At 38.1% G+C, this 288358-nt stretch overlaps 5 protein-coding genes and 1 long non-coding RNA gene across 11 annotated transcripts; 4 read left to right on the forward strand and 2 right to left on the reverse strand.

Annotated features, from left to right (window-relative positions):
- Positions 1–268: 268 nt before the first annotated feature.
- On the forward strand, positions 269–143711 carry mical3a (microtubule associated monooxygenase, calponin and LIM domain containing 3a). Of its 6 annotated transcripts, XM_088922900.1 has the most exons (43): positions 31476–31946; positions 61707–62087; positions 63461–63668; positions 63863–63979; positions 65691–65792; positions 69680–69835; positions 72421–72521; positions 75012–75269; positions 75539–75654; positions 76454–76580; positions 77850–77943; positions 78227–78256; positions 78736–78883; positions 82658–82854; positions 83133–83245; positions 83340–83402; positions 83849–84022; positions 85532–85606; positions 87954–88049; positions 88820–88879; positions 89457–89564; positions 90194–90301; positions 92955–93062; positions 93874–94060; positions 95909–96000; positions 96798–96885; positions 102017–102212; positions 104180–104394; positions 105782–105871; positions 109020–109154; positions 109677–109739; positions 112249–112326; positions 113501–113614; positions 114648–114727; positions 115356–117225; positions 117354–117448; positions 120300–120350; positions 123429–123536; positions 124875–124968; positions 137268–137333; positions 139554–139653; positions 140419–140492; positions 140960–143702. In XM_088922900.1, the coding sequence occupies exons 2-43, from the start codon at positions 61818–61820 to the stop codon at positions 141142–141144; spliced, it is 6810 nt and encodes a 2269-aa protein (XP_088779026.1). In that variant the 5' UTR covers positions 31476–31946; positions 61707–61817; the 3' UTR covers positions 141145–143702. The 6 variants fall into 6 exon arrangements, with proteins under 6 accessions (XP_088779024.1, XP_088779026.1, XP_088779020.1 ...); XM_088922894.1 differs by lacking the exons at positions 85532–85606; positions 87954–88049; positions 88820–88879; ... (1 more) ...; positions 90194–90301; positions 137268–137333 and adding an exon at positions 129305–129355 and having other exon boundaries at positions 140960–143711; XM_088922895.1 differs by lacking the exons at positions 85532–85606; positions 87954–88049; positions 88820–88879; ... (1 more) ...; positions 90194–90301; positions 137268–137333 and having other exon boundaries at positions 140960–143711.
- Positions 143712–169389: 25678 nt separating this feature from the next.
- On the forward strand, positions 169390–206438 carry LOC148829235 (fibronectin-like). Its single transcript, XM_088922576.1, has 50 exons — positions 169390–169555; positions 170384–170479; positions 171033–171209; positions 172082–172171; positions 172973–173164; positions 173693–173791; positions 174816–175007; positions 175667–175765; positions 177471–177731; positions 178449–178634; positions 179844–179942; positions 182667–182927; positions 183215–183394; positions 183853–183951; positions 184046–184306; positions 185102–185287; positions 186473–186571; positions 186689–186949; positions 187270–187449; positions 187863–187961; positions 188056–188320; positions 188650–188816; positions 189277–189375; positions 189470–189730; positions 190050–190229; positions 190690–190788; positions 190883–191143; positions 191463–191642; positions 192103–192201; positions 192296–192556; positions 193445–193624; positions 194108–194206; positions 194296–194556; positions 194874–195131; positions 195375–195505; positions 196850–197036; positions 198089–198256; positions 198655–198868; positions 199448–199549; positions 199861–199940; positions 200139–200277; positions 200716–200904; positions 201998–202039; positions 202489–202521; positions 203254–203289; positions 204150–204185; positions 204274–204312; positions 204447–204488; positions 205579–205662; positions 206080–206438. Exons 1-50 carry the CDS (start codon positions 169390–169392, stop codon positions 206129–206131), a joined length of 7527 nt encoding a protein of 2508 aa, XP_088778702.1. The 3' UTR covers positions 206132–206438.
- LOC148829236 (uncharacterized) lies at positions 200198–222041 on the reverse strand. Its single transcript, XR_016091443.1, has 3 exons — positions 221980–222041; positions 200846–200977; positions 200198–200265 (listed from the first exon to the last, which is right to left on the reverse strand). It is a non-coding gene; the product is annotated as an uncharacterized LOC148829236 (long non-coding RNA).
- LOC148829237 (sulfotransferase 6B1-like) lies at positions 214162–216723 on the forward strand. The gene is made up of 6 exons (XM_088924080.1): positions 214162–214578; positions 214691–214899; positions 215321–215447; positions 215690–215784; positions 215995–216181; positions 216530–216723. The coding sequence occupies exons 1-6, from the start codon at positions 214440–214442 to the stop codon at positions 216643–216645; spliced, it is 873 nt and encodes a 290-aa protein (XP_088780206.1). The 5' UTR covers positions 214162–214439; the 3' UTR covers positions 216646–216723.
- A 2819-nt stretch (positions 222042–224860) lies between the features above and the next one.
- Positions 224861–255238, forward strand: lmf2a (lipase maturation factor 2a). Its single transcript, XM_088924225.1, has 14 exons — positions 224861–225064; positions 230403–230656; positions 231843–231871; positions 234533–234726; positions 235483–235661; positions 237762–237900; positions 238803–238937; positions 249000–249105; positions 249561–249657; positions 250045–250227; positions 251529–251697; positions 251920–252028; positions 252182–252290; positions 252618–255238. The coding sequence occupies exons 1-14, from the start codon at positions 224971–224973 to the stop codon at positions 252960–252962; spliced, it is 2142 nt and encodes a 713-aa protein (XP_088780351.1). The 5' UTR covers positions 224861–224970; the 3' UTR covers positions 252963–255238.
- A 4947-nt stretch (positions 255239–260185) lies between these two features.
- On the reverse strand, positions 260186–266970 carry miox (myo-inositol oxygenase). The gene is made up of 10 exons (XM_088923772.1): positions 266900–266970; positions 266063–266146; positions 265811–265891; positions 265310–265472; positions 264838–264905; positions 263299–263408; positions 262912–262979; positions 261982–262031; positions 261653–261765; positions 260186–261068 (listed from the first exon to the last, which is right to left on the reverse strand). Exons 1-10 carry the CDS (start codon positions 266915–266917, stop codon positions 260960–260962), a joined length of 864 nt encoding a protein of 287 aa, XP_088779898.1. The 5' UTR covers positions 266918–266970; the 3' UTR covers positions 260186–260959.
- Positions 266971–288358: the final 21388 nt, after the last annotated feature.

Genomic DNA, 288358 nt, shown 5'->3' on the forward strand with positions numbered 1-288358 from the left:
GCTTGGTCGATCCCTGTGTGTCTGCTGAATTAATCCGTCTGTTCTTGGGCTCAGCAGTTAGAGGGTTAATCTGGCTTATGATGGTAATTACTCTGATGTTATCCAGCTCAGAGAGAGGAGGGAGAAAGAGAAATGGCCTGCTGGAGCCAGCACTAGCATGTTGTGTGGGAGGAGCCACAGAATTCAAGCCAGATCCTTCTCCTGACCTTGGAGAGCGAGCAAGTGAGCGAGCAACAGAGAAGCAGAAGTCGGTTGGAGCTCCACTACTGCAGAGGACTGTACTGGTCGTTTTTTTGTGTCTTGTGTGTGGCAGAAGTGGAATTAGACTGGAAGAGCAACCGGGCAACCCTCCTCTAACACCGGACCTAGAAGCAGCAGTGGTGTGAGGGAAATTCCAGCTCTTTGAGAATATGAACTAACGGGCTGTAAGTACAATTCCCAGGACGCTGTATTATCTCAGGGAGCTGTCTGCGGCAACGTGATGTGTTTTTGTTCATAAAGGATGGATCTTACGACGTGCTTTTGGGAATCCTGTTTGAGTGTGCCTGTTGGAATGTGTGGAGCAGAGGCGAGAATACAGTACCTCCTGTTACCAAACTGAGCTGTGTTCTCATAATGTGTATTTGTTGGGGATTTTTTTGCCTCTCACTGCAGTGGATGGTGCAGTTAGACTCACCAGCACTGACTAGAATGTCTACCCTGGGTGTTCTGTGTGTTTTTCTGGTTTTGCTTAAAACCTAGTAGTATTCCATCATTTTGTTTGCAGCTGTATCGCACTAGTATGATTATGATTACTAAAAAGCAAACACAGTGACAGCTCCACTGCATGCTGATGTCTCTGCAATGAAACGGCAGTGACTGTTTCATTAGAGAGACATCTTTGCAGTATTTGCTGAAGGGCAGCAGTGTTCACATTTGTCTCCCGCATTGTAGTCGGTTGTTAGCGGTACAAGAGGATGCGTACGTGAATAATGTGTTTTGATTCACAGAGATGTTGATTGTGAGTGCTTGTAAGGAGGACTGTTTGACACCTGACATGCTCTAACAGCTGTGCAGATACTGGGGCTCAGTGCCAACTGCAGATTCTTTTTGGAAGTTGCTGTAAATAAGCATAAACATGCTGGTGTATCTTACTCATCAGTGATATTATCTGGAAAAGAGTGATCTGATCTGCATATAACTAATTCCTTTAGAGCAGCAATTACTACATACCAAAATAAATTACAATAAGTCATTAGATACCTGAATGTGCTCAGCGTGAATGTCTTCAGATCATTTCATTTCATAACTGCAGTGATTTTTTATCCTGACAAGATTAATTGCTAGTTTGGAAGTCTTAGTTTGGTTGTGAAGAGTCACATATGAAATCTTCAAGTTAGTGTCAATTTGGTCATTTTTCTTGTTACTCTCTTTACTGTGAAGATGTTAAATGACTATACTGTTTTGCAATACTTTATACAGCACAGCATAAACTGTCTCATGTTTGCAAACATAAGACCTAATAAGAAAAGTGAAGAGCAACAAAATAGTTACAGTAGGTTCAGTCAGTCTCACTTTTAAGTGCAGTTCTGATTTTATTTATTTTTTTATTTTCAGGATAAATGGAAAAATAGTTTTTAAAAAGAAAAGTTAAAAAAGGTCTGTTCCTAGTACTTATAACAAGCTTATCATTATTTGTTTATTTCACAGAAGAAACACATTCAAGGCTTTTTATTTACATATGATTTGAAAATACTGACATGATATTTAAATTGATAAAAAAGCTGTGAGTCAAGGTCATTACTGGAGCTCTGTTGTTATTGTCTTCAGGTTACCTTTCATATTAAGGCTAAGTCCTGGCTTGTTTTGACTGTCTATTTTTCTGTTACTGTGATTTGGTGAGTTTTGTTAGAATATTTGAACAGGCAAGTTAATTATTCATTCCACAGTACAAATCTATGCCAATACAATATTGTATTCTTTTTCCATGAATGGGCTTTTGCATTTACATATTGTGTTTGCATTATTAAACTTTTAAATTTCTTGTTTCTATAGCAACTGTTCCTAATAGCAATGGAATGGCTTCACTTTTTTAATAGAATGCCTTTTGTCTTGCAAAACCATTTAGTGATGTTGTCTTCATGAAATATCTTAAATTCACCTTTCTGATTCCTCATCATCATTTTTTTACCTGTACCCTATTTCTTTGGCGCTCAACTTAAAGTAAAAAATCAGTGTTCTTCAACTCAGCCAACATGTCCCTGCTGCTTGTCATAAATTAAAGGCAGTCCTGCATCATGAACCTACTGAGATGCCTCACCTGGGTTTCCATTCGTAACCAGGTGATAAATTATGCTTGTACAGTATTCCTGATTTCTCAAATCAAATTATTGAAATTCAGAACCTTGGCTTCAGAAGTAGACCCAGAGCCGACACTAATTTTGATGTCCCCAAAATGATTCCCCTGAATCATTAATAAAGTAAAATAAATTCCACATGGAAAGTTACAATATATCTCATAACCTGGTTGTTTATTTTATACAGCCCTTTTTGCTCATCTTTATCAAGGGTGCCAATAATATTGGAAGTGACTGTACCTGCTGTACTGAATTTTGAAGAACTTTGAAACAGTTTAAAATGAATATTGTTGTAAAATAAATCAGTCGACTGAATCATATCTTTAGTTGTGAAATGAAGTGCAGAGTTGAGGTTGCTAAGCTTCTCTGTGAAGTAACAAAGTCCTAATCACTGGAACATAGTGAGTCTCTCACTTAGTATTGGAACACTCTGCAATGCTACATAGTTCTGCTGATGTTATTTCTCACATGGAGAAAGATGTTGCATGAATTGATGTTGGGTTTTTCAAAAGCTACTGTCACATAGCTCATTTACTAACAGTTACTTTACATCGGTTGCATGAATATAAACTGGTTAAAATTACTTTATTAATACACAGTAAAATATAAAAGACATTGATAATGAAGTGTAGGACTGTACATGCAATGTTTTGGCTGCTTAATGCCATGTTTTCCTGGTAAATCATGTTTGCCTTCATTCTTCATTCTTGTTTTGTATTTTTATGACATGTACAGTAAATGTGTAAGTGTTGTAGATTGACGGGTGTGTCTATGCGTAAATTTCAGAGCGTGCTGTGCTACGAAGGAATATCTTGAGGTTTACAGCTGTCTCCGCCCTGGGGCTATCTAAACAATATTTCATGGTACTTCAGTTGCATAACTCAAGCCATTTAAATGAGCACCATCAATAAAATGTCCTTGACATAAACCCTGAAGGTGTATCTTTAGATGGGGATATTCTGTTGCTAATGAGCTCATTATTTTATGGTCGTCTGAATGTTGTGCAGGAACTATGTCACCATGGAAGGCATTGCATAGCTGGACTTCAGCCTTCCATTCAATAACTGCAGTCTGATGGGTTTCATTTTGTTCAGTGAGAGCCTAGTTTTATATTACTAAGCATTTCAAGCCCCTTCAGCAAGCACTTGTGTAATTTGTAAAAGAAATTGTCAATATGTAAATGTATCAGATAGAAACATGTTTCACTTTTGCCAGTACCAAATGAGACACTTACTTATACAAAACAAGACAAAATAAATCTAAACACATACAGTAATATTAATTTCTTTCCCAAAAGAAGCTGTTAAGAGCTATCATTCTGCGGCTATAGTGCTGAATACTACTCAAAACACACATATATATATACACTATTCAAATTCAAGTTCAAGTTCAAGTTTATTGTCATTATACTCATACACAGGTATATGGTATAACAAAATGCTAGTTAGCTAGTTCTCAGATGATAAGTAGTAAAAAAAAACAACAATACAATTGTAAAATAAAAGAAAGACAGAGACAACAGGTAATGTGCAAAACAACAATAGGTAACAGGTAATGTGCAAAACAACATCAGATGTGCAAAAACATACATTAACAGAATGAAATAAAGGATAGAAAATTATGAGGAGTGAGCTTTTTGACATGTGAGGTAGAGGTAGATTTCAATGTGTGTTTGAGTTTTTGGTAAAAAAGAAGGCACTGTGAGGTTCAGATCGTAGGTGAGAGAGGCTGGGAGTTTAATAGTTTGACAGTGCGGGGGTAAAAACTGTCTCTGAGTCTGGTAGTCCGGGCCCAAATGCTCCGGTACCGTTTTCCAGATGGTAGAGGGTCAAACAGTCTGTAGCTGGGGTGTGTGGGGTCTTTGATGATGCTTAGAGCTTTCCTCAAGCACCGTCTATCATAAATGTCATGTGTGGTTGGGAGGGAAACACTAGTGATGGACTGGGCAGTTTTCACCAGCTGCTGTAGAGCTTTGCGGTTCGCAATACTGCAGTTGCCATACCACACTGTGATGCAACCTGTCAGTGTGCTTTCTGTAGTGCATCTGTAAAAGTTAGTGAGGATCTGGGGACATATCTTAGCCTTCTTCAACTGTCTTAGGAAGTACAGGCGCTGTTGCGCTTTCTTGATCAGCTGTTGCGCTTCTCGTAATTATTCTTTTGCAGTTAACGGCCTTTCCAACATTTTACTCTGACAAGAAAGAGCATTTCCTGATATTTTGTGCATTTTGACCTGTGGAAATGTATGGCATTTAATCTTTCTATACCACATAAGCATTTCAAATCTTAATCTTGTGCTTGTATTATGATAAGAGATTACATTAATGTTCCATCTTTGTAACATTAAATTATTATATTTTCCTTTCACTATTTCAGTTCACAGTAAGTTGTTCAGTTTTTAATACAGGAACCTAAGACTGGTAAAAGATCCTGATTGCAGGAATGTTAAGCAGAATGCAGTTTAACAATCTGGAGAACATATAAGAAGTTCTTAAAAGCCTGATGTATAACCTGTTCTAGTCAAAATGTTTACTGGATTATGTTGTTCAGTAGTCCTAAAGCAGTGGAACTAAGATATCACTGGATAAAAATTGATTTTCACTACTATTTGTGAAGATGAATGCACTAAATGCTTTTGTAAATTCAGTGTCAGCTGCTTCTCCACAACTCCTTTTTAGATGCTTTTCTGTGTACAGCTAGAGTGGTCATACTGTATATTAGAGGAGACTTTCCCATATTAAACACTTGGTTCTTCTGCTGTAAGATTATCCAGTGCTCCAGGTTCACATTATATTCTGTGTATAAAAGATCACATTGGATAAACACACAGGAAGTAAGCCAGGGAGAAAAAAATGTTTCCACTGTTTCCTGTTACTTTATGTATTTACAGTACTGTATGTCTCTGGAGAAGTGACTAAGTCATTCCTTCTGATGGCTTACCTAGACTGGTCTTCAAATTAATAAGTTTAGTAAAAGTACTTAACCTTTGAAATGCTTATGAAATCTCATTAATCAGAGAGTTTTGTTAATTTCCCAACAAACTTGGAATGAGAATTTGTTTCTTTTGTCTTTTAGATAGTTCCCTGACTATCTGACATCACAGCTCTGGATTAATCTAAATTCTAGGCTGCAAACCCATGTTCTAAAGGATTACAAGGGCTATGTACTGTTCGTCCATCTATCACAGCACTCTAAACCCCAAACATGTTCTTGCCAAGAGGTTTTAAATTAGACACTTTTTCTGCTTACCTGGACATCACCTTTGGCAGCCATGTCAAGATTTGGAACAAGTTCATTCCCAGCTGCTTTTTCACCAATTTTAGGAATAAGAGTGTGAATGTAGCGTAGCCAACAACTGTTTTCTTCCTGTTGCCCAGAGACTTAAGGCTTAGTCTGATTACTGTCTGCATTATTTCTAAACAATTACCACCAATTTCCTTTTTCTCTTTTTTTAGCTTATTGTGCTTTCAGTCCTTTGATAGTATGTTTTTTTTTTAATGAATTTACTATCAACTTTATAAAGAGAAGAAAAGAAAATATAAATAATACAGATAATACAAATACAGAAACACAGAATAAAAATACAGATAATACAGAAAATACAAATACAGAAAATAATACAGAAATATACAAAAAAGGAAAAGGTTATTTATATAATACAATCATATATTGGATGATATCTGACACACAGAATGCAGTTGAAGTCACTAACCTAGTTTTTCTAAAGGTTTCTGATAATGAGTACATTTGATCCTTATCTACAGGTATCTCAGCTGGCAGGCATGTAGGATTTTTAGACTGTAGGTACTGCCAGACAAACTGTCATGTCTGAAATTGAGAGTAAAGTGCATTTTTATTTATGCCATCCTTCCTAATTTTACTATTTGACAGAAGTGCAGCAAAAAGGCAGTAAACAAGGCCCTGCCACAGAACTTACAGCAAGTAAGTAATGCTACACAGGGAAAAGAGTCAGTTGTTGTGTGGTGGGTTAATGTGTCTCTTTGTTTCCACCAAACTGTGCCAGAAGTTAGTTTATTATGTCCTGAAAAGAAAACAAATAAAGCTGGTAAGCGTGACATTGGTAATTTATACATTATTTACAGGGCAGTCAGTCTGTCTAGTTCACTGGGTGCCAGTAGGAGATAGATCTGAAGATTTTATCCTGCCTTACTTAGAGGATGCTAGGCTTTCATCTTCAAATCCAGATATAAGCAGGACCCCACTAGGCATTTTATAACCCTGTTATCAAGGTGTTGTTTTACATAATGACAAACCCATATTATTTTTTTCTTTCTGATGTTATGCTTCATTTCAATTTTATCTGAGGAACAGCTGTTAGTGCAGTGAAGCTTTAAACTTAGGCTCTGTCTTTACATTGATGCGAAATGCCCTTAATCGGGAGATCATCTGTGCCAGAAATCACTGCATGTCTTAATGAAATAATTTCTGTTTTTATCTACTGTATATGTGCCCAAATGTTTGTCTCTTCACACTAAAAGGAAGGTGTGTGAGAGTGGACTAATAAAATAGAAATACAGTTTCAACATATTTTCAATTTATTCTGTGAAAAAAAATCATTTACATGGTTGTTGATCTATTTCCTGACTGTGCTCTTTCATGATACTCGATTTAGAGTTAGATCCTTAAGACCTCATACTATTTTACCTACGTCATACTTATGGATCCCAGATGCTTATTCTTATCTGAAATAAGGGAATGTGTTTCTTCTAATTCTGGAAAGAAACCAAATCAGTATGCCAAAAAGAGCAGACCTCAGAATTTTAATTTTTTAGTTCACGTCAGTTTTATTCATTGACTATTCCTACTGTACCTCACAAATCAACATTAACTATGATATATTATGGTAGGAAATAAAATCAAGAGGTAATGTTAATTTTGAGAGATTATTAGACAAATTAAGTATTATGTTATTATTTTGTAGTCAATATGACTCACTTTTCATTGTCAAAGGAAAATAGCTCTGTTGGGTCTGTTGGGTCATGAAACCATTGTTTGAATCAACAGTTAGTAACAGCGACCTACACTAAACTTTGTTACTTGACTATGAATGGTAGATGGTAGCTACCTTTGCTGGAGAAACAAAAGAAATATGTATACCAAGATTTTTAAAAATGTGTCTTAATGGGAGATGTTGTTTTTTTTAAATACAATTGCAGGTCGTTTCTTTACCTTGCTGGAAGTTTTGCTGTGCTGGAGACTAATGGATATACTGCAAAAATACAGATATATTGTTCCTTGGGTTTCCTCCCTGGTGTGAGTGTATCCGTGTGTGTGTTTATGTGTGTGTACCCTCCGCTACACTTGGCGTCAAGTCCGGGTTGTATCCTGCCTTGTGCCTGTTGCTTGCCAAGATGGCTCCCCTGTGGCTCCCCTGCCACCCCTGAATTGGATGAAGGGCTTAGAAAATTAATGGATGGAGTTAAATATGCACTGATATTTCCTCAATTCCACGTATAAAGGTATGTAAAATGGGACAATGAAGTGTCCCCTGGTTTCAGGAACAGTAAGCCTCTTTCAGTCCTGTCTGCTCGGTGCAGAGAACCAGAGAAGAAGGCAAGGAGTCTCGTTGCTGACTCTGCATTCTGCCACAGCTGTCGGATTCACTCGGAGCTGCAGCCAAAGACGGTCTTGATCTGTCACTGAATCGTACAGGTGATGTAATAGAACACCAGGCAGTGAGAGGCGGCAATGTATAGCTTTACCAACACAGAATACAGGGACATTTTTTCAAAGGCTAATTATAAAAACTCTGGCAGAGTAGAGTGCTCTAAACCAAAACGTTCATTTGTTTTTATGTCTCTGTCCAGCCTGCAATGATCGTGTTTTAAGGTTTTCTCCAGTTTGGCATGCATTCCGAAAATGAACTTCATTCTTGTGTAGCATGTTTTCTCTTAACCATTCATATCTAAAAATATCTCCAGCGGTTCTCTTATTGTGAAGATTAAATGCAGCTGAGCTGTGCATGCCAGCAGAGCAGTCAGGCAGGTAATGCATAACAAACTGCAGCCAGAATCTTTGATAAGTTGGCGTCTTTAAATGGATTACAGTTCCTACAGACACAGGTTTAGTTCCTGGTAACTCCAGATAAAAAAAAACATAAACCAGCCATTTTGACTTCCTAGAATTTAGATTTTGATAAGAATCATATTTAATGTTGACTAATGAAGGATACTAATTAATCCAAGGGCTGACTAAATGAAACCTCAGGTGATTTGAACGAGCTTTAAAAGGGGGTTTGTATAGATATTTTATCTCCAAAGCTAATTAAGATGACACACTGTAAAAGCAAATTTAAGTGGTGTTGTTTTGGATGACTAATGTCTTAAAACTAGGAACATAATTTTAAAAATGTTTGCTGCACATTCTTAGAAGTTGTACCAAAATATTACATTACAAAATGCCCTTTATAGTAAACTGTGGCTGTTGAAATTGTCACAATATTGAATAGAAGGTTCTATCCAATATTGAATATCTTTTAAATAGAAAATGTTCCATAGAAAATGTTATATTTTCTATTTCCTACTACTGTGTACATTTTACTGCAAATTCTCAAGACAATTGTTTTCAATACAAGAGGTTAATAAGAAAATATTCTGATTTTCTTTTTTAGTTCTGATGCTCTTGTAGTCATTCTTTTATAATTATATTATTGTATATATTCTCTATATTCATCGAGAGAAGTGTGGTTCTGGTGTTGCCTTTTTTTCACTCTCACAGCATCGATCCCTGTGTTACAGGACATATGCACAGAGAAACTGCACAGCTCGTACAAGAAGACTGATCCCTCAGTATATGTATTACCAAAACATATGATATTCCCAGCAAAGGAGAAATCCTAAACGCTCTGATAAGCAGTTGTTGGGTTTAAAAATACCTTTTGTGTTGAAAACAACAAGAGCAAAAATAAAAATAGGCTAAAATGTAAGTTTTTTTACCTTTCTTGTATCCCTACTGATGGTTGGGGTTTAATGCTAGTTTAACTGAAACAATGTATTTGTTCTCCCTTAGTTCCCAGGTGTTTTAGACATAACAGTGACAGTCAAAATATTAAGAACACAAGCATTATTAATCTCAAAGATGCCAATCAACCCCAAGCATAAGATAAAAATGTGCTTCTGTTTACTGTTTCTCTGATAATGCCTTAAGGGGATCATATTTCACTTCTCACATTATACAGGAATTTCTGCATAGCCTGTTCACCCTCCTTGGATTACTGATTAGACATTTAGAATTATTAGCTTTATGATTGGCATTTTACTGGCATTGACACAGTTTTAAAAATACATGTGCCTATATAGCCTTATGTTGACTGTATCTACAGCCAGAAGCCCTCATGTATAATATATATTGAATAATGATCCCCAAAGAAGAAAATAAAGAGATCTTTCTGAACAACGTTTATTTATGCGCTCTGATTGATCCAGTGAAAGTCAGTTAAGTTTATAAACTCAGTATCTTTTAAGCAGCATGTGGGGATGATTTATTGGAATCCACCTGTGACATCACAGTGGTATGATAAAGGCTAAGCAGGCTGTAGAGGCTTGATGGACTGGTTTTATATCATCAGAATGTTGCACCGTGGCAACCTGCAGTGCAGCGCTGCGGGCAATCTGACAGGCTGAAAACCAGGCACAGGGCTTCGACCTTTTCCGTGTAATTTCGAATAAAGCCGGGGGAGATGAAACGCAGATGGACGGGCTAGTTTGGAGAGCTGCCCAGGGATCAGGCAGATGGGCTGACAGGAACAGGGCTGTCCAGGGATCGGGCAGACGGGCTGACAGGAACAGGGCTGCGCAGGGACCAGGCAGATAGGCTGACAGGAACAGGGCTGTCTGGTGAATCAGACAGACAGACTGACAGGAACAGGGCTGTCCGGTGCATCAGACAGACAGACTGACAGGAACAGGGCTGTCTGGTGAATCAGACAGACAGACTGAGGAACAGGGCTGTCCGGTGTATCAGACAGACAGACTGACAGGAACAGGACTGTCCGGTGAATCAGACAGACTGACAGGAACAGGGCTGTCTGGTGAATCAGACAGACAGACTGACAGGAACAGGGCTGTCTGGTGAATCAGACAGACAGACTGACAAGAACAGGGCTGTCTGGTGAATCAGACAGACAGACTGACAGGGACAGGGCTGTCTGGTGAATCAGACAGACAGACTGACAGGAACAGGGCTGTCTGGTGAATCAGACAGACAGACTGACAGGAACAGGGCTGTCTGGTGAATCAGACTGACAGGAACAGGGCTGCGCAGGGGTTCAGGCAGAGGGGCTGACAGGAACAGGGCTGCACGGGGAATTTGGCAGCTGGGTTTCACTGCTGGACCAGTGCTGAGATGAGAGACAGTCTTTGATTGCCATGTGAGTGAATATCGAGCGCAGAGCCAATCACCAGATGGCTCTTAGTAGCTCAATGTCAGAGCACTGCTCCAGCAGTGAATCAAGCCTTAAATGTGGAGACTAATTGTTGGTTTGAACAGAAAATTGGCTGCCTTACTGATAGTCAGATGGACAAACAGAGAAGTGGCCCAGTCTTCTCCTCATGGACTCAGCTGGAGAGAGCTCATGAGAATGCCGCGGTCACCCGTGGCAGCCACAGGTAGCGAGGCGCTCCTAGCTCAGGCATGACACAATAGAGGAAGAAATATTGCTGTAAATAATACTGGTTCATGTAGAAAACCACCGAAAATGAGAGATTACATAATCTTCTGAGCTACAGTATATTTATTTTTGTCTGTTATAGTTAACTATAAAAAGGAGCTATATGTTTTTGTATATACTGTATGTATTGACAGTAGAGTTTCCACTTTCTTGCCTGTTTTTTATCTCAGAACTTAGGCAAGACTAGCTATTCAGTACTGTGATGGGTGACTTCTAAGGAAAATCAGGTGTTCCAATGTCAAGAAGTTGGCACTCTTCCTTTTGGGCCACAGTTTCTAAAAACAAATGTCTTGGTGTGGTGAGTGGAGAATCCGTGCTGTAAGAGGCAGTGCTTTTAGAATGAGACGTTAAACCAGAGGTAGCCAGCTCTGGACCCAGTGTGTCCTGGGTCCTGCAGATTTAAGAGGCACCTTATAGTTAACACCTGATATAGATCAAGAAAGCACAACGGATGTGACCTCATATGTTTTTAGTTGGTTTAATTAAGTCATTAAGTTAATTAAAGATGTAATGAAAACCATTAGAGGACAAGGGTTGCAGGGTTGTATACTCCTAAAGTTAACTCATGATCATAACTATTTGGTCCTTAAACCTCACATGACAGTGTTTATGAAAGTATCTGTGTTAACCCTTGTGTCCCAGCTAAAGTCCATTCTTGTCTGCGTAATGTAGCCTGCTCAGTGTTTCCCCCTAAAGTACATCTGGGATCTTTTGGAATGAAAAGTGCTATTTAAATACAATTAATTTTATTATTCTTGAAATAAAAAGTTTAGGGGACTTAAACCATGGTTCTCAAGCTTGAGAAAAACACTGTGCTTGCATGTCGAAATCATGTTGAATATGTTATATTAAATTCAGTACCTAATATATTTTTATATTTTAATTTTAGTATATTTAAAATGACTTTCATTTTAAATAGTCCATTAATACGTTTTGTTGCCTTTTTTTTACCTGAAAGTGGTTTTGTTTTGGCAACAACATTGACTTAGGAGGAGACCATTAACATGCACCTGCTGGGGCCGTTATTCTTTATGTTGTCCGTTTAATTTCCTTTTTTATAGCTGACCTTTTTTTTGGTTTTCTGTTCATTGACCTAAAGCTTGATCTAAAGTTGCGTTTGTGTTGTTTTCATGGTATGGCACCTGAGGGAAATATGAAAAGTTGTTCATTGAAAAAATAATTATGACCTTGTGGGTGACATGGTGACCCTGGGTTCGAATCCTGATCCTCGGTGTTGTCTGTGTGGAGTTTCTGTGGGTTTCCTCTGGGTGCTCTGATTTCCTCCCGCTGTCCACTGTATGTTAATTTGCTTTTGGGAAAATTGGCCCAGGTGTGAGTTTGTGTGTGGGTCAGTGTCCATGTCTGTGTGTGCTCTGTGATGGACTGCTGTCCTACCTTGTTCCTGGCTCCCCCATTTTTTAATTTGATCTTAAACTTAAACTTATTTTTAATTGAAACTGTCCATGTTTAGTCACTTGTAACTAGATCTATTTGGTTCTTTTATGGAGACTCACTTTCTAGCAACAGATGAGGTTGCATTGCAGTGAACAGTGGAAGCCAAACAAATTTAGTCAAGCGGTGTTCCTCGGTTTTAAAGATTAAGCAATTAATTGCATGACTGTGTTAATTATAAAATAATTTTATATAACAAAATATACAAATACAAACAAAAGACTTGTTGGAAGACATTTATCTTCTGTAAATGTTTGACTTTTAAGATATTTTCTGTAAAGGCCGATATGTGAGTTCTGTTTGTGAGTCTTTGTGAGGGGTGTGCATTGTTCATTCTAGCCATGCTGTGCTATAAAATGACACAACACCAACAACTGAACATATTCCAGAGGTTCAGTTCTACTGGGCACATGAATGTCTTGTTTTTTTTGCCTTTGTCTTTCATTCTGATTTAAAATGTCTCCTTTGTACCATGCTGAGATCACGTGTCAAAATGTTTGAACAGCTGCACAAGAACTGTGTTGTCTTTCTAATAATTTGTCTGTGAATTGCCAGATAGAATAGTAAAATAGAGAGGGTCATAGGGTCTAAAGTCAGAGCAAAACTGATTTGTAGGCATGTTCAACCATCAGCTGTGCTGTGTGTGCTAAGTAACACAATTTTTTAATGTTTAATATGTCCTGGACCTTTTTATCCATGATATTCATTTGGATCTATATAACAATATCAGTTATTGTTCAATGCTGCCAGCATATCTAGTGAAGTTCATCTGACATTTATCCCAAGCTGGTGTTTGAAACATGATACTTTTAGAAACACAGATGTAAAGCTTGGTAATATGTTGTTATGAAGCTTAAGTTCAGCTGCTCAGAACTAACTGAAATGTACAGTAAAGCCAGCAAATGAACAACGTTTTTCTCACCAGTGTGGCAACTGGGCCATGCAGTGCTGTATCAGGGGTTTTATGTGGTTTATATGGAGTGAAATTGCAACAGCTGATAAAATTAAAACAGCATTGGTAAGCAAAAATATGATTCTAAATATCTCCATATATTTTTTTCAGATGTTATGGATTGTCAAACCTCTGCCAGCAAGTGTATATACCTTTTGTCTTCTATTTTGCCCATATATTTGTGAATGTTTTCTTGGCGTGGTTATGAATATTTGTTGTTACAGGTTATCTCCATAGTGAAAACACCTACATGGCATGGATTAGATATTTTTCTCATGAATGTAACCCAGAGGTGACTACCATGTTGTTTTGGAATGGTAGTACACACTTCACCACAACCTCCCACCATTTACAATAAGTATTACGAAAGGTCACTTCATTGAAAGGCTTAGTACTGTAATCTGTCTGCAAATTTCTGCAGGCAGCATTTGTAAGTACACAGAATGATTGCATGAGTTGGCAGTTAAGTAGACTGTAACTAAAATTCTGGTGAGCAAAAACAGATCAAGAAAAATGCCGTGGTCTGTTGGTATGTGAACAGAATGTCGGTGTAAACAACAATTTCGGTTGAACATTGCATCATGAATACTGTGAAGAATGAACACATCATTTAAAAACTAATAAGGAAACTTTGCTCAAAAGGGAACATACAAATTTGTCTCAAGGTAGGAAGAGGTATGTTTGTGTGTATGTTTGTCTGAGTTTGAAAGAATAGAGCAGAACCCCAGAAGAAAGAAAATACATTATCCCTTGCACAATAATTACACATTCTTGTAACCATAAACTTATTTCCTGGTTTATGTCAGAATCTGTACAACCAATGTATTCCACTATTGGAATTGGGGAATTGTAACTAATATAACAGGGTTACAAAAGAATCAGTCTGGAAACAAATGACTTTAGCAATAGCAAATCTCACATTTGAGATACAGTGTGACACACAAGTGCCACTGCTCAAGCACGCCATTTAGTGTTTTTCATTGTGCTGTAACCACCAAGGTTGCAGTTGTATTTCTCAAAATATGTAACATAGCCTGTTTCATCTAAGCTATGTTTTGCTGTTTTTTTGTGAGACAACTCAAAATGACCCAATTTGCAAACAACTTTCTTTCCACTAGAAATTGATGTATCTTAACTTAACATTCTCTTCCCTGTACTGATGATAATCACAATTTAGTATGTTCCAGAGCATATATTGGACCCCATTTGGTAGCAGGACAGCTTCTTACACTCAATTCTGAACTTAAAGGAGATGTGATGTCCATTGAAACGAACTGCAGCATGGGACATCTGAGTAATTAGAAACAGCTATCAGCCATGTGTCCCAATACAATGCTCACCCGAAATAGGGGAATTGAACACAACAAAAGATGTTATTTCAACAACTATACATGTATACAAAATAATACCCCCCCCCCCCCCCCAAAGCTGACAAAACTGTACTTTCTCCTCTTATTAATAGTTTGATTTGCAATACACATTTCATTAGTAAACAATTTTGGTAAACTTCAACATTTATCCTGCTGCTGCCAACATTACCTAATAAATAAATGAATTTCAATAATAATGAATGACCTTGGTTCCATGAAAGATAAGCCATGGCTTTCAAGGCCACCATGTTTCAGAATTTGCTCAGAAGTACAAGGATGAGCCAGTAGAGATTTATGGACAGGTGAGACCCAAAATAAACCTTCATAAAAGTTATGGAAAGATTATGGCAAAGAGATAGAAAGGAACTACCGATTCTCTTAAGAACAACATTTAATCTGTGAAGCATGGTCTGTGGCCTGGGCTGCCTCTGGAAATGGCTACTGTAAAGCATATGACTGATGAGCAGAAAAGCTTATGAAAATATGAAAAGCATACCCCTGAAAAGCATAAATAAAAATCTGATTTTGCTGTTCCAATTAATTCTGGAATACTTGGCACTGTAGATACAATATGGGAATCCAAATACATAAATAATATTTTAAGTACAAAACCAAGAAGAAACATGGCTCGATAGACAGATGGTAATTTATTCATGTAGTATGTTTTATAGGCACTCAAAAATATTACCAGAAAATATCTTTACAGGGGACTCATCTGAGTCATACCGACCCTGCTGGATGATGATCCTTAATGTATGCTCTGACTGAAGGGCATTTTATACAGTAAGAATACGATTGATTGATCGATCTGTGTTGGGGATCCATGCACAAGCAGATTGTGCTGAGAGTGTACATGCAATCTAATGGATTCCTTCTCAACATCGTCCTGCTTCCCATTTCAATTCAAGGAGTCAAAAATAGCCAAGAGTCCCAGGGTTCATGTTTGCTGATGAGTGCTGAATGGTCTGGCTGCCTTAGCAAACTGAAGATGTCAGGTTCTTTGCCCGATTATTTGCATTTATTGTTTCAACAAGATACAGTATTCCTTTGTCCTTTTTGGCATACTACAGAAAAGTATTCCTGATCCCAGTTCAAGGAATAAATAGTGGAACAACTGAACCCTTCAGCAAACTTTTGCATAGAACAATGATTCTTCTTAGATCACTACATTATTCAGTACTGTGGTATTGATATACAGTATAAAAAAACACAGGAAATATTCACAACTGATTCTTGCTCTCTTATGCTAATGAAATCAATACCATTTGTATAGTGAAGCGGGTCCCAGTGTCCAGTTGATGGTTATTATGATCTGTGTATTGTATGTTCAGATTTCAAAGCTTTGCAGAGGTGAAACACACCTGGTGGTTACCGAGTAATTTAAAAGAATAAGAATTTCCATTGAAAGTGGTAGGGAGTATATGCCCTTTGAACTTAAATATTTATGAGAAGACAGCAAAGTGCTCAGAACAGGCCTTGTAACAGACAAGTTTTATCTTCATTTTCTGTTAATGTAATGTTCTTAAAGTTCTGTACAGTAAAACCCAAAAATGTATATTCAATTTAGTTAACAGAATAGCTTGTAGTTATAACAAATCTGTTTGTTGTTATGAGAAAAGTTACATTTTGAACATTTGTTCCTCTTAAGAATTTTTTTAGTAATATTTTTTTAGATGTGTCTACTGAGAGATGCTGTTTATCCTCAGGAGCTATATTATTGTTGGAATTGATTTTTGGAACAAAATCTTTGACTATCAGTATACTTAATATTTACAGATGTGTTTAAGTAGTTGTCCACATGTAGTATTATAATAAGCTGTATATATTATGTCTTTTGTGGCTTTCATGATATGTCATATCAAGATGATAATAGAAGTTTAGAATTTAATGTCCTAAATTCCTAAAGGGACACAGAAAAATTAACATCCTAGTGTTGCAATACAACTGGCAAGATCTGTCCATTTTCTAACTGTTTCATCCAGTTCAGGGTCATGGGGGAGCCAGAGCTTATCCCAGCAAGCAGTGGATGCCATGCAGGGTACACTTGCCATCACATCACTTGCCATTACAGGGCAGACAGACACAAACGCAGACACGCAGTCACCCACACGGGTGACACAGGGACATTTTCCCAGAAGCCAGTTAACCTATCAGTATGTTTTTGGACTGTGGGAGGAAACCGAAACACCCAGAAGAAACCCACACAAACACAGTGAGAACATACAAACGCAGATAGCACTTCAGGTCTGCAGTTGAACCCAGGGCCCAGGGCTAACCACTGTGCCACCCTGCCACCCCAACTGGCAACATTAAAAGTCCTAATCATTGTCATGGCAGTGTTATGGATGTCGGAAGGGCATGCCGTGGAATGACAAGGAGAGCAATAAAAGACCCTATGCGTAGCGGTAAAAGGGGGTAACATGGAGGTTAGCCCAGGCTCAGGGGGTCAGACGATGCCGATAAAGAAATCTAGGCAAGGACGTCGGGTGACCTGGTGCTAGGCGGGTCTCAGGACATCCGTACCCTCAAAGTGCTGCAAGTTAGATTGGAACATGCTCACTGATCCATGAATGGTAATCTTAATCTTTAATCTGTAATCTTAATATTTATGTATTTTGAGTACACGTTCTGAAAACAGCGATATGAGGAAACCTGCTTTGATTATTGTCTTGAGAACATCTGTCTTGCACTTGAGAGTCTGTGGAATGGATAATGAAAGCTTCATTGCTGCTTGACTGCTTGAGTGAAAGTGCCATAGGGATACCATTTCTGGTTCAATACCTGCCAGGAACAATTGACATGCACTCTTTACAGATCTGCTCCATAGCTGAATGCTTTGCTTTCCAATCAAGTCCTTGGCGGCACTGTATACACTGGAGACAACTAGCAGACCAATTGTGGGAATGTATCTTAGCGCACTGTTTCCCATGGTGTGCACCTTACTCCCTTTGTATTTCACCAAGATTAAACTTTGTGTGGTCCAACCACTACATTTTATTAAGATGTTCCAATATAAATCTTTTTCTATGCAAGCAAGCATATTATATATTGCTGTATGATTATTTATTGCTAAACAACAAAACAAAAAACTTTTAATAACATTAAATTTACAAAACATGAAGATTGTTTTTTTTTTCAATTTATTTGTGTGCCTTTAGCGACAGTAGGAAACCTCCTCTGATTCAATACAAGGCACAGCCTTCAGAGCCATTATTAAAACATCTGAAACTGGTTTCTTAAAGAAATACAGTAGCACATTAAGGGCACGTACTATGAAGATAAGTGTGTAATGATTACCTTTTTACATGGAGTTTTTAAAAATAAAAAATAAATTTGAAGCTTTAAAGCAAATAATCAACCGCATTTTTATTTCTAAACTCATTACTTTCAGTTTGGTGTAATGTAATCTTTTTGCAAAGTTTTCATCCAGCATCAGGGTGTAAATGAAGTACAGTATCATCTTTCATGTACAGTAAAACAGTAGTCTGGTGATATTATCCAATTCAGGAATGAATTAACACTGAACAGGTTAAATATTAGTCATTGCTACTATAAAAAAATGAATAGCAGCAAATTGCTTCTAAATGTTAGTCTAAAACAGCAGCAAAACTTAAAGTGATTTACCACAGATGTCCTCTGCTCAATATCCATTCAAAAACTTTTTCTGTGCACATGTTTATAGATTGTTGAAGCATGATTAACAATTTTCTGAAATACTGAACCTGTATTTACGAAGGCAAACCATTTCTCTAAGCACAGCTTAGCTTCTCTTTTCTTATTGTTTCCACCCTCTTGGGTAAACACCCACAGATAGTGTGGCCATTGCAATTAACAAAACAATGAGCTTTTAAAAGTGCAGACAGTGTTTTTATCAATAGTTCCCTCAGCTGACAGTTGTGAAGGAGGGGCCTGGGAGGAGACATGGCTGGTAAAATACAAACAAATCAAACTGTAATTTCCTGTGTGAGAGCAGTAATGAAAATGTATACTAATCAAAAAAATACAATTGAATAAAAGTGAGAAAATGTATTATCAAAAGGGCGATGATGGCAAATCATGCTGCAGATGGTATTTCTAACTCTGTTGAATGCTAAAAAGTTGATCAAGTCATATAAATACAGTACTTTTACATGTAAATGTTTTCTAGTAATTCTTTAATGTGTTTACTGTAACTGTTGTAGATTAACAGTATACTGGCGGCAATTGTAAAGACCTCATTTTGAGTTTTGTGACTTGTGAGATTTCTGTAGTGAACGCCGCATTATGAAAGGCATGATGGTGCACTAGTTAGCATTGCTGCCTTACAGCACTGGGGCCCTGGGTTCAATTCTGAATCTGGGGTGCTATCTATGTGAATTTTTGTATGTTCTCATTGTGTTCACGGTTTAACGCCAGATGCCTGGGTTTCCTCCCACAGTCCAAAGACATACTAGTAGGTTAATAAGGTTCTGGGAAAATTGATGCTGGTGTGAGTGTGTGCCTGTGTGTGCCCTGCTATGGACTGTCGTCCAGGGTGTTCCCTGCCTTGCACCTGTTGCTTGTTGGGATAGACTCTAGCTCCCCCATAGCCTTAAATAGCGTGAAGCTAAGAGGAAGTGGATGGATTGATGCTGCCATCACCATAGCTAGAAAACAGACTATGATTCTGCCAAATAGTTCCACAGTTTGATGATTCTTTTTTCTCTTCCTGCTTCCTCAAAGCTGGAAATCTCTTGCAGCATGCTGTCTTTTTTTTTTCAAGACGCTGTCTTGTGAGAATGGGACAACGACACGTATTCAATGCAAATGTGAAAATATTTGACAACAGAAAGAAACCTGGAAAAATGTGCACGTAATGTAAAATTGGTAGCCTAGCCACTGCACTTTATCACAATTACATATAGAAATGAAGTTTGTAGTGTGTTAACATAGAGTTATGAATTTTTGATCAAACATTTTAGTTTCCATTAGTTCAGAAAGTTAATTTACCTCTCCACATCTCCTGTGCCCAAGGCCTGTGTGACTTCCCCCACAGTGGTGGACATGCTGCTGCTGCAGTGGTTCCCTGAGAAACTCCACAGTGACCAGGGCCAGAACTTCGAGTCCCTAGTCTTCTAGTAGCTTCGTCAGCAGATTGGAATCTGGAAGACCTGTACCCCTTCACCCCTGTAACTTCACTTGCACAGTGATGACAGAGCAGCTCAGCCAGACCCTTGTAACCCAGCTCACCTCCAGGCACCATTGGGACAAGGGCTTTTTGGTGTCTCTGGCAGACCATTAGCAGGTAGTGGATCCTGAGTTCGTGGCAGAAGCACAATGGATCCCGAAGCTTGGAAGCACCTAACAGTAGTGAGCATGTGGCAAAAGAGGAACTACTGTATTACCTGTCCTCAAGTAGTGCAGGGATACAAGATGATACATATTCCCCAATATTTCCTGTTTTATATCCACAGTGTATTTTTTCTCCCCATAGTCTCCGTTTCCCTTGTAGTAATTTGTCCTTACAGTTTATTTCTTTTTTATAGTGTCTTTTTTGCCCCATATAGTGCTTATAGTAGATTTGGTCATATAGTGTTTTGTCCTTATGGTATGTATCCCTTTTCTCCCTAATGAATTATTCTGTACATTTAATTTTTAAAGAGAACATATTTACTGTTAGTGTGCATATTCAGATTTAGAGTAATAATCTGGGTTTGTGATCTCTGACAGGTTTTAAGGAGCTTGTCACCTTATATCAACTACTAATCCTGATGTCTTTCTCTAGGTCACTCACTCTAAGTCTAATACTAAAGTGTAAAAAGACTATAACAAAGACTTACTATCCCTGAAAAACAAAACACTATGTATTCTTAAAAAAATGTGTTATCTATGTTACTAATGTTTGATTTTTTTAAAATCATGTTGATGTCTAAAACTCCAAAGAAGTAGGTATTGTGTACTGTAATATACTTACAAACATTTTAGATGATCAAATATTTTCTTCAGGACAAAAAACAAAGTTTATAATCTAAACAGTGGTTAAATATAGGCAAAGAGAAGTTTTTCTTTTTTAAGCTTCATCATACATAAATATTACTGCTTATATGAATTGTTTTATTTTCAAACAATTAAATGTACCTATTTTCAAACAGTTAAATGTAATAAATATAATTGTGTAATATATAAAGTCCAGTCAAAGGTTTACAATACAATATACTGAGAAACCACACATCCAGTACAATTAACAGTTAAACATTTCTCACTCCCATTGAGCCTTTGACAATTATAGGTACTGTATATTTATGTTACAGCTAAAATATGTGCACCGTTTCTGCTTGATTTGGATAAATGGCTCTCTTGAGGAAGTCACTAATAATATAAAAACAAACTCAGAGTGCTTACTGAGAAAAAGAAAGTGGGCATATCACTGAGAAAACCCTTTCTGTCACCCCACTTGCATAGTATGTTGATCCTAGTGTGGCTTGTGTCTTGCCAGACTGCCCACATGGAGGGCTCTGCTCCTGTGGTCTGAGTACAGTTTGTGTGCTGCTCTGTAGAGCTTGGCTTGCTGACAGAATTACGACCTACTCTGTCCCAGGGAGCTATGTGCGCTTTGGCCCATGAAATGCTAATGATGGACTTGTTGGTTGAAGGAGCTCTTCTCATCATGACCTCTTTCATGTGCCTGTTGTAGCAGAAGGAGGAGCCAACAATACCATAAATCACATATAAATCTTTGTGTCCACTGGGAGAAGATGGTGTAATAGGCTCAGTGTCTCACAGAGGAGTCTTTCAAATCCCTGATACTGGGTAATTTCCGTTCTGTTCCTTTATTAACATTAATAATTGCTTACACTTATATAGTGCTTTTCTGGGCACTCCACTCAAAGCGCTTTACACCACCACCATTGTGCAGCCTCACCTGGATGATGTGAGAGCAGCCATAGTTCTCACCACTCACCAGCTATCAGTGGGGAGGAGAACAGAGTGATGAAGCCTATTTATAGATGGGGATTATTAGGAGGCCATGATAGTAAAGGCCAATGGGAAATATGGCCGGGATGCCAGGGTAACACCCCTACCCTTTTTGAGAAATGCCCTGGTATTTTTACGTCTTATCTGAAGGACAACGCCATTTTACAGTATAATACAATACCTTTTTATAGTGTCCCATCATTATACTGGGGCATTAGGACCCACACAGGCTGCAGGGTGAGCACCTCCTACTGGCCCCACTAACACCTCTTTCAGCAGTAACCTTAGGATTTCCCATAAGATCTCTTATCTAAGTACTGGCCAGGCTCACAGTTGCTTAGCTTTATTCAGTTGCTAGTTGTGAGTTGCAGGGTGAAATGGCTGCTGGCTTTTACATTTTACTACAACCTCTGGACTTTTTGTGTTTCAGTATTTTCCTTGTTGTACCTGCTTCCAGTGGTGTCTCTCTGTGCTCTTCATAGACCATTACTGGATTGTACCCTGAGTTTACCATTGTAGTGATTTTTACATGTCTGGGAAGAATGTCATTCAGTTGTATACAATGGGAAATAGACCGCCAGCTTGTTTGCTCTTTCCTTGATAGCCTAAAACTAAGTGAAATTCTCCTTTCCTCCTTTTCTTTGTTCACACCTGGTGTGGGATTTAAAAAAGCTTTTTGCATAGGTCCTAAACTTGCCTCGCATTTCCTGAAAGTTAATGTGAAAGTTTAAAGTTCAGATGTAGAAAGACATATCCTAAGTGGCATTGCAGTTCTGGTTTTTGAGAGAGAGCATACAACTCTGGTATTTCTCCATTTTAGTTATTACTGTACAGACAGGTAGTCTTTTTCTGTTAATGCTCACAGTTCTCAGCTGTGATGCTGATTGCCTTGGGAGTAAAATGAATGCATTATGTATGGTGCTAAAGTGCACTACCAAGCAGGAAAGTCTCTTTCAAATTCTCCGATCTTCAGTAAAAGCCTGGTATCATCTGCCCTGGACTGAAGAAAGTCTAATTTATGAAATGCAGATCCAAGATAACAAGATGGAGTATTTACTGTTTGTACAAAGGACTTGAAATCTGGCTACTATGTTTTTTATTAGCATAAGAGAAGTCTTACTTGCAGTTTTTACAAACCTGATAGTATTATTTAAAAAAATAGTTTTGCACATGTACTGTATTTTAAGGTTGTGTTTCTCAATCAGTTCTTATGACAGTTGTACCGTAAATCATTCGGTTTTCAGGACTCATTAAGGTCCCTGAAGCTTTGTTATTTCAGTTTCATCACAGAAGAACTCTAAAAGTTCAGTAAAATACTATCACACAGTAAATTCTTTTTTTGCTTTTTTGTTAGTGGCCAGAAAAAAAGTCCAGCTCTGCTATTTTACATGCACTTCAATATTGTATTTACTGAATTAATAAATATTATGTAAGTACTGCATTTAATTAAGTGATTTGAAGTAACTGTTGTGTTGAATTTTTTCTGAGTTTTACAACCTTTAGGACATCAAAGGGAATAAAAACAATTTCCTGTAGTTTTACCAAGTCTGACTTTTATGTTCGTATATTGCATGCTGTTAATAATATTTACTAACCCCAGTTACGTATTAGTATTCCACTGCCTTTTTCCTGAAGTATTTGTTGGACAAATGGATATTTTGCCGATAACTGTTTTTGAACATAAAACAATTTTGGACATTTGTCATTAAATGGACACTCCAGTTTTTTTTTTACATCATGGGTAATAGTACAATGCATATTTTTCATGGGCTTCAGCGATGTATACAGACTTTTGTTTTTGTTTTTGTCCCTGATTTCTCTTTTTTTCTGGGGCATGCATGAGTTTTGACTTCAAAGAATCAAAAAACGTCATGCTGTATAGGCTCGTACCAGCATGATAATCTGTTGAAAGATGAGATTTGAAACTCAGACACTGTAGTTGGTCTGCTACCGCGAAGTGAATCGGCTTCATTACTCTGCTCTCCTTCCGACCGATAGCTGATGTGTGATGAGCGCTCTGGCGCACTATGGCTGCCGTCACATCATCCAGGTGGATAGTGCACAGTGGTGGTGATGGAGGGGAGTCCCCATTACCTGTAAAGCTGTTTGAGTTCAGTGTCCAGAAAAGCGCTATATAAGTGTAAGCAATTATTATTAAGCAATTATAAGTGGGGATTTAATAGAGACACAGTGCAGAACTTAGAGTGGCTTTTGAAATGGATCCTAGTTCAGTGACTGGGACACTTAGTCTTACATCATGCACAGTTGGTTTATTTATAGTTCCTAGAAACAATGACATCATTCTTTTGTCCTGGGGATAGGATTAATCATGTCATATTTTGTGTACATCACTGCAGGATGGAGAACCGTGTTTACACCTTAATAGCAGCATCACTAAAAAGCCTCCATTCCCAAAAATGTATATGATGCTATACAGTATGTAGAAATTAAAAATGTAGCTGAACAAATATTAAATAAAAAAATATATTTTGCCCTGCATATTGAAGTACAAATACTTGGACTTTCCTAGGGCTGTAGAGACAAATAGCTGAAAGTGTTGATGAGTAAGGACTGCTGTGTCCAAAAGCAATGCAAGTATTCTGTATTTAGCTCAGCATGTAGTGTTGGTTACTCTTTACCAACTCAACTTTTTCTTCTCCTCCTTCACTTTCGTTTTGTGTCAATAAGAAAAAGGGGTTTCTGACTGGTCTGAAATTTAAGGTGATCGTTTCAAAGGCCTTCTTTAATTGAAAGTTTCTAAAATGATGGTTGAGAAATGTTGATGGGACAACATCCTCCCTATGGAGGCTGTGCCTGACTACACGTTAATACAGCTAGCTTGGTCACTTGCCCCAGCATCCATCACTTCTCAGTCTTCCTTCCTGCCTGTTATTGTCATAGTGGCAGCTCTTTGGCTCATTTCAGCAGGTGGTGTTGGTGGAGTGGGGCTCTGTTACCCTCATCTAAAAAGCCAGGATTCAGTGGTAGATCGGTACCTTAGAGCCTCAGTGAACCATGAATCATTATGGGATTTTGTTTAAACATGCACTTAAACTACAGCGTAAGAAGTTTGGTCTTGTTAGCTTTTGTCTTTGTTCATTTTCATCACAGTAAAACCTATTGTATCTGGCCTTTTATAACATTCCGATCCCCAAAACAGAGAGCTGTGATGGTGTGAACATCTAGCTGTACCCTTGCTTTTGATAGTTAACATTTTATTATTATCATCCAGGCTCTTGAGGTTGAGGCAAAAGAAGGCTGTACTTTATTGTATTGATTTACTTTCAATGTGCCAGACATCATCCCATCATGAGGCATTGCTTTGTTCTGAGAAAGCAATGCCACACTGGGCAGCAGTTCAGCTAAGCTAACAGAATACACAATTCTATTCAGTCAGACGTTGTTTATATGCTTATTTCTAATTTGCAACTCATTCCACTGAATATTTCCTGTTTTTGCAAGTACCAAAGCAAATCAAATTCATTATTAAAGTACTAAACCTAATTTCACTGGGCTTAGGTGCTTTTCTTTCAGCAGAAAAAACAAGAATTTACAGTAAGCTATGCTGGATGGTCCTGCAGCTGAAAGAATTAATTTAATAAATCACCTTGTTTGGAAAATCCATGTAAACCAGTTTTACTTATATGTTGTTATCACTTGACAGTTTGTACAATCAATATTTTTTAGTACTTCACAAACAAAGATAATAGGCACAAAAAGCAGAGCAAACACATCTATTTGATCTACTAAGTTATGGTTTGTCACTAATAATAATGTTATAGTAATACTTAATGTTATTATGAGGGCGTGTCTATAATGAAGATATATTATATTATATCATTAAAAGGCATCATATGTGCATCTCTGTGTCTGAGACTGAGTGCATGTACATTATGCTGATTTATGGTGCATTCATGAATCAGTTTACTCACACACAGCGACCTCATAAGAAATCTGATGTTAAGCTTTGGAATAATACCCTCTCTCCTTTATTCCAGCACAATTCTCAAGACTCTCATTGTGTCTTTGCAGGCAGTGAGCCGTCTCTCCAAGTGGGCAGATAACGTCATCAGCAAGGAGGGCTGTGCCTTGTTTGCCTACCTTACCCTTAGTTACCAAATCACATGAGATTCCGTCCTTGTAACCATGACAACCAGTCCTGGTCCAGGCTCCATCCTGTCGAGGTAAAGAATAAGAACCAGAGACCCATCCACAAGGACACACAGCCTGCTTTTTGTAAGTAACTGTGGGTGCTTTGTTTTTTGGTGAAAACGTACCATGTGAAATGTGCAGTTACAATCTTTTTTTGCGTGTTGTAAAATGTAATTTCCATTCAGAGATAAGAAGACATAGAAGCACAGAAACTGTGTATTGCTGGTAGTCAGCACACTGGATTAAGAGTTACCTGATGATTTTTTTTGGCTAATGATGTAATATGAGTTCTTAATTATTTTATTTTTTGGACAGTGTGATTGTAAATTTTCCATTGATATATCATAAGTGCTAAAATGATATCTTTCACAATATTCCAGGCTTCCGGGGAACATTGTTATTGTTGTTTCCTAAATCAGCTTTTATTAACTGTGCTCTCTAAGCAAGGATTCTTCCTCTTATGTCTATCTGAATTTATAGCAGTGCTCTGGACCCTCGCGGCACCATTAATTAGCAAATCCCCACCTCAATAACTAGGTCAACCAGACGGCACCAGAAAATGGCCTTGTAGACCACATGAGACACAAGCGCTCTTTATTCCTTCCTCTCTTAACACACACTTTAAGATGGATACTCATTAAGACATCCTACCATTCTTTGTCTTAAATGTGAAATAAGTAGTTTTTATTGTAAAGATACAGTACTGTATGTTTTGGTATATGTATTGTAAAATGGGGGAACTGTTGAGAACATCTCATGCTGTAGGTTTACACTAACAAATGTATTTGAGCACTGTAAATTTCAGATACTGGCGGTGGGTTATTTATTGTTTTGAAACACTGCTGCATAGGCAACAAAATGTAACCTGTAACTTTAATATGAAATAAGTAATGTTTTTCTCTAGCTGCACACCACACCCTCTGCCATCTGAAGATATTCTTTGCTAATCCTGTTTGTTGCTCATTTTAGCTGTTGCCTGCACAAATTAATCCAAGACATTTTTTTTTCATATATTAACTATTTGTAGGAAAAATAAAATTTCTCCTACTAGGCAATCCTGTAATTACAGTCTATATTCCTGACTTGCCACTTTCTGTGATAGTAGTTCATGTTCACTGTATGTGTTTCAATGGGCTAAATGTTTATTTTTCATTGTGGTCTGGGGAGCAGCAAAGAGGAATATTTAAAGTTGACACAAGTGTCAACTTTATAAGCGTCGGCACTTTTTCAGGGTGTGTTGAATAGTTTTAACTGGAGTAAATTTCTGTGGCAGAGAGGCATAATATTATTGCAGCTGTTAACAGTAGAGGTGCTTGAAAAATAACCATAACAACTGCAGGAAACTGAAAGAAACATTTCTCTTACAGTAAACAGTTTAACTTTAATCATCCCTGCTACAGCAACCTTGAGTTGAGTTAATGATAATGAACTCTGAAAGCCTAAGGCAGCTAAATAATAAGAGGGCACCTCTGGGATAATATGCAGTCTCAGAAAGGCTATTGTTTTTTAAAATACGCCTAATGTGTAGTTCAATTGTAATGTAGATAGTCTTGTAGTCTTTTTGTAGTAAGTATAAAGAAGTATGGGTATGTAATGATAATGATATTTCAGATGCTGCTTGACATTTTTAAAGGCACCTGGGCTTGGAAGTAAGAGTTAGTGAAGTTTAATGCAGTTCCTAATGTACTCCATACCATTTGACTCTTGAAATACACTTCGCAATATCACGGAGTAAAACACAAAAGGGAAATCCTATTGTTTTTTTTTCCAACTTTATTGACAACAGAATACAAGAAGATGAAATGCGGGTCAAAATAGTTACAAATACCATGACAGGTCTATAAACTGCAACTGGAAAGGTATATGTGAGGCTGCTGTGGGGAGTTCAGGCTGCTAAAGAATAGCTAAGGACCTCACAATACAGTTGGTCCCAGTGGCCGGGAGATATAGTGTGGATTTAAATAGGTACACATTCTCCTATAATTGCCTGATTTTTTTAGGTTTTTGAAGTTTTTTCCCCTCATGTGACCAGAGTATATCACTGATATAATATTAAAGTCATATAAAAAAACGATTTTTTATACTTCTTCCTGTAATGGATGCATCCATTGTGGTAATATGTTATTCCATATGATAATACAGTATTTCAGCACTTCTACTTCAAACTGCACTGATGCCTACCTATGGAGTGGGTATTTCACTGGGCATAAAACACTGTGACAAACTGTGTTGCTGAAAAGAGCTCGTGTTCCTGCCGAAATGCATTGCTTTCGACAGATCTTCAGATTACGTTCAGCTGATTAAGCACATTTTCCAACAGCTAATGGTGAGTTTTAAATTAATTTCATTCAGAATTATTTGGAAGCTGAACATTGTGCTTTTGAATGGAAATTTGGTGTGACCTGTGCATGCTCACTGCCCCTTGTCTTGAATTCCTTAAAGATTCACTCACCCCTAGAAAGAAAACTGCTTAATTGATAAGTTAATATAAAGCATTCCTCTACCGTGTACCTGGAAACAAGAAACATCAATTAACTTTTCTACCACTGATCTGTATTCCCTTTTCATATTGTTTCTAAGTAACTTCCTAGAGTAAAGGAAACCTATTCAAATAACAGTAGTTGTCATGTACAGTGATAATCTGACATCTGAGGAAACTAGGCCATAGTATACTGCAGATAACCGTAGATTCAGTAGTCATTAACTGAAAACAACAGAAATGATATCTTCAAACACGACTGTCACAGTAACAGTAGGTCAACACTCAATTTTTCATTAGTAATAACATCACTAATGCTGTGCAGATTATGCTTTTGATGTGTGATGGAAGTGCTGCAAACTGTTTTGTCTTTTATTTCACTTCAGGATACAGTCTTGTTCAATAAAGGTGTCTGAGGTAAACACCCTTGTCTGGGGTACCTACAATGAATTCTACAATGGACACACTACTGATTTTTGCTGGAATATGGGCCTCTTTCCTAGAAAGCTATAGTGTTTTTTACACATAGGTTTTATCTGTGACACTTGAGGCGGTTGGAAGACCGTGCATGTTTTTCAAAAACGATATAGTCCAGATTTCAAGTGGCTCCAGCATTTGACGAAGAATTATTTTTGTCCCTCTGTGCTTAGTTATCATTTAGAAATGTTCCTCTGCAAATGATACGCAAGGTGACGTTTGAGTTACTGACATGTTGGAGAATGTAAGATGGTCCTTGCTGTGGACAAAGTTCATACTATTGCCAACTAATGGAGAAAATGCTTCCTTAGGTGGTCTGTAACTGAACAAATCATCCCTAACACTCAAACACTCTGAGATAAGAAGCTATTTTTAAAATGCCTGTATCTTACTCTTATTGGAAATCAGAACTTGTCAGAAACATAGCTACACCCCCCTATGAGTCTATTTGAATGCCTGCATCCACTTGTCTGAATACATACTGCTAAGATATGAGAGTGATAAAGCTGCAGAGCCTGGCTATTGATGATCTCCTGTCAGTGATAAAAAAAACTTTCACCAAACCTTCAGTGCCAGGGACAAAAACCTGCATCTTGCAACACATTTCCTCACTGTGAAGGTCAAAGTAGACTGCATCCTAATAAAAAGAAATTTTCATTAGGATTCAGGGGAGGATTTTGAATGGGAACTCTAAAGGATATTCACTCTTTATTCTGATGCCACTCCAGCGTACAGTAGCTTTGGCCTCATGCTTTTAAGCACTGTCCTGCTGAAAGGTGAATTTTTGGCCCTGTGTTACTGTAAGTCTTTAACAGACTGAAACAGATTTTCCTGTAGTTATTTGTCTGGGTATCTTTGCTCCATCCATTATTCATTCAATTCTAACACCACTTTCTAGTCCCTGCTGAGGCCTTGCAGCCTCATAACATAAGGAGGCCACCAACATGCTTGACAGAAGGGATGGTGTTGAGTGGGAGACACACTGTGTTGGGTTTGTGCCAGATGAAATGCTTAGCGTAGAACAAAAAGTTTCAATTTTGTCTGGTGGGACCACAAATCCTTTTGACACATGTTTGTAGTAACATTTATCATGCTTTGTTGCAAACTCCATGCAGGACTACAAATGAGATACAGGCTGGTTTTGCGAAGTGTTCTAGATATTGTTGACTGATGCACATCTTCTCCCATCTCAGGCATTGAACTCTGTAGCTCCTCCAGAGATGTTGTTGGCCTCACAGTGGCATCCCTCACCTGTTTCCTCCTTGCCTGGCTGCTCAGTTTGGAGGGATGGCCAGACCTTGTGCGGGTCATACGGTGCACCTTCCATTTCTTGATGATTAAGTGGACTGTGCTCAACAGGGAAATTCAGAGGCTTTGATATTTTTTGTACCCTTCTCCTGATTTTTGCATTTTAATAACTTTAGCCCACACTTTGAAAACGAACTTAAACCTCATTGTTGTGTCTTTGCTTGAAATTCACTACCTTTCATACTTTTCTAAGGCACTCAGGGTCTCAGTACTCAGGAATACTGGCCTCCTAGGTGTGTTGTTTCTGAATGAGTAAAATGATGTTAACTTTTTATAGAATGGTTCAATGTTTCACCATTTGTTCTGGGTATTTATGAAGTTTTGGGATTGTTTTGAATAATAGATTTTGGCTAGTGAGCTTGTGATATAGTGTAGGTATACTGTATATCCAACTCAATCTAATATCTACTGTAAATTAGGGTTATTTATATAACCAAGGCAAATATTGAGTTGTAAACTTTAAGAAGCAACTGCGTAAAAATCTGCATTTGTAAACTTGAATGCTAATTGTATTTAAGATTTACATTTTGCAATGAACTGTCCATTTTATTGTTCATTATAAACGAATTACAGCTCTAAGTGTTGGAGGCACAGCAAAGACGTCCTGATTGCCAGGCAAGCCAGTGCCAGTCCTTCGTTCACCTGGGTCAGCTTTGTTGGCTGAAACTTTGTCCCTGACTTAACACACAAATTAGTAGTATGCCTACACTCTGTGACTGTGAGCATAACTCATAAAGAGCAGGCCACGGTCGGAGCTCTTCTGATATAACACAAGGCAGTCTTAGACGTGTAGTTTCTTTACAGAAAAAAAGACAGCAAATATAATAAAACGAAAAAAATAACATTACATTTTATTATTATATATAATGCTGACGTGTTGATTCTTGAGCTGGAACGCGACTTCCCAACCGCTTTCGTGTGTGTACGAATCCGCACAAAACGGTGAGAGAACAGGAAGGACACACCTTTACAAAACCAATTGGTTCATTAGCCTTAATATGTTTTATTGTGAGATTTCTCTTTTGGCACTGTGTGAATTTGGTTTCTCTTTCTTACAATCCTGATTGACAATACATAAAGGTGTATTGTCCACAACTGAATCTTAGCTTGCGTTTTGAAAAATCACACAAACATAAACCCCAACAACATACTGTAACAGTGATGCTGCTTCAAGTCGTTATATCATTATTCTTCTCTAAATGTTTTTTTTTATCCTCGGATGATGTCGTCTCAGTTTTGAGTAAACCTTTCCTCTCGGCTCTGTCACTGCCCCGCCTCTAGAAACGTTGTGTCTGGGGTAGCCTGTTGCACTGCTTGTCTTATGCCATGCTTGTGTCCGACGAGGCGAAGGGTGGCGGAGGGGTGGGTGCAGTAGTATTACCCTCAGTACATAAAGGTTTCAGACGTAATTCTTCGACATCGATTTAAATCCCGATCATGTTGAAGCCTTTGTGGTTCAGTAAATGAAATAGAAAGGTTTGTTTTTTTTCTTACAGTCATAGATGCGATGTCTGTTTTTGTAGGTCGTCCCCCGCGCCCTGCGGAGAGTGGCGCGGCCCATAGTTTCTGAGCGCCCTGGTGGCTCCGAGAAGATTGAATGTGTTTGAACACGCCTGTTTGAAGTCAGGGGTGAGCCGGGATCGCAGAGCTGCTGGAGGAGGGAAAATATTTGGGATTTACTGTCTTCGGCATCGGGGATCGAACCCCTTGAAATATGTTACACTAAGGATTTAGCTCGGGGAAAACTTAAAAGTAACTATTTCCCAAACCTACTATAAGCGTCATGGACCTTAAGTAAGGTAAGGGCTGTAACCGAAGCGTGTGAGAGTGGGGGGAATACCTTCGTTTGAAATTTCTGTGCTTGTTTTGCAAGACGTACAGTATGTAAGAGAAAGTACAGCGTGTGCGTTCCCGCAATTTCCAAGTATCTTGAACATTTTTTTCTTCTTTGGTCTAATCGTGATTGCAGAGAATGAGGTGAAATATAGTTCCGAAAAAAAACTGTTCCGTCAAATGTTTTTTTTTACTTGGTGCTAGTTGTGCTATGATGACATTTTAAAAAGACTAATCTCTGTGGCTAATGCAAAAGACACTTTTTTCACTAGAGTGCGAAAACTTTTCTTCACATCGTTACTTCTGTTTTGACTAAGGCAAAGCTTCTGCAAGCCTTAAAAGCTTCTCAGTTTTGTTTGCTGTGATAGTACAACAGTTATTTCTGTTTTGCGTACACAGAAGCCAACCATGCATCAAAGTTATATACAGTAAGTTTCGACTTGAAAATGTCTTTATTTAGAAGCTTCTACTGAATTGGGGGTGTTAAAATACGTTTAAGGAGGTTGCAGAACTGCCTTGCTCAATTAGCACGGTTGAGCTTGGAATGATTTGAGAGTATATTTCTAATTCCCCCCGTAGTAGGTACAGCGCTTTTTTTAGTAATGGGCGTTTTTCTAAAGCAAAACAACATTCAAGCATTGTTGCAATATACAGCATGCAGTTTCCAATCAAATGCTAGGAGCCTTTATTCCATGCTTTGTCCGTGTTGTACAGTGAAGTGCACACGGAGATTGTAAAGGCGCTTGGGTACAGTGTATTGGCAGTGGGGGTTGCAAATCGCAAAGGCACACACTTTCATCAGTGAGGTTACAGAAATAGAAACGTTCATAATTACCGCTTCGTCTGTGATTTTCCTCACACCAACTGGAGCGTTTCTGCAGGTAAAACGGCTTACTTAGGACTGTTGGCAGGAGAAAATCTAGTGCAGCTTTGAGATCCAGCTGATGCAGCGTCATATCAAGGTTTTCAATAACTTTGATCATTTCACTAATAATATCCAGCAGAGCGTTGCGGTGAGGCGGAGCCTGAATGCGGACAATGTGCATCAAGCAGGATTCACGTGTATTCTCACACGCGTGTGGGGCACAGCTCACGGACACCACTTAACCTCTACAACATGTCTTTGGATTGTGGGAGGTAACTAGCCTATCTGACAGAAACCCAGTACCCAGGGGGAGAGCATGTAAACTCCACACAGGTGCCCCTGTATCTGAATCAAACCCAGGACCTAAGAGCTGTGGTGCCGAACCACGCCACTGAGCGACCCACTACAGATTCACTTGATAAAATATTCTTAATAAGCGAGGTGTATGAGCACCTGTAATCCCAGGTTGAATAACCTACATGGTTAATTTAAAGTTGGTATTGCCGCTACTCCTTCTGAGTGCAGTTTGTATCGTCTGTGTTGCAGAAGTAACTTTCTGTTTGTTGCAACACAGAAGTGTTATGTGGCCTTGTTCTGTACAGTTATCAATCGCAGTACCTGTGTGAGTATGTGGAAAAGGAAACGGATTGCAGCTCGACATGATTCTTTTTCCAAGCGTGTTTGTCCGGGTTTCTTGCCGCAGAGCGGAGAGCCGGCTCTAGAGGCACTGCCTGTGAGCTGAGTCAGCAAGAACAGGGGTGATTGAAGGGGCAAAATGGGAGCAGGAAGACGGCTGTTTTCTTTTTTTCCTCTTTATCACGCTGCCGCGCTTACTCATAAAATGCCTTAAACGTGGAAAATTGGGAAGATGAAAGGAAATTGGAGGGCTAACCCCCGCAGTTTATTAGTGGCTAGAAATCAGAAGCGTCTAACCTGGCTGATGCAAGACAAACTCCTTAAACTGACAAACTGAAAGACAGACTCCTTAAACTGGAGTAGTTTGGCAAATAAAACCATTCTTATCAAATAAAAATACAAAGAGGATTAATTTAGCAGATAGGTGTATTAACCTAGTCAAATAATTTGGAATCTACATATATTTCTGTTTTTTGTGATTTGTAGCTTTCTATTTTTCTTCATTTTGTTGGACTATTTTGTCCATCTGCAGCCATAAAAGGCTTTTGAACGGTTTATTCAAGGCTTATTTCAGGCAGGAGTTCAGGCAAGCTGGTCTTCAGCGATAGACACATATTACTCAATATAAGTAATGTAAGGCTTAGTACATTACTTCAGATATGCGTGGGGCCTTTTTTCTCATGATGTGTGTTTGACCGTTTAGAGCGGGTATTTCTTTTTTCTCTCCTCCAGTTCACAAAGTTGGACACAAGCTTATCATCTGTTCAGGAACATCTCCGCCTCCACCCTCTCTTGACTATTTAGTCACTGTTTCATCACCTTGCTCCTTACTGTCTCCCATTATCATCTTCCTCCTTTAGCTCCACTCTGTCTCCTTCTGCCTTTCACTGACTGCCACATTCTGCTAACTCCTCTCTCTTCTCTGTTCTTATTAGAGACAGACCGATCAATGTTTTGTGAGGCCCATACCGATTGCCGATTTTCTGTAGGCAGGATTGGCCGAGGGCCATACGATCCGGGGGTGGGGGGTTGACATTTTCAAGTTGTTGGTGCGTTACTATCCAGCCAAAGACACAAGAGATGGTATAAGCTAAAATTGTTTTATGAACAAGTAAGACAACGATTGTTGCAACCAACTCGCATGAAGTAACAAGCTGCAGTCTAACAGTTCATATATCTAATGAAGATGCCCAACTGGCATAGCGTGGCTCTGGGTGAGATATCAAGCGTCAGAATCCTACATCTTATACCTAGCACAATAAATTCCATTATTTTGGTCGTGATTCCTTTTGCTTTCGGGTTATTGCTGCGGTACTTTTGGTATCTCTCAAATGTTGTCTGCACTGACGGTTGTCTTAATGTCGATGTAGCTTTATCCGTCTTTGCTAGCTCTGCTAGTTTCTGATACTCACTGTACTCAGTCGGGTGATGTGCTCTTAAGTGTCGTATCAGGTCCGTTGTATTAAGATTGTGTTGTGTTGCTCCCCCCACGGGACGCGTTACTTTTACAAACATTGCAAATAGTATTGGCTTGATCTGGATCAGATATTTTTTTAAAAACTACCAGATGGATGACATGTTTTCATTCCAAGGCACATGGCGAAATTTTGGCTCAAGTATTTTGCGTCGTACACCGGCTCTCAGTATCGGCCAAATAAAAGGAACATTGGCCGATTCCGATCTATAGCTGGTGGATCCTCCCACCCCTAGTTCTTATACCTCATCCCTTGATTCCTTTTTTGCACAATGTTGCGCTGCCTTCACCTCCTGTTCCCGTGCCTGGGTTTTATTCTTGTTCTGCTCAACCAGAACCAAGATGCACTTAACAGAACTGAAGATCTCAGTTTCTCTCTGGTTTTGAGATGTATCACTTTTTTCATCCTTTGTTTTCAGCACCAGCAGTTCATCTTGCAACACTCTCTGTTGAACCATCTCTAACTAGCTTGGATCATCCGAAGGCCACTGATCACCTCTCTTACTGGTTGTCTTGCTTATCTTGTTCTGTCTCCTTTTAATCCTGCTTGATTCTACTGTACTCTGACACCTTTTAATACTCTGGATCAGTGCTCCCTTGTCAACGCTCGCTGATCCAGGAATTTCTAACTCTGCACACACCAGGTTTTCACACCTCACATATACGAGGTGTCCTGGTGAGACTGCCTATCAGCTCCTGACTCTTTCTCTGCTGTTGTTCCTTAAGGTGCTGTGTGATGTCTCCAACTTTTCTCTCTTTTCCACCCTCTTCCTTGGCTCTCTCATCTCATCTCACAGCTATTTGCCTATTTATTCTGATGCTGAAATCTTCCTTGCTTGTCCTTCCGCTGGGGACTCATGCCCCTTTCCATATCTCTGCCTGTCTCACAGCTCTCTCCTCTCAGATATGCTCCTGCCACGGTAAACTCAACATCCCAAAGTTCCTTTTTCCCCTTTGTGACTACTCTTTGTCTCTTGACTCCCCCACTATCTTGTCCTCATCTTCCTCTGCCAAAAGCACTTGGTATTACTCACACCCCCTCCTTATCCATCTCTGGCACATACGGCAAGAAGAACCAGCAAGAATCTACCCAATCCTTACCAACTAATGTATAGTCTCTTATCTCTCAGTGGTGGAATGAATATTCCACAGGTCAAAACTGCCCAACAGCTGTCAACTCTACACTGTAGTGCATCATTTTTTTAATGCTCTTATAACACAACTTTCTAATTACACTTATTCACACAGAGGCTTTTAACCATTTTGTATCCACATTAGCTGTATACTGTTTTATTTTTCTCCATTTAGTTTGTGCAGCATTTGCACTGCTTTTCCAGTTGGTGCTAGCCATGTTTTCGTTTTGTTTTCATGTGCTTTCACCTTACCTCATATGCACCATATGCTTCTTGGACTTGCACTTCATGTAACTATTGGAAGGTGCCCTGAGTAAGAGTGTTTGCTCAGCAAATTTGTCAGCAGTATGAATTACAACTAAAAATGATAGTTTGGGATTTTTGCTTTGAAGACTGTTTGTAAAAATTCTTTTTTTGAGTTATACATCTGGAAAATGGGTAATTATAGGTCATACAATTAATTATAATTTCATCTGAGCTCAATTGACTTTGCAGAAGACGTGAAACACATTTTTGAATGGTCTGTGGTCTTTTTTTCCCAGCCCTTGCCCTGTAATTTAGACCTCCTAGGTTTTCATTGTGCTCACAGGGAGGCTGTGTTTTGGAGCAGTGTTGTACTTGGTAATTGTTATCCAGTATGTTTTCCAGGGGAAGCCAAGATATCGTCTGTTGCCCCTCTTCCTGCTTTGAAAAAAGCAAGCTGGAAAACAGTTGTGTGAAAATGCTTCACTACTAGTAAATGTTCAAACTTACTTTGAAGATCAATAATTAGTAGCCTAATATAACAGTCTGTTTTGTTTGGTTATAAGAAGCCTAGGCATTCCTATAACATGTTGGGTAGACATTGTGCTAACCTCAGTTAGGCCACCACTCAAGACAACTCTCACTCTGACATCTGTAATGAATGGGGAATATGTAACAAACCTGACCTTCTGCTGGAAGTACATTGCTCATAGTGCATGAAATCCACTTCAAGTGGTTTGTCTGTGAAAACATCCTGAGAGGCCCTATGCCTTTAGTGCTACATGTACACTACCTTCTCAGTAAGTTCATGTGAATTCAGTGTTCAGTATAGTCTGGAAATACCATCCCGGCTTCATGGCACATGTCTTGTGCAGGCATCTTGTGCATCCTGTAGGGCACAGGATTGATTTCAGCCAGGTATCCCTACAGTTTGTAAGAGAGCAGCTGATTGATGGCTGTGATCTGGTTCACAGTGCAAGTGTTCGCTGGCGTTCGGTAGCTATAGTTTTTGTTGCGTGCAGCCATTCACTTGACTGGTCCTTCTGGTCTGGTGATCCCATCAGTAAATGGGCTTGATGTCCAAGTGCATGCCACTCCACTTCTGCTGGACTCCAGTGACGATGGACGGATGAACCTGAACTTGTTTCCTCTCTCTTTCTCCCGGCTGTTGCTTCCCTGCTGTGTGATTAAAACTGGTGGCTCTGTGTACTTTTCATGCTTGCAAAAAAACAATTGCTAAGGAAAACAGATTTCTAGTCAAAGTGTGACTGTCACAGCCTTAATTATTGTCATTCCTTACATTTATATAGTGCTTTTCTGGACACTCCACTCAAAGCGCTTTACAGGTAATGGGGACTCCCCTCCACCACCACTGATGTGCAGCCCCACTTGGATGATGCGATGGCAGCCATAGTGTGTACAGTACGCTCATCACACACCAGCTATCAGTGGGAAGGAGAACAGAGTGATGAAGCCAATTCATAGATGGGGACCACTGGGAGGCCATAACTGGTAAAGGCCAGGACACCAGGGTAACACCCTTACTCATTTCAAGAAATGCCCAGGGATTACTAGCTAGCATGTGAGCCAGCACCCCGGTTTACATCTCATCCAAAGGACAGAGCCTTTTTCACGTGTCCCAATCATTTTACTGGGACATTAGGACCCACACAGACTTCAGGGTGGGCAAGTCCTGGAGTTCTCAATAAGACCTCTTCCAGCAGCAACCTTAGTTTGTCCCAGGAGGTCTCCTATCCAGGTACTGGCCAGGCTCACACCTGCTGAGCTTCAGTGGGTTGCCAGTTGTGAGTTACAGGATGATATACAGTAGCTGCTGATATAGTGTTGGGGATAAAGGAGTACAAAGAAAATTAATAAAACATTATTTTGAAGCATTTACAAGCCTTTCATACTGCAATTAATTAATTTTGACAACAAGTGGAGTAAAAAGCTCATCGATTTTTTTGTAGGCTAATGTATTACATAGAATAACTTGCCTCGTGATATGGTACAGTTCTCAAAGTATAGTTCTTTTTATAAGTGAGATAAGGAATTTAAAATCAAATGAGTTTTAGAATTGTATTCTTATGTGTCGTTTCATTTTAATTAGGTGACCATTCTTTTGTTTTAAGACCAATTAAGGTTGCTACTTTTTCTGGTGTACCATTGTATTAAATAAATACATTTTTATGCTGTCCAAATCAGTTGTTTTCATTGCACAGTGTTATGAGCTGTTGGTGAGATTGACATTTGAAGTGTGATGTATTAGTTTCAGCCAGTGTTCTACTGTTTTTGCTTTCATCTTCAGTTTTGAGCTTGGTGCCAGTTAAATGTAATGGGAAAGAAAACTTCTAACAATGTTGAGTGTAAAATGTATGTGTGTATTCTATGGTGTTTAACCCTTGTTCAAAATGTGGATTTGTTTGCTGTATATGGGATCAAGTATTTGATAATACTAAAAAATTATCTTCATATTCATTTTCATTAATGCTAAGATTATGGAAATAAAAATATAAAAATAATCTCATTAATGTGGGCATTATGAATGGTGAACTTAATTGGTAACTCAACACATCTGTGAGAAAATGGTACTGCAGCAGGAACCTGAGATATAAAACTTGTGCTTGTATTTCATGGACATCTATCCTGGTTCGGTAGGTTAGGTTATTTAGTAATACATGCTATCAGGGAGGCAGGTAGCCTATTTAATGATGATTAAAGCCAGTGTAAGTAGTACGCAGAACATGGTGGTACTGATAAGCAAGTCATATCTATAAAATGTATAGTGGTTTTGTATTTGTTATCAAGTGTAGGCAGTGATTTAAATGCATTTGAAAAGGTAAGTACTCCTGTACTCAAATTGATTTATTAAAGGCACCTTCTTCAAAAGTGTGCAAGTTTTAAAAATGTTGAGTTTTGCCTTTGAATTCGCTACATCGGTTTGCTTTTATGAACCATTTTGGTTATTTGACCTTGTTTGCATTAAGAGTAGGTGGTAGGTAGCTGCCTGAGGAATGCTTTGCAGCCTTAATTTAACTGTCTGTGCCAGACATATAGCCTTTAAAACCAGATTCTTGCAAATTGTTCTTTTGTTGTTGAGATTTTCTGAAATGGAAGCCAGTATATGTGTTCTACCTTCAGAAGGGGTTTGGAAGGATTTTATGCTGAATTATCAGAACACTCAAGGAGGATAAACCAGGTCTAGGCAAGGTGCTTGATTTTCAGATCTTTTATTTCTCACTTATGGTGATTTCATCTCATGTCTTTACCAGCCATGTACTGGAACTGGACATTTTAACACACTTGAAGAACTTTGAGTGTAGGCTTATGACAAGAGCTGAGGTCTCTTGGTGAAGAAATTCAGCTTAGTTATCAAAGGTATTCACAAAAGACATTGGAATCCTTCCAAACATTTTTGGTTTTTGAATTTTCATTTCTAAGAGTAAGGAGTGGTATTTTATTTGAATCATGCTTTAATGGAAACTGTTGTGATAGCTGGGACTTGGGCACACCCCTGTAATTAGTATTAGCTACATTGAGGAGTTCTCTCTTCTCATCTTAAGTATTTATATCTCAAGCTTGTTCCGAAGACCTTAGGAGCGTTTGTGTTCAAGTGGTTTTGTGATGAGGTTCTGGGAAAAGTCTATTCCAGGACAGTGCATTTATCCTTTAAACATCAAGGGCTATTTCTCACAGCCTCAGAAAACAACAGGGTTTAAATACTGTTGTGATGACCTCATTGATTGAAATTGTTTGAAAATTCCTCTGTCAAGAGGTGTGAAAGTTGATGGTTTCTTATGTTTTTGAGATTATGTATGAACAAATAAGGAAACTTTTAAGTGTTGGTTAATGATGAGCTATCCCAAAAATATACAGCAGAAATTGTGAACACGTCATCACAGTGCTGGTTTGTTTAAGGCTTCTGGTTGGCATGCAATATGCTTTGGGTGTTTTTTTCACTCTTTCCAGGATAAACCTTCAACACATATACACTGGAAATATTATACTAGATTTTCTAATTCATGCTCACTCAGATCAGAATGCTAACTCGTATATCTGTCCTTATTCTTGAGTATTTCTACTTGCTTAAATAAAGCTATTGTCTTTTGACGCTATTGACGAACGCTTGAATTCTTATTCTTAATATGAATTTACAGCGCATTTCCTGAAGTGATCCCTGGATCTGTTACTACCACATTAGTTTGACTTCCTTATGATTTAAGCTACAGAATTCAATTTTTTTGTGAAAATTAATATAAAAAAACATGACATGCAGTGCGAACTGTGTACATTTGTAGCAGAAGGAAAAACTTTGTTGAATTAAAACACTAATCTAAAGGAAACTGAAACATGCTTTTCTTCTGCTGTGTTAGACTAGCTGCTATGTTAAAAATGTCTGTGCTTGCAAATCTTCCTGAGAAGTTTAATATTCATGGATTTGTGTGTCAGTAAAAGTGATACAAGTGACAATCTGGTATTTTATGGGAATAATGATATATTTGCATTACTTTGTTTTCTGCACTTTCTTCTGCTTCCTCACACTGAGGTTATTTGGTAGAGAAGGACTTCGGGTGAGAAGAAGGTGGTGGAAAACCTATTGTGACTCTGGGCATGTAGCTGTTGCTTCACATTTAATATAGTACATATACTATAATAGTATATACATATACTATATATTACACTATAGGTGTAATATGTAGTTTTTTTTATAAGTGTCAGTGATGATAATCTGTCTATCGAATGTAGGATACATTCACTTTATAGAGTATCCTTTTTGTTTTTAAACATTTTGACACCTTTGTTCCTCATTGTATTCACAAGGAAGCTTATAACCATAAGTGTGAATGCTGTTGGGGCATTATTTTTCATCACAAAAGTGACAACCTACCCTTTCACATTCCTGGCCTGTTTTTATGTGCATATAATCTGTTACTGCTAGCTAGGCATGCTGTTTTTTTTCTCCCATAGAACTGTCACCCTTACAAATTGCAGTGATGTTTTAAAGGAATTCTTTAGGTCCCATGCCACTGTTTTAGCTCTAGAGTGTGTGAAAAGTTGTCTTGGATGTGCCCCTCTGGGCCCCATTGCATTCTTATCTTTAAGAAAAAAAACCCCACACATTCGCTGCTCCCTCTGCCCTCTTTCCTTCTGGCCCTGGCTGCTTCTCTGCTGTGCACAGATAGTCAGACTGTTGCCAAGCTCCGGCCGAGGGAACTCCCACTGACACATCAAAGGAAAAGAGCCTGGAGGCATTTCCTTTTCCTCACACCTCCTTCTGATTCACACTTCCCTAGCTACTGTTGCTAAGAATTTCCTTAACTGCACCAGCCAGGGCTGTAGTCAGAGTGTGGGCATGGAGTGGCAAAGGGCAGGGCACTGTACAGGTCCAGTACAAGAATCTGAGCTTTGTTCTGTTTTTGCTGAAAACTAAACTTCATCATGATTCCTAATTAATTGTATTGATAGTCCTTCCCAAAGCATCCGAGAGTTCATAGGAGGCGTTCCGGCTCACCCAGTGAAGTGGGTGAGTGAGCCAGTCATTGTGCCAACGGCCATACCACGCAGTTGATCAGGTGGAGAAGTGAGAAGTTGCTTTTTGAGCTTAATTAAAAATTAAACTTTTTAATAGGATAGGCTGGATTGTAAAAAACCAGGGTAGAATTTAGCCAGGACACTGGAGTTAATGCCACAGCTATTTTACTGTTGGAAAGTGTCATAGCAAGTCATTGGGACCTCAGTTTGAAGACTCATCAGATGGTTGGGATCGCATGCAACGTGGTGTGCCCTGTCACCATGCTGGTGCATTGGTTTCTGGTCCTAAAGTAAGAATGCACCTGTTACAGCACCCATTTCATTTTCCTTAGACATCTCTCATTCCAGTACTGACTAGACCCTGCCTCGTGTAGCTTCTGATGAGGTCAGACTAGTAATTGGTAAGGCTGCTGTCCATCATTACATCCTTTCACGAGGAATCTCAGTATTTTGTAAGTACAGTTGGATTCAATTTCAAGGAATTAGGATTTCCAGAAAATCTCTTGGAAAAAAGTTTTAAACATCATGAAATTCCCCTTTCACTCAATAGGCTCACACTGGGAGGGAGAATCCTGTCCTTAAAAGTTAAAATTGCCAGCAGCCATATTACTCTGCAGCTCACAACTGGCAACCCACTGAAGCTAAGCAGGTGTGAGCCTGATCAGTACCTGGATGGGAGACCTCCTGGGAAAAACTAAGGTTGCTGCTGGAAGAGGTGTTAGTGGGGCCAGCAGGGGGTGCTCACCCTGCGGTCCATGTGGGTCCTGATGCCCCAGTATAGTGACGGGGACACTATACTGTAAACAGGCGCCGCCCTTCGGATGAGACGTAAAACCGAGGTCCTGACTCTCTGTGGTCATTAAAAATCCCAAGGCGTTTCTCGAAAAGAGTAGGGGTGTTTCCCATTGGCCCTTACCAATCATGGCCTCCTAATAATCCCCATCTATGAATTGGCTTCATTACTCTGCTCTCCTCCCCACTGATAGCTGATGTGTGGTGAGCGTTCTGGCGCACTGTGGCTGCCGTCGCATCATCCAGGTAGATGCTGCACATTGGAGTCCCCATTACGTGTAAAGCGGTTTGAGTGGAGAGTCCAGAAAAGTACTATATAAGTGTAAGCAATTATTATTATTATTATTAAAAGAAGCACCGTGTATAATGGTGGGGGTAGTATTGAGTGAAAACAGTGCTTAGAAAAAATAACAACAACCAGTGTAATATAAAAGAGGAAGTGATTTTGAAGACATTTTGAGTACAGATAAGAATTTGAATTCTTTTACAGCTTGTCAAAATGGTACACAGCCCATATGACCTGTCATTTTATATCGTGATATTTCGAAAATTCAGATTTTTTTCTTTAAGAAGGCAGTGTTGAATAATGAAGAGCTGATTACTGTACCATGCCCACCTTTGAACACTTTCTAATGTAGCTATGGAAATTGTGATGTGAGTATTGTGTAGCTGGGACTCGTTAATCTGCCGTCTTCGTAAGACGTTTCCTGCCATTTACAAACCTCTTATTGCTCATCTAGGACGTTTGAGAATAGGTGCTGAAATCCAACTTCCTGTAAAATGCCCAGAGAGGAAACCTACTTTTTAGATGACAGACTGAGCGAAGAGACCTGTCAGTGGCCAGTGGTGTAGAGTACAAAGAGTAAGGGATTTTTTTGACGATTTGTCTTCTTGCCTATGGCAGAATGAAACTTTTAGTGCTCCCGAGCCAAACATTTTTCTGCAGAAAGATAAATGAAGAAATCATTTGTGAGAAAGTAAGTTTATAGGTTTCTTTGTGAAGATAAAAAACCCAAATGTTGTTGTTGTTGTTGTTATTATTATTAATAATAACTGATCTCCAAAACTTGACTACCCCTTAATAGCCAGAGGTGAAGAAATAAAGCCCTATTTTCCCACAGTTATAAATACTTACCATATTCAGTCTAACCGCTGTAAGAGTTTGTAACAATAGATAAAAAAACAGTTGTCAATGCATGTGTTGCAGTTAAAAAGATCTCGCTCAAGAGATGTGGTGGCATCAGGAGGGGAAATTCTTTTCCTGAATAAAGCAAAATCTGAAACTTGCAGTCAACTAGGGATCCCTTTTTCACAATCCTGTAAGTGTAAGCTATTGTCATTCCAGGGCAGAACGACAATATTAACAGTGTAAGGACCTGGAGACACAAGTGGAAATTGGTTGAGAACATTAAGGACAGAAATTGGAGGATACTTGACAAAGTCTGGTGCCACGTTTGTGCAAGTAAACTCTGTTTAATAAACAGCTTGATGGGATTGTGAGATCATTAAGATACAAGCAGCCAAACAAGCTCATGTTTTGTAAGTGTTCTTATGCCCAGCAAGAATGGTATTAGCCTGCATTTCACTTTCAATTCCCTGTCTAGCTGTCAGAGAGTTTTATCAGCACATGAATCTGAAGCTTCCTCTTAAAGCCATCTATTGGAATAGATATCAGACAATATTGTTGGGGAGCCATTTGGTTTATAGCTGGGGTCACAGGTCATGTCCTGTGAGAAGTCAAGTTGATGAGTTTAAGTTGTCTGTGTTGTGTAAAAAAAAAAACTATTGACTGTTACCCCATCGTGCTAACCCACTTGCTGCTTCAACCACAGAGTAAAACAAGCTCTTTAAAACCATTTCAGAACATCAGAATGGACACAAATAAGAGGTGGTCTGTCATCCTCATTTGAATATATGTATTGGGTACAAAGCACCTACGCATGAGATGTCTGGAAGGGAGAATTTAGAAATTAAACCAACCCAGCATGCAAGTTTTTGGAGGTAGGAAGTAGCCAGAGAACCTGGTGAAACTTCATAAGAATAAGTTTCATGTACTCTGTTATACAAATGTCCACTTGTTGCTATTGCTATATATACATACCATTTTTCATGTTTTAAATGTTTGATGTATGACTTTCAAACTGTGTAGGCAAAGAAGGGGGTTCTTAATGGTTTTAAATATTGTATACCAGTTGCATGTTTCAAATTTTAATATGTACAATAACACTTATACTGGTGGTGGTGTTGATACTGCAGCAGCATAATTTAGGGCAGATGAAAGGTAGCACTAATTTAAAGGAAACAAAATATTGGTTAAATCTCTTACTTTATAACTTTGTACACCATATAATGTGAGCAATTTTTGGTGTGTTTTACCATAAAAAAGAACTTCCCAGGCTTGTTTGGGTAGTAACAACGGACAAAAGATAACACACTAGCTAAATGTCTCACTTAGATGTGAAAAAATACTGGCTTACCGAGGTAGTGAAGTGACTTAACTGTTTTTGTTGTGCAAGCCGTATCTAACAGTGCACACTTCATAACTGGCTGCTCTGAAGATGCAAACTTCAAGCAGTCGGTGTGTTCTCTAGGGACATGTAATCTGAAGTACAGTGAGATACAGAGCACATTTGACTCCATAGTTCACAAAGAAAGCACAGCCTGTCCCATAGCAACTCACTTTCTTTACTTTTTTTTAATTTACTGTGGTCCGTCTGATTATCTTAAGTACAAGTCAAAGCCGTCTGGAATTCTGGCAGTTCGCTCTGTTTCAAAGTTTAAACCCCAGCTTTGTAATTAATATGAGAGAATAAAGCAAAGCAGAAGTCTACAACATCAACTCTAAATGTTGTGTGTATAGCATAAAAAATAGACTAAATTCTGGGTTGGTCTAAGTGGGAATTCTTTTATGTAAGGTCCAGTGTTCTGGGGGAAAGACCTTTCTTTGACATGATACAATGCCATTAGTCATCATCATTTTAGAAGAATAGCAATTTGGTTCTATTTAGTTTGTGCGGAAACTGTTTTAATTCATGGCAATGTGATAATGTGGTTTGCAGTTTTGACCAAAACTGAAGTCATTTAATTCCACTGTGCTTCTCACCGCCTTTCTCTCAAACACAGGCTTGCTCTAGAAAATTCTAAAAACCAGACTGCACTGTAAAACTTTCCAGTGGATTCAGACGATTCATCTTCAGAAATTTGGATGACAAATCCCTCATTTCACATTTATTGTTGGTCAAATCAGGTGTCTAATAAATGTTATGGACATTTAAGAAATCCTTCTCCCCTTTTTTCTGAGATTCTTGCAAATTCCTTGCACTTTTTGATGCAGTGATGTCACTCAGTCTGAAGGTTTGGGTAATAGTCTTCTCCAGCAAAGAACCTAAACTATGAAATTTTTCATAATTCATAGACTGAAATACTTTTTAAGACTGAAGACTTAAAGAAAATGCATCTTCCAAGGGGCAAAGTTAAACACTGTCATGGCTTTTTTTGGCAGGGTGTTCTTTTTTTACTTGTTCATCAGTCACATTGTCACATAAGGCTGTAAAGTACAGTACTAGAACAGGACATTTTCACTTTTCTACAAATTTAAAAGGACTCTGGTGAGGAAAACGCTAAAAAGGAGATGCCTTGTGCTCAAATACCTGATCATTTCTTTATGCAATGAATTCAATTTACAGTAAAAACAGTCTTTCTAGTTAAGAACGAAGGTAAGTATTAGGGCAGTGTGCACATGAGCTTTTTGATTTTTTTTTAAACCTCGTCTGTGTTAATTGTAATAAAATAGCTGTAAATTTCATAATGAATAGAGAAATGACATTTGTCTTCCAATCTGTGTTTTAGATGGGTTTTACTCTTGCTGAGTCTTTATTGTTAAGGGCAATGTCATTGTGGTGGGATTATAGATTGTTTAACAATTCAATTCACTCTTCTGCAGCTTTCTTAGTCTTTTTTTTCAGGATAACCACTGCTAATCACATATAGGCCTTTGAAAACAGTGGCAGCAATGGTCCAGGATTACATTACCAATAGAAATTTGATAACTTGAAATCCATTGAGGCTGCTAAATATTGTCCTGTAGCAGCTCAAAGAGTTATGCTTAGCAGCTTTTTTTGTTAAAAAAATCTTTTATATAAATCTAACAGTAGCTTCCTTTTATGGCCAAGAGTTCTGAGCTATTTTTGATGCTAGCTGCTTCAGCTTCAAAATCTGTTGTGCATGGCTCCTATTGTTTTTGGCTGAAGGAGTATATCAGACTGTACTGACAGTAAAGACTTGAAATGAACCTTGGAGGCTAGGACAACTAGAAAATTTGATTTTTTTTCTTAGATCATGTTACAGTGTTTGCCAAAAGCAAGAAATTATGAAGGGAGGAAAAAGTTATGTTTTAAAATCCTTTTGTGGTTTTATCATTTTAAGGTAGAATGAATATAAAGCTAGAATGAATGAGTATGCAGTACAAAAAAGCACTGGAAACTTTAATGATTTATTTTGTTTGTACAGTAACAAATATACCATATATGCAATGTACATTCCTTTGATACATGAATATATGCAATCAATGTGTCGAAATGGTAAACACTGTTTTTGAATAGTACTGAAGAGAATTCAGGCTTTGTCATGTGAGAACTTAAGATCATAAGTGAGGTTACAAATGAGAAGTGGCAACTGAGTCAATCTGCCTTGCCTGACAGCCAGTAGCTATGCTAATTGATCCAAAGATCTTGTCCAGTTGTTTCTTGAAAAAAACCTTATAAGGATATCGCAACATAAATCTTTGATGGTAAATTAGAAGTTAAAAGTTGAATTCAACAGCAGCTTTTTAAGATTCTCTTTTTAAGACTCGCTTTTTATTTCTGAAGTAAATAATCTGTACTCATGGGGCTTTAAAAATAGAAATAAACGAGGCACTTAGAAAGAAATAAGACTTTGCTGCTTTAAAAATAATTCAACATTTCATTTTTGTTTCCTATATTTATGGATTCTTCAACCTCCATCATGCATGCTTATGCATTTTTCAATCTTTCTAGTAGTTTCTCTTGCGTATTCTCTGCCATGTTGCCAGTTTTGAAATGTTACAGTTATCCACTGCTGCTGGAATAATGAAATATTTGCTAATTATATGTGCTTTATTGCAGTATCCAATTGAGAGAGCTTTGAGATCTTTGCCCTTAAGAAAACTTTAATTGACTTCAGTGCTGTGAATGAACATTTTCTTCTAATATTTAAAACTTTAGAGCCACCATTCAGTTTTCATTTGGTTTGTCAGGTTGCTGTTATTTATTTTCAAGCATGTTTTACCAGATACTGCTTCATTCATACATAACAGAGCTCTATGAGACTTGACTCTTTGGTCTGGGTTTATCATTGGAGCCAACGTGTAAATCCAAATAGCAACTGCTGTACTTACTGACTTTATCATTTTGAACTTTCTGTACAGTCATGTTCCTTTTTCTTTAGGTTTTTCTCTAGCTGGTGACACATTCAGCTATTTTGAATTATAGAATACAGGACACAGGCTAGTTAACCCTCTCAAAATAATACTGTTCTTCCAACTGGGATAATGTATCCATGCAATACCTATCCATCTTAAATTTGAAAATATAAAATTTGGTAATGTTAATAAAATGAAATTTGGCATTACCATGTACATTGTTTTTTTTTAATTAAATTGAATTTTTTTTAGAATTTTTCTCTTTATCTTCTTATTCCCTCAACACTCTTAAAGTACCCCCATGCATGCCCCCCCCATTGAGAACCACTGTTCTTCAGTGCAAGCTAGTCCTGCTGTTTCAGCACCACCTCCAAACGTAAGTTTGACTGTGCCAGAATCTAGACATTGACAACAGTCATCCTAATCTGAATGTCACCCCTTAGCTGTACTCTTGTTGTAAATTAACCAGTTCTTCCAAAGATTACCTTGAATGCTTACCGTTTGCAATTTTAAATTGATGAAGGTGCTCATGAACAATTAAAAGCCTTCTGAAAATCTGGATATAGCCTATATCATCGCGATTCCCAGCCTTTTCAGTAATACTGCTCACTGCTCACAGACCATATCATTTAATGTGCTTTGTTGTTGCTTACTCAAAGCGCTTTTAAGCAAGACCTGCCTTTACTAAATCCATGCTATCTATGCCCTAGGATCATATTGTGATACAATACAAGTAATCCTCTTAATTCTACCCATCATATCTGTAACCTTATGTATAGCAAAAGACTTGCTGGTTTGTGGTTACTTGTTTCAGATTTGTTGCCTAAGTTTTCCAGTTCATGAATATCCTTCCTGTCCTCAATGATTGTGGAATAGTTTTGATTGTATTTAATGTATGACATCTTTTGTTTCTTAAAGTAGTAGTAATAATAATAATAATAATAATAATAATAATAATAATACTACTACTACTACTACTAATAGTAATAATAATAATTGCTTACACTTATATAGCACTTTTCTGGACACTCCACTCAAAGCGCTTTTACAGGTAATGGGGACTCCCCTCCACCACCACCAATGTGCAGCATCCACCTGGATGATGCGACGGCAGCCATAGTGCACCAGAACGCTCACCACACATCAGCTATCAGCGGGGAGGAGAGCAGAGTAATGAAGCCAATTCATAGACAGTTGGTAAATTAAAACAAATCTGCAGGTGTTGACTACAGGTACTTCTAATAATAGTAAATACTTCTTCCAGGTTGGAACAATTAAATATATATTTTTTTCAGCCTTATTTCTTTAGTAAAGGTTGGATTAAAGTTATTAAATGAATATATTAGCCTTTTTTCTGTTCAGCTGGCAAACGTTGCTCATTATCATCATTTAGCACTTTTCTACTGTTGTTTTTTCTCCAGTAGAACCTTATATTTTTTTGTGTCTTTGAACTCCCTTTATTTGCATTCCCAATCTTTAAGCTGAATGTTTTTTTTTGTTAATCATTGGTTCAAATTCTTTGTTTCTCCTTATTTTGTTTTACATAAATGTATTAATCAGTTTGGGTCTTGTTTGCTTTATGTCCTTTCATTTACTGTTGAGACAAATATTCTGTGCTCCTTTTAGGTTATATGATGGTGGTTATAATTTGCTTCATTACTATATGATGCCATGAAGATGTAATATTTAGTTATGTAATATTTTTTTAATGAGGGTCTTAAGCTTGAGAGAGAGAAAAGAAGGTGAGCAGAGAAGGTGTGTAATGTTTTTGAAAGACTTTAATGGGATTGTTCTTGTCAAAGAGCTGGTTTTGCTGCTGCCTGTACTGTAGGTTGTACTGTTGAGGAACAACCTTTCTTAATGGAAATTGCAACTGCTGAAGCTTGCACAGATGTGTCTGTGTGTCTCATGGAGAGCAAGTTGGGATACGTGAAAAGACAAGTTCCTAATACAAGAAATTGTATATGGCCAATAAAGTAGACTTCATTGAGTTTCCATGTGACTCAGGTGGTAAAAGTGTGTGTCTGGAGTCCAAGCAGCGCTGTCTGTTGAACCTGTTCGCTGAGTCCGGACAGATTCCAGCTGGTTCAAGCTGGCCAGGCTTGCTCTCGGGCAAGAGGCCTGTGAGCTGCAGTGCCCACAGCAGAGGAAGCAGATGCCCAGGCTCTTTTGTGATGCTCAGGGCTTGCAGCATGAGAAGATGTAAATGGCTAAAAAGTGCAAGCTTTCACATGGAGCGTCTCTCTTTGCAAGTATGAGGGCTCCAGTGGGGATCCCAGCTGCTTGAGAACTGTGGATTTCGAATAAGCATTGAACAGAAAGCAGCGGCTGACTGATGTCATCCAAAATCACCAGGCCATTTGTATTCTTGAGGAAGACAGGTAATCAGTCCAAGGGGTGGGTATTACTTCTCAGTACCGAAATTATTTACTGCCCGTCACATTATCGCACAGGAAGCAGAACTGAGGTTTCTTTGGTTTAGTCTGCTCAGTACCCAGTATCCTTCTGATCATTCTGCTCCAGATAGCTCACACTGAAGAGAGAGAGAGATCACTTTATTGGCCATATACAATTTCTTGTTTTAGGAATTTTGTCTTTTCACATACCCCAACTTGCTCTCCATGAGACACACAGACAGGGAGAAAAGCTTGGGGTCAGCGGACGGTCAGCCATTTATACGGTGCCCCTGGAGCAGTTGGGGTTAAGGGCTTGCTCAGGAGCCCAATGGAGTAGGAGTTCTCTGCCGGCCGTGGGATACGAACCGGCAACCTTCCAGCCACAGGCGCAGATCCTTAGCCACAGAGCCACCGCACCGCCCCCAGATCCTGAAGTAGGGTGTTCTCTTTCAGTTTAACTATTTAAACTAGTTTAACTACTAAACATAATGGATTCTTTATACTGATGTTGCACTGCTTAAAAAATACTGCAGTAACTGCTGAATATGAATTTTCGTGCAAGAAGTGAATTAGTGTGTCACTAAAGGTCAAAGTGCCCAGTTTCACTTCAAAAGCATATTTATAGTATAGTTTTTTAATGGTAAAAAAAAGTTGTTGCACCTTCTTCAGGTATAAAGTAGAGAGAAATGCAATGACAAAAGACAGAAGAAATGGCATGTGGGACTGGGCACAGGAGGTGTGAAACTGTTCATGCAGATGGAAATTTAGGGAATAAGCATGAAGAGATGAAATCTGTAAATGAATGGAGTGGTTCTGAAGAGAGATTAGTACATCAGTGGAAACTAGAGGAATCTTAGATCCATATTTAATTATAATCTTGGCTTCTGGTGTCTTTTCTGTACTAAATGTATCCTGTACAGCGTGTAAGTCTCGGCTTGTGACTTGTGCATGTGGGATAGAGTCCAGATTGCCTCATCTCGTATTGGGATTAAGTGGCTTTGTGAAAAATGGATGGAGGAATTAATGGTATAGACCTGAACAAAATCAATAACAGCCAAGCTCTGATAAGAAAACAAAATGGGAAAATCAACATTGGTGGGCCTCTAATAAAAAGAAAAAGAAGTGATTCTTACTATAAACAGCGTTTATAACAGCAGACAACCATTTAAAATCACACGTTTAATTAAAATCATTGCATTTTTCTTCTTCTTTTTTTGTGGTTGGAAAGTTACTCCACTTTCAGCAGTATTAACAAGAACAATGTGTTGGATTCTGATCGAAAGACTGGTAAATGACCTTTGCACAGTCTCATGGGTATCTCTGGAGTGTCTTGCATGTTTCTTGAAAAGAATGTAGATGGTAGCAATATGTACAGTGTATTGCAAACCACTTACAGCTGTTAGCACATAATGAAAGCAATGCAAGAATTAGTGAGGAAGCCTCCACAAATTAGTCAGGACTTGGGGTGGGGGGAGATGATAGCTTGTTGCAATTAACTTGTAAAGGCAGGATTGATGATATCACAGGCAATTACTGTGTTTTCTTAAGAAGGCTGGGGGCTATCTGTTTGAATCCAGGGTGTGCCCATTGTGAGTCAGAAAGCCAGCACTGCTTTCTTAGCTTTTGATTGGCTAATCCAAGTGCAACCTAATGAGCCATTGCAGGATCTGCCTGCTGTTTCAAACTCCTGTCATAGGTCTCCTAACAAAACGTTCCCTACTTATCTGTACATCTGAACTGTCAGCTGAGAATGACTGTAATACCTGTTGTAATATTAAGCTGATATTAGCTGATGTGTGGTAAGCGTTCTGGCGCACTATGGCTGCCGTTGCATCATCCAGGTGGGGCTGCACATTGGTGGTGGTGGAGGAGAGTCCCCATTACCTGTAAAGTGCTTTGAGTGGAGATTCCAGAAAAGCGCTATATAAGTGTAAGCAATTATTATTATAATTATTATTATTATTAACTTGCCTCCTAAATATGAAAAAAATACATATTTTAAGTGGTTTAAGTTTGATTCCTAAGTATAATTTACCACTGAAGGAGGGCAGACCAGTTACATTTCTACTGTCACTTCTCCAAGAGAAAGAAACATCCGTGGATCACATACTGTAAGCAGATAACTTGTGTTTGTAAATTGTCAATTGTGCCATGTTTGCCAAAGTCCTGAGTTGCTGATTAAAATGGCAACTTCTTCCTAGGCACTTTTGGACACTTGTTCTGGCCAGGAATTTATGGTAAATGATGCAGTGCATCTCTGTGCATGCAAAGATACAAATCAACGTGCCTGTGATGTAATACTCTTTATGAGTTTGTCTCTTGTAACTAAGGGAGGGACTTGAGGGGTGGAAAAATGCATCACTGAGAAGGTTCCTAGGGTATTAAAAATGAAGACCAATACATGTATGGACTTTGATAGCATAAAGATAGCATAATGACACAACCATGTGAGATGTGGCCACGGTATCTTTGACTTGGCTGATATTAATAGTGGTGCCTTCTGTCTGAACACAGTTAATACTTTTGGAATTTCTTTTATGACTCACTAGCGTGAATCTGCTCTAAATGCAAAGTGTTACATCAGGCACAAACCCAGCACAGCTCAACACACTGTCAGCTGCATCCTTACTGTCAAGCACTGTGGTAGCATTATGTTGTGTGACTGCTTCTTAACAGCAAGGACTGGGAAACTTGTCAACATTGAGGGAAAAATGTATGGCCCAAAGTATATGTGAATCTTGAAGGAAAACGTGGTCAATTCTGCTAAAGACCTAAAACTGAGATAGAAAATCACCTTTCAGCACGATGGTGAACCAAAGCACTAGGGCAAAGCTCCATTGGCTTGGATTAACGAGAAGAAAGTTAATGTCCTTGAGTGGTCCAGAGTCCTGTTTTGAATCCAATTGTATATCTGCAGCAAGACTTGACAAATCTTGAGCAAGGTTGCAAGGAAGAAGTAGCAAAAAGTTGGTTGTGACTTTTTTGGTAAAGACTCGCAGTTGACATTTTTGCCAAAAGTGTTTCCGACAAATATTCAGTCAGGTGGACGAATGCCTACACATTCAGCGTTTTCATTTTTGATTTTTATTTGCAGTTTTTTACTTCTTTCACCCATAACATTTGTGGCTTCAAGTTTTAATTAAAATTATACTTTTTTTAAAGAAAATCTAGATGCATCATTTCTAATTCAACATTGATGAACAAAGACAGTTCCTGGACAATACAAGCTACCACTAATAATAATAATAATAATTGCTTACACTTATATAGCGCTTTTCTGGACACTCCACTCAAAGTGCTTTACAGGTAATGGGGACTCCCCTCCACCACCACCAATGTGCAGCACCCACCTGGATGATGCGACGGCAGCCATAGTGCGCCAGAACGCTCACCACACATCAGCTATCAGTGGAGAGGAGAGCAGAGTGATGTAGCCAATTCATAAAGGGGGATTATTAGGAGGCCATGATTGGTAAGGGCCAATGGGAAATTTGGCCAGGACGCCGGGGTTACACCCCTACTCTTTTCGAGAAACGCCCCGGGATTTTTAATGACCACAGAGAGTCAGGACCTGGGTTTTACGTCTCATCCGAAGGACGGCACCTGTTTACAGTATAGTGTCCCCATCACTATACTGGGACATTAGGACCCACATGGACCGCAGGGTGAGTGGCAGGCCTACACACCTAAATCTGTCCCCTTTAATAGATGAACCTCTGATAATATGTTTGATACATTTTATGTGGATAATTCCTGATAAAGAACTACAGATTGCATTCATCACCATCTAAAGATATTAAAACAATCCAAAGTTTGAAGCCCACCAGTATCTAGACTGTTTTTTTTAGGTACACAAGCTTTACTTATTTTTGGAACATGAAACACCAGTGCTTAAAAAGCTTAAGATTGTTCTTGGCTTTAATGTTTAAATGTAATGTTGTATAATGAGCTTGTATTACCTTGAACAACTGTAATAGGCCTTGGTTTTGACTGGTGGCCAATACATTAAGGCTTTTAAAACATTCCATTCACAGTAAATACAGTAGTGCTGTGTAATGAGACTTCTCTCTCTATTTGCCTCTGGAGCAAGATTTTTAGCACGTTTTTGTAGAGCCAATGGTTTAGACGTGATCGACTTCTTTTGTATGGAATATAGGGCGGTATAGACGGTATACTGGTAGAAAAATGGATTTGGCTATACCATTTATAATGGTAGATAATAGATTTTGATGTTTACATAGATTGCGCCGCCAGCATCGTTGCGAAACGGGGTTTGGAAATTTTTACTATTGACCCGTCATAGTTGAAAATTCTGCCGTATTTTAGCTCCAATTCTATAATTCTGAAAATGTTCATCTTGCTGATATTTGGAAATTTGATAGGTTCAGAATTATTGATCTTCGGTGGTTCAGACGTCCAGTTTATGACGCATCTGAGGTCATTGCAGCCAATAAAAACACGCGGCGTCCTCGTCCTCTTTCTGTGAAAACAAACGCACGTTCGGTGTTCCCGTCTGCAAACACAGATAAGTGGGGAATGCTTGAATATTTTTTTTACTTATTTTTGTAATTGTATTTTATTTTAAGAAGTATTAAAATATTTACATTTATAGGAATTTTATGTGAAGTATTCCACAAGTACTTATTTAATTCAAGTTTATTGTATTGTTTCAGTTCTGCAAAATAAAAATGTTCTTAAAATGGTCGACTTCAGTTCAATGTGAAATGTCAAAAATACTAAAGGAACAACACAGTAGCTTACCAACAGTTAATAATAACCTAATAGTTAACTCCAGTGATAAAAATTTACTATCTCTTTATACTCCTTTTAAAGCATGTTCTATTGAAATTATGAGGAAAAAAATCCATATCGATTTAAGGCCATATCTCCCAGCCCTAATGGAACATGGCTGCTCAAAGTACCTGTTGTACTTATAGCAACATAAAGGAATAGGTTCTGACTTGCATGTCTGTTGGATGAATAAAAAACAACAGTTGTGAATCTTCGTGTCTTACGAAGAGCAAGTGACAGTGATATGTGTGTAAGTGCTCCTAAGGGGAACACCCGAATGAGGCACAGCTGCTGTGAGCTGCTAATGATGTAGTGTACAGTACAGTGTGTCCTTGACTGTTCCAGGAGTTAATCCTGTTATCTGCTTTCAGTGCCTGTCTATACATCATTGCTGATTTTCCCACCAGTCTGAAGGTTTATTTGCCGCTAGTTGTAAAATGCAATACTCCTGTGTCACAGCATTAAGCTTATATTAGCATTACAGATAATGTAGCTGCATTTAGAGAATTCAAAACTGTGCCTGCTTGGTACCTTGAAAGCTTACTCTGATGCTCAGTGCTTGGATTGAGTTACAGTATGTTCCAGGTTTGTCTCGTTTTTTACTCTGAATTCCCACTCCACCCACTGGGAGCCAAAGGGACAAAGACTTGACTCATAGGCTGATCTGTGGTCCTTGCTGTGGAAACAGGAATAGGATTTCTATTTATAATTAAATGTTTCGAGAAAACAATAATGTCACTTTCAAAAACATGTTATCGTGGCCAGAAGACAAGCAAAGCTTCTTTAGTTTACTGTTTCTCTTCGATATTGCAAATTACTTTGTAACAGTGTGTGAATGAGTGAGTCCTCAATTGAGGGAAAATTATATATTTGTAAATTGTTACTGAGAAGGATGCTCTAAGAACTTGAAGTTAAGATGTATATATTGTGATGTTTATTCCATGCTGAAAAAAAGTAGAAAGAAAACACAACGTTTCGGCCATGGAACCTTCTTCTGGTGTGAGAAAGACAAGGCGGTGACTGCCTTGTCTTTCTTGTCTTTCTATTATTTGTTCCTTTGCAGCCTACGCATGCTGACGCAGCTACCCACCTGAACTATTGTGATGTTTACCTCACTCTACAGAGCATATTGTAAAAACACTTTCTATGACTTTTGTAATTAAACATTTTTCCTTCAGTCTTAAAGGCTTCCAGTTGATGACATGGTTAATCTGTTCTGTTGGGTATTGTCTGGATATCTTTTACTTCTCCATTGGTAGCTTGACATTACCTGCTCATACAGTAATCGGGAGAGAGCAGCTGTCAGTGAATTGGTTTATACAGTAGTTCTTTGAGGCTTTAGTTTTAACAGTGCATTTGAGGGCTTGGTTTTGAGTAACAGATAATGGATGTTTTTTTTTGCACTAGGATGTGACCTTTGTCACTTCCAAAAAAAAAAAAAACTAAGTTGTATGGTTAAATCTATGGTATAAGCTTCAGTTTTTGAAATGACTTTCAGATTTCTGTGGTACGTAATATATGTACATTGCATATTCAAACATGTAATCAGCTCTGCTATTTTTAGTAGGAGTACGATGTAATTCTGCTCCAAGAGTCTGAAAAAAATTGCAGCTTGTTGTTTCTAAGACAAAGAAAGCACTGTGTCCATAAGAAAAGGGAATTAAAGGACATACAGTAAATCTTGGCTTTGTGTGGGGGACAGTGCAGCACTTTTAATTCCCTCATCTTTTTCTTTTACTATAAAATCAGTTATAAAAACCTGTGGGAACCAAACATTTCTTGGGGTTCATTACCTTTCCGTTTGCTTAATTTATACCTTGAACTTGTTACTTTGGATAGGCACTGGATTTCTGTAACCTGAATTTTTTTTTATTGTATTTAACGAGAGAGCTACTTTTACTTCGCTGCTTCCTCTTTGAGTTCAGGATATCTGGTACAGCCAAGTGCTCAACTTATTCTTTTTCCTGATCTTTACTTGACAGCCATGTACATATACAGTACTTCTGTTGCTGGTAAACATTTAGTATGAAAAATCAGCATTGAATGCTTGTGGGGGAAAAAACCCGCAAGATACAAATAGAATGAATGCATTGATGACTGAACAGGGGGCACTGTATTCAGTGGACTGTGGGAGTCTGGAACAAAGTACAGTACAGTACAGTACTGAATCTGATGCAGTGTTTTAGGGACAGGAAGTTAAAATAATTTTAAATGGGTATTTCCTGGTAATTGTGCTTCAGGAGACCAAATTGTACTTTGGGTTCTTGTGAGATATGCAGGGGGTGAGCAGGCATTAAAGCTGTTGCCATGTCAGTGTACATAAATGCAGTTCTATCTGCACTGATGTCCCACAAAATACTGTAAGCTGGAAAAGCTGTATGCCTCTTTTAACTTGTAACCCTGTGTACAGAAAAATTGTACCTGGACCAATCTGTGAAGTATGTGATGAAATGTAAGCCTAAGTTAAATGAATGGTGCATGCACTTCTCGTGGTTCTTATTTTGTTTTGTTTTTTTGTAGTAACAGCTCTTTTCTGCATGTGAATAAGGAGTCCAACTACATACTGTATGTGTGCATCTGGTAATGGATAAATGTAGCTATTATTATAACAGTGTACAACTCCTGATGTGCCTTAAATGTTAAACCTGCACCCTTTGAACATTTGTATTTCTTCAATAGAATCAAACATTAAATCCTTGGTTGTTTACGGCAAACAGGTCTGCTGGTTTTCAGTATACCTCTATTACGTAAGAGTTTAGCTGGTCTAATCATTGTGTAATTTTCCTTGAGCTGCTTTCGGATCACAAAAGCTGATGTTTTTTATCTCTTTGGATACTTAATTTAACAATTTGGTTCAAATCACCAAATGGAGATGGGCGTGCCGACAAGCGGACCCTGCTGATGCAGGATTAACGCTAGGATGAGAGGGATACATTATTTAACAACTATGACAAATCCGATTTTCTAAAAAAGGGAAAAAAGTCTCGTTGAGTAAATTATTTCCTGAAGGATTCTGTTGCATAATTGAGGCTGTGGGAGAAAAGGTAACTATCACGTACTAAACACAGGGATTAAAAAAACGACATTACTTTTGTGATTAAAAAAACCTTCGCATTGTTTTATAAAATAGGTACTGTAACTGTCCTCACCAGAACATTATGCTCGGAAGGATTTCTTGACAAGTCTGATTGATGCTGAACAGTGACACCAAAGGGAATCCTACAGATGGGCTCTCTAGCAGAAAAGTTCATTAATTTATTGAACTTGGTGTTATTTGTTTTTTAAAATTCAGTTGTAAGATTTCTGTGATTTTTTGTTCACAACATCTGAAATGTGCAGTTTAATTTGATCACACTCTGGAATTCAATATTAATATACTATAGGTCACTGTTTTTCTAACTTTCCTATAAAACAATGCCCCATGTGAAATACTTTCCACAATTGTGTTATTATTGATTACAAAAAAGATTTAAAATTATTTTAAGATGGTGCAATGGTGTAGGTTTAAAATCAATTTTTAAATGCCCTCTCCCTGTAATTGGCAGTTTGACACCTCTGTAATGGACCTGTTGGTGGCAGCGTCTGTTATTGTAGTCTACATTTGTTAGTATTAGATTGTCATAACTTGGTGTATTACATTATTTTCTCTGTAACTGTGACATTTATACAGCAATGTGAGAAATGCAGGTGTAGTACCTGAGGAAACATGCAGGCCTAATGGTCTACAGGCTTCGTCATTTGCGTCTAAGGAGTCCCATAATGTCAGAATGAATCTGTAGCCCCACCCAGCTACCTGAAACAGAAGGACCTGATGGGGGGAACACACTGGTGGTGTGAGCCCCAGGGGTGCCGTAATCAGGGATGAGTCTGGAAATGTGCACATGTGCTCTTGTAGTGTAGGACAAGCTGACCTCCTATTGACACTGACTGTATGAGTTGAACATACTGCAGCGGTTCCTAATCCTGATCTTTTATAGACCCCAGTATCGGTGAATTCTCATTCCAGCTGAGCTTTTAAATCTGGTGCTAATCGATCACGGTAATTGTTGGACATTTTGTTAAACTTTTGTGTGTTGGAATTCCAGACCTAGCAAAAACGGGCAAAATCTTTCTTTATATTTTGAATGATTCTGGCATTCCGATTGATTGCTTTATACCTCCCAAACATGCTTATTAAGAGTATGCTCCAATTGGTGACAACTAAAAACTGTATTGGAGAAGTTACAAAACTTAAACATTGGTACAGAATTGGTTCCAATTACAAATCCCATTAAATCATATTAAAGCTTAAAGAAAAAATTGAAACCATGCCTCAGAAAATTGAAATAAATTAGCTTGTGATTACGAGCTCTCCTGGAATAATAACTCAAATTGGGGGTGGGCAGCATAGAGTTATCTATCTCTATTGTAACATTTCAGAAAACTATATAGAACATACAGGACGACTTACAACTGAGTAAGAGCAGAAGACTTCAGCACCTCACACACTGCTTGAAGATTAGTAAGTTTGCCAATAGCAGATTAAACCTTAAAGGGGTCTTTTTCAAATGGGTTTTATGACATTTATTCTTCAAGAATGTCATTTTTATGGATACAGTAGTAACTGCAGTGTCTACCAATCCATTGTTGACAGTTCTAGGTTTTTGTGAAAAGAATCACCACTTAGCCCATCTTAGCTCGGAATTACTGGCTCTCTACAGCTGCCTTTGTCCTTGCACAAGAGAGGACTCTGCATGTGTGCCTCTCCCTCCTCCTGCTAGACCTAGTGCTGGTGAGAAATCGGGGGGAGGACAGTGCACAGCACTCCTGCACGGCAAGGTCACGGGCTCCTGGCAAGACAACAGGGGTCACTGCCTGCAACTGGTTACCCCAGCTGACTCCATCCCAGTCTGCTGTTGACGCTGCCCTCCTCAGCTTGCTTTCTGCCCTCTGTCCTTTCCCAGCAGGCAGTTGGCCTTTACAGTGTTTCACAAAAGACAGATTTAAAAAAGGAATAGGACCCCAGTACACAACTGCTTCACAAATTAGATTTTTTTGCTCTATTTTTATAAACAGGTGTTCGGATACTGTTAATATTGCAGCACTAACATTTTTTCGGGGGTGGTTTGTGAATGTTAGGTAGTTTGTCACTATCAAGAATTCAGCATTGAAAGAAAAAGGAATTTTACCGTTTGTTTGACACAAGAAAGATATGACCTTTAGTTTAGTCAATAGAGGATTAAATAGTTCCAGCTGAGGCTTGTGAATCCCTCTTGAGACACAGTTGCCTGTGTTGTGTGTTTCTGCATAGCAACGAGAACCAGGAAATTAAGAGACCTGCTGTGTGACTAAACGGTTTGGATGCAGTCCTTCTGCAGAAGGCACTCTAGGTGTGACTATTTGTACCGAGAAGAAATTCAAAAAGCGTGTAGGCATAGGCCTTGATTTTTGGTGTTGTGGTAGCTGAGATTTAGAAATTCAGTGAAGTATTTGTTAAAACATCTTCTGCAGAAACCATTGCTGATTTAACAGGGAAAAAGGGTATTCAGTCTAGGATTTGACAATACAGAAAAAAGTATCATATGATCTGATTTGAGAGAAAGCATGAATATCTGACATGCATTGTCAAATGGAGTTAAACTGCAGTATAAATAAAATGAATTATACATCTGCTTTTTCTTTTTTCTGAATAAGCAAAACAAAAAAATGTAACGGTGATTTCAGATCCTGCCTGTCAGTGTGTTTTGAGTTTACCTTTGCACTTGTACGTATCCTGTTTGGGTTCTGTGGGAAACTGTGTTCTAATGAATTTCCTGTCATTAGCTGTCCAAATGCTAGATAAGATGGCAAGGTCATTGTCTACAGTATATTTTTCTTTACTGGCAAGTTACTTTCTGCACCTTACCCTTTTTGTTCTTCTCAAATAAGGTGTTTGCATTTTGATTTATATCATCATGTATGACAGAAGTAAAGATTTAGGTCATATCAGCCCTGTTGAACGCTTTTGTTCAATGCCCTTTGATAAAGTGCTTTGTTATTAATCAAATTATTATAGATAAGCTGTTATGTTATTAAGCAGCCTCAGTGAAATCTAATTTTCCACATTTTTTCACCTGGAGTGCTCTCATTTTCAAGCCATTTAAAGATGAGATTCCTGACTTTTTTGTGGTTCAAATATTGTATCCTCAGTAGTTTATTTCCTGCTTTTTGCATGGAGATCTAAAAAAATCAAAATTCTACACAGAAATCGCTTCTAAATAATTTGAAATAATTGAAATGAAAAAATTTCATCTGAAAAAGATGGAAATGAGGGTGTTCTGGACTCGTGTAACTTTTTAGTGAGGGACTATTAATGAATTTATTTTCCTGTCTGGGTTTCGCGCGGGGTCTTGTTAAGCAAAGCCAGAATGTTGTGTTTGACGTATTCTTGCATTTTGTGTTCCAGACCTATGATGGTGGACGGGGGAAGACTGCCCAGGAGAGTTTGAGAGAGAGAAGGCGGGCAGACCCTGGGCACCCCTGCAGGAGTTGCAGGGGGGCATCTTGACCTCTGGTCATGGGGGATGGCGGCGCAGGGGGAGAGAGGGTGAACCAGGCCCACGTCCTGTTTGATCGCTTTGTCCAGGCGACCACCTGTAAAGGAACACTAAAGGCCTTTCAAGAACTGTGCGACTTTCTGGAATTAAAGCCTAGTGACTATCGCGTCTTCTACCACAAACTCAAATCGAAGCTCAACTACTGGAAGGCCAAGGCGCTCTGGGCGAAACTTGACAAGAGGGCGAGCCACAAGGACTACAAGAAGGGACGAGCCTGTGCTAACTCAAAGGTAAAATTAACGCGGAGTGCATTTTCAGATTGTAATATTCTGTTTTTGTTCAAAAGTCCTAAAAGAGGAGCTGTCGAGTTTTTGAGGTCTAACCATTTTAAAAATGCTACTTGATTCCAGAATTTTGTTGACTGCATTCAAGTGCTGTAGTTTATCTGTGACAAATTGAAATTGAAGTCTTCCTTTATAGTCAAATTCAAAATAAACATCACTTAAAACTGCAACAAATTCACAGTTATGAAAAGGAACTTCTCATTTTTTTAGTGGGTGGACCTGACATACAGTAGATGCCTGTTCAGTTGTCTTTGATCCCTAGATGCAACATGTTGTCCCAGTTCATTTTTCAATCAACATCAAGTGGTGTCCCAGGCCTTGAACAGTGTACTTCTGGTTTTAGCCAGGTTGCCATCACCTCAAGGGGGATTTTACATTGTTTTTTATTTACAGAAACATTTTGTCTGCTTATGTAGAAGCAAATGCTTCCAGATCTATTGGCTGGTGCTTCACGGTGCAACAGAATGACGTCCCAGAACATCTGGCCAATGCAAACAAAGAGTTCATCAGGAGAAAAAAGCTGAAAATCTGACACTAGCTTGCTCAATCTCCAGAAAGCCAAATAAGCATGCTGGAGAAACAATTAAAAGAGGAACACTCTAAGAATAGGCAACAACTGTGCTTGTACCAGTCCATCTTTAATGATTATACAGTGTGTTGAGTTTAATTGGGTGCAGAATTCAGGCAGTTATTGCCTCAGAGGTGTACAGTAATACATACTTTTACACTTTGAAACTTAAGGTGAATGTTTCCAAATACTTCTCATCACTGACGGGATGGAACGTTTTCTTTATCCTAATTTGAACAAGTGTATGCACAAAAATGACCAGTAACACATATATTGTAACTATCATTCATAGTGAACATGCTCACAAATTCAGATTGCTTGACTAAAGCAAAAAGAAGTTTTGACTTTGCTGTCTCCCAGTATTTTTGGAGGACACTGCCCCATGTTTTGATACAGTTTGTGTACTTTAACAGGCTATTGGTGGGAGGTGGTCCCCGGGCTCAAATTATTTAACAACAGAAAAGTGATAGTTTGCAGTGATTACTGATTTATGGGAGGGTGTTTTTTGCTGGTTAGAACAGTGGTTGAATGCTTCTGTATGATTGTTTTAACCATTTACTGTATCTTCAGATCTAAATGCTATGAACCTGAAATAACATTTCCATGGTATTTATTATAGACTTACGGACAGTACATTTTGTATAGCACAGTTAATGACAAGAAGGGTGTGTTGCAGCCTTTCTGTTAGTGATGTGATTAAGTTACTTAACAGAACTTACATTTTCTCCTGTTTCTTTGCTTGACCTGGTAGTGCTTGATCATTGGCGCTGGTCCCTGTGGTCTCCGAACGGCTATTGAGCTTTGTTTCCTCGGAGCGAAAGTCGTTCTCCTGGAGAAGAGGGATGCCTTCTCACGGAATAACGTCCTGCACCTGTGGCCCTTTACCATCCAGGACCTGCGGGGGTTGGGAGCCAAGAAGTTCTACGGGAAGTTCTGTGCCGGCTCCATCGACCACATTAGTGAGTTGGGTCCTGTAAATGGCTTTTCTCTTCAGTAATGAGAATGGGGAAAATGTGCACATTCGTAGGAATAACTGGCTGTGAGTTATCCACACGTGTATCACAAATCTATCTGCTGGAAAGCCTCGATGGTTCTTTATGTGAATGCGAAGTGTGATGGGACTTCATGCCTTGTATGTATCACTCTCTCTCAGGCATTCGGCAGCTCCAGCTCATGCTCCTGAAAGTGGCACTGATCCTGGGCATTGAGATTCACGTCAATGTTGAATTCAGGGGCCTCATTGAGCCCCCCGAAGACCAGGAGAATGAGAGTGAGTATTCTTTTCAAAGTACATTTTTGCTATGTAGTGCCTATGTTTCTGATGTCAGTTTACATTCCATTGCTCAAATTTATTTCTTATTTTAAGTCACATTTCTTAGCAGCCTTTTTAGTAGGCTTTTTTTATTCTGATCAAATGAGAGGCTGGCTGACCCTTTTAGAAGGTTCCCGTATGATGAACTTAGCTTTTAAGTGTCACTTATTGCTGCAAAGATCTACAGTAGGTTGGTGGGTTCTCAGATTGATGTAATAAATATAGGGTGTGTTGGTGCAATTGGCCTTTTTATTTCATTACTCTTGTCATTTTTTATTGCACTGGGTTGTAATTATCGCATAGGCTCCTAATACATTGAAGATGTGGTCCTGGAAAAATTGATCTTCTTCAAAATGGTTATTTAGTTTTCAGATGTCCATTTCAAGTTCTCAAGAAAAGGCTTTTTATGGCTTTTCTTTGCAAAATTACTTTTGAAAGGGCTCATGGTCTTTTGACATTAATATTTATATAAGAATGTATAATATTTTGACATTTTCACAAGACTTGAACACCATAGGAGACTTGATTGCGTGAATACATGTTTGACTTTGTCTGCAGTGTTTCTAACGCAAAGTGTTGCCTTTAGGCTGATACAGAGCATTCAGTGAAAAATTGTATTTCAAGTTACATGCAACATGTAGATCAAATTAGTAACCCAATCTATTATTTTGTGGTCGTTTGATGTCATTTTCCCAGATCCCAGCTAAGTCCATGTAAAGATTCTTTCTATGAAAATCATGTATATCACCATATATGTGGTAAAATGTCACAATGCAATATAGGTGTCTTTCTAACAAAAGCCAGTGAGAAAGCAGTACTCTCTGACAGATTAGCGTGGGCACAAGATATGATGAAGTTGCACATAATTGTGTTATTTTCGTCAGTTGAAGAAATTAGTTTGTGATGCAAAACCTATGAGATTCAGCATTTGAAGTAAAAGTTTGATATTTTATTTCAGACATCACATATTTTTCTCTGTGTCCCCAAAACAGTGGCTTGTGGAAGGAACTGGATTAGAACTGTTTTCCATCTCCATTCTGAGAATGGTTGTACTGTTTGGGCTCTATTTTCAAAACCCATAAGGTGCTTCTACCCCCATGGGTTTCCTATGTGTGTTTAAGTCCAGTTTCCTATGTGTGTTTAACTCATTTTGTCCAGTTCAGCTGAACTGCAGTATTAAGTCCCCAAATATATTTACAAGCACTGCAGTCTAGGGGTTCTTATGTACTTGTCATTACTGATCAGGTGAGAAGTAAATATACTCATTTTGCTTAGAATTTCATGTAACCATCAAGTGTACATCCTAATAATATATAGAGACAAAAGGATTTAAACCTTGTAAAAACTGCTTAAATGTAATTTTAGAAATATACAGATATCTTCGCTGTAAAAGATAACCCATTTTTTTCAATTTATGAATCAAAATGTAGTTAGATTTGTAGTATGTAGTATGCAATTGATTACATGAAATAGCACTGCAAATTAACTTCCTGAATCGCTTGTTACTGTTGAATGATTTTAAACTTTCACATACTTGTGTGTTCTGTCACAGCAGTAAGCAGTCACTTTGAACAGTGATTTATGTAGTCTTTTTAATAATGTTAGTGTTTCTGAGGTCGTGACACACCTCAGGGATATTCTAAAGTCTGTTTTTTTCTGTCTGTTGCAGGGATAGCTTGGAGGGCAGAGGTTCACCCCAAAACACATCCTGTCTCCGAGTTAGAGTTTGATGTCATCATTGGGGCTGATGGAAGAAGAAACACATTACCAGGTAGAGATATAAGGGGTCCTAAGGTTTAGCAGGACGTACATTACCACATCTAATTCTTTTCATATTGTGCTTCATGCATTGTCTGACCTTGTCCATGAGTTCACTGCTTTGCTCTTAACTACACTGAGTAAGTTAAGTGGTATAACCACTGGTATGTTTCTTACTGCCATGACAACTGGGGCTCAAAGTCTGTTGTTTTAATCTGAGAAGGAATCTGTTCAGGCTGCACCTAACTGTGTTCCACCCAGTGACCTAAGGGATATAAAATACAAATAATTCCCTTGTGTCTTTGACCATCCCAATTAAACATTAAAATGCTTTAAATGTGAAACACCATATCAGATGAGGAAAAGGTGAGAGGGGTCACTTTAGGGCAGTGAAAATATTATTTATGTGAATGGATATCTTAAACAATTGCTAGCATTATGCATATACAGAGTGTACACATTTCTATTTTTTTACTAAAGAGCTCTTTATAAATCGATATTATGGTTTATTTAATTAAAGGTAGTTAAAATATATGTACTATTTTTAACTTTTTTCCCATGATTTATAAATATTAAAATGTAGTATTTTTTCAAACATGAATTCTCTTGTTTACAGTAACGTGCATGAAAAGGCCCCATTTAGTAATGGGGATTATTAAATTATAATAACAAAATGTATAAACCCTGAGGTGAGGACTGAAAATATTTGCATAAAAGCAGTGTTATAAATGTTGCCGTTCTTTTATTATCCCTTGAACTCTAGACACTACACTTGTCAAATATAAATGTTTATGCTTGTTGAGATTCAAGGTTGCTCATTTCTGCGTGAGACAGAAAGAATTAAGCGTGACTTGTAAAAATCCAGTTCTTGTTACACGAGATTCCAGGAATCAATAGAGGGGTAATTTGAGAGTCAGTCATATGATTGGGATCTGTGCTATATGTCATATTTTAAATGTAATGTACACACTGAAAATGAACAAGTTTGAGGGGGTGAATGTACTATGATATATTAGGGATATTTTGTATTTTTTAAAGACTATTAACTTACTTTAGCAGGTCTGACCTGTTAGTTTTGTTTTTGGCCAGTGAAGGACAAAAGATGGAATTGGTTTAGATGAAGTGCTTCAATTTTCTTGTTTTAGCAAAGATCCTTTTGAATGCATTCTGTGCAAGAATTCTGCTAAGTAATCTTCAGTATGGTTGTGATTCTGATAAAGTTAGCAAACTAGTTAAATTTGCTATATTAACTATTATCAATTTGCTTGATGACACAAAAATAGTGGGTGAGGCAAACATGCAAGTAGTGGCAATGGAATTGCAAAGACTTAGCAGAAAAGCGGGTTGACATTTGACAATTGAATTTTAACACTGATAAGTGCAAAATGATCCACGCTTGTAGTGGAAATTTCCATTACATAAATCACATGGGTGATTCAAAGTTGCTGGAAGCTACAAACAGAAGGAATCATGGCGTTTTACATAATTATTCTGTGTCCTCTAGTTATCATGGCAATGTAAAGAAAGAAAACACCACAAACTGCATTATTTATATCGCAAAAGCTGTGGATTTTACATCCATGAATGTTATGATTAAGGTTAATTACAATAGGATTACCTTAGAATATTGTTCAGTTTTGGTCACCATATAATAATTATAGACTTAGAACTGAAAGAAAAACAAGAATGATTTCTGTCATTTATGGACAGAAACATTCTTCAGTGTATAATAATGGATATGGAGGGGAGATTTGGTTCAATTACATGATGTGAAAAACAAATTACACCCCCTTACAGTTCTGTGGTTTAACATATTAAGACATATCTGACCTTCATCTCGTCCTCACCAGGTCCTAACAGTATGTGACAGTTAACACACACATTTTTTACTTCATTTATTACACCACCAAATCAGCCAATATTCAGTAGTCACACATTTCAGTGTGTGGAAAAAGTAAGTGTACCCCATGATTCAGTAATGTGTGGAATCTTCTTTTGGAGCAATTACCTGAAGTAAATGTTTCCTGTAAGAGTGTATCAAACTCTCACATTGCATGGGAGGAATTCTGGCCCATTTCTGCTACAAAACTGCTTCATCTCGGTGTTGTTTAAAGACATTTGTTGATGCACAGCTCTCTTTAGGTCCTGCCACAGCATCTCAATGGGGTTGATATCTGGACTTTCATATGGCCACTCCAAAATCCTGATTCTTTTCTTTTTCAGTCACTCAGTCGTAGATTTACTGATGTGTTTTTGGATCATTCTCCTGTTGCATGATCCACTTTACTAAACTAAGCTTTAGCTCTTGCACACATTTTCCTCTAGGATGCGCTGGTATAGAGGGGAATTCACAGTGGACTTATTGTGTGGTGTCCAGGTCCTGCAGCTGCAAAGCAGGTCCAAATCATCACTCCCATTACCACCATGTTTGACAGTTGGTATGAGGTTCTTGTGGTGATACACAGGATTTGGCTTTTGCCAAACATGTCGTTTTGCATTATCGCCAAACAACTCCACTCAGGTTCATTCAGGTACTGTTTTGCAAACCTAAGCTGTGCATCAATGTTCTATTTGGAGAGAAGGGGTTTTCTTCTGGTTACTTCCACAAAGTGGAAGTTTTTTTCAGTTTTTTCCTAGTGGTAGAATCATGAACTTTCATGTCTACTGTATTGATAGAGGCCTGGATGTAACATTGGGGGTTCTCTGCAACAAGTAGGTGCAACATTAGGTCTGAATTTGCTGGGGTGCCTACTCTTTGGTAGATTGGTAACCATCTTGAGCTTTCTCCATTTGTAAATTATCTTTTTCACTGCAGAGTGATGGACTTCATATTGTTTGGAAATGGCTTTATAACCATTTCCAGCAATGATTCATTCTCTAAGACCATCACAGACATCTTTTGATGTCTTGCGTTTCCACAAACCTGAATGCTCCACATTTGCACTTCCTGATGTCCACTAATGATGCACACTTGTTTAGCAGCACTTGATTCTAATTACCTTCTTAACCGATAAGGAAGCACTTACTTTTTCACACAAGGCTTTTGAATGTTGGCTGTTTTTTTAAAATAATGACAAAGTAAAATTTGTGTGTTATTTGTCACGTGAGATTAGGTTTATCTGCTGTTAGGACTTTGAGAGGATTAGGTGAAGTTAATATGTTTCCGTATGTAAAACCATAGATTTTTAACAGGGTGTATTTTTTTCTCACATTACTGTAAATAAGATCCAAAGCTGTATAGATAGTGTGACATTCAGACTTTGAGTAAATCTCACTATAGGTGAAATAAGGGCAGAGAGTCAAAACATACATCTTTTTTAAGTATCTGGAACAGTATTCCGAGGTGGGTGGTTGAGGACTAAATTCTGGATCCTTTTTCAAAAAATGAATGTTGTTTCCATTAACTAATAGACTATCAAACTGGTATGATGGGCTCAATCTTATATGCAACCTTTATGAATTTGCTTATGGGCAGTTCTTTGTGTTTGGGAAAATATAATGTATAAATACCAAATGTAACACTAGGTATTAACCGGCTTGCATCCCTGAAAACCTGTCTGTAAGCACTTGATTCAGTCAGTTCAAATTACGTGTGAGGCCTCACTAGGCCTCAGATACTGCTATGTGAGAAAAGTGGCAGAAATTGATCATTTCTGCATGATTAAAAATCTCCTTTTTGTCAACCCAGGTCAAATTTTAAAACATTCAATGATTACTTGTGGTTCAACTTTTTCCATACAGGAAGTCATATATTTGCATTTAAAATGGGTTCTCTATGCCATTGATTAAAAACTGCTTGTTATGTGTTGATTACAATAACGTCCAATGGAAAGTGCTATGTGATTTTGCCTTTCGTGTTGTTGTGGGGCTAATCTTTTCACTTCTGCTCTGCCCTCACAGGTTTTCGCAGGAAGGAGTTTCGTGGGAAGCTGGCCATTGCCATTACGGCTAACTTCATCAACCGCAACACCACTGCCGAAGCCAAGGTGGAAGAGATCAGTGGGGTGGCCTTCATCTTCAACCAGAAATTTTTCCAGGACCTGCGGGAAGCTACAGGTCAGCTGAGTCCTTTTAATATATTTTAATGTCCTGTTGCACTGAAACATACTGTCATTTTACTCCGAGTAGTTAGTATTAATTGAAAACAGCTTGGTGCAAGACTTTGGTTGGTGTTACTTACAGGTAGTGTTAGTGTTGTTTTTTATTTGTAATTTCAAAAAATCTTCACATATCCCATCCCTCCAGAACTAATTCCATTTCACAACGTCCCTTTTTATTCAAAGCTTCTTGAACAAGATCTTCATCAGCTGTGCATGGTCACCTCAGACCTCTCCTTGTCTGGACCTTTCTACTTGGGTATCCCTTCCGTGTACTCAACAGAATTTGCTTTGCTCTCCGTCACTGTACTTTCTGCTACTCTCTCCTCTGTCCGAATGCTTTTTGAGACTGTTGCTCACTCTTGTTCATTTCTTTCTGCTTCTCTGACTGCCCTCTCTTCACCCTTCTGTGTCTCTGAAGGTGTTCCTCTAGGACCAGTGCTTGTGCTATACTAACAATTAACAGCAAGTAAACCAACGTCTCTCAGTTACTACTCTCCGTTCTCTTACTTCATCCTGTGACTGTTTCTATGGTAGCAATGCTTAGAGCTTTTTCCCCGATTGTTTTATTGTTTCTGAAATTTCTTTAATTTCCACTATTAACAGTTTTTGGATGTTCTTGCATCATCTCGTTCACCTTTTTAAAATGTGGCCTCATTTATATCCTTTATCATCCCTTTATTCTAATGTGGCTTGTCACTTTTCTTCCTCCAATATGGTAACCTTATAATTCTTATAATCTACTCTCATTGTGACTCATCCCTGACATGCTTCTCCTATCTTTTTATAAACATCATCTACAGAACATGCCCATTCTAAACAGCACGATACATTCTTCTTCTGGCCCAAGTCCTTGTTTTTGTTAAACAAGATTAATGCAGCGTTCTGCTAGCTGGTATCCCTGTATCAGTAACCCATCTAAATATATGCAGTTCCTTTAGTTTTCTTCCTGTTCTCCCAGTGTAGCCCTGCCTGTCTCTTTTAACATTTGATTAAAGGTACTTATCTTTGCATACTGGTGTTATTAGCATTTTGCTTCTCCTACTGTACTTAACCTTTGCTGGTCATGTAGCTGTTCTATATTGCGCTACACAGCTTCTCGCACCTGTGTGGTTGATCTAGGTTCTATACCGTGAAACATCAGGGCTCAACACTATTACATGTTCTGCCTTTTATTTTGTTGTTCAGATAGAATTCATACATGCAATGTTTTTTTTCCTGCATTGCTGTACGTTCTGTGCTTTGTATTTCATTTATTGCACAGCTGTGTTGTATTAATTATAACTGATTTCTGGTGTTGATGGTGTATTTTCGTATATGAGATGTATTTTTAAGTGTCTTTAGGGTTTGGGTTTTAAATGCCTTTAGGTGTCATCGGAATTAGGTTTTTCCAGTTTTTAACCAGAAGCCCATGACTGACAGTCTGAGGAAATTAAGGTGACATGCTTTCAAGATACTGTCTGAGCTGTTAGCTAATTTTAGTTATGTAAAATAAATGGCAAAGTTCTTGATGTTCCTGTCCATGCTCTATCTGACACTGTCAACACTCAGTCCTGTAGGTTCCCAGTCAGTGATGGAGTCAGTATAGTGTCAGTCTGAACCTCAGTGGGATGTTTTATTTTAGGAGCTACGTGGGAAGAATATTGTAAATCTTTTTTTTTTAAATAAGAATCACATGTTTGTCATGTACTCACCCAATTAGGTCCTTCCACTTGAATCTGAACCAGTCTGAGCCTCAGTGGGATGTTTTACTGTAGGAGCTACTAGGGAAGAATATTGTAAATAATCTTTTCTTTTAAAATTAGAATCACATGTTTTGTTCTGTACCCACCCAATTAGGTCCTTCCAGTTCTGTGTTTCATGTCTCTACAAACCCTCGACTGCCCATGGGGGAGAATGAGGAAGTGTAGGCAGACTCCTCTGACCTGCCCACCTTTGAACAACTATCTGTTTAAAGCATCAGAGGCCATAAAATCCCCTATTGGAGAGATTCAGTTTTGATTGAAGGAGAGGCACATCCCTACAGCACTGTGAGCTTGCAAGCAAGTAGAAAGTGCGGAGGTCACTGTGTGGCTGGGATTTGTGAGAGCTGTGGTCGACTACTCCAACCCTACTCCTGATAGTGGTCAGCCAGTTGCGTGCAACAGCTTGGGTAGTCCTTCTCAAGTCCTCAAGTCCTTGCCTGCATCATGGAATTCAGCCTGCACTTGGTCAAAAGTCTTTATTGATTGAGCCTCTTGGGAGCCCATGAATCTCAGACTTGAATAAATGTCTGACTCAGCGTAGCCACAGATACAGAGATCAGTTTGGTGTAACATTGAAAATTTTTTAGGTTAAAAATGGGACTTAAAAATAATCATTCTTGCCAACTGCTTAATTTCTGGCTTGTTTCCAGTTCTTGTACTGAAATGGAAACTTTTGTGTACGTTTGTAAACTGTAATGATCTATTTTGTTAGATTTCCTTATGCAGTCTGCGTCATGAATTGTAGTAAGGTATGAAGGCCACTGAGCAAGAAAAATAAATTTGTTTCCCTTGATTGTAGGAATTGACCTGGAAAATATCGTCTACTACAAGGACGACACGCACTATTTCGTCATGACTGCCAAAAAACAGAGTCTGCTGGAGAAAGGAGTCATATTGCATGTGAGTGATCAAAGGTCTTTGGATAATGCAGGGCAGAGAGATGTCTGGGTGACATCAGACTAGTTAATGTAACAGGTAATACTGTTCCGGATCGTTTGCTATTAAGAACAAAATGCTGCCTGGCAGAATTATAGCAATTAGAATTTGCCCCCTTCCCACACCCATCTGTTGTACATACACTCCAAGGCATTAAAAAGACATGTATGAAAATCTATCTTCCAGACACAAGGTATAGTTGTTTATTGTAACAGATTTTTAATGCAGTTACATTTTCAAAGTGTTCCAGGCAGGAGGTTGCAAAATTGTTTGTAGTTAATAGCAATTGAAATATTTAAGTAAGCAAAACATAAAGGGCAGCACAGACAGTGTCAAATGCCATTTTATTACTTTCCAGAGCTACTGGAGCTCAGAGCCAATGGAACATCACTAAGAGAAGTGTGTTGTCATGCCATGTTAGTCCTTTTTAATAGATGCCAAAATATGTATTTCTTAATGAGCATTTCAAAACCCTGTGCAAAGCTCTGCGCAGAAATGCATGGTCCCAGATCAGGGCCTCTTTATCTTGTGCCAGAATGGAGGATGGCTGGAGAGACATGATCAGCAACTGGCTTAACCCATAAAGTAGCAGATACTGTTGCCGAGTGTAGCACTAATGCTTCTGGAACTTGGATAAACAATTTCAACCTGTATGAAAAGAGCTGGAGATGATCAGGCACATTAAACTAGTATTCTTATATTATCTCTTTCAAAATGCTTATCCATGAATTTTCTTAATCTTTTATTTTAGCGACCATTTTATGTTGAGGTGAGACAACTGCCCACGTTGAGACCAGCTGCCTGGTACTAAACTGAGTTTACTGAGCTGAAGTTTGTTTGAGCTGTGATTAAAACCAATCAGAATTTTTTAAACAAGCAAATGGATAACATTTTAAATTTGTAAAAGGCAGTATATACTACAAAAAAATAAGATAATTTAAAATAATTTCCAGTCTCAAAGTGTACTTCAAGCCCAAGCCACAAAACCATTGCGTAACGTGCTGCAGGGGTAGCTTAAATGACATTCAGCTGTAGAAAATAAGTGATTTCAATGTACAAAAATGTGTGAGATATTGCAGTGTAAAGTGCAAGTTCTAGTTCGAGTAGCAATACAGACCATAAAAAACTAAAGCAACTACAAAAATAGAAAGATGCAGAGAAGTGTCCATGGCTACACCCTTGCACTGATAAAAGGAAAGTTTTTTTTATACAAAAGGTTTTAGGAATCCATGTTAAATTACTTTGTTAAGCTGATACCTTGGAATCTTTCACTTTTCTGTCATGGTTTAGTAGGAAAAAATAGCACGTAACCTCTCTCAAATCACCAAAGGTTAGAGTCATGAATTAATCTGACTCTGGTTTTGTAATCTGGCTTTGTAAGTGTATGTGTCTTTTGCCGGATCACTGCTGCTGTTTTTAATTCATATCAGTTTTGAGCCATGGAGTATGGATATCATTATACTAGATCATTGACCTAAAAGAGTGAATGTATTATATATCCACCCATCCCAAAACTGTAGAAGGAACCAATTCATGAAAAAGACATGCTAGTACAAACATGAACAGAACTGTTATTAAACAATAGTACACTGCTTATGGGAATTTCCAAATGTGCGTTTTCCCTCTACAAATGTTTGACACCATTTGAGTTTCCTTTATGTGCATTTATGCTTCTGTCTTTGCAGTTAATTTAATTGTGAGACGATTTGGGTAGGCTGATACAAATAATGCTTTAGCCTAGTTTAGTAGACACACAATTTGCTCTGTAAATTCTTGTCTGCAGAACCCAAAAGCACAATCCTGTCTTCAGGCTATAAAGCATATATGTTTAGTGCTTCCTCCTTGCCAAGCAGGGATTGTGAAGATTGCAGACTATACTGAGAATGTAGTCTAAAACACCCTGAAAACACATGAATAATCCTGTAGTCACCGGAAAGGAATGCCCTTTTCAGGTCCCTTTTAAGAAAACTCCCTCGGTGTCATTAAATGTTATGACTTTAAAAGCAATCATCTCAAAGCAATTGAAGATGTAAAGAGCTTATTTATTACTATTTCTTGTGGCTGCATTTTGACCTTTGGTTAGGTCACAACAAATGACTGAACAGTATTTTCAGTGTGAACCTCAGATCGCTATATTTGAGTCCGATAAGATGTTGCCAACAGGTTTATATGTAGTTTGGGTTTACTAGCCTCATGTTTTGAAGAAGTTTAAGACCCAGTTGATACTGTACTTAGTCATGGATTATAGTCAGACTTTCTAATTGAGAATCTGATAACTGTTCAGTAGTCCACTATAAGTAAATGTCTCAGATATTGAATACTCTGATGGAGATTGAATCGCAAGTGGAAAGAAACTGAAAGAGATTATTTTTATTAACCGTTTATTGACTTTGTGCTCCCTGGCTCTAAAAGAATCCCAGCCGCAGTCTTTTATCTGTCGTCACCCCTCCTCAGGACTATGCTGACACGGAGCTGCTGCTGTCCCGGGAGAACGTAGACCAGGAGGCTCTGCTCAACTACGCCCGCGAGGCTGCCGACTTCTCCACCAATCACCAGCTGCCCAGGCTGGATTTTGCCATCAACCACTACGGCCAGCCGGACGTGGCCATGTTTGACTTCACCTGCATGTACGCCTCGGAGAACGCGGCTTTGGTGCGCGAGAGGAACAGCCACCGGCTGCTGGTGGCCTTGGTGGGGGACAGTCTGTTGGAGGTGAGAAGGGTGAAAAGCAGACCAGGAGCTGAGCTAAACTGTAACAACAGCGCAGGCTGCACCCTATACCTGTACCTGCCTCAGCTTTGTTCATAAACCTATTGAATTGTGCCTGTATGCTACTATATATATGTAAAAATGCATGGTGGTGTACTGTTGCAGTATACTAGTTACTTTATCACTACTATAAAAGCTTTTATAGTAATTCAGTGGTACACTTTAAGTAATCTAATATATCCTTTAAGAATTTGTAATGTATTTTCCTGCAGCCTTTTTGGCCTATGGGGACTGGAATTGCTCGGGGCTTCCTAGCTGCCATGGATTCAGCCTGGATGGTGCGCAGTTGGGCACAAGGCAACTCCCCTCTTGAAGTCTTGGCTGAGCGGTAGGGACTGCCGTCGTCTTTCTATATATAAGAGGGCATGTTTGAATATATCGCACAAGATCATTTTTGAAAAGCCCTTTCTAGAAGGCATCAATCACCATTAGATGGGAACTCTTATTCAAGTATAACTTAAAGAAGAGAACTGACTCCATAGTAATGTAATGAAATAATACTGAAACCAGTTCTGTGAATTACAGCAGATCACCCTCTAAACATGAACACTGACTGGAAGAGAATGTCATGTTTCCAATATGTCACAGGTTTTCCAGTAGAGACTGTATGGATGTTTCTCAAAAATAAGAGATTGGAATTCTGATGCATAGGATCAAGGGAATCACAGACTCTTTCACAAACGTAGCAGAGTGAAGGTGCAGCTTACTAGAACTTGAGGAAGATACTTGTTTTTTCCAGTCATTCCAGCAGTGGAGAAGTCACCTTTGTGCCACAGTAAAATCCTACTCAGAGATGCAGGAGAGTTCCTAAGCTGTGCATTTTACAGCATCTTGCTGTGTTGATTGGACAGTTGTAAAAAATACTATCTTATATGATGGGCTAACTATAATGATATTTTAATTGCCTTTTGTCGTCTCTCATGGGGAAAATTTGGGGTTATGGATTGGGCATGCATTAAGAAGGCTATATCAGGAGTACTGCACCAAGGGCATTAACGCTAACACTGTTCTGTGTAAGATAACTGCCGAACATGACTGTGTGTTAGAAGGTGTGTGTGAGAATGGATAATTGAGTGCAGCAGAGAGTGCTCTCGGTAGATTTTAATATATTGCTTTCTACACTTCAGGGAAAGCATCTACCGCCTTCTTCCTCAGACCACTCCGGAGAACGTCAGTAAGAATTTCAGTCAGTACAGTGTTGATCCAACAACACGCTACCCTAACATCAGCCTTCATGCACTGAGGCCCAGCCAGGTACAACACATGAAATGTACTTGTCCAAGTGCAGTTTTTTATATGTGAAAGGAGATGTGCCATAACAAGCATGTAATTGCGACAAGCCATCACTAGGAAAAGTTAGGCCAGCACAAACTAAAGTGGGGCTGCACTGGCTTAAACAAAGCTGTAAAATTTGAAATAATCATTGAAGGAGTCTGGTATCCTGGCCTTCAAGAGACCTTCAGTCTTTGAGGAGGTTTTAGACCTTCCAATCAGGAGTCCAGAGCTCTAACCACTACTTTACTCTCATTCCATTTCTCTGAATCGGGAATAGACTGCAACGTTTCACCAAGAACAGTCATAATCACCTATGTTAATTTTGTCCTGACAATTATGTAAACCTGAAGGTGCAGGAATGATTGAACTCTCTCAGCTATGGGATGTCACACTATACTAATTTCTCTGGACTTGCCAAGATTGGTGTGTAATTGAAACAGCACCCGTTTCTATAAAATGGTCATCAATTTCACATTTTATGGCCGTTGTCCCCAGCCCTGGTTCTGGAAAGACTCACTCTGATGTTTCATTTGTTACTCTAAATCACCAGTTTTGTCAGACTGGGCACACTTGTAAGTTATTGATTACTTGAACAATGTGGTGAATTAAGAGGACTTTGGACCTTGAAATTACCTGCAGTCTATCCCAATTAATGTTTCCTACCCCTCTAGAATCACTGATTTAATCGGGCGCTCTCCAGGAGTAGGTTGGTAGATGCTAGTTTTAGAGTGATATCCAAAAATAAAAAGTAAAGATGCAGAAAAAAAGGAACTTGTTGGTGTCCTCACGGTTGCACTTGCAGATGGACATTTAAAAGGTTCACTTGTTCATTAGAACTGTATTAGTAACTGATTTTTTATTTAAATCGAACTTGTGTAAGTTACAATGAAAACTGAAACTTAGATTTTGTTTAAATCATGATTTCATTTTAAAATAATTATTATTTAATGCCTATTAGCTGAACAATCACTAAGCAAGAAATGTCCTGAAAATTAGAAAAATGCATTACTTAAAAAAATAGTGCAGTGCTGCAGTATGAACATAACTAATGTTGGATTCAGATTGCACCATCAAAATGCAATAACATGCTAGGTGTTACTTTATAGGCAAGTGATGAGCAAGATTTCACGCTTCAGAGTATTAGCTACTGGTTTCTTTGAAACAGCTCTGTAAGAGAATTTTAATAACTAAAGTGAACAGTAAGAAAATGAGTGTAATTTTACGTTTTTATCTTCTTCCTCTCTGAAGGTGCGGCACCTTATTGACACAGGAGAATCCAGGGACCCGCGTGTCGAAATGGAAAATGCTGTTAATTCTCAAACCCCCAAACTCTCCAGAAATGGTGAGCTGATTGTATAGTTGCAGTATTATTTGGTTTTATGTTAAAAAGGCTTAGAGTTTGTTTAGGGAATAAAGGTATCTTATTTGAGAAGCTAGGTCATTATAACAGTAGACAGGTAATGAGATTATTTTCTCTTTGCCCTTATAATTATGGGCAGAAAGAAACATTAATATCTCTTCCAGTTTTCTGGGTGCATTTACTTCTGTTACGAATTTTGATTTCCCTTAGCCTAATATTGCTATGCTTAAATGTTTTTATTATTATTTATTATTCTTGTCCTCAGACAATTGTCAGCTTCAAAATCTTGTTCAAGGTAATTTCACAAATGAATAAAGACAATATGCATGTTATAACTATTTTAAGAGTATTTGAAGAGGCTTGCTCTATAGTTTTCCTTAATCAAAGTTACACTGGAATCTAACACAAACATGCTTACTAAAATCTACACTAACTATAACTGGTGTGCAGCCTACAAAATATTTTTTTTCCTTCAGTTCAATTTCATTTAAAACCTGCTTAGCTGCCTTTAATTCTGAATCATGTGATTGAAAACATTTTTTTTATTTTCTCCCATCTGTTACACCTGCTCTCTTGTATTTGACTAATTACCACCACCAATGATACCAGGTTAGCGTGGTTACTAGAGTAGTTTCTTGCACATTTGCAGCTTGCAACATTTCATAACTTGATTTTTGTATTAGGAATTCCCCCTGTCCTTATTGCATTGCATGATTATTATGGCAGATAAATTCTGTGGTTTCATTACAAAAATACAATGCTTGACAATTTCAGAGTCAGTAGCTAGATCCAGTAAATTGCTGAACTGGTGCCAGCGACAGACTGAGGGATACAGGAATGTGAATGTGACTGACCTCACCATGTCCTGGAAGAGTGGACTAGCTCTCTGTGCCATCATCCACCGGTACCGACCTGACCTCATGTGAGTAGCTCTGTCCGAATAAGTTCAAAACATTATATATACAGATTTGTACAAAAAAGCCCAGATGGAAATACCCTTGTAATTGCAGACAGTTATCATCTGCTACCTCTTAAAAGTTGTTTACCATATAATAAGCTTTGTAGTGCAGTGATGAGGTGGCTTGATTTTGTTGTAACAATTAGAAATTGGAATGGTAAATTGAGAGTACTTTTATGGCTACTGGGACCCAGTTGAGCAAAACAAAAACAAACACATGCACAGATTGAAAGTAAACAATACACAATTTTATTAATACCGCAAGAACATGTGCAAAAAAGACCAATACAAGAGTAAACATACTTAACTCTTTGTGGTTCCACAAATGGCTGATCACTCACTTATGAATTACAAAGGTACTAGTAATAGCAAGGGTGAAGAAATGGTTAAAGTTACGAGGTTGCCAATAAGCGTTATAGTCAATCTATAGTCACACAATGGCCTGAGCAAGGCCAAGGTAGGTCCGTTTTTTCCAAACTGGCTCCGCCACAAAAGCATCCAAGCAAACAAGTGCAGTCTATTTACAGTGCTCCCAGTCCCCCAAACCAGAAAACAAAACTAATTATTCAAATAAAGGTAAGTTCTCTATTTCTCTATTTCTCTATTTCTCTATTCAACCAACAACAACCAACAACAACCATTTGAGCTGATGAGCCAGCTTAAATAGCTTGTAAGCCCCTCCCCCTCTGGAGCAAACCATTTCTCTACTTCAAAGTGGTTTTTCCCCTTTCCATAAATAACCCTTGAGAACTGGGGTTAGGTTTGGCCTTTTGAGGCCACCGTAGGCTGACTCACCCCAGAAGTAATGACACCAAACAAACAGTGAGTAACATCCAATTTGAGAGCGTTCTCCATTCACACCACAATACTCTCTCATACCTGTGTTTAAGTATTTGAATGTATGTGAAATTAGGTATGTTTATGTACGAGAATGTATAAGAAATTAAGTAATAGCAGTTACTAGTCAAGCCCTGAGTGTGCACTTATCTAGCAACCACTCAATGGAAGGTGTATGAATGTTGTATTTTCTGTGCTATCTGTACCCCGTGACTCCTCTGTCACAATGATCACTTCAATGTTCATACACTCCAAAACAAATGATAAGTTATTGTTGTGACTAAACCTTACTAAACATGTTTAAAAATTATAGTTGAATTCTCAAGGGTTTATAAAGCGAACATTGAATTTGTACTTATGCGGAGTAAAATCCAGGCCAGACCATTCTTTTAGAGTTTGAAAGTCTCAGAGAAAGATGAAGGTGAAGCTGGATTTGTCACAGCTGTCAAATGTCCTTCCTGTTGCCCAGTGCTAAAGTTTTTTTTTCCCGTTTAAGCTCTTTAAAATCGAGAGGGAAGTACCTCCTGGCTTTGTACTGACATTAGCTTCTCACTAATGAGAGGAGTAATTTTGATTCATTCTTAAGCAGCTTTCCAACCATTAGTGCTCAAGGTCTGACTTGAATCTGGCCGCAAGTGAGCCATATGTTGTGAACATGGGGAGAACATACAAACACCACTCAGATAGTTCCCCATGTCCAAAATTCAGCCCAGGCCCAGCGCTGTGAGGCAGCAACGTTAACCACTGCACCACCATGCCCTCCCCTATCATACAGTACATATCAAAAACTCAAAGATGTTACAGAAACTTAGGTATGTGTTCAGAATTGATAATGAATTGAAGGAATTATTCACGTTTTTCATTTTGATGGTCTCTATATGTGGCCAGAATATGAAGACCATCAAGACCATTGACCATTTTATCATGACAAATTTTTCATCTTAACTGGAACAAACTGTTATGGCAGTTTTATCTGATGGTAATTATAACTATGGAAATTCACAATTGACTACTGTACATTTCTTTACACATCCTCATATAAGCTGGAAAATCTTTTGAAAGGATCCATTTAATGTTAAAAAAAGGATGCTATCTATTTAATCTTTGTGGCATAGCTTACAGTTACAAAGTATAAGAATTCAAGCTTTTGCTGTGGCAAGCCTAAATTAATTAGGTACACAAAATTACCTTACCCCCACAATTAGTTAATTAAATGGTATCTTTGTGCAATAACTGTGGTTCACAAATTTGATGTGTTTCAGAATAAATACACTTGTTTCTGCAAGATAGATATATGTCTGATAATATTGTCCGATAATATGGCTGATGTTTTATACATTGTATAAGCAATTATGTGTTCTTTTTAAATTATTTTTTTTTACCTTTTGATGGTGTAATAATAGACTGAGTTATTCAATTTCTGAATTTTCACTTGTTGAGCACATGTACAATCAATTATCAGTAGGTGATTAAGTCACAATACACATTTTGTATCCTGAAACTTTTTTTTACTTTTTTAAGGCAAATGTTCTTTTGTTTAAAATTGTAATATAGAATGCAGAAATACAACAGTATTACTGTTAATAAAACTGAAATGTCAAAATATTTGCACAGTAACGTTTAATACACTTTTCTCCATGTACATATGTAGTTTGTGTGACCTACCCTATTTAAATTTTGATGACAATGTAAGACATTATTATGAGTGCATACTGTTTTTTCTACAGTTTATAATGTAATCTGAATTTAAGTCATTTCACGAAAAACCAATTCATTTTTATCTGTACTTCATTATGAAATTCAACAGTAATTGTTTACCGATTTTGGTGCCGATTTTGAAAACGATTTTGTTTTCAATTTTCCCAAATTGAAAGTCCCACTTAAACTTTTTTAAGGCAAATGTTCTTTTGTTTAAAATTGTAACTGCAACAGTTTCTCATTCTTCAAAAATGTCTGCAGTTTGTAAACATGTTAATAAGCTATCAGAGATTAAATAACTGAATAGTTTTACTTCTGAGCTTTGCTTTTTACCTGAGTAGAGTGATGAAATGATGATGTAAGGGTCTGGCCTATCAAGCTTTGATTCATCTTGTATAAAACTGTAAATGTGTTTATCACAAGCCAAATAGCAAAACCAAATACTATGCTAATTGGTGCAAAATTGTTTTTCTTCTGTTTCTTTGTTTACAGTTAATTTCTGTAAAATGTCATATGGACTTTGTAAATAGAGCAGTTACTCTGTAAATGGAGCTTAATTAACTTGTTTACTGAACACAAAATGACAATCTTTCAATTTGAATGCAATAAATGAGTTGTACTTGTTTTTTCAGTTTTAACATAAAGGACGTACTGAAGACTGCCCTCAGCACTTTATATTTCACATATACTTACTGTAAATAGACACTAATGGACAGTTCTCTTAGGATGTTTATCTCATTCCAATCAGGAACTACACATGCTTTCATGTTCTGTTGCATTAATCGGAAAATTCATGTAGATTTTGTGGTTCTTCATCTTTAAAAGAAGAGAGAAAAATGCAAACATCATGTAAGGTTTCAGTGCTTTCTTAATATTTTTGACAACTGTAGTATTCCACCCATTTCCCAAATAGATTTTCTCTGGAAAACCATTATGTCATAGAAGCTGTTCCAACATTACAGATCTGGCTGAATCTTAAGAAAGAGAGTTTGGCTGTGGTGTACGTGGTAGTCTTGATCTGATACCAGAGGAATGTTGTAAACACTACTGAGAGTGTTATGGAGCCAGTGTGAGTGCACACGCTCTGCCGCTCATTAGGAGGCATGTTCTCAATGCTCAGCATGTGGAGGTATGTGGTTATTCTTGCTGCACCGTGCCGGTGCTGCTCTGATGCGTTTCCGGTCTTATTTTGTCTGGACGCAGTGACTTTGACTCCCTGGAGGAGCACAACCTGGAGAAGAACAACCAGCTGGCCTTTGACGTGGCGGAGCGGGAGTTTGGGATCTCGCCCATCATGACAGGGAAAGAGATGGCCTCGGTGGGGGAGCCCGACAAGCTTTCCATGGTCATGTATCTCAGCCAGTTCTATGAGATGTTCAAGGACACAGTGCCCCCTGGTGGTGAGTACCACTGTGTTGCTGCTGAGCACTTTCCTCAGCACGATTTTTGTTTTGGTAATTCTTTGTGCCTTTCAAATCACTATTAAAAATGATCCTAATGTTACTTTTTGGAAAGAAAAAAGCTTGAATATTCAATGTTTTATTTCTTGATGTAATAAGGTAAAACATCTGTGCATTATAAACCAGGTACAAATTAGTAGGTCTGTATATAGTTACAGATAGAGGTATAGATATTTAGGTATACATGTATATATTCAGGTATTTGTTGTTATTTTCAGAAAACCATAATCTGAGTCCAGAGGACAAAGCCGCCTTGATCACCAACACTAAGTCTCCCATATCCTTCCTCAGCAAGTTGGGTCAGAGCATCTCTCGCAAACGGAACCCTAAGGTACAGCCCTGCTGCGGCTCTGAGGATGGCCTGACCTGCCTCTCTTCCTGTGGGAGCGTTTAAGCGACAATTAACATTTTTTCCCCTCTTGTAGGACAAAAAGGAAAAGGAAGTGGATGGTTCTGGCAAGAGGAGAAAAACCAGCCAGTCTGAGGATGTGAGTGAAATGTTACATGATATGAATCGTAATGGTAGCAATGCCTTTTAAATGCATTACACTTCAACACTCTCTTCTTTGCCTTGAACTACATGCAGGTCATTTGTTTGTTTTACTTTCTTTTTCTTAGCTTGCTTCTTCAAGTGTTTTAATAATTTTTTTCACTTTTTTAAACGGGCTTTAAGTGTTTAATTTAACATTTAACTTCGGATATTTACATTTGATCATTTTTCCATGAAATCCAATTACTTTTTCTTAAAAATGTGAAGACCTGGGAAGTTCGTCCCTCAGTTTCAGTATTGATTTCCGAAGTTTCTAGTGTACAACTGAAATGGGTTTTTCATAGAGTCTTAAAGTTCATTACTGTGTAGTGCCCAATGTAAAACGACTGTGCTGCACTGCAGAGGCTGTAGCTTTTGTAGCTTATGTTTGCCATTTTGATTCAGGAGGAAGTGCCCCGGAGCTATCGCGATGAGAGGCCGCCCTTGGTCAGCGCGCTGGCAGAGCGTAGGGTTGACCCGACCACTGGAAATCACAATAAAGTGAAGTCCATGGCCACACAGCTGCTAGCCAAGTTTGAAGAGAATGCTCCTGCACAGTCATCCGGCCTCAAGAGACAGGTGAGCCTCAGCAAACGGAGCAGGAAAGAGCAGAGGGGGAATGAAGAGGGAGTTGGGCAGCACAGACCTAAACCTTTCAGCTACTGCTTTCTAAGGACGGACTTTGTAAATGTATTAATTCTATTAAGAGCTTGATACCGACAAAATGTATGTCCCAGTGACATGATTTTTGTATTCAGCTTTCAAAATGTCTTTTTTGACATGGATATAAGAATGTTTGGAGCTCCACTTAAGCATTTTGGAATATCAGTCCCCAGAAGTGGGTGTCTCACGCATAAATTTGTGTTGCTAGTTTCTGAAATTAAGCACTAGCAATGCAAATGTAGAGTCTGTTGTACCACTACTCAAAGACCATTTGTTCTAACTACACAAAGAGCATTTTTCTGATCTATGCCCGGCAGCATACACCATATGTGTATAGCTCTTGTCTGTGGAAATATTGCTGAAACATGATAGAAAAGATCAACATTCTGGGCAAGAGAGCCGCAGAACATGACAAACATTTAGATTAGTTTTTAAAATATAGTTTCTTGAATAATAATAATATGTTTTATTTGTAGTGCACCATTCATAGGTCAGTCTCAAAGTACAAGATTATTAAAATTTTTTTTTCATGAACATTTATATCTAAGTGCATTTTACAGAGACCTTTTCTAATTAAAACTGGTTTTAAGGATATTTCTAAACAAAGAAAGCTGCTTGTTCTAGTAGTTTGGATGTTAGGTGTATACCCAGTGGTGTGAAACGGCGGTGTTGTCCCATTCTCTATATGGTGTTGCCATGGAGGCTTTTTTCCTTTAAACCAGTATTGTGCTGTTCTTTCTGAGCAATCTTTATAGTTAACAAATACTGAAAAATGTGTGATGTTCACTGGCACGACTATTACTGTTTTTGAGTGATTGAATCCTCTGTGCTTTCTTAAACTCTACACATTTTTACAGTACATTAGTTTGACTTGCATGGAATCTCTAGACTCCTACAGATTGTCATCCTTTGGGATGGGACCAAATGGTTTCCAGTGGCTCTGTCTTGAATCTGAGGTGAAGCTGAATTTTAGGCATTCAAAAATTTAAGTCGTGACATATTAATAAAAGTAGAAGCCCTTAATTAATTAACTGCTTCTGTAATGCAAGCATTGCTGTTTCACAGTATCAGTTAACAAAGCAAGGGGTTTTGTTTTTACTAATGTGTGACTTTGCTCATTTCTCAAAGAATGTCAAGTTCTCTCCTAGGTTGATATTTTGGGTGTGTCCTCTGTAGTAGTTTAGAAAAGACCCCCCCACACTAAGATTTCCCATTTCTTGTTGGTCTGGCATTTTTATTATCCACTTTGTCTTTTGTCCTGCACTGATGGCAAGCCCTCCATGAATCATGTCATTCTTTCCCTCTTCTGTCCCTCGGCTGCTCATCCTCTGTTGCGGGTTTGCGCTGTTGACTCGCGCGGCGGGGTGGGTTTCGCTTGCTGTTCTTGCTGTTCTCTCGCGCGGCGGCCTCCACCTGCCGTACCAGGAGCGCCTGCTGACCCAGCCCTCCGTACGCCCGAAGGAGCAGGCCCGCCTCGCTCCCGTCCCGCAGTGGAGACAGGTAAAGAGCGACTCACCCGGCCGCGCCTGCCCTCCCCAGCCCTGGAGCGCAAACGGCATGGCGACGCGTTCCGTTACATCTCCACTTTCATAAGCGACTTTATCATCGAGCAATTTCGGTAGCTCGTTTTTTTTTTTCCCCCCTTGATATTGGGGAAAAAAGAGGAAATGGTGCCGTTTGCCTTTTATACGATCACCATTTTGGTTTTATGTGTACACACTTTTGAAAAGATCAGAACTTTATTGGAGGTTAAGAAAACTGATCTTTTTTCTGTAAAGTCAATTGGTATTCTACTTACAACCGTCAGAAATAGGCAGGAAAAAACACAAAGCTGTTTGGCCATTAGAGATGATTCAGGAATAAACAAATCCATGAACTATACGTTCAGAATTTTTTTTTTCTCCTGTCACAGTCTTCAGACAATCACTCCAAGATAGACTTCCATTTAATCTTTCATCATCTGTTATTGAGTTCATTATTATATTATTTACTGTACGATGTATTTAGGTTTAGGTGCTTAGACAGACTGAACTAATTGATTCTGAAGTAAACAGTAAACAGGCTCACATTCTTGCTCTCCAGCCTTGTTTGTTCTCTCATATCATGAAAATAGTGGTAATGGTGTAGTGTTTGTTTGTTTTTAAATGTTTTAAAGTTGACATCTTATTGGAATATTGCAAGTATCGAGAAACACCATATCAGCGCAGGTAGAGCATCTGTTACTTAGTTTGAACTAATAAGACAGACATACCACTGCAATTACAAATTACCAGATACCCTGTCATTACATGCTCTTTCCTTCCTTCATTGCTTCACGACACATTCACCTCCTTAGAGACGCACCCAGCAACAAGAGAGGTTAAGTTTCCGCTTTAGAGAGACAGTTCTGTGCCACACTTTGCCTCCCAAGGAGAAGGTACGGTATCCGATGTAATGCTGTTGTAGTTCACAGTAGGCCCTACTAGTGGTTGTACACTAGTGTCCTGTTTCAGGCCAGAGCCTCAGCTCCCTTCTCCTCCCCAGTATGGATGTGTGTAGCCTTGTTGCTATTAGGCCTAGTTGTCCTTAAATCCGTTAACTGTTGAATAGGAGTTCCCTACACGTTGTACAACAAAATATGGAGAAAAAAGTACCAAATAAGTGATGTGTAGTTTATTAACCATGCTGTTTTTAATGCAGACTGTTTTTGTGGATCTTTTGCCCTTTTTTTTTAAAAAAAGTATAAACCTCCACATCCACATCTTTTTGTTTGCTTCCTGCTGAAGACTGAAAATCTTGAGCAGGTGGTTCCAATTTTGTCTATACTTATATTTCTTGGTTGACTTTTAATTTTATTTCTTCCTGTCAGTCTAGCATGAGTAAAGCTGGGCATTAGTGATGGAGGTGTGACCCACAGATCATGGAGAACTATGAGGCAGGGGAGTAGGGGTGAGAGAATCCATGGGGACGACAGTTCGAATATGAAGTTTTAGATGTAGCGTACGTAATTAAGAAATAATACAGAGACTGAGAAAAGAAATAGTATGTCCTTATATAGCCTGTCCATTCTAAAAATATTTTGTGGTAATTTTGACATCAATATATTTGTGTTCTTGCCAATATCAAACCAGTCTGATCTCTTAAAACACAAGATTTAAGACCCTGTAAATGATTACATTTTATGGTTCAGTACATGCCATTCGGATGATGAGAAAAGGTTTGGTTTACTTTGATCTTTGGACAATGGGACTGCAGCACACATACCCCCACTAGAATCGTGTGGTTTATACACCTTTTTCACTGACCTTTTTCCATCTATTTAGGCTTTACTGTTGGTGTGACACAGCATGTTATACGTGCTATACACATTTTCAAATTACTCCACAGTAGAAAAAAATTAAGCAGAACTAATAAAGTCCAATACTTTGTATTAAGTTATCTTAAGCTTCACTAAAAATCATGCAGACCCAAAAAGTTCCAATAATCTGTGACTCATGTCTGCCCCCTGACTTAATCCTGTCTTTAATAGTTAATTAAAGCGGTTTTGTTTCTCATTCCAGCTGTGTGATATATGGTAAATATTTAAAACACTTAGGCGTTTTGTTTGCCAAGTTGCTAAATATAGATTGTGGTGTTGCAGATGGCTGAAGTGATGAGCCAAAAAACATCTGAGAGTGTTATTAAACAATTTCAGTGAGTTATCCAGAGGTGTATTTGCCAACAAATGCAGTCTAGTTCTTTTTTTTGGTAGTTCTTTGGTTACCTATCCCCAGGATTTTTGCTTGTCAGAGCAGGGGTGTTTGTAGGCAGTCAGGCAACGTAGAGTGAATGTCAGTGGAGCTGAGCCTGTCCTCTCCTATTTCTAAAGGCCAAAAAGGAGACGAGCTCTCGAACCTGCCCAAAGAAAATCATTCTTCTCACGCCTTCTTCCTCCACCTCCTCCTCACTCTCTCTCCATGTGCAGGTGATGCTCTGTGCCTTGTCCATGGCACACTTTAATTCTTCCCTTTCTGTATTTGTCACCATTGATTTAAACTCATATACACCTTGAGCTTCCAAAAGAGTTAAATTCATCTGTTTTTCAAAAACAGTATTAGTAAACTTTACTATTAAATTAGATGATCTTTAGTAGTCTCTAGTTGTTAAGGGTTTTGAAATACTGCAAATGATTTGGGAGAATTTAACTGCAAATGTATATATTTTCTTACTCTGTGGTAACAAAAAAGGGTTAATGTTGGGCAAGGTTTTAAACTGAAGTTGCTTAAGGGCTTAAAGAACCCTTTCCCTTCATGTTTGACATTTACATGCTATATTAATACTTGTTTCAATTCCAATAATCAGGATATAAATGGGTGTAACGAAAGGGATATACTGTATCATGTCTGCAGGACAACAAAAGGTGCTTTTTTGTGTGTGGGAAACAATGAAAATTCTGGCTTTATGGCAACATCTACTGGAAATAGTTCAAGAGCAGCTTAGAAACAAAGTAGGTTTCTGTTTTGATTACTTATACCCAGTGTGTTTTCAAGTACTGTAGGTGTAGAAGTAAGGGTTTTAAAATTTTTAGAAAGCCACCTTTTACATAATGTTTCCAAATCTCTCCCACTGTTTTAAGTAAGCAGCTGAGAGGAGGAAAGTTAATTGGTTTCCTGTGGAAGATTAAACACGGTTTGTTAAACTTAAATGCACTGGAGTGATGGCTGTGTGCTCTCGACTTTCTTGTCGCTCTTGTAGACGGGAGAGAATGATGTGGTTGAGTGCCCCAGTCAAGAGGACAAGCCTGTCTCGGATCGGGTAACTGGGGCAGCACGGGCCAGTTTACACAACAAGCAATGTTGCAAAGCAGCTGCCAAAATTAACCAAAATAAGCATGAGCCTTTCAGACACTGCACTACAGAATCATACAGGGTTATTCATTTGATTAGTGTAGTGAAACCTATGGCAAGCTGAGTACATTGTGGGGGTTATTTGCATTTTAAGAATCTCACCTGACTTGGTCCTTGCCTAATATTTTCTGTTACCATTTTGTTTGGCTTGTTGTATATGAAATTGCATGTTACGTTTTCTCCAATATAATCTTCAGAGTGACCCCCACTATTGCCAGTATTGGAAAACCTCATTTGTAATAATTAAATCAGTGAGTGCATTGTTCCAGTTGGGTTTTAACATACCTGACATGCACAGTATGTGGAATAAACTTTGTAAAACAGAATCAGCTTGTTGTTTTTTTATATAGCTATATAAAACTAGCAAATACAGTATGGGTAACTGTGTTAAATACAGCTGTTTTGGGTGCAGCACACCTAAGTCTTTAAACATCTGTTCATTTAATGTACATTAGCTGCCCTGACGCTGTTACCTTTTCCTGCAGATGTTGCCATTAATTTACTCTGATGACCAAGTTACGTATACTCCTAGTACTGAGGAGAGGGCATCACACATTTCTTCCCATTCTCAACAGAACCATACCAGTCTACAGGTGAAATAACATTATTTTACTGGGCTGGTGTTAAATATCTTTAATTTTGATCTGTAATGCCTTTGCAGTGACAGAGAGATTATTGTGGAAGCTTTCACTGGTAACAAACATCCTACAGTACATATCTGAGAGGTGTGGATCTGAACTCAAGTACTTTTGTGGGATCTTAGCTTGTTTGTCCCTTTTGATTTATTATGGTACATATTTTTAAAATAAATAGATGAATTGATACCAGTATTACCGACTCATACAATCCCCCAAAAAATGTTACAAATGCGAAGATGCCGCTCAATACTTCATGCATATTGGAATGTTAATAGTTTATTAGTTAAAGGATCTCTTGTTCCCAGTCTGTTGGGTTGACTTTTTCTGTTCCCTCCTAAGAACCTCTCTTCAAGACTAAAGAGTTCCTTTAGGCTTGTCTGTGTATGACATTTATTGACCAGGGGTTGTTCTGGCTGCTTCTTACTGACAGTACCTTGCCTACCCAAATGGGTTTTTAATGGTTAATTTTTACACTCTCTTCATTTTTTTAAAAATTAACCTCTCTATGCATCCTCCCTTCTCAGTGTTTGTGAGGTCGTGTTTAATATGTTAAATAGTTTTTGTCTTCTTTTCCTCTGCCGGAGCCTAAGAAAAAGCCGTCACGGCACTTCTTTGTAGATCAGTGGCACCTGTCTCGCAGTCTTCGGCCAGACAAGTACAGTGACCTTCCTTCCCCAGGGTCCCTGCGACAGGTAGCCCCAGTGGGGATTGTAGTGTGGGCTCAGCACTAACCCTTGTTCTGGCTCGCATGCTCTTCTGAGAATGGCTTATAAGAAAAGACCACTGGATTTGTCGTTACTAGTGTAGGTGTGCCCAAAGCCAAACTGGTGAATTCTTTCATTAGCCCTCACCTCTATCAAGGCAATGTTCTCGAACTGGAAAAATTTGTCTACTATTGGGGCTCAGGGTTAGTATCAGGAATCCATGACGCATGATTTATCAGTGGTGTAAGCAAGTTATTTTGTCTAGTGGGTCGATCCTTAAAATGAAACTGATGTAATGTTATGGAATTCTTCATGGTGTTTACAGATTTTGGCTGCAGTTGGCCGTTTTTGCATTCAAAATGTGATTATTCTTTTCTTAAAAACAGCGGGCACTCCTTACAGTAGTACAGTACAGTGAGCTGTTTTTTTTTTTGCAAACTGTGAAGCACTGCAAGAAAATTTCAACTTGCTCTCAAGTAGAAATCCTACTTTTTCACCACTGCCATATTCAGTTAAATGGTTGACATACCTTCTGTAGTTTATCATGACAGCCAGCAGACTGTTTTATTATGGCAACAAAAAAAAAGTAAAAGTTGACTTGACTTTTACTTTTACTGCATTTATAAAGGATGTAAAGGATGATTCATCATGTTAAAGCACTCAGAATATCTGTAAAAAAAAATTATGAGCATGCGCTGTTTCTGTTTGTAGTTGTTCCTTTAAATTCTAATGCCCATTATGTAATGATTCAGAGCAAAACACTCATTTTTACTTCTAGAAAATGGTATTATTAACTTAACTGATGTGAATATCCAAGGGGACTTTCTTTAAAAAAACATGAACGTTCCAAGAAGTGCTGAATTTAAAAGAAACTGTTTAGGACATTATCATTTCAGGTCTCTAACATAATAGTTAACTAAAAAAAACAATACAAAGAACAGAATTTTCAATTATAAAATTATGTTATGGGAGAGTCAACACAAGTGTTTTTAGGAAACACCAGTAGGTGACTGAAGAGGACGTCTTGATGTTTGAAAGCAATTGAATGAGAGGCACTCATTCGAATCTATGGTGTCTTGATTATGTGATTTTAAGTAATTAATTGATCTGCGGATTGAAGTCAACATGGTTATGTAACTTTGTTCTACACTCCTACAACTTTTTTACTTTATATAAAAGTACCTCCCTTCCCCGATTGTGTTCCCTGAGCCATGTTTTATCATTAATTATGAAAATAACTAAGTTTCTGATAAATATCGAAACTGTCTTTCCTGATCAAGGTTTTGTAATATATTTTAATTTTGTTTTACGGAATAGTCAGGGCTCTTTATTTTCAGTGTTTATTTTTGATTGTGTTGACCCTCCCAATGTGCTTATGCTGTTATCTAGTTAAAAACTGTAAAAATTAGTTACTTATAGAATAATGGTGAACCTTTTCACTTAAAGGTTGCTGAATGTTTTGCTTCTTTGGTCATTCACATAGATTTTATATCTACTTCACTAGTGACACTTCACTAATCCCAGAACTGCACTCACATTTTGTTCCTAGTGTTTTCTGATTCTGTCATTCATATATTTTTAAGGTTACTTGCTGCTTTCATCAGAAGTTGAAGTCATTCTAAAGAAAGAGGAGGATGTACAGTACCATGATGAGAGCTACAATGTTTCAGTTAACAGTTTTTATAAATCTGGAATCTAGTGAAGATTTCATGACCCGTAATTGCTATTCAAAGGGAAGTTAATTATAATGGAAAAATAAACAGTGAAAGCAGTTCACTTTTAGTTCACACTAAAAGTGTGCTGTTTGAGCTCTGCATGTGGAGGAAATGTTTATGTTCATAGATGTTCAGTATATGAATCTTCAGAAAGTTTTATTTGTCCACTCTAGCTCTTTGTAGGAAAATTTCACTTATTTCTAATAAGTGTTACTGTTAAATCACTGGTAGGCTGGCATTGCAGCTGGCATCTGTGAGCTGTTTTTGTGCATTGGCAATTTGAAGTTAAAATGTTTTTGAACATTGTTTAAAAGCTGTATGTGTTGCAATCATAGAGATTTTTTTTTTCATTCTGAGTAATGGGTGTCCCTGGAGCAGTAAGTGAGTTAGAGCCCAGGGCACATTGTGGGCTTTGACAGTCTGCTGTGTGGCATGTGATGCTGACTAGTGCACCACTACAGTAGGCTCTTGCCAAAAACACTTCTTGCTTTTCACCGATAATACTAACTGGTTTTCTTTATGCAGCCTGAGGAGCATGCTTGTTTGAAGTGTTGTGAACACTGACTGGTTTTTCATTTATTTTATTTCAAATACTGTATTGTACATTTAATTTCACTCTCTTGTTTTCTGCATTTCTGTTACTGTTTTGCTATTACGGAAAGTATTATTTAGTGGTGGAGTTCATTATATGGTTTGTTTTTTTCTAAATTATGTGCTATCATTTACAACAGGTACTTGAACAACAGTTGGAAAAGTTCATGCTTTGTCTACGCATTCAGATAAAACAAATAAGTGCTGCTGAATTTCTTTTTTCCCAAAATGTAGTTTCAAGTTTTTTTTAACCTTTTGCCCCCTTTTTAATTTTTTTCCCTTTTCTCCCTCATTTCTGTCCTTCAAACCTGTCATCACTGTTCTGCTGTGAGTAGAGATATATAAAGATGTACACAGGTGGAGTGAGCTCATTGGCTGAACAGATAGCCAATCAGCTTCAAACGCAAGACAAGCCCAAGCCCCTTCTTGACAAGAAGGAATTGGTAAGAACTGGTAGTGTAGGCATGTAGTAGCAGAATGTAGCTGAGCAAGTGTGCAGACTAATTCAGTCCAGGTTGCCCTAAGCAGTGTCTTTCATCCTGTTTTGTTAGTAGTATTTTTTCCCCTGTAACAGTAGACAGGCTTCCTAACTGCGTGTTTGCTTCTAACCTGTTGAACTTTTTGATTGCACAATTGAACAACATTAACATCCAGTAATTTTTAAATATTAGATACTGTTGGCATAATTAAGCTCTAAAGGTACTTTCTTGGCCCTTGACCACAGTCTACAAATTGCATCATCCAGAATATGATAATCATTCTGCTCCCTTAATACGGTTTTGTTTTTTTTTGCCCAGTGTGCCAACAAGAGAACCCCTTTGGTTAGGTTTGATTTCTCATTTTTTCCCCCCTGGTTGTCTTTGTCTTGAAATGGTAAGCTCCAGAAGAAAAAAAACACACACACCCTTACGTCAGCGTCATTGTAATGCTATTGATTCCACTTTGGGGAATCAAATTATTAAAAAAGCACATCTGATTTTAATGAGCATTTTTGTTTCAAAGTTATGGACTCCTTGGCAGTGTATCCGAGAAACAGCCTCACACCACGTGTTTTGTGGGACTATTGTTGTGGCCTTGTACCCACCAAGCCTTGGATCTTCGTACCAGACTTGATCAGCCGCCTGGTTTTATGTTTTCCTCTTTGAAGAAACCCAGGCTTTGCGAATTAATTTTTTTCTAGCATAATTTATTTGTAGGTCTTATCCCATTCAAGTCCTTGAATGATAACCTAATACTTTGTTTCCTTCATTTAAGGGCTCTCTGCGTAAGGAGTTTCCCCAAAACATTGGCGGGAGTGATGTCTGCTACTTCTGCCGGAAGAGAGTCTACGTGATGGAGCGCCTCAGTGCAGAGGGCAAATTCTTCCACCGTAGTTGCTTCAAATGTGACTACTGCAACACCACACTGCGGCTGTCATCGTACGCTTTCGATGTTGAAGATGGTAAGTCCAGAATCTTGACGATGATTTATTAGATAACTTTACCAGATATGGCCAGACAAGCTTCAGTTTTAATACGCCTGATTTCAGGGGATTTAAAGACTCGGGAGAGCACTCCAGGCATTTGTTATGTGGTTGGAAATATTGTTTGGATCTGTTCCAGAGCAAAACATTTTCTCCAAAGAACCAATGCTGCCTGTGCTTCCTCTGTGGTATGACAGAGAATATTTTTTTTCAGAGGGTATGCTACTTCTTTTTTTTTAATTTAATATACATTACATGCTGTGTGTGGGCTTTCTAATACAAATTTAGAATTCAAATCATAGGACGTCATGTTAAAATTATACAATATACTAGTTAAGCTTCGTTTACAAGATTATATACAATTTTGGTGAACAAAAAAAGACATTTTTGTTCTGGAATCAGTACAGAGGACTTACAGGAATGTCCTACAATGGCACTACAGGTTGACAGGTTGATGGAGATTTGATGCATGTATTCAAAATCCACAAACATATTGACAAAGGCAACATAGCGGACTTCTTCAAAAGGAGCAGTGAAGCTTAAACCATAGGACACAAGTGAAAACTACATGGATGTACATTTAAAATTAAGAATAGAAGGCACTTCTTTACACTAAGGTTCGTGAGAATATGGAACTGACTACCCAGCCATGTGGTTGAAGCCATTATTTTGGCTATCTCTTGTTTGTAACCTTGCTTATGTTCTTAACAGTATTTTTCAAAAGCAGAGAGGAGCTGCCTTCTTTCTTCGCTGGAAGTACAAGCTGTTACGTTCCTTCACGGATTTTAGTGCGGTGTCATGGTATTGAGAGATTCTTCTCAGTCACTGTAGTTTATTGAAATTGACCAGTACCTTCTTTCTTTGTGTTTTGGCAAAGGGATTAGTCGCTCATTTCCTTGCCTTAACAAGTATACAAGTCCACTCAATACTGAGCAGTTTTGGCAGCACACAACAGGAAAATATGAGCCAGCTGTGCCCAGGAGGAGGGCTTCAGTTATTTCAGAAGAACGTGGAAGAGGAACATTTTAGAAGCTGTGCAGTTGAGTTTTTTTATGTACTGTATCTGAGAAAAACAGATCAATATACTTGTTTCAAGAAGTTTTGAGAAGCATTATCAGTGATGGCGCCAATAATAAAAAATGATAAAATTTGTGTCTCTGTGCCTGGACATCACAAGAACAGAGTGCTGAAGTGAAATGTAAGCTTTTGTGAATCATTGCACATAATTCTACAAAGTAAAAACAATTTTTTGAAAGCCAAGAGGTAAAGTCAAATCTAATCAATTGTTTCAGTCCATTTAATTCTGGTGGTCGGCTGCTTTTGCGTGTTAAGAGTTAACTGCTTTCTTACATTCCAGTTTCTTTTGCTCTGATCAGGCGAGCCTTTTTTCCCCTCAGTGTCAGGAGCTCTCTTTGTTTGCATTACAAATGCTGTATTGTTGCAAGTTATATAGTCAACATTTTCTCACAGACGGCCCATTGGTTGCAGGTTGAGGAAAAGTGATGAACCAGACAGCCCTGAGGGGAATCAGAAAGAAAAAGATGAGCCACGAGAATTTTATTTCCCGAATTCTGCATAAAAAAATATAGCTTCATCTACATATTAGAGGGGCTGTGTATTAAACTCAACTCCAGAATGAGGCAAACGCTGTCATCTGGAATGGTTTAAAGATGTACTTCAGTGGATTTCTCTTGCGATTGATTTTTTGTTTTGAAAAAGTGCCAATTATATAAATGTGATCCTAAATATTAGGACAAATGGGGGGAAAATGCACATGAGAGGAATGGCTGGCACAGTGTGTCCTGAGTGTTCTGTGCTGTCTTGCAGGAAAGTTCTACTGCAAGCCTCATTACTGCTACCGCCTGTCGGGGTACACCCAGAGGAAGAGGCCTGCCCCCCCTGCTTCGCTCACTGCCAAGGTACAGCCTTGTACTCGTGCTTTATTTTAAGGGATGAGGGTGAGTTTTGTTTGCTGTTTCTTGTTCATTATCAAATTGTGCATCATAAAAATACACAGTGTTGTCAACTGTGAATTCCCGGTATCCGTGGTTTAGAATATATTTGTAGTGTTCCTTAACAGTTTTTCTGCAAATAATTCAGACTGTTTTAGATTTTCTTGCCAATTTCAGAAACCTGTCCAGTTCCGGAGAGTAGATTTATTTTTTTTAGCTGCTGAAAGCTGTCACAGATTTTCAGTACTTTTTACATCCCTTGATTGGTTTATATATTGGATCCTGTTTGTTTTGCAAACTTGCAGGCCGTAAAAAAATCACTTAATTTAGTTTACAATGACAGCAATCAGCTAGATTAATTGCTCTGTAAAACTGGCAAACTGCAATTTTTAATTTCGATACGGAGGTTTCCTTGTTGCTAGGGCATTGCAACGGGGGAACACACACGGACCTGTGGTCACACCTCTTTTTAAATTGTATTTTAATTCTTGTCTTAAGTTGTTTTTTTTCCCACAGCTACAGCCACACATCTGTTTTGTGAGTGCTGAGGGTTACTTTTGTTTCACATAAGCTAAATAATAAATACAAAATTAAATTCTCTTTGGTTTCACGTGCATATACTGTTACCAGTTAATCTTTTAAAATAAATTATATCTTGTATAATTTATAGTTGTTTTAACCATTTCTCAAATCTATTTAAAATGGAGGATGAAACATTTTTCTTTTTTTGACTGGTCAAAAGCTAAAGTCTGTTTCCTCCACAGGAGAACAAAGCTGCCCTGCCCGAAAGAGCCGCGGCAGAAGGCCCAGGCCGGGCGAAGGCAACTGTGGCCCCTGCCGAAAGACCCTCAGGTATCCCGTTTTCCTATCTAGGCCAGATGGCGCGCCTGTCCATGTGCTGCATGAGCCGCTCGGTCCTTGGAGCAGTGTCTTGGACTTGCCACCAGGTGGTGCACAACCCTCTAGATTCTCTCTTCCTGTGCCAGCTCATCAGCTTTGGGGTTCCCTTCCTCTATGCCCAGTCTGGTGTGGTGGGGCAGATAGCCTGCGAAATGTAGCTGTTGGCCCTGGGGGGAAAGACTTGGCTACAGTGCCCATTCGAAAGTACGGCTTTTCGAAATGACTGTTTTTAGTTAGTTGTGTCGTTGCTCGTTCTTAGTTTTTTTTAAAAGAATGTTTCTTGTTTTATAATTAATGTTTCTTTCAGTTTTTGTTTTTAAATGTCTGTTTACTGTGTAAACTAACTGCTTTTGTAAATGTGTAAAAAGATTTTTTTTTTTTCTCTGGGCATCCTCTCGTCTTGCTGCCTTGCTACCATGTGGTAATTCTTGTGATTTGTGCTGTTGTGAGATTTTTCCTGGAGATGCAGCATTTGGTCTTCCCTCAAAACTGATTGGAAGATACAGGTGCCTTGGTTTACCCTTGAGATCGTAGCGCAATCAGATTTGAAAACTGCAGCCCCTGAAACATGCTTTAAATATGGAGAGTTTACTCACTCCTGAACTTTATAGTTCTAAACTTTATAGTTAACTTGAAATTCCTTGCAACCCTAGACAAACAGAATTATGCCAATTAAATTCAAAGGGCCAAGAATGGGTGTTGTGGTACTGGAACTTGCATATTTTCACAACAGTCACTGTAAATGACATAACAGGTGTAATTCATTAAAATGGTGCATCTTCATCTTCGCCAAGATCTTTCTCAGATGAAAAACAAAATGAGACACAGACATGACAAAGCCTGAGCCTTACTTAAACCAAATGGTTTTCTGGGTTGGAAAATCCAAATGGTCTTCATAAATTCCAATCATAACATCTCCAGTATCTTTTCCCCTGCTGACTATTTATGAGCATTGTAATATGTATTAACTTCAATCCCAATTCTTTGAATTTGGGCAGATGAAAATCTAGAATCCAGTTCTCCAGTAGCTCTGCTTTGTCATGCCTGAGATTGTGTATGAAGAAGCCAGCTGTTGTATTGATTGTAAACTTTGTTGCTGCTTGCGATTCCTCTGTGAGCTTTACCTTTCCCACTCCTATCAGAGCAGGTCTGTAATGAACGCTGGTGCCTACATGAGGTGTCCCTCCAAAGTGTTCCTGCAGTCAACTAACTCTCTGCACACTAACCTTTTCTAAGAGTTACTAATTGAGGAACCTGTGCAACTTGAGTCAAAGCATGAAAGCATGTAAGCATGTGGAAGAGGTACTTAACAACACCGTTCAATGAAGCAGACATGTAGGGTATTTCAGCCCACTTTGAAGTGGTTTATCAGGACCTGTAGAGGAAAGTTTTAAAGTTGCATAGATGGATCAAACGTTCTCTGGGGTATATGATTTATTTATTTATGTTGTGTCCATGCAATAATTCAAAGGTTCCAAGTGGCTTCTAGAGAACAGGGGTAAAGGTTAGCAACTTTACTAATGTTTTTTATGTTAATTAGTGCAGTCTTATTTTGTAGTTGTTAAGCTTAATTTCGCAAGCAGTTCCCCAAAGCTGATAAGGAGCAGAAATACTGTAATGTTTTAAAAGGTCTTTTTTCATTTTTGTCTGGAATTATACATGAATGCAAACTTCAGTCCAGAGCAAAGAATCTGAACAAGGGCCTTTTGAATAATTTTTACAAGCAATTTTAACTTGTGCTAAAAGTAAACATTCAGGTGGGTCATCTTTCAAAGGGTTCTTTTTTCTGATGAATCTTTATATCCCTGGAATGTTGACAGTGCATGATGGCATGTTCTTTAGTGAATGGAAGAGCTACAGTGTTTCTCCTTACTGTTGGGATTTGGTGTACAGCACTGCATGCGAGCTTGGCACATGACTGACAGAGTATGTCCAGTATTACAAAAACAAGTTTTTAGACATTAGTATTAATTCAGTGAAGTAACACATGAATTTGAAGCACACGTTTGTTTTTATTAATCAGTTTCAAGATTTTATAGTACGGTACAGTTTCAACTTTAATGTGTAGTTCTACTTACTTTAAAGGCATTGCTGCACCACTGCGTTCTGTTCACATGTGCAATAACTATTAACAGCCTATAAAAATCAGGAAAAAAACAATCTTGTTAAAAGAAACCCACAAGTGAGACGTGGCCACTTTTTCCTCTTTGCACGTTTTATGACGCACCAGTTGCTTTAGAGAAAGTTCACAGTCAGCAGAGAAAAGTTTCCCAGCGGAAGCTGTTATGAGATTACAGTATATTAAATGATCAAATCCCGAAAACACAAAATTAAGTGACAACAAATGAGTTTTAGTAATCAAATGATCAGAAAATATACAGAATTAATAATATCAGTATTAAAGGTGTGGCCACAGGTTTGGAGATAAATAGAATAATTTAATTTGAGCCTAGAGGCAGATGATGAGTTTTTTGATGGAGTTGCCTCCTAGGATGGGAAAAGGGCAAGTTACCAAAGTTTCTTTGTGTATATTTATGTTTTGAAAATTGCATTTAAACTTTTTTTGACTCATTTTTGTGACTTGTTGGAAAAAATGGTATTACTGCACTAAATTTTATGTTCAAATAAATGTAAGGAGATGTATGTGGTGTGGTTTCTGTTTATGTTTGTTTGTTAATGCTCTATTTTGTAAAGTTTAATTTATTTTTCTCAGAAAATGGCTGACTTAATTACTGGCCTAGAGCTGTTGTAGCAGCTACTGTAGAGAGCTTCAGAGGATAAGGGGTAGTGCAGGAGTTTCCAAATCCACATTGGCATGAGGCTATCAGGTTTTTTCTCCATTAGATATGTTTTGCTGAAATTTGACACATCCAGGTTTTAAGGAGGTCTGTGTTAACACGTATATGTAAAACCTGCAGTAATTCAGCAACCAAGAGCTGCATTTAAGTACCACTAGTGTAACTTTGACACTTCTGCCCTAAACACACTGTGATGCTGAGAAGCTCTGAATGAGCATGCAGGTTAAGTGTACATGAAATAATTAGTATAGTATGTTTAATTTACTACAGACTGATACACTGTCACCCACTGTTCTCTTTTCATAAGCACCTCATAGTTTTCAAATCACAATGATCATTGAACACTGGAATTATTCAGTTTTCTTTGTGGAGGCAGTAGTTTCATTATCCCGATGAGCTGCTTTGAACTTCCCAAAGCTTTGATTGCAGAAAGGAAAACAACAAATCAGCTTGCGTTTGCAGAATTTGAGAATAAAATTGGAAGTCAGGGTTTGATTTGATTGTTTCCTATTGTATTAATCTACTCTTCATAAGAACATAAAACAAAAAACGGGTTATGAATGACAGGAGGTCACTTGGCCCATCTACCCTATCTGAAAGTTGGTATCTTATTCACCCAAGGATCTCATGGCCAGTTCTTGAAGGAAGCCGGCATCAAGAAGAGTCTTGAAGAGTCGGCATCAAACAAATAGCTTTGGTTAAAGTAGAGCCTCCAATGATCAATTTCAAATGCACTTCCATGTAGTTTTCAGTTATGTCCTCTGTCAGTAATAAAACTGAGGGCTTTCCATGATATATGGATTTTAGACAACAATCCATAGTAGATTAAAACGGCTTTGTGATTTTCATGTGGAGGAATGGACTTGGTTTAGGTGTGAAAATGAGTGAGATTCTAGTTTTAGAACTTCATGAAGTTTCATGTCTTCATGAAGCATAATTACATTCATAGGTGCGACAATAAAATGAATTCACACTGTACTTTAAACGTAATAGAAAGTCAGACATATCTAAAAGTGGTAGGAAATGAGTATACACGGTTTATGCTGATGTTAAATCTCACTGTGAAAGATGAAAGACTTTTTATGGAGGATGTTTTTTCTTGATAAATCAGACTTAGACTGGTTCACTACCTTTCACAAAGTTTTTTTTTTACTAGACACTTTCATTGTTTGGAATGAAAACTCATTTTCTAAAACAAAAGTTTATTGCTACAAGCATTTTGCTAATGATTACACAGTAGAAGGCAACTATTTTTTGTTACTGATTAAATATAGACATAATATATCTTCTGTAGTACCCGTCTTTGCTAGGGATTTTCCCAAATCATGGTGTTCTATGCTTGCTTTCAGCAACTGGTTCAGAGTGTGTCTGACCTCGTTTAGTCAAGAAAGAGTATAGAGGGAGAGCATTTCCCGTAAAGATTATATTGTTTTGTTTTAAAGGGTACTTTTCACTCCTACACAACCATCACAACCCAATTCTGTAAAAAACATTTTATTTGGAAAAATAAATTTCAATATTTTCTAAGTAATCAGTGATTTTTGTGATGACAACACCAAATTCATCATGAAGAAATACTTTCACTCAGCAGAGCTGCATCCTATTAGAGTGCAACTGAAATGTTTGTGTGTCTTTCAAAGATTGTTATAGAAATGACTCACTCATGGCTTAGCAACCATGAAAAAAGATAGTGTGCTCAATTATTCATCACTGAGATTAGACTATTTAAGTTCACTGTATATGTGTTCTGCATAATTTACTAGTAAATAAGTCTTTTTCAAGTACTTAATTTGTGGAAAGCCAGGCAATGCAATACTAAAGAGTTAGCGTTGAATGCTCATGTGCACTGGCGTTTAGTCGGGACATTAATGCAACCTTCAGTGTTTTTTAAAGCCCTCTTAATACAAGTCAAATCTTGAAAAGACAGGAGTTATGACAGTACTTATGAAAGCAGCGGCATCTATAGAGAACACATTTATATTCAAAATTGTCCGATGCTTTTCTGCATTTTGAAGCAAATACACGCTATTATAAGTGTAAGCCATTATAAGTGTAAGCCATTATAATTGCCATTAGTGTGTGTCCTGGTATGGTTTTGTAAATAAGACAGCTAAAAAGTATTGAGATGGGTGGCATTGTTGAGGAATGAGGAGTTATTTTCATCTTCAGCCTTGGTAAGAACCAGCATGGCCTTTTTTCTTCTTCTGAGGGGCCTGGCTGTGTTGTGCTTTAAGCCTCAGTTTTTCCTGTGTTTTTTTTTATCCTTGTGTGCGTGTCGTCTGCAGTGGCTGAAGTCAACGGGGTCGAGGAGCCCAGCCTGGCCAAGAGACTGCGTGGTACTCCAGAGCGCATTGAGCTGGAGAACTACCGGCTGTCCCTGCAGCGCGAAGAGGAGCTGGAGGAGGTGCCCGAAGAGACGCTGGCTGAGCACAATCTGAGCAGCGTGCTCGACAAGGCCACTGACATAGAGGAAGGCTCCAGGTGAGGTCTTTGTGCGAGCACCACTCTACATACACTCTCATGGTTAACAGTTCACCTAGTGAGTTGGTTTCTTCCTTGAGAAGGTTTACTGGTGAGTACGTTTACTCAGTTACCTACATTTATGATCTATATATAAGTATATCTCTTCAAGTCCTGATTGACATTCCACGTTATCAATTATACTTTTAATTTTGAAGCCCTAACTTATTTGTAAAGTCTTTGCTGTTTTGGAAAATCAGAGCCTGTGTCTCCAGGCCTTGACGTTAATGTACAAAAGAAGATTCCAGAATAACACATGTGAAAGCTAATGTCAATTATATTAAAAATAACAGATCTTATAGTAGGCTACTGTGCCTTACACCAAAGCTAACCAAAGTTACCAGCCAAACCAAATTTACACTCAGTGCTTCATTTTAAAATGTGTAGCAAAGACAGGTCCCACTTGAACAGGATATTGGCTGTTAGGTGTGATGACAGATTTAGGTGCATTGATCAGGGAACTTTTGCACAAAAAAAAGAACACTTCAAACCAAAATGGAAATTAATGTCCAGGAGGTTATCGACAAAACAAGCAGGAGACATCATAAAGAAAATAGATGTCTACAAAATAGCCACTTTTAAGAGGGTGGCTTTAACCACCCCTCGACTGCTAGTGCAGTATACAGTTCGACAGAGACTACACCCTTTTCTACACAAAAAGCCCACTAGTAAAGCCCATGTGTCAATGTGCTCATTGAAATCCATTGAACAGTGACACCCTGACTACAGGCTGTGTTTTGGTGGCACCTAGTGGCAACACTAAGGTAAAGACAGTCCTTCCCTAGGACAACTTGCTATATTTTATAATGTCAGGAAACTGGTCTTAGAAAAGCCATAAAAAAATCATCCTTGAGGGATGGTGGGAAATTAGTAAAGAATGGATTGAAATTTAATGCATTTTCTGTTCTTTGAATTGGTAAATTAGTTGTAATCCTGACCCAAGGGGCAGTTACTACCACAGCAGGATTTCTGAAGCTACTGTAGGAAATTGAGTAATAAATTAAAGAGGAATAACACAAGAAAATGTATAACAGGCTAGGGATACAAGACAAAATCCAGATGGCATGTGCTGTATTTTACGTCTAACTCAGCAGGATAGATCTTTTTTTCTACCACTGCTCCTGCAAAAGCTGTCCTTGTTGTGTCATGTGGAAGACCCCGCTTCTGAAAGTGAAGCTGACTCTCCACCCGTGACTAATGTGGCTCCAGGGTTCAGAACACATTCAAAATCAATGACGGCAACACTGGACTGTGCAGCCTGTATTATTTATGTTGCGTGTTATGCACCAAGATGAATTCTTCAGCATTGTCCCCAGACTATCAAACTCCCAACCCAACCATAGACTTAACAATATGGAAACCCTGTCTGTTCCCAAACATTACTAATTCTGCCCCCATATTACAGAGGGAATTGATGCACCATTAGTTTCTGACCACCCTCTGTTTCTATTGACAAATAATAGAATTTTTCAGCGGCAGGCCACACCCTCCCTCCTATAAGATGGAAATTATAGGTCCAGAAGGTTCCTGTTTTTATTAACTAAGTGTTATAGAAATAAAGGACATCTGCTAAATAAACTCTAAACCTGAGATTGCACTGAGAGACTGACCACCATCTCTTTCACCTGCGTTCCTACTACAACTACCAGCCTTGGTCTATTCTACTAACTGGCTCTTGCACTGTAACCCTTACACCCTCACAAAGACCAACCTTTGTGCACATCCACATTGTAATTAGTAGCGATGCCACCATGCTGTAAGCTATAGTATTTACAGAGGTGTGGCTGTAATCTCTGTGGTGGCCACTAGTGGTCATATATGTGGTCGAGATGACAGTGGTCTCTAAATGCATCTCTAGGGAAGCTGGAGGTTTTTCTTCTCAGGGGTCAAGGCTAAGGGTTTCACTCTCTCAATGTTCTTTTCAACAGTAGCTCAGAGTCAGAGATGGAAGAGGAAGACGAAGATAACCCTGCTTCAGACCTGGGCGGGGTGCCGTGGCGAGAGGCTGTGAGGCTCCATGCCCGTCTAAAGGGTAAAGTGGAGACAGAAGTGACAGGAGACCCACAGGCTCAGGCCGGCAGAGAGGAGGAGGAGGAGGAGGAAGAAGATGAAGAGGAGGAGGAGGAGGAGGAATCTAGTGAAGGTAAACAAAAAAAATGTAAACCTTTTGTCACTGCTGTGATTCAAAGCTTGAGTATGTATGTTTATGACCTTTCAGTGTTTGTCCAGAGGCTTAAATTAAAAGTTGTAGTCCTGTGTATATATATGCTAATCAGAGGTTTGCTTTTGAAGTACATTTTGGTAGTGACCGAATCCCATGACTCTTTTATTTTATAGCTTGAAGGGATGTTCACTCACAGTGTGACATTTTCTTCTTATGTAAAGAGGTTTGTGTTGCTGTCTCTAAAGGTGTTTTTATATGGGTTGAAACATCCTTAAATACTCTTTTATAGAATTGCTCCAGAGTAATGCAGATTGTCTAAGGATCAATAAATATGGTCATTTCCTGGACATACACGATTTAAAAAGTAAAAACAGAAAACTCATAGCAATAGCATGAATTAACCTTAAATATGATTTTCATACCATTTGCCCATACCAAGGTTACATGTATGAATTTTTCATTTTGCTTGTGCGTCCTGAATGTGAAATCTAATGATGGGGTTTGACTGCCCTTTATTCGTCAAAAACATTTGATGGAAGTGACAGCAACATTTTAACCTTAAAGTGCTGCCTTTTCTGTGTGAAGAGTTCTCTAAATAGGCTTTTCCATTTGACCCACATGCAGCTGTTCTTAATGTTTCTTCATGTTGGTCATGAATCTTTTCATAGTGTACGTGTTTTCATTCTGTAAAGTCTCCCTCCGTTTACTCACTTTCTAGTTTGTGTCAGAACTAGGGTATTTGCTGTTCCCCTGAAAAGTCACCTGGTCACTGTTTCCATAAGCAAAAGTGATTTGAATAACGAATAACGAATAAGTGATCTATGGCCTGATTCCTGCATCACATTTACACTCCCTGCCTTTCCCCCTTGGAACCTGACCTGCATTTCAAATGTAGGAAGAATCATTAATGGGGGAAGGATGGGGTCAGAGTATAGACAGTGCAACTAAATGGAAATTGGAGATAAATGGAACTAAATATTTGTTCCTAAAGATCGCAAGGATACGAATTGTTGCTGAAAGCATGCCCAGGAACAAATAATAATTTTGTGCCCACTGCCCTTATAATAGCACATAATGAATGATTCAAAAACATGCTTTCACTTCACAGAAAGGATTTGTGTAGAGATAAAAAACCTTCCCCTTTATCTACTTACTATACCCACTTTTGTGAAACTTTGGTTTCTGGTAATCTTTTGACAGCCATGCGAAAGATTAGGAGGTCCACTTGTAGTAACATTGTTTTCACACCTTCTTGTCTTTCTCCTTGCTGTTTCCCTCCTTGCCTCCCGTCATGTCTGTGCTGCACGCTCACCTCCCTCTTCTGTCTGTGGGTTTTTATTGGGGTGATGTCTCCCCCTGCTGGCAGAGGGGGAGTACTGCCCCTGGGACAGGGAACTGCAGTTAGGGCTGTGGCTTGAGAACCTCAAAGATGAAGAGGACACGGGTACGTTTAAAGGTACCTTTGCCTGTGGATCTGTTTCATTTGAATTCAGTCGCTCCTGCCATGTGTGAAGGCACCTTTAACGACTAGCCATTTTCATTTATTTTGTTTTGGTTCCAAAGTATTAACATCGACACTTTTGAACGACATGGGAGTGAATATGTTATAATGGATTTGAAGCTGCCACCTTGATTTAAAGGGGAACTGCAATGCTTTTTTATTGTCAGGCTTGGAAACAGTTGGCATTGATGAGTGCAGCCCACAGTTAAAGTAAAATGTACACAGTAATTTGTAAAACCTTTAAATTTCACTAAATAGATACAATTTCCAGGTGTGCACAGCATTATATTCTGCGATTCAGAACGAGGTAAAAAAACGTCAGGTGATGAGGGGCAGCCTTCTTACATTGTAAACAAGCAGGCTTGTGAATACATCTCTTTTAGTCCAATAGAAATATTGCTGTCGACTTCGAGACGGTTTTGCAAACAAATGCTACTTATTTTTAACTCTGCATGCAGATCATGTTGGGATATTTCTGAGGTGAAATATCTGCTGCACAACCTGTACTTATTCGCTTGTACATCATATTGCATTACAGTCATTACAGTGACTAGCGAGCAGGAAGGGCCGCATCACGTCACAATTCATGGGAACTGTTGCTGTTGCCTGTGGCGAGAACATGGGTATATGACAACATGGCGATTTACAGTACTTTTTCAAGTCACTTTTGTGCTTAATTTTACATTTGAAATTTTTCTATATTGTCAATTTATTTTGTGACCGAGATTTAAAAAAACAGTGTAAGAAATTGAGACTGCAGTTCCCCTTTAAAGGTGATGTTAAGGAGCATATTTAAATTGTCTGACGGGCCAACAAATATTTTTTAAATGAAAACAGATGAAACCTATTATTTCTGTTAAGTCCAATGAAATTGTGTGCAAAGGTGTTTTAGCTTGCGCCCTTTTCAAAATGCAGATGTTCTGATTTTTGAGAGGCTATGCATCTGAATTAAGAAACAAAAGTGAATCCAGTTTCTAGAGCTGGCTCTTATGGCCGTGTTGCTCAGCAACAATGAAGACAGTTAGTGTCACGACAAAGGTAAACACTCTTGTATTTTAGGTAAGAAAAAAGTATGAGTAAAGTACTACGACTTGAAAGAGTGGTGTGTTAACAGATTTCATTAAGGCGGGGGCAGTGGCTAAGCTTATTTCTGCAGTACTGATTTTTAAAAGACATTTTCAATCTTTTAATTCAGAGAAAAGGTAAAAAACTGCTTTTTTAGAAATATATGTGGATTCTTGTGTAAAATCACCAGAAATGATCTCAATTAATGAAACCGCTTAAAGTATGCCAAGTTACTGAAATTGTATTGGTATCCTTTATTATTGTATAGTTGTACTACTTAGATGACTTAAAAGATGTCAGACTCTATAAAAGTTTAACTGCTGAGTTACACATTTGTTAGAGATAGTCCTGTTCTTTTTTATTTATTATGGAAAAGAACAGATTGAAGAGGCTCTGCCTCAGACAAAAGCACAATCTTGACACAGGAATACCAAACCAAGCAAAAATCAGTATGGTCTGGCAATCATCTCTGTGAGCAATGATGCGATGTTACAGAAATGATTTGGTGCGTTGCCCAGCCTTAGTTTGAATTGCGTAGATTTAGTACTAACCATCTTATTTGTGTCTGAAGCAAATGATGAAGCATGCTTTTCACATTTTGGAATGTAAAGTGACTCCAAAGGCATTGAGCTTGTATAGAAACATTTAAGCAGCAGTTTAAGATGAATGACTCATTGTGAATGACTTCAGAACTGACGTTTGTAGGATAACAGAAAATTATTATAAATAGAAAGTTATAAATAGAAAATTACAAATAGAAAGCTAGTGTTCTTGGTTTCTTAACTTCCATGGCACATTTTTCTCCTGTCTTTTAAGTAAGTTAAAAACAACTGCATTCAGACTTGTCTGGCATGTTTTGTACATCTCAAATCCAATATGAAGAGATATATGGATATAAAGAGACATATGTTTCTCTGACAAGAGGTCAGCTGAATTATTGACACTGACAGTCATGATTAGAAGGTAGATCTCTGTTTAATTTTTTTTTCCAAACTTGCTAAAATCTTACATTTTTTATGAAAGGGTCTTCTGTTGTTATGTAAAACATAACAATCCCTCCAAATATGACAGTACCAATCATTCTTATAATAACCAGAGTCTTGGTGAAAGTCTACCTGGTCCAATATCAGCCACATGATAGGGTAAGCCCAGAATTGTGCAGAGGAGACTGTTTTGTTATGCTTTCAATGCTATTATGAGAGAAATATTAGAACATATTAATTTGAAATAGTTTGTATGTTTCTAGCTTTGTATTTGACATTTTTCTTACAATTGTTTTTCTTTTGTAATAGAAGATAATAGTGCTCCCTCCATATATGAACATTGTGCCTCTATAACTTCACTTCAAAGTCTTTTTTTTTTCAGAAAAACATTTCAGTTCTAATTTTTTTGTCATTGCACTTTTGAGTGGCATTTGATAGACTTTTGACTACAAGATCATGCCTCTGACATTGGCAGTTCTTTAATGAGTTTAAGATATTTACTGTAAGTTCATTATGTAGTTTTATGGCAATTGTGAAAAGGCAAATAAATTACAAAAATGTATTTAAATTTATTTAAAGTCAAATATAATTACAACTTATACAGTACCAAAATCGCTATTGATGTATTTGATGATTTCTAATGCAAGCTTAGAGCACAATAGATCTTATTGTTTCATATCTGGATGGGATTGTTATTTAGCAATAATGTTATTTTTTTCCCAATAGTTTGGTTCACTAGGACCTTAATAAGCTCATAAAATCAGTTCAACTGCCTGTCAGCAAATCATAATGGTTCTAAGCACAGACACTTGAGTTCTGGGGAAATATGATGGCTCCCTCCTTATGTATTATGAAATGACTTTTTATTTCAGTTGTTTAGGCTGGTACTTTAACCTCTTCCTTGCTTTTCTCTCCCTTCTTTCTCCGTTCTGTCCTGCCTCATATTTTCATTTTTCTGGAACTCTGCTCTCTCTGGGGGGGTGGCCATGTGTCTGTCTTTCTCCTCTTATAAAACAACGACCACAAAACACCTTAAAACAATGACCTCCAATCAGCCAGGAATCTCCGCATCCAGCAAATGCTACAGCCTGTAGACCCCTTGGAGATTCAGGCAGACGTGCACTGGACACACATTCGGTCTGAGGGGGACAGGGAGGGGACTTCAGCCTCCCAGCCCTCCCGTTCCACAGGTAACCGTCCAGGTGTCCGAGGCAACCCGAGCACCTCAGATTCACGGTCGCCTGCCATGAAGCTTTATGTCTTTAGCGTGTTCGAGCGATGCCGGATGTCACCATTAAAACTTTGCTCCCCCATGCGTCCGAAACTAACTGCTTCTTTATTCATGTTTTTGTTTCTGTTCGCCATGGTCTGAGCAGTTTTATTTTGCGTCAGCATTTGTGCTGTGTGTCTTTGCAAATGAGTAAATTGTCCCGGAGGACAAAAGAAACGAGGGAAAAGGAAATTGTGTTCCATGGTAACAGTGTGGCTGTCATTGGAAGGGCTGATTCAAGAATACCACCAGGAGACTTTTTTTCTGGTTGGCTCAGAAGGAAAAAAAAAAAGACACCTTGCATAAGGGTCTTTTAATTTCACCCAAGTTTCTTTGTACATATCCCTTTCATTTTGGTTTCAGGCCATCGTTTTGTTTTGCGAACTCCCTTGGCCCATTGTTTATTTTCTGTTTTTATTGTTTTGGTTTTCTTTAAATTCAGCACTCGACACTCCATCAAACCGCCAAGACGCAGTGCGAGCCTGGCTGGAGACGATGTCCGGAGGTAGCACTGTGTGAACTGTTCGCAGCGCAGAGTTTTGCCCCTGTTTTGTCTTCATTTTGCCTTTTGTTAGTGCATGGCAGCACAGAGATAAGAGCATGCCACGCTATGCAGCATTCAAACTGCATGGCATCGATTTTTATATATAAATGTAACTTTCAAGGGTCAGACCAAAACACCCCCCTCATATACAGTATTCATTATGTTTCTTAGCTATAATTGTATTTACTGTATATAATATTTACTGTGCCAGTCTGTCACTTCAGCAGACTAAGTAGTACTACAGCAAAACCTAACCATCAAGCAAATTAGCATGGGACTGGCAAAAAGTTGTGTATCAGGGGTTTACCACAGTATTCTAGATATTTTATATATATATAAATATTGTATATATAAAATGTATATATAATAGTTTTCTCAGTTCCTAAAAGAATAAACAGTTTTGCACCCGAGGTGTCATTTTAAAAGGAAAAAGGATTTTTTCCTTCTCTGCCTTTGGGAAATATTTTTGTATTTCTAGTATATTTTTTAAGCAATGCATCCTTGAAAATAAGCCAATATAAACATAACATACCTAATGTCACTGCTTTGGCATTAATAATTATATTTTATATATAATATAAATATAAATAATTATATTGCTTTGGCTCTTGGCAAAATATAATTGGTAACACCTCTAAATCTCGCTTCAATCTGAGACATTGCAAGAAAACCTGTTCCTTTCTAAATTATGTAAAATATCTATGTATTAAGCTTCAGCTTAATAAATTAATCAATTATACAAATACTAAACTTCTGTTAGACCTTTAATCTATTATTCTAGTTTTTAGACTACTGTTCAATATTTCGAGACACTCTAATGAACACAATGAACAGTAATTGTGTTTTTTTTGGGATGCCCTTTTTTGTGGTTCACCAATTTTCACTTTACTCTGTAGAGATACCTTCATGGAATGAGGGGTCCTGTTTCGCAATGAAGCCATGTGCTTTGGTCTGACCCAGCTTTGTGATAAACCAGCTGTGAGGCTTGGTGGGGTTTGTGGCGGAGGAGCAGTATTGACGCAGTGTCGCTGCTTAGCACAGAGTTAAGAGCAAGCACGCTGTGGGAAAGCTTCTTCAAAACTGTGCTGCTGGCCATCCTAACAACCTTTTTTTGTCAGTGTTCATGTATCTAGGGTTCATAGACGTCAACAGATATTAATTTTGAATACACTGCAGACCTGGAGCTGTTTAACATGGTGTTTAGCGTTTCCTGTCTCCACGGCACGGTTGTTTTTTTTAAACTTTTCAACACCTTCAACTTTCAAAAAGCAGGTTAAGAGCTAAGTGGAAGTAGAACTGATTTGCAAGTCAGTAAGAAAAAAGTTTTTTTTCTTACAATGGGATCACCCACTGTTCCATTTTTCCTGAAAAGGAGAAAAATGTCATGCATTTGCTCATTTAATTAACACTCCTGCAGTTAACAGCACAATATATTTAAGTATCATCCATTTCTCCAGGATAAATGGATATCTGCATGCTCCTAACCAACTAATGTTATTTAAGCACAGATTAGTGTTTTTCTTTTTATCCTATACTATGGAGTACCAAGGTTGGTATATTATTTAGTATTTTCATTAGTTTGTTTTTGTTTCATTCTAGCTTTAGTTTATTTTGAAGTGCAATATGGTCTATTGTTGTTGGACTTTCTTTCATTCTTTGAAAGGGGCCATGAGCATGGCATTTCTAGCACCATTTTGCAGTTAAACATGAATTAAAATATAATGTTACAAATTTGAATGGTGAGAACTAATACAGAATTCTTTTTGGAAACCCTCCATTATATAGGATATTTTTTGCAGTTCTGCAAGTATAACAGTAAAAAGATGTTAACAGAAAAATGCCCTAATTTCAGCTTAGTTTTTTAGAGACTGAGTCAACAACGTGAACACGTGCACTTTTTATTAAAATGACCCTTTACATGACACAATCCATACAAAGATACCATGCGCCAACACACACATTTAAATTCTTATACAAACCAAATATGAGTTTTAGAATTTTTTTAAGATGAATACAGTTTCCGTTGAAACAGTAGGTTTTAGTATGTGTAATACTTGTCAAGCTGATAAACCGTGCTTTCCTGTGACCATTTCATTTTGTATTTAAAATGGGAAATGTAATGCTCAAGAGAGCTTATTTAAATCAACCCTTTTTTGTCATTCAGTATATTTATCCATTATTTATTTCAGTCTGCGTTTAGTTTGTCTTTGACTTTATGCTCACTTTCTATGTTAAATAAAATGCTTTTTATATTTTTATCATGTTTTATTTCTCAATCTGCGTCACAAGTACAGCTTCTTGGTCTGTTCGACTGTCAGCAATGTGTTTTCAGCCTTGCAGCTTGTAGCCTAGGCAAAGCTTTGCCTCCAAGCAATTTTGTCAGTTTGAAGGCCACCCTGTGCCAGCAGTCTTGCTGTGGTGCCCCTGTGCTGTGGGTTGAGCTGACTGTTCCCCCCTCTTCCTTGTCCAGGCCCTTGTGAGGAAGATGATGACCCGGAGGTTGAAGCAGGGAGCCCTGATGTGGAGCCGGGCACTGAGCTGGATGAGGGTGTGTAATAGGAGCTCATGTACCAGCAGCACTGCCTCAAATTATATACTCACACGATGTCTCCGAGCCTTTTCTAAGAATCTCTTAAGATTACTTTTACTTTACTTTATTCTTTATTGCCACACAACAATAGTTGGTGGAATTGGCTTTCGGTACAGCAAAGAACACAGATGAGACGTGCATTCAACATATACAATACAAATTTAAATAGGACAGAAGACAAATAACATCATCACATACATATGTAAACAACTTTCCATGTAACAGCATAATTATACAGTGAAATTCAGAGTTCAACGTGAATTCAGAGTTCGTATGGCAGTGGGAAGAAAACTGAAGTTGAAGCGGGCAGTCCTTGAGAGAAAAGATTTGAAACATTTTCCAGAAGGGAGAAGCTGAGAGAGATTATAAGATGGATCAGAGGGATTTGAAATGATTTTCTTGGCACGATTGGAGGTGCGATTGGAAGGGAGCCAACAATTTTTGCAGCTTTGGACACCATCTTTTCCAATTTGAAGATCTCTTACGATTGTTGCTGCACCCAGTTCAAGATTAATGTAAACTAAAGAGAAATTAAGGAACAAGTAATAGGTTTATTCCATGCTGAAAAAAAGAAGAAAGAGAACACAACGTTTCGGCCGTGGAGCCTTCTTCACACCTGAAGAAGGCTCCACGGCCGAAACGTTGTGTTCTCTTTCTTCTTTTTTTCAGCATGGAATAAACCTATTACTTGTTCCTTTGCAGCCTACGCATGCTGACGCAGCTACCCACCTGAACTACTAAAGAGAAATTAGCAGAGCTGTAAGCAGGTGGAGCGCAGAGAGCTTCAGGAGCCCAACTAACAGGGTGATCAGCATGTTGATAGCACTGTGGTGAAATCACAGATGTGCAGCATTGGCACATGCAAATGTTTTGCCTCTAAAAAGAGTTCAGATATTTTACCCCTCATGCATATTACATCATTTTGGTGGCCGACTGTGGTGAGGAAAACTACTGTACAGCAAAGTAAGTTACTGTGCTTTAAAGATGCTTGTGCAGTACAGTGATTAACAGGGCATGGGGTAGCAGGACTGCTGAGCTGTGAGTTCAGAAAGAGGCCCGTTTGCCTTACAGTGCACTACTTTGAGTCCCGGTCCAGGATGCTTTGCAGTAAGAATCGGTTGCTCTTTGACAGATGACATTCCCTCAGACGCGGAGGCAGAAGCTCGGGTACATCGACTTGAAGGCAAGGAGACTGGGCCGGAGGAGGGGGAAGAGTCTGAGGGCCACGGAAGAGTGTCCAGCCTGGGTAAAATATCAGTGTAGCCGAGTGTCTGTTCTGTATGGAAATAAGAAATAGGATATCCTGTATACCCCAGGCTTCCTTTAACTGGTATATCGCACTCCAAAATCTTAATCTTTATCAGTCTCCTGGGGTGATAGTCACATTACTGACAAAAAGATTTACATCTTTTTTTTGTGGCCTAATCAGGCGTATTTCCCCTTAAAATGTGTAATGATATTATTTTTATTGGCTTTTAAGTTGACTTTTTGGCAGAATCTGTGAGAAAACAAACGTCTGTCTAACTTGAAACACCTCATTTCTAGAAGGAAATAATGTAGAATATCAGATTTCCACCGCTCACATTTTACTATTTTTACTCAGTATTTTCAATTTGCTCTTTGCTTCTCATTTTCTCTTTTGTCTTTCTTTCTGTCATCACGATACTCCATTGATAGTCTTTTTTTTTAATTCTGTTGCACTGGATGGTAGGTTAATAAATAAAGAAAAAATGCAGCAGCTGTCTTACTGGGTTCGAATCTGAGCTGTTATAGTTATACTGTAGTTTTCTTTGGGTGGGTGTCTCCTCCCTTCCTTTCAAAGGCATGCTGATGCGGTTAACTGGTGTCAGTTTGTACCCGTGTGTGCATCCTGCGAGGGCTTGGCATCCCATTCAGGGTGTCGTCCTGCTTTTGTTCTCTGTTGTTCCGGGATATAATCAGGGTTGCTGTAACAGGAGCAAGCAGCTTTCTGATCACGGATTGACTTACTGTATCCGCGTTATTGATTCCGTAGTACAGTACTTACTGTATGCGTAACATTGTATATATTAAGTGGTCCTGATTAGCAACTAATAAAATATACATTTTGTCACTAATTGCTTTTCCAAAATCCCTCAAATACCAGTATGTATTTTCTAATATTGTTTTTTCCTGTGTTTAGTGCTATGCTTATTTTGTTTAACTAAGATTGCTTATATAAAATGTGATCCCCAACTTAATGATTTCATTTGTAAAAATTAATCATCATCACTTCATTTTATTTTCTTCATCTTTTTAAGGACAATCGTCTGTTAGCCCAGTGCGCTCTCACAGTGATGATGTACTGTCACCTGTCAGGAGAAAGGAGCAGGCATCAGAGGTGTTTTTCTTGCTTTTTCATGGATTACTTAATCTTGAGATTAAATGCAGCAAATGTTACCTGTGATATATTTTTAAAAAATATATACGAGATCTGCTGTTGCAATATTGTAATCAGAATGAGACTTTTTTATTTCTCATTTATTTTTTAAAACACAGGTCTATCTTTTGCTGTATCTGGCTTTATTTTATTACAGTCTTGACATGTCTAGGTTAGACCATCACCAAAATAGTTTATTAGTAGAAGTAATCCAAGTAAACATTTGGTATATTAGTCAAGGAAGACAAGCTTTAAATGTGTTTGCTTGTTTAATTTTCTCCCGCTTATTTTTTTAAGCCAATAATGTAATTACTTTCAATTAAAATAACCTAATATAGCCTAGTGGCTCAGCATATATTAGTATAACAAAACTAGGTAAGAGAATTCTGGAGCAAGCCATGAACTTCTATAAGAAGTATACATTATGCATAATATTAATTTCTTATAATGTTCTGTATAATAAGAATGATATAATTCTTACCTGTAAAGCAACACACAAATGTATGTGAATAATGAGTAATTATGCACTTGCATACACTTGGTATGGATGGTTGTTAAGTGTAAATGTTATCATTTTCTTTCCTTCCAGGATGCTCATAAATCATTTTCAGCATCTTCCCTACAGAAACCTACAGACATACGCTTTTTCCCTGAGCCATTTATCCCAGATGAAGGCAAAGCTGTAGACGTTTCTCAGACTCCACAGGCTAAGATCTCTCCTTCCCTCCCGGCTTCTCCCATCTGCTCTCAGCCTGTTCCTCTGCCAGAAGCCATCGTGCCAAAGGCACCTGTAAAAACCCAGCCTTCTCCTTCCGCTCCAGCTGGGAGTCCTCTCACTCCAATATGCTCCCAGCCTCTTCCCTCAACTGAAGCCTCCTCACCACTTTCATCCGAATCTCCTGTGCGAACTCAGCCCACACCAGCTGTTACCTCCACTCCTCTGACCAAACCTACCCCAGAACCTGATGCATCGGAGGCCCAGAAGCTTGCCAATCAAGTGGAAGATGAGTCTGTTAAAAAAAGTGATCTCATAGAGGAGTTTTGGATTAAGAGTGCCGAGATTAGAAGGAGCCTGGGTCTTAGTCCTCTGGAGAGAAGCAGGGCCCAAGAAAGCATCATCCCAGCAGGCACTCCTGATTCCTTGTCCCCCAGGTCCTACACTCCAGAAGACCTTTCAGAAGAGCAGAAGGTGTATCTGAGCCGACAGCAGCCAGTCCTGCGAAGGTTCAACATCACCACCCGAGAGGGACAACAGCTATCCCCCTCAATACTGAAATCACCAAGTGAGAAGGAACCAAAGAGTTCTGATTCAGAAAAGAAAGACTTTAGCAGCAGTTCAGGTCTGGGCCTTAATGGAAGCACGGTTAACACTCAGACTGTAGCCAGTGAGAGCTTCAACACCTCAGACTCTACCATGCTGACACCTCCTTCCAGCCCCCCTCCACCACCCCCAGAGAATGAAGAGCCTGCAACCTTGCGGCATAAGAAGCATCAAGCCACTTGGAATAAGGTTCCAGAGCCAAGTACTAAACCTTTGCAGGTACCAGCAGTGGTACCAGCTCCAACCCAGACACCCACGCCAGTGCTGGTGAGCTCCGAAGCCCGCCGGGAGTTGAGCAGATCCAAGCGAGATGAAGTACGGAAGTCATTTGTGGAGAGCGTGGACGAAATCCCATTTGCAGATGATGTAGAAGATACGTATGATGAGAAGTCACCTGATGTTAGCCTTCAAGAGAAATTTTACACCCCTCCAACTAGCCGACCACAGAAAGATAAACCTCCTCTTCACTTAGCCTTAGCAATGGAGAATGGCAAACCCAACCTCTCTGGAAGCATCAGCACAACACGACAGAGAGCCCTCCCAGCTATCTCTCCAGAAGCCAAGGAGATCGCAGAGGAGCGAATGCGAGCACGGGAGAAGTCTGTGAAGAGCCAGGTCTTGAAAGACGCCATGGCCAAGCAGCTCAGTAAAATGAAAGAGACAGAAACAGCCAAGCCTGCCTCTCCTAGAGTAGCTTGGAATGTTTCTGTGGAGACTTCTGGCTACAAAATGTCTCCTCTGGCATCAGGAACCCAGAAGACATCTGCAGCAATGGCCATGGAACCTCGAAAGCCTGAGACGTTGCCTGAAAGGTTCTTAACACCGCAGGGTGCCCAGAGCCATGAAGGCTCCGTTGCTTCCTCTGAAGGCTCAACGGGAGGAAAGAGCAAGAAGCGCTCTTCCCTCTTTTCTCCCCGGAAGAACAAGAAGGAGAAGAAGCCCAAAAATGAGAGTCGACTCTCGGACAAACATGGCTCAGAGGAAGCTCCCAAGCACAAGTCTCTTTGGAAGACAGTTTTCTCTGGATACAAGAAAGACAAGAAAAAAAAGGATGATAAGTCCTGTCCCAGCACCCCCTCCAGTGTCACTACCGTAGATTCAGGGAAAAGGGGAGTTTCACCCCTTACAAAGGCAGCAGGTGAGAACTGAAGGCAGGCTTGCAAGCTCTTGATTTAAACATTTCTTTTAGCACTGCAAATTTCACTTAAAAAATGCACGGTTTGCTTCATCCATCTACATGAAAATCCCTGTCTTTTTACAATGCAGATCTCCACCTCCGCAGAAATTTAAGTTTCTCTGAAGACTCGGACCTGTCTTGCGATGATGTCCTGGAAAGATCTTCTCAGAAGTCAAAATCTGATGTAAGTTTTCTCCTAACATGGAAATTGTAATTCTCAGCCCTTAAAATCATACATTAAGACATTACTGTTCCAGGATAAGTAAAATATTTAGAGACATTTCAGTATTTTGTTTTTCCTCTGTGTGATTTTATGGACAACTAAAGGCTTGTCCTACCTTTAGATCACAATGTTACAAACATTAATGCTTTTAAAACCCTCAGAAAACAGTACATTGCCTTCTGGCTGAAAAAAAAACACTCAGAATCCAATGAAAAAAAATATTTTTAAGGTAAGTAACCACTGTATATAACAGTGGTATTGTTCTTTATCATTTTAACAGCCTGTTGTAACTGTAATATTCTATATTCATTTGTATATTTTAGGCAGTTGGGTACGGTCGGACATTATTGCAGTGTCTGAATATATGTTACATTTTTTAAGATTCTGTTCTCATTAATGTTTAATTAATAATTAATTTTAGGGATATGCGTGTACCTGTAAGTACTTCATGTTATCATTATTTTTCTTCTCAATTATTCGTTTCTCTAGCAGATTCATGACATCTTTGACCTAGTATCTGACATGCAGAAGAAGAAAGAGGAGGTATTGTTAGGGGCAGTAACTGGAATAATTCTTTTGGATTTCATTCAGACACCAAATTGTAATTGAAATATCAGTTTTGGCTTTTTTTAAAGAAATGCTTAAAAAATATTACTTGTTATTTTTTGGTAAATAGTTTTATTGATTTCATTGATCAACTTATACACACAATGGTGCAACATTTAAGACCATAATCACATAACAATGGAGATGAGGTGACTGCTTTTGAGCTATGTTCATTACGAACAGCTAAGAAGTGAAAGATCTGAATACCTTTTCTGTACAACCAAAACAGTTTTTCTTTATCAGTTCATAGCATTTTGCCAGCAGTGTAATATAAAGCAAAATCTGAAATTTATATTGAGCTTTTAGCAGAAATCCAAAAGTCTCATGTACTGCTCAGTAGTCCTCAGAATAGACATACAGTATGTGCTGTATTCTCAGGATAGATACAGTATTCATGCTTTATATTTGAGGAGCTCAGAGCCAGAGTGGTATATTAAAATCTCTTTACTGAAAACACCAGACAAGCTTGTGAGGAATGGTATTGTTTCAGATGTTGTGAATAGTTTACCCTGTAGATATTCTGTATAGTAAACTAAAGATAAAATAAAAATGGAATTATGTGGTTGTTTTTTTTACATTTACTTTACAAATATTTTTAGTTTAGTTAATGTTCTTCATTTAAACATAATGAGCACTGCATGGTTTACTTCACTTATATAGTGGTCACGAACTTGAATTATCAACAAGACTTGTTAAGGATTTTTGACATTATGGTATCTATATATATACTTTTGAAATCTGGAGTTTTATCTCATAAAAACATATTTGCCTTTTAGCATTTCTGGGCAGTCTTGTTTTATTGATTAACGTGTGACCTCATCATTTTTTTTCTCTCAATTTCATTACTGTACTTCTCACTTTTAAAACTATAATCAAATGTCATTTCATTTCTATGACTAATGAAAGGAGAAAACAAGGTCAGTTTTATGCTTACTGAGGTCCCTATCTGGATGAAATAATGGAAAGACTGTTTACAGCAGGGCCACATTCTGTGCTGGTTTTCATTCCTCCTGAATGATTAGCTACCTAACTGATCTAATAATTGGCTTGACATGAGCAATTTAACACCTCTCCACAGTTCCTTAGGTGCAGGAGATATAAATAGGCCTATAACACCAGCTAGATTGATGACCTCCAGGACTGGAGTGTGCCTCCAGTGTGTGCCTCTGATATGAAGCATAAAATGAAAAAGTCACTTAAAGCAGGACTTTGCCCTTAAGCAGTATTGATGAAATTGCAGTCTGAACCTGTTTATAAGGCAGGTTAATAAAAGACAACTGTTATTTATGATAGGCCTGCCCCAGTTTAAGCAGGCCTATCAAGGAGTTTGTGCTCCTTGTCATCACTTATCCATTTAATGTACAGAATGATGCAGTGCTCACTAGATACGAGATTCTTTAGTTCTATTTTATGGGTTTTTTTTGTTTTAGTATTTATAGTTGGTTAATTAGCTCACAGATGCGGTGTAACATCTTTAAAGACAGAATAAAACCAGAAACAGGAGGAAGGGAAGGGAAAAAATACCATCACTTAAGTTTAATGGTATTTAATTGCTTTATGCCATTCTGGTTCTGTGCATCCTTGAGGATTTAGATATTCCTGTATTTAAGGTACAGTATATATCCTGTGTCTAGATGGTGTAAAAAAGTGTAAGTGCTAAATAATTTTAGCCAAATTCAAACTGAAGAACTACTAAATATAACCAGGGTGACTTATCCCTTTAGGTGTTTATGTTGGTTCAGTTCTTTTAAAAACCTTTTAATACATTTCTATATTTGCTGATAGTGATATCCTCAGATAAATCTGAGGGTGTTGGACTGAACACGATTACAGAGAATATTGCACTGAATAGTGCAATGTACTGTCAGTACTGTCATGTTCCTACTGACCTGTGCTTTGAAAAAAACCTGTAGAATCCCTTTAAGACCCTTGTTGACAAAACCTGTGCATGTTTTTAGATAATTCAGTACCTTTTTTATCCCAGTGGTTTCTTTTGTTTGGGTGACTAGAGTACTAATGTATATCGTAATACTCTTCTTTCAGAGGTTTGGAATCGAGTGTTCTGTTTGATTGTGGTTCAATTTTTACGTCCACCTATATGGAATTACTTTAACATTGTATTAACTCATTTAATCATACCATTTGTTTGTGTTTTGTTTCCCCTTTTTTTTTGTTTCCTTTGTGTCTGTATTTTGGTCTTCCAAAGTCTGTTTACGTTCCACACGCCTTGGCATTCAAGAGATCATACACATCAAAGGTAGTGTGTGCAATCCCCTATGCACTGACACATGACGCATGCACCACGGCATTTTTAACCAGTTCTGTTCATCACGCAACATGTTAACCATGTATGGCTAACCATTCTTTCTAAATGCATGCAAACTCATTGGAGAGGAAGCCTGTGTACTGGTTTTGCTATCTTATGTCAATGGACAAACATGCTCTGATCTTCTAAACTTCTAAAGCTCATGGTCCAGATATTTCTATCTCTTCTAGACACTCACCTCTGTCTGTCCTTCAACAACAATGCTATCAGAAAAGGGATAACAGGGTCTAAAGAATATCACTTTCATTTTTCTCCTTTTTCTTTAAGCAGCATAATCCAGTGTGTCTCTTTCTATTGCCTTTGTCTTCATTATTTATTATTGGCTGTGGGGATCACTATATGAGAACAATGCTATGATAGTATTTTCAAATTATAACTGCAAATACTATATGATAAAATGAATGTTGAGTAATTGAAGGTAGGGAGGTTGTGTTTCTTTTGACAAAATGAAATTATTGGAGTTTCACTGTGGAGGTGGTAAAGTGTTTTGCTAGATAAAACTTTGAAAAGTGCTGCTGTAGAATTTGAGGAATGAAGAGAAATGATTTGTGCTTCCAAGAAAGGTATTTCAAACAGATTCCTCAGAGACCATCCAGGGCTCATCAGAAAGAGACAGTTTTCACCCCAGGTCTGACCACACTAATGGTTAATCTGTCGACCTGCAGATAAGCTCTTAATATGTTATAATTAATACTGACATTAGATGAATTTGGTTTTAGTATTTAAGTGAAACTTGTTCTTTTACATTCCTCTTGCTAAAGCTACCTAATGGTTCCATTTTGAACCCAAAACCATTTTACATGTGAACATCAGTGTGTTTGTCACCTTAATACAAATTAACAAGGTACAATATATGGCACACTTATGAAAGGAAAGAGAAAGATGTAAGCATAATATAATATTATGGCTTATCATTTTTTTCAAACTAGTATTTGATGGAATGTTTCATATATACTATTGCCATATATTGAAATGTATTTGATCTCAATGTGAAAGGTTTTTTTTCCCCAAATTCTCAGCAGCCATCCTTAGCAAACTGAGTGTTCATTATAGTTTTCTTGCTCTCATATAGTGAAATGGGATTTTTATTAATGTGCCATGGATTGTTTAGAAATATAATGCTTATGGTCTTTTTAAATTCCAAACATTATTTGTGTCTGAACTGCAGTAGGAAAGGTTTATAGATTAAGTGTGCCCCCTATTAAGTCTTTCAGTTCTTGTCATCTAAGCAACTCCATTCTCAAAGAAACTATGTGTTTTTGTAACTTAAGGAACAAAAGAATATCAGGCATAAACATTGTTTATATAAGCATTCCTCTCAACCACAATTTGTTCCTAGCATTAGTCAAACAAGCTGAAATATTGCATTAGAGACTTAAGACTAAAAGTTGTTTTTATTTTCTTCTTAGTCAACCCAAACTTAACCCAAAACCCAAAAGTTTATCCCAAAAGTAAAATTTGTCATGTATTAAGGTTAAATTTGCCCTTTTTTTGTGTCCTTAATCCCATTTTGGATTTGATTGTTTAATGGTTTCTTCATTGAACACGGAGAAGCGTGATCCAGGCACGTCCACAGTGACTAACACATCTGTCACAGTGTGTTCAGTAAACCATGCCGCTAAATTGTCCCCTTTTACACTCTGCTCCGAGAGTGGTGATCTCAAATCTCCCCTCACCGAGGCAACTAGGACATGAGATGTGTTTTACTGTTTTCTTATGCTCACTCATTCTGAGCTTGCAGACTCTCAGGCTCAGAATCCCATACTGTAGACACAGCCCAAAGTGTCATCACTGTAGTCTGTTCTGAGCCTCCTGCTGCTCACTGCAGCTCACAGGGAGCCTCCTCCTCGATCTACTTTCACTCCCCAAGCCTACCCCTGCTCCTCGGTGGAAATCGTTCATGTTGGCTGCTGGCTATCACTCCTTACCAGTCAGCCCTCAGACTTCATGTCCGCCTCCAGTCATTGACATCCCTGCTCTGCTTCACCAGACAGGGTCTGACACGCTCAGTGCTCTCCTGTTCTCCAGGTTGGCCAGCACCTTAACCTCCTCTTCCCCGGGCTCACACTTACAGCTGCTGTCACTCCTCTGTCTCATGCCCAGAAGCCTCTGCCTTTGCTCACATTACTGGCGCAACTCCCTTGTGCCCAAACATTTACCAACACTTAATTCCCAAATCCCTCTGGAACTGCTGCACTTAACACTCCCCATGTGGCAAACTGTACACTGACATTTATTTGTGGGGCAACACAGTTTACTACTACTAGTTCCCAAGTCCCTCCAGAATTGCTGCATTTATCCAGCACCCTTCCAGGGTATACATAGGTAAGATATATTTACCTATTTGTATATTATGCCATGTTGAGATTCAGGAAACGGAATGAATCGTATTGAAGGGAAAAAAAGAAAGCACATTTAAACAAATGAGGGGTATATAAAGTTTGTGTTTTTGTAGGGGGCCATGAGGCTTGCCCCAGAAATTTTTCACATCAGTTTACATTTGAGAACCAGTTACAGAACAATAAGGTATTTTAGGTTTTTATTCTCTTTTATATTGAAATTACTTTGTTGAAGGCAAATGGCCAAAAGACAGCAAGGGCACCCACCCTAAATTTAGCAGAATAGTGTTTTTACCAACTGGATTTTTTTGCAACTGCAGAACCAACTCCACCCTGTTCTCTTTCTCTTAAAACAGTATTTTGTCCATCCTTTGTTGCACATGCTTGGTGAAGATTTGAAAAGTCTGTTAGTAATCAAGAAGGAGTATTTATCTGAAGCTCGTTGAGTGTATGTTTTACTTTTATTACTCTGCATGGGCTGCAAATGGTAGTATTTGCAGTGTGCTTAATTTTTAGGTACTGTCTTGTTTTTCCCTTGTAGAGGTCCAAGCTAAATTTTAAGAGCCGGCCACCCATGTCAGGTCAACAAGTCCCAAAATATACAACAGAGGTTGCAGGCGAATTGGTGTTGGAATCTGCTGATCTGAGTATTTCCGAAACGCTATTTCAGAAAGCGTACACAGAGGAAGAGCTTAATGCCAAGCTGACACGGAGGGTGCAGAAGGCTGCCCGCCGACAGGCCAAACAAGAGGAGCTCAAGCGCCTACACAGAGCCCAGGTACGTGTCCGGCTAGCGCACTCACTGCTTCCCTCTGTGAAGCAGCATACGCCATCTCAGAGCTTATTCCTAGCTGGCTGAGTCAGGATAACACGGTGGTTTTTTCATAATTAAAGGTGTGATGATGATGCTGGGAATTCAAAATTATTACCAGTTAGAAGGTATTTTTTAAATTGAAAAACGTGGTGTTAATTCCGCCACCAGTTTAAAATAGGCAGTAAAATACCTGTAGTCAGTATTCCAACTTTGGCCACGTGGTGATTTTGTTCCTGGCCCAGTTGAATTGGGATGTATTCGATTGGAGACAAACCTAAAAGAGAAACTAATGCTGTATACCATCCACCAGACAGATTGCTCACTAAAACATGATGAATAATAACTAAACCATATGGTCCCCAAACCATGATAATATAATAATGCATCTAAGAGATACAAGCTGTGCTTAGCCCTTCCTCCTAAAATAAAAATGAATCCCCCTTTTCCTAAATTCACTTAGTTTCTCTTATATATTCAAACTTACCCGTTAGATTTAAATCCGTAAGGAGGAAGTCTGAATTGCTGGATGTTTGGTCTGCAGGAAAGTAGAACTCGCTCAACTTACTGCTTTAGCTCAGAAGGGTGAGAGAGCACGTTATAGACGACCACATTACGTTAATTATGCTTCCTACTTTGTTGCCTTGTTCGGACTTCTTCCACAGAGGTCTGCTCCTAAATATAGCTCTCGTTTTCTATAGAAAGAGGTTCAATGCAAATGCATTCAGTATATGTATATCCACAATCATATCGGTCGGTATTTGAAATATGGCTCTCATTAAAACTTATTTAAGATATCATAGTTTTCAAAATACCAGTGTTATACCAGATGGGTGAGGTGTCCCTGAGATGGTTAGTGTTTTTTTTGCTTACACCATAATTTAATTACTTTATTTCTGCGTATGTCTGATATTTGGGTTTCCTGTCAAGTGGCTGTCAAGCAAGAGAGTGGCTGTGGTGTTAATAACCTCTGTACTTAAAAACTTTTGAAGAAAGGGAGACTGATACTATAATAGATGTGATATAATAGATACTATGTCTCCTGATTAATAGAGAAATAATAAATCCACTTATATGTAAATATTTTATCCAGAATATTGTTTTTGGAATGGTTCCACACTGAATCTGTCTTTTGTTATAAATATATCTGGTCTTATTTTATTCTTATTATATGATATTAGTTTTAACAATGCCACACAATGTCTCATAAAGCTCCATGGTCGATTTTACAGCCATTGATTAATGAAGCTGGTGGATGTAACTTTTTGGGTACAGCTAATATGCGAGTGTGTTTGTGTTTGGCAGATAATCCAGAGGCAGCTGGAGCAAGTTGAGGAGAAACAGAGACAGCTGGAAGAGCGTGGAGTAGCTGTGGAGAAGGCATTGCGTGGGGAAGCAGGTACTGATCACTCAATAAAAACTATAATACCAGACAAATGTCCTTGTTGAAAAGAGATTTCACAGGGAAGGTCCAACAAGGATGTGGAGAACCATTTAGAAACTCTCTGTGATTTTAAAATGGTTTTGGAGCATGGTTTTAGCCCAATTCAGGTACAAGGAGGAAAAGAGTTTGGAGATCTGTGAATCATCTCCTTAGGTAGGCACAACACGACAGCATCCTTTTGCAGAGACCTCAACTCCAATTGGCCTGAAACAGATGAACTCCAGATCATAACTGTTTTGCGAGGAGAAATGATAACTGAAATCTTGTTCACAAGCAGCATGTAACAGAATATTACACATTTCTCCCCACCGGCCTTCACAAGCCTCTGAAAACAAGGGACTATCACAGACATCCTTAATTTCTCTTTGTACTAAGTGCATAACAGTGCATGATAAGAACCTTCACTTTCAGGCTCTTTTTCAAGTGCTTTGATAGATACTGTAATAAAACCAGTTTCACTACCTAATTAAATTCAGCAACATTAAAACAACTGATTCCAAAATATTTAGGTGTTTTTTTTATATTCACAGTATAATGGGAAGTAATATAAAATAGCTTTAGGCAGATAGAATTAGGTTTTTAAAAAAAAATCTCAAAATATTATCTCAAATATTATAACAGAATTATAAAGAACTTTCCAAAATAGATGACAAGGAGCTGCACAGTTTTGAACACAAAGAAGGATGACAATATATTGTGCAGAGATTAAAAGGAAAACTAATTTTGCAATGTAGTTTGTAGCCTGTAATTATATTATCATTGTCACTGTGCATGTTCTAGTTTCTGCTGGTTATTTCAGAATCTGGTCTATAAGCAGAATATCTACACCGTATCATGTGTGTTAGAAATGATTTGCCTGTGGGTGCCGAATGCAGAATGTTCAACAATGCAGAGTACAAACTAACCCCTTGGGCTCAGACAGCACTGGTTCAATCAGAACTCTCTCAAGTGTTGCCAGGGTAAGGGGGCATTAGTTTGCCCTTTTGTTCTCAGTTTTTGGTGAGACAGCGACTCCTGCGACTTGTCTCTTGGAAAGAGACGCACTGCTCATCCAGTCCCTAACAGTGCTGTGGACCTTGAAGTGTGGAATGGCTGTGACCGGTAGGCATGTCGGAAGAGCGTGTCTGCAGGTCCCCATGCCATCCCCAATGTTCAGGAGTCACATCTGTAAAGCCATGTCTTAAAACAATTGTAACAAATTTTCAATGAACCTGTTGAAGGAAGTTTCTGGTCTAAAAGTAGTGTTTTGCCATACACATTCATTCACTAGCAGCTGAGATTTGTTTCTGTCTGCCCCTCAAATCAACATGCTGCTTATAACTTAGGTTATATTTCCTAAAGTGAAAATGAGATTTTCTTAATTAAAGTTAAGCAGAGATTATGTAAGTTAAGACAGCAATAGCGGTTAGTTAGTGGTTAGTGTCCATGGTGGTGTACAATCAAAATTATGCTTCTTCATTAATGTATAATGTTAGTGAATAATATTGGTTACAGTAAAGTTTGAGAGATTATTCAGTTTTTAAATTAGCTATTAAGTTTGTGCCTTGTATAGTCAGAATTATTTAGAACTTTATGTACAGTATTTGCTTAGATACTAATATACGTTACGTCATTGATTTGTATAATCTTTGCTTTACTTTTATTACATCTGCTTTTTTAGGTTTTCTTCATGTTTTTTTTTATCTGGATTTATTCTTCTAAACATGAATGGGGAAAAAAATAAAACTTAAAACAATTAGAAGGTGAAGTAATAATAATGAGGAATTTAAGTGCTGGCGGCCAGAAGTATTTTAAAGGTACACTAGTTTTACAGACAGGTGTTAAGAATGAAGAGGTCGTAGTATGTCCTTCCTGTCTTAAGAGCAGAATCATCTCCAGTCCCTTCTCAGTAAAGCAGACAGCAACCCCGTGTTGTAAGGGAATGGAAAACATTACTTTGTCTTAGTATTGCTTTTGCAGGGCTAAAGGAAAGAATTAATTTAACTTGATTTGCTTCATCCAAAGACTTTTGTCCCTGTATTAAAAATATTCCTTAATTTGATTTACTGTTCCTTTGGATTTGTTTCGACACACCCAATAATTTGGAACTAAGAAATATTGCTTTCTGTAGGTTCCGAGTTGCCCACTCTGTAGTTCATCCTGACATTAAGTTTCACCTGAAGTCCAGATGGACTTTTGTAGATCTAATTGTGTTTATTCTTTTGAAGAATCTTATCTGATCAGCACAAAACTCCGTAAAAAAGAGCAGGTATTAAAAATTGAGATTTTAAAGGCATATAACATTTCATTGTGGTGATAATGTATTCTCATTCTGAACATTCTCTCTTCTTTTCTTGTTTCCCTTTCAGTGTGTCCTTGCATGCCATTTTATGTTGAAAAATGCATGTAGATATAGAAGTGTGTGTTGGATGGACATGTGTGTGTTTGCTGATCATATTTTAAACATTAACACAGTTATGTTCAAAGCAGGTAAAAGGTAGAATTTTCATTTTGCCCTTTTTAGTTTTTCCTATATAATACTTTCCAAAATAATGCTATGTAATATTTTATGTGTACCATCTTATTGAATTATGCATGAAAATCAGCATTAACAATTCCGAAAGAAAACCTCTGTTTTGTTGGCAATCTCTAGAGCATATTCTCTGGGTATTCTGTGGCGTAAATTTACTGGTCTGTCACAGTCTAATACTGTCCCTTCAGTCTTAATCTCTCCGAGACTGTAACAGCTGATTGCATTCGAACTTGTGCCAGTCTTCTCCTGGGCTCATCCTACAACTTTTCACCGGGGTCAAGATAAGGTGTCAGCCAAAACCAGTACAGTTTTAAATGTTGATTTTTTTTATGATGGAATCAGACGTAATCTGATGGATGAACGTTCTAGTTTTATATTCAGTGTGATTATGATGCTCAATAAAATAGTTAATAGTTAAAAACTAATTAAGGTACTCAATTGTACCTTTATTGTATCCTAGTCATAATCTCATACTTTTTTCTTATGGTTAAATCTTGGTAAAAACCTCGATCTAGAGTTGACAGTTTCATGTGTATAGAATACAATTGCCCAAGGTTCTTTGGGCTCAGTTCACACAGCTTCTTGTTTTTTGTCATTTTCCCACTTCTCAACAAAACCGTAGTCAAGCTCTTCAGTTTTTACATTTTTGTGTGGAGATGTGACATTAAACAGGAATCACAAGTATGCAGAGTATTGAGTGGAAAAGGATAGTCATCCCTCTGTCCAGCTCTGACTGCTTTTACTTTCAATTTCTTTACCTATTTAACATTTATACCATTTCTATTAGTCTTTACTGCAAAAATGTTATTTTCTTGTTGTCTAAAACGTAATTTGGGATACACAATCACATTTAATCTCCCCAAAGTAGGAATGCCACCTACTTTAGTAGGTGTTGTCTGTAGGATTACATATTATACTTGTATGCAGAAAGGAATTCTTCAAAGATGTGCACAGAAGTTGACTTGTAGGAAGGAAAGTGAGTATATTTTTAATCAGGCAAGGATTATGGATGCACAGCCAGATTAGACATATTTTAAGATTATTTATCAGAGAGAAGAGGGAAAACAGCAGTTTTAAAAACGTCGCAGTGCTCTTATTGTTCTGTCCTTTGCCTGTTGAAATGTTATAGGATGAGCAAGACGGAAGAATGGAAAAGAAGAGTAAAAACAACAGTGGTGCTGATTTTTTCTTCCTTAGCTATACTGTATTTCAGTAAGGTAGTTAATGTGTACTTATAACTGTAATCACCTTTTGGGTTTATTTGCAAAGTGAAAACAAAACCTTCATTGTAGTCCTACTGCACATATTATACACAGTGTTGTGTGTACTATGTAACAGTGCAGGCATTTTAAAAATTAAGTAATGCAGAAGGAAAATTCACCTTGTTAATAAAGCCCTTCAGAATCCTTGGTCTGGCCACCTAAAGTACCTGGTTTGTTAAGATGCTGTGACAAAATACTGCTAAACATATCCTCATATTAAACAGTTATACACCTGTAACATATTAAGTTGTGTTTGCTGGTCTTCAGGTCTTCATTGATGATGAAACATTCCTTTTATTAGCTTGGAATATAGAAAGGGTTCTGAACTTTGTGAGCATAGAGTCATCAACTCTGAGGCTGTACTGTATATGACAGGATTGGGATACATACTGTACAGTGTATATACTGTTCTGTATGTACTGTGAGCATGTGTGTGAGTGCATGATTTCTCATTACAGATAATATCGCCCAGTCTGGGCTGTGTGCAGTAACTCTCTCTAATATATCCTTATTGTAGACTATTGGGGAGAATCTAATTACAGTGAAATCATCGACTTGCATCTGGGTGGTATGTATTTCGAGCCTGTCACTCCACACTTACAGCTAACCCCTTTATCCTGTGAAATACTTGTGTTCCTTCTTTCCCTCCTTACCCCCTGTGTGATGCTTAATCCCAAACCCTTTCCAGTTCGAACATGAAAAGCTCAGGTCTGGCCTTAATTAAGCAAGTTAAAGCAAAGAATATCTATCATCTCGTATATAACAAAATTAGTTTTCTTATATATGGTCGGTAATTGATTAATTATAAAGTCCCTTGCTATACTGATAAGTATTTTGCACCATTTATTGTTTTACCAAATAGTTGTGAATAGGGAAGGCTGGTTAAGGTGTTAAGGCGCAGTAATTACAGTTTCAATGTACATCGAATCTACTTCAGATAACGGGTACTAGCAGTTTCAAGCAACAGAAGTTATTGGGTTTATCACAGTTACCGGATTTTGAAGTGGACTTCTTTTTCATTATATTAATTCTTGAAATGCAAAATCCCAAAAAAGTACAACTCGAAACAAGCACGTCTGCAGGTATTTTAAAATAAAACAAATTTAAGAGTTAAGACTGCAGTGTTTCTGATTTAATTGTATGTATAAAATGCACTCACTGTTTCTCTAAATCTCTTTATGTATGTATACTCTAAAACTGATAAATACCTGTACATGAGCACCATTTAGACAATTGTCTAATAATTATGTATTACTATCATCTATTCAAGTTTATATGAAGATAAATGCTAAGTCTCCTGTTGGAAAACTTGTGCATATAATGTAAATTAAAAAAACAAAACAAAATAGGACTAAAATGGATAGAAATAACACTAACATGGTTAAACCATTTCTTATTAAATAGCTCTTTTACTTACTAGATTGTTTTAAGTGTTATGCTTTTCTGGGCAATATAAAACAGCAGAACTGGAAAGTGGTGTACACCCTGTTACTGAATCTATCTCAATCATACCCCTACTAGTTGTGATGTGATTCTCCACTGTGCCCCCAGCAGTGGTGCCCTTGTGTTACCATAGATTTAACAGTGAGCTTTCCACCACTGATGCTTGTTCTGTATTATCCTGTTTTGTGTATACGATGGCATAATTTGAGAATTTACATTTCCCTGAGAGATTGATGATGTTTTTATTGTAACTGGATTGTCCCTTTTCATTTAGAACAAGGGACAATAAGAATTGTGTGTTGTTATCCTTTATCTATATACAGTATACAGAGGGTGGACAAAATAATGAAAACACCTAATGAAAAAAACATACTGTACATTGAAGTAACTGAACCACAATTAAAAAGGATTCTACATGTCTCATTCATTTGAATACTCATTGCCAATGTTCCCACTGTAAAAGACATCTTAAAATCCACACGTTAACATGTGGGTTTCTAAAGCAACATGAGAGACCTAACATTTTTGTCAAGGTCAAGTAGTTTGTGCACAGTATGCAGGTGCATCAGTCACAGGCACAGCAAAATGTTTTAATGTGTCAAGGGGGAAAGTGAAACTTAAAGAACATGGAAGCCAGTAGCTGTTAAAAAGGAGACGTGCAGGGGATGCCAAAATGCTCATTCCGAACAAGGGAAAACAGCAGCAGGAAAGAGGATCAGTGGTTGCAGGTTGAAGACAGGGATAGATGGACACTTAACAGGATCATCGCTAAAAAAACACATAACATATCTTTACAGAGCTGATATTTATGGTAGGGCTGCCATTTGGAAACCACTTGAAACGAAGACCAATGTGCAACAATACATAAAGTACCTATGGCGTGATGATTCATTTATTACTACTTTTACAGTATGTTTGGAGAAAGCCAGAGGACCTTCCAACCACACTGCTTGTTCCCAACTATTAAACATGACGGTGGATCTGTAGGTGCAGCCATCTCATGGGAGACTGGCTCCGATTATTACTCTGCATGGTAGAATTACAGCCAGAGAATATGAAGCCATTTTAGGTCACCAGGTCCACTCTATGTTGCAAACATTGTGTCCTCAAAAAGACCCCATATTCCAAGATAATAATGTCCCCATACACACTGCTAAATGGATTGAAGAGTGGTTTCACAATCACCAAGATGAAGTCAAACACCTCCCACAGTCTCTCCAATCACCAGATCTAAACATCATGGAACCTTTATAGGAAGTTCTGGAATGTACAGTTGAGCTTAGAGTAGATTTCCACCTCCTTCATCTCTCAAAGAACTGGAGGCTTTCATTCTTCATAAATGGTCCAATATCCCTCTAGAAACAGTTCAGAACTTGTTTAACAGTATCCCTAAAAGGATTGAAGCTGTTCTGAAGGCAAAGGATGGATCAAGTCTTTATTAGATAATAAATATTAATACATTGCTAGATTTTTCCATTATTTTGTCCACTCCCTGTCTATGTAAACAGAAGTGTTGGATACATACTGTAAAGCTAAAAGACAGCTGTTTACAATAAATGTCCTGTGGTGTAGATTAAAGCTTGGCCTTTGTGAGAGCTGGGGTACAAGAAAGTATACTTTCTTCCATCTTCTGATACTGTGTAGAAGAATGCTAATTTACATAAAGCAGGTAATGCATTCGGGGATGTTGGTTTTCAGATCTTTTCCTGATTTTGGTTCTTCCACATGCGGGGTGAGTTCAGAACTCTGAGGAGCCTATGAAATGTTTTTAGCAATGATATAATTGTTCTCAGCATTTTGACATAGTGTGTAATCATGTCATAGTGGATCTTCATCTTAAGCACTGTGATTCAGTGTGTTCCAACTCTCCCGTTAGAAGTAAACATGGTGAAAGAGGATTTCACCACAGGTCAACTGCAGTGTTCTCTAGACATAAATCCTTTCCAGTACTGCAGATGGCTAAACATGAATCATGGCAACCATCCGCCCTTTCAAGATACCTGCCACCTTAACAGGAACTGCTTGCTACAGGCTAACTATTGTCTTCATATGCCTTTCTACTCATACAAGCCCTCTACAAATCACATGACAATGGTGCAGTCTACAGTATGAACGCTGGAACGAGGCTTGTCCTAATAAGTTTAGCTTTATGAATACATCCATAACATCACTTCACTCCCAGCCCATTTTTTTTAACAATTTCTTTTTCTATTTTTTTTCAATTTTTTTACTTCTCACTCAATTTATCTTCACATCTCAAGAGTTCACAGTTGCAAACTAAACATGAGGAAAATAAAGAAGTTTAGAAGGGGTACTATAACCTTTGATTTATTTATCTTTGAGTCTGCATGTCCCAGTGAAGTTCCCGAGGTGTTACAAAGAGCCAAGACTTCCTTGGCTGACTAATACTAGCACCATCCGGAGCTCAGTTGCACTCTGCTATTTGTGCAGTACTGCTGTGGTAGTTAATCCTAGATCATAGAGCTCAACCAGCAAGGAGTGAGAGTGTTGTGTACTCTGTAGGACATAAGAAAGGCTAGACGTGAGAGACACTCAGTCCCTTTAGTTCTTTTGGTTTCTAGTAGCTAATTGATCTAAGGATCTGATCCAGCAGCTTCCCGAAAAAAAGCCTACAGTAGATTATTCCTTTCTGCCGCAATCCTGTGTATGAAATTGCCTCCTATTCTCAATCTGACGTGCGCTTGTATTTAGTTTCTGAGTCTCTTCTGGCTTGTATTTTATAACTGATTCTAAATATATTCATACAGTTGATTTTGTCAGTTCTGCTGAAGGTTCTTCAGACATCAGACAGGGTCTCACTTGTCTTCTTTTTTCAAGACAAAAAGGGTTAAATTCTTTTTTTCTTTCATTATACAGTTGTGAGAAAAGGTTTATGAACCATTTGGAATTATCTGGATTTCCACACGAATGGTTCCTAAAATGTAATCTGATCTTCATCTAAGTCATAATAATAAAGACAGTCTTATTTAACAAATAGCACACAACATTTTACATTGTCATATCTTTAATGAACAAATGATTTAAAAAATCAAGGTTATTGATGGAAAAAGTATTTGAACCCTCATATTTAGTAACTATTGGAAACATGAATCTAGGTCTGATTTGTCTGTTAAACGTTTCGAAAACTATCCTTTTTAAAATGTATATCTTGGTTCTTCCAAGCAAATTCTAAAGTATGTTAGAGATAATATAAATGACCATCTCTAGAACAGGCTCACTCATCTTTCATTAGATAATGAAACTAATGATTGTAGAAGCAAAGTTAATTTTGAAACATTGTGTCCGCTTACTGTGCTTCCATTCGTATTCGTATTCACCACACAGCATAACAACCAAAACGTGGCCAAAGAGCAAGGATTTTACATACAATATGCTCATAGTGCCTCAAGGGATATGCAATCAAAAACTGAATTTTACACTCTGAAATTTTAAAGCACTTATTACAAGTGACTTATTTCTGGTCTTTGGGTTGATCACAATCAATTTTGCTCTAATATGATCAGATGTAGGCATGGAATTACCCTAAAATAAAACAGATAATATATTGGACCTATCTCTGTTAATCTCACTATCTCACTATAAAGCAAAAATGAGTTTTGACTTTGCAGTCCCACTACTTTTGTAGGTCATTTTCTTCTTGATAAGTAGGTTGTTCAAGTATTTTATTTAAGATCTTATATATGTATCTAGTTTTCTTTTTTTGCTATCCGCATGTAATGCTCTGTGTGCACCAGTGCCGGATTTCTCATTCCCATGTGCCTACGGTGCCTAGGGCCTACGAAGGAGGGAAACACTAGTGACGAGCGACAAACGAGCTGAAACAACATGCTTGCGATCAACCCTAGGTGCTCCAAATCAATAATCATATGCTATCTGTCAGCTGTTGTAAAAAACTAGAAGTATCGAAGTGATGGTCGCTCGACTCGCTCCATCAATCATGTGGTTTAGCGTTAGAATAGTTTAAAGTGCATCATGTCGTAATTCAATTGGCATTTACCCCTCTCTTTTTGCACATTTCGGAGTGAAAGTGCCTAGGGCCTACGAACACCAAAATCCGGCCCTGGTGTGCACCAAATGTTATCAGCCAGGGGTTGGCCTATTTGTGCAAAGTGGGAAGAGCAGTCCACCTGATACAGGAGTGGATCCCTGTGGGCCTCCACTGATTGCATCACCCAGATTAGAGCATTCATCTCTTAAGTATACTCTTAGTTCCATATCTATTTCTGTTCATTTTCAATCCAAGCACTCATTACCTTAAATGTCTACTACCTGTAACTTGATCAACTTTATCACAAACCATAGTGACTGGCCCCTAGGATCCAATATCCACATAGATGACCTGCTTGCTCAGATTTATAACCATTGTTTCTGTAACCTTTAAATATATTAGAAGAAAATGGTATATAATTCATGGGTTCATTTTTGCCACCTTTCTATGAATGGGCTCTACATTAGCAATTTTCCAGTCCCTGGGTACTACCCCTGTCTTGAGTGACTGTTCAAAGAGTTGTGCCAGTTGCCTGTGAGTCGCTTCTCTTGTTTTGTTAAAGATTTCCTCTTCAGGCTGAAGGCCAGAGGGATCGTGAGGGAATGTGGAATTGTGTGCACCTTGTTCAACAACACTTGGCATGTCTTTGCATGAAAGCCCATAACTACAGTATGTGCATGCCACTCATACTGTAGGCAATATAATATACTGTGTAAAGCTTTATGAAGCATAAAGGTATGTTATGAGGTTTGATTTTTTCCCAGAATTAATCCTATTGACTGAATGAATATAATGCTAAAAAGTGTTTTATGTTTTATTACAAAGCTTGTCGGCGCTTTAAGGTGTCATTTTAAGTCATGCTTAGAGTTTATATTGTAATTTACTGAGGTTAAAACAATTTATGAAAGAGTGTGCTCATAAATACATCATCTATGCTCTTTCTATTTCTTTGTACATTGGAAAAGATACAAAAATTAATTCATTTGTAAGGTCATTTGTATTGCACACACTGCCTTCCAAAAATCTGTAAATCAAGTTTACAGTTGCTTAAAATCGGATCAAAGGAAAAAAGAGGGAAACATGTCCGAAATGTCTCCTACTTTATGTGCACTGTTTTTGCAGGTTTGCGATTCGAAGTCCTACATGCAGTGCATTGGAAGTGTTTCAGACATGCAGTACAAATATGATTTGTGTTTTTGAAATTATCGGAGCCATGTATCTGTGATTTAACTACAACATTTTATCACAGACCAATAAAATGGCTTTGTAAAGAAATTCAGTATATTGTTTAAGATAGAGATACGGAGGTTAATTACAGTAAAGTTCAAATAACACTTCTGCACAGAAAACGAGAGTGAAAAAAATTTATTGGTAAAGCCTTTGTTATTTTTTGTAATTAATTTTAATTATCTTTAGTTGTCCTTTAAAACACTGCCAAGAATAAAAAGTAATAGCCCCTTAAAACATTGGGCACACTTTCAGTGTATAAGTAAACCTATAAATTGGAAATCCATGCCCTTTTATTCAGTTAAAATGTCTCGGTCTACTAAGTAGTTATGTTCATTGCCGTGTTTCTTTGTGTGTATTGAAAGTACTTTGAGAAAAAAAAATAAAGATGGAAACTACAGTATTCAGAAAGAAATAGTGATAACAATGAATATTTTTGAAGCAGAAGAAGATGTTTGTCACTGAGGTGCGACTGGTAGCCACTTTTCTAGCGCTGATTTTGCCTGTGATAGTCCCTTGTGGTAGTATCAGTGTGACACTCTCCCAGCTCTTTTACCCTGGGTTGTGTACAACCTCCTGTCACTCTCCTGTCACTATAAATGTTGTTAACGTGCCTCTTTTGGATTTTCTGCACATCTCTTGATTTTCTTTCCCTCTCAGGATTTTCTCTGGGTGAGGCTGTTTTTTTTTTGGTTGACTAGTTAACATCAGCATGCACTGTAATTTGTAGGGGTATTCATAAATGTTTAAAACCAGACCAAGACCCATACCAGGAGAAAAAAAAATGGAACACTTTGAAAGATTCTATATCTTAATGCTTAATGTTATGGTCCAGTAACAGTTAAACTGAATTTTGCAACACATTTCTACACTGCTCACATGCAGTCATCAAGAACTAGTGTCAGAGGTGTTTGCTTTATTTAATGTTCTGCTAAATCCAACAGCAATTACAGCAGGAGAACACTAGACATTAGTAAAAATAAACATGGCTCCCTCATGTTGAACTGGTCCCCAGTATGGCTTATTATATCAATTAGAATATGGAGTATAGCACATAATATGAAGAAACAGATACTATATACATTCAAATTCTAGTTTTAAAGTGCTACCAACCCTTATGTATTTCTGCTTTTCTATAAGAATAAATCTGAATTTTTTCTATTTTTCTGCTTCCCAGGAGGCGATGTACTGTATTCAGTCTTAAGTGCTTAAGTTGTGGTTTACTTTGTGCTTTGAACATTAAACAGTAAACGCAAGATGGGAGAATGCGTCACTTTCTATAGGTGTAGTATTTAAGCCTAAGACAGTGACACGCTGTAAAGCAGCATTTTAAAAAGCTGTTTTTTGTCAGTTTTAACAGACACAGGTCTGTCAGGCCTTTCAGACTGCTGCAGGATAGGTGAGGCTATAGTAAGGGTGTGATCAACACAATGCAAACTCGCCCTTTCTGTGGATTAACTCTTTTATGCCATTCAAAGAGAGAGGGAAAACTTGTGGTTCTTTACGTAAAAAACACCTTTTAAAGCCCCTTTTTTACACAACTTCTTTTTTCTTTCATGACTCTGCGCAGCCAGCCGCTCTGCTCTTTTTCTTCCCAGAGGCTTTTGATTTTCCTTATTACTCTTGCTGCTATCTTTGATTTTTTTCCCTCCCTGTTCTTTCTTCCTTCCTCCTGTCTCCCCTCTCTCTATATATAATTTTCTCTGTGTCCTGTGCTGTGGCTCTGGTTCTGTCGCTTCCCCTCCCCCCCCTCTCTCTTTCACTCCACACCCCTCTTCAATCCTTCCCTGTGTTGTTGAAGTTGAGCCCAATGTCGGGACCCCTCGCCGAAGACCTATCTCCTTCTGCCCTTGCTGTACCCACGAAGGTAACGTAACCCCGCCTCGCGAGCCATTCGCTGCAGCAGGGTCACCGTGGCAACCCCCGGATCAGCAGAACTCATCTGGACTCCTCTCCTTTCCTTTCCAGCGTGTGGAAAGCCTCCAGTGTCAGAGGCTCAGTAGATTTCCCCATAATGCGCTGGTTGTTTCTCACTCAAGAAAATTTAAAACTGCTTTACGCCTGACGGTTAGAGGCCTGATAAAGTGCAGCTTTGCCTATTTAACACATTAAAAATACGTTTTAACAAAACTACGCATTACTTATAAATAACTTAAAGGTATTCAAAGTATTTGAATGGTGGCTCTGTGGCTAAGGATCTGTGCCTGTGGCTGGAAGGTTGCCGGTTCGTATCCTGTGGCCAACAGAGGAATCGTACTCCGTTGGTCCCTGAGAAAGGCCTTTAACCCCCACTGCTCCAGGGGTGCCGTATAAATGGCTGACCCTGTGCTCTGACCCCAAGCTTCTCTCCCTGTCTGTGTGTCTCATGGAGAGTAAGTTGGGGTATGCGAAAAAACAAATTCCAAATACAAGAAAATGTATATGGCCAATAAAGTGATCTTATCTTATGATCTTAAAATCTTATGATCTTATCTAAAGAATGTACTGTACATCACATAAAAGCGAGCGCCTACTTAGAGTGCACCATTCCTGTTTGCTTGTGACTTATTTATTCAGTGTGGATAACATGTACCCAGATCATGTTTTGACTATAAGCTTTGAAAGAAGATTTTTTTTTCCTGGTACCTACAGTAACAATATGTCCTGCACCCATTTCTTTGCACCAAAGGATCTTAATAAGGAATGCCTTCAGTCACAAAAAGCCACTTTGATAAATGCTCTTTTACTTCAGGAGGTAGGATTTATAGAATTAAGTTAATGCTTGTAGATATAGAGGTTTACTTGGTGCATTATGGTGAAGTATTCTGTCGTAATTTTGCTTAAGTTACTGTACATATTCACAACATATAGGCTGTGCAATACAGATATGTAGTTCTTTCTTATTTCTAATTTTTTTAACCTCTTGCTATTGTTGAAAATAATTTCTTTAAAAATTACAGTCACTCACAGGGCTTCACGGACGACATTCAGGGATGTATCACTGGGGATGTACTGTATAACATCACAGTGTCTAGGGATGTACAAAATAACATCACTAAGTGATCCATACTGTAACTTAGAAAAATGCTAAAAAATATATGAATGTTTTTTTTTATTTTGGTGTGGAGGAAGTTTAAAAAATGTTAGTATATGAAACCCATATTTGTTGTGTTTGTGTTCTTGGTCTGAGGAACTCTGCCTTGCCTCTGTGCCCCTGTCTGTAATACTAAAACTCAGCTGTAGTGAGTGGCATCCCATGTCAAAGAACACTGCCATTCTATGTATACATGTACTGTTTTCCTTCTTATTTTTCCTGAATTTTTTTTGGGCTTATGTATCATGCTTCATGGAGGTTACCTAATGTCTCATTGAAAATGCTTTGCTCCACCTACATGTGACAGATATATGGTTGTGTTGCAGGCTTCTCTACTTCAGTGCATGGACTTGGCCTAATTTGGTTCTGAGTTGGCTAAAATGGCTGCAAGTGGCCATAACTGTTGCTGTTGCTATGGTTAGATCATGGATGGAGTCCGCATGTAGAGGCTTTTTCTTCCCCTCTTAAAGACGTCTGGGGAAAATAACCTAATGCTGCATGCAACAATACAAGAGTGTCATTTATTTACTCAGAATTGGTAAACCGAAGTGTTATAAGAGCATTTTAAAAATCCCAGAGGTGATGTTAACAATTCTGTATCCTCTTGCAACTTAAAACTTTCTTCAGAGACTCGATATTTCTTGGGAGGCGCAAATATATTTTGTTAAAGAATAAATGAAGTGTAAGTTCCACCTTTCACTGCAGGGATAAGGGAGGTGAAAGTGGGGAGGGAGTTTGGGGAACATGTGTTTTTACAAGTTTTATTCATAAGGTAATAGTGATTAGCGAACTTGCAACACAAGTGTCCATAGTGTTCCTAGTGAAACGAAATAGATTTCCACACCATCTTTCATAGATTTCCAGATAGATCAAAATGATTTGGTCTTACCTCCCTGTCATTCCTCAGGAAAGTCATCTTGGCTTGGCTTCCATTGCACTGCCTGTCACATTCACCCCAGCTCTTCTACGTGAGGAGTGTCACGTGCTGATATGGACAATGTCTGCTTTTTGCAGGAATGGGCAAGAAGGATGACCCCAAGCTTATGCAAGAATGGTTCAAGCTTGTCCAGGAGAAAAATGCCCTAGTGCGTTATGAGTCCGAGCTTATGATATTGTGAGTAGTGTCTTTGCGGTTCTTGTTATAACTGTATTTTTGCATCGGAATTATCATTTATAAATTTGCTGTGCAGACATAAAAAACATCAAATGTAATAAAGTAATTTATTTTAAATGAATAAAATGTTTCGTACAATACTGTTGAGTTGTACAACAGCTTTGATCAAGTTGTAGGTATCATGCCATACATAGGACCATGCCTCTGAGTCTTCGCAGAAGAGGTAAAAGAAAAACTATTGGTTCAAAACTTGCATTCATCACCCCATTCAGGCTTGAGCAATGCAAATATTTGCTTCTGGGCCCTCTCTCTCCATGGGAGATCTCTGACTGACAATAAAAATTGGAATCGAAATAAATAACCAGCTTTTAGAGTCAAATTTGAAGTTAATCATGGTTATGATTAGGGGAAGTTTAGTCTTAATTTAAAGATTTAAAGAAAGGTTTTGATTTAAATTTTTTAAATTTAAGTTAAATTTTGTATTAGGTTTGTCACTAAGATATAGAATTTAACTGAAAGTTATGTTTCAATAATGGTTGTTAATGTTTATAACTAATAATATTTAAGTAAATATTTTAGGCTGAAACCAAGTCATGGATTGATTTTCTTTGGAGTAGTCTGGTATTTATTAAAGATCAGTTTTAACTGGTTTCGAGTAAATATGAAAATTCAGCTAAATTTGAGAAAAACGCATTATATTAGATAAAATTAATTTATTACTCATACTGCTGTAGACTAAAGCCTTTTTTGTCTGTATTTGTTCAGTGCCCGAGAACTGGAGTTGGAAGATCGACAGAGTAGGTTACAACAAGAGCTTAGAGAGCGCATGGCTGTTGATGGTAAGGCCCTTCTTTTGCCTCTCTTGTTTTCCATAGCAACGAGCACTTTATTCCTGCCTCTTCCCAGTCACACTACCAATCAAGGCAATAACTATTTCAATGTTGGTGATGGCAGTGTGGTGTAGTGGTCAGGGGACTGGAATCCTGGTTTGAGGGCTGTGGGCTCCGATCAGAGGTAGGGATATCACTGCTGCACCCTTGAGCAATGTGCTTCACTTCAGCTGCTCTAGTGAAACCCTGCTGTACCACCTGGTTCTAACATGCGCTTGGTATTGATAGGTTCATTTTACATTTATCAACTTTAGATGCAAAAAGATGGCACCTCGAGGAGAATATAAAGTACTAGACAATGACACAAATGAATTTTTAATAACGAAAAAGTCTGGAAACCTCCAAACTCTTACACTGCTCAGGAATGCTCGTCCGATAATCGTCCTGAAGACCCCCCTGTCCCTTCTTCCACCCAGATCACCTGAAGACAGAGGAGGAGCTGGCAGAGGAGAAGCGGATCCTGAACGAAATGCTGGACGTGGTGGAGCAGCGGGACTCTCTAGTGGCCCTTCTGGAGGAGCAGCGGCTGCGAGAGAAAGAGGAGGACAAGGACTTGGAGGCCGTCATGCTCTCCAAAGGATTTAACTTGAACTGGTCCTGAGCCCCTCCGCACCGCAGCTCTGGTGCTCTTCATGCAGTGGCGCAGCCCGACTGCTCTGTCACGACGCTCTGAGTGTTCGGGAATGTCAGTCCGGCGTGCTTGCCTTTTTTTCACGCTGTATACAGTTTACATATCCTCCCCAGTCTTTGTGAACTTTGTTTTTTGTTTTTTGTTAAGGGGAAAGGATAGTTTTGTTGAAATATATATATTTTTTATTTTCCATTGGAGACAGATGTCAGCCATGGAAACAAGTTCCATAAGTGACTGAAAGGACAGAAACAAAAGCTTCCTGCTGACATGGAGGAACTGAGAACAAATCTCTTTATAAAATATATACTAATGTACAAAAGAATTGAACATAATAATACCATTTACATTTTGACTGAAGATGTATATTTATTGACTCATAGATTGAAGACATGGGCATAAGCTTGTGTTCATGAGCTTGGTTTTAAGTTCCTGAGAATGGAAGGATTGGCCTCTCCTGGTGGCAACTTTCCATTCACTAGGTTCTTCCCCACTTCCCAACCATTTCTCTCATGCCATTGCTATCTGATATTCCAGGACATCTGTACAGCTGTCATGGGTAACTGGCTGACTTGGGTCCGCCTTTTAAGAAATCTCTGAGGAGTATCTTCAGTTTTCCTTCATCGGCATTTGCACAGATTCATTTGTTTTTGTTTTAAGGTATCACAAAGAAATGGGTTTAAAACTTTTAAACCCTATTTATTACTGTTTTTAATGCAATACTAGCTTTTACTTTTTTAACATTGAGACTACTGCAAAATTCCTGGTTTTAGTGGACATTTACAAAATCTGACAGAAGAGTTTCAGTTGCGCAGTGTAAGCTAGAAGCCCTATCCTCTCTCTGTGTCATAAGCCATCTTTATGATGTTGAGTTGCACATGATTGTGGTACTCTGAGAGAACTGTTAAGTTCAGTACCATGCTGTGGTCTTGGTAATTGAATTTTGCTCTATACTCATTGTGAATCTGACACTATCTTGATGTTTCCTTAAAGGGAAAGCAGTGTTTTTCCCACTTTGAATTGAGCCAGTATTAGTATGAAGTCTGTGGTATGCTTTGTTTTTACTATTGGAAAAAATACTGAAGCAAAGAGGGGAAAAAACACATTTGTTCCTATTTTATTCAGTTTTATTTATTGCATTCTTATAGGCTTCCTACACACTTTTATTTGCAAAGTTACATTACATTTGGTGGATTTGAAAAACGGTTGAAAGTGGCCTGTAGATCCGTCCCTTCAGGGATAATGAGTATAGGCATGTATAAGTAAAGTTCAGTATTAAAAATTTTGCTTTTCAACTGTAAATTGTCTTAGGCTTTATCTTAGGCCATTAGTTTAAAGTTATTATTCTTCTGACCCTGAAGGGTTGTCACTTTCGTTTAAAAGCAAACATAACATGTAAACATAGTGTAGCAACTGGTTGATGTTTATTGTAAAAAAAGTATTTTACATTAAGTTTAGAAGCTTTCTGGTTGTATGAAAGATGTATGCACAGCCTTGTGGGAGTCTGGAATCAACCCTGGCTCCATGAGACCGTTCAGGGAATGACTTGATGGATTCCTCGGGCTCAAAGTAGCTTGCAAGATGGGCAAAATACCTTCCTTTGTTTGTGACCAATTGCACGTCCAACTGATGTAACTTGTAAATTCACTTCAGTAAAACAAATCACACTTACCCCCCAAAAAATGAAATCAAGCTCTCTTACAATTATCAAAGAATCGGTGTTTCCACCTTAAGGTAACGCCATCAAGTGATTTGCACAGAGGCACCACAAATCCTGTTTTTTTTTTCTAAGTGTGCATTTCTTGAGCCATTAATATTGGTATATGTGGTAAAAAAACAAAACAATTTCAACTTTGTAAATGTGACACATTTAAGTGTAGACATTGGAAACTTGTATTTTCATTTGGCTCAGTTGCTGTACGAAAATAAGAGATTGTCATGCATTGCCTTTGTCAGCTGTATCCAGATTATGGAAAGTTCAAGAATGCCTTTGTTTCCTCTTCAGCTCTTCATTTTTATTTAAAATCATTTTTGTTAGGAGTTTACAATGTTCACTCTGTTTACTCGATGAATTTTAAAAGATATACGTTATTACAGAGTGCATAAAATGAAAGCTGCTCTCAACTTTGTTATTGTTATTAAAGATCACGCTGAGTTTATGTTTTCCGTAATGGAAGATGTGAAAGTAATACCCTTTCTGTCATTTGATACATTTTCTGCTTGTTGGACCACACTTTTTCCTGAAGATAGTCATGGAGTCAGATTTTATGTAGCAGATGTAAAAGAGATGAGAAACCTAGCAAAATCCTGTACTATACTGAAGTTCATGTGTGTTTAGAAGCTGCCTGGAGTGTTTGACAGATTTTATTTATTAATAAGTGTGAGAAGAAAATGTACAATATGTAAACAAAATCCTAATTTTTAAACCAGCTTCTGTTGTTAAGCCCTGACTGAAATTTACATACTTCGTATAGCTAAATTGCATTTAAAATGTTGGATAAGTGTTGAATGGGGACAATAAAACAATGCAGTCATTTAAAGAAGCAGGATATATTTATTTTCTTTTCATTGGAAGAAATATTTGTCCAACAAAGAGAAATTATGACAGATGAAATTATAACATCACTGTTTTTGGAAAACAAATCCTTAGTTTTACAAGTGGAAACACTGCCAATGAAAATTGCTTTACGCTAAGTGTTCTGAAAGGTTTGTGTGCTATTGCAACAAATGTGGGTTTATAAATTTGAAAACGTGCCAGTTTCTATTTTTTATTCGCTTCTTTCTGTTTGATACTCGTCAATGAATTGCTAAACCCTACAGCACTCACACCAACATGTGATGAAAGAAGAGGAGCACATTTTCTTCAGCGTGTGCAACGTCGAACAATCTGCCTTTATTCTCTCTCTGGTCCTCTCAGCTGATGGAGCCAGCAGAGTGGAATGAAGCCACTCCACTTGAAAACTCACAAATTCAAGTTTGCAGACCACAGAGCTCGCTTTTGTTTTGTGCTACAAACTGGGGACATCCTAACTGTATCAAGATCACCCAACCCCAGAAGTACACAGTCAGCTACATCATTGGGGGGGTCTTGGTGACAGTCAGTTAATTATATATTCTAGGTCTGAAACAATACTATTGAGCTCCACCTGGACTCAGAATAAGCACGTTTACTAAGCCTCTGCTCCTGCAATAGATGGCAACATGGAATGTTTGTATGAAGGCAACATTTTCATGAAGATGATTCTCTGGGTTTCTGTATCGTCTGCTTTCACTTCATGCTGTTAGAGTAACCTTGATTAACACACTTGTGTTATAGGTGTATCGGGTACTGTAGGTGCTATGCAGTTTCCTTCAGAAGTAAAGGCACAACATAACCACACATAAGATTGGTAATGACTCACTGGGCTGTCCCCTGACAGTTTGTTTGTCTGGTTTGGGAGTTTTTCGCTATTCTCTCTCTTAAGTGTTTTTTTTTCTTTATAGACTGTGACTGCGAGATTTGTCTGTTCCATCTGTGGTGAGCCATCTAGAATGTGTGGTGTTCTCTTACACCTTTTTTCTGAAGAAATGTAAGGGTGGGGAATTTGGGATTGATTTTTAACTCTCTAATCTTTATGGGTGTTTCACCAAATTGCTGACCAACATGTTTTTCAGCTCTGGACCTCAAATTGTCAAACAAACCGCTCCACTGAAATCAAACTAAAAATATAGTGACCAAGTTTTCTGTTACCAAATATCAAATTATTAAATATTTGATCATAATGAGCTACAGTTGCAGCAGTTCTGAAATGTGTGGGATAAGATCTTGGCAGTCATTTATCAAGATGTGAAGGACATCAAACATGCACAGCATAATTTTATTAGATCACCTAGTGTGCTGCAGTCTGTTGAGCTTTTAAACTGCTCACTATTCCTCTAAGAGGTATGAAAGAAACAATATGCTCATCATCATAAGCACAGTGTATTTATGTTTGAGTGTCCTGAATTTAAGTCAGCTTCCTTAACATGTTGCCCAATTAAGAATCAATTTTTTTATTAGATTAAAAAAATGGTGGTTTCAATTTTCTTTTATCTCCATTGAGTTGCAGTAATCAACATAATTGTTTTAGTTGTACATGACTGAATATTACCCTTGTGTAACTTTATTTCACAAAGATAATTTGTTACTTTTCTGAGGTTGTGCATCTTCCTTAATCCAATGTCGGAAATGCTGTTACTTATTGTTTTCTTTAGGTGCGCTCATTTACACAGAAGTCTTTTAGTCTTCCAAGAGTTCATTTTAAAACTTTTTCCAACCTAATGTTTCATTTTTCCACCATTCCAAATTGGTATGATCCATGAGACTTGTTTCTAGTAATAGTGTTGAATGTCCTAAAGCCCTCAACCACAAACTCCTTTAAGAGGCTTGTTGAGAGGGATCACAATGGATCTCTTTTTTTTTTGCACTAGTAGGACTTTTGAACCTGTTCTCATACTTACGCTGGTGCTGTGATCATTGCTTTGCTGATGTCATACTCTTTTAATCCATTGGTAAGGAATAAATCTCCATATACTTAGTTTGTGGAGCCCAAGTACAGTGTGGAGTGGACCGAGAGAATGAACATGAACAAGCGATATTTAAAAGTGTTATTTCTATTAGGAAGCTTCTACTTTGTAACTACTGTGGATGCACAGCAATGTGGTAAGTACATATGTACTATAATAATATTCCATACAATTAAGACTACTATTTAATATACAGTATGTTGCAGTGGATGAGCTGTATTTAAAACAGTAAAAAGAAAAAGCACCTAGCAGTTTCAGGCTTCTGGATGTTTAGGTCTCTTGCATATACTATAAACCAATATATACATTGGACTTGATCTTGTACAAGATTTGTTTGGAATATCACTTTTTTTATAAACATTTGTGTATATTATTAGATTAGAAGTACTGTATCAATTCCCAGGCCTGGAGGGCCCGTGTTTCTGCAGAATTTATATTGCAAATTCAGCCCTTAGCCCAAGAAGTTCATCATTGACATATTTGGACCAGATTAAAATTTTGATGTGCTGGTTTTTCAATGACAGTCTGCAGCCCGTAATCAGGATTGCACACCGCTGTTGCAGATCAATGTGCTTTATTGTATTTTGACATTTCACCCAAACCTCTGAATAGATGCATGAAGGTCCTGGAAACAAAGGAAAAGAAATCCATCTTTATGTGAGATTTACTGTACAGCCTTATTAACTAAAAAAGTCACACAGGAGAACAAGCTTGTATCCCTATTTTTGTCAAGCATTGATACATGAGAATTTTACAAATTTTCTTTTTGCAGTTTTTTTGCTTTTACCCATAAGAAAGGGCAGCCTGAACCGAGCATTCAAGGTTTGGTTAGAAATACTGTATTTAAAGGGACAACATTGGAAGGGGGTTTGCTAGGCACTGTTTCTATTGCTTTGAGATTGTACAGTATGTGTTTGATTCGGTATCCCTTGCCTTCAATCCTGCAGATACACAGGAACATATATGTGCAACCAACAGACATGACTGTGACCCCTTTCTGGCCATGTGTGTAGAAGGAGCTTCTAGTGCAGACAATAAAACAAACTACTACTGTATTTGTCAGACAGGATACCAAGGAAATGGAAAAATTGGGAATTGCTCAGGTAATATGACGTGATAAAGAAATCCTTTCTTTATCTGAACTGTTTTTTTTTACTTTGGTAATCTGAGGGGGTAGAGATTTACCAGCCTGATTATCTTCAGTCTTTCACACACTTTCATTGTGGATATTAAGTTTAAATGTTTTCAAAATTGCAATAGACTTGGCAAGACTTTTCTCTGTGCAAAATTAAGTGTTTTACTCCTGTACTGAACTCTGAGATTCCATCTCTTGTTTGCTTGTTTGTTCACATCACTTTTGTGGCCTTTTTAAAGGAATTGTTTATACAGTATATGGTAGATTGGTTCTATACAATAGATGCTTCCAATATTTAGTAAAATACGAAACACTAGGGGGTCATATATTTCTCTCTTCTCTGCCAACAATGTACAGTACCTCATCACTATTGTTAAGCAAAAGCAAAATTGAAAATGAACTCCGTAACTTTAATTTGTAGTCCTCTATGCTACTGTATATAGAGAAGGGCTTCAAAACCATTCAAAACTGCATTTCAACTTTATATGAAGAGACAGGCTACTTAGGATATGGGGTCTCATCACAGACCAGGATTCCACAAATTGGACAAGCACCCCATAAAATCTCTGCACACAGAGATAAAAAAAAAGAAAACGAAAATGTGTGTAGGGCAGAATGTAGTCAATACCTGCTGCTAATCAATATGAAGAGGAGAGCAAAGAAATAAAATATTGGCTATACTCAAACAGCAGTGACTAGAACTCTTACTTGATCCCAGAGAGGAGCATCCTCAGCCAGCTCGTCCTTAAACTCACTGCCCTGATCCACACCAACAACAGGTTTGGTTAGAAACAGCACTGCTAAAACACCACAAATTAGATTCACACAAGCCAAACGGCAGTACTTCACCCTCTGGAAATACACACACATACTGGAATGCTGCTGGGCCCTGAAAAGACAATACACACTGGCTGAGTATCTGATCAGGGTAAGAGGCAGCATGGAGAAACAGGCACTGTAGAAACTGCGTGACAAAGGCAGAGCCGGTTACCCAGAGAGGACAGGCTGTGCTCTCACTGCTGGCACAGAGAAGCACAGACAAAGATGCACTTCCTGCTGCTTGGCAATACTCTGGGACTAGACAAATATTTATCCCTAAAATAATTACTCTAATCCCAGATTCTCCCACACCTGCCATGATCAGAGTAGCCAATTCTACTAGGCTGGGGGATGAAATGACTAAAGCAGGTTGCCCAGCGATCTCCTGTCACATCTGAAGAACCGAGAGTGAATCCCTGAAATTATGTTTATTTTTTATGAATGACTCATAATATGTTCTTGTTATAAACGTCTTTAAATGTTTTTGTTTTCTGTTATTGCTTTGGCATTAGGCATAATGATCCTAATTATGATGAATTAGGATAATTGGCAATGTCCTGAATTTTAGATTCAAGTTGGTCTCTCATTGCAGATATCAATGAGTGTGCAAATCAAAATGGAGGTTGCTCCCAGTTGTGTGTCAACACTGAAGGGAGCTACAGGTGTCAGTGCAGATTAGGCTTCATTATGGAGAAGGACAACAGGACTTGTTCAGGTAACTGAAAACGTATTTCAGAACACAGCTGGTTTCAGTGTAACAGGTGTAACAATTTTGCATTTTTGTGATGATTTTGAACTGATCTGTGCCATTCACAGAGTCCCAGTTCCCCTTTTTCCAAAATAAGTAAATTATTCCCTTCAGAAGACCATAAGCACCAACATTAATTAATTAAATGCTCAGTTTAGTACTAGGTGTCTAGATTACAGATCTTGATAACATGATTTTCAGTTAGCAACACAATAGTAGTTAGCAACAGTAGTCAGTAACACGAAGAGTAGTTATACAGTTATGCATTGTTTTTGTACAGCAGGTTTGATTTTTTTTTTAGGTGTTATTCATAGTATACTAAATTGCCAATAAAAAAAGAACATACATGCATATAAGCAAATTTGTGCTCTGATAAACTATGTAACATTTATTTTGGTTGTAAGCTCTTATCAAGTACAATATGAAGAAGATAAATTGCTGCTAAGCGTTTCAGAATTGATTTTTTCCTATTTCAGATGTTAATGAGTGTGAAGAACAGCCTCCCAGATGCTGTAGTCAGCTTACCTGCATTAACACAGTTGGGTCCTTTAAGTGTGTCTGTGGGTCAGGATACACTCTGGAGGGGCAGACTTGCAGAGGTAACAGTAACTTTGCTTGGCATTTTGAAGGGTAATTTAAGAGATTTGGATTAAAAGCAGAAACTACATAGACTGCTCACCCCTGGTGTGTGGCTAGCTAAGAGTTGTGCAAGTCTATTCTGATTCATTGTGATGCTGTCTTCCAGACATCAATGAGTGTGCAATCAGCAATGGCAACTGCTCAAAGCTGTGTCAACACTGAAGGGAGTTATATAAATTTTTGTTAACATATATATATATGGAACAGGACCAGCCTAACAGCAGGACATGCACTCCTTCTACTTTGTTCCCTACAAAGCTTTTTCAGTTAATTGTGTTTTATATCCCCAGATGTGAATGAATGTGCTGACACATCCCTCAATAACTGTGACCCAAATGCCATGTGTATCAATACGAACGGCTCTTTTGAATGCCAGTGTAATCAGTACTATACTGGTAACGGCAAATACTGTGAAGGTATTTTTTATTTCCTTTATACTGTTTGTTAAAAGGCACAAAAACCTTGATTTCTCATTCTACAAGCCAAATAGCATGTGACTGGAATGAAATCCAGAATTGTGTTGCTCGTGCTTTTCATATTTCAAGGCCCCTGGTAAGTTTCGATTTCTGTGCAAATACATGCCATTTTATCAGCATCTCAATGATCTTTTTTCACAGTATGTAGTACAGACAGTTAATGTAAATTGAGTACATTTATTAATTACTGAAGTGTGATCTTTTCTGATTCATTTTGAATGGCTGCATCTGTACGGTGCCCCTGAAGTAGTTGGGGATAAGGGCCTTGCTCAGGGGCCCAACAGAGTAAGATTCCTCTGATGGCCACAGGATACGAACCGGCAACCTTCCAGCCACAGGCACAGATCCTTAGCCACAGAGCCACTGCACCACCCCAATGAGTGCTCTTCTTAACAGGGGCATTGTTCCCAGCTTTTCATCAACACACAAGGCAGCTACTGTACATGTTTCAGTGCAAATCAGGGTTTATCTTGTAAGAATATGGCATCATTGATCTTAAGTATCAAGGAAGAAACATTAAAACCTACTTATAACATGCAGTATCTTGCACTCTTCCATAAATGGACACTTAAGATTAGGAAGAACAGCTCTTTATTGTGGAACAATATAGTGTTTGTAAAAATGTGGTTGATCATTTTGATCACTTCCAAGCAGCATCCTTTTTGACACAGAGTTTGGCGAAGACCAGTCACTCTGTTCTGTTGGGTAGCAGGATATTCATTTGAATAAAGTCAATGAAACCAGCTAATGACAACTTGCACTTCACAGATTTACTGACACGTAATACAACTATTTTATTTCCAGTTGATCACAAAGACTCTTAAGTCAAAAATACTGGATAAATTGAGACCTTCTTTAAATTAAAATACTCTTAAGAAATTGTTCTTAACTGTTGTTGTTATATTGTAGTAGTACTTTACATACTGTACTGTATATTTACCTCCATGGGCTATAAAACCAGCACTGTTATTATGACTGGAATATTAAAGTAGAAATCTAAAATAATTGTTACAATTTTCCAACAGGAAAAAAATGGTAGTTCAAATTATTGATCCATAGACATTGCAGTCTTTATGCTTCTACAATTCAAACTTAAACTATGATTGTTTCATTCAGATATCAATGAATGTGCACAGGAAAATGGAGGCTGCTCTCAGCTCTGTGTTAATACAGAAGGAAGCTATATGTGTGAATGCACGGCAGGATTTGTTTTGAGTCAAGACAGCCAAACATGCACAGGTAAACTGAATTCATAACTAAATCATGGGTGACAGTAAAAAAGAATGCAATATAATATAAAGCAATTCAGAGAATCTGATCTACAGTATGTAGACAGTTACACAAGTAAGCAACCTGGCTGAATGAGATGTATTTATCACCACGTTTAGGGCGTGTTACACATGAGTAACAAATCAAAAAGGTTTTTGAATGAATCATGCGCCTTAAACATGTAATAGGAATAAGTGGCTTTGTGATGATGGGTGGAGAAAGACTTCTGCCCAGATAATTCATATTTTTTCAAAATGTAATATGTGTCTTTAACCAGGATGTGTGGTGGATACAAATTTTGCTGAAGTATATATAACCAGCATATACATGGTTATATATTGCTTAAACCTATGAGATAAAAATACCTCTGTTTCTAAGTTCTTTTTTAAATTATTTTGTCCTGACGTTTTGTTGATAGGAAAAGCAGAAGTGATAGTTACTGTAGCTGCATTTTTCTTGTTGATCTTATTTATATTCTATACCTCATAAGCTTAATTTCGTCGATACAAATTAATGTTCCATTCTAACTTGAGCTGCTCCCAGCTTTGTAACAACACAAAAGGAATTTACAGTTGCCTTTGCTATCCAGGGTTTTCCTTGAGTCAAGATGGTAAAACCTGCATGCTGTAGGTACTGTAAATCCTGTAAATACTGTCAAACACATTAAAGAAAATCCATCTTTTTTAACTGCTTTATCCAGTACAGGGTCACAGAGGAGTCAGAGCCTATCCTGGCAAGCAACAGGAGCAAGGCAGGATACATGCTGGACTGGATGCCAGTTTAGCACAGGGCAGACAAGCAAACAGAAACGCAGAAATACAGTACAGACCTACTGTACTTGTAGGGCCAATTTTACCCAAAAGCCAATTAAACTACCAGTTAATTATTTTTAATAAAGGAAGGAGTTCGTTACCATAAGTAACGCACAGTACACTGCCCTGTTGTTTTAATCACAGTTATGCTTACATATTACTTAAACAATTTCAGCTTCAATTTCAAATCTTAACAAATGCACGGTATTGAAAAAAAAAACTCTTATTTGTATCTGCTGCCCAAATGACACTGATGATATTTTCTGTCTTGCGAGAAAATGTATCTTAATGTATTCTTTATTTGAATATTTTTATAGGTCCATACTGTGAAGAAGGCCAGACATGTAGCTTCATCACTGGATTCATTACAAGTCCAAACTATCCACAAACATATAGTGCCCTGCTGGACCTCGTCTGGAATTTTGATTTTTTTCAATTACCTGTAAATGGTAAGAGAGATGGCAGCGATGGGTTTTCCAACATTGTCAGGGCACTTTTGCAAGAATGAAGGTGCATGGAAGTCTAGAACAGTTGTTTCAAGAAATGAGTGAAAACATGTGGAGATGCTTGGATTAGTCAGCTACAACACCCCCAATAGGTCACACTGTTTGCAGTTTTTTCATACAGTATACGTAAATGACTTTGTGTTCTCAAATACCTATAGATTTATACTAAAGACATTTGTAACTATTGATGTAATCTTGTTTTTCATCTCTTTACTTCCCTGTTGTTGAGCCTGCTGACAGTATATAGAATCTTCAGCCTTTATTGTCCTATAACTGACTCTCGTTGGACAACTATTGTGTAGATTTGTATTTTTTCTCTGAAAAGGTTTAATGCATAGACCTATATTCAGCTTGTTAAATGAGTTTTGATCAAGATTTGAATTTTCTGATTCTGTCTGCTCTTTACACTAATGCAGACATCATGCTGACACTGAATGAATTCTGCACAGAAGAAGATCAAGACTTCCTTGACTTTGGTCTGGGGGATCCACTTGAAAGTGACATTATCCAGACGCTGTCAGGAACAATTCCTGCAGGAAGCACCTTCTACATTCCTTACAACAAACAGAGCCCACCATACCTTCGCTTCCAGTCAGACAGTGACATTGGCTGTTCAGGGTTCAACATTTCATATACCGCTAGTAAGTAATAAGGTTTTGCTTGGTTTGGAAAAATGTATTACAAATACACCAAAGCCTGATGTGAGGAACTTTTGAGTAGAAGTTTCCTTTTAGAATGTTACTTTTGAGTAAAGTAATATTCTGAAGTAAATTACAATCACAGACACGTAGAATATGGGGAATAAGACATGAAAATACATTGTAGTCTCTGAACTGCCTACATGTTATTACAGGGTTTTGGGAGTGCAAATGCCAAAATTATCTAATGTTTATTTAAATCCTACTTTAAAAAAATATTGTCTTTTAAATTAAGCTTGTTTGCACAGCAATGCCAACATTAGACAGAGCTGAGACTTAGAGAAGAGAAGCAGATCACAGAGCCATAGGTCGAATTCTTGGTTAGTTAATTTGTCCCGTTGGAGCTGTAGCAGTACAGTCTTGCAGGTTTTAAGTTCTCGTTTCAATTAGCAATCATCCATCCATTAATTTTTAACCACTTTGTCCAATTCGAAGATGCAGAGACATCTCAGCCTGTCCCGCCTAGCAACGGGTGGGTACAATCGCTGGGCACTCACATTAGGGCTAATTTCCCCAGAAGCCAATTAATCTGTACAGATATTATGATCCTTCTAAATTTATTTTGATTCAATGTGCAAAAAAACTACCTAATTGCGAAAGGAAAATATTGTAGAGAGGACTGTCAAAAGTAAAAAGAGTACCTTTTCATGTATGTATTGTGTTTTGTGGTGTTGTTATGAAATGCCACTGGAAGAATTATCCTTATGTTTCAATAAGCCATCTGTAATGCGCTCTTAATGCTTTATTTTGTGTATATAACCATTCTTTTAATGAGTATGGACATTAATTAAGGATATCTAAACATCACCATGATCACCATAAAAGTATTATGCTTTACTTATGTTTGAAGGTAAAATGTCTTTTCTGTGTTAAAATGAACTTGGTAACAGGCTCTTTCATATATGGTCATTAACAACCATTCATTCTTCAGGAACATTCAACACTGTACTATTTTATACATGTTCAAAGCTGTATGTCTCTGTTTTGCAGTGACTGATTCATGTCAGGGGTTCCAGTGTGATGTCAATGCTCAGTGCACTGTCAGCAGCTCTGGCATTCCTGTCTGTACCTGCAGGCCTGGCTGGGCTGGCACGGGGCAATATTGTTATGGTACGTTTTCACCTTTGGATTATTGTATTCACTTCTTTTTGACTTCAGTTTCATGTATTTGCTTTTGTTGCCATGTTGTCAATTGCAGCTTCTGCTTTGCTGTAGTTTTTCAGTACCGAATTGCAATTCTTTACTAACAGACAAATTATTGGAGGTGTCATACAATCCCTGCCTCTAAGGCTACTGCTTCAAACTCATTTTGCCAAATAGGCAGTCCTTGGTGATACAGCAGGGGAATATGAATATGAATAAACCAGCTCTTGGTCAAAGCCTACTGTTGGTGGACTCCGGAAGTCAGTCATTTCCCAAAACATTTAATTTACTGTAGGGAGGCTTGCATATTTTTTTCAAGATGAAACAACACACTTTTAATTAAAGTTTTCACAAGTTGTCACATTTTTTTAAAGCATGTTTTTCAACCCATAGAAGTAATAATTACTTTCAATTAGATACATTCTTCACTATCTACTCATCCCCAAGGGGATAAATTAATTTCTGTATTATTTTTTCAATTAACTAAGGCCTTTAAAATATACACATTTTTGTTAACATACAGTATATATATGGAACAGGAAAAGCCTAACAGTAGGACATGCACTCCTTCTACTTTGTTCCTTACAAAACTTTTTCAGTTAATTGTGTTTTATATCCCCAGATGTGAATGAATGTGCTGACGCATCCCTCAATAACTGTGACCCAAATGCCATGTGTATCAATACGAACGGCTCTTTTGAATGCCAGTGTAATCAGTACTATACTGGTAACGGCACATACTGTGAAGGTATTTTTGTTTCCTTTATACTGTTTGTTAAACAGCACAAAAACTTTGATTTCTCATTCTACAAGCCAAATAGCATGTGACTGGAATTAAATCCAGAATTGTGTTGCTCATATTAAGTTGTTTAGCTCATCGAATGAAGACATTGGAAGAATGAATGCAATCACCCGGACTAGGTTTGTTGTTTCTGCTCTGTCTTCAGTGTCTTGCGTTTCTAATTCTGATGGTCTGGAAGACAAGGTACAAGTGTTTAATAGCTCTCTTTTAACTACTCTTGACACCTTAGCTCCTCTTAAAACTTGAACCATCTCCTTTACTTGCTCCACAATCACCTGCAAACTAGAATGTAGGTGGCGTCCTTCTGGCTTGAATCACCATTCAATCTGCTTGAATCTTCAGTCTTGGAAGGAGCACTTGACTGAGTACAAGGATGCAACAGAGTCTGCTAGATCCAGCTACTTCTCCCTTATCATGGAGAACATCCACAACAGTCCTAGAGACCTGTTCTTCACCATCAACAGGCTGCTTAAGCCAAACTAACACACTACATTACTTGCTTTATCCCAACTTTGTAACATTTTTTTTGTAACAGTTTTTTAGTTCCAAGATTGACACCATCAGGCATCACATTCTCTCCACCATGTACAGTATGTTACTATTACACCTTCTCCCTGCCTAGTTTTGCAAGCTCCCTTCTTTCTAGTGTCTCTCAACTTACCTGGTAAATTGGTATCGCGTATGAAATGCATCAGGTGTTTATTATATCCCGTTCACATTGTTTTACTTCAGTGCTGTTTTTCTGCCCTCTGCCCTGTTGTCCTCAACATAATAAATGATTCCTTGAGCACTGGAGTGGTAGCAACGGCCATTAAAACAGTTACCCCTGTGCCAAAAAAACCATCAGATGGCTCTGGAGAACCTAAATCCAACGCATTATATCCAACTTGCCCTTTTTTACAAAAACTTTACAACTTGCTGTTGCAATTCAATTAAATAACCATCTTGTTACAAATAATGTTTTTGAACCCTTCCACAACTACGCAGCTATGAACTTGGTAATAAGCTCTTTCACATAAGGTCATTAACAGCCATTTATTCATCAGGAACATTCAACACTGTACTGCTTTGTACATGTACACTGTATATGTTCAAAGCTGTATGTCTCTGTTTTGCAGTGACTGATTCATGTCAGGGGCTCCAGTGTGATGTCAATGCTCAATGCACTGTCAACAGCTGTGGCATTCCTGTCTGTACCTGCAGGCGTGGCTGGGCTGGCACGGGGCAATATTGTTATGGTATGTTTTCACCTTTGGATTATTGTATTCACTTCTTTTTTACTTCAGTTTCATGCATTTGCTTTTGTTGCCATGTTGTCAATTGCAGCTTCTGCTTTGCCATAGTTTTTCAGTACCGAATTGCAATTCTTCACTAACAGACTAATTATGGGAGGTGTCATACAGTACCTGCCTCCAAGGCTACTACTTCAAGCTCATTTTGCCAAATAGGCAGTCCTTGGTGATACAGCAGGGGAATATGAATAAACCAGCTCTGTTGGTAAACTCCGGAAGTCAGTCATTTCCCAAAACATTTAATTTACTGTAGGGAGGCTTGCATATTTTTTTCAATATTTGTGTTTAAGAACTGCAGGAATAACCAAAATGAAAAAACACTCTTTTAACTAAAGTTTTCACAAGTTATCATGTTTTTGTAAAGCATGTTTTTCAACCCATAGAAGTAATAATTACTTTAAATTAGATACATTCTCCACCATCTACTCATCCCCAAGGGGATAAATTAATTTTTGCATTCTTTTTTCTATTAACTAAGGCCTTTAAAATATACACATTTTTGTTAACATATATATGTATATGGAACAGGACCAGCCTAAGAGTAGGACATGCACTCCTTCTACTTTGTTCCTTACAAAGCTTTTTCAGTTAATTGTGTTTTATATCCCCAGATGTGAATGAATGTGCTGACGCATCCCTCAATAACTGTGACCCAAATGCCATGTGTATCAATACGAACGGCTCTTTTGAATGCCAGTGTAATCAGTACTATACTGGTAACGGCACATACTGTGAAGGTATTTTTTATTTCCTTTTTACTGTTTGTTTAACAGCACAAAAACCTTGATTTCCCATTCTACAAGCCAAATAGCATGTGACTGGAATGAAATCCAGAATTGCGTTTCTCGTACTGTTCATATTTCAAGGCCCCTAGTAAGTTTCGATTTCTGTCTAAATACATGCCATTTTATCAATTCTACAGCATTACGATGATCTTTTTTCACAGTACTGTATGTAGTACAGACAGTTAATGTGAATTGAGTAACTTAATGAATTATTGAAGTGTGATCTTTTGTGATGCATAGTGGTTTAAGTCACTAGTCTGTTGAAGGGATTAAAGTTTAACATATTCTGTAGCCACAGAGTTTCATCATGTTCTTTTTTAAAGATACAGTAAATTATTTCCTCTGAATATTTAGTACTCTATGTGTTCAAAATAGACGGAACCAAAGGATATGCTACTAATTCGAAGAAAAACCTAAACCAAGTTGACATAAAATGTTAAATATTACTGTATTTTGAATTACATATCTCCATGTTGGTGATCATATTCAACTCTTTTTCAGTAAAACTATTGAAAATGTTTTTGTTTTCTCTGATGGCTTGTGTGTAACATGGCAAAATGAATAAAATCAAAAATGCAAACAGATGCATTTGGATTACTCCAGCAATATTAATCCTTTTCCTAAAGCATGCGTTTGTCCCCCTGAGACCTCTAATGGCACCAGTAATCTGAACTCCCAGAAGAAGACGCCATGTGCGTGCACAGAAGGAATGCTTATGACAAACAGCCAGAATATCGCTTTCAACTCAGATTCTTTCTGGTTCTTCAGTGTACCTTCAAGTTCCTCTGGAAATGAGACATACACAGGTCAGAAAGTCTTCCTGTTTGGAAAGAGAGATCCAGTTTGAATTCAGAACAAGGGTAATATCACTCAGATTAGTCCAGGACCTGCAACTACTGTCAAATGTTTACGATAATCATGACTAGCACTTCATTAATAACATTTATCATAATGACATATTCACAACAGACCATTTTGAATTGTCCACATTCATCCTTATTAAAGCATGTAAATGCTTTATTGTTAATAAGTAAAAATATAATATAAGTTTTGAGGTGTGTAAGATTAAATATTAAGAGCACTTTGATGAATTATGAATCCTCAGTGAAGTAATTTTACCTTATAAAATGTAAGACTAAAATTCCACTGATGTTTCTTGTCTAGTTTTAAATATGTGAACGTCTTAAAAATGAGTCTTGAAATTCAACAGCCAACAACAAATGCAAGATAGAAGTTACGAAATCTGTTTTATCTTATCCTCCAATTGTTGTCTTTTTATTCTTTTCAGCAATTAAGTTTTCTGTGCAGAGCGATGCCCTGAGCCAGCAAACGTTTTCCACAGGCTGTGGGACTGTCCCTCTGTTGCAGACACAGACAATAATCAATGGCTCTAACCTCAGCCCTGGTTCCACAGCTGTTGTCTTCTCTACCTGCCAAGCTGTGTGGGTTGGTATCCATGGCAAAACTCAAGGGCTGTCCACTGCTCTGAAAGTGGCATTTAAAATAGGTAAGTTGCTTTAGCTCATAGAATGAAGACATTGGAAGAATGAATGCAATCACCCGGACTAGGTTTGTTGTTTCTGCTCTGTCTTCAGTGTCTTGCGTTTCTAATTCTGATGGTCTGGAAGACAAGGTACAAGTGTTTAATAGCTCTCTTTTAACTACTCTTGACACCTTAGCTCCTCTTAAAACTTGAACCATCTCCTTTACTTGCTCCACAATCACCTGCAAACTAGAATGTAGGTGGCGTCCTTCTGGCTTGAATCACCATTCAATCTACTTGAATCTTCAGTCTCGGAAGGAGCACTTGACTGAGTACAAGGATGCAACAGAGTCTGCTAGATCCAGCTACTTCTCCCTTATCATGGAGAACATCCACAACAGTCCTAGAGACCTGTTCTTCACCATCAACAGGCTGCTTAAGCCAAACTAACACACTACATTACTTGCTTTATCCCAACTTTATAACATTTTTTTAGTTTATTTTTTTAGTTCCACAAAGACAACTTAAATCCAATGCACTATACCCAACTTGCTCTTTTTTTACAAAAACTTTACAACTTGCTGTTTCAATTCAATTAAATAACCATCTTGTTAGAAATAATGGTTTTGAACCCTTCCAATATGGTTTCAGACAGCTACACAGTTTTGAACGTGTTAATGAGCTCTTTCACATAAGGTCATTAACAGCCATTTATTCATCAGGAACATTCAACACTGTACTGCTTTGTACATGTACACTGTATACAGTACAGTATGTTCAAAGCTCTATGTCTCTGTTTTGCAGTGACTGATTCATGTCAGGGGCTCCAGTGTGATGTTAATTCTCAATGCACTGCCAGCAGCTCTGGCATTCCTGTCTGTACCTGCAGGCGTGGCTGGGCTGGCACGGGGCAATATTGTTATGGTATGTTTTCACCTTTGGATTATTGTATTCACTCCTTTTTGACTTCAGTTTCATGCATTTGCTTTTGTTGCCATGTTGTCAATTGCAGCTTCTGCTTTGCCGTAGTTTTTCAGTACCGAATTGCAATTCTTCACTCACAGACTAATTATTGGAGGTGTCATACAGTACCTGCCTCCAAGGCTCCTACTTCAAGCTCATTTTGCCAAATAGGCAGTCCTTGGTGATACAGCAGGGGAATATGAATAAACCAGCTCTGTTGGTAAACTCCGGAAGTCAGTCATTTCCCAAAACATTTAATTTACTGTAGGGAGGCTTGCATATTTTTTTCAATATTTGTGTTTAAGAACTGCAGGAATAACCAAAATGAAAAAACACTCTTTTAACTAAAGTTTTCACAAGTTATCATGTTTTTGTAAAGCATGTTTTTCAACCCATAGAAGTAATAATTACTTTAAATTAGATACATTCTCCACCATCTACTCATCCCCAAGGGGATAAATTAATTTTTGCATTCTTTTTTCTATTAACTAAGGCCTTTAAAATATACACATTTTTGTTAACATATATATGTATATGGAACAGGACCAGCCTAAGAGTAGGACATGCACTCCTTCTACTTTGTTCCTTACAAAGCTTTTTCAGTTAATTGTGTTTTATATCCCCAGATGTGAATGAATGTGCTGACGCATCCCTCAATAACTGTGACCCAAATGCCATGTGTATCAATACGAACGGCTCTTTTGAATGCCAGTGTAATCAGTACTATACTGGTAACGGCACATACTGTGAAGGTATTTTTTATTTCCTTTTTACTGTTTGTTTAACAGCACAAAAACCTTGATTTCCCATTCTACAAGCCAAATAGCATGTGACTGGAATGAAATCCAGAATTGCGTTTCTCGTACTGTTCATATTTCAAGGCCCCTAGTAAGTTTCGATTTCTGTCTAAATACATGCCATTTTATCAATTCTACAGCATTACGATGATCTTTTTTCACAGTACTGTATGTAGTACAGACAGTTAATGTGAATTGAGTAACTTAATGAATTATTGAAGTGTGATCTTTTGTGATGCATAGTGGTTTAAGTCACTAGTCTGTTGAAGGGATTAAAGTTTAACATATTCTGTAGCCACAGAGTTTCATCATGTTCTTTTTTAAAGATACAGTAAATTATTTCCTCTGAATATTTAGTACTCTATGTGTTCAAAATAGACGGAACCAAAGGATATGCTACTAATTCGAAGAAAAACCTAAACCAAGTTGACATAAAATGTTAAATATTACTGTATTTTGAATTACATATCTCCATGTTGGTGATCATATTCAACTCTTTTTCAGTAAAACTATTGAAAATGTTTTTGTTTTCTCTGATGGCTTGTGTGTAACATGGCAAAATGAATAAAATCAAAAATGCAAACAGATGCATTTGGATTACTCCAGCAATATTAATCCTTTTCCTAAAGCATGCGTTTGTCCCCCTGAGACCTCTAATGGCACCAGTAATCTGAACTCCCAGAAGAAGACGCCATGTGCGTGCACAGAAGGAATGCTTATGACAAACAGCCAGAATATCGCTTTCAACTCAGATTCTTTCTGGTTCTTCAGTGTACCTTCAAGTTCCTCTGGAAATGAGACATACACAGGTCAGAAAGTCTTCCTGTTTGGAAAGAGAGATCCAGTTTGAATTCAGAACAAGGGTAATATCACTCAGATTAGTCCAGGACCTGCAACTACTGTCAAATGTTTACGATAATCATGACTAGCACTTCATTAATAACATTTATCATAATGACATATTCACAACAGACCATTTTGAATTGTCCACATTCATCCTTATTAAAGCATGTAAATGCTTTATTGTTAATAAGTAAAAATATAATATAAGTTTTGAGGTGTGTAAGATTAAATATTAAGAGCACTTTGATGAATTATGAATCCTCAGTGAAGTAATTTTACCTTATAAAATGTAAGACTAAAATTCCACTGATGTTTCTTGTCTAGTTTTAAATATGTGAACGTCTTAAAAATGAGTCTTGAAATTCAACAGCCAACAACAAATGCAAGATAGAAGTTACGAAATCTGTTTTATCTTATCCTCCAATTGTTGTCTTTTTATTCTTTTCAGCAATTAAGTTTTCTGTGCAGAGCGATGCCCTGAGCCAGCAAACGTTTTCCACAGGCTGTGGGACTGTCCCTCTGTTGCAGACACAGACAATAATCAATGGCTCTAACCTCAGCCCTGGTTCCACAGCTGTTGTCTTCTCTACCTGCCAAGCTGTGTGGGTTGGTATCCATGGCAAAACTCAAGGGCTGTCCACTGCTCTGAAAGTGGCATTTAAAATAGGTAAGTTGCTTTAGCTCATAGAATGAAGACATTGGAAGAATGAATGCAATCACCCGGACTAGGTTTGTTGTTTCTGCTCTGTCTTCAGTGTCTTGCGTTTCTAATTCTGATGGTCTGGAAGACAAGGTACAAGTGTTTAATAGCTCTCTTTTAACTACTCTTGACACCTTAGCTCCTCTTAAAACTTGAACCATCTCCTTTACTTGCTCCACAATCACCTGCAAACTAGAATGTAGGTGGCGTCCTTCTGGCTTGAATCACCATTCAATCTACTTGAATCTTCAGTCTCGGAAGGAGCACTTGACTGAGTACAAGGATGCAACAGAGTCTGCTAGATCCAGCTACTTCTCCCTTATCATGGAGAACATCCACAACAGTCCTAGAGACCTGTTCTTCACCATCAACAGGCTGCTTAAGCCAAACTAACACACTACATTACTTGCTTTATCCCAACTTTATAACATTTTTTTAGTTTATTTTTTTAGTTCCACAAAGACAACTTAAATCCAATGCACTATACCCAACTTGCTCTTTTTTTACAAAAACTTTACAACTTGCTGTTTCAATTCAATTAAATAACCATCTTGTTAGAAATAATGGTTTTGAACCCTTCCAATATGGTTTCAGACAGCTACACAGTTTTGAACGTGTTAATGAGCTCTTTCACATAAGGTCATTAACAGCCATTTATTCATCAGGAACATTCAACACTGTACTGCTTTGTACATGTACACTGTATACAGTACAGTATGTTCAAAGCTCTATGTCTCTGTTTTGCAGTGACTGATTCATGTCAGGGGCTCCAGTGTGATGTTAATTCTCAATGCACTGCCAGCAGCTCTGGCATTCCTGTCTGTACCTGCAGGCGTGGCTGGGCTGGCACGGGGCAATATTGTTATGGTATGTTTTCACCTTTGGATTATTGTATTCACTCCTTTTTGACTTCAGTTTCATGCATTTGCTTTTGTTGCCATGTTGTCAATTGCAGCTTCTGCTTTGCCGTAGTTTTTCAGTACCGAATTGCAATTCTTCACTCACAGACTAATTATTGGAGGTGTCATACAGTACCTGCCTCCAAGGCTCCTACTTCAAGCTCATTTTGCCAAATAGGCAGTCCTTGGTGATACAGCAGGGGAATATGAATAAACCAGCTCTGTTGGTAAACTCCGGAAGTCAGTCATTTCCCAAAACATTTAATTTACTGTAGGGAGGCTTGCATATTTTTTTCAATATTTGTGTTTAAGAACTGCAGGAATAACCAAAATGAAAAAACACTCTTTTAACTAAAGTTTTCACAAGTTATCATGTTTTTGTAAAGCATGTTTTTCAACCCATAGAAGTAATAATTACTTTAAATTAGATACATTCTCCACCATCTACTCATCCCCAAGGGGATAAATTAATTTTTGCATTCTTTTTTCTATTAACTAAGGCCTTTAAAATATACACATTTTTGTTAACATATATATGTATATGGAACAGGACCAGCCTAAGAGTAGGACATGCACTCCTTCTACTTTGTTCCTTACAAAGCTTTTTCAGTTAATTGTGTTTTATATCCCCAGATGTGAATGAATGTGCTGACGCATCCCTCAATAACTGTGACCCAAATGCCATGTGTATCAATACGAACGGCTCTTTTGAATGCCAGTGTAATCAGTACTATACTGGTAACGGCACATACTGTGAAGGTATTTTTTATTTCCTTTTTACTGTTTGTTTAACAGCACAAAAACCTTGATTTCCCATTCTACAAGCCAAATAGCATGTGACTGGAATGAAATCCAGAATTGCGTTTCTCGTACTGTTCATATTTCAAGGCCCCTAGTAAGTTTCGATTTCTGTCTAAATACATGCCATTTTATCAATTCTACAGCATTACGATGATCTTTTTTCACAGTACTGTATGTAGTACAGACAGTTAATGTGAATTGAGTAACTTAATGAATTATTGAAGTGTGATCTTTTGTGATGCATAGTGGTTTAAGTCACTAGTCTGTTGAAGGGATTAAAGTTTAACATATTCTGTAGCCACAGAGTTTCATCATGTTCTTTTTTAAAGATACAGTAAATTATTTCCTCTGAATATTTAGTACTCTATGTGTTCAAAATAGACGGAACCAAAGGATATGCTACTAATTCGAAGAAAAACCTAAACCAAGTTGACATAAAATGTTAAATATTACTGTATTTTGAATTACATATCTCCATGTTGGTGATCATATTCAACTCTTTTTCAGTAAAACTATTGAAAATGTTTTTGTTTTCTCTGATGGCTTGTGTGTAACATGGCAAAATGAATAAAATCAAAAATGCAAACAGATGCATTTGGATTACTCCAGCAATATTAATCCTTTTCCTAAAGCATGCGTTTGTCCCCCTGAGACCTCTAATGGCACCAGTAATCTGAACTCCCAGAAGAAGACGCCATGTGCGTGCACAGAAGGAATGCTTATGACAAACAGCCAGAATATCGCTTTCAACTCAGATTCTTTCTGGTTCTTCAGTGTACCTTCAAGTTCCTCTGGAAATGAGACATACACAGGTCAGAAAGTCTTCCTGTTTGGAAAGAGAGATCCAGTTTGAATTCAGAACAAGGGTAATATCACTCAGATTAGTCCAGGACCTGCAACTACTGTCAAATGTTTACGATAATCATGACTAGCACTTCATTAATAACATTTATCATAATGACATATTCACAACAGACCATTTTGAATTGTCCACATTCATCCTTATTAAAGCATGTAAATGCTTTATTGTTAATAAGTAAAAATATAATATAAGTTTTGAGGTGTGTAAGATTAAATATTAAGAGCACTTTGATGAATTATGAATCCTCAGTGAAGTAATTTTACCTTATAAAATGTAAGACTAAAATTCCACTGATGTTTCTTGTCTAGTTTTAAATATGTGAACGTCTTAAAAATGAGTCTTGAAATTCAACAGCCAACAACAAATGCAAGATAGAAGTTACGAAATCTGTTTTATCTTATCCTCCAATTGTTGTCTTTTTATTCTTTTCAGCAATTAAGTTTTCTGTGCAGAGCGATGCCCTGAGCCAGCAAACGTTTTCCACAGGCTGTGGGACTGTCCCTCTGTTGCAGACACAGACAATAATCAATGGCTCTAACCTCAGCCCTGGTTCCACAGCTGTTGTCTTCTCTACCTGCCAAGCTGTGTGGGTTGGTATCCATGGCAAAACTCAAGGGCTGTCCACTGCTCTGAAAGTGGCATTTAAAATAGGTAAGTTGCTTTAGCTCATAGAATGAAGACATTGGAAGAATGAATGCAATCACCCGGACTAGGTTTGTTGTTTCTGCTCTGTCTTCAGTGTCTTGCGTTTCTAATTCTGATGGTCTGGAAGACAAGGTACAAGTGTTTAATAGCTCTCTTTTAACTACTCTTGACACCTTAGCTCCTCTTAAAACTTGAACCATCTCCTTTACTTGCTCCACAATCACCTGCAAACTAGAATGTAGGTGGCGTCCTTCTGGCTTGAATCACCATTCAATCTACTTGAATCTTCAGTCTCGGAAGGAGCACTTGACTGAGTACAAGGATGCAACAGAGTCTGCTAGATCCAGCTACTTCTCCCTTATCATGGAGAACATCCACAACAGTCCTAGAGACCTGTTCTTCACCATCAACAGGCTGCTTAAGCCAAACTAACACACTACATTACTTGCTTTATCCCAACTTTATAACATTTTTTTAGTTTATTTTTTTAGTTCCACAAAGACAACTTAAATCCAATGCACTATACCCAACTTGCTCTTTTTTTACAAAAACTTTACAACTTGCTGTTTCAATTCAATTAAATAACCATCTTGTTAGAAATAATGGTTTTGAACCCTTCCAATATGGTTTCAGACAGCTACACAGTTTTGAACGTGTTAATGAGCTCTTTCACATAAGGTCATTAACAGCCATTTATTCATCAGGAACATTCAACACTGTACTGCTTTGTACATGTACACTGTATACAGTACAGTATGTTCAAAGCTCTATGTCTCTGTTTTGCAGTGACTGATTCATGTCAGGGGCTCCAGTGTGATGTTAATTCTCAATGCACTGCCAGCAGCTCTGGCATTCCTGTCTGTACCTGCAGGCGTGGCTGGGCTGGCACGGGGCAATATTGTTATGGTATGTTTTCACCTTTGGATTATTGTATTCACTCCTTTTTGACTTCAGTTTCATGCATTTGCTTTTGTTGCCATGTTGTCAATTGCAGCTTCTGCTTTGCCGTAGTTTTTCAGTACCGAATTGCAATTCTTCACTCACAGACTAATTATTGGAGGTGTCATACAGTACCTGCCTCCAAGGCTCCTACTTCAAGCTCATTTTGCCAAATAGGCAGTCCTTGGTGATACAGCAGGGGAATATGAATAAACCAGCTCTGTTGGTAAACTCCGGAAGTCAGTCATTTCCCAAAACATTTAATTTACTGTAGGGAGGCTTGCATATTTTTTTCAATATTTGTGTTTAAGAACTGCAGGAATAACCAAAATGAAAAAACACTCTTTTAACTAAAGTTTTCACAAGTTATCATGTTTTTGTAAAGCATGTTTTTCAACCCATAGAAGTAATAATTACTTTAAATTAGATACATTCTCCACCATCTACTCATCCCCAAGGGGATAAATTAATTTTTGCATTCTTTTTTCTATTAACTAAGGCCTTTAAAATATACACATTTTTGTTAACATATATATGTATATGGAACAGGACCAGCCTAAGAGTAGGACATGCACTCCTTCTACTTTGTTCCTTACAAAGCTTTTTCAGTTAATTGTGTTTTATATCCCCAGATGTGAATGAATGTGCTGACGCATCCCTCAATAACTGTGACCCAAATGCCATGTGTATCAATACGAACGGCTCTTTTGAATGCCAGTGTAATCAGTACTATACTGGTAACGGCACATACTGTGAAGGTATTTTTTATTTCCTTTATACTGTTTTGACAGTAATCCCTGTCAACATGGTAGGAGATGTGTGGATGAAGCCTTTGGTTTTCACTGTGTTTGTGCTGCAGGGTACAGTGGTCAGTGCTGTGAGGAAGTAAGAGGTGGTGTTCAGTTCCTGTAGGACAAAAGGCAGCTGAAAAACCAATCGGGACAAAAAACAGTGACCAGTACTGTATGTTGAACTGGATTTCCCCAACCCTGGTCCTGGGTACCTGCATACCAGCTCTGTTGTTCCAGTCATGCCCTGTTCTCTTCAGTTAACCTACAGTAACTCTTAATTAATCTACCAAATTGTTTTATTGGGCCGTTGCTATTTTTTCTGCTCAGAATCTGGATATTACAGTATATATTAAGAAGCACAGTATTTAAAATGCACATTAATATGTTTAAGAGCTAAAAACAGTTAAAGAATTTAAATTAATCCCAGGGCAGCTTGATGACGGAGTGGTTAGAATTGTTGCCTTGCAGTGCTGTAACCTTGGATTCAGTTCCTGGGGTGCTGTCTCTGTGGGGCTTGTACAGTATGTTCTCTCTGAGTTCATGCTGCCTTCCACTGAGTCCTCTGATTTCCTCCCACAATCCAAAGACACACTGGTACAGTAATTGTTAATTGGCCTCTGGGAAAATTTGCCCTGGTATGAGTGTGTGTGTCTTTCTGTGTCTGTGTGCGTACCATGATGGTCTGGCATCGCATTAAGGGTGTATCCTGCTTTGAATTGTGTTAGGACAGGCTCCAGCTCCCTGGCAACCACGTATTGGATTAAAAAAATTACAATGGTTAGAAAATTGATAAAATTAGATTTTTTTGGTCATGCTCACCTCTTTTGAAATTGTTCAATACATCTTGACTAGCAGCAATCAGCCACTCCCACCCAAGATGACCTGCCCTCCCCCATATTAAACAAATCACTCCCAATACAGCCCCGTACCAGAGGTTCAGAGCTGATTGAAGCAGAGGTGATTCCCTTACTGACAGCACTGCAAGCCTGCATGAGCTTAGGAGGCTGCAGGGTCTTGAAGTTGCCAAGAGAGATGGCATCAACTAATCCCAACATCAACCATGGTCCTCTCCATTGTAGACCTCTGTGCGGGGAATCCAAGTCATAGTAGACAAGTAAAATGACCACAGCTTGAACCTGTGCTCACAGAACTCAGACTACTCTTGGGTGAGCACCTTTACCAGTTGGGCTGTTCAGGAGGGCTCTGGGTGCAGAACCTTTTGGAGCACCTTTTTAATACAGAGTATTAAACTCACACGGTTAATTTGAATGATCTAATTAGAATCCATAAGCAGCTGAGACTTGGCAGGAATATACATTGATACAAAGACCATCCAGGAAGGAAGCCTGACACCCTCCTGAGCCCAAGGTACTTGCTTCTACTACTGAAATGCTTCCGGTCGTGTCTGTGCCTCTCCTAACATGTAGAACACACGGAGGTGAGCTCCCTGCTGTGCACTGCTGACTGCACCAGAATCACTGTGCAGTGGCATCTGAGCGCCCAAGCGCTGCCCGTTCGGAACATACGAGTCTCTTGTGGCAGGACCGATGAGATTAAAGTCTCCCTGGTGTTCACCTCAACCAACACAAGCAACCTGGTGCTTTCAGACCTGATGCCATTCAAGGAGTACCTCATTCCTTAAGCTTACAGCGGCACCGCACAAGGAAAGAGCAGTCTACTGAGGACAGCGTGCTTCACAGGTGCACTTTCAGAGTACTGCACTGCACTGACAAAATCCAATGTCTTTCAGCAAAAGTGCAGCTTTCATATCTTTTTCCTGAAAAGCTGCTAACACCTCTTGCTTTGTACCTGTCACAGAATGCGGAGACCTGTATGTACGTCTAAGCGTCAGTTCGATCAGTACTTCCTCGGCCACTATAACGTGGGACCAAGTGCAGAACATGCTCGATGGAAACACAACAATGCTGTATGCTGTTTATTATCAGGAGCCTTACAACGTCACTCAAGTTTTAACGCAGAGTGTCCCAGCTACAGCGTCAAATGTATCTCTAAAAGGTTGGTGTTTGATCTTGGTTGATAATATGAGCTGAATTTTTTTTAAACCAAAGCCAAATACTTACTTTATCATATCAACGACTGCAAGAAGGGTTAACAAAATCTATCATGTTTATTTAAAGGTTAATTGTTTAGGTGGCGGATTCTTTTTACTACTTTTATTTAGATTTTTTTTTCTTTCAGGCCTCTGAGCATCTTCGAACTTACTGACCCACTAACCTTTGTCTAAAGGTTTTGTGTTTGTAAAACCATGAGTGTTGACTTTGAACAGCACTTTTCTGCACAATTTTGCATTATCTCAGCGAAAACAGAAGTGACTAATGTAAACGAGGCACTGAGTTAATGACATCTTGTTCAATTTACAGAGTATTATGTGAAAAACACTCAAATACTTTCAGGAACTGCTGTTTTTAAAATATTTCTCTTGTTATTTTAGAAGATACTCTGTTTATTATTATTGTTTTCTTGTTTTGTCCAACCCTTTTCAAGGACTGGTATCAGGTTCCACCTATCGTTTTTGTCTCAGAACCCAGATCTCTACAAAAATGTGCCCAGAGAGCATCGCTGGCACTCTAAGAACTGCTTTAGGTCAGTACATTACCACAAACCTTTTTTTGCGACTAATGTTCAGAAAGTTACAGATGCTTTAAAATATTATAGGAAAATTATTTCTGGTGTATAATGTTTACATTATTTGTGTTTTATTTCCAAAACCTAGCAATCTTATAATAGTATTTGCCCGATTTTTAGAGGTGGGTTTGAGTTGTTTTTCTCTGTATCTATGGTCGATATCTAGACCTTCACAGGATAATGATGAACATGACATTGGAAATGACTGGCTCAGGATTTGCCCTAACATGGAACCCTCAGCAGACTTTGGGGGTGAATATCCTCTGGTACAGACTGGAAGGACAGTGTTTGCAAAACATGTTCAACATCACTGTGCCAGGGAATGCAACCACATTATTATTATCTGGTAAGGGTTGTATATTAATTTCTCTTACTTTGAAATACACTTCTAGATAGAAATACAGCTAATAGATTCTGTACTCCTTCCTTTTCATCAGTCACTGCCTGGAGATCAGGAGTAATGTTTACAACTGCTGCGTGTAGTATGTACACCCTGTATACATTATGTAAAAATAATATAGTGATGAGATTATCAATAAAAAAATCTTTAACTTTATTATGGGAATAAGTTGACTGAAATGTTTCAGGTCTTATTTTTTTTGTTTTTTCTTTTGTCAAATTTCTATCAAGTAATCTATTAATATTTTGTCTAATGCTTATGCTGAGGAAAAACTGTTTTATGTACAGTAAATGACCATGTGTGTGAGTGTGGAATAGTACTTACAGTAGTGTACATCAGTGCTGCTGCTTCAGAGCTTTTGGGTCCTCACTGTGGAGCCTCCTGTGTCAGTTTGCATGGGCTCCCCCTGTTCACATAGTTGTTCTCAGGGTGCTCCAGTCTCTTCCTGGCCCTACTCTAATTTGTCCCCGTGTGTGACAGGATTGGTTTGCATATCTTATACAAACACAAAATTCCAAACAAAATGTACTAAGTAATTCATGATGAATCCAGGTAGCTTTGCAATTCTTTTACATATTAGTAATACCACGTAATCGAAATGGTACTCTTTCACCACTTCTTTTAAAAATGTCTCTTATTAGCATATTATTTGTCATGTATTTGATGTATCTACAACAGTGTGCTTATTTTTTTTAGATGTGATTTGTTTCTTGCTCTAATTTTCTTCTGGACCCTCCATTATTTTCTGTAAGAATATTTTGTCTCTCATTTCAGGTCTGAAGTCTTCATCCGTGTGCACAGCTGTTATCACAGTCAATACCACGTTGTATGGCTTAGTGACATCTTCTGTTTACACATTCTATGCAGACGGTAGGTATTAAACTCGTGACTCTTACACAGAGCAATGGCTAATGTCTTTTATTAACCTTACAGAACAGGCATTGCCTTTCAGAGTCTAGAATTAACTGTTTCTAATGCGAGTATGAGGTGTTCTCATTCTTTCTCCTCAGAGACACCTGTTCAGCTCTTATGAAATTTACATTAACAGACATACCATTGATAATTGAGTAGAAATGAGAAGAAAGTAAACACAACGTTTCAGCTGTGGAGCTGTGGAGCTGTGGCTGTGTGTGCTTACACCCAAAGAAGGCTCCACAGCTGAAACATTGTGTTTACTTTCTTCTCTTTTCAGCATGGAATAAACCTATTACTTGTTCCTTTGCAGCCTATGCATGCTGACGCAGCTACCCACCTGAACTATTGAGTAGGAAAGTTATTTTTTACACTCCTTGTAGTTCAACACTTGTAGTTTGCCATTTCTGGGATGATTGTGCTTTAGGAAATTGAAAGGTAAAGCTTGAAGCAGGACCATTTCAATGGGCTTTATCCTACATTGTGCTAATTCTGTCCGCTTGGGTTTCAGTTTCGTCTCTTTGCCCTGTGAAGCTGTTAAAGCAATATGTCTCCACCACCATTGCTGTGATCGCGTGGGATGTGGCTTCCAGAAGCTATACCTCTGTGCAGTATTATGACATTCTGTTCCCAGAGAAAGTGTTTTCAGTTCCCATTGCTGGTGGAGCCACAGAAGCAGCGCTAACAGGTGACGAGTTGGTTTGATGGGCTGTAAAGCTGTCACCCTCACATTGGCCTGGCCAGTGTTTATGTTTTTCACAGCAACCAAAAACCTAAATCGTTTCATTTATACTTTTACCTTCTTTCACATTAACCATTTCTTATATTATATTCTGCATATAATGAAGGTTAGGAAATAAACAAGTCTCAGCTAAAAGCTGATTATCATTTAATTGTTCAGATATGAGAGTTTCCTGCTTGGTATTTATACTGTTTATCTGTCTTTTAACGGAGAAAGATTTTTTAATCTTTATAAACTTTTAAATGAGTAGATGGTGATTCTGCCTAATAACATATTTACTTTTTCATAAACCATTACTGCAAAAATACATTCAGTATTATACTGTAGATGATTTAAAAATAGTTCCCTTCAAAATGCCAAAAAAATACAATTACTAGGCAGTAGAATAGTGCAAAATATTGCTTTGAAGAAAAACAGATCTTTATCCATGAAAAAGGTACACATTAAAAATCTGAAGCATGTAATGTGCTAATAAATACTTTGAGTTCCATTCAAAATTATGCGCATTGCTGTAGTCTATTTATATTTTGAATAGTGACATCAAAATCAGTTTTCTTTATAGAATTTGTAATCTGACAAATTTACATCAATTCTTCATGCTGAAGTCTGAAGTATCTCATTACAGCCAAACATTTGACCAAGGAGATTTTAACAGAATCGGTAAAGCAGGAAGTTAAAGCAGATAACATTGTGTAATGTTCTGTAATTTGTAGTTATAAATGTGCCGCCCATGCTGTCCTGTTGCTTGAATGACCTTGTTGAAAACTCTGTGGTCTCAAACAGTGAAGATATAATGTAAAGCATGTTTCTCTCAATAGGTCTGCAGCCCAGTCACACGTATGGGGTATATCTGTACTGTAACCCACTCCTCAACCTGACCTCTGAAGTCCTTCTTTTAACCACTGAAGGTACCAGTTATTGCACGTGTTACCTAACAGTCAAGAGGATAGTCTATTAAAAAGTTTTAATATTGCTTTCATGCCAGTTTCAATGTGTATTCAAATCCCACACTGTCCATTATTTGTACTGTTATGCATTTCATTGCATGCATTGTATTTTGATCTTCCAGTACTATACTGAATGATGTAAAGGTATAGAATAGAAAGGAAAATATTTTTACTAAAGTCTATATCCTCAAGCATACAATATTTTTTGTTTTCACATAAAATAATTGTTAAATTGTTCGTAAGGTTTTAACCATTAATTCTCATCTTAACACAGAGACACAGATGAAAGGAATGTAAACAATGTTGGCAAATTTCAATGGCAGGTTTCAAAAGAGCCACAATTTTTACTTTAACCGTGCAATGTTTGTCGTTTTCATTAATCATTAATCTTACAGTCTCTCAGGAAAAATAGTAACCACATTTGTGATTGGTGCTTTACCAATATCTGAATTTTATTAACAAGACTGAGACCAGTGATTTGGTTTGATTTGATTGGCAATTTTTTGGAGTTTTTATTGCAATTTTATGGTTTTTAATATTTTGATAATTGATATCTAATAAATTTGCTTTTCGATATAAAATAGTGTATAATGTATACAAGTAAAACATACTTGAAATATAAAATCTCAAGTACTGCAGAACTAGCCCAAGAAGCCCAAGTAATGTTTATAATGTTCAAACTGGATTAGAATCCCTTTTGCCACATTAGTAGTTAAACATTTTTTTTTAACAGTGTCTTTCTGTTCTCTTTTTTGTGTGAAGAAAATTCCAGATCACCCAGTAATGTTGGAGCTTTGGTCAACTCTTCCTCCACTGTCGTGGTCTCGTGGGTGGCCCCAGTGGAGAACACAGGCCAGATTAAAGAGTACAGGATTTTCTATGGGCCAGTGAACAGCTCTAAACCTGTCAGTGTGAAAATCGAGGCAGCCTCAGTGTTGGCTACCTCCTTGACGAGTAAGTAAGGACAAGTCATAGTTAATTACTTTTAACTGTAGAGTAAAACCGCTTGAGGAATGTGAAAATTAAAATAAATTTAATTATTTTAGCCATCCGCATTTCTGTTATCTTTTTAACCCTAGGGGTTTTATTAACTCTTTTGTTTGTTACAGTTTATGATGGCAATATGCATGATAAATTCAATGTCTGATATAAGGTTATCTTGGGAAAGTTTTCTTGTAATCTTGAAATTCAGGTTTCTTTATTAAATACTCTGCATAATGTCTTCTTTTTAGATTCTTCCTATTATCATTGTTTTCCCTGTATATGTCTGTATATTTTTGGATAGAAACACTTTAATGTTGAATTATTTTTAGTAATTTCATTTCCTGCTGCCTAAGGCAACAGTTTTATTAGGCCATTGGTAAAGCAAAAGTTTAACATTAGTATCGTTAATAATAAACGTGGATAACTCGGTTACTGTTTTATTTTAATCCCTCGGGTTTTGTCTCATAACCTACACCATTTTTTCCTACATTGTTTTAGACTTGAAAACATCTACAACGTACTTTGTGATTTTGTCTGCATATACCTTCCAAGGCACAGAGGATCCCAGTCCAATACTTTACTTTAGCACAGAAGCAGGTAAACTGTAGCATAATGTGTTTATAACAGAGTATATTTCTCAAATAGATTGCTGGGCTAGTACTATTCATTGCTTTAAAAATATGTTTTTGTTGAAATAAGAGGTCTCTTGCATTTGAATTGCAAATACAGTATGCACACCTGTGCCTTGTTATAATATAAAGTATCATTTTAATGTTTCATTATAAATAGAGATTGAGAAAGAGGTATGTAGTATGTTAGACCATTTTCCATGCTGCTGTGCTATAGGTTTTTTCCATGTGTGCTCCAATTTTTCTTTAGTCAATGAAGATTCACGCTGGTTCTCTTTGTGTATTCATGCACTGGTATGAACATATTTCCCCTGGAAAACTGAATATGTGCTCAATATCTGCCAATGAAATTATATTCATAAAGTATAGTCCAAGGAGCAGTTTGGTTGTCCATTATTGTACTGTACAGTATATAAGCGACCTATTCTGTAGCACTATGTACGATACATTCATCCAAAAGAAATAAAATGTTATTATTTTCTAATTAATTTTGTATTTCCAGAAAAAAATGGCCAAGGAGTTGTCTTTCCATTGAAACTCATACCCATCTCTAACCTGTCACTGCCTTTTCTTACATTTCAAGCCAGTATCTGCAGTCATAGTGCTGAAGCACATGTCTATCTGCATGTTTATCTTCCAGCTCAGATCTTAATCACTTCAATCAGTTCATTGTTGGCTAAATGTGAAGAAGTTTAGCAACCTTTTTTTAGATTTTCATGTGCTGGTTCTTAAAAAGACTTTATGAATTATGAAGACACGCAGTCCCTCCAGGAACATTATTCGAGACCCCTGTAAAAGTGTTTAACTTTTACTGAATTTTAAAATTCTCAGGTGTGATTGTTTGCTTGGTTTAGAATTTTTATTGCCCTTAGTTGGGCAAAAACACCAACTGCTGCCAAATTGCCCCAAGTAACATAAATTAAGGGCTTTGTTTCAATAATTACGACAGCCCTCTTTTTAAATTTAATGACATTTTGCATTGTTTTATAAAGCATCTTCCAGATCGCCCAGTAATGTTGCAGTCTTGGCCACACCTCTGGCCTCTGTCGTGGTCTCGTGGGTGGCCCCAGTGGAGAACACAGGCCAGATTAAAGAGTACAGGATTTCCTATGGTCCAGTGAACAGCTCTGAACCTGTCAGTGTGAAAACTGTGGCAGCCTCAGTGCTGGCCACCTCCTTGACAGGTGAGGACATACAGTAACACATCAATGAAGTCAGAAGTCAGAATCACTTTTATCTGCCAAGTAAAAGAGTTTGAGAGTTGAAATTTTAAAGTTGACTCTACTTATATCCTTTTTCAGAATCAAAGAGTTGTTTCTTTATCACTTTATCATTTCATATGGGATTCCAAAAATCATTGGTAATCCTTCTTGATAAAACCTATTAACTTCATTCTTGTCTGTTTTAAGGTTAATATAGGAACACATTAATTATTCCTCTTTGAATGAATTTATTTGAAATAAATGTGTGTTGAAACATTTTGACACCCTTCCTAAATTTCTTGAAGTCATTAATAAAATATTTAGTAACTATTTTGTGAACTTCAAGTGCTTTGTATCATAGGTTCATAAGTTGAAACTTGAATGTAATTAATGGTAATTAAAAAATTAACTTTCATCATATAGTAATGTTATACTGTATTTATTGTACATTTTATACTTGTTTTATAAATAATATGCAGTAACAGCTCAGAGGATCAAGTGTTAAAAACAGAACCACCTACTTTAAGACTGGACACAAAACTTACATTAATGCAGCAAAAGGGTATTTGTTCATGCTTTCGATGTCCACAGTTCAAAGTTACTTTGAAATCCTTTCACCAGTATTTTATTCCTTTTTTAAGGACTGCAAGCATCTATCACATACTTTGTCTTTGTGACTGCCTTTACCACTGAAGGCAAGGAGGAATCAAGCCCAGTCATTTACTTCAGCATTAACAGAGGTAATGAAATGAACATTTCATAAACTTTCCACTAGCTGTGTATTCAAGAGACAGATAACCAGTTATGCCACTTTTCTTTCTACAGCCTATATGTGATATTTACATTTTTTTGTATAAGTAGTGCAATGCATGTAATTGAATATTGAGGTAAAACTTCATCTACAAGCACAACTCACAATAATAATAATAATTGCTTACACTTATATAGTGCTTTTTTGAACACTCCACTCAAAGCGCTTTACAGATATTGGGGACTCCCCTCCACCACCATCAATGTGCAGGATGATACGACAGCAGCCATAGTGCGCCAGAACGCTCACCACACATCAGCTATTAGTGGGGAGGAGAGCAGAGTAATGAAGCCAATTCCTAGATGGGGATTATTAGAAGGCCATGATTGGTAAGGGCCAATGGGAAATTTGGCCAGGATGCTGGGGTTACTCCCCGACTCTTTTCGTGAAACGCCCTGCGATTTTTAATGACCACAGAGAGTCAGGACCTCGGTTTTACGCCTCATCCAAAGGACAGCGCCTGTTTACAGTATAGTGTCCCCGTCACTATACTGGGGCATTAGGACCCACATAGACCGCAGGGTAAGCGCCCCTTGCTGGCCCCACTAACACCTCCAGCAGCAGCCTTAGTTTTTCCCAGGAGGTCTCCCATCCCACACCTGCTCAGCTATAGTGGGTTGCCAGTTGTGAGCTGCAGGATGATATGGCTGCTGGCTATGTTAATAATGTAATTAGAATATACAGGTATTTAAGTCAATAAAATGCATGGAAAGGTTCTTTTCTTCAGATTACTACATTGATAGTCACTAATTTATGTTGTTAGCTATGTTGCTATAAGGAAATGTATTCAAACTCTTCCTATGGTGTTAAATGTTGTGACATTACAAAAATGTTGTGACATTACATTACAAAATATAGCATAAGCAAGCATAAGGTATGTTACAGTAAATGTCAGTAAAAATGTAAGAGAAAAAGCAGAAATATGTTGATTACATACTGTAAGTATTTAGACCATTGAACTCAATATTTGGTGGAAACACCAAAAAACACAAATTGTTGATAGGATTCAAGTCAGCACTTTGACTGGGCCATGCAAGGACATTTACAGTACTTTCTTAAGTAAAGGGATACAGTACACTCCAGTGAAGCTTTGGCCTTGTGCTTTGGAAAGTCTTCATAAGATTTTTTCTCTTTTGACTACATTTAACAAAATGTGCCAAAATAATTAAAATCAAAGCTGTGATATACAGTATACATTTCAAATTTGAAGATATTTGAAGTTTTCTGTATTAGTTAAATTAAATGTATTTTTCAGTACTGAATAAGACATAAGATGCTGTTGATTTAAGGTCCTGAGTGAAGTTCCCGTTTTGTCCATGATATTTTTCTATTCTGAATAGTCACCCCCGGTTTATTCCATAACACAATGTCTCCTGAAATTGTAATGGATTATTTGAGCACTTGTTTCACTTGATCTAATTGCATTATTAATAATAATATTACTTGTGCTCTTTAAACAGACTGGTTTCCTGTTCAGGGTGTAGTTCCTGCTTGTGCCTTGTGTTTCCAAAATGGATGTGCAGAACTCGTAATTATAGCTGAAAGAAAATAGATTATTCCTAATCTTTATATTATAGAAATTGGATAATTTACAAATGCTTACAAACCCATGAATTGTTCTAATGTGTCTCTAGTGCCACTTGCTGTGAATACCATTTGGAAGAGCTCCATCAGTGTCCTTGTGAACTGGACCAGTCCAGCCTCTCTCTCAGTGTCCAGCTATGATGTCCAGTTCAGCAGAGTTGGGGACAACAGCTCCTCCACTGTAAACACCAAAGAGCACTCAGTCCTGCTGCAGGGCCTCCTTCCCAACAGCACCTACAGCATCACAGTGACCCCCATCATCAACGGAACAACAGGACAGCCTGTGTACATAACAGTGAAAACTCCAGCTGGTCGGTACCATTTATTGTTCTCTTTTTCAATGCTGAAGTAATCAGTGACTGTTTTAGCTTTTTTCAATTAGGCTTTTTACTTTAAAAAGTATGGGATTGCTACTGATGTGCTTATCCCCTCATAGAAATATATAATACTGTGATGCCATACTGTAGAATGCCAAAATAGTTAATATTAGGGATTATCATGGGATTACCAGCATCACTTACCTCCTTCTAGTGCTTTGAACACCTTGTTAATATCTTTGTAAGTAAGCTGTCATTGGCTGATATTTTTTACTTTTAATGTGCAAAAAGGCAGAATGAGACATTCATGTAGTACTGTGATGAGATGAAGAGATAATTAATGTTCAGATCCAAAATTCATTGCAGCTGTTGCTCTAACTTTGTACCCTAAACTAGAAAGGTGTTCATTCGAATATTTATCTATAGTATATTCGTACAATAGGGTCTGTTGAACCAGAACCTTGTTTTCTGTAGATATGTCTTTGAGGAACATATTGTATGTTCTAAAGCCATACACCCTAAAGCAGAGTCTCTTTTTAAAAAATCAACAATCTGTGGTCTAATTAAATAGACATAGAAAAGAGATGATAGTCCTATGTAAACCGAAAATGAACTCCTGCATTGAATGTGTTAAAAAAATCTACAGGAAATTCTACTTACAACTCTCTTCAAGAATGTTATATATTACTGTTACTTTTTATTTTTTTATAGCTCTCTCTCCTGGCTATGTTAGTGTTTCAAACAAAACCACCACATCAGCAGTAGTGACCTGGCAGCCCCCTGTGGGAGATGCTGACCTGGTCACAGGGTACAGAGTTTCCTACAGCCTTGTGACCAGAACTGAGCCCAGCACTAACCTCACTCTTCCTGCTACAGCACTTGGAGTGAACCTGACAGGTCAGGCAACACATTCTGATTTTCCTACAGTATATAAATGCCACATTGTGCATACCTGTGATGGGGTTATTGAAATTATAAAAACAAAACTTGTAAAATAATTTTCAGAAGCAATTATTTACATTGCACAAAATTGCAATGTCTTAATGCATAATCTTTAAACCTCTTATTGGAATGCCAGTAAGATATATATTTGTGAACTTTACAGACTTTGTACCAATTATAGGTATAACCACATGAAATCCATACCTATGTGGAAGTAAGAATTAATTTAGCTTTTGTTTTGAAATCTATCTATTTATGAGTAAAGGATGACACAATGGCACAGTGGTTAGCATTGCTGTCCTGAGTTCAGTTGTTGGGGTGCTATACAGTATGTGTGGAGTTTGCAGGTTCTCCCTGTGTTTAAGTCTAAAGACATACTGGTTGGTTAATTGGCTTCTGGGAAAACTGAACCAGGTGTGAGTACTGTATGTATATATGTGTGGGTATGTGTGCCCTGTGATGGACTGGCATCCCTTCCAGAATGTATCCTGCCTTGCACCCGTTGCTTGCCACGATAGGCTCTGGCGCTCCCCATAACCCTGTATTGATTAAAAAGGTTGGGAAATAGATGGATATACTGTACAGTATGACTGAGAACCAAAATGTCTGAAAATAGTTTTTATTTACTATTTGTTTCATGGGGATTCCAATTAAAATTACATTCTCAACTATAATTGATTACTTTCAACCTGTATTTGCTGGTATCAAATGTATAAACAAAATTATATTTAGAAAAGATTCTTGAAGAGGACATTTACATCCACTAGAACATGATGTCTTTAATATGGGTTGAGGTTTTCTTACAATTATGGAAGATTCATTCATGCATCTGAAGAATTACAAAAGTTTGCTCCATCATTTCCAATAGCATTTTTAGTAATGAACAAAAAAAGACATCTACTTCTTTTTGAACAAAGTAACAATGTCTGTTTTAAACAAACATAATTTTGCAAATGTTGCAGTAAATCACCAAGCACATTTTACATTTTATTGAATACTCTGTTTTGTCAGTCTTTAATGTACTGTATTTAAAATAAAAAGTTCTAGCATCTAGCATTTCCTTTATACTCATCAACATGTTTCACTAATCCTTGAGAAATCTCACTGATGTTAAAACTGCATGTCTATTTTTCTCCTGTTCTCCTCTTTGCCTTTGTTGTATAGGTCTGAAGGAAGGCAATATGTACTTTGTGTCTGTGTCTGCCCTGACATCACTCGGTACTGAGGAAAGAAGTCAGCAGGTCTACTTCACCACAGAATCATGTGAGAATACTGCTGCTTAGGTTATGGTTAAATATATTTAGACAAAGTTCAGGTAATCATTAATTGCCATTAATTTTGTGGTTTCACTTTGTATTTTTAGCACCAATAGTTGTTAGTTCTACAGCCAAGAGCCCCACCAGTGCCCTAGTGAACTGGACCAGTCCAGCCTCTCTCTCAGTGTCCAGCTATGATGTCCAGTTCAGCAGAGTTGGGGACAACAGCTCCTCCACCGTAAACACCAAAGAGCAGTCAGTCCTGCTGCAGGGCCTCCTTCCCAACAGCACCTACAGCATCACAGTGACCCCCATCATCAACGGAACAACAGGACAGCCTGTGTACATAACAGTGAAAACTCCAGCTGGTCGGTACCATTTATTGTTCTCTTTTTCAATGCTGAAGTAATCAGTGACTGTTTTAGCTTTTTTCAATTAGGCTTTTTACTTTAAAAAGTATGAGATTGCTACTGATGTGCTTATCCCCTCATAGAAATATATAATACTGTGATGCCATACTGTAGAATGCCAAAATAGTTAATATTAGGGATTATCATGGGATTACCAGCATCACTTACCTCCTTCTAGTGCTTTGAACACCTTGTTAATATCTTTGTAAGTAAGCTGTCATTGGCTGATATTTTTTACTTTTAATGTGCAAAAAGGCAGAATGAGACATTCATGTAGTACTGTGATGAGATGAAGAGATAATTAATGTTCAGATCCAAAATTCATTGCAGCTGTTGCTCTAACTTTGTACCCTAAACTAGAAAGGTGTTCATTCGAATATTTATCTATAGTATATTCGTACAATAGGGTCTGTTGAACCAGAACCTTGTTTTCTGTAGATATGTCTTTGAGGAACATATTGTATGTTCTAAAGCCATACACCCTAAAGCAGAGTCTCTTTTTAAAAAATCAACAATCTGTGGTCTAATTAAATAGACATAGAAAAGAGATGATAGTCCTATGTAAACCGAAAATGAACTCCTGCATTGAATGTGTTAAAAAAATCTACAGGAAATTCTACTTACAACTCTCTTCAAGAATGTTATATATTACTGTTACTTTTTATTTTTTTATAGCTCTCTCTCCTGGCTATGTTAGTGTTTCAAACAAAACCACCACATCAGCAGTAGTGACCTGGCAGCCCCCTGTGGGAGATGCTGACCTGGTCACAGGGTACAGAGTTTCCTACAGCCTTGTGACCAGAACTGAGCCCAGCACTAACCTCACTCTTCCTGCTACAGCACTTGGAGTGAACCTGACAGGTCAGGCAACACATTCTGATTTTCCTACAGTATATAAATGCCACATTGTGCATACCTGTGATGGGGTTATTGAAATTATAAAAACAAAACTTGTAAAATAATTTTCAGAAGCAATTATTTACATTGCACAAAATTGCAATGTCTTAATGCATAATCTTTAAACCTCTTATTGGAATGCCAGTAAGATATATATTTGTGAACTTTACAGACTTTGTACCAATTATAGGTATAACCACATGAAATCCATACCTATGTGGAAGTAAGAATTAATTTAGCTTTTGTTTTGAAATCTATCTATTTATGAGTAAAGGATGACACAATGGCACAGTGGTTAGCATTGCTGTCCTGAGTTCAGTTGTTGGGGTGCTATTCAGTATGTGTGGAGTTTGCAGGTTCTCCCTGTGTTCATGTATAGTAGGTTTCCTCTCTGTGTTCCAGTTTCCTCCCACAGTCTAAAGACATACTGGTTGGTTAATTGGCTTCTGGGAAAACTGAACCAGGTGTGAGTATGTATATATTTGTGGGTATGTGTGCCCTGTGATGGACTGGCGTCCCTTCCAGAATGTATCCTGCCTTGCACCCGTTGCTTGCCACGATAGGCTCTGGTGCTCCCCATAACCCTGTATTGATTAAAAAGGTTGGGAAATAGATGGATATACAGTATGACTGAGAACCAAAATGTCTGAAAATATTTTTTATTTACTATTTGTTTCATGGGGATTCCAATTAAAATTACATTCTCAACTATAATTGATGACTTTCAACCTGTATTTGCTGGTATCAAATGTATAAACAAAATTATATTTAGAAAAGATTCTTGAAGAGGACATTTACATCCACTAGAACATGATGTCTTTAATATGGGTTGAGGTTTTCTTACAATTATGGAAGATTCATTCATGCATCTGAAGAATTACAAAAGTTTGCTCCATCATTTCCAATAGCATTTTTAGTAATGAACAAAAAAAGACATCTACTTCTTTTTGAACAAAGTAACGTCTGTTTTAAACAAACATAATTTTGCAAACGTTGCAGTTAATCACCAAGCACATTTTACATTTTATTGAATACTCTGTTTTGTCAGTCTTTAATGTACTGTATTTAAAATAAAAAGTTCTAGCATCTAGCATTTCCTTTATACTCATCAACATGTTTCACTAATCCTTGAGAAATCTCACTGATGTTAAAACTGCATGTCTATTTTTCTCCTGTTCTCCTCTTTGCCTTTGTTGTATAGGTCTGAAGGAAGGTAATATGTACTTGGTGTCTGTGTCTGCCCTGACATCACTCGGTACTGAGGAAAGAAGTCAACAGGTCTACTTCACTACAGAATCATGTGAGAATACTGCTGCTTATGTTATGGTTAAATATATTTAGACAAAGTTCATGTAATCATTAATTGCTCATACGTTTAATAGGTCTGTGCTTCAGCATTTTGTGGTTTCACTTTGTATTTTTAGCACCAATAGTTGTTAGTTCTACAGCCAAGAGCCCCACCAGTGCCCTAGTGAACTGGACCAGTCCAGCCTCTCTGTCAGTGTCCAGCTATGACGTCCAGTTCAGCAGAGTTGGGGACAACAGCTCCTCCACTGTAAACACCAAAGAGCAGTCAGTCCTGCTGCGAGGCCTCCATCCCAACAGCACCTACAGCATCACAGTGACGCCCATCACCAACGGGACTAGAGGGCGACCAGGGTACACCACTGTCACAACTGCAAAGGGTCTGTACAGCATGGATAGAAACACTCTTTATTGTGTTTTATTTCTGCCGTGCTCTATATACAATATTTGAATAAGTGTACAAAGAATACATTATTATTTGCTTTGTAAAAAAAAAGTTTAGTTCATCATTTTGGGAAAGACCCTTTATAAATGTTAATATACTAATACACCAACACCTAGTTCAGATGTCTTTTAAGTAGAGCATTTTTCATTACTTACATTTACAGTATAAAAAGTAGATTAATAAAATGCCTTGTCACCATCTTATCCTGGTTGCTCTTTGTAGTTTTCTTCCTCAGCAACGTGTCTAACAAGACTGCAACATCGGCTGTGGTGACTTGGCAGCCTCCAGTGATGGACGTTGGGCTGGTCACAGGGTACCGAGTTTCCTACAGGCCTGTGAGCAGCACTGAGCCCAGCACTAACCTCACTCTTCCTGCTACAGCAATTGGAGCGAACCTGACAGGTAGTGAACAAAAAGAAAGGACTCAACTGACACAATAAAAAGCAATAGGTATTATTAATAGTCAGATAAAAACACATAACAGAGACCTTTTAAAATGTTTAAATATGCTTGTGTTCAAATTCTTATACTTAGTGTGATATTCTTAAAAAAACATCTCTTGTCAAGCTCCAGGGTTGAGTGGGTATTATCTCGATATATTTGGAGATTTTGGAATCATTTGAAGGCATTATGTGAAAACTGCTTATGTGTCACCATATTTACTAACTTTAATTGTACAAAACGCATTTTTGTAAAAAATAGTACACACTTCAGTTGTCATATAGGCAATTTAAGCCCTTACAATTATTTGCAAGTATTATATATGGTCTCTTTAGAACATCTAAATATTTCTCATATACTGATTGTGTGATATATATAATTGTTACAACTGTCTTTTGATTGGGCCCTTATTTCTCCAGGTCTGAAGGATGATACAGGGTACCTTGTATCTGTCTCTGCTCTGACATTCCTGGGCACTGAGGAGCGCAGCCCACTGATCTTCTTCAATACAGAGCCATGTGAGTGAGAGGATCTCAGCACCAGCATTTGAGTGAATTACTAAATTTGTCATTGTTTTAACATCTAAAATTTGCATGAACATTGTTCCTCTAGTGCCCCTTGCTGTGAACGCTACAGCCCAGAGCCCCACCAGTGCCCTAGTGAACTGGACCAGTCCAGCCTCTCTGTCAGTGTCCAGCTATGACGTCCAGTTCAGCAGAGTTGGGGACAACAGCTCCTCCACTGTAAACACCAAAGAGCAGTCAGTCCTGCTGCAGGGCCTCCTTCCCAACAGCACCTACAGCATCACAGTGACGCCCATCACCAACGGGACTAGAGGGCGACCAGGATACACCACTGTCACAACTGCAAAGGGTCTGTACAGCATGGATAAAAAATACTCTTTATGGGGTTTTTTCTGCAATGCTCTATATACAATATTTGAATTAGTGAAAGTGTACATTATTCTTTGCTTTGTAATAAAAAAACATTAGTTAAACATTTTTGGAAAGACCATTTGGAATAAAAATAGCTTTCCTATCGATGTAAAAAATATACTGTAAATTTTAATATACTGGCATGATAACCATGGCGACCAGGATACACCACTGTCACAACTGCAAAGGGTGTGTGCTGTCGGCTCTACAGTTTCTTATTCATTCCTTCTCAAGTTCAGTAGATAATGTGTTTATGTCAATGGCAGACTTGACACTATCAGCATGATAGGACTCTGCCATTATACCGAGCAATCCAGTGAAGATGATATTGAAATTTTTAATTACTCCAACCCATGTATACCACTTTATTCTCACATTCTTTAGACCAGCAATTTCCTTTACAACTTTCCTTTAATACAAGTATGTATACCTAATTAAAGCAATAACTTTACATTTTAGTTAAAAGTGCCCAGGGTATTGCTTTGTAAAACTTTTTTTGGTAATTGTAACAGTTTAATAATATTTAATGTAGTGTTTTACCTGTTTTATTTCTTATTCATCCAATTGTTAAAGAATTAATGATCAAGTTTTTGAAGTGTTATTCAGCCTATTGTAAAAAAAAATGGTTAGCTTAAAATTGCAAAAATAATACTAATAACATGTCAAAAGTAGTATTGTTAAACCTCTAGTGAAGGGCTCAAGTTCTTCTGTGGTGATTTTGTTTTCCTTACAGCTCTCTCCCCCAGCAATGTTGCTGTGTTGAGTGTGACCGGAACATCAGCAGTAGTGACCTGGCAGCCTCCTATTGGAGATGCTGGCCTGGTCACAGCGTACAGAGTTTCCTACAGCCCTGTGAACAGCACTGAACCCAGCGCTAACCTCACTCTTCCTGCTACAGCACTGCAAGCAAATTTGACAGGTGGCTTTGTGGATAGATTCGTGTGTAAAATAGAGGACTATTCATTCCCCATCTGATGTTAATCTGATTTTTCATCTGACATCATAAACTACATAGTGTAATGCCTATGGTATACCCTGTCATGCCTCTGTCTTTGCAGGCAGGGTATTTGTCATAAGAGTAAGGATTACCAAGATCTGCATTTTGCTAACATTTAAAGTGTTCTCAAGATGGCAAAAAATGATTTGGAGCACTATCAATAAATTATGGCAAAATTGTTTTTCTTTGTTAAAATGAAAAACAAACATAATACAAATATTGTTATGAAGCTGATGTTTATGGAAATGCATAATGCCATAAAAATGTTTTGATAGTATTTTATATGTACGGTATATTTACAGTTAACTGTACCACTAAAACCCGCTGTGAAACATGCTTTTTTCTACAGTGCCTTTAAGTAAAACAGGGCTGCTGTAGTGATTTTGGCCATGTTGTACAGTACCAGAATGTAATTGAATAGTTTTCTTGTAGATACATCTTAACGTTTCAACAAACTGTGAGATTTGTTTGCTGAATAGGCAGATGATTTTGTGCAACTCTTAAATCTTTAGAAAAAAGTTTTGTAATTATAGTTATAGTCTGTTGAGATTATAATTCTAATCTTGGAATCAGGTTTTATTAACAGCCATTTGAAATTAAATTAAGAGTCATGTGTTCATTCTTTATTTCTGACATAGTATCTGATTTATACTAGCTTGCATCATTGATACCTACAGAATACTGAGTATTTTAGGTATTTACAGTATTTCTGACCAAAGGCATTGTACAGCCTAAACCTTTATACTGTAGGTTTGATATTGTTGGTCTGAAACTGATATTCTAATGAGTTATGAAGAACTAAAACACGCCTAATAAGTAACATGCCTGAAAACACTGGTTTACTGGTTAAAGTTACCTATTACCCACATGAAAACACTGGATTTACGATAATTCTAAAATACCAAAAGGTTGCCACAACCTTAAAAGCACTGATATGTAATATGGTACATGTTTAAGAGTTAACCTAAGTGACTGAAACTAAGAATTCAAAAATAGCTGGAAGATAATAAAAATAAGGACATTGTATGGAAATAGTTTTCGTATTCCATGTCTTAATTCATTTGGTTCTGACTATATTTTGCATGACTCATTGTCCTCCTACTGTAGATCTGAAGGGAGATACGAAGTACTCTGTGTCTGTTTCTGCCCTGACCTCCCTGGGCACTGAGGAGAGCAGCCCAAAGGTCAACTTCACTACAGAACCATGTGAGTGAGAGGAGTCTAAGATTTTCAAAATCATTAAAAAAAACTTTTTTTTTTGTACAGCACATACTCCAATAAATAATTTAAAATTGTAAATTTGTTTAACAATTGTATGTCTAGTGCCACTTGCTGTGAACGCTACAGCCCAGAGCCCCACCAGTGCCCTAGTGAACTGGACCAGTCCAGCCTCTCTCTCAGTGTCCAGCTATGACGTCCAGTTCAGCAGAGTTGGGGACAACAGCTCCTCCACTGTAAACACCAAAGAGCAGTCAGTCCTGCTGCGAGGCCTCCTTCCCAACAGCACCTACAACATCACAGTGACACCCATCACCAACGGGACTAGAGGGCGACCAGGATACACCACTGTCACAACTGCAAAGGGTCTGTACAGCATGGATTAAAAATACTCTTTATTGAGTTTTTTTCTGGAATGCTTTGTATACAATATTTGAATAAGTGAAAGTGTACATTATTCTTTGCTTTGTAAAAAAAAACATCAGTTGATCATTTTTGCAAAGACCATTTGGAATAAAAATAGCTTTCCTATCCATGTAAAACATAATACTGTAAATGTTAATATACTGGCATGACAACATCCAATTGTCTTTTAAGTAGAGCGTTTGTCATTACTTACATTTACAGTATAAAAAGTAGAATAACAACACGCCTTGTCACAATCTTATCCTGGTTGCTCTTTGTAGTTTTCTTCCTCAGCAACATGTCTAACAAGACTGCAACATCGGCTGTGGTGACTTGGCAGCCTCCAGTGACAGGCGTTGGGCTGGTCACAGGGTACCGAGTTTCCTACAGGCCTGTGAGCAGCACTGAGCCCAGCACTAACCTCACTCTTCCTGCTACAGCACTTGGAGTGAACCTGACAGGTAGTGAACAAAAAGAAAGGACTCAACTGACACAATAAAAAGCAATAGGTATTATTAATAGTCAGATAAAAACACATAACAGAGACCTTTTAAAATTTTTAAATATGCGTGTGTTCAAATTCTCACACTTTGTGTGATATTCTTAAAAAACATCTCTTGTCAAGCTTCAAGGTTCATATGTGTCACTATATTCATAAACTGTAATTGTTCAAAACATAACCATTGTAATTTGAAAACAGTACTCAGTTTTGTTGCTGTAACATTAGTCACTTTAGTAACAAATGAAGCTTTTAAAATATATGCAAGTATAAGGTGTTTTTAGACTAACTGAACATTATTTTCATATATTTTACTGTTTATCTGATGTATTTAACTGTTATAACTGACTTTTGATTGGGCACTTATTTCTCCAGGTCTGAAGGATGATACAGGGTACCTTGTATCTGTCTCTGCTCTGACATCCCTGGGCACTGAGGAGAGCAGCCCACTGATCTTCTTCACTACAGAGCCATGTGTGTGAGAGGATCTCAGCACCAACATTTGAGTGAATTATTAAGTTTGTCATTGTTTTAACATCTAAAATTTGCATGAACATTGTTCCTCTAGTGCCCCTTGCTGTGAACGCTACAGCCCAGAGCCCCACCAGTGCCCTAGTGAACTGGACCAGTCCAGCCTCTCTGTCAGTGTCCAGCTATGACGTCCAGTTCAGCAGAGTTGGGGACAACAGCTCCTCCACCGTAAACACCAAAGAGCAGTCAGTCCTGCTGCGAGGCCTCCTTCCCAACAGCACCTACAGCATCACAGTGACGCCCATCACCAACGGGAGTAGGGGGCTGCCAGGATACACCACTGTCACAACTGCAAAGGGTCTGTACAGCATGGATTAAAAATACTCTTTATGGGTTTTTTTTCTGCCATGCTCTATATACAATATTTGAATAAGTGAAAGTGTACATTATTCTTTGCTTTGTAAAAAAAACATTAGTTGATCATTGTTGGAAAGACCATTTAGAATAAAAATAGCTTTCCTATCGATGTAAAAAATAATACTTTAAATTTTAATATACGGGCATGCCAACACCCAATTGTCTTTTAAGTAGAGCATTTGTCATTACTTACATTTACAGTATAAAAAATACATATAACAACATGCCTTGTCACAATCTTATCCTGGTTGCTCTTTGTAGTTTTCTTCCTCAGCAACGTGTCTAACAAGACTGCAACATCGGCTGTGGTGACTTGGCAGCCTCCAGTGACGGACGTTGGGCTGGTCACAGGGTACCGAGTTTCCTACAGGCCTGTGAGCAGCACTGAGCCCAGCACTAACCTCACTCTTCCTGCTACAGCACTTGGAGCGAACCTGACAGGTAGTGAACAAAAAAAAACAGACTTAACTGACCCAATAAAAAGCAATAGGTATTATTAATAGTCAGATAAAAACACATAACAGAGACCTTTTAAATTTTTTAAATATGCATGTGTTCAAATTCTCATACTTAGTGTGATATTCTTAAAAAAACATCTCTTGTCAGGCTCCAGGGTTAAGTGGATATTATCTCGATATATTTGGAGTTTTTGGATTCATTTGAAGGCATCATGTGAAAACTGCTTATGTGTCACCATATTTATTAATTGTAATTGTAGAAAACGCATTTTTGTAAAAAATAGTAGTCACTTCAGCTGTCATATAGGCAATTTAAGCCTTTAGAATTATTTGCAAGTATTATATATGGTCTCTTTAGAACATCTAAATATTTTGTCATATACTGATTGTGTGATATATTTAATTGTTACAACTGTTTTTTGATTGGGCCCTTATTTCTCCAGGTCTGAAGGATGTTACAGGGTACCTTGTATTTGTCTCTGCTCTGACATCCCTGGGCACTGAGGAGAGCAGCCCACTGATCTTCTTCACTACAGAGCCATGTGAGTGAGATGATCTCAGCACCAACATTTGAGTGAATTACTAAGTTTGTCATTGTTTTAACATCTAAAATTTGCATGAACATTGTTCCTCTAGTGCCCCTTGCTGTGAACGCTACAGCCCAGAGCCCCACCAGTGCCCTAGTGAACTGGACCAGTCCAGCCTCTCTGTCAGTGTCCAGCTATGACGTCCAGTTCAGCAGAGTTGGGGACAACAGCTCCTCCACCGTAAACACCAAAGAGCAGTCAGTCCTGCTGCGAGGCCTCCTTCCCAACAGCACCTACAGCATCACAGTGACGCCCATCACCAACGGGAGTAGGGGGCTGCCAGGATACACCACTGTCACAACTGCAAAGGGTCTGTACAGCATGGATTAAAAATACTCTTTATGGGTTTTTTTTCTGCCATGCTCTATATACAATATTTGAATAAGTGAAAGTGTACATTATTCTTTGCTTTGTAAAAAAAACATTAGTTGATCATTGTTGGAAAGACCATTTAGAATAAAAATAGCTTTCCTATCGATGTAAAAAATAATACTGTAAATTTTAATATACGGGCATGCCAACACCCAATTGTCTTTTAAGTAGAGCATTTGTCATTACTTACATTTACAGTATAAAAAGTAGAATAACAACACGCCTTGTCACAATCTTATCCTGGTTGCTCTTTGTAGTTTTCTTCCTCAGCAACGTGTCTAACAAGACTGCAACATCGGCTGTGGTGACTTGGCAGCCTCCAGTGACGGACGTTGGGCTGGTCACAGGGTACCGAGTTTCCTACAGGCCTGTGAGCAGCACTGAGCCCAGCACTAACCTCACTCTTCCTGCTACAGCACTTGGAGCGAACCTGACAGGTAGTGAACAAAAAAAAACAGACTTAACTGACCCAATAAAAAGCAATAGGTATTATTAATAGTCAGATAAAAACACATAACAGAGACCTTTTAAATTTTTTAAATATGCATGTGTTCAAATTCTCATACTTAGTGTGATATTCTTAAAAAAACATCTCTTGTCAGGCTCCAGGGTTAAGTGGATATTATCTCGATATATTTGGAGTTTTTGGATTCATTTGAAGGCATCATGTGAAAACTGCTTATGTGTCACCATATTTATTAATTGTAATTGTAGAAAACGCATTTTTGTAAAAAATAGTAGTCACTTCAGCTGTCATATAGGCAATTTAAGCCTTTAGAATTATTTGCAAGTATTATATATGGTCTCTTTAGAACATCTAAATATTTTGTCATATACTGATTGTGTGATATATTTAATTGTTACAACTGTTTTTTGATTGGGCCCTTATTTCTCCAGGTCTGAAGGATGTTACAGGGTACCTTGTATCTGTCTCTGCTCTGACATCCCTGGGCACTGAGGAGAGCAGCCCACTGATCTTCTTCACTACAGAGCCATGTGAGTGAGATGATCTCAGCACCAACATTTGAGTGAATTACTAAGTTTGTCATTGTTTTAACATCTAAAATTTGCATGAACATTGTTCCTCTAGTGCCCCTTGCTGTGAACGCTACAGCCCAGAGCCCCACCAGTGCCCTAGTGAACTGGACCAGTCCAGCCTCTCTGTCAGTGTCCAGCTATGACGTCCAGTTCAGCAGAGTTGGGGACAACAGCTCCTCCACCGTAAATACCAAAGAGCAGTCAGTCCTGCTGCGAGGCCTCCTTCCCAACAGCACCTACAGCATCACAGTGACGCCCATCACCAACGGGAGTAGGGGGCTGCCAGGATACACCACTGTCACAACTGCAAAGGGTCTGTACAGCATGGATTAAAAATACTCTTTATGGGTTTTTTTTCTGCCATGCTCTATATACAATATTTGAATAAGTGAAAGTGTACATTATTCTTTGCTTTGTAAAAAAAACATTAGTTGATCATTGTTGGAAAGACCATTTAGAATAAAAATAGCTTTCCTATCGATGTAAAAAATAATACTGTAAATTTTAATATACGGGCATGCCAACACCCAATTGTCTTTTAAGTAGAGCATTTGTCATTACTTACATTTACAGTATAAAAAGTAGAATAACAACACGCCTTGTCACAATCTTATCCTGGTTGCTCTTTGTAGTTTTCTTCCTCAGCAACGTGTCTAACAAGACTGCAACATCGGCTGTGGTGACTTGGCAGCCTCCAGTGACGGACGTTGGGCTGGTCACAGGGTACCGAGTTTCCTACAGGCCTGTGAGCAGCACTGAGCCCAGCACTAACCTCACTCTTCCTGCTACAGCACTTGGAGCGAACCTGACAGGTAGTGAACAAAAAAAAACAGACTTAACTGACCCAATAAAAAGCAATAGGTATTATTAATAGTCAGATAAAAACACATAACAGAGACCTTTTAAATTTTTTAAATATGCATGTGTTCAAATTCTCATACTTAGTGTGATATTCTTAAAAAAACATCTCTTGTCAGGCTCCAGGGTTAAGTGGATATTATCTCGATATATTTGGAGTTTTTGGATTCATTTGAAGGCATCATGTGAAAACTGCTTATGTGTCACCATATTTATTAATTGTAATTGTAGAAAACGCATTTTTGTAAAAAATAGTAGTCACTTCAGCTGTCATATAGGCAATTTAAGCCTTTAGAATTATTTGCAAGTATTATATATGGTCTCTTTAGAACATCTAAATATTTTGTCATATACTGATTGTGTGATATATTTAATTGTTACAACTGTTTTTTGATTGGGCCCTTATTTCTCCAGGTCTGAAGGATGTTACAGGGTACCTTGTATCTGTCTCTGCTCTGACATCCCTGGGCACTGAGGAGAGCAGCCCACTGATCTTCTTCACTACAGAGCCATGTGAGTGAGATGATCTCAGCACCAACATTTGAGTGAATTACTAAGTTTGTCATTGTTTTAACATCTAAAATTTGCATGAACATTGTTCCTCTAGTGCCCCTTGCTGTGAACGCTACAGCCCAGAGCCCCACCAGTGCCCTAGTGAACTGGACCAGTCCAGCCTCTCTGTCAGTGTCCAGCTATGACGTCCAGTTCAGCAGAGTTGGGGACAACAGCTCCTCCACCGTAAACACCAAAGAGCAGTCAGTCCTGCTGCGAGGCCTCCTTCCCAACAGCACCTACAGCATCACAGTGACGCCCATCACCAACGGGAGTAGGGGGCTGCCAGGATACACCACTGTCACAACTGCAAAGGGTCTGTACAGCATGGATTAAAAATACTCTTTATGGGTTTTTTTTCTGCAATGCTCTGTATACAATATTTGAATAAGTAAAGTGCTCAAGCAGCCATATCACTCTGCAACTCACAACTGGCAATCCACTGAAGCTAAGCCGGTGTGAGCCTGGTCAGTACCTGGATGGGAGACCTCCTGGGAAAATCTAAGGTTTCTGCTGGAAGAGGTGTTCGTGGGGCCAGCAGGGGTCGCTCACCCTGCAGTCTATATGGGTCCTAATGCCCCAATATAGTGACGGGGACACTATACTGTAAGCAGGCGCTGTCCTTCGGATGAGACGTAAAACCAAGGTCCTGACTCTCTGTGATCATTAAAAATCCAAGGGCATTTCTTGAGAAGAGTAGGGGTGTCACCCTGGCGTCCTGGCCAAATTTCCCATTGGCCCTTATCAATCATGGCCTCCTAATATTCCCCATATTTGAATTGGCTTCATTACTTTGCTCTCCTCCCTACTGATAGCTGATGTGTGGTGAGCGTTCTGGCGCACTATGGCTGCCGTCACATCATCCAGGTGGATGTTGCACATTGGTGGTGTTGGAGGGGAGTCCCCATTACCTGTAAAGCGCTTTGAACGGAGTGTCCAGAAAAGCACTATATAAGTGTTAGCAATTATTATTATTCCTTGCTTTGTAAAAAAAAAAACTTTAGTTGATCATTTCAGGAAAGACCATTTGGAATACAAATTGCTTTTCTATCCATGTAAAAATAATACTGTAAATTTTGATATACTAATACACCAACACCCAATTGTCTTTTAAGTAGAGCATTTGTCATTACTTACATTTACAATACAAACAGTAGATTAATAAAACGCCTTGTCACCATCTTATCCTGTTTGCTCTTTTTAGTTTTCTTCCTCAGCAACGTGTCTAACAAGACTGCAACATCGGCTGTGGTGACTTGGCAGCCTCCAGTGACGGACGTTGGGCTGGTCACAGGGTACCGAGTTTCCTACAGGCCTGTGAGCAGCACTGAGCCCAGCACTAACCTCACTCTTCCTGCTACAGCACTTGGAGTGAACCTGACAGGTAGTGAACAAAAAGAAAGGACTTAACTGACACAATAAAAAGCAATAGGTATTATTAATAGTCAGATACAAACAAGTAACAAACACCTTTTAATTTTTTTTTAATATGCATGTGTTCAAATTCTCATACTTCGTGTGATATTCTTAAAAAAAACATCTCTTGTCAAGCTTCAGGGTTCAGTGGGTATTAGCTCAATATATTTGGAGTTTTTGGATTCATTGGAAGGCGTCATGTGAAAAACTGCTTATGGGTCACCGTATTTATAAACTGTAATTGTACAAAACATTACCATTGTAATTTGAAAACAGTACTCACTTTTGTTGCTGTAACATTAGTCACTTTAGTAACAAATGCAGCTTTTAAAAATATATGCAAGTATAAGGTGTTTTTAGAATACCTGAATACTATTTTAACATGTTTTACTGTTTGTTTGATGTATTTAACTGTTATAACTGACTTTTGATTGGGCCCTTATTTCTCCAGGTCTGAAGGATGATACAGGGTACCTTGTATCTGTCTCTGCTCTGACATCCCTGGGTACTGAGGAGCGCAGCCCACTGATCTTCTTCACTACAGAGCCATGTGAGTGAGAGGATCTCAGCACCAACATTTGAGTGAATTACTTGTCATTATTTTAACATCTAAAATTTGCATGAACATTGTTCCTCTAGTGCCCCTTGCTGTGAACGCTACAGCCCAGAGCCCCACCAGTGCCCTAGTGAACTGGACCAGTCCAGCCTCTCTCTCAGTGTCCAGCTATGATGTCCAGTTCAGCAGAGTTGGGGACAACAGCTCCTCCACTGTAAACACCAAAGAGCAGTCAGTCCTGCTGCAGGGCCTCCTTCCCAACAGCACCTATAGCATCACAGTGACGCCCATCACCAACGGGACTAGAGGGCGACCAGGATACACCACAGTTACAACCCCATCAGGTAAGTGACATTGCCTGAAGACTGACACTGACCGAGACTAAGAATGAATTCCAAGCTGAAAAACAAAGATTTTCTTTTTGAGTCTTTTATACCCAGAATCTCTTAGAGGTAGCCAGTTGTTCTCTTAATTTACCATTGTACAAATATTTTCCTCAGACCAGTCATTAACTAGACCACTTGTAAATATAAACACCCAATAGTCCTGAGATATTCTTGTACACGATGCAGTGTCTAAATGACAAGTATATATTCAGTTCATACTGTACGTAATTTCAATACTCAGGTCTTTATATTGTTGTTGTGTCCTGTGCCTGTAGTGTCCCTCGCTGTGAATGCTACAGCCATGAGTCCCACCAGTGCCCTAGTGAACTGGACCAGTCCAGCCTCTCTCTCAGTGTCCAGCTATGATATCCAGTTCAGCAGAGTTGGGGACAACAGCTCCTCCACTGTAAACACCAAAGAGCACTCAGTCCTGCTGCGAGGCCTCATTCCCAACAGCACCTACAGCATCACAGTGACCCCCATCACCAATGGGACCAAGGGCCAACCAGGATACACTACCGTCACAACTCCAGGTCAGTAAATATTGTTCTTTAATTCCAGACTTTTAAAACTGAACTTCCATTCTAGAAGCTGCTGTACCACCTTATAGTATCTATTCTAAACAACCAGGCATCTATTTCTTGAGAGGTAATGGTTTTAAGAATTGAAATGAAATATTGTAGTAGCTCATACTGTATTAATGATTTCTTTCTTTTCCTTCTTATAATATATATAGTATAATAGTTTTGAGATATTTGTTTAACTTTATGTCCTAGATGTCACTGTGAAAAATCTCCCATCCGCTCCACTAGTCCTTGAGGTATTTGAGGTTGAATCAGACACAGGAGCAATCTTTGCTACTTGGATACCTCCAGAATTTCCTGAAGGAGACATCTTGCACTACATTGTAAGGTTCCCTTCCTAATGCTCATAATATAACCCCCCTTTTGTTATTTCATAATATATGGATGTAGATGTAGCTGACCCTTGTCTGCAGTTTATTGCAAAGACAAAACAAATAAATTAATCTGTTTTGGTTGTAGTCTGCATTGTATCTTACTGGGACTTCCTGGTAAACCTAAAGACAGGTTATGGATAATGTAGAGTAGTAACCAGCATGTTAAAAAACAAGCCTTAATGTCTGTAGTACTTGGTTCATGAAGACTTCAGAATCAACAAGGGCAAAAGAAAAACAACAGAAACTCTTTCTTAGAAATTTTAGAGGTTACATTGGCAAACTATTCATTGGTATGCACAATTTCTACTAATCTGTTACCAGCAAATGTAGCAAAAAATATCCTTCATCCTATTTAATGGTCAAAAACGACCTTTAATATTTTCTTACCATTGGCTCCTGTTACATTACCTTAGACAAAAACAAATTAAATCAAGGTTAGGACTGTTACAGTATACTGTACAGTATGTTTTCAAGTTCGTCAGGAATTGTCTTGCATTTATCACAGTAGATCTTGTAGGATTGGTTTGAGCATAAGCTATGCCAGCTATTTGTTAGCTTGATTACCAAGCAGCAATATACCACAGTGCTTCCTGGCCAGGTGGAATTGTCTCTCTTTAATGTATCAAATGTATCAATTCCTTGGGTATCTTCTACTTCTTAATTATCGGCGTCAAAATATTAAGGATCCTTCTAATTGTTTTTAGACCATTCAAATCCATTAATTTCTTTAAATGCTTCTTTGTCTTCATGATTGGATCTTGAAATTCACTGCTTTAATGAGGGATAGTAGGTGTGTTTATTCTGAAATCAAGTGAACCACCATCACGCATAACAGATGCCACTCAATTCATTTTGTGCACATACTGTAGATTAATTTAGGTTTGCCACAGCAAAGAGTTTGAATATTTACTGTCTCACTCAGACACTCATTACTTTTTATTTGTCTTCTATATCAATTATCTATTTACTTCTTTTACTTTGGATGTGTGGAGTATGTTGTGTAAGAAACATAATAATTATTACTTTGAAAGTGTTATGAATCCTACTTGTAAAGCAACAAAATGTGAAAACTTACCAAGGGTCTGAATACTTTTGCAAGATGCTGTATTCATTATTTATGTAGATATTGGAAGCTTGAAAGCCAGACTGTTTTAAAAATGTTTTTATAAAATTGCTATGAAAAACCACCTCATGCCCCCTCCCATAGACACACAAGCTCTTGAAACTAGTCCAGGAACAGCTGTATACAGTACAGAAAGTAATGAATTTCACTCTGAAAGTGTTTCTTTTCAGCTGTATTTGCAGGATGGAAACTCTCCTCCAAAAACATATCAGACAGAAGACCCTTTCTTGTACATTAATGGCCTGAATCTAGATACATCTTATAACATCACAGTTACTGCAGTTAATCAGATTGGGGAGGGACTGCCAAGCAACACAGCAAGCATAGTCCTTCAGTCACCACTTGTGAGTGATGCAGGTACTGTATTGTCACATTGTTTATATTCCTCTGAAGTGGAATAATTACTAAAATCCTTTATAATACAAACAGTTATTGGCACTTAAATACCAGTTGGTTCTTTAATTCAAAGCATTTTTGATGTAATTCAAATTTATGTTGTACATACTGTAATTATGTTTATGTAAATAAATCTGAGAAACAACTTTGTTGGTAAAAAATAATTTGGTTCTTATTCAGGCATTATGGACAGAGACTTACAGTAATTCAATATAATGTTTTTTAGAAGTAAAAAAAGCTCTTTAAAAAAAATCCTCCCTTAGTGTTCTCTACAAAATTCAAACTTTATCTTGCAAAATCATTTTTGTTATTGTAGCAGTTTAGTGTTCTTGCTCAATCATAAACACAGATTTGTGTTTTCTCTCTGTACGTGTGTCATACTTCATCATCATGAACTGTGAACACAAGAGGCTGTAATGTAGTGTATAGTTTCATGTTTCAGTTATTACCACCCTGTAGCCTATAGCCACATCTCATCAGCTAAGTGAGGTTAAGCCTAATTAGGTCTGAGATATGAGACCTCTATTAAAAACCTGGTTGATCCTCTAATTGGTGTTGATGGGTCAGTAGGTGGCACTCACCTGTATAGACCAGAATTCTTAATCCAGATTCCAGGGACACCACGGACACTTGTCTGCAGCAGTTGTTGTCCCCTGGATGAGTTTTATTCCTGAATGTACAGCAAGGTCATTAATAATACCATGACACTGTCTGGAAAAGGAGGTGGATCCTAGTCAAATTCCACTTTGGGCTTGTATGATACTGTATGTTTTCCATAAAAATTATTTGGTCTAAAAGCATGTGAAAATAGTAAATGATCACATAAAACTATTATTATTCTAAATGACATTTGTTTCAGCTGCTACCTACTGAACCCTGAAGTATACTTTACTTTTTATAGTTTTGTCTTTGGTCATTTTAATTTCAAAACCACTAACATCAGAAGTCCGCTGTTTTAAATGCAGTTCATTTGTTGATGTTTGTCACATCACTGATTCTTTTTTTTATTCTAGTTAAAATGTTTAAGCCCCAGCTGCTGACAAATGAAGACCTTTCTATCAGAACCTCCAGTATCCTGCTGAAGGAGCCTGACTGTGGCGTGTTTGAGAAAGCTGCTATGCAGATACAGACCATATACCAAAAAAATGTCTCAGTTGCATTAGTGGTAGCTGAAAGCAATGGTACAGTATGTGCTTGAGTCTGAAGGGCACATGTTGTTTGATTGATCTAATGTCATTCCCTTGGGTTTGTGCACTTCCCTAAGAGGCATGATATTAGTTTGTGCAGTTATTAATCCTGTCCTCTGTTGCTAAAAGTGTATCACACTGCATTTATTAGAGGTCTGACCCTACATTTGTCTTTAGTATCTGTAAGGGTAACTAAGAACTAACAACTTAGAGCATGTACAGTAGATATTGTAAATAGTAAATATTGAATTTGTGGCATGTTCATTAAATGTCTTCATTGAAATAGTACAGTATGTGCTGTACTGTACGTGTATATGCTCATATGCTTGTATTTTTATTTGGTCTTTAATGCATCTTTATTATATTTTCCTTCTTTGGCTTCTCTGTTGTAGTACTCAAGGAGAACTTCACAGTGGGTGTGTCAGCTTTTGCAAACCTGACTTATAATGAGACAAATATTGGTAGCCTAGGCCCATATGTATCTCTATCCAACCTCTCACCATATGATTGCTACCAAAAGATGAACAAGAGCAGGCTTCTTCAAAGGGACACTTCCAAGCTTTGTGGGTCATCTGTGGAAGACTGTAGGAATGCAGAGAAAAGAGAGTAAGCATTTTTTTTGTATTATTAAAGGAGACAATTTCCCTTTTATCCTTCGAAACATCTTAAAAACATCTTTAAAAACCAACAAAAAAATCCAAAGTACAAAGTCCTGTGAATTTGCAAACTTAAGACTTGAATATACTGTATACAATAGTAAAAGTTCAGGTGGGTAGCTGCGTCAGCATGCATAGGCTGCAAAGGAACAAGTAATAGGTTTATTCCATGCTGAAGAAGGCTCCACGGCCGAAACGTTGTGTTCTCTTTCTTCTTTTTTTCAGCATGGAATAAACCTATTACTTGTTCCTTTACAATAATAAAATGATAATGTCTAGCTTAAGTTTTTTGGGGGTTTTTAGTAAATGATACATAGGATCAGTAAAATACAAATGTTACTTTTAAGATTTAAGTGTTGGATTGGTCTACAGGGAAATTATATTAAGACTTAGGGAATACAATAGTGAAGAGAAACTTCAAAATTGAGTTTTCCTTGATTCTCAGTTTTATCCCTGAACTTAAACTTCCATCTGGAAACTTTCTAAATATTGTCATTATTGTAAAATCATTCCGTTTTACCTGTCATAGCACTAATGCAGACATTAGAGCCAATATTGTGGGCTCCACCAAGAAATGCATCTCAGCCAGAGATCTCTGCAATGGGCCACTTCGCCCTGAGACAGGATACAGGTAATTGTCGTTTTTCAGACTTTTATGGGATCCTTCATTTTAGCCTTTAATTTATTTTACAATACAATAGGCTACATGTTAATTGTGCTTTTTATTTTGCACTACCAATAGATTTACCTTAAGCTAAACTGAGCAATGTTAAGATTTCACTGCTGAGGGGAGAAAAAAATAAAATAACAGAACAGTAAGAAGAATAATCAGGACAGTAATAAGAATAATGTCAGACTAAGATTAGTAGGAAAGTTTGTTTTGTGTACGAGGTGCAGAAGTTAAGTGTGTTTTTTTTCCTATATTTGCTATTTCTGCTTTAGGACAAGGTATGTTCTTGTGGATGACACTGGGAAAGAAGTGATGAGCAGTAACTGGTCAGACACATTCAAGACAAAACCAGGTGAGGTTTCAAAATGTAGAATAGAAATTGGTCTGAAAAGCTAGGGTCCTGATTATTAATCAAAGTGAAATGGAAACTAAACTAACTGGGAAATGTTCCTACATGTAATGTAATTAAATCTCTTTTCTGTGATGTTTGATTGCTTCTCTGACTCTCTAAATATCTCAGAAATGTCAGAGACGTGTTCTGTTTTTCTAGAGCCGATTCCGTACCAGACCATACAGCCCTGGGACTCAGTGCACTCTGCTGGGATGATTGTCCTGGTTGTGATATTGGCAGTGCTCTTCTTTCTCCTCCTGCTCCTCTGTCTGTTCTGCTTGGTCTGCTGTAGGAAAAAGTAAGCAGGAGTCCTGAAGTGTGTCACTTAGCACGACTTGCTTTTTCATGCCGCAAGACTGGAGTTATCTGCAAATTAGATTCCAGTAAAAGCTGGGCTTCCCAATACTACTACCAAATCTATTACCTTGTGAACATGACAAAACAGTTCTGTTGGAAAACAAAAGCAAATATGGGAGTAGGCAATTCTTGCTGGTTTTAATATTCCAGCTTGCTTGAAAATTTAATTCGCTTGCTAAATGACTTACTTGCTAAATAAAAAAAGGTTTTATCATATTAAGATCCAATTTAAAGTTTATAAATAAGTGCACAGTGATGGAATTTTAATGACATTCTGTCTGATCTTTGGAAAATATTCTCATTAGCATCATACAACATGTATTATAAAGAGTGTGTGTGTAGAGCAAGTCTTCTTAATGTTATTTTGTTTGTGCCACAGGCCCAGGAAGGTATACAAACAAGCAAAGGCATACGACACCCACTATACTAAAGACATGCTGCACAACAGCCTGGCGACTGGACAAGTGGTCAGAGTGCACCGGGAGGTACAACAGGAGAATGCCCCCTACTTCATTCAGTCAAGAGAGGAGTACCAGCTGTCCAGCCAGACCTCTCCACAGCTCCATAGGTAGAGACACACACAGGCTCACAGTGCCGGACCTGTGCTGTACTCAGTGCTGTACTCAGGCAGAATACGGGTTCTGAAACACAAGAAAATATTAAATGACAATTTAGTCTGTTGATTGATTTTTGTAACCTAGAAACTACAAAGAACCATAATATGCATCTGTTGCAGGTTGTATCATTTTTTTAAAATGATGTATTCAGCCAGGAAAAACAAAAAACAAAGCTTTTAAAATGTATGTACTGTAAGTACCTGATGTTACTAAAGAAACAGGTGGGCTGAAACACATGACTGAACAGGTACAGTAAAAAACAGGCCCTCTCTATATTAGAATGTAAGTCTCCACTCAGCTGTGTAGAGGGGTAAAGTTTGAACATATACAGATAACTGCCTAAATAAATGATGCATTGTGTAACATTTAGGGATGCAAAGTATATTGAAAACAGGTGGTTCCACAAAGGTGTGGTTTAGCGATTAACATCCCAGCATGCTTAGGGTCACGTATAAAAATGCTCAGCAGGCCCAGTTGCCCATTATTTTGGTTACCAAGGCTAGAAGAAGAAATGTCACTTTGATGACTTTGTGAGAGGGGTCAATGTGCCAAACTTTGGGGCATGTCTGGCAGGAGCTTCAGTGAGGAAGACTGATCAACATGCAGGTGGTACACAAGGAACAGTGGCAAAGGTGATGTTGGCATGGGAGTCTGAGGTAAAGATGTAATCATCTAGGGGCAACTGTGCACAAAAGCAAATACTCCTTTGGAATTTCAAGTGGAAAATGGCATTACATTCCTCCAATAGAGTTCCAGACACTTGTAGAATCTGTGCCAAGACACATTTAAGCTGTTCTGGTTCCTCATGGTTGCCCAACTCCCTGTTAAGACACTATGCTGGGGTTTCCTTTATTTTGGTAGTTACCTGTATGTACAGTACATATTTGTACATTCTTACTAAATGTAAGATTATTTATTTTCTTAAAATCAAAACAAATACAAAAAACAAAAATAAAACCAGATGATGGGAACTGAAAAACCTGATACCCTAAATGCTTTACAAAGGGGATTAGAATTGTTCAAATTGCTTTTTTTTTCTTTCAGACATAATTCATTTTATGCATTCTTGGAGAATATAAGGAACAGGTCAGTAATATACAGTAATGTAAATACAATCTGCAATGTAGAAGAGTAGACCTGATTATCTTTATTATAGTGTTATTTTTTGTTTTCAGAAAAGTGATGTGTTGTTGGGATCTAAAAATCAGAAAATAATCACACCAATTTATTTGTAATTGCTTGCTCTTTCTATATATTTTCTCAACACAATTTTAGCAACATGCAGACCCAGTGTGCAAAACTAACACACTGTATATTACAAGCATCCCAGCTTATCTTTAAAGATATGCATTATGTAAATGTATGCAAGTTCTGAGTAATATATTTTTAGTAAATACCAAAAATACCGTATGTATTCAATTATAGTCAAATCAATATGTTCAAACATTTTTGAATGCACAAAGATGTCTGTTGGGTGTGTAGTGGGTTAAATGCTGTCATAAATACCTCCATTAATAATCATTTTCCATTTTTAGGGTAAATTTGGAGGTGAACAGTTCCACCCACAGGTAAAAAGACAGTTTCAGAAACAGAACACTGTTATCTTGTTTGCCGTACTGTTCCTAATATTTCCGGGTAGAAAGAAAACATAAGATACTCCAGTGACTTTACTTTTGTACATATTTTTCAATATCACATCATAAATCTGGGATTACTGTACATGCCAATTAAGAAACAAATGAGGCTTGAAAACCATGATGCAGCATTACCTAGGGGATCACAAGTCAGAAAGTAATTATTATATATTGTGATTTTCTCTCACAATGCTCCCACACCCAGAGAGTACCCAGAGCTTGGTCAAATTGAGACTGATACTGTTTTCTTTTTTTTGCTTTGGTTACTTATCCACTCAGTCCTATTGAAGGTCCTATGAATACTTCCTTCAGTTATTACCACATAATTAGTTGAATCAGAGCATCTATTTTGCCTTTTTATGACTTTGCTTTGGAATCTGCCAGCTTTGTCCATTCTGCAGGGATGGAAGCTCAAGTCGTTTCTGTGCTTGCTTACTTATTTTCAATTGAATTGTTTTTATTGTTTTTATTTTTATTTGATTGTACTATTAAAAAATATACATTGATGATGTTAACAAATTAAGATTGAAAGCAAACCTTAACTGCAATGGACCAACATCTGTCATTCAAAATGAAAAAAAGAAAATCAACATTTAAATGTCCTGTAATTCCATTAGGCACTATTCAATTTAATTATAATGTTCCTTTGTTTGTTTGTTTTCTAAGGCAACCAGATCAGAGGATTCTTGAGGCAATTTCAAGGTAAAGATGTTTTCCTGCTGCAAGATTTTATTTCAGGCAATTTTCTGATTTTTCTTTAAACTATTAAGGTGCTTTCTGCATATTTTAATTTGATTCATTTATTTACCTGTACAATAAGAACCAGAGGACAGAAATGGAAACCACAAGAAGTGCTTTTAAAACTGAGAACAGGAGGTACTTTGTTTACAAAGAGTATACAAAGAGTCTGGAACAAGCTACCCAGCCGTGTTATCAAATCTGATGATCAAGAAACAGCCAGATGAGATCCTCCGATCCTCTTAGCTACTAGAATCCGAACGAGCTTGATATACCAAACAGATTCCTCTCATTTAGAACACTTCTTAATTGTTTATGTTTAATATTCAACAGTGTCATTCAGCTTGTTAGCAATAATTAAAAGTTGTCTGCAGAAACGATCAGTTGTAGTTAATGAGAAAGAGGTAAACTTTGATCAGTTAATAAAGAAATCTGTAGGATAATGATGACATGATGATCATTTTTGTTACCTATCAGATATATCTGGTACTGTAGATACTTCTATGTAGATTTCTTAGAGGTCTTTGTGCATAACAAATGCACAAGTAAAAGACAAGTAAGTGTCTTATGAAGTCTGTATAAAGCTTTTAGCTTCTTCATTAGTCATGTAAATTCTTTTGCAAAATTTTGAAAATTCAAAATGTTTACAAAGTTCATTTATTAGTTTAGTATTAGCAAGTAATTTTTGCACAATTAGTTATGACTAATGTCAAAACTTAAAATATCAGTTTTTGTCTTACCAGCCAATTTAGTTCAAATTTCAGGATATTCTTATTTCTTATTATAGGAAAAAAATAATGTGATTATGTTGATTTTTTTTTCAGGTCTTCTACACTTGGAATTCAAACTTCAAAACCAAGGTAATGTTAATTTAAATATATTTAAACACTAAATATAAAGTTCTAACAGAACGATAGCAATTACAGATGAGTATTTTTATCAACACAGGTCAAGGTCTGCCTCTGACTTTCTGGAATCAGCAAAAAGGTATTTTTTATGATGAATTTAAAGTTATGAATCTTTGACATAAAACACGTAGTTACAGTAATGTACTTTGCTTATACTGCATACTTAAATCCCACTCTTTCTCAATGATTAAGACGTGCACTTTTTACATGCAGATCAAGCACTCTAGCAAGACAACAGGGAAGTAGTGTGGCAGGGTAAGTGAAAATTGATGCATCTTTTCAGTTGAGGTGACATTTATTTGACCCAGGATATCATTTTGGTTGCTCTTTCTGAAACCCTTTCCAAGGCAGCAATAACATACCGATGACAAAAAGGCTTGTACAAGGCTGGGCCTAAGGACTCACTCCAATTGTAAATATTTGCAAACAATAATCTATGTGCTTTGTGCATGAGTTCGTATATTAGTTGTTTAGTTGTTTTTAATTTTTCATTTACTGCAAAACAAAGCTATGCTGGAAAAAAGCCAGCATTGCCAATTTCCCCTGACTACAAAGGGAAGCACTCCATCTTTTACATGCTTGTCAAGGAAGCTAGCATGGGGGCCTGATTTCTAACTTAAATTTTAGCCTCATTTAACTTATTTTCACTTCCAATTTTTTACAATTGGAAATGGAGCTTGACTGTCATGGATCAACAGTTGGTAACACCATACTGTATTTACTGTATTATCTGCTGTAAATATATTCTGTACTGTATTTATTTCAAGTTATACAGTAAAATGCATGACCCGGTTCGTCATTTCAGATCATGTCCCCGTCAAACAAAAACAGGATTTCAACAATACAGCCGATAAATGCACTGCACTTTACTAATGTTGTTAGTTGTTAGTAAGTAAAGTGTTACTTAGAGGAAAAAAAGTGCTGTTGATTAGTTATTCAATTGGCCTTTAGCTTTTACTCACAATGTCTGCATGGAAACAATTACTTTTGTACGATGAATAAAATAGTAAACAACTTTTAATGTAAATTCTCCAAATCCAGTACCACTGCCTATATTCCTGGTTCCTACATTTAATGCTACTCCCTTACTTTAAATTTCATTTCCCAGGTTTATGCCAAGTTCCAGACAGAGCTAAACTCTGTCTTGTATTTCCTTTTCTGCTTTCACATCATATATACAGTAACTGCCTCTTTTAGGATCACCTGCAAAAGATTTATAATTAGACCAATAACTAGGAATTTGCTTTTAGATTCAGTGACCAACTTGGAAAACGTATACTGCTGCCTTACAAAATCTGAATTGGGAGTAAATGCAAACGTTCTGTTTGTTTTTTCCTATGGCCAGGTCAACTCAGACCATGGTAGTATCTTCCACTGTCTCTCACAATAGCTCTTCCCAGGAGTCATACAGCATTCTTCACAGACAAGTGTGAGTACTGATTTTTTTAATTAAATATTTCAGTTTCCCAGGAAACTGGCACCTGGTGGACTTCATACCAGTTTTCAGTGTTTTAAGATGAGACATCTGAAAATCTAAAAGCATAATTTTAAAACTTAGAGCATTCAAGTTTTGATTCAAAAAGATCTTCACTTTAAAAATATGAATACATTATTCGTAATCCATCAAGATGGGACATTATTGGAAGGGGGTGAATGATGCACAGGTGTATTTACAGAATGGAATGGTTGTTCTAGGCAGCTCAAATAGGTTTTCTGGATCCTGCTCTGTCAATATAAAACCAGCTGAACTTTAATATTCACTCTCTGCAGCAGGGTTCTCCGTGTTGTGGAACTGTGTGCTGCTCAGTACTGTTTAACAGTTGTGTGCTGTTTCCTCTTCCTCTAGAATTTCGTCATCTGTTTCCGATCACTCTGAGTCTAAAGCAGTGCCCGTGTAGACGGTGAGGTTCCTCTTGAATTTCCTAATATGTTGACTACATTGAAGAGACATTTTGGAAAATGCACTCCCTGGGCAAAAGCTAACAACTCCTTTGAATGGTTTACAGAAGCGGGATGATCACTTGCTACCTCCCTTCCAATGAAGAAATCGAATTCTTCAGTCTCGTGCTGCATCGGCACACTCCAGTCTACCCCATTGCTCCCTCCTATAATCTGCTTCGCTGGTTTATACCTGATTCTTAAGCAGTTATTTACATCAGCATTTAGCTGTCAATTTAGGACCCAGCAATTATCCACCTTACAGTCCTGAATGTGTTTTGGGCTTTATTACTGTAAAACTATGGTGAAAGTAAGGGCAGTACTCTAAAAATGTCTGTATTTACATTTACATTCCTACATTTTCTATATTTATATTTTTTCCTATAGCAAAATCAAATCATGTTATTCTATTATATTATCAATATGTAAATTTAGTCTGTTGCATGAATGATAATTATTATCGATAATTAGGAATCTCTGGGTACTATTTGCTTTTTTTTGCTATTAAAATATATTCTGAACATTTCAAAATACTCTGTTGAAGGCCACTTGTCTTTTTTGTAAGGTAATTTAACACGAATATTATCTGTCTTTTAAAAAAGGTTAACTAAAGTTAGTTATAGAATGGTTTTCAGTTTGTGTAGTATCAATAGAAATCACTATCTTACACAGAATAATATTTCATTTTGTAGAATGCAAATGTCAATCTAACATGACTCTTAGTCTGTTTTAATTTACTACATTCTGATTAAATTCAACAAATAAGTGTTACAGAAGCCTTGGTGTTAAATTATTATTGAACATAAAATGAACATCACATTTGCAAAGTTTTAACAATCTTTTTTGTACCAGGTGCCCAAGCATTTATTGAGCAGGTACGATATAGATACTTTTTTTTTGCTAACTATCATTTGACCAACCGGGTGTACAGTCTACAGTGAAAGTCAGGTTAGGAGTGCAGGTGGCCTTTGTTTGAAGCAATCTGCAACAAATGCATTGCACCACTTGTATACCAGTAAGATTTACCGTAACATAAGCAAACTACTGGTGAGGTTTAATAATCAGAAGTGCAGCTGAAACAAAAGTATTCGCACAAGGGTGCTGCTTCTCACAGTGTACTCAATCCCCTCCATCCACACAAACAGCTCCATAAAATGAAGTGAATCCTAAATTTAGATTACTCTGGTCATGTACAGCATATGCCAATAATTGTGAAATATAAACATCTCATTCCTCTATTGACTGGTACCCATATAGCTAAGTCATTATTTCTGTGATGTCATTATGAGTAAGGCTGGGAGTATGTTGGTAAAATCATTTTCTAGGTCACAGGGTTATTATATCTGTTAATGTGGCCAGAATCCAAAAAAGCAGGAAAACAGTCACAGGTATGAACAAGTAATGGTTACATCTCCATAAAACTGAAAAAGGATGTGTATTTCATGACAATTTTTTACTGTAGATTGTTTGACTTCACAGGGTATACAGCTACTACATTGTACAATTGATAATGTTTGTTTTCCATTCAGTATGTTTCATTGCAGCATTACAGTACAGTAGATTTTAACTTACAGATAAAATTAAAAAACTCCCTTTCGACCCAATTCAAATTTGGCTATTAAAAATGTTCAATAGCAGCACTACTGTGCTCATCTATTTTTTGTGTGTGGGCGGGAGGGGGGAGGTAGGATGGCAGAGCACATTAATAAGTATAACACCACCTTGTGGACAGTTGTGGCATCAGGCTCCCGAAAATAGAATTTGTACAGGTCCCTGTTTTTAGAACTGAACATGCAGCACCAGAGAGGGATAATTCACTAAAATACCAGCCTTCTTTTAATATAACTAGACAGGAACACTCTGTAATCAAAGAAGAACAGGAAAAGTTACAAATGAAAGGAGACCATTCAGATAATCTAACCTGTCTGCTATGTAGTAGCTAATCAACTAATAGATGTGAGAATCTGGCTATTACTTGAAATAAGTCACAGTATCAGCTGTATCAATATGGCTGGGTAGCTTGTTCCAGAACGCTACAACCCAAGTCCAGGACGTGATGCAGTGATCAGTGTATAACATTAAAAAAAAACATGTCAATGGACAAACTGTAAAGCTTCAGCTAAACCTGCAGCCTGTGCTTAACCTGTGCTCCAATGACTAATCTGTAAAGTAATATTACAAAACCACAGATTTGCCAGAATGTTTAAAGTTTCACCAGTTAAAACTTGGTTTCCTTTAGATGTTCTGCACCCCCTTCTTATAGTCACTTGCCCCTGGGCACTCATTAAGCCCTTATATACCGTATTGTATTTAATAACAGAATTTAAGTCTGTCAAAATGTGCATAAAGGTGTTAGGTGGCTTTATGTAGCCACTTATCGTGCTAACATGAACATTTTGATCTGCCAAAAAATATTTTTCATCTGAAGCATTGTTCATTGGTACTGTCAAACACGTAGCAGCAAGGTTTTCTGGAATCTCTGGTTCCCATTTTTTTCAGGACTTCCAGATTTCAGTTTGTACCTAAGCATTGTGTACAATTTCACACTAAATACAGTTTTCATGTATTGCAATCACAAAGCCTGTGCAGCATGAGTGGTTCAATTTTCAAATGAATTATTTTATTTATGGAATTAATAATAATAATAATTAATTATGGAATATATTTTAATGTGGAATAATAAAGGGGCACTTAGGACTATGAAAATAGGAATTAATTTATATACAAAAGGGTGATAAGTGTAGAACAAATTGCCTAGCCACGCTGAATCTGTTTTTTTTTCATATGTCCCTGAATAACAATTTGTGATTTTTGGATTGCTAGTAGTAGCAAAGTTCTTTCCACACATTGTTTTATGCTGACAAAATCTGTTCTTATTTTTCCATGAAATTGAAGTTACTGGAAGGGCATTAAAGGCAGATGAATGAGGGTCACCCCTCTTCAGGAGACTGGGGGAAAGAATCAGAGTGAAGCAATCATCGGGCCTTTATTTCAGCTGAAATTAAGGCACCATACAGCAGCATGAGAGGAAGTAAAAGTTTTTTTTTCTCTCCTTTCCTTCCTCTGCCTGTTCCCCTGGCAGAGATCTCTTTATAGCCAGATCACAGAGGTTACACTTCTCATTCCCATGCAGCTCCCTCACACAGCAGCTGGATGATTGTCCTTCCTGTTATCAAAAATGTCATTTGTAGCTACCTGCAGTCTACGCATTATGCCAGAATCACAAGGACATGTTAACAAAAGAAGTGTTTTAAACTAATATTTTACAGAGGTCATCAGTGCTTTGAGTACAGGCATAAGGTTACAAGCGGTATAATTGCAATACTTTTGAGATTAGCATGGTGTTATATAAAAGATAATGCAATCCAGCATAATACTGTAAATTGAGAGTCTAGTCATTGCAAGGAGGTGAGTAGACATTTGTGGAAAGACACACTTTTCTCTTCTCAAAGTCCTCACTGGCATCTCACATAATTCAGGTTCACAGGTGATGAGCTCCAGGACTGCTCTGGTAATGGGATGGGAATTGCCCATATTAACAGTGATTGAGAAAGCTCTATTTTAATAACTCTGCCCTTTTGATTTTTTTAAAGCAAATATTTAATGTAAAGCTTAAACTGATTTTTTCCCTCTTTGCCTTTATTTTTACTTTACTATGACTAATGTTTGTGAAAATGAATACACCAACCCTCAACCATCCAGGAGCAAGTACTGGTTGTAGTTAATATTAGAACAGTTCCTTGCATTTATGTAGTGTTTTGGATCCCAAAGTGCATCATATTGGAGAGAAAGCATGTCAACCACTTCTGAAATGCAGCCATTATTTGCCAGAAGAAAGGGTAGAGAACATGTTTCATCAGCTGAATCAAAGGGGTACAGGAAGGCCAAAATGCACAAGCCCAGGCTGGAATTTAGACATACTGTAACACTGGGATGAACACATTTGGAACCACTATAGGCTCTATGAAGACCAAGTAGTCATGACCTCAGAATGCCTCATCCAAAGGACAGCAGCAAAGGTTTTGAAAACCTCTGGTCCAGAAGAAAGCGTGCACCTACAGTACAGTCCTAGTCCACCAGCCCTCCCTGGAGCAGCAAGCTGATCTTCTGTGGGGTTTCCCATCCTACTAAGGATCTGGCATGCTCTTACATTGAGATCTATAAACAACAAGTTAGTCATACTGCTGCCATCTTATTTACTGAGGCTTTCTGAAAGACGTGTTAACACATTAACTCTTTTTATGTTGTTGATTATGAAAAGCAACTGGTGGCTCTCAGTGCTGCAATCGGTATGTTATATAAACAGTTTTTGAGGGAAAAGAAAAATTCCATTTGCTGAGACCCGAGTGAAAGCAGTATTCAGATTATCCTTCAACAGTATCCCATCTGAAGTAAATTTGAAATAAAAAAGGTAGAATCCATTACAATTTCAGGAAAGCAGATTATGAAGGAATGAAACAGTTTAAGACAAGAAGTAAGGGACAGAGTCATTAGATCAGCAGAGAACCGATTGTAATGGATGGAATAAGTACGTTCATATTTGTAAAGACACTGATAGAAAATCAGATTTCAAATGATTTCATATTATAATGGTCATTTGTATATAACTGTTGGTACTGTAGGTTTTTTCTATAGGATTTTTGAGTTTTGTTTTTTGCTATGGGAGAATGAATGAATTATGTACTATCACTGTTTTGTACAGTATGCTGGTTCTCCTTGCTCTTGCCTTGACATTTATTCAGAAAGGTAGTTGGTAATTCCAGGTAAAATAAATAGAAATCTGTGGTTTTCAGCACTTATTTTATTATTCATTAGAGTTAAAAGATTTGATACAAGCGTTTTATGTGTTCATGGAGTTTATCAAAGGCTCATCAGAAAAGGCAGCAGAGGGTGACTTGTGTGCTACTAGTACATGGTTTTCTGCCATCTGGTTATTTTCCCTGCAGTGTGGGAAGAACTGGGGTTCCAGTCTCACATCTAACTCGCAGTTCACTGCTCAGAACCAAGAGCAGAACCAAGACCCGAGAATACGGTGCTCAGTTTCAAACTGTTGAAGTCTGACCATGCTGTGAGAGTTCAATCAACAGGACACTGATAGCACAACAGTCTGTCATTGCACAAAAGCCTGGCAGGTTCCTGGAACTTCATGGACTAAATTCCAGGAGCAGAAGCAGAGCACCACAAGCTGTAACTTGATTACACTGAAGAGGAAGGTGCTGCCGATGAAGCACAGGAGCCCTTTTGAGGGTCTTGTGCTGTGTTGTGTCCCAAATGAAAGTAAATAAAGAGCTGTTGTTTGGAGACAGTAAGAAGAGCAAAGTTGAATTAGGTCACACATGGCAGAGGAAAAGTACAGAGGGGATACTGAAAGTAGAGAGCAACAGCAAGGCCAGAGTATGAGTTAGTCTCCTCCTTAGTGGCTGATAAAGACTCTGAGGTCATGTTCTGTTTTTTGTTTCTCAAGGTTTATGGATTAATAAAATTAAACATGGTGGTAGATGTGTGTTTTTTCTCCAGTGTTGCTGAAGTGAAACTCTTTGTTCACCATGTACAGTGAAAACGGTGAAAACAGCCATAATCACAGGTGGTGTGAGAATGTGCCAGAATGTACCAGAGGACCAACACTGTCATTTGTAACTCTGTGAACTATCGCATCTTTTTGTTGGGATGCATCCAGATTTGTTCTATAGTCTTTTAAAAAGGAACACTGATAAACATATAATTTAATGAACAATAATGACGATGAATATTGATGAATATCATAGTTTTATTTGAAGGATACTGACACTTCTGCCTGTGGATGTAATGTGTGTCAATAAAATGGATCATGACAAAAAAAGAATAAAAACTGGCATAATCTTAATTTTCCTGGATGTCTGGTAACCGTAACGACTAAATCTAATATCTGCCGATTGGAAACATTTATGGATGTAATTGTGCACAACCACCAAAAGAGTAATAAGACTGAACCAAATTCCTATACACCAATATAATTGTCCTACTTCTGTTAGATGCATGGTAACAACTAAGGTAAACAAGAGGATCATCTGTATGGCTGTAGGATTGTAACAGACAATTAGCATAGGACATGTTTAGCTAATTTGTTAGAGTTCTTTGAACAAAGTAGAGCAGTAATGGATATAAACAGAGCACATGCACTGTTACTGTATGCATGGGTGTCACAGAGCTCACAGGCCCCTGTCTCCATGACAGCTGGCCGAGGAGTCAAACACCTCCGTGAAATCACCATGCCATGAGAACTCCTTCTAGGAGGCTGTCTCTGCCATCTGCCCCCACTTAACAGATGATTATCTTATGAGCTCTAGGTTACTTAAACCCTGCTCTGTCCGCTGTGTGGAGCTCTGACAGTGCAGTTGTGTTGAATTGAGGAAGTGCTATTAGCACTAACCAGTCTGTCTGAACTAATAAGATCCAGCCTGAATCAGCCAGACTGCCCAATCCCAAGGCAGAACCACACTGTTAGCCTGTCCGCCCCATTACACCTTGTAAGCAACTTTGCTTGGTTCCTCATCCTGTCCTACAGTCGTGGCTCTTTCCAGCTCGTCGCCTTGTTGTAACAATGCACTGTGTACTTAGATTTCATATACTGGGGGAATGTAGTGGAGAGACAATACTGCTGTCTTTGGATGTTCCCATTGACGGCCAGCACTCACACTGATTGACAACGTCAGGTATCACCTTATTACATGTTTTCAACTGATTGCTTAGCTGTAACATTCTTTTTATAATCTGTTGACCAAGACATATTCTCATTTGATCTTATCAATGTATTTTATCATTCTGATTTGTCCATCCTTCTTTTTTCTTACTGTACCGCTTTATTTAATCCAGGGACATGGGAGAGTAGGGGCTTATCCCACAAAGTAATGGGCACAAGGCTGGATACACCATGGATTGGACCCCAGTGTACAGACACAAGGGCATGTACAGACAAACAGGCACACACTCACACTAGGGCCAGTTTTTACAGAGCCAATTATCCTCCAGGTACGTCTTTGGACAATGGGAGGAAAACCACAGCATCCTAGCCTTATAAGGAACCGATGCTAATCACACCAAGCCACCCCTCTACTTTCTGTTTATTAACTCATTCTAAGGTCGAATACCATCTTTACCCTGAAAACTAACTGCCTACAATTTGATACAATGATCTTTTATGAGGAATTTTATAAAAATTATAAGAAAGTAAATATACAACTGTATGTCATGTATGCTGACATGTATGCTTACTCAAAATCAATGATCGAATGGTCCTCTAGTCTATTGCTTATTAACGAGTCCATAAACTTACATGTAACAGACTTGAGACTTATTGTTATGTAATTACTTGGTTACAATGGCCTAATTGATTGCTGGAAGAGTTTTGCTACTGGCTTGGGAATAACATCTCTGGTTTTCTCATGTGCAATTGTTACAATTCCCTCCAGGCCCCGGAGATTTGTTTACTTTTAATATCCACAATTCTATGGTTCTTCAGTGCAAATACTAATACTTTCATATGGATAGAATTCTGTTTTTCTGGAGCATGCCTTTGTAAGCCTGAAATTCTGTCCTTGGCAAAATGAGATATTCATGTAATATCTTAGCTATCTCCAAAATGAACTTGAATCACTTTCTTAGATTAGGTTGTCTCATTAGCAGTCCTAGGAATATAAAGTTACAAGTTAAAGGTTTATTCCATGCTGAAAAGAGTAGAAAGGAAACACAACATTTCGGCTTTGGAGCCTTCTTTGGGTGTGAAAATGGAAAAATATATTAATTTTGTCATTTTGTGGCAACAAAAAATCTGTCATTTTCTGTACTCCCTAATACAAATTGGGTATTACAAAATACAATTTAAAAATAAAGCAAAACTTGCTGTTTCCTTTTTCTATTAGAACCTGTGTATAGCTGTTCTTAATTTTTCATAAGTTAACATTAACAAATAACAGGAAAAATTTAAAAAAGAATAGAGAAAGCACAACACAATATTTGCTATTTTGCTGGCACATTAAATCTGGTATTTTAAGATTTAATGCAACACTTGAAATCTGTGATTTTATTGGAAATGTTTCTCAAAATGCTTGTTCATTTACCATACTGTTAATTACAACATTTCCTTCTGGTAAATTTGGAAATTCAACACCACCCTGTTTGCACCATGCCATGGGCTCTGTTTTCCTATTTCAGTGAAGGATACCGTATCTGTATATAAGACAGTCACACTACATCTGAAGACAGCAGATATACTTAAGTGTTCATATAAAGATGCCAGAACAAAAAGAATTAATTCACAGCTTTAAGGGCATTCCCTTCTCAACCAGAGTCTCCACAGAACTGCTCCAGGCCTTGGATACCTTCGAAGCCAGAGAAGATGATGTGCTGTTAGTGTCCTATCCGAAATCAGGTAAGAACATTCAAAAAGGTGTTTTCTCATGTCCTTGTTTTGTATCTCTGGTGTGTATTTTTAGTCCTAAGCGTTTGGTTTCACACAGTTTTGTTTTTGATTTCTTCCGAAGGCACACACTGGCTGGCTGAAATCATGAAGAATTTGCACAGCTGCCACAGTGAGAACCACAGTGCTGGCCTGGTGACACTGACTTCATCTCTGGAGTTTGGAGATCTCTCCAAATTCGATGAGCTGAGAAACCTTCCCAGTAAGAGGCTCATCCCAACACATCTCAGCTATGACATGATCCCTGTGCAGTTCAAAACAAAGACATGTAAGGTAGGCAGTGAAAGCCCAGAGTATACATCTCAAGATCTTAAGACAGCTAAAATAAAATATTGCATATTCGACTGTATATTGGATATTAATTAATCCCAAGGATCATTCCTCCTTGCATTGTACTGTAGATAGATTTGATTGAAATGTTAGAGAAATTGATCTTACATATATGCAGGTTTTTATGTACCTGTATTCAACCTCTCTTTTACTTGCAGTTTTGTGAAAACAGAGTAATGAGTCATGTGGATACAGAAGTGCAAGTATAATAATCCTGAAGGAAAATATTTAGAGAAAGGAAGGAAAACTGCAAAGATGGAATGATTGTACTTTTCTAGGTCCTTGGTTATTTGCTAGAATTTTAGAAGGTACTGTATATGCAAATATAAATTTACAAATGTCTGCTTTATATTTGGCTTCTCAGATGATTTATGTGATCAGGAATCCCAAGGACACAGCGGTTTCAATGTATCATTACTACCAGCAAAATCCCCATCTACCCAATGTTGAGAAGTGGTCAGCCTTTTTAGAGATGTTCCTGAAAGGTGAAGGTAAGCATATTGTTTACACTGGTACATATTTTGGGAGATTTCATAATTTAATATTATATAGATACAACCGCTACAGTATATCAGTTACTGTACAACAGGACACAAATTCAATTATTGACTGAAATGTAAGCTGAGGCAAATTTTTAAAGACATGATCAAATTAAAATGCTTCGTGATTGCCAAACTGTAAGGAAGCCACCACAATTATAATTAGTACTCCAACACCTTTGTTCTCATTGCAGTGGTGTATGGTTCTTGGATTGATCATGCTCTGAGCTGGGAGAAGAATAAAAGCAATGAAAATATGCTGTTCCTGTACTATGAGTCAATGAAGAAGGTGATATAATACTTTCATAATGCGCTCTAATCAATGTGTGCCTAAACATGCATTAAAATTATGTTTACTTAATTGTAGAATGAACCACAATTGCAACTAAGAGCACATTTTAGTGTGTTCAAGTAGGAATATGAAAAAAACAAACTTCAGGATATTACATTGTTCCCCACTAAGCTAAAATGGAAAAACAGGATCATTTGTTTTCTACAGGATCTCCCAAAACATGTCAAAGAGATCAGCTCATTTTTGAACATCAGTGTCACTGAAGATCAGATCAGGGAGATCTCAAAGAAATGCTCCTTTCATGAAATGAAAGAACAGGCAGAAAGGGAGAAAGTGAACACAAACCACACAGTGTGCGCCCTGACATCTGACAGGAAGCTGATCTTCAGGAAAGGTAAGGTGTTTTACCATCAAAGTCTATTTAAAATATGAACAGTACTTGAATCACTGAATATGAAAATGACTCAATGTGGATTTTATTTACAGTGACTACATGTATGTTCTTCTAGATATTAATACTTTATAAATGGATTTAAAGTTAAGTTTAAGTGATCAACACACATGTGTGATTAAATACTGGTAGCAATTAAGAAAGATGTTGGCTGCTAACCAAGACCATTATAACCAATGTGTTTATCTGAAAATGCCATTTATTCTACTACTGTACATAAATCACTTACAGTACATTGGTATGAAGGTCCATTTTTATATTTTTTAAAATATGTATTATGTCATTTTGTAGGTGTTGTTGGTGACTGGAGAAACTATTTTACCTCCAAACAGAATGTGCAGTTTGATGCAGTGTTCAAGGAGAAGATCAACTCTAGTGCTTTAGCAAGCTGTGTTGAATATGAATAAGAATGAAAGGCAGGTACTGGACCTGTACACTGACAGTACTAATATCAATGTCAAAATATTATACATTTGATGCTTTTTGTGATGGGAATGGTTTGTTTAATATCGGTTATTTTTTGTTGTTAGTATTTTGTACTTTAGTATTATTATAAATCATATTAAGTTTTTTTAATTAATTCTAAACATTTCCAAATTGTCAACATTTGTTCAGCCATTAGTTCTTTAAAAAATAATTATAACTTGAAGTGCTTTATTCTTGGATAATAGGTTGACTTTTAAAAGTTTGAATAGAGTTTTGTAAATCCCATTGTTCAAAAGATATTTTCTGTAAATCAGTTTCATATATTGTAAAACTCCTTGTGTAATTTTTGTTTTTATGAATTAGTTGATATACATAAAATTAGTTGATATAAATGATTTTATCTGACTTTGTCAATCTGAATGATGACTCATATTGCTTTAGAATTATATTGTTGTTATGATATAAACATGTGAATTGAACTATTTTTGGATACAGGGAACACTTTTGTACTGTTTGGACTGTCTTACATGCAGTATATACATTAAAGTATAAGTAATTATACTAGGTACTCTGTAAAATCCACAATAAAGGTGCTACAGTACATATCTTCACCTTTAAATAATATTAATAATTATGCTGAAGAAGACCTCAGAAACCTGAGAGTGAGAGGATGGCGAAGACTGGCTCAGGACCGAGATGCGTGGAGGAGGGTGGTGGAGGAGGCCAGGTTTCTACAAGGGCCGTAGCTCCATGGGGTTAGGTTAAATAATATTAAATAATTTAGAGACATATGTCATATGTATAAACCTGGTTTGCTGAAAAATAATAGTGCCATACAGCTAAAGTGATATCTCTGTGCAAACGTGGGCATGGACTCAGTCTTTATATTAGCATTACTGATTTCAGGTCATTTCAGAGCATAACATACTATCTTCATATCTACTCCTTGGAGGTTATTATTAGCATTATCTGTCTTCCCTTTTCCTTTACAAACCCTGAAAAGAGGCTACCAAGAAACCCAAAAACATTAACTCTTCTTTTTTAGGGAACAAGGATTCATGGATAACCTAACCTTACCTTTCATATTGAAGAGTAGCAACGAATAGGACAGTGTAGCAATACTGTTGCATAGCGTACCTAGTGGTATATATTGGCCTTAGCATTAGGTCTGGAAAATTGTCAAGGACAGAGACAGCCACAAAGTGACTCAAAGAACCACCCACATGTACAGTAGGTGGTAAAATCTTGAAAAAGTGTTCAGACTAGCCCACGTAACCCAAACACAGCTCTCAGACAAACCAACTCTTCTGTAGCCAATGGGGAGCAATAAGAAGAACCATTAGAAGTTAAAACGGCTACTGGAAGAAAAGCATATAGCCATCTGCACGGCCTAGTTGTCATGATCGGGATCCCTTCTCTTAAGGGCGCGCTGACCCTTTTGTATTTTAATTGATTATGTGTACCTCCCACATGTTTTGTGTCTCATTATTTAAGCCTGGCACTCTCGCTATTCCGGACTCAGCATTGGAAGACAGATGCCCGGAAGCCCGCCTACCGGCGGGTCGAGGAGAGACCCAACGGCATAGGCTTCATCACTGCATCCTGACCATCTGAGACCGGGGCTCGGAGCGCCTGGCCTCGTTACTTTCTTTTAACTTCTTGTTCCTGTTCCGGATCCCGTTCCGGATTTTAACCCTGTCTTGTCTTGGATGGATCACCCGGTTTTTGGACTTTGGACTGCACCCTGGATTTCCCATTTTGGACTTCCCTGGACTAGTTGCCTTCGCCACACCTCCCATCATGAACAATGATGAGAGCTTCCCATCCCATCTACAAGCACACAACAACACATGGGAGGTGATGACATCCCTAAGGAATGGCCATCGCAGAAGAACACTGGGCCTGCATCAGCTGACGATGGAGCAAGCCAGGTGAACTAAGAAACCAAGCTACTGTAACAGGGGAGGTCTGTCACAAGGGTTGTGTGAGATGCAAACTCAAGATTCGTACCCCTGCAGCTGCGAAGAGAAGAGATGTATAGAAGCATCTCAGATCTGGGTTGGATGGAATGGTCCACAGTGTGAAATATACTGTGTACACGTTTCTGTATTGTTTGACATGGCCAAATTCGGACATGGCAATCATGCACTATTTTAAAACTACAATAATTCATATCCTTGTTTATACGAAATACAGTAACTGATATATAAATAGAGAGAAAATGAACTTCCGTCTAATTGTGTACCTCTTTTAAGCCTGGTGCCCTTGGTATTTGCCTAGTGTGCCTACATGATGGGAACAGGCCTGTTACGTTTATACTGTACATGCAAGGGAACCTAGTGTGTGTCCTGTGTTAAATGTTAATTGATAAAAGGATCTGTAGTAAATGAAATGTGTTCTAGTGAATACAAGTACACTCATGTCATCTTAGAGCAGAAGATCAAATTACAGTAACTCCCGAACTGCTCTATACATTTCAAAGTCACTGCATTTAAAAAAAAATCACTTGATATTGATATAATATATTAATAATATATATAAAATATATATATAAAATATAATATATTAATATACTGAATGTGAATAGCAAGAGAATACTGTACATGTTGACTGAGCTCAGAACAATGTATTAAAGGAAGGCTGTTACAGATTAAATCTGGATCAATGTCAATTGAAAAGCTTGATTGAGTTTCAAGATTGCAGATTTAGGCACAAAGTTAGCTTGTTAAATTAATTTAATTTAAATCAAGTTAAAATTTCAAATTAAATGAAGAGTTTACCCATCTGATTTCTCTAGCCTTACATCATTCAGCAGTAAGGATAAAGGAAGCCTTGCAAACCTACCTATTCTGCAAAATCATGCTGTGTTTACAGAGGAAGCTTACTACACATGGGAAAGTAACCTGAACTGGAAATGTATGGCTCAATGTGTCAGTCAAAAGTTCACTGTCCCATACTCCAAAGAGTTCAATTTGTGTTGAAAGAATACCAGTGACCTGATTAAATACTAATACATCAGTACTAAATATGATGGTATGTAGTGTTGTACAGTATGTATGTTTGTATGATCTATAATTATTTTATTCACTATACAATCAGGAACTGCTAGTAGTTTAAAACACTGGCTCTTCAGTAACAACTACTATATCCACTCATGACAGAATGAGACACCAGAAATGGTGCTGCAACATGCTCATGTGCACAGTAACTGTAGACACACTGTAAGTCGGTGCTGGACACAAGAGCTAGCTCCTGTTGGAGGAGGGACGCTTCTGTCACTGACACTGTTGCAAGCCCTCAGTCTTCTGCTGAGCGTCAGCACAGTCCCTGTTGAACAATCCTTTCTTTTCTTCGGCACTGCACAGCCAAGCACGTGATTCTGCCTTGGAAACCCACGGAAAACCAGCTAGTGCCATCAAGACCCAACCCCCTTTTGAGACCCCCTCAAAACCCCTTCAAATGAGCACCTTTTGAGACACTCCAGAGCCCTGCAAATGTATGATAGTGACCCTGAAGTTTATGATGACTTTCCACATCTAGAGAGTGTGGGAAATGAGTGTTGGACGTGTTGTTAATAATACTGTAACTTTAACTCAATGGAAGTTATATTAAAGTTATATAAGGCAGTAGTTTGACCTTACTGTATGTGCGATTTTCTAGTCCGCTTTGATTCCCAATGTATTCAAAATGCTGAAATTACAATTACCTCTTCAAGAATAACAATTACAAGAACCCAAGGACACAAGTTAAAAGATGATTACAATCATTCGAGAGACACGTCTCTCCACCAGTCTACACAACACATCCTAACCCTGTTGTTGTTGCTGTGAAATCCTCTAAGGAACAGCTTTTTAGGTTATTTTAATCATTAAGATCCTTGCAGCCAAATGAGCGAGAAAGGATGGAAAGCCTGTTTTTTTCTGTAACCTTTCTTGCGTTCTGCATAAGTAAGACTGTGAGAAAATGAATATCAGGAAATTGTGAACTTACATTCTATTGTGAAAATACTCTTTATTGCATAGTTGTTTCCTGGCTGGCACTATGATCTTTGTGTGATATGACCTTGCCATTCTTTGAAAATAATGTTCCACAACATTCTCACACTCAAGTTTAGCAATAGCTACATTTTCATTAAAATTCTATAGTTACTGCTTTGAAAATACTGTAATATGTTTTATGTTGCCTTACGTTACATTGCAGACAACAGTGAAGATTATCTTGATTTAAACATCATCATGCTCTATTTGACCTGTAACTGAGCCAGATGGACAAAGGACATTGGCTGCACAGGCTGGGTGCATCTGGAGAATTACTCCATCATGCTGCTTTCAGCCAGGCTAATATCACACTGTGTGATCATTTTATCTGTCAGATTTTGCCTCCATTGCATTCAATGAACTCATCGTGATCAGTGGAGTTCCCAAGTGCATGCAGAGCTCTTTCTGAATGTCTCTGTAACTGATGATAAAAACCACAGTGGCCCTTTGATCTATATGCATTCCAGATAATTCAGTCGCATGCACATGAGTGGAAGAAAGCAGAATCCATCTCTGTTTGTTGCGGCATGGCTTTGTTGCTCAATATCAAATAGTAGCTACAAGATAAATCACCTAAGACACTCAAACCATGATTGCTGTCAGAGAATCTGAACATGGCGATCGAAAGTCAGTTTTTTAAAAAACAACAGTTTTGGTAAAGGCAGACCTAAACCCACCTTATTAGCTAGATAGTGATAAAACCCCTTATACTGGTGTAACACTTATTATGCAGCATATTGTAATACATATTGCACCTCATTAGAACTTCACTTTGCCTGAAACAGTAAATGTAAAAATAATGGATGCTCTAAAAAGTTTTTTTTTTACAAAACCCAAAATAGAAGAATGTCAGTGGATTCCTAATTTGGAAATATATCAAAAAGTGTTTAAAAGATGTGCTACAGTATATGACCTTCTTTGTACAAAACAAAGTAAGTGTGTCGAAGAAGAAAATGCTAAAGTTCTACAAATACTGTAGTAAAAGAATCAAAGGGGTTTGTGGAAAATATGAGATGAATAATTGCAGATGTGTTGTACTCACAAGGAAAATTAAGTTAAATGTATATACTGTATAATGGCTTTTACATATATATTTTGGAAATACAATTCCTTTACTTGCTGCAGCTAATTCTTACACTGACATCCTTTCCAACACTGGACTGGTTGACTTTACTTAAGACCTCAGCATTCGCACCACCATTTCAATTTGAATATAGAGATATAAAGATTTTCTATTTTAAAAAAACACGGTGTAAATAAACCTTTCAAATATCTTACTTTGTGTGGTTGATGAGTTTGCTGTTCGTCCTCTCAGTGCGGCCCTGTTCCTCTGTTTATCTGACTGTGTGTCTGCCAGTCAGCCTGACAGCCTCAATGTGTGTGCCTGCCTTGCTCAGCGTCTGTCAGCACAGCGGGGTGTCACCTCATTCTCCCTCCTTTTGTCTGGAAGTTTCCACATTCCTATAATTCTCATATTCATTTGGAGTATAACATTTCTGCTTTGGCTCTTTTTTTTAGAACGTTTTACTGCTGTCAAGTTTAAAACAAATAGAATGCTGAATCAAAAGTTTAGAAAGAATGCTGTCAAGTTTAAAACAAAAAACAAAGGTGGAATTCAAACCTGTGCTGATACTGTACTGTATATGACCATTAGCACTTAATCCATTAACTTAATCACTCCATCACCCAGGCTGACGAACTGTAAAAGGTGAAGGCAGGTTATATCACTTCAAACTCCTAAATACTAGAAACTGAGCCGTGAAAACTGCAGCCATGGTGTACGGGTGATTAATATCAAACACTACAAAAGCAGTGCCATAAAAACTAGAAACAGGAATGCTAAAGGGAGAAACCTTCTGTTCTATACCAGAAAGCTGCTGAATACAGGTGAAAGGACTTTAATACTACACAGAGAAAGACAGGTCAATACTGGAACATCAACTCACTTAAAGACTGTGAGTACTGTGCGTATTAATTTGTTTGGTGTAGTCAAATGTAAAGGAACTTATTCATCAGGCATCAACTCGTTTCTGGTTGAGCTCCTGTTTCTCACAGTGGTGTGAATTCCTCAAGATAATTTAAAAGATAAAAAAGAAACACACTGCTGCATTGCTCAGAAATTGTAGTTTACAATGAAAAGATGTGAGATAAACTGGAAGAATATGTATTCCTTCTCAGACAGAATATGATGGAGGCACAGCACGCCACTCACTGCTTCAGTGCCACTGCTGTAATAGTCTCACTGCTTGAGTGTCACAGTGCTGTTATAGACACTCACTGCTTGAGTGTCACAGTGCTGTAATAGACATTCACTGCTTCAGTGTCAGTGCTGTAATAGACACTGCTTCAGTGTCACAGTGCTGTAATAGACATTCACTGCTTCAGTGTCACTGCTGTAATAGTCTTACTGCTTTAGTGTCACAGTGCTGTAATGCTGTCTCATTGCTTGAGTGTCACAGTGCTGTAATAGTGACTCACTGCTTCAGTGTCACAGTGCTGTAATGCTGTCTCACTGCTTGAGTGTCACAGTGCTGTAATAGTGACTCACTGCTTCAGTGTCACAGTGCTGTAATAGTGACTCACTGGTTCAGTGTCACAGTGCTGTAATGCTGTCTCACTGCTTGAGTGTCACAGTGCTGTAATAGTGACTCACTGCTTCAGTGTCACAGTATTGTAATGCTGTCTCACTGCTTCAGTGTCACAGTGCTATAATAGACATTCACTGCTCCAGTGTCACTGCTGTAATAGTCTTACTGCTTGAGTGTCACAGTGCTGTAATGCTGTCTCATTGCTTCAGTATCACAGTGCTGTAATAATGACTCACTGCTTGAGTGTCACAGTGCTGTAATGGTGTCTCACTGCTTCAGTGTCACAGTGCTGTAATAGTGACTCACTGCTTCAGTGTCACAGTGCTATAATAGTGACTCACTGCTTCAGTGTCACAGTGCTGTAATAGTGACTCGCTGCTTCAGTGTCTTAGTGCTGTAATAGTGACTCACTGCTTCAGTGTCTTAGTGCTGTTATAGTAACACACTACTTCAGTGTTGTGGTGCTGTCATGGTGACAGTACTGTCATAGTGAGATGTTTTGTTAATGTCACAGTGCTGTAATACTCACATTCAATATTACAGTGTTGTAATAGTGACTTGCTATGTCACTGTCACAGTGCTGTAATAATGACTCACTGCTTGTTACACTGGCGTGATATTGACACTGTTTCTACATCGCCATGCTGTAATAGTCACTTACTGCTTCGGTATCACTGTGTTTTTAGAAATGATTCCTGTGTCAGTGTCACCATGCTGTGATGGTGGTACAGATTGTGCTAGTAGTGACTGCTATGACTCAAAATGCTCAAGATTTTTGGAAATGACTCAATCACGAATTGTGAGTCGACTCCATGTTTGCTTCTTGACATCCTCAATGCTCTTGCAGTTAATTTCCAATAGTGTTACCAGATCCTTATGCGGTTAACCTTTAAAGTGATCCCTGGATTGGATTCATCAAGTCTTTGGGGTTTTTGCGTGCCTGAATCCATGCCATCTGTCTGAATAAGATTAGTCTTTTATGCTGCCCCTAAAGCAGGTACTGTACTGTATACTTGGTCCTCAGAGATCCCTGAGTCCCCCTAGTTTTTGTTACAACTTACTAGTACCAATGAGCACTGGGCCTTTAATTACAATGCTAATTGATGTCTTTAACTGGTCTGCTTAGTCAACTTTTATTTCCAACAACGCTAGCACACAGGAATTTATGCACTCTCTAGAATGTACCACTGCTCTATTGCAGCAATATTTTTGATTCATACAAAGCACAATACACCAAATGAAGTCTACCTAATGTATTGAATGACATTTTAAATTTTACACTTCTAATGATGTTATTAATTGCTAGCATTCCTCATACACATTACCTACACATTAGAGGTCAGAACTCAAATTTTATAATAAAGCCTATCAGTAACGTCAAAACCACGTTTTCTGCAATAGGAACCTTGTATTTGTAGTTATTCAATTCTCAAACGTCAGCGAGCCAGCCCCTGTAACTACCGATCTCATTGACTCATTCCTCTGCAGATCTGAGCTCCTTTCGTTTGTCCTGGAAGCACAACCTCCAGGCGCGCTAAAATCGCGCAGCGGTGACCAGGCGCATGTGCAGTACAGCCAGAGCTTTTTTTTTTCTGTGCTGGAGAACTTGCAACTCGAGCGACGTGTCTTTTGCTTGTTTTTTCCAACGATAAACTATCAGTAGCAACGCATATACGCTAAAATGGGGGAAATTAGACTTCCAAGACATATGTTTCTTTGGAGCATGTCTGTTATTTACATGTTTGCGTTTGCATCGCTTTATGTGCAGATACCAGGTAAGCATTTTTTGAAAAAGTGTTATTTTTTATTTGCAGCCAAACGACCTTTCGTGGTAGATGCATTACAGAAATGTAGTTTATGCACGTGTAGCCGGGATATTGAATGGGATTGTCATTTCCATTCAATAATGGAATGGGACTTCATTTTAGTAGCCTTCCGAACAATTTTAAATCTATACAGTGTTTACTCCAAGGAGTCAAGTTCATTTGTTCCACAATACTGCAGAAGTTTCCGCCTTCACCGCTTGGGTGTTTCCTTGTTCGGGCATTTTTAATTTGGGTATCCCATGCATGATAAAAAAAGTCACTAGTTTAGCATTTATACAGCTTGTGTAAACAGTTTGTATACATTTTGACTTGCAATGCAAAAACAATGATGCGGCATGCTACTTCTGTTATATGCAAAACCAAGGACGTTTAATATAAAATTCGAATAAAATCCACTGTCTTGCTAAGATTTACTGTAGCTTTAAACTTTTGAAAACCTTTATGCTTCTGTTTCTTCCGAAGTGTATGCAAAATCTTAAATCCTGTATAAGATACAGTGAAAATTCAGATTACTCGGCGTGCTTTGAAATGAACTGTGGCGGGTTTTTTTTCCAGTTCCTTCTGGGAACGTTATGGTCAGTCAGGTCCAGGGCTCTTATTTTTGTTGGTCTGTCCATTTTTTAAGTTCTTGCCTACATAAGCAAATTTGAAAAAAAAATACGTGGTTTTAAAAATTTGGTCACGTGAAATAAACTTCGGATAAAGAACTTCTTAGTTTTTGCCTCTTGAGATTGAATTGTTGCTTTTTTTTAAGTTGGGGGTATCATTGCATTTTGGGTTTGTGAATGTGCAACGCTTAGAAGCTCGCAAATTATTTCAATTTAAATACATTTTAGGGGCGCATCAGCATATGGGACAGTTGAGAGGTCTAATGAGATCTGATCTGCCTGAAATTTTACTATTTTTGGATGTTGATCATATACAGTAGTGTGTAATATTCCAGACTTGGCGATTATAACTCTCTTAGCATTGAGATTTAACGAGAAGGTTATGCGTGTGAACATGGGAGTTCAATTCTCGGTATTAGTTTTCTAGTGTTGCTTTTCGGTGCAAGTTTGTAAAGCACTGATACAGCTGAAAATACACCTACACCTGCATGTCATTGCTTTCGTTCAGGTGCTTAGTGCTTACGCGGTGCGTGTGGTCCAGAGGCGCTGCAGGGGTTACAGTAGGTCACGGTTACACTGTGGGTTCGGGGCCTGTGATTACTGGTCCAGTATTTCCAGAACCGGTCCTGGTGGCCCACCGGATCCGCTTGTTTCCCTTCCACCTGAGTTGTCCGTCACTGGTGCTAGCTGATGCCTTCAATGATTCCCTTGCTCCTCCAGAAATGTATCTGCCCGTTTCTGCGGTCCCAGTGCTTGATTTAAAAAAAAACTCTGCTTCACCGAACCGGCGTTAGTTTAAGTAGTGCTGGCGTTTCACGACGATTTGTCTTGATATGAAGATTTACGTGCTTTCCCAACGCTTTTAGGGTTTGCAGTGTTCATGCAATTGCCTTAAACGTCTCAAACATCATGGCGTTGTTGAACTGCTCTTTTGAACGTTTATGCCAGCAGTTATCACTTTAAAAACGGAAATGAACTTTTTAAGATTTTCTTTGCAACATGGGATTCGCTGTTTTTCAATTGTTTTCACTTCCCTTTTTTCCCCATTCCATGATAATGAGAAAGCACCTTCTAATGTGTGTTTTTGTTTACCTTTCTGGCACTATATGATAAGAACTGAAGATGATGGTTGTGGTTGTATAATAAGGAACATTTATCTGGTTTGATCATATTGAATTTCCCTTCATTACTTAAGGGAAACATGATAAACAGTGTACATGCCTGAAGTTGTACCAGTGCTATCCATTCAGAAAGTCGCTCTTTACCTGGGAAGAGCTGCAGTAACCCAGAGGCCAACCTTGAAATGCAGGCCGGGGCTTCACCCTGCATCACAGGAGGTCACACATACAGGGCCAGTTTAGGGAAACCAGGTAATCTAGGAAATGGAGAACTCAGTGAAAAATACAGAGGCCTGGGGCAGAACATGCATACTTCACACAAAATCCTCCTCAGTCCTGAATCAAACCAAGGACCCAAGAGCTGTGAGACAGCAGTGCTATAGCCATCAAGCTGTCATAACAGGGCCACTGCTTGAAATTCTAAAAATATTTAGAAGCCTATAAATGCACCTTTTTTAGTGCAGTAATATGGTAAGGTTAAGTTTTTGGGGGGAGTGGTAGCACAGTGGTTAGCATTGCTGCTTCACGGCTCTGGGGCCTAGGCACAGTTCTGGACTGGTGCTGTCAGTGTGTGTGTGTGTGCTCTGCAATGGACTAGCATCTCACCTTGCAAGGATAGGCTCTGGTTCCCCTGTGACCTTGAGTTAGACGAAGTGGTTAGAAAATAGATGATTTGATTTTTTTATTGGTAGATTGTTGTACATTAGAGCTGACACCAGTTTAGACCGCTGAAAGTTCATGCACAATTGGACAAGAAAGGGAAAATGACCAGCAGAGGTGTAACAATGACCTAAAGGTATAACATAACCATGCTATAACGTGTTGAGTGTGGCATTCTCTTGGAGCTAAATATTCTCTGCTATGCAGGGATTGGGGAACACAGCACTTAGTCCCAAGCACTGATTTGTAACACATTACTTTTTCAATTAGGTAATTCAGCACACCACAATAGCTGCCTGCCTGTGGTTCCTCACTGCATTGAATCAGTTTTTCCTCTCTGCCAGTTGTTCACAGTTCTGCTCAATTCCACCACTTCTGTTTTTTCCCCTGGACTGCAATGTAGTAGTATATGTGCTTTGGAAGTCCCTCTAGTACCAGACCTTTAATGTGTGTGCAGGACCTCATAAAAAGTTTTCTATGACTTCTGGATGATACATTATTGTGTAGGTCTTTGTATGGTCTGAGTTTTCTTCTGGCTTCACACTGTATAAAAATGTGCTCATGGCTGCTGCTGCTTCCTGTGAGTCACTCCCGGTTCCTTGTTTTGTATATATGTCACTGTGGTAAACAAGTAAACCCATTAACCAGGAAACAAGTAAATTGTACAATATGTTTGTACATCTGAAGGGACTGCTCTCAATGATTCCTATAAACCTTTGCTATCAACACGGGTAGAATAATCTTGATTCCAAACTCAGAGTGTTCACCGAAGAGTCTCCTGTATTTTCTGTCTTGGATGGCTGTAGTTTTCACCTGTCTTGTGCTCAGAACTGTATGATGGCACACTACATATCAGACTTGGTTGCTGTTGCATTTACTGGAAGACAAATTGCAGCTTCCAGTAGCAGGAAGATGTGCACATAGAGCTCTTCATTATGGAGCATTAACTGTGTGTAACACTGTCTTTTTGACCAGTCACCAAATCTGCATCACTGGTGCTCTTGACTTGCCTATCAGCACAGTTCTGTGTACTTATGGATTCACCAGTGTTTAAAATGCTAATGCTGGTCATCTGTTTTCTGCATTGATTAAACGGATGAGTTTCTCCTGACCCTTCACCTAAAACAAGAGTCCTGAGAGCTGCTGGTCTAATCTGTGGCAAAGAGGCTCTTTGTCATATTCTTGCCAGCTGTCCAAGCCAGCAGGGCTAGGCTGAGAGCCACGTCTGTGAAATATCAGATCCTGTACTTGAGAAACTTATTATGCAAAATGTCTACCTCACACTGTCTTAACCGAACGCCAGAATGTCTCGATTTTTCTTTAAGTGCATTTTCAAGCACAAATTATAAACAGCTGATTTGCAGGAGTATGAAATGTGCTTTGCTGAAATACCTTGGCAGCCTTTTCTGAAGGAATGTTGCCAGTTTACAACTGTACCGTGTCATTTTTCTAAACCTAAAACCATTATTCTGCCAGTATCAAAGATTAGATTAATATATATATATTAAAGGATGATTAGGAGGACTTGTTTACAAGATCATAAGAAAAAATAATTCATTTTAATTTGATCTTTTAATATTAAATGAATCCACAAGTGGCAGTTTGTGTTGCAAAGAGTTTTGCAACACTAGCTTTAATGTTAACATTACAGCTCAATACAGTTCTTTTGGAATCTTCTAAATCTATATCCCATATTATCTTCTGTCTCTCTCCTACTGTGAATAAGGGTTTAATGATTTTTTAATCAAACTGTGATGTTTTGCATTTTTATAGCATGCATCTGCATTAGATATTACAAGATTGGTTTATATGGCCAACAGAAACAACATTCCAGTGCATGCAGTGCATTGAACTGTACTGGTTTTATGATAGAAATGAGCAAGTCTTGCAGTGTACAGTCTGCTGCTTTCCAGCATGCGTCCAGTATAGGCATGTCTGACTGAGAACGCAGCTGCCGTTTCTTGGAATCGCTTGCTTACAGAGCAAGTGCTGACAGCAGCTATGATTTTGTTTGTGGGGGGGAAAAAAATGCTTAATAAAATCTGTAACTCACTTGACTGGCGTGCAGAAGCTGATTCATCATTAAGCTCAACAACATTGATGCATCAAAGAACGTTAATGTAACACTCAGTTGTAGAGCTTTAGTTGAATTTTATTATGAATATAATATAGTTGTGTTTATATATAGTTAATATAATTTTATAATGAATTTTATATAGTTGTGTTTGGCCTGCACCCAGAATTAATGTGAATTAATTCTTAACGTGAATTAAAGGGGGCTGGATTTGAGTGCATAGTTAATATTGGATGAATGCTTGTCCTAAGGAAACTTTCTAAGATTTCTTCTGAAATGGCCTTTTCTGGCCGTAGCCCTGGTTGAATCTCTGACAACAGGGGTTTTCTTGTTTGTTTCACTTCAGGAAAGGGATAATGTAGTACTCTAATGTATAAATACCATACATACCACGCTTCCAACAGTGGTTACATTTCTGCCCAGTTGCACACAATCCTCTTCTCACCCACAACATAAAACTGCACAGATCTAGTGTTTACCAGCACGGCCTAACATTCCTGCACCTGTAGTCAAACCGGAATTCAAAGCTGTTTGAGATGCTAGTATTTAAAATATTTGGAAACAGTGCTATTCTGAAACAGTCACTGTGTAGATACATCATAGATGTTTCTTTCACAGTCCAAAAACATACTGGTAGCTTAATTGGCTTTTGGGAAAATTGACCCTGGTGTAAATGTGTGTGTCTGTCCTGTGATGGACTGTCCAGGGTGCATCATGCTCATTCCTTTTGTGCATTTTGCAAAAGGAAGCCACCGGCATCCATTTGGAGCTGCAACAGACAGTGACTTGGAATCCTAAATCTCGGCTCCCTCTCTTCCTCTCGCTAGGTCTCTATGGAAACGATGGTATCCTGCCCGCACGGTGGCAGATGCGATACACTGGGAAGTCTCTACTGGAGCAGCTCCGAGACTCGCCCACCTTGCTGTGGCTGGGTCCTCGACTAGGCCTGGACACCCAGCAGGGAATGGAGTTGATATGCCTGTTGGGGACCCTGCTAGCCTTTGGCGCAATGGTGTTGGAGCCACTGAGGGACAGCCTAATATTCTTTTGCCTATGGGCCCTTTACCTCTCTCTCTACCAGGTATGTAACTCAAAACTAGTATAACCTTTTAAGGTTTCTTGTCACCTAGCTGCTAGAAATAAAAAACAGGGCTGGTCCAGCTCAAGAGAGATTAGATAAGGGGCATGTCAGCAAGGACCTGTTGGAAAGCTGCGCTGTAGATTTGTGTAAGCTACTGAAAGCTTGAAGGTGATGTTTTTTGGTGAATATTTAGATATACCTTCTGCTCAGATTATCTTGATTTTACGGAAGCATTGGAATTCTCCAATTATTTTCCCCCATAAAAAAAAGCTTTAGAAAGCTTGTTGGGGGGAAGGAAATCTTATCTTCCTAGGCTAACCAGTAACACGTTTGACATTTACTGTGAAGGCAAAATCACATTATTCAATTTAATGATCCAATTAATAAAAAATAGCTTGTTATAAGCAGGCATATGCACAATTATGGTATAAATAAACCATGACTTCTACTATTTGTGTGCCCATTTGGTGGCTGGCCCATGTTTAAAATGATACAGTTTAACAGCACTGTGTGAGAAGGCTGTCAATTGACAGATTTCAAAGCATATATTTCCTGATACTATGCTGTAAAGCTGTGTATCATAGAGAATTTTCACATTTAGTTTTATATATACCCAGAGTGCCCTGCATTGAAATTATTTTCATTTTCTCTGCAAAATCACCCCAGTGATTTTGATCTGAATGCCATCATCACCCTTAAAGGAGGAAAGCTGTGCAAATGAATTACATATAAGACGACACCGGAAATATTTTCTGTGTATAAGGATACAAAGTGCACTAAGCTGGTCTTGACTTGTCTGGAAAAACACAAGCTAAAACACTGAGTAGAGGGGAAAGTCTGCCTTCAAAGAATCAAACAAGTATTGCCAAAATGGGTTTGAAAATAAGATGAGCCCTTATCACAGAGAACATTAAATTATCTATTTCCTGTATTTTAGAAATACATATGCTTAAATAGCTAATGGATTGTATTTTACAAATGCAAATACTCATAATTGGTTTGATCTGGGATTGCATTTCAATAGGTCCTTTTGCACCATGACATGATTAAATGTTCACCTTAATTATATTGAATGTTAAATCACAATTAAGATTATTGTGCTTTATATTTGAATGCTAATAACGTACATTTTAGTAGGTTTGCTTGATTTTTCTTGTCTTCTCATTGGCATCTATTTGTCTTTTAGGTTGGACAAGTCTTTCTCTATTTTCAGTGGTAAGTGATTTTTAAAAATAACACACGAAGTCTCAGTTAGTTCAAGAGAGGTCAATCTGAATTGAACAACAGTGCTGTTTCAAAGGAAAAAAAAATCAAAATGTAAAACTTAAAATTAGTGCTAAAATGTCAAAGTACATTATGACATTATCTGGAAGCACTGCAGATAAGTCTCCAGGAAAAGATTGTTCATTTTACTTTAACTTTCCTGGTACAATTTAGCGTAGACTATATTTGCAAGTTGGTAGTTGGCATCTCTTCTATCTCTCAGCTGCCAGTTCAATTGCAGACCACAAATGTATTTCAACAGTTGACTGCTCCTGTCCTTCAGAACCTGAAGATTGTGCCTGGAGATTTGAAACTGTATCTGTCTGTGCTGTCCTCTGTATTCTCATACCTGTTTGGTGTAGAAAGGCTATGGAAACACCTCTTTCCAGTGCAGTGCCTGTCAAACACAAGACAGTGGTGCTTTATTTTATGCCAACAAGAAAAGATGGTATGAAAATGTAAAAAAAGTAATCTTTCAGTAGTCACAGCTAGTGACTACTAATAAGCAGTTTTTCTTCTTTTTGGCCCTGTGTTCTTTTTATACTGCCTAGGTATTACATGTCCATTATTCAGCTCAAAGGTGGTATGTTTGTTCAAGTCAAGCTTGACTGAAGTTGGATTATTCCTGAAATGTATTGAGTTCTAAATTGTGGCTTGAGTCCTGAAAGGTTTTTGAATTTTCTTTTGGTAACCTACGCTTTCAATACTTGGAAGTGATTTTATCTAGCTCTAGGCAATGAAATGTCCCTTCTGTTCTAAAATGGCATCAGATAAACTGCAACAGGATGTTCTTTTCTGCCTGGTGGATTTCATTACTTCCAAAGGTTAATAAATTCCTTGATTTTGTGAACTTTAAACCATGTTAAGACCGTGTATCTAGTCTACACATAAACCCTCTTTAAAGAAGCCAGTGACTATGCACCCAGTCAAGAACAAATGTTAATAATGCTAATTATTAAGAAGCAGTTACTCTGACATTTTACAGACATCACATTGATTCATTATACTGGTTAACAGTTGTCCACAACAAGGTTGTAAATGTCCGCTGTGAGCTTCTCCTGATGTGCGTGGGTGGCCACCATTGGACAGATTACAGTCTGTACAGCTGTGGCACTTGCTTTGCACCAGTTTGCTGTTGCTTTTCTGTGGGGTTTTGTCCTGTTACTTCATGGAGCCTGCCATGCTTTGTCCCGGCTCATCCAACACATGTTCCTTGGTGTTCAGAGCTGTTGAATAGGGCACTCATGGCCTAAGTGAGATTGTATTCTCAATTCGTGAGTAAGGTCTTTCAGGGGGAATGTTGCTCATTGGCAGGAACCCAAAAGAGGAGCAGCAGCTGAGCTCCCAGCACTTGGATCCATGTTGCACCATGCAGTCAGGTTGCCACGAGGAGAGTTCTGTAGTAATCAAACATTCCTGGCCAGGCCATCGTACGTGGGCCTCCCCATCTTCAGGCCTGTGTCACCATGACAGACCTGCCATGCAGTTAAAAAGTGGCTTGACTGTTCTTCCTTGTCTCAGCAACCGTATTAGTCTGTCCGCCATTTATGTGTTCAGACTGTTCTGTTCATTCAGCAGTCTTTTCTCTTTAGGGTATTTAGCACTGCTGTATGGTATCATAATAAATCCTGCCACCCTACCTGTCAATTTGTTCTGCAAGTAGTAGTTATCCTGTAAGAGAGTTTTAACTGACAATACGCAACTCCCTTCCGTTTTCACCTGTTAACGAGCTTGCTCTGCCCCCTTGCTTCATCCCACAGTAAAAAAACAAAAAACCTTCTAATAATAAGTCAGAAACAATACAGAATTCACATAATGAAACTTCACCTAATCCTGGAGCCTAGTCAAGACCTTTCTAACAAGCTGGTTTCCCAGGCTGCAGTAAGCTCCTAACTGATCTCTGGATAATATATCCATCAACACTGGTACATTTAAAATATATAGCCCACCCTTCATAATAAGGTCTATGAATTAGAATATTTTTAAAATACTAGGCCTAATATTAAAGTAAAGTTAAAATCCAGTAATGGCTTCCTGTAATGTATACCATGCCTTCCTATCAATAATCCAGCAATTAGTCTAATGCTCCGCGTATCTGTGCCTAACTCCCTGACGTCTGCACAAAATCTGGATTTGCACCTTTAGAGGATTTGGCTCCACTGTCAGCAAGCCCACCTGAGGTGTTGCTCCAATGTACTGATGACACAAAAGCATTGTTCACGTGATAAGCAAAGCATAAGGGTTTCTTTCCGTTTGTGTTTTTGTTTTAATTTTCATAAGGAATGCCATTGCCTGAATGATTTATACAAATAATTTAGTGCTCACGCAGCAGCAGCCAACGTAAGTTCATCATGATCAGTCATTAATGGTTATTTAATTTAAATAATGCCAGAACTTTTAATCTGTGTGCAACACCTCATGTGGGGGAAAGTATCATGTAAACCCATTAATATGGCTCATTGGGGTTATTAATCTAGTCATAGACATTTGTGCCACAGTGCAGTTGGAGGGGATTACATGTGTATATACTGTATAAAAAAAGCTGAAATAAACCATTGTCTTCCTGGGTTTTCTGAAAATTGTATTTAATCACGTTTGTACCATTTTTTTCAGGGACAACTTGTTGCTGGAAGTGGGGTTCCTTACTGTCCTTATAGCTCCTTTGAACCTCTTCAGATCAAGGGCATCCTTGAAGTACCATGACAGCATCACGTTCTGGCTGACCCGCTGGCTTCTCTTCCGCCTCATGTTTGCCTCTGGAGTCGTCAAACTGACAAGTCGATGCCCAACTTGGTGGGGCCTCACAGGTGCCATAGTTTACCTTTGTAACATCTTTAGCTGTTAAGCACTGCATCTTGTGAATTCATGCTTACTAAAATGTCTTAAGCCCAGGACACAGGCGATGATCCTTGTTACACTTCTCATTTTCATGCACAGAGCACAATGCAACGCATATGAGTTTCATCCCTTTTCTGCAGAAGAATCCCTGTCTTTTTAATGAAAAGCTGAATGACAGTTTTTTTCTTACTGTATTTGCTCTGTCACTAGAATGGATATATGGCTGTACCTTACAAAGACACTGACATAGCAGATATTATGAAATCAATTCTGCCTGTGAATGTCAAATAAGGAGAAGCTGATGGAGGAGAAGAGTTCATGACTCTTGAGAATGAGACAAGAGCAGGGAGAAGGCCTTCATACTTTTTTTTTCTATTTTTTATTGATGGAAAAGCTAAGGCTATATAGCAGTACTTTAGAGTTTTCACTTGGAGGAAAACAGCAACATCCAGACATGACCTGAGGTAACGCTAGTCTGTCAGGTCTTATGAACATGATAAAAACCTGATGGCAGGTGAAATAACTTGACATTCTACATTGGTGGTTCCAGTTCTGTAGGTGAAGACTTGATGTGTTTTGTCAGTGCAGATCGGGGTTTGTAGTTAGCTGAAATGAGGTCCCACTGCCCAGTTGCTCAAATGGCAAGTGGACTGAATTGATTTCAGGTAGATTTTCTTTTTCAGTTGCCTCTCTCCACAGCTAATGAAGAATCTTGTGTTTTGCAGCTCTAACGTACCATTATGAAACCCAATGCATCCCTACACCTCTTGCTTGGTATGCCCATCAGTTTCCAGTGTGGTTTCAGAAGCTGAGTGTTGTTGGCACGTATGTCATTGAGATAGCCATCGCGCTACTCTTCTTCGCACCCATCAGGAGCCTGAGACTGGGTGCATTTTACTTTCAGGTATGTAATACGCCTCCCTGTCTCCGTAACAGTGCTTGGAAATGTACCGTCTGTAGAGGGACCTCAGAAACCCTCTGGAAAAACCTTTCTTCAGGATCTCTTATAAATCTCGTTTAGTTAATTTTGATGTTGTGAGGTTATTTCAGTAAACATTGTTTTATATAGTGCCTTTAAAAACAAGCTGTAGTGACACTCCCCATATGGGGCTATATTTGGATATACATTACATAAAGTTTATGCGAAGTTTAGTGAAGCAAGCTGTTTAGCGCACCACCCATATACTATAGCTGTGTCTCAATGAACCTGCCTGGTGATATGTGTCAAAAGCTGCTCAAATGTACAGATAAAAGCAGAACTTCCCTGTACAAGTTTCTGAATGAAAGGTTATCGTATATATGCCAAACAAGCATCTTATAACTTAAGTCATGTCACTTGGCTTATTGACAAAGACATGTTCTGTTTTTATATTCTGGGCGCAAAGCCAACTATGTAAAAGTTAGATGCAGCGGTACTAAGCTATAGCAAAAATTAACCTTTTATTTCTTCAGTGTAAAGAAAACCCCCCAAAATTGCTATTATGATTTATAGTGAAATTGGAAATAATCTCCAGAGTATGGGGATGCAAATCTTGAGGACCACAATCCATGGAAGACTTCAAGAAAAATTCAGAGGCTGTATTGCAAGGTGGAAGCGCCTCATCAGCAGAAAGAATAAAAGGGCTTGATTAGAACTGGCATAAAAATACACGCGAGATGAGCCACAGGAGTTCTGGAACAAGGTTTTATGGACACACGAGACCAAAATGAACATCTATAGAATGATGGACAGGCTAAAGTGTGCAGAAAAACAGGAACAGCCAATGACCATAAGCATACCACTTCTTCAGTAAAGCATGGTGGAGGGAGAATCATGGCTTGGGCATATCTGTCTGCTTCCAGAAGGGGCTCTCTGGTCTTTATTGATGACTTAACTGAAGATGGCAGCAGTAGGATGAATTCAGAGATATACAGATCCTGTCTGCAAATGTAAGAAAAAAATGGCACTAGACTTATTGGGCGGCAGTTTGTTATGCAGCACGACAATGACCCGAAACATACTGTACACTTAACACATCAGACAGAAAAAGTGGAACATTTTAAACTGGCCAAGTCAATCACCAGATCTGAAACTAATTTAGAGTGCCTTTCATTTGTTCAAAATGAGATGAGCAACAACTTAAAGAGGCTGCAGTTCAAGCCTGGCAAAGCATCTCAAGTGAAGAAACAAAGGGTCTGGTGATGTCAATGGGAGGGAGGCTCAATGCAGGTATTGCGAGCAAAGGAATTTCAACAAGATACTGACCTTTTCACTTTTTTTGTGTCACAATACTTCTTAAGGTCACCTTAGTTTTGGGGGAATGTACACAACATGTGCTTTGGTTGAAAAATGATTAATTGTGTTTGCACAATTGTCCTAAAAATAAAAGGCGACCTTCTGAACTCTGACTCTGGAATAATTTGTTTTATGTGAATTTCAATTTCTTGCGTATACAACGCAGACATGCCAATTTTAGGTTCTTGTCCCTACTTTTGGAGGGCACCGTATATAAAAATTACACCAAACAAAAAAGGTGGATATAAAATGTAATTAAAACTTGTTAAACTAGTTGAAAGTACTTAAAGCAGCGACAGCGCAGAAGTCTGTGGGAAATATATTGACTGTGGTAGTGAAATAATTTAAATATAAGTTATGAAGAAAAAAATGGCAAAACAAAATGGAAGCCAGTGACAAATTTTAAAGTTAGCCACTGGTCATCGTCATACTAGTCATACTATGTTACCTATGTCACTAAAGCATAAAAATTGATAACATTCAAACAAAGGATCGAGCAACGTTGGAGGTGGCAGTCAGACTGGATAAAATAGACTTTTTTCAGAGTCACAATTGATGAAGAGGTTGAGCATAAAGGGTATGTTAACTATAGCTCACTGCTTGCTCGCTACACACTGTACAGCTCTACTGTAGAGACTGGATAAATAAAGGGTCCAACAAAGCAAGTTCTTCAGGAAAATATTTCTCCTCTCTTTTGCACTTACTTTGGGTTTTTGGTCGATTTTGTAGGTTCTTCTTCAGGTGTTGATAATACTAACCGGAAACTACAACTTTTTCAACCTCCTCACCATTGTCCTGTGTTTTTCCTTGCTGGATGATGACCAAGTTAACTCATGGTGTGGACATGGCAAAAAGAAGAAGTACAAATGTGAGCAGTTTTATTCTTATCTGTGTGTGTTTAAAAGTGGAAAGAAATTAGATAACCTGTCAAGATTTTACAAGCAGTGAAAAGTATTCAAATGTGGTCTGGTCTACATAATGCATTATTTTCAGGGCTGTAGGAAAGTGTCAGAGTCAGATGTTTGTTTGTTTTGTTCATTTGGATTTCAAGTATTTATCATTAACTACTGTTTCTGGGCATCCTAATGGTGCAGTGGTTAGCATTGCTGCCTCACAGTACTGGGTTCACTCATGGGTTCATTTCTGGGCCAGGGGTACTATCTGCGGGGAGTTTTCATCTTCTCCCTGTGTTTGTGCGGGTTTGCTCTGGGTGCTGTGGTTTCCTCCCATACTCAAAAGACCTAACCTGGTAGGTTAATTGTCCTCTGGGAAAATTGGCCCTAGTGTGCGTGTCTGTGTTTTTGTCTGCCCTGTAATGGCCTGGTATCCTGCTTTGCACCAGTTGCTTGTTTGAAAGGGATCAAGCTGGATGGATGGATGGATGGATGGATGTACTGTTTCATTAGCACTTGCCTTTGTTCCTTATGTTTGATTTGTACAATTATTGTATTTTGAAATAGAACAGATTATTTGCTTAAACTTGAAGCAATTGAATTAGGTGTTAGTCTGTGGATAGTTTGAAAGGACAACCAACCTACTAGGTTCTGTCACCCTCTCAGGCAGTCGATCTGCCCCCTTGTGTTACTGGATGAAGTACCATTCCAAAACAAGTACTAAATGCTTTGCGGGTTTTCCCCCTTCACTGTATATATGCGTTCATAGTACAAGGATGAATTTTGACTGAAAGAGAAGTTTTCAAATTGTTATGATGCCTGTGAATCTTGTAAGCCAAACACTACACTTTTGTGTTTTTTTTTGTACTTTTTACAGCCTGGATGCAAACACTGTTCTATTGGGGAGCACTTCTAATTGAATTAGCTGCCTACGTATTGATTATATACTGGACTGTGGTGTATTTTGAAATTCAGATCAACTGGGAGCAGAAAAGTGTATCGTCAAAGATGGGTAAGGATTGTCTGGGTTGTTATCTGCCTTTTAAGTAGCTTTATCATGATGAAACAAATGCTTCCAATCGTAGGGCCATATCATTTTTGTTGGTTTAAATTTTTCTCCAGAAGTTTTCTGCTTCAATTTAAAAAACAATTTTTGAGATTGTGATCCAAACATCATATTTTTTTTTACCAGGCAATAATTACAGATCCAGCCATTCAGAATGTATGGGGGACACTGCAGTAGTTTGCAGTTCAGTGTCTGCAGGGTACTGCAGCTTTTTAGAAATACTCAGTTGTGTGACTGCACTACTTTGCTAGGTGGAGCAGTGAAAGATTTACGTGGCATGTGGAGCATTTAGGCTGTCACCAGAAATGCCTGGTTTCGAATTCCGGTCAATGCTGAAGAACAGTCTTTAATTCCCAATTATAAAATTTAAGATGTATACTGTTCAGACTTTTATTAATTTTAAACTGTGTATTATAGCCTGTTAAATATTAAACTAATTAAAAAGAAGGTATATTTTATATTAAGAATAAGGTATATTCTACACACAGTAGATGGTAGTGGTAGCCAAATATAAAAAAGTACACAACAGTATTCCACCTTCTTCATAAATATTTTATGCATCAAAGTCTTTAACTTGGTGACTTACTGTGGGTTATGGTTTTAACATGCTTGTTCTACCGTTATACCTTTTTTTGAAGTACAGTATATAAACTTGATAATGTTTTATCCTTTTCTAAGAATACGTACAGATGCAGCCATTCAAAATGCGTGAGGTATTTCGCGGCATACCCCGGTGGGCGTGTCACAGTATCACGCGGTATGACGCAGTTAACGTGGTGTCACGTGGTTAACTATCCGGCGTCGCCTTGTAAAACCACCAGGGGGAGCTTAACCTCTCATGTACAGCATTTGAGCCTTTAATTTTGAACTTTGTATTACAGCATGTTAATCATCAGTCATTAAAATGTTGGTATATTTTATGAAAGCAAGATTGCTCAGTTGGACAAAAGTACACAACCTACCTTTATCAGAAATATCAAAGCCTTTACTGAAGATATTACTAATAGTATTAATAATGGATGACTTTGGACAAGCTGTATACTCAAAGTATAATTTCTTTAGCACATTTGTACAAGCACTTGGAATCTGTCCAAGCCATACTTTGTCAGGCATTTTGTTTTACTTCAACGGGCATAAAAACTTCCTTGCTTTTAACAGGGCGTTTCATAATTTCTAGCTACGAAAATGATTTAAAATGCGACACCTATCATTCAACTAGAGCTTAAAATATCACAAGGAAAAATACACACCGGTATTCCATTTCTCCCTAAACATTGTAAGCTTCGAAGTCTTTAACTAATGTGATACCGGAGTCAACAAGCATACTTTTAGAATTTGATTAAAAGGGAATATAATATGGAATCGCGTATCTCAAGAAATTAATAACGGTATGATTATATCCGTGTACTGCGGCAGGGCTGTGTAGGGCTGTTTCGCCTGCTTGTTCATGCGAGCTGTCTTGTAGCCTACTGGTCTAGGTGCGTGACTACCAACTGGCAGGTTGTGTGTTCAAATCCAGCTGGTGCTGGACCTTCCAGTTTTATTTATTTATTTTTTAATCACGTAACATAAACATATTACCGTATGCAAACTGTACTGTATACAATATGTATATGTATATTTAATGTCTTAACTGTGCCCGTTTAAGTATTGAATATTCATATCTAATTTTACCACTGAAGGGAAATCTTAACATAAACATACAGTATATGGCTGGTCTCGGTACTTTAAAGAAAAAAATACACACCAGTATTCCATTTCTCCCTAAACATTGTAAGCTTCGAAGTCTTTAACTAACGTGATACCGGAGTCAACAAGCATACTTTTAGAATTTGATTAAAAGGGAATATAATATGGAATCGCGTATCTCAAGAAATTAATAACGATATAATTATATTCATGTTGCAAAAGAACTGCAACGGACATAAAAACTCCCTTGCTTTTAACAGAGCGTTCCATAATTTCTAACTACGAAAATGCCAGGTGAAAGGATTTGTAAACATATTTTGTTAAAGCAAGTCAGTTTTTTCTGCAACACATAAAATACATTTTTCCAAGAAAGTTTAGCCTTTGTCACTAATGAAACCACTAAATAAAGACATAAATATAGAAATCTTAAGATTTGTTTTATTTAATGTTGGTAGCAGGATGAACTGTCAGAGTGTATATTTTGTCGCAAAGTTGCTGCAAGATGTTAACAGTGAAAAAGGTATTTAGAAATGAGTTATTTCAAGATGAAAAAGAAAACATACATGAAACATGGTTTCATTACGACCAGAATCGGTCTTGAGATTTTTAACTTGATTTACAGTATTTGAGAGGTATGTCTTAACACCGATACTACAGTGCTTAAGTACTGCTCACGTATATGTTTCTAGGTTTATATTATGCATTTCATACGGTCAAATTACTTTTGAGCAACTAATAAGAAGCGCGAAACGGTATGCGTTTTACTTTCATTTTGTGCTGGGAGCCATGGATTGATTAGAGATATCAAGTACATACAAGTCATTTTTTAAATGTTGTAGTTCGTCTTGAAAAAATGTTACGAGTACATCATCTATCAACAATCACACAGGTTCTGTTTCCATATTGCGGATTTTGGTTAGGTATTATCAAATCCAGTGGCGCTGTTAGTTTACTGAGTCCCATGTCACATGGTCTGTGATTGAAACCAGAAAAACCGGTTTAATTCGTCACAGCCAGCACTCTTCAGGTGTGAGGGTCTTCTGCTCAGAATGAAACGCTAAAATGTTTGTGTATATTCTAATGGTAGTGGGGGCAGGGTGTGTGGGAACAGGTTTGGTTGAAATTGCATTGGAGATCTATGTTCTTCACACCTGAAACATTTTCTCTGAAAGCATTTTCTTCGCAGTTTAACCGATCTTGTTACAGCATGTTACAGTTTACTATTATTAACCATATTAATTTTAAGTGCTTAATGTAAAATCTTGTAAAAATATATTTTCATTGTTCAAATATACATTAAGTCTGACTATCATATAATAAGTTAAATACAAAACTAAAGAAAAAATAGGGTTAAATATAATTCAAAATATTTTGCATTACATTATTTTTTAACAATGTTAACTGTTTATGAATAATAAAATGTATTAACTAAGGAGTAGGATGGCACAGTTGTTAGTATGTTTTTTGTTTTGTTTCTTTTTCATAAATACAACAGTAGTACCTGATGTCTCAGTGGCTTTCAAAATTAAATTATTTCTCCCTAAACATTTTAAGCATCGAAGTCTTTAACTAACGCGATACCGGAGTCAACAAGCATACTTTTAGAATTTGATTAAAAGGGAATATAATATGGAATCGCGTATCTCCAGAATTTAAAGACCAGACAATCGCAAACTCGTTTTCAATAAAATTATTTTATTCATTCAGCAGTTTGTGAGAGGGACATCCAGCAGGGAGAGACACACACACCGGTTTTCATTGACAACATTGTTTTTTTTTCAATTCCTCTTGTCTAACAGGAATGTTTTGTTTGTGGACAGACTGTTAGACAAGAGGAAATTTGTCTAACAAATTAAAAAACTCCATCCCGGCCTCTCAGTTCACCACCGCGCAGGACTCTGTTGATGCTGTCCCCGCCGGCTATCTCCCCCCAGGAAGCACAGCGGAATTCACAGATGCCAGTGGGACGAATAATTCTCCCAGATGTCCAACTGCTACCCATCACCCAGGAGATGGAGGGGGGGTTGTACTTGCAGTGCATCGGCATAGACGGGAAAGCAAGAGCCGACCGCTACGCCGCCCTCGTGTTTCGAAATCTTGTGACTTTTGAAATTTACTGGGGGTGGACCACGTCTGTAAATTTCGATGGGTCCAGAGGCAAAAGTGCCTTGCCTTGCAATCTCCGGGAAACCATTAGTACGATGGTGAATCGGAGATTCTCAACCCTTGCTGCGTACGACTGGAAAAGAATTCGTGATCGGATCAACGAAATGCTTCGTAGGAGGAGGCGGTCTTTTCCTCTTGTCTAACAGTCTGTCCACAAACAAAACATTCCTGTTAGACAAGAGGAATTGAAAAAAAAACAATGTTGTCAATGAAAACCGGTGTGTGTGTCTCTCCCTGCTGGATGTCCCTCTCACAAACTGCTGAATGAATAAAATAATTTTATTGAAAACGAGTTTGCGATTGTCTGGTCTTTAAATTCTGGAGATACGCGATTCCGTATTATATTCCCTTTTAATCAAATTCTAAAAGTATGCTTGTTGACTCCGGTATCGCGTTAGTTAAAGACTTCGATGCTTAAAATGTTTAGGGAGAAATGGAATACTGGTGTGTATGTTTTCTTTAAAGTACCGAGACCAGCCATATACTGTATGTTTAAGTTCCAAAATTAATATCGTTTATGGGCTTCACACGCGTTGCAGTATGCTCAGGCACTAAGTAAAAGGAGATGCTTCGTATTGCTTGACTAATTTTAAAAACTAAGTTATAAATGCAGGCGCTGCTCTGGTGCGTCGGCTCCTACACAGTGCCTGTCTGCTGTAAGCGTTACAATATACATACCCAACACTGCTTGTACCCATCTGTCATGCAAATAAAACACCTTGAATTGAATTGAATTGAGGGGAGAAGGGGGGGATACTAAAGCCAATACTGGCTCAATGGGCTTTGACGTGCTAATGCGTTGGTTTAACAGTCCGGGTGTGGCAGGCTTCCAATGTCAACTCGACTCGATTGGAAGACAATGAACGTATTTTAGCCCTAAATGAATTAATAGCAAACATAAAACATGGTTTACATAAAATACATTTTTCCAAGAAAGTTTATAATAATACGATCTATAGTTGAAATCTGAGCCTACTTTAAAAATAAAGGAAAAGCATTTTCAGAGAGCAATCACGCTGTGTTTATGTAGAAAAAGCGATTAGGTTTATGAGCAATCTAATTACCTAATCGCTTAAAACGCTATATAAAATAAAGTTTATTTAGAGATGAATGATCAGTGTGGTAGTTTAAATAATGTGAGCCAGGAAACTAACACAGCGCCACCGGATTTAATAACGCAATAAAAACGCTATAAAATAATGTGACACAGTACAGCACAGTACAATAATACTGACCATGACTTTAGAAGCATAAATTACCTTACACTCAATTTAAACACAAGCTGTCTTTCTGTATGAACCTCTAAGCTAGTTCATACAGAAAATGTAGAAATGCATTAGCCTGATTATGATTAAAAACACATAATTAAACACGCGTTTGCGATTTAAATCAGAACACGATTTAAATCAATATAAATGTTTATATTGTAACGCATACTGTCCAGCCTCCATTTCTCTATAAAAATTTACTGTTGCTCACACACACACAATAGAAGCAGGAACCGCTGTCAGAAGGGAAGATATGTTCAAAATATCGCAAATATCGATCATGTTGCGATATTTTGAAATATAAAAGTCAACTGATTGTCCATAATATCGCTTACCTATTTTTTCGAAGAAATGTTTGTTAAAAGAAAAGTCCGGCACCAGCTGGATTCGAACACACAACCTGCCAGTTGGTAGTCACGCACCTAGACCAGTAGGCTACAAGAGAGCTCGCATGATCAGGCAGGCGAAACAGCCCTACACAGCCCTGCCGCAGTACACGGATATAATCATACCGTTATTAAATTCTTGAGATACGCGATTCCATATTATATTAAATGCTTGTTGACTCCGGTATCACGTTAGTTAAAGACTTCGAAGCTTACAATGTTTAGGGAGAAATGGAATACCGGTGTGTATTTTTTTCTTTAAAGTACCAAGACCAGCTATATACTGTATGTTTACGTTCCAAAATTAATATCGTTTATGGCCTTCACACGCGTTACAGTATGCTCCTATTCTTTTTATGCTCAGCTACTAAGATTTCCCTTCAGTGGTAAAATTCAATATCTACAACGGGCACAGTAAAGACGTTTACAGTAAGTCTTTCTACGACAGACCAACGGACCACGAGTGCCCCTGTCGGTCAACCAATCACGCACCGCGGTATCCCGTGTCATCATACCTGCGGTATCTGTACCGCAGTGTCTGTACCGCCCACTTTGAATGGCTGCATCTGTAGTAAGAACACCACTTACTGTTATTGTAAAAAGTTGTACTGATTTAATACCACTTGATGGTAATATTAATATAGAATTATGTAACTGAGCAGCTAAAAGATCACAAGTGGATGTTTTGGAAACATTTTGACATTTGTTTTTTATCGTCCTTAGAGTTGGTAATGGACATCCAGGCGATTCAAAGCCCGATCAGAGCATTACTTTTGGTTTGTTTGTTACATAGCTGAATGTATAAAAATAGTCCAGTATTATAGCTTGTTCTGATCACGTTGTGCCTCTTTCAGGTTTACATCCAAATTGAGAAAATCTAAGATTTGTCTTAATCCAAATTTCAGCAGCCAGTGATCAGCCAACAATTTAACTTTAAATTTAAAACTTTAAACTGTATATTGTACTGTACAGTACTGCGCAGTCGAAAGACCTACTGGGAGGTTGTTTCTAGCAAAATTGGCTCCGGCGTGAGTGTGTTTATCTGGATGAATTATTATAAGTGATGATTTCGTGATTAAGGATTTCTTCACGGAATTCTTGTAAGTTAAACAAAGGAGGGAAGAAGGGTTATTTTTGCAATCGCCAGTAACCAGAGAACAGCTTATCAATATGTTGAAACCGTACCATGACGGTGAAGACAGACGTGTTACACCTTTAAGTGACCCAGCCACTGTTGTTTACTATGTTGTGACAATGTTGTGTGGCTCTGCGGGAATTATTCTGTAACCTGAAGAGTTATAGAGAAGACGCGTTGAGTCTGGTCTTTTCAGTTTGAAATTAACCTTTAGAGCGATCCTTTTGGTTATATTTTCTATATAGCCAGATGTGTAAAAAGAGTTTATTATAGCTTGCTGCGAATGCAATGTGCCTCTTTCAGGTTTACACCCAGATTAAGAAACTATTTTGTCTTAATACAAATTTCAGCAACGAGTAATTTAACTTGACATTTTTTGATTAAGAAAAAATATTTCACACATCCTGTACTGCACTGGCTTTGAAACCATACGTTATCATACTGTATGTAGAATATATTTATACAGTATACAAGCCCACTGCTGTTCATTGCCTTGTGCGCTACTGATTCAGTATATCTGTGGATCTGACTTCATGGGATTCGTGTGTTAAACAGCGGGAGGTGACACCCGGGGGGGGTTTGATTGTATTACAAATGAGTCCCTGAGGCATATCGTTCAAGTTTCAGAATCATAAAAAATAAATCTTTGAGGAGTTTGCATGAGAGAAAAAGGTACCTGTTCAGAAGTCGTGTTATGCGCCAAGTAGGTGAATTTGACAAGCAGCTAATGTTGCTTAAATAATTTAAAATCTGACTGTACTGTAGCTCTCATGTAATTGGGCAGATGGTCACCTTGCTCTTATAATGGCTCTGTTAGAGTTTGTGTTAACACACTGCACCCTTTTGAATGGATTTTTATCACCTTTGTCTGGGGCGTGGGGGTTGTATCCCTTCCTCAGTTTAACATCTGATACATCCTCAGTAAACCGAGAGATTAAAACCCACTATCGATAAAACATATCGGTAAAAGCCATGATGGACACCACGATTACCCGTAATACAAATTGTTGTACCTTGATACCTGTAATACAAAGGACCACTACAAACTAAAACAACCCCCAGTGCCGCAGGCGTGAACCAAGGAAAAAATATCAACTCCACAAAACAAATCAAAGATCCTGCACAAGTCACCAAATATGCTACTGTACATCCCCACTATAGTTATTAGCAAGGTGAAGCTGATTTTTTAAACATTCTTTAGAGAAAATCAGTGACATGTCCCTGCCTAGTTTAGACATTGCATGACTTTAAAAGTTATAAAACAATTTTTAGATAGTTAAACAACACTTATTATGCACGGAAAGCGGGTGCTTTTTCTTCCTCGTGATCAGCTTAGAATCTTTGTGAACGTTGTAAGTTAAAATAATTTTGCCAAACAGCACGGAACGTATACACAAAAAATCACTTCTCATAAAACCAGGAATTACTTGGCTAAAGCATGACTATGACTGTGTATTGATGGAGAGTGAAATTACAGCCCACTTTCCTCCCCCCTGTTGCGAGGTGATAATGCGCTCGCTGGCTGGCACGAAACAGTCCCTCCATTCTGAGTATTCTGGAGATGGTCTTAATGTTCGTTAATTCATTTTATTACTAAAAGATCTGCAGATCTCCTTCACACCACAATGAGAGGGGAGAATAATTTTTTGTGAACAAAAACGAGTGTTGTGTTTACGAAATGTTTTTAAACGTTTAATAAAAATGTAAACAAAAAACCTACAGCTTACACAAAGATTCTGATCACGAGGAAGAAAAATCACCCGTTTCTCTTGCATAAAAAGTGTTTAACTACCTAAACCCATTTATTATGGCTTTTAAAGTCATGCCATGTCGGATTTAGGCAGTTATTGTTTTTTATTTTTGATTTTCTTTAAAAATTAAAAGAATCAGTTGCCTATCATGCCATACAATATTATGTTAAATAATAGTAACATTATAGTAACGCCAGCAGCCATATCACCCTGCAACTCACAGTTGGCAGCCCATTGAAGTTAAGCCGGTGTAAGCCTGGTCAGTACCTGGTTGGAGACCTCCTGGGAAAAACTAAGGTTGCTGCTGGAAGAGGTGTTAGTGGGGCCAGCAGGTGGCGCTCACCCTGCGGTCTATGTGAGTCCTTTTGCCCCAGTATAGTGACGGGGACACTTTATTGTAAAAAGGCACCGTCCTTCGGATGAGACGTAAAACCGAGGTCTTGACTCTCTGTGGTCATTATAAATCCCAGGGCGTTTCTCGAAAAGATTAGGGGTGTAACCCTGGCATCCTGGCCAAATTTCCCATTGGCCTTTACCAATCATGGCCTCCTAATAATCCCCATCTATGACTTGGCTTCATTACTCTGTTCTCCTCTCCACTAATAGCTGATGTGTGGTGAGCGTTCTGGCGCACTATGGCTGCCGTCACATCATCCAGGTGGATGCTGCACATTGGTGGTGGTGGAGGGGAGTCCCCATTACTTGTAAAGCACTTTGAGTGGAGTGTCCAGTAAAGCGCTATATAAGTGTAAGCAATTATTAATTATTCTTATTACATTTTTGAGAGACTGCAGAATGCTTCAACTGATGCATAAAAAATGTAGCATAATGTGTTCTCGTGTTATGAACTCTTACAACTGGGATCTGCTTTATTCAAACTAAGGTTTCTAAAAATGCAACCAGGTGCTAGATATTGTTTAAATAAAAGCTGTAAAAATTTTCACAAATCGCGATCTTTAAAATGACTGTGGTTTAAAAGCTCATTTTTTGCAAAGTTATTGACATCTGAAACATTGTCTCATAAATAGGCGTTTTAATAAGAAAATAACTGAAAAAGATACAAGAAGTTTGAAATTATTTATTAACAAATTAATACTGTTAATAATGATCAGATACATTATTATAGTTTCAGTGTTTTTTTTATTACCACTGTAATTTTCCGCAGTAAGTGACTGAGTTAAAGAGTTTGATGCATAAAATGTTCATGAAGAAAGTAGAATACTGTCGTGTACTTTTTATTTAAGCTACCACTTCCAGCCATATACAGTATGTATAATATATTTATATTCCTAAATTAATATAGTTTATGATGATATAATGTTCAGACGTTATTTTTATGCTCAGCTACCAAAAAATCCCTTTAGTTGTAAAATTCCATATTAATATTCCATATTAAGCGGATTTAAACATGCACAGTAGAGAGATTAAATGAAGCAATCGTTTTACTAACAACTATTGCACCACAAGTGCCACCTGTTGATCATCTTTGGCTAGAAAATCATGTACCGCAGCCGCCTGTAGCTCAAAACGATAAAACCCCATACCCCGGTAGTTTGAAGATTTCCTTAAATAGCATGTATGATGAATCTTGTATTTGTGCTTTCTTTCTGTAGCATTCACCTATCATGAATTTATCCACTGGCTAAAGCTGGTAACCATTCCTACTATTTGGATGGGAGTCCTCTCCCTTACCTGGGAGCTTGTCACAGCCATGTTCAAGTAGGTGTTCGTGTTTCTGTGAGCAGATCAAAAGGTTGATTATCATATTTGGAAAGGAAAATAGTTGGTATAATATTCAGTTGATGATTTTTAACGAACATGATCTTTTTTTACCACATTAGTTTAGGAACAAGTAATAGGTTTATTCCATGCTGAAAAAAAGAAGAAAGAAAACACGTTTCGGCCGTGGAACCTTCTTCACCTGAAGAAGGATCCACGGCCGAAACGTTGTTTTCTTCTTTTTTTTCAGCATGGAATAAACCTATTACTTGTTCCTTTGCAGCCTACGCATGCTGACGCAGCTACCCACCTGAACTATATTAGTTTAAATATTTTGATATCACTAAAAACACAGAAAGTAACTTAATGGCATAAAAATAGTTTTCTGAATTACATCTGTAGATGTTTTCAAGTGGTTTTGTAAGGAAAGCCCTGTGTGTTTTTTTTGCCTTCAGGTGTGCCAGTGTTCGGGGATTTTTCTGGAAGCTGTGGTCCACAATTCAGTGGGCAATATTTGCCACTGCTGCTGTAGGCATGTTCACAGTTAGCCTGGTAAGAGAAGCTATTACTTCTATAGTCACGTTCCACTGCTCACATTTTCAGTCTTTGATGACTAATGGCCTCTGCACTTCACCATTAAAACTCATCTAGCTGTTTCTTTGGTCTCCTTTTCTTCTCCCCTCTCGTTTAAGACAGTTATTTTCTCAGCATTAAAAAAGAAACATCAGTAGCCCAACGCTGTCTAAGATGTGTTAACTGTTAACATGATGTACATTATTTGTCTTTTTGTGTTTGAGGAACATAAAATACTTCTATGATGATCTTAACATTTTAAATCAGGGTGATGTTTAATTATTTACTATGATTAGTGTTTTTAATAGCAAATAGAATGTACTCTTAATCTGTTTTCTACAATTTAACTTCTTTCTTTGTTTGTAGGTCCCCTATACATTCATCGAGTATGATGCCAATAGCAGGTTGTGGCCAGGCATCAGAAAGGTCTATGATGTTGTTGATCGCTACCAGCTAGTGAACTCCTATGGGCTTTTCAGGAGGATGACTGGGGTCGGAGGTCGTCCAGAAGTGGTGATAGAGGGCAGTCTTGACAAAGAGACGTGGACAGTAAGTTGTTTGATAAGGACAGCCGTGCATGTTTGTTTGAGAACTTGAAATCGTGTAGCACATTGTTGAAATATAATTAGGCTACGTCTATTCTATGGACAACCAAACACTTTCACTGAGCTTGTCTGTCAAAAGTTTTTATGATCGTAGTGGCAGAGCAGTGTTTTTCCCTAACCCTAAATCTACATATTGATGTGCGTTTTCATACAGAATTGATGCCTAAATTTATCTGCAATGCATGCTTTTTTAAAAAAAACTTCAGTAAGTTGAAAAGTATAAAAGAAGATGGAAAATGCCACTGAAATGTAGATAAAGCATAACATAAATAACATGAGAACGATCAAGTACAGATGTTATAGGAATTCCTTTAATTAATATTTCTCAAGTGCTGTTCAGATGTCACCCTTTTTAAACACATTTTTCATGTTCTAATGGTGTGTGTGTTTCAGTGCATAGTGGTATCAGTTTCGCACCTGCAGTACAGTCCCTGTTTTGCTGAATACAGTCTCATCCCAGGTTGTTTAGAACAATTGTTATGAACATGAACACATTGTAATTTGAAACCATACTGAATGACTGAATTTAACTGTTATTTCTTAAATTGAGTTGAAGGAAACTTCTAAATAGAACAATTCAACAATTTTTCAACAACCCTCCCTCACTCGGGTATGTGGAATGTAAGCAAGTTAATTTGTATGGAACAGTTAGTGTTTGTCGGAGTCCATGTCTTTCCCACATCTGTCTAATAAATTGCTCAACTGATAAGATTCTAGACAGAAATAGGGGAGCATATACTTACAAAGAAAGCTAAAGATTGTTCTTAAAGTCTACAAATATGATGTAAACTTAGTTGTATTTTTGAACCTGAATGCAAGAGAAATCTCAAAAACACCAGAAAAGCAGGGATCGTCCAGGACCAAGGTCGAGAGCTTTCTGGTTTGTACAACAGGTGTACCAAAATGTTATAAGTACCAGTACTTTTTTATTCACAACCTGACTCTGTTTTCAGTTGTTTAAAATGCAGTCTGCCTATTATGTTATAATGTGTAGCTGCCATCTTGTATCACATCCTTCATGCTGGAAACCGTAAGCTTTTGAAGGTTTTTCAGGTACACAACAGCCTCAAAAACTGTCTAAAAACCACTGCAGCTATAAGCTATGAGATGACTTTTTTTTAAATGAGTGTGGTGGTTTTTAAACACGTATTCCAAAATAGCGATTAAGTGTTCATCAATCGGCAGCCATAGTAATATCCTGGTTATGCGATAGCTTGAGCTTCCTCTTCCCCCCCCCCCCCACAGGAAATCCAGTTCATGTATAAGCCTGGTAACATCAGCGCCCCTCTCCCGTGGGTGACTCCCCATCAGCCGCGACTGGATTGGCAGATGTGGTTTGCAGCTCTCGGCCCTCATACACAAAGCCCGTGGTTCACAGCTTTGGTCCATCGCCTTCTACAAGGGAAGAAGGATGGTGAGTGTGGCCAGCACCAGTAAGGAGTCCAGAGCTCGCCTGTTCTTGTGGCTGGTTGAACAGCGAGTAAATAACGCAACGACACTACAACATTGGGTTTGCTCCCATATAAAAAATGAGTATGACCATAAAGACAGGAAAAAGGAGACTGAAGAGGTCTTAACATAGGCAGCTATGTCTCTTTGCCACTGACAATTTGTTGTCTTTTCTTCTGCCCAAAAGTGATCAATTTGATACAGGTGGATGAGTCTCGGTACCCTTTCAGCCAACAGCCTCCAGCGTTCATCCGGGCCAAGCTTTACAAGTACTGGTTCACTGAAATGAGTGATGGGTGAGTATGGCAGACTCATCTCTTATTTTACTGCTGGTAAAATAAGAGATTCAAGCACAAAATGTCATTAAGACTTTTTAAATGGATTGAAAGCCATTTCTACTGCTGCTCTGAATTCAAACATGAAAACAATTTTTCTGACCTTGTTTGTAGGCCCAATCCACAGAATTGGTGGAGAAGACAGTTTGTTGAAGAATTTTACCCTACAGTGTTCCTTGGGGATCCCACATTAGATGCAATGCTCAGTCAGTTTGGACTGAAGGTAATGTCTTTAGACACTTAAAGTTCAACAACATATAGTCAAATTCTGCTGGAGGGGATACTGTGCCATCTGTGTATCTAGACCAAACTGAATGAGCTATTTTGAAGCAAATCACATATGTTGCTTATTATAGTTCTGTAGTTCTGAAGTTTTTGCCAAAAATCTCTTTATGGCATTATACTGAATTTTATTGTTCTTTCAACACAATTTTTGATCTAGTTCGATTTACAATTAGTTTTGGTATTATTTTTTCTCTTTGCATAAGCCTGCAGTGAGCTCAGAAAGGCCTGTGTCAGTTTAAACATAGCGGTTTCCTTTTGTTTTAAGGACAAGGGACCTTTGAAACGCACCATGGATGCCTTCGTTCCGGTTGTCCTGCGACACGTTCGTGATTATGTCCGATCCCTGACGGGGCCCCAGGTCCTGTGGGCCCTCTTCCTCACTGGAATAGCCATCTGTCTCCTTAAAATGCTCTTTGGCAGAACTCCAAGAGGCAGCAAACCAAAGTCTACCGTTAGTGAAAGCAAACCCAAAAAGCCTAAGGACACGGCGGGTGCTGCGGTGAAGAAGGATCAGGGGAAGAAAAAAGAGGACTTGACTGCGGATAATGATGGAGAGAATTCGGAAGAGCAGATGGTAGATTCAGAAAAAAGCACCAAAAAAAGAAAGTGATGGTATTTGGCTTCGTCCCTGATAATGTCCATTCTTCATGCAGTGGAAAACATGGAGGTCATTCCAAAGTGCCCTTAAAGGATTCTTTTAGAACGGTCACTCCAAAGCTTTTGTCCAAGCCCCCCAAATGTACTTTTTTCCCCCCATCGAACATTTTATAGACTTAAACGACCTTGGTTGATTTTTCCTGTGTTGTGCTGTAATTTTCAGAATAAGTGAAAGTACCTCGAGTAGCTAGAAGAAATGTTCAGCTAGGCATTTCTCTCCACCTTCAAGGGGTAAAATCGTTTAGGCCTTTTAAAGCCCACATCCTTGCTGTTGCAATTTATTAGAACCAAAGTAAAGAAACAAGTGGCAAAATGGCTATCTGAACCGGCTGTAGTGCTTTTTGTTTAATTAGGGGTAATTTTTCTAACACATCCTAGCAATAAAGGGACTTGTTTTCATTGTTAGAACTGCAGGATTATTTCACTTTTTTATGTTTTTCCCTGGTGAGTTTTTGTCACGTTTGTTGAACTGTAGGATTCTCAATGGTGGGCCATATTTTGTTTCTTAGATTAAGTCATTGTAAATCTAAACTAAAAAACTCTTTTGTATTTTCTCCTATGTACCTTGCTTTCTTCACATTTAGTTTTCAGAATTTTGAAGGTTTTTACAAAATGTAAGAAAACAGTAAAAGTACATTTTCACTACTGTGCTTTCTATATTATGTAATGGATTTTATGATCTTCAGTTTCCTAAACTTAAACATATGTTGTAGCTGTTAATTTCTAACCCACTGAGAGCAAATATTTTTTCCTGCTTTGTGTTCTGCTTTGATTGTGGTTGAGTATGGCAACAAAAAAGTATGCATTCCATTTTTTTTATATTGGATTGAGTTGGCAATTAAATGTATTGAATGGTAAATTAAAGGTATTCCCCAAATCCCCAGGTTTTGCTTTAGGGCAGTGCTACTTACACTCTGTGGCGTTGCTTTTGAAGTTCTCTTTACACTGCGTATAAACTTGTCTTATTCAGTGATAAATGCCTACAAAATATTCAAGTTTTTTTTACTTAAGACGGTACCTTTAATTTCAGTGCCAGTGAATGAAATAGTGCCACCTGGAGGGCACTTGTGTATACTCCTGGGAATGTAATGAAATATCATTCTTTATTAACAGTGGTCATCACTTTGAGTTGCACTAAACAAAGGCTTAAAATACCAGTAAGTCTTGGACTGCCTTTCTTCAAATGAGGTCTGTTTTGTATGTTCAGTTTTGTTGGTTAGAGTGAATGAAAACCATTCCATAAAAACCTAAGAAACTTTGGAGTAATGCATGTAAAGTTCTTCATTACAAAGCACTATTTGTTAACATCTTGGGAAGGCATAGTCATTTCTACCTTCTTTGAATGGATCCTGCTTTTAGAAATGTTTGTGACCTACCCAGAGTTTTTGTGTATTTTAAGCCAGGGATCCATTGTGTTTACAGAAATATGCTTCAGCTCAGGTGGGTCAGATGTGTTGTAGGAAGCATGCTGTGCTTCAGAGTAGTCTTAAATCTGATTGACGTCATCAAGAGGTTAGTTGACATCAAGGCATATACACTAAGGTTATGTAAAATAAAAGTATAGCAGTTTTAAGCCAACAACTAAAATGTGTGCATTTCAGTTAGCTATGAAACACATAAAATGTTTTGTGTGCATTTTCTGAGCTTTTTCACCTCTTCCCAGGCTTCTTTGAGTATCATAAGTGTTAAATGCATTCTTGATATATAACTAAAAGAAATTATCTGAAATTACCTACCTTAATACCTTTTCCCAGAGAGACTAGGGTCAAACGTTGTACACTAGGAAGTATTCTGCTTTTGTTATCAAACTATTTAATGATTGTGCATTTAAGCTCAGGTGGCAGGCCTGTTTGATTGCAAACTTGAATTGTAAGTGCAACATAAATGGCTGTCTTACACTACCAAAGCTGCAAAATGTATGGGATTCTGTGTCAAAATCTTGAGACCGTGTGTTAGATTTATTTTTGGTGTGTGTGTTTGGTGTAATCGTTCAGGTGACATGACAAGTTATAACAGAAATTGTGGGTTTGAACAAAGGCTTAGCTGAAGAGGATGTCTGTGACTTGATTTTAAAATCGGTCAGTGCTCTCTTGTTGAAGCAAACGGCAGAAGGATTTTATTTTTCTCTGCGTTTTCAAAATCACAAATATGAAAGCAAGGATATTAAAAGTGGACAAATGTTTTAAAGCTGTGGATGATATTTATAATAAAACTCTCTACAAAATACAAGCCTTTCTCCTGTTTCAGAGTTTGTGTCATTAGCAGATTATTTCTTACTCTTGCATTAAACCAGGGGGTGGGCAAATCCACTTGGCACATCTTGAGATCATTGCCATTACTTTGAAAAAACTGTGAAATATTTCTGGCAATCACCTGCACTTTTCAGATGTAAGGTGGCTACAATGAATGGCTCATTCAGTGTGGAGAAAAAGTGTTGATAATACAGATTATCCCTTCAAAGTACTTAATGTTAGCAAAGGTCTTTGACAGTTTTATGATGTAATGTTCTCAGTGATTTGAGTAATCGTTATTGAAATCAATTTGTTTTCTGTTTATAGGACATGAAGAATTGTTCTTGTTCAGCTGCATTATCAACAGCGTCTACAGGCCTAAAAGATAGCCAATTAAATTAAACAAACATTGGAAAACTAAAAAAAACGTACAAATGTGATTGTTGTGTATTTATACACTGTTCAGTTTGCTGTAGAGCAGATTGGTCAAAGCTAACTCATTTTGATACACTTATTGCAATCGATGCTCTTAACTCCCTTCCTAACCTTGGAGCCTATTCATTCTAAGATACTGTATTTGTGCTGTTCTGCCAAGGTTGTTGTCTTGTTTTGTGTCCTGCGTGTATTCTGGATAGGCTCTGGGTAGTTCAGTCCCTTGCGGGGAATAAGCAAGTTTTTATCAATGAATAAATATGTACTATAGTATGGACTAAACCTTAGACAAGTCAGTCTTTTCTTAAGATTGTTTTTAAGATTGTTTATTTGCTCCCAAGGTCAAAGGAAGTACACGAGGTGGCAGCTACATTGGCAGGTGTCTTTGCAGAGGAAGTTTACAATATATGCAAAGTTGGTCATGCAGGAATACAAAATAATAAAATGGCAAGAAAAACGGTGCAAAGTTATGCAAAAAAAGCCATAAAAACGCATGGTATACAGAATGTACAGTAAATAAAAAGCAGTTACCTAAACACCCTGCCACAGTGCATTTTGTTAACAATGAGTGCAATTGGCAAATTATATTTCTAGTCTGAGAATTAAGGCAAAAGTGAAAGTTGCTTAAGATAAAAGTTGCTAATAGTATTTAAGTACTTTAAGAAGTTTAGTACCAACTTTAGCACCAATTAAAAGTACTAAAAGTATTACTCAAGTTAGAGCTGAGAGATCCTTCATGTACTTATATTTGAACCCTCAACCCCAACCCAACTTGAATGAGACTCAAATTCAAATACGTGACCTCTAAAAGAGAAGCATGTCTTTGATATTTTGGCAGTTATCGTCTAGTTGAACAATTTGGAAGATATTTGAGTTAAAAAAAATTAAAAGGCAAGAAATCAATTTTTAATTTCAATTAAAAAGCAGTTTTTCAAATAAATTGCTAGTTCCGTAACATACAGAACTAGTCTACTAGTACTTTTTTATTTTTAATTTTTATTTGGAGAAAAACAACTGGTAGTAAAAGTTGCAATCTTATGCTTTTTTTCATTTGTCAGATCCGATTGCACAAGAGCAGATGCTTGAAATAATTATGCATTAAACCATTTGTTTTGTGATGGTTAAATCTGTTTTTGTAGATGATGTACTATTGTTGAACAGTAAGATCTAAACATTCGTGAGGGTTCAGTGCAGAGAACCATCATGATTAGCCAAATCCACATACAGTATAACTGTCACATAATGCATAAAGTATACACTGTACCATGGTTAAAAGATATGAGAAACCCTCCCTTATATGATCATCAAAGTAATAATGCATTGGCTTTAAGATATTGAAAACACCAGTGATCGACTGAAACAAACAATGGTAATCACAAACTTATAGTATTCTGCTAAAGTAAACATGAATTCATCCTCTGGTGCAGCCTGTGCTTTCTCTCTTTGCCTTCCAGCTATTCCATGCTCTGCAACTGGCACAACCCGCTGTAATGAAAAGAGCAGTAAAATTTGGTCACTCCCCATGCAGCTGACACACAACTGTGTTACTTGAGATGTGGATGCTGCATACTGGGTACTTGGGCAGGGAGAGACAAAAACACTAGCTAGATTCATCTCATGATCCTAATCAGTGGCAGAGTTAATCTGAATGTTGTACTTTATAACTTTTGACTCGGTTTCATTCCGTTCTGCTCTTCTTCCATGCAAGACCCGATCGGCACCATTGAATCTTCAATCAGCAAATTTGCAAATGTTATATTCGCAGATGTCGAGACCCTACTGTACTCTTTAGATTATTTTCTTACAAGTATTTCTGCGCTGTTTTTCCTTGCTAGTTTCCAGCAGAACGATACTGGGAATCATCTTTGCCTCCATCCCACTGGATAAAGGTCATATTTTGTCTAAATGCATTGTGTGAAAGCTGTTGTGCGATGGTTTCTCCTCAATGCAAGTTGTTACAACACATGTGCCTCCCATCCCATGCAGATTGTACAAGTCCTTTGGTGACTAGCTAATAGAAATGGGAACAAGACAGTGATGTCTGAAAGCTCCTAATCATGATCAAGAACAGATGTGGCTGTTAGTCAAGAAACTCTTTGGGTATTTGGTATAAGGTATAAGTACATTTTGGCAGCTGTAACTGATTAAGCACCCCTTTTTAGAATCCACTCTATCCCTTTTGTTTGGGAGATTATGCTATACACCCTCAACAGTGTCTTATCACCCATGACCTTCAAGGTGTCATGACCACCAGACAATGACCAGTCCGAACACTGCAGTGAAGTTGTGGCCCAAGAACCCCAGAGTTATGATGTAAAAATTATCAGCCTAAATAAAATTCAAAGGGATGGGTCAATGATGTAAAATGTTTCATTTTTGCTGTGTACGTCTTAAACTTGTTTCAGATCACAAGATAAATATAAGGGAAAAGTACATAATGTCATGTCATTTGCCAAACCGCTTTATACCATACGGTGTCACGGGAAGCCAGAGCCTACCTGGCAAGCAATGAGCACAAGGCAGGGTACACCCTGGACGGGGCGTCAGTCCATTGCAGGGCAAGTGCAAGCCAATCATACATGGGGACAATCTGGAGGCCACGGTAAAGGCTGAGGGGGGAAATTTGGCCTGGACACCGGGATAACTCCCTACTCTTATCAAGAAATGCCTGGGGATCTTTAATGACCACTGAGAGTCAGGACCTCTGTTTCACTTCTCATCCGAAAGAGAGTGAAGTACATAATGTCATCTTTTATTTCAGGATATTTAAATGAATACATTTTGGACCAAAACTGTTTTGTGTTCAGTCACCCCAAATTTCAGGTCAGCATAAGTATTGGGCCAAATCAACTTAAACCTAATCAAACTAGTAGAAAGTTAGTATTTGTTCTCCGTACTCCTTACCTGTAACGACTATGTTCCATCGACATCACCAGACTCTTGATATGTTTGTTTGAGATGCTTTTCCAAGCTTGACCTGCATACACTTTCATTTGTTGCTTGTTTGTGGGGTTTTCTGACTTTAGTTTCTAGTTTCTAGGTAAGTTTCTCTGGCAAGTATAGTAAAATGCAGTTTCCTTTTGTGGGGTTATGCTTGCCATGTATTGATGGCACTTCAACCTTTTTACTTAAATACAAGTGTACAAAAATGTGTACCATGAATCAGTCACCTCATACTGTACATAGGTGGTACACATACTGAACCTGGAAAGCTTTTGGGGGAGTGTTTTGAAGGTCCAAAACGTAACTTTAAAAGGAAAGACTGCACTCCTTTGCCGTTCAGGGGTTGCTCAATGGATGCATCGTTTGGGGATAACTCACTGGAACTTCAAAAGAAGATCACTTTCTAAAAATCAACAGACCCTGCAAAACTGCCTTTAGAATATTCTGTGCTGTGATCAAGTCTTCTGTTACTTGGCCCCACAAAACCTGTGACCAATTAGGATTTTCTTCAGTGAATACTACAGCATCAGTCTCTGAATGCAAAAACGGTGAACACTCTCTGGATTATGTAAGATGAACAACTACTATGATGAGCTCATAAACCCGTCTTGAATTTCTTAAAAATTAGAATAAAATCAAATGTTAGTCATTAGAAAATAAAATCACTTAGTGACATATAATTTTTTTGATCATAGATTTACACCTGATTCTCCAAAGGAATGACTGGACATGAATGGTAATGAAGTATTTCCTTATGTGGTGCAAATAAAAACATGTTAAAGCACAAAGTGAACACATGCAGTTTACAGCTAATTTTCAGAAACCTTCAACAGCTGACACAGTTTGCTTTCATATCCCCAGTTACAACATCATAATCTGAGAATTATTTTAGTACACTGAAACTAATCAAAGCATTCCTTTGTGACACAATGTGTCAAGAGTGATTAATGTGCTAACTTTATTGTCTAATTGAAAAGAACCACATTAAATCATTTCTGGTTTCTACAATTAAGGCACGGGGCTGTTTCCTTCTCTGAAAATCCAAAGAGATGTGCTCCACTTCTGATAAGGTAGGCATGAATATTGTATGTTTTACACCTTATTAGAGTTTAGATATTTAAATTTTATTAATTTAATCCAAATATTGGATGTTTTGTTAGGATTATTTTGTTGGAATATATCATAATACTGTTTAAGGAGGATTTATAGCTGTTTTTAGGGGTTTAGGACATCAACCCAGCACCTCTTAATATTTGTCATCATAAGCTGCTATTTGTATGATATGTACAGTATGTGATTGTAAAAAGAGAAGGTTTTTGTGAGCATTACCAAACATATGACATAATATATATATATTTGACATAATATGATAAATTCCTTTTCGCTTTACCTTAGCAAGAGGTCATTCTGTTGTCCCATAAGCAAATGTTTTTTTTTCTTTGCTGATAAAACTTTGTGAGTAGACATAATACCAAGATTTGGTATTTAACAGTCATCCAGCTTTTTGGTTTGTTTATAAACAAGTTATTTGCGTAAAGGATATACGAATGAACAAAACAAAATATCGTCTGCAGTGTTTCCTTATACTTTATTCAGCTTTTACAAGAATGGAAGAACAGTATTAACCATAGACAACATGATTCATAGTTACAATTAAGATATTCCCCAAGAGGCATGTGTCTTCACTAATGAAGTAGTGAATGTACTGTACTTATTGAAAATACCTAGTGATATGATCTTTAGAGTTATGTATTACATACAGTATATTTGGTTTGTGGTGTGATGTTATTTGTTTTATGGTATAACTTTATTGACATAGAAGTTTCCGAACCCCTGAGTCTAAATGGCCAAGCCTTGCAAATTTAGGCTTTAACTGAATTACAATGGCTGTCTCTTGAAGGTAGGGGCCTTCTGTGCAAGATGTCTAAAGCAACAGTTTCCAATTTGAAGGACTATATTTTAAAACTTTAATGCATTTACTCTTTTTATCCACACTCCTCCAGTCCTTACAATCCCCAAAGCATCAGTCTTACTAAGCCAATGTTCTTGGGTATACTATATATGATCTAAATGGAGCAACCTGTAGGGTTTTGGTAGTGTTCATGTAGGCCTATGCAGATGTTTCTGACTCACTGTTAACGAGCAGGACTCTAGTGTTGCCACTATGACAAGAAGTCCATTTAAATCTCCATTTAAATAAAACTGAGGAATCCCATCATAATTCACTCACATTGTACCATTCACATTTCACCTTTTACAAAGGTCAAAGTCTTTTTCATACAAACATTACATGTGACATCTTATTTGAACACTCCATTCCCATTGTAGGACCTCAGGCATCCTTTCACCAGGACAACATCCCTGGACAGTACTTGTCAATCAGAGACTGATAATATGGCTTAAGGTTCTTGACATCAGGAAGATCTGTACTCTTAGTGTAGAGGTCAAATTTGCTGAAAAAATAACATGAGAACTTAGTTAAGGATCATGTACTTCATAGTGCTGTAGAATAATCTCACTTCCAAGATGTAAATGTAAAAAAATACTTTTTTCTACATTTTTACATTCTGGACTGAATTTAATGTCATCAATATATACCTGGCTAAATGAAAGAACGGGGTTTTCTGTCCCTTTACCAAGCAGTTATTTTCCTACTTATTTACCGTTTAAAATATCTACAAAATGTGATGTCCTGTGGTTGTGATGACCTCAAAGGTCTACAGTCTAAAGACTTATTTTGATGTGACTCCAGTGCCTCAGATGTTTATTTCTCCAGACCTCTGTTTTTACTGTATAGCAAGAGTAATGAAAAATATACTTTCAGATAAGACTCTTCTTCCAACTTAATAAGCGTTGAGCAGGAAATGTTTACAGGCCTGTTACAGGCTTTGTTGTGTCTGAATACATTTTTTTGCTGTTTGTAAGAACATTAAGGCCTGATCTCCTATTCCTGATCTCATGCAACAAACCCTGTGTTCTTTAGTGAATTGCCATATTCAGCAGATAGAGCTCACCATGTTGTACACATTATACATACTTGAATTCCTTCACCCAGGGCAGCATTTTCAGATCCTTTTCATTGCAGAGGTGCCTGTAGTCTCCGTGAGTGTGCCAGGGGTAGAATGAATGAAATCGAATCATATATAGACCCTATAAGGAAAGAGGAAAAAATTCTGTCCTAAGGCATTTGTTAATTGTTTGATTTGTTAATTAAAAATATGCTGTTATAATGTTAATTATTAAACTGTAGTTACACTTTAGCTTCTTTACAATAAAAAGAAGGTGACCAACATAACCAGGACTAGAGACACCTGGACTAAAATCACTTTCCCAGGAACAACAAAACGGATGTTTTTGCTGACATACCTCCTCTGGAATTGGGCATTTGTTGAATTTCATCACTCTGTATAAATACTCTGAAAGAAGAAAGAAAGTTATTTCTTAAGCTGTTTTTGTAGGATAGTGCTAGGAAGTGCTAACTGGCAACCCACTGAAGCTCAGCGGGTGTGAGCCTGGTCAGTACCTGGATGGGAGACCTCCTGAGAACAACCAAGGTTGCTGCTGGAAGAGGTGTTAGTGGGGCCAGCAGGGATGCTCAACCTGCGGTCTATGTGGGTACTAATGCCCCAATGTAGTGACAGGGACACTATACTGTAAAAAAGTTTTCATCATTCAGATGAGACATAAAGCTGAGGTCCTGATTTTATGTGGTCATTAAACATTTCAGGGAGTTTCTCGAAAAGATTAAGGGTATAATCCTGGTGTCCTGGCCAAATTTCCCCCTGGGCTTTGCCAGTCATGGCCTCTTAATAATGCCCATCTTTAAATTAGCTTGATTACTATTTTCTCCTCCTCACTGATAGCTGGTGTGTGGTGACTGTACTTGTGCACTTTGGCTGCTATTGCATCCTCCAGATGGGTGATACACATTGGTGGAGGTGAGGAGGAGAAGAGTCCCCATTACCTGTAAAGCACTTTAAGTGGAGTTTCCAGAAAAGTGCTATATGAGTGTAACGATATTGTTATTATATTAATAACACCATTCCTTTACGTTATTTTGTACTTTGTGCAATTCTCAATTCACTTGAAATTATTTTTAGGAGGTATTTCATGCTTAGAATATTTAATAACAAAATATTATACTGAAGCACTTAATTCTCTAACATACAGTTTAGATTACTTAGACCAAGCTGAGGAATTGCGATTCTAATTCTAATAAAATAGATGTCTTTATTGTATTACTAATATAAATAGTAAGAATAGATAAATGAAAGAAAATAGAACATAATGACTCACCATCATGACCCCATGACATATATACATTGTCCAGCCCACAGTTTGGTTTGTATATCCCATATTCGGTACTAGGATGAACAATTGTTAAAAAAAAGTTATTTTTTTATTTAATCAATTTATATTTCAATTGTCCTATCTCCCAGGTTAGTCCATCAGTAAAATCTTAAAGAGCTTTATCTTAAGTTTTGAATGTGTTATTTTTTTACACAATTACTATTGTAAATGGAGTTTATAATGAAAGTTCTGGAGAGATGACAACAACCAAGTTCTATCATCTTTGTATTGATGCCACAGAATTTTTTGTGTTCTGCCGTTTCTAAATTTGAGGTAAAGAATATTAGCCCTGTGTCTTCATTGTGTTCAATAAAGCAGAAAACATTACTGTACTTGTAGGCTGGGTTTTTGTCATCAGGATTGTCCCCGAAAGTGCTGTCTCTGAAAACAATGGAGTTCTGGAATTTGCAGCCCACTGGAAATGTGTCACCAACTACTGCCCACTGAAAAGGAAGTTTAAAAGTTTAAATTGGCTTACTGTTTTTTAAAGTAAATGGCAAAGATCTAATGTTGTACTGTACATCTTATAAGTGACAGTATGTATGTGTCCAAATCAATATTTTAACATATTAATTTTAACAAATATATTATTGTTTTAATTACAGTAAGTGTAAGTCTACATATTATGTTATTTAACAGTTTGGTAGGGGGTTTCTTCATCTTCATTTTCCCCCTTCTCTCTTCTCACACTCCCCCATGTTTATCTCTCCATTTCTGGTTGAGTGTCCAACACATTATACTTACAGCCTCAGGCTATCTTTGTTGTTTCATTTCTCTACTCCTCCCAAACCTTCATTTTCTCTGTTTCAGTATCTGTTGCAGTGAATCCCCCACTCACTGATGCCAATTTACCCCCAAGGCTGTAAACATACAGCATTAGTCTGCTATTGGTCTGGGCCTCCTCATTTACAGTTCTTCCCATCCCTGGTGCCAACTCCCTGGTTGTAACCCAGGCTGCTATGGTGATGGTTTCCCTCCACACCCCTCTTGTTTGGTGTCCAGTTGGTGTGGTGTTGACCCTCAACTCTCTCTTCTCCTTCCCAAGCTTAAAACTATTATGGTTTCTTCTTTACTTCTTTTGGAGGCTCCACTCCACTTTGGCTGGATCCATCCTCATCCATTCAGTTCTTGCAAACTTCAGCAAGTAATAACTCCTTGCAGATTCCTATCCTGCTTCCACATCAGCACAGCTGACATCAGACTACTCTTCCAGGTTGCCACAATGCTTCTGCTGCCCAACAAAGAGTTCCAGTGTTCGGTGGCTGCACTGCCATCTGTTTGCTGACTTGAGTTCCATGCCCTGCATTAGACATGCTCATCATCACTTACTGTATCTGTGTTTTGGGAGTTATGAGGGTGCTGCTCTTCAAATAGCACGATCATTCCCTCAGCTAGGTGAGTTGAAGACAAAATATTAAGTACACTAGCCCTTTACATTCTTTGGCTCATTTTGTCATTATTAGAATTTGAAATGGTTTTATTTAACAGATGTTCATGAAAAAGTCAAATTCTAATTTCATACTGCGTCTCTCCTATGTGTTAATATTTGCTGGCTGCCTCAACTACGTTTGCAAATTTTCTAGCACACCTCCTCCACGCCAGCTGCAGCTTGCAGCTACCTTCCTGGTTCATTCCTCATACGATAATGCTGTAATTCCCACAGCCAATGAATTAAGTATGCTATCATACTCCTTGGCTCCTTTCATCATTATTAGAATCTGAATGAACTGCAGAACCAGTTGTAAAGGGCTTCAGCAGCGGGTTTTAAATGGCAATCTGAAGAAAGAGCCATGTATAAAAACAAAACTGATGAAGGTGCTGAAAGCTGAAAGATTGCATTTTGGATGAACTTTGCACTCCAGCTTCACTCACCTGTGGCTGACCCCAGAGAGCCATGATCTTCCCAATGTCATGAATGAGACCCACCAGCTGGAACCAATCTATTAACAGTAAAATACTAAACATCAGAAGTGTTAAAAGGAATTCCTGCAGATTAAAATGTTGCTGTATTAAGTATCCAAATTATTTACTGATAAGTGATCAAAACTAAGTTTTCCCACTTGTCTACTTATGCATTAGGTATATATTTAACATCCTGAATATGCTAAATATCTAGAATGATTTTTAAACATACTGGATTTCCAATTCTGCAATTACTTAATCATAATTTCCTTTAATGTTTCTCTATCTGGCATGTGTCATGCAAAGATTAGAGGTATTTCTTTTTGAAAACACTTATGATGGACTGTACACATTTCTAATAAGAATAAGAATTATTAAGCCAACATTCTTCCAGTTGCAAGCTTGGAGTATATGAATCCAGTGTGAACACTGAAGGAATGACCTTTGTCTGGGTGTTCTTTCCGAATCCCCTCTGCTGTCTGGTAAGCATGGAAAGAGTTTGGAAAGTCGACATCAGGATCAGACTGATCCACCAGCTGGTCCAAAGCATCCAGACTTTCCATGACTGTCATCTTTGTGTGATTGAAGCCAAACCACTCCACATGCTAGAAGAAGAATGGAACCTCTGAGTGTTTTTCCCCTGTTCAACAAACTAGGGCATCTAGTATCCATAGCTCTTTTTAAAACCTTAACTTATCATCACACTTAGAGGTTAGCCACATCTTGTTCAAATCAGTTTTAGTGTTTCCACAAGGTTATGGTAGCAGTAGCACATGTTCTGAGGTCTAACACATCGGTCCATTGTGTTTCGCATTGTGAAAAAAAGTATTGCTGCAAAGAATATTCACCATATTTCTGAAAAAGGTGCACTATCAGTCTCTCTTCAAGTAGAAGCTTACAAATTGGAGACATAACAGTAAGTGCTTTCCTTTGTATGACTTACCTTTTGTTTCACAAATTGAAGTGACTGATTGGTGTGCATCAGCTTGTAGGTGTTATAGACCCGCTGAACAAGGTCCCCACTCTGCAGTACCAAGACAGATGCATTGTTTAAACAACATAATCTATATGACATTTAAGATTAATGATGCATTCTGCATTGAGTGTCGAATTCCTTAATGGGAAAGACCACTTATCTAACCAATTGCTAAGAGCAACACTTTACTTTAAAGCAGAAATACTGTATAAAAAGTACCTCAAAATTCCTGAAGCCAACATTTTCTTCCTCATCCTTCTTCTGTGCCTGTTCTGGGCGGTATAACTCTGAGGGATCAGGTCCCTGTTACAATAAAAATTAAAGTTCTGCTACAGTACAGTAGCTACAGTATTCATAGTACAGAGTGTATGCAGGTTTTTAAACATTCTGATTAACATGACAAAACATAATTGTGGAGTTCAATCTAATTCCCATAAAATAAAGGTTAACAAAAATAATAATACATGGTCAAAAACAAACAAATAACTATTTTTCTGTACATTTACTTGCAGCATAAAAACTTAACATGCAAAGATGTTCATGTAAAACAGTTGCTCTCAGTGATCATGTTATATTTTTGACATTAAGCCTTGAAAACGACATTACTTTCTCTTAGTGTAATAATTATTTTATATATATATATTTGTTTATTGGTTTTCTGACTGGCTTCTGTATTTAATGAAAATTTAAGATTATAAATCATGTATTGCAAAAACAGGCAGTATCAGTTAACTCTATTTCCGCATTTAGTGCAATAAACTAATATTTTAATCACAGTCTACTTTACAGGTTCAGTAGTTGTGCATCATATTTAAGTGATCAGACAGATTCAGTAAAGTAAGGATGCGGCATTTGAATATTATCTACGTGGGTGTTTCTGCATGATACTAAGTGACCGTTTTCATCTCCTTTAAAAAGACAGCTCTTAATCCTTTTAACAAGCAGAAATGAAAAAAAAACAAAAGGAAAAAGGTCACATATTCCACCTTCTTATTCATATCCCTTAGTCATATCCCTTAGTCTTGTCTTTGACTACAATAAAAAAGAGGTTCTTACGATATTGAGGACTCTCATTGTATTGCAGTCTCTTCCAAACCGTAGTCTTCCAAGCTGACAGTAATAATGGAGCAGCTCTACACAAGGCTATATAATTGACACATTTAAAGGGTAATCCATCAGGGGCAGGTTTCACCTATTGCAGAGAAAGTGTAGTAATATTTTAACTTGCTTCTGTTAGATAACTAGGGCTGCTCTCACCGATTTGTCAGGGGTCGCTTGGTGGGACTCCAACAAAACTGCTTAGCACTTTTTTTACCTTTGGTAAAATAATAATTCTTTAACTAGCTTCAGAAATCCTACCTCAGTAGGTCCACTATGACTCAGGATTTTATTTTCCAAGTGGACAACAGTGAAAAGCTTAAAGTTCCTATGTTTTTTCCATCATCAGTAATTTTGACAACGGAAGTTTATCCAGCATTTATTTTGTTTTTCCAATCCTTAAAGCCTCACCATTGTCCCCCTATGACTTTCTTGTAGTCATTTTATTAAAACTCTTGTTTAATCAGTAATTTCATTGAAATAGAAAGTTTTTTTTTCCAAGAAATACTTGAACAAACCTAACGAGCAGCATAAAATGTGAATGCAGTTCCCTGACAGAGTCCGCAGTAACATTAAGTAGCAGTAACTGTACAGATGCCAACATACTATAGCAACAAACATTTTGCCAGTCCAAATATAAAAAATCAATCTTGAAAATCAAACGAACCTTTACATTTCAAAATCTTTCAACAATGCTTCAGAACTAAATCTGGAGATTATTTTGTGATCTTTTGGCTCCATTTTCTCCATCAGCTTTGCCCTTTCTATTTAATTAAATTATGACAGATTTGAGTAAAGTCTTTTCTTGCCTCAGTGCTATGATGTTTACATGACAAGCAGAAGAAATAAATATTATTAAATATTGTGTATAAATATGACATTGTATCGTGTATAACAAATATTATAGTGGGCATTCACCCAAGACTGTACATTTAGTGCACAGAGACTCCAGGGACTGGACGACCAAGACGCACGAGTAATTTATAGAGATAAAGGCTCTGTCTCTTATGAAAGGAATTTTAGCTTCCGGTTCCTTTAGAAGGCACTCTTCATGCCATCTTTTGCTATTCAAGAAAGTCTAGAAAAAGATGGTGCCCATGCACAGGTTCTTTGTTGGAGTAGGAGTCGGTGACTTTTGACACTGTGCATTTTCATCCAGGTACTTGTTTGTGCTATTAGTTTTTTATTCTCTAATTCCCTACAGTATGTGTCTAGAGCTAAGGGAGTCTTCAGCCTTATTTTGCTTAACATCCCCATTCCCACTGAAACTATTCGTTTCATCTTAGTTTTACAGTTTTTGCATCCCTGCAAGTCTCTCTTCTTTGTCCATACAAAGAAGTCAAACAGTAATTAAATAAAAGTAGCAAAAGAAAAAGAAATCAGTTTTCTGGTGCCTACACCCATCAAGGGAATACCCTTTGTGGGGTATTTTACTCCATGAAACATATTTTGGGGAAACTGGGTATTTAATGGCAGGACATTGAGATTTGGAAAACACATTGGAAACCGCAAAATTAAAGCTGGCGGTATGAATACTCTAGTTGAAAATGGGAGCATCATAATAAAAGAGAATGAGTGGCTGAGTATGTCACTGAACAGCAAGTCTAACAATTTGATGTTTATGAGGACTAATATTTCTTGTCTGTAGAATGCATATTAGCTTTTCTACATAGCTGTATTTCACAACATAGCCCCCTTTTGGTATTCTAATATTATTACAGTACAAAAGTTAATGATCATCATGCTGATTTGAAAAATTTCAGATTGGTACAGTACTCCTCGTTTCAAGTCTCCTAAATGGGGAAAAAGAATTAAGCCCATCTTACCTGGACACAAAACAGGCTATTTTGTGACGCAACATTCTTAAACTATTAGCAGATTTGAGTTTGATTATTTTTCAAGTAACCTTCTATTTCTTTAAGCTGATTCAGATTCATTTTTAGGGTCTTTTGTTGTGACCTGGGCTTGGATGATCCACATTTTAGCCCATTCAGTGGAGACACAGCCTCCACTGTGGCCCACTGATGTAGCCCTAATTGTGGGTTGTTGAAATATTGTGATTGCTTGTTTTGTCAGATGTTTTGCAGGGGGGATTCCACTCCTGGAAGGGACCATTGCGGGCCAGTGTTGTTAGGCTGGGAACATGGCTCTTGTAGCCACATGTTTTGAAAGCTAATTCCATGCACTTGTTGACTAAAACGATGCATCATTAACAGAACAGGCCTAAGGTGACATCAACATCCTAGTGTTAGTGTTGGCTTCTACAGCATGCCTTGGCGGCTTGTTCCAGGCCCTCAGAAGTGAACTGCTTTTCTAAACGTCTGCACTAGCCTCTACTTTGTTGTCATTTATTGTGTTGTTTGTACAGTATTACGTCCTATGATGTCTTGATGTCTCTTTACTTCTAATGGTTTTCTGGTTGTTTGCCATGACAACAGAACTATTGCAAATAAATTGTGGAAAGACATGCCTGTGTGTCACGCCCCACACTCTCCCTCGCAAACGACGTTACATTCCCGGAACCTCTGCTTCCCAATCTCATCCCTGATTGAACCCAGCACATTCTCACATGCATCAGATTCCTCAAATTCTCACTCCCTAACCAATCATCCAATCACACCCCTTTCCTTTAGTATTTAAACCCCCTTCGCACACCTTCCCACGCTAACTATTGAGAAGCCTTTCTTAGTATTCTCCAGTGCGCGTTTCCAAACCTTTTGACTGATCTCCCGTTATGAATCTTCTGCTTCTGCCTCTTGACCTCGCCTTCTGGATTTTGCCTTTGTATTGTTTTGAATATCTCTCGTTACCGAACTCTCTGCCTCCCTTATCGACCCAGCCTTTGGATTTTGTCTTTTGGATTGTCCCTTTGCTACTCTGTGCCCCGTGGGATTCCGGTCACGCATAAGGATCCTCCTATTCCACGTATAGGTTCCGTGACACTGTGATCATGAACTTTGCAAACAATTGCCACACAAAACTGCAGCAAAATTAAAATAGCTTCAAAACGTGAAAAAAAAACAAACAAGATAATGAGTCATTGTATTGTTAGATTTTTTTTCCTTAAATCCAGTTTTGAGCTTCCTGGTAAAAAGTTTTCTAGAAATGTTCTCAAAAGACAGCTTTGTATCACAGTAAACAGTGTTTTAATCAGTACTTTTGCAGGACACAACAAGTAAACATTCCAAAGTTACATAATGTTCGTTCAGCTTTGCCCTTTTAAACATTCCTGCTTTCACATTACCTTTTAAAAGCCTCGATTGACTGATCCGAAGCCAGCACTTGGCATGGGGCACTATTGGTGCCACTTCTCCTGTCAAAGCCAAACAATAGGTAGACTCTGGGGAGGAGGAAGGAAATTAAATGCACAATAAGAGTATATTATTTTCCTTGCTCCTGTTTAGTACTTGTGAAATGGATTAGTAGCTACTGTACCAAATGTTCTAAGATCTGTATCTAGTTTTGAAAAAAAAAATTAAAATCCATTGAATTGTGCTTTTCATGTCATGTACTCATCTAATGTCATGTGCATCTCTCTTAATGTTACAAAGGATGCAGCCTGAATTATTAGCATTATAAAACCAAAAATGAAGAATGTTTGAACCAAATCTGAATGACGTGCTGTTTTGAAATGGTCTTGTTTTTCAAGATAAAAAACAAATATTAGACTTCAGACCTTTGACTCTGCGATTAAGTTATATGAAAAGCTTTCTTCATGTTTTACCATGTCATGGCATATTTAAAGGTCATGAAAACAGAAATCAGCTGTGCTCAAAGTAAATCAAAGGTTTTGCGTTGGTTTTTATAGGGGAATTAGTTATACAATTTTTGCAGATAAAGGCAATATTTTTCTACTTTCTAGACTTTTGAGGTCAAGGACATGTTATCTGTGTTGATAACTAGGTAAACTAGGGAATAATGTTCTATTTGTTTTGACTGCCTACTCCCCTGCCAGCTATTGTGTTTAGGATCAAGTCTCTGAATTTTTAATGCTTTTTGTCTTTTTTACACTTTTGTTCCCTTTCCATCATGTAATCTCTTGAGAGATTCTCAATAGGAAAAGACAGCAAACAAAGATCATTATAGTTAGTCCCTTTCAGGTTTTAAATTGGTATTTATATTGGAATTTATCTTTATATTTCTATATACATAGGAGAATATATATTGTATATGCATACAGTGCCTCTTCATATTTTAGGCAACATACTGTATGATGACGTGCTTGATTTCTTTATTTTCTGTGGACAGCAACTAGACAACCTTCAGCTCTCATTTATTGTATACTTGCTTTACTTACTTTACCCACAAGGTGCCATGGGGAGAAACAGCTGTCTGTTGGCTGCCAGCCTGTAGGCCCTGTGAGTGGGAATGTCATGTGTTCTCAGTATCTTTTATATATCTTTGGTGTCCTCAATCCAGGTTTTTCTTGGTCGACCTCTCGCCTTGTACCCTGACATCTGCTCTGTACTCCTGTTTTTTGGTGGCCATGCGAGCAAGAGGACTAAACCACCTGATCTGCTATTTTTGTATATAGTGGTGGACTGGTGTAGCTCCGAGCTGTCACGGTAGCCGGGTCAGACGCCCGTGAACTGCATTGTTAAAGGCCCTATGCGTGACAGTATAATCCGGAAGTGTTTGGAGAAGGACATCAGGGAAGACCCAGCAGGACCAGGTTGGGTAGACAGACAGGGGGTGATGACTGCAGTGATCCGGTGCTCGGGGGGCATGGCATAGGCAAACGAGTCCAAGGAAGTCAGTAGGGGTAATCAGGGTGCTGTCCAAAGTCCAAAAAGCCGGGAGGTCCATCCATGACGGATACAGTTAAAAGCAGGGAACGGGGAAGTGGAACCAGGAACACGGAAGATTAAAAGCATAATGGAACAAGGCGCTCCGAGCCCCAGACTCAGAGGTCAGGACGTCTGGTGAAAAGGCCTATGCCCTCTGGCTACTCCTGAGCCTGGTGGTAGGCGGGCCTTCAGATGTCCGTATTCCAAAGCTGAGCCCAGAACTGCGGAGACGCTGGGCTTAAATTACAAAAAGGCGGTCAAGACACAGGTGAAGGTACTTAAACTAAACATAATACAAAAGGGTAGGAGCACCCTCTAGAGGAGGGATGACGACCGTGACACCAACACTTCTCTAATTCTACCTCCCAGAGACCAGCCCCAACGTCCTGGGAAGTGGAAACGGATTGCTGGGGGATTGCTGGGACTGGAAGATGTACTGTATGGTGTGGTTTTTTTACCCACATGACTGTTATGGTAGCCATGACGACCAACCCGGGTCAACCCAAAACATCCTTGTAACAGGGCACTGGTGAAGCTTCGACAGGCCTAGCAAGCCGGGAGCAGGTTATCTATTGCTCGAGTAAATAAAAAGAAAAATAAACAGACGGTTAACAGAAAATGGACTGGACAAGCACAACGATAGCGATCCTGGGACAGACTATATGAGGACTTAAAGATAAAGATCCTAAAATCATTGTATAGTAGTGGAACATTTATAAGGGCACCTCAAGATTGGCCATTTGATGAACTTTACTAAAGAAATTAATTATTCATTTTTGTAAACTCAACTTACATAACACTAATTTACAACTAAAGCATGGTTCTACAGAAATGTCTTAGATTGTCTTTTCAGAATGTGACATTTTGCCCAATCAGGCCTTGCCGGATGGAATAGTGTTATAATGGCTAAAGCACTATAGCAGCTATGCTGATCTTTTCTGTTTTGAGATGATGAAAGAGGCCTGCATTCATAAACAGCCAGCTACAAGGGCTTGTTAAAGAACTTTATTTTATTATTTTGCACAACGCAGGTTTGTTTTGGTTTCCGTCTTTGTTCGTGTAGTGGCAACATCATGGGACTCAGTCATCCTTTTAGATGGTTGCTGTTAATTATTCTTTTGTTTTTTTTTGCATTATTCAGTACTTTTTGACTTGTGTTTATTGAGCTGCTTTTGTGCGTATGTGTACTACCCAGCTTGTGTGTGTCCAGGGTTCCTCCCCTCTGTGTGCATGTGGCACACCCAGAGCTGGGGTGCCAAAATGGGATCTTTATATAGGCAGGTCTCAGGAATACAAACACAGCCATAAATGTAGATGTAGGGCCCTTTTATTTTAAAGTGCTGAAAAGCACAAAACGAAAACCACAAAAACAAAACCTAAATTCCCTTTGAGCTACTAGCTAGATTTCTTCTTAAAGAGCTAAAGTCCCTCTCTAATAACAGCCAGGCAGCTAAGCAGCTTACCGGGTCCAAACAAGTTGCTCTATGAGACTCTTAAAAACTCTTTCCCAACAAAAGCTCTCTCCATGACTCTTCCAAAACTCACATGTCCATGAAATCCACCCTTCAGTCCTTCTCTCTGCTCCTTTTCCCACTACTGCCCTGCACTGTAACCGATCTGTCACCAGCTGACAGATGTTGAATCTCAGAAGCCAATTCCTGGTTTTTAAATCATCAGCTGAACAATTGTTTTCTTCCATTTGATCAGGTGACTCAGCTGTTTGCCCAGCTTTCTAATGTCTAGGTTCCAGCTCAGACAAGAACTGCCATTTCAGTAGTAGCAGGTGGGGAACTAGATGATCTTTGTCACCCTTCACAAAGGACACCGTGATATTGTAATGTGCACAGCCAAAGGCCAGGGCTGTCTCTGCCCAGTGCTGGTTATCTCAACAGCCTACCAAAACCACAGGAAAATTCCTAAGGAGCTCTTAAGGATAATGTCTATTCACAAATCTTGTCTTTTGCATGATCACACCTTCCTTCCTGTAGTCGACCACTTGTCCAGGTACATTGAAGTGGCAAGATTATAACTAATTTCTGCTTAAGTATATAACTGCAAGCCATGGAGGTCCATAATTTGTCATTTCTCACAACAGACAACAGCTTGCAGCTGCTGTCTTTCCAGTCTTTGCCAACAAATTAAGCTTCACCCACATTGTGGGTGGTGAAAGACATCTGCAAACTAAAGACAAGATATAATGTGTTGAAGCTGCAGTGTAGGCTTTGTGTAATTAATTTTTTCCTGTCGTTACTGGCATATTGTGCATCCAAAGACACTGCATGGGTTGCAATGGAGAAAATCTAGAGACCTGACATTCGCTGACTAAGACCAGGCTCATATCTTATTCAAAACGTATAGTGTTGCAACAAAATCTCTTATTTCTCCATGCAGAGATGCAACCTCTAAGTGAAAGAGAGAAGAGAGAGCACCGCAGTGTTTTTAAGTGAATTAAAATGGAATAAGATAAATATGGAATCAGAAGAGACTGGATCAGAAGAATCTGCTCAGAAAAAATGTATCCCTAGAGTAAGTACTGTACATCAAAAGCTAGAAAGCAAATACCCAAATGAACAAGTAATAGGTTTATTCCATGCTGAAAAAAAGAAGAAAGAGAACACAACGTTTCGGCCGTGGAGCCTTCTTCAGGTGTGAGAGAGACAGGGCAGTAGGCAAAGGTAAAGTAGCAGGAGAACAAAGGTTGGGAGGGAGGAGGAGTGAGAGGCGGGAGCAGGGGACAGAAAGAGAGGCCAATCAAGAGGTGTGAAGTCAGAATGGGTGCAGAGAGGTGTGAAATGAAACTTCCAATGAATGGAGAAAATTTAAAAGAACAGTAGTCTGTCGTTAAGGGAAGGGAGAAGGTGTGATCCTAGCTGCAGAATAATTTTAGTTTCGGTGGTCTTTCTGATGTATGAGTTTGGAAAACCGTCTTTGAGAACACAGACGGAGAGATTAGAGTGGTCGTGGCCATCAGAGGTGAAATGAGAAACAATGGGCTTGGAGAGATCTTTAATCTTTACAGCCCTGACGTGTTCTCTGAAACGGTCTCCGAGTCTCCTTCCTGTTTCTCCAATGTAGATGGCTGGGCATTTACTGCAAGAGATACAGTAAATAAGGTTGCTGGAGGTACAAGATGCTGTCTGGGTGATCCGGAATTGTCCTGAGGGGCCTTGAATGAGTGTGGTGGTGGCTGTGTATTTGCAGGTGATACAGCGAGCTCTGTTGCAAGGGAAAGTGCCTGGTGTGGATGGTTGTTGAGGGCGGTCAAGGGAGCTGTGAACAAGGAGGTTACGCAGATTAGGTGGTCGGCGATATGAGATGATAGGGCGATCAGAAAAGAGGGCCCCAATGGAGGGATCATCCTGTAGGATGGAAAAGTTGTGGTTAATGGTCCTGGGGATAGGAAGTGTGTTAGGGTGGTAAGGAAGCACCAGAGGAATGCGGTTGTTACGGCGGGAGTTCCTGATCGGGTTGATGGTCCCGATGGTCAGGTGTTCCTTTGCAGCCTACGCATGCTGACGCAGCTACCCACCTGAACTACTACCGTAATAAATGCAAGCAGAGTAAATAATAGAGTATATGGTATAGTTACACCATAGATTTGTGGAAGTGTTATATTAAAGGTCATTATCAAAGATTAATTCTTAATTTGCAGGTACAAAGCATTTAATGTTATGCCAGTCTGGATCAAGAACTGGTTGATTGGATAGTAAACGCATAAAGCATTGTATAATTTAGGGTTATACAATTAGTTGTATAGGGACTTGTATTAGGACCAATGCTCTGTTTAATTTATATCCATGATTTAGATTCTTCTATCATTAGTAAACTACAGTCGTCATATTCATAGATGATGCCAAAGCAGAATAATCAGCAGACTTTTTAGAAGCTCCAAAGGAAATCCATAAGGACAAAATTCAAGACTTGACAAACACCTTACAGATAATATTTACTGTAGACCACTGCAGAGTATTACACGCAGGTAGAACATGATACAAAATTAAACTATAAATAAAACTGTAAAAGAATTGGGTGTCTAATGATGTTCACTTTGTCTTTTACACAATGTGGGAAAGTGATGAATGAATACAGTACAGGTATGTGTGAATATATAGTTAAAAGTAGGGTTTGAGTCAAATACTATTAAGGTGAATTTTTTCAATGCACTTCTAGGACCATATTGAAATAAATGGTGCGCAGAGAGACAACTAAGACTGCTCCACCTTGAGCATCTTCTTATACACCTTCAAAGCTAATCATAGCCTTCCCTATTCATAAGCAAACAAATCCAGGTTCTCCTTGGATCTTCTTTTTCCACAGTAACTGGGAACTAGAGACTAGAGCATATAAAGCCTTTCATTTGACACTGCTTGTTTCTCATTTCTATGTTCCCACATATCTTTCATTTACTGTTTAACACCCTGTTTATTTTGGGATGAGTCACTTTCTGCTTTGTGGCTGTAATTCCAATGATGTCATTTATACAGCGGAAGCAGGCCTGAAAGTCATCAGTGTACAATAAATAGTCAACCAATTGCGTGCAGGAGACCAAACACAAAAACAGTACTAAAAAGTCCTCTCCATAGCGGACTTTTCTATGCTGCAGCTTCTGAAGGGATTCGTTTATGTCCTGTTTTAACATCCATCCATCCATTTTCTAAACGCCTCTTCCAATTCACAGTTTTGGGGGAGCAAGCAACCGATCCAAAGGGGGGTAGGCACAGACAGAGACACAGACACACCAGGGCCAGTCTTCCCATAGGCCTGTAAACCTGCCAGTATGTCTTTGGACTTTTGGAGGAAACTGGAGCACCCAGACCAAACCCACATGCACACGGGAGAACACCTCAAGTCCAGCGTCGGACCCGGGGCCCCAACACTGTGAGGCAGCAACGCTAAGCACTGCGCCTCTGTGCCGCCCTGTCTGGCTTATACATGCTGTAGGTCCTTTTCCCCAGGCAAACTCATATTTTTTTTCCTGCTGACTAATGCAACAAATTATATAAATTATATACGGTGAATAAAAGTTGATCTAATGACTCAACAACCATTTCATGACAGCTTCACTATGGAGCAACAACTTTTGATGGAACCTAAATGGGACTTTGGTGTTGGTTTGGGAAATAGTACACATAAGATGTCGGCTTCTGTAATATGCCTTCATTTGTGACAGCAGATGATATCATGTTACCAGATGGTAATGCTGCTGTTGTGGGTGTGGTCCATGAGTGGTGCTGTATATTTTGTAATGAAGTCCTTTCATTTTCCCTTACAGGGAGCCAGGACCTATCCCTGTAAGGGATAGACTGAAGACAGGATATTCTACTCCCTGAACAGGACACCTGTTCATCACAGGGCACACAAACCAGATACAAACCAGAGCCAATTTTCCCAGAATCCACATAACCTACCAGTATAGGGAGGAAACCCACACATAGAGAGGGAAAACATACAAACCGAGCACAGCTAGCACCCCCAGCTCTGGAACTGAACACTGAACTGCTGTTGTTTTGTTTAAAATAATCATTTTTAAGTAAAAAATTAAATTGGCAAGAATTGTGATGCAGTAAATCACTGTTGAGTGTTTAAACTTTGAGGTGGTCAGGGCAGAGGATGTGTGGGGGGACAGTTTTACACAACTATAACAATTGACTCAAAAGGTCAGGGAACCAGGAAAAGTAGTGGAAAATGTTCGTGATGGGAAATTTACCATTCATTTTATGCAGTATCAAGGTGTTATATTAAATGTGGCCACTTGGAGGCAACCTATGCTTAAAAACATTATGGTGAGTATTGATGTGGTTTATTAAAACAGAGAATTATACGATTGAGAGTCTATTACAGGGCATCTGTTAGAAAATCACCCAGTAAAACTGCTCTATTAATTTTTTAATGGATAGGAAACAAACACCAGGCTTAGTGAACATAATGAATTTCAAGTACTTTTCCATGCACCTATTTTTGTGATTGACAGGGTTAATTATAACATCTGAGTATTTTGTGGGTGGGTGAGGCACAAATGCATGATTAAGGGGCTGATCTGAACTTCCTGAAGCTGTTGTTTACCTTGTTTCAAATAGCCTGTCATTCATGATTATAAAAATGTTAATGCTGTGATTAAAAGGGAAAGCTTACAGTAGTTCCACATTAAATAAATAGAAACATATTGTAGAGCGAGGTCACTGAAAGGCCCGAACATACTGGCGTGAGGTGAACAGAACAGTGATGCCCTTGACTTTTTTCAAGGGGTCGTGGCCCATACAAAGTAAGAAGCTAAGGACTAAGTTAACAGAACTGTGTTACTGCACGTCTACGGGGGAGTTTCATGGGCTTGTTGCCATCTGCCCTCATCTCCCATCTGAACAGCCGACAGCTTCCAGCTCCAGAGTCAGTCGCTCCAGGCAAGGATATCGCCCCATCTGTTGGGAATAAAGCAACAGCTACAAGTCTAAATGATGTAAAGAAAAAGTTCCATTCTGACTAACACTGAATGGTTTTTCTTGATAATTAAAGAAACAACACAGAAAAACCTTTCCTTAAATTTTGTTTATACTGTACTTTCTCACTGTTGTTGTAATTTAAAGGGGAACTGCAAAGTTTTTTTATATACTGTATATATTTGGGGTTAGAAAGAATTAGCATCAATGAGTGTATTTCAAACCACAATGAAAGTAAAAGGTACACAGTAACTTGTAAAACCTCCAATTTACATCACACAAAAGGCACAATTTCCAGGTATGCGCATCATCATATTCTGTGGCTCAGAACAAGGCAACAAAACTTCCAGTGATGTGAAAAGGCCCTGTAAACAAGCAGGCTTGTGAATGTATCTCTTTATTTAGAAATATTGCTCTCGACTTTGAGATGGTTTTTCTGACTAATCCTACTTGTTAACTCTGCATACAGATCACATTGGACCATTTCTACATTACTAGTTATGGCAGTGACAAGTGAACAGTAAGGGTAGCTTCATGTTGCAATTCTCATGGATTCTAATTTGGAATTGGTAAAAGTTTGCGATACCGTCTGTTAATTTATTTTGTTACAGGGATTCAATAACCAGTCAGAGATTGGGACTGCATTCCCCCTCTAACTAAAAACCTTGAACTTAAAACTTAGTAAAACCTTCCATATCTAACCCAGGGATTGTGACTGAACTTAGACACTGCAAAATAACTGTGAATGTACACTTGTTAAGCATTAAGTATAACAGAATTTTATTTGTTGAGCAAATTACAATAAGGTGATCTTACACATATACTGTATGTAAACCAAAAAAAAGATATATGTAAGACATAGTTATACAGTTGGAATAAAATTAAAATATAGTTGATTACAGTCCCAGCACTGTTAGCATCTAAACTGTCTGCAGCAGCAGCAAATAAGGGCCTACAGAATAATTGCACACACAGTGGATGATACAGAATGCAAGAAGACATCATGTTGAACCAGTCCAAGGCTTTAGGCCAGGAATCATCAGTCTTTCAGACGTGGCATTGCAAGACTTCACTTCTCCTTACAGATTTGCATGCAACTGATACTTTTTTAATGTCAGGAAAAGTACTATTTTACATTTTAGCAGATTCATTTTAAAACAAATTAAGATGCAACTCTTACCATTAAGTGTGATCATTGCCCTTGCTTTCCCTTGTTGAGTTCTTCAAATCCAGGCTTGTAGTTTGATACTTTAATCAGCACACAAGCCACTGAGTGTTCAGTCATTAACCAGCTCTGGAAGGGATAAAGAACTGAATTTATACATTAAAATGTGTTCACAGATAGATTCTAAGAGCAGTGAAAATGCCAATTTTGTCCAACAGTAACACTTCACAGGCAAGGACAGGGAATCCATGATCTCAACTGGGAACCTCAAGTTACCAAACTCTGAGGCTCATACATATAGGTACTTTAATTCAATGGCTTGCATTTTAAAATCCTCATCACCTATCCATTGAAACACAATCTGGTATCAAAGTTGTCTAATTTTATTTTTTATAATTTTTATATCTTTTATTAGGAAGGCAAATCAGGCAAAAATTCTGTTGTGAGTTCTTGCAATCTCACCCACACTGGAAGTGTAATGTTTTGATAGTTCTTTAAGATCTTGGAGATAGCAGAAAGTCAGTGTCCCAAGAAAAAATGGCAAGACTCAAAAGAAATGCCTTTCACGTAAAAAAAAACCTGTAACAGTTTGTGTTGCACCCTGCAGTCAATGGATGAGATTGTGTAGATGTGTAGTAATGTCAGTTGGAAACATTAGTTGCTGTACCTGATTTATTTGTTATTATCCAGTTAAGGGTAATTTTGAGCTTTTTCTGACAAAAAAAGGGTCTTGATTGCACCGAGAGAGTCCACAAAGCATGCCAAAATAATTGTCATTGTGTACACCGTCCATCTCCTTAAGCCATGTATCAAAGCAGAACAAGCGACAAAAAAAACTTCACCACTGTAGTCATCACATTCTTAAAATCAGAATTAAAAATCTTGGCAGAAATCTTTCCTTCATGACTAACACAATGAACATTTACCATTGAGATTATCCTCAATAATCTTCACAAATCCCTTTTGTTTTCTGACCACAGCAGGGGCATGATCTTTATGTTGAACAAAACCTTATTCATCTCTCCAAGAGGACTGAATTGAGTGAGCATCTAACTTTTATCTCCCTAAGAAACTGCCATTTTGTCCAAAATGTTTGACCCTCCACTGAAAAGTGTAAAAAATATCAGTGGTACAGTATGTACAGTATTACCAGCTATTCTCTGAAAAAAGATGGATTGGTAGTAATTTAAGCACAGGTAAGTAAATACAGGAACAAGTAATAGGTTTATTCCATGCTGAAAAAAAGAAGAAAGAGAACACAACGTTTCGGCCGTGGAGCCTTCTTCAGGTGTCACACCTGAAGAAGGCTCCACGGCCGAAACGTTGTGTTCTCTTTCTTCTTTTTTTCAGCATGGAATAAACCTATTACTTGTTCCTTTGCAGCCTACGCATGCTGACGCAGCTACCCACCTGAACTAAGTAAATACAGTACAACTACTTTGTTTCATCAAACCTAGGTAATTTAAAGTAAACTTTAAAAAAAGTACACGCTTTTTCCTATATTCTTAATTGAAAATATATATTTCTATCTCTTATTCTTTATATATTTAAGATGTTGTTAGTATGTAAATCAGTTGTTGAAGAGAGTTAGACGTTTATGGTCATTTTACTGACCATACTGCTGGAAGCCTTTGGCATGAGTTCTTTCAAACAGATTCCATGTATTTGGCGAAGAAGGGCTTGGTCACTCATTCTCTGTGAATTTTACAATCCTGAAGAAATTACCACTTTTAGTGAACTGTATAATGAAGATGCAATGTCAGATATATCCCATTTATGTTCACCAAGGATCCAAGATCCTAAAGTAGAGACTGGAGAAAATATACATTTTAGTAGTTGGTAGTAACCAAGACATTCAGGTCTGAACTTTTGGATTGTCACTGTTGGCAATCTTTTGGTTTCAAGGTAATGAAGCCAAATTACTTGTGAAGGAAATGGTACCGTTGTGGATGAATAATGAACCTAAAAAATCCCTTGCTCCAGAAATACAGAAACTCATACAGAGACAAAATCTTTATCCATACAGGGGGAATTATATTTAGCAATAAAACGGACTCTGGAAATGAAATGCGAAGTGCTTATGTTGCAAGTCTTTATGTCTTTTCTTATTAACAGCCCTTATATACTGATGGAAAAAAGAAACGCAAGATTTTCTGGAATGAGAATACTATAGTTATAGCTTATGTACTTTCACAAAAAGTTGTCAGTTTGTTTTAAGCCCTCTGACCTGCAATCCAGCTTGTGCAGTGAGGCATTGCAACTTGCCAATCACACGAAAGCTCGTTAGGTGCACTTTTACCCAACGAGGTCCAGGTGGAAAAATGCCTGATCAGGTCACCTTTAAAAAGGCCTTAATTCAAAGCTAAGGTCACTGCAAGACAAAGGACACACTTAGTCAGTTTTCTGTGCATTCCATAATGCCTCGAATGTCACCAGAAGCAAGGAAGAGGCCATTGGCATACTTCATACTGCAGGAAGGCATGTCATGTGCCAACATTGCCAGACACTATGGAGTAAGCCACTCCACTGTGTCCCAACTGCAGAGAAGGTTTCAGCAGACCGGCAGGACAGATAACCATCCAAGATCCAGTTGCCCTCGAGTGACCTCACCAGAGCAGGACCAACACATCAGATTGGTCTATCTCAGAGATCGTTTCAGATCTGTCACCTGTGCTGCTGCTGAAACTGCCGGCAGACACAATGCCGGCATCAGTGACAGGACAAGGAGGCTCCATGCTGCTGGCCTTAAAGAAAGGCGACCTGTCAGAGGCCCTCTGCTCACACCTCCTAGACATGACACCCGACTGGCTTGGGCCAGACAGAGGCTGCGATGGACTCGTCATCAGTGGCATCAGGTCCTCTTCACGGATGAGTCACTCTTCAGCCTGTTCCAAGCAGAAGGGAGGGCCAGAGTGTGGAAGAGGAGGTGTTGTGTTTCTTTTTCATCTTTTCCATCAGTTTATATTTTAAAATTGCTAAAGCACTCAGAATGATCACAAGGGAAAAGTTCTGATAATATTGAAGATGTTTTATATTTTTCAGTCTTACAAAATGAAAAACAAGAACTATTATTTTGAAGATAGATTCAGTATGCAGAAGACAGACATCAAAATAGAATATATTCCTAGAAAATGTTTTTGTACACTGACAGTCATTAATATATAGAATAACTCAGATAATTTATGTATGGAATGTACAGTCAAATACTGCATAGTGATCAATGGGCCGATCTAATGCATAGCAGGTTCTTTAAACTTTCATTGTCACTGAATGATAAAATAACTTAACGGACAGAGAAAAGGTGCTGTTGGGCTGAATAACGTTCAAATCATGATTTTTTTCTTTTGTTTTATATTATTTGTACAAGCCTCACTGCCTCCAGGATTATGAACAGCTTTAATCTTGATTTCTGGTCATCTGTGTTCCAGTGTCCTTTGGCAGAAAACATTCAACACACTTGTGAGAATGACACATGTCACATATTGCCAATGTAATATCCAGAACCTGATGGAGAGGGGGGGTAGGATGGCCTTAGGAAAATTAAAAATGAATATATCTTGCTACATAAATTATAATAAAAATAAAAATCAAACTAGTGAATCTAATGCTGCTTTTAGAATATTCTTAAACTCTTTAATATTACAGCAAATAATGTTCGGTAGTCAGGAGTCAAGTTGTCAGAAACAGCTTGACATGGGCAGCACGAGTGGCACAGAGGTCAGTGCCTTGCAATGCTGGGGTCCTGGGTTTAAATTTCTGGGGTACTATCTGTGTGGAGTTTATATGGCATTCCATCAAGGGTGTATCCCACCTTGCCCCTGTTGCTTGCTGGGATAGGCACTGGCTCCACCGTGGTCAGAAAACGGTGGGTTAGAAAATGGAGGATGGATCCAGGATGTTAGTCAAAAACATTTACAGGTAAATAGTAATAAGTTAATAATTACAAGATAATAGTAATTTTGTTACAAAACAAAATACTTGAGATGGAATTTCAGTGACGTATTCCTAACTGCTGTATAAATAATTGCAGAGGGTCATGAGATGATTGGTACATGACTTTGCTATTTTTTTTTGAGAACTGTTTTATGACTCCGTTCGCATTTTCTGTTTGCTTCAGTTGTTTGCATGTCTGGCTGTCCTGGTGATGTTTTTCCTGAGCAATCCCAAAACAACGTTGAGCAAAAGGAGCTGCTGTAAACCACACATTCTGAGGTCAGTGTGCATAATCCATGACACACTGTGAAGCCCGACCGTGAGGACCACTTTTGCAGTGTCTCTTCAATGGGTCCTGTTCAGTGCCTTGTAAAAGAATCTCTTTTCACTCCTTAAGCTTGCAGTCACTGCATGCGCTGTTAACGAATACTGTAATTCAATACACGGACTAATGTGGTAATGAATTCACTATGCACCTAAAGAGCTCTTCTGAAACATTCATCTGGCTACTGTGCTGCCAGACATTTGACTACTGAATTCGGTTTGAAAATTGTTATTTGATCATTTAAAATATAAGTAGAATCACAGTAATTTCAAGTACTGTAAATCAGTACACTATTGTAAGTCATTAATTATTTTTCATATTCTTCATTATCATCACTAAATTTCAGGTTTTAAAATGTGTTATTACCTGCATTTTAGGTTGATACACGGTTGCAGTGAATTTGAAAGGTTTAATTCTTTTGAAAATCATTAGGAAATGTCCTATCATTTTTTAACAGTGTTTTTTTCTTTCATACTGTAAAATAGGAATGCATTAATCTATTCATGAGATAAGCATGCTGGAATAACTGCAGTGACTCTACATACTGTATATCTGTATACGGCCAGAAATACTGACCTGCTGTTACAAGCTTGATCTTTTTAAGTGGCATTACAGCATATGTTTGGCTGATCATTACATCTTACGTGTCTGCCTTTGTACACTTTGTAATATTTTGCTCTTATCCTAAACACCATTGTGGACTTTGGAATTCACAAGAGTATTGATTGTTTGTAAACCTGCTTAGTTCAACTTACAAAAAGAAAAACATTCATACTTGCTTGTTATTTTTGAAAAAATCAAATATCAATAGGTGACTTCACAATCTGTTTATAGATTGTCATTACCATTTTATACCCATGCACACCAAAACTACTCTAATTGCAGTATTGTTCGATGTTGTGTAAAGAATTGCTTGTCATTATAAATTTTGAACACGCAGCCTATTAGAACACTATGTTCAGATCTTGATTGCTGTACATGATAACATAGTCCAGGGACTCCCACCCTGCTCCTAGAGATCTACAATTCAGCAGATTTTCTGTCTCCCTAAAATCATCCATTTCTCAAGACTTGCATCAACCAAAAGGATAATGTAACAGCTGTGGGTGCTCAGGTACTCTACAGATATCGGGGTCTTTTACGGTTTAGCTGTATATTTTATTGTCTGCCATGTAAATCTATTATTTCAGGGTATATTTCCACATTTTCCTCAAATCGACCATTCAGTTTGCTGTCATGGTGTGGCTGTTTGGTGTAAGTGCAGGAATAGATATCATGTCACTTGGAAGTACAAAATGAAAAAGCAAAAATGTTAGTGCAGATCAACGTTAAAACTGAGATCAAAGAAAAGTGCAGGCCTCAGCAAATGGTAGCAAAGTTTAATTATGTTTGTTTTCCAGCAAGATCTGAGCAATTCAGAAAGTTCTAAAACATTGGAAATTGTTTTGAGGTATTTTACTAGGTGGATACAACAGGATTACACAGGTGTATATACCAGAATCTCTCAGGTGGATATACCAGGATCACATACAGTAGTTCAGTTCAAGTTCAATACTTTATTGCCAAAACAACTAGTTGCATGGAATTTGGTTCATACAATTAAAAGACATACAATACAAATATACAACATAAGGCCCATAATATACAGCACCCACCCATCACATCTTCACATACTGTACCATCCTGAGCACAAGCCAGAAAGAAAATAAATAACAGTGAGAGACAGAATAAAAAATTCACAATTAAAGTTCAGAGTTTATGCATCTCACATCCTCTGAATAGGTGCTGTTATGGATAGTCCTTGTCTTGATAGACCTAAGTCGCATACCAGAGAGGAAAAAAGTAAACAGAGGTTGGCAGGGTGGGAAACATTTCTAAGGGTAAGGTTTTGAGTCTTGATTAAAAAAGGTGCTCAGGGAAGGAGACTCTCTGATACGCTCAAGGATAGAACTCCAGAGCAGGAGAAGGCTCCGTTACCCATGATACAGTATGTAAACGGACAGACAACAGACCAGAATTAGATGAATGAAGGTTACAAGAGGGGGAGTAGAATGTTAGTAAGTTAGACACGTACCGAGGTGCAAAGCAAAGTAGAGCTTTATAAGCGAGCACGAGGATTTTGAAGTTGACACGAAACCTGATAGGAAGCCAGTGCAAGGGCTCCAGGATAGGAGTATTGAGATCACTTGCACAAGACCTAGTCATGATTCTGGCTGACAAATTCTGGATACAGTATACTGAAGTTTGTTCAGTGCCAATTTAGCTTTCTCAGCAAGCAGGGAGTTACAGTAATCAATTGGAGAAAAGACAAAAATGTTGACCGGCATTTCACGACAGCGATAACATAGGAAGCAGTATGGTTATGTTTCTAAGATGGGCAAATGTTGTTGGAAATGCCGGGATCACAAAAGTGCATATATCAGAATCTCTCAGGTGGATATACCAGGATCACAAAGGTGGATATACCAGGATCACACAGGTGTATATATCAAGATCACAGAGGTGGATACACCAGGATCACACAGGTGGATATGACAGGATCACAAAGGTGGATATACCAGAATCTCTCAGGTGGATATGACAGGATCACAACGGTGGATATACCAGAATCTCTCAGGTGGATATGCCGGGATCACACAGGTGTATGTACCAGGATCACACAGGTGTATACAGTATACCAGGATCACTCAGATGGATGTGCTAGGACCACATACAGTTGTTTGCTATATCAGGATCACTCAGGGAAATATGACAGGATCACACAGGTGGATATACAGTACCAGGATCACTCAGGTGGCTCACCCAATGTAGTTCTTTTTCATTTAGTGTTTGTCAAAACATTTTTAACATTTTTCCCTTGCTTTTGGAATTCACTGTAAAGCTGTTCAGTTTTTTTCTTGTAATGCTCTGTACACAATTTGACAGACAAATGCAACAAATTAACACGATTAATTCAGTGAATTTGACTAGTTTTCTTTCTTTAATGTATGTCAATGACAATGGGAAAAGTGTTGACTGTTTCATTAAACTGGCGGAGCTGTCCAAGGGCAGTGCTGAAGCATTCACTCTGCAAACTTTGGCTTAGCACTGACAACATACAGTACAAGGCCAAGATTATGATAGAGATTGGTCATTATCTGATCACCTATCAAGTCTACAGAAAAGAAACGTGCAGTTCCGAGGCTATTTAACATTGATGAGAAAAAAATATAAAAGTGATTCGCCCTGATGCTGCTTTCTCATCCACTTCTGTAAAACCATATTTTGGTACCCCTTTACAGCTTTGAACATTTTGTGGCATTATTTACTTAAACTGGGGCGTTAGCAATGCTAACTGCCTGCACCACTGTGCCGCCTCAACAAGAGTCAATAGTGCTGAAGCTGCACTTGAGATAATTAATAGCTGTGTGAGGGACCTAAAAGGCTTGGGGTTGAAAGATGCCTCTGGAAATGTCAAGTATTCTGCTATACTTTGGGCCACATGTCAAGCCATTCCAGGACAGAAGGGTTCAAAATACTCTTCTTAGTTTTATGAATCTAACAAGGAAACCCAGAATTGGACAGATGTATGGATGTATGGATGGATGTATTAGATCAGCAATTTGAGAAACATTTCTCCAACTGTTCCAGCACAGCCACTCAATTCCAAGTCCTTCATCTAATGTGCCTTTTTGATCCGAATTCAGGTGAGTAGCTCAATAATGTGTGTAAAATTCATTCTATAGATATAGAGGTTGACAATGTATTTACTGAATACTGTTCCTTCGGAGATATTTTTAAATGCCTTTTTTCAGATCAGAACAAACTTTTTTTCAATACCAGATTATATCACTATACTGATGTAGTATCCTCTCATGAGGCACCAGTAAGGTAGGGGTTGTGCATTTACTGGGACAATTCTCAACTGTAGCAGTAAGTCACAAAATGATTCTTTTCATGGTCTTAGATTCCAGCCTTGCAGTATAACTCAAACAACACACACACACAGGTACTAATACACGAGAATAAATTAATTAATACATAAAATGTGCATATAAACATAGATCTTATCATGAGGGTTAGCAGAATACAACAGGTATATATTCAATCACGAAGAGTTACAAATACCAAGAGGGACATACGCTCAGTATATCATTCAATTAGACTGTTTCGTAAATTAACTTGGTTACAACTTCTACACTAGATACTCAAAACAAGTACATAACTTTTAGGAATTAAATTGATATCAACTGGTTGAGCTAACAATTTAATTTTCGAGCTGTAGTGCAGAATGTTGAATACTCATCCAATCTGTGGGGATTCAGATCTCCAGCGGACAAAAAGAAGCAAAGGCAGCTTTGTTGCTGTGTCCAATCCGCGCTCTCTGGCTCGGTGCCAGGAAGTGGTGTTGCGGCTGGAGAGAAGTGGCTGTGATGCTCACTGAAGTCTGGCTAGTTAGTGTTGGCTGAAACTAGCAGAGTTTATGCACAGGAGAAAAATGACTGCGGGTCCCAGCAGGTCAGGAAGAAGACAGGTTCATTCCTGATGAAGCGCTAGTCCTGAATACTGATTCAGCTGTCCACAGCTCCGACCTGTTCACGAGGCTTGCTGCTGATGCTAACCTCGGGTGGATCCTTCAGTTACCCGCTGGCAACCTCCGTCCTCGACTCTTAGAACAAAGGAAAGTCCTGCACTCGGACACACTGGCCCTTACGCGGTGGTCCGGGCTGAGTCTGAGGATGCTTAGGTGGGGCGCTTGGGAACTGTGTTCCCTTGGGAACTGTCCTGCGCTTC

This window comes from Atractosteus spatula, chromosome 8 (genome assembly GCF_055471065.1).
Source record: "Atractosteus spatula isolate fAtrSpa1 chromosome 8, fAtrSpa1.hap1, whole genome shotgun sequence".
NCBI lineage: Eukaryota > Metazoa > Chordata > Actinopteri > Semionotiformes > Lepisosteidae > Atractosteus > Atractosteus spatula.

What these genes read in the sequence shown, in the direction of transcription:
- LOC148829237 (XM_088924080.1), top strand. Translation starts at nt 214,440, where the DNA reads ATGCCAGAACAAAAAGAATTAATTCACAGCTTTAAGGGCATTCCCTTC. An exon ending in GATGTTCCTGAAAGGTGAAG is followed by an intron (nt 215,448 to 215,689) that starts GTAAGCATATTG and finishes TTCTCATTGCAG; the next exon opens with TGGTGTATGGTTCTTGGATT. An exon ending in ACTATGAGTCAATGAAGAAG is followed by an intron (nt 215,785 to 215,994) that starts GTGATATAATAC and finishes TGTTTTCTACAG; the next exon opens with GATCTCCCAAAACATGTCAA.
- LOC148829235 (XM_088922576.1), top strand. Translation starts at nt 169,390, where the DNA reads ATGATGAACATGACATTGGAAATGACTGGCTCAGGATTTGCCCTAACA. An exon ending in AACCACATTATTATTATCTG is followed by an intron (nt 169,556 to 170,383) that starts GTAAGGGTTGTA and finishes CTCTCATTTCAG; the next exon opens with GTCTGAAGTCTTCATCCGTG. An exon ending in CACTGTCACAACTGCAAAGG is followed by an intron (nt 186,950 to 187,269) that starts GTCTGTACAGCA and finishes TGCTCTTTGTAG; the next exon opens with TTTTCTTCCTCAGCAACATG.
- lmf2a (XM_088924225.1), top strand. Translation starts at nt 224,971, where the DNA reads ATGGGGGAAATTAGACTTCCAAGACATATGTTTCTTTGGAGCATGTCT. An exon ending in GCTTTATGTGCAGATACCAG is followed by an intron (nt 225,065 to 230,402) that starts GTAAGCATTTTT and finishes TCCTCTCGCTAG; the next exon opens with GTCTCTATGGAAACGATGGT. An exon ending in GTCTTTCTCTATTTTCAGTG is followed by an intron (nt 231,872 to 234,532) that starts GTAAGTGATTTT and finishes CATTTTTTTCAG; the next exon opens with GGACAACTTGTTGCTGGAAG.
- mical3a (XM_088922900.1), top strand. Translation starts at nt 61,818, where the DNA reads ATGGGGGATGGCGGCGCAGGGGGAGAGAGGGTGAACCAGGCCCACGTC. An exon ending in GGACCTGCGGGAAGCTACAG is followed by an intron (nt 69,836 to 72,420) that starts GTCAGCTGAGTC and finishes CCTTGATTGTAG; the next exon opens with GAATTGACCTGGAAAATATC. An exon ending in CACTCTCTCTCCATGTGCAG is followed by an intron (nt 88,050 to 88,819) that starts GTGATGCTCTGT and finishes TCGCTCTTGTAG; the next exon opens with ACGGGAGAGAATGATGTGGT.
- miox (XM_088923772.1), bottom strand. An exon ending in GAAAGAACACCCAGACAAAG is followed by an intron (nt 264,906 to 265,309) that starts GTCATTCCTTCA and finishes TACTGTTAATAG; the next exon opens with ATTGGTTCCAGCTGGTGGGT. An exon ending in TATGTCATGGGGTCATGATG is followed by an intron (nt 262,032 to 262,911) that starts GTGAGTCATTAT and finishes TTCTTCTTTCAG; the next exon opens with AGTATTTATACAGAGTGATG.